The sequence below is a fragment of the Peromyscus leucopus genome, chromosome 1 (genome assembly GCF_004664715.2).
Source record: "Peromyscus leucopus breed LL Stock chromosome 1, UCI_PerLeu_2.1, whole genome shotgun sequence".
Lineage (NCBI taxonomy): Eukaryota > Metazoa > Chordata > Mammalia > Rodentia > Cricetidae > Peromyscus > Peromyscus leucopus.
Genome location: NC_051063.1, coordinates 176,050,283 through 176,332,649, shown reverse-complemented (window position 1 = coordinate 176,332,649; position 282,367 = coordinate 176,050,283). Strand labels below are relative to the sequence as shown.

Genomic DNA, 282,367 nt, shown 5'->3' with positions numbered 1-282,367 from the left:
TTCCTGTATGCTAAGCAACTGGTCTACACCCCAAATCCCTAGTCTCTCACCCTAGCTAGAGCTGTGGGACGTGCACCCGAGAAGATAAGGAGGTCTGGGGTTGTGTGGAACCAAATGTTAAAAACCAATATATACGGGCCGGGCAGTGGTGGCACACGCCTTTAATCCCAGCACTCGGGAGGCAGAGGCAGGCGGATCTTTGTGAGTTGGAGGCCAGCCTGGGCTACCAAGTGAGTTCCAGGAAAGGCGCAAAGCTATACAGAGAAACCCTGTCTCGAAAAAACAAAACAAAACAAAACAAAAAAAAACAATATATACAAAATCTACAGGAGAGTGGCAGTTTTGCTTGAATTTCCCCAAAAGCAATCAGTCTCTTGAGATAATAGTTTTAGGGACAGCAGTTTATTTGGGAAGTGTCTAAAATCCCTCAGTGAGGGTCTGGGGGTGTGGCTCAGTGGTAGAGCCCCTGCCTAGAATCCCCCAGTGAGGGGCTGGGGTGTGGCTCAGTGGTAGAGCCCCTGCCTAGAATCCCCCAGTGAGGGGCTGATGGTGTGGCTCAGTGGTAGAGCCCCTGCCTAGAATCCCCCAGTGAGGGGCTGGGGTGTGGCTCGGTGGTAGAGCACCTGCCTAGAATCCCCCAGTGAGGGGCTGGGGTGTGGCTCGGTGGTGGATCCCCTGCCTAGAGTCCCCCAGTGAGGGGCTGCCTAGGATATGTGAAGTCTTAAATTCAGTGCCTACTTTTGCAAAAGAAAAAAAATGAGGGGCTGGAAAGATCCTTCAGTGCTTATTATTCTTCCAGAGGCTAGGAACTCCCATGAAGGGGGCTCACAATTGCCTATAACTCCAGTTCCAGCATCTGATGCCTTGTTGTGGCCTCTTTGGGTACCTGCATACATGGGACATACACACACACACACACACACACACACACACACGCATGCACGCACGCACGCACACACACACACAGAGGCATACACATACACGCATACACAAATAATAAAAATGAATCCTTAAAGTTTAAATTAATAATGATTTCTGCTTTTCTTTTTAATATGCCTACTAAAATTATAATTACTTGGGCGATATATACTTTAACTCTAATAGACAGTGCTGTTCTAGAATCTTCCTCAGTCAGAACAAATACTCAATGTCACCAACATTTTCTGTTTTCTGGGAAAAAAAAAAAACTGCATTAGGTTTCTGTCAGGGATCATTTTGTAGTTTTTGGTGGCAGAAAGTTTACTTTTGCCACTCAGTGGCGAAGTTGCATAACCTTGACTACAACAAGGTCCACCAGAGGGCAGGCAGCTTCGGCCAGGAGTTGGTCATGCCACCCTGAAATAAAAATAGACAATTCATTTGGAGATGTATGGGCTTATGGACATAAGTGGAGGCCTTTTTCTTCTCCAAAGAGAATCTACCCACCCCCACCCCCATTGGTTTTTCAAGACAGGATTTCTCTGCATCGTTTTGGAGTCTGTCCTGGAACTCACTCTGCAGACCAGGCTGGCCTCAAACTCACAGAGATCCCCCTGCCTCTGCCTCCCGAGTGAGTGCTGGAATTAAAGGCGAGCTCCACCACCGCCTGGCCGAGAATCATTTTATTTAAAAAGAAGGTGAATGAGCCCAGCTTAGCAGCGCACACTTTTAATCCCAGAACTCAGGAGGCAGAGGCAGGCATATCTCTGTGAGTTCAAGTCCAACCTGGTCTACAGAGAGAGTTCCAGGACAGGCTCCAAAGCTATGCAGAGAAACCCTGTCTCAAAAAAAAAAATGTATTTATTATGTGTATCAGCATTTTGTCTGCGTGTGTGTGTGTGTGTGTGTGTGTGTGTGTGTGTGTACCACATCATGTAGTGCCAGTGAAGGCCAGAAGAGGGCATCAGGTCCCCTGGAAATGGAATTACAGTTGTGAGCCACTGTGTGGGTGCCGGGAATCGAACCCGGGTCCTTGAAAAAGGTAGCCAGTGCTCTTAACTGATAAGTCATCTCTCCAGCCCACTTCTGTCTTTTTTAAACACCACACTTGACGTTTGATCATTTAAAATGATTTATTGTTCTGTGAACTCCCTCCCTTTTCCTTTTTCTTTCTTTAAAACTTTAAAGTAAATGTGAATTTGTTTTATTTTATTTTATTTGGTTTTTTGAGACAAGGTTTCTCTGTGTAACAGAGTCCTGGTTTTCCTGGAACTCACTCTGTAGACCAGGCTGGCCTTAAACTCACAGAGATCCGCTGCCTCTGCCTCCTGAGTGCTGGGATTAAAGGTGTGCACTGCCACACCCAGCTGATCTTTTTTTTTTTTTTTTGGTGGGGAGTGGGGGGTGGGGTGAGGGTGGGGAGACAGGGTCTCACTATGTAGCCCCTGCTGTCCTGGAACTTGCCGTTTATCAAGCCGGCCTCAAATTCACAGAGACTGTTGGGATTAATAGTGTGGACTACCTCGTCTGGTTAGCCTACAAGTGTTTAATTCATTGAATTCATAAGTTTTCTCATCCTCAGGAGGGTATCCTGTTGCTAAGGCAACGGAGAATGGTGAATACACAGTGAGGCCTTTAGTGAGAACACCAAAGCCACGCATGGCCCTGAGAGATGGACAGACGGAGCAATGGGCTTCTCCTGGAGGTAAACATTCACGGGGCACGGCCCTGGTCTCTCACTCTCCCGAGGCTTCCAGGACCTTTTGCTTTTGGGATGATTCCAAGATGCATTCCTTTCAGCAAAGAACAGAACAAGCTGGTTGGGTTATTAATATTCATGCAGGCTTCCATGCTGCACATGGGAAAGCTGCTATCCACACGGACTCATTTATATCTGATTTTCTCAGATGACGTTTTTTACACCTGTGGTGGAAGAGGGTGTGTATGCACCATGGCACACAAGCAGAGGTCCGAGGATGATCTGAGGGGGTCACCAAGCCATGTGCATCCTCAGGCTTGGCGACAAGTGCCCTTCCCTACAAAGCTGTCTTGCCGTCTCTACTCAGACCTTTTTAACCAGGGTCGGATGCACAATCTCAATATAGAAAGGAGGCACCACCTTAATCTCTCCAAGAAATTCTGTGTGTCTGTGTGCACACGAATGAATGTTCACGTGTACAGGAGCATATTCACATATATGTATGCCTTGTTTCATTTTTCTTTTCAAGACAAGGTTTCTTTCGTGTAGCCCTGACTGTCCTGGAAATCATCTGTAGACCAGGCTGGCCTCGAACTCACAAAGATCTGCCTGCCTCTGCCTCCCGAGTGCTGGCATTAGAGGAGTGCACCACCATGGCTGGCATGTACATGTTTATAAAGGCCAGAGGACAATCTATGGCGTCATGCCTCAGGAGTTGTTCCCCGGGGGGGGGGGGGGGGGGCGCGGCGGCGGCAAGGGGAGAAGACTTCTCTCACTGAGGCAGGGGCTCACCGATTCAGCTAGGCTGGCTAGCGTAGCTACCTCCGCCTCCCCAGTCCTAGGGTTACAAGCATGTGCCACCACCACACTTTGCTTTTTTATATGGCTTTATTCTGTGACTCAGGCCCTGGAGCTTGCCAGGCCTGAATGCTACAAACTGAGCGACTCTCCTAGGCTCACAAAAGACTTTGTAGATTTTTGTTGTTTTTTGAGACAGAGTATTTTTCTTCTTCTTTTTTTTTTTTTCCGAGACAAGGTTTCTCTGTGTAGCCCTGGTTGTCCTGGAACTCGCTCTGTAGACCAGGCTGGCCCCAAACTCACAGAGATCCACCTGCCTCTGCTTCCCAAGTGCTGTGATTAAAGGTGTGTACCATCACCACCACCATCACCATCTGGCCACAAAGTACTTTTTAAAAACTGTTTATTCTTAAAATCATGGTAAAATACACACAACATAAAGTTTACCATAATTTTTTTGGGGGGTGGTCAGGCTTGGTGGCACAAACCTTTAAATCCAACACTCGGGGAGGCAAAGGCAGGCAGATCCCTGAATTTGAGGCTAGCCTGGCCTACATATTGAGTTCCAAGGCTACATAGTAAGACCCTGTCTTTGACAAACAACCAAAAAATATTTTTGTTTTGTTTTTGTGTTTGTTTTTGTGTTTGTTTTTGTGTTTGTTTTTGTTTTTGTTTTTCGAGACAGGGTTTCTCTTTGTAGCTTTGCGCTTTTCCTGGATCTCGCTCTGTAGACCAGTCTGGCTTCGAACTCACAAAGATCCGCCTGCCTCTGCCTCCCAAGTGCTGGGATTAAAGGCGTGCGCCACCGCCGTCCGGCTATTTTTGGATTTTTGAGACAAGGTATTGCAATGTAGTCCAAGCTGTCCTAGAACTCATAAAGTAGCTAAAACTCATGATCATCCTATATCAGCCCTCTAGGTGCCTCCATTACATTAGTGACCCAGCATGGCCAGCATGCATAGAGGACACTGGAGACTGTCAGTTCTCTCTTTCTATCGTGTAGGTAACTGTCTTTTAAAAAGGATTTTCGGCTGGGTGATGGTAGTGCACACCTTTAATCCCAGCACTCTGGAGGCAGAGTCAGGCAAATCTCTGTGAGTTTGAGGCCAGCCTAGTCTACAGAGAGAGCTCCAGGACAAAGAGAGTTACACAGAGAAACCCTTGGGGAGGGAGATTTATTTTATTTTTCAGTTATGTATAATATTAATGTGTGCCTCTCCTTGTGTGTATATGCCAAGTGTGTGCAGTGCCCACAGGAGCCAGAAGAGGGCGTCAGATCCCTTAGAACAGGAGTGTTGAGTGGCCAGACTTGATTGACCTCAGTGATGAAACTGTGATTAAGACTCATAAGCCAAATAAACCTTTTCTTCCTCCAGTTGATTTTGCTCACAGTGTTTGTCACAGCGATTGAGAGCAAAGCAGGATAAGGGGAGGTGAAGTCTCACTGTATAATCCAAGCTGGCCTCGAACTCACGGGGATTCGGATGCATCTGATGCCCTGCAAGTAAGGCCACGGGCGTGTGCTGCCACACCAGCTTCTGGGTGGCATTTTGGAGGAGATAAAAACTTTCAAACCCTGGGGGCCCCCCCAAAGAGGATTTTTTTTTTCAGACAGGGTTTCTCTGTATAACCCTGGCTGTCCTGGAACTCACTCTGTAGACCAGGCTGACCTTGAACTCACAGAGATCCACCTGCCTCTGCCTCCCAAGTGCTGAGGTTAAAGGTGTGCGCCACCACCGCCCAGCTTCCCAATTCGTATTTAAGCGTCACACCTGCAGCCTTTCCCAGGAAGTCAACGCTAACTTTAAATAGCATCTTCCCTGCGGGAGGGTGATTTTCCTGGTATCATTTTCATATTATTTATTAAAATTAAGATGAAACAGAATGTCTAGCAATTAAGATGGCATTTTCCCCCTTCTATAAAGTATTCAAGTGGTTTATAAACACCTCTTGTGACTTCAACAATGCAGAAGTTGAGAGACTGTGATTTTGTTCTATCTTGGTTTGAGTTTTGAGACAAGGTCTTACATAGTCTAGGCTGACCTCAAAACTCAGCAGTGCATGCTGGGCGGTGGTGACATGCACCTTTAAAGCCAGCACTCCAGAGGCAGAGGCAGGAGGATCTCTGTGAGTTCAAGGCCAGTCTGGTCTCCAGAGCGAGTCCCAGGACAGCCAGGGCTACACAGAGAAACCCTGTCTTGAAAACAAAACAAAACTCAGCAGTGTAGCCAAGGATAAGCCTGACCTTCTGGATTCTGCCTCTGCCTTCCGAGCACTGGGATTTCAGGTGTGTGCCAGCATGCCTGATCGTTTGCTCTGACAAAATGCCTCACAGAAGCCACTTAAAGAAGGAAGGGTTCATTGGGGAACAGTCCATCATGGCAGGAGGAGCTTGAAGCAGCTCATCAAATCGCGGTCCCATTCAGGTAGTTGAGAGATGAACGATGGCGTTCGGCAGGCTTTCTCCTTTGTATTAAGCCCAGGCCCCCAATCCGTGGGATGATGGATGCCTCCCACAGTGCGAAGCTCTTCCCACCTCAGGTAATGTAGATGATCCCCCACACACGTGTGCCCAGAGGCTTGTCTCCTAGGTGACTCCGGAGCTCATCCAGTTGAGGACTAAGACGAACACACCAGGATGGTGTGTGCTAGGCTGAGTCACGGCAGCCCTGCTTGGTTATTGTTTGGTTTTCCTTCAGAGGCAGGGTCTCCTCTGTGGGCCAGGCTGTCCTGTCCACGGGATTAACCCTCACAGGATGAGGCCAGGACACTGGCTTCTCCACCTAGGAGTTGCTTCCATTCTTTACAGCATGGGGTGGCGTGTCTCCTTGCCGAGTGATGGTCTTACGGTCCCAGACAGATGACAGGCTATGGAACCAAGGTGGGGAATCCCACGGTGGCTGGTTTTGTTTTTGTTTGTTTGTTTGTTTGTTTGTTTTTCTCGTGTGGTATGGAATGGCATCCTGACTGGATGAGGTCACTGAACACGGCTGTAGGAATATGGAACACGCTGCCGTTCCCAAGAGTAGCAAACTCTTATCCCCCAAGCCACTATGGCCATCATGTGACCATTCCTGTGTATAGTAAGATTCCCGTGTGACAGGACAGAGTTGGCTGCCCCGCGGGACGGACAGGCAACCCGCATCCTCCGTGGTAGCCACTGACTTGGCAGGCAGGCTAGCCTCTGATACTTCAGGGTAAATCTAATACAAAAGAGAGCATGAGATGGAGGAGCTGGGTGGCCATTTTTTCACGGCTGGAGAGCCAAAAGGAAAAGTGTATCGGCGAGGCGGCTGCTTTGCGGCTGTCGGACGCTGGAACCCAAAGAAAGAAACAAGAATGGGGAAGAGGACAGAGGGGTGACGGGTGGGGTCCAACGCAGTGACCGGCGGGGAGCACTCGGCACCCAAGCTGCTCAAACTGGCGAAGACTTTTAAACAGGCGAAGAGCGAGCTTGTCACAGCCCGGCTTGTGAGGCTGTGAGACGCGGGGGCGTGTGGGCTCAGTCTGGCTGCTACGGAGGCAGAGAAAAAAAAAACTGAGCAATGGAGCTACCCATCCCTCCTCAAGACAAAGGCTGCGTGAGCTGAGACGATCTGAGGGAAAGCGGTCCCTGATGGGCTGCTGGCTTCTAGGGACCTTAGGGACACACTAGGGACCGTGGGCGTCAGGGACAGAAGAATGATGGGCACTGACAGAGAACTCAGCATGGGAAGAGCAACATCTGATGCTCAGTTCACCGGGCCAGACAGAACTATGTTCGTAGGAGACTTGAGATGATCCTGCCAGGTCTGAAGGAAACTCCGCTTGCCCAAAGTCTGGTGGTTAGGCAAAAACCAGCATTCCTCAGGAACTTGTGAGGTTGATGATCCCCCCTCTACCAAAAGAAGCCATTTTCCTTGTCACTGGCGGAAGGGGCAGATGGCTGTCTGTGGTGCCTGTTAGCATGCCAAAGCACACACATGCTGGCCTCCTGGATCCCTCAGCATCACAAGTGCCTGTTACACCTTTCAGTGTCCACCTAGCATCCTGGCTCTTCTCCAGATCTTCTCACCCCTGCCCTACCCTACACTCCCTCCCTCAGCTCATGAGCTGGCTTCCCTCAGCTACTCGTTTTTCTTACAGCCTATCTTGGTGATGCTCCCTCTCTTTTGCCTGAACTCGGGTCTTCCTCTCTTGCTCCCCCCAACCCCCATCTCTTTGCTCTGCTCCAAGAATGGCGAGGTCCGGTCAGCTGACTAAGTTCAGTCGACTGCTTTCTTTCTCTTCTTCGCTCTGGACTCTTGCAGATGCCTCTGGCTGCTCGCTCGATCTTTCATCTCTACAATAAAAACCTTCCTCTTAACCATGCCATGGGGCGGTCATATCGTCAAGTTGTTTATACAGATCCGGAACCGCCGACGTGGCCCACTGAGTAAAGATGTCTGTGCATAACCCTGAGGGCCTGACTCAGTGCCTGTGTACCACAGTGGAAGGAGAAAACCAGCACCCACATTCTCTACCCTTCACATGCTGTGCACACGCATGACTAATTCCACAGGGGCCTTGGGATGGGACAGGTCTTAAGGGCCTTTCTGAGGCCCATGGTGGGATCTCCAAGGCGGGAGAAGCTCCGGAAAGTCTGAATGACTTTGGCCAGCGTGTGAAGTGGGCCCAAAGAGTGGTAACATGAGCCTGCTCTGCTCAGCTGCCCGTGGGTCAGTCAGGTAGCTCCAGGGACTCCAATTGCATGAACTGTCAGTCACCAGCCAGAGCAGCCTTTTCAACGGCTCTTGAGTCACCCATACGCTCCTGTAATTAACAACCCCCAAAATTCACTTGGCAGTGCCCTGTTTGGGGTGAGTAGACATTTGCTCCTGTCTCCCCAGGAAAAGTTAAATGCTATCCCTCTTCTACAACAGCGACTTCAAAACCAACTTAAAACCATTAAATAAATGTTGAACTAGTAATTAAGATAAATCTAGGCTTGACAGTGTGCCAAATTGTAGGTTTACAGTCCCTTAGCTGAGGTCTTCAGGGACAGATGCACTTCAGAACTCAGGGCTGATCAAATTTTAGAAAGGCCAATCTGCACCTATTATGCAAACCCCCAGGGGCCTAGGCAGGCACTGTCCACTTCCCCCAGCAGACATGGTAATATCTTTTTGCAGCAAAATGTGTGAACACACCAAAAGGGATAAATAAAAAATATATAAATAGCTTGGTACAAGTTAATTTGTCACCATGTGAGAGTGAGGTGAAAACGATCCCACCCACCCCCCAAAAAATGTTTAAAGTCATCAGAGCTAGTCAGCATACCAAATCCACAAGCTGGGCATAGTGGCACCCACCTGTAATCCCAGCACTTAGAAGACAGAGGACGAAGGTCTGCTGGGACACAGGGACACATGGAGCTGTAGTAGTGAGACCTGGCCTCCAATCCGACGGCTGGCAGGGCCCAGCTCAGTGGCAGAGCCCTGCAGGGAAAGGAAGCCAGGAGACCCAAAAGACAATACAGAGACACTCTAGAGATGGAGAGGGGGGGAGCGGGGAGAAGACAGTGGAAGGAGACAAGAAGAAAGGCTGAGCACCATGGAGCAGAAGAAAGAGAAACTGGAAGCAGAAAGGGAGGCCAGTGGGGGCAGGAGAGCGGGCCTCCCAACTCTTGCTGGTGTGGACACTTTGGGCTGACGTGGAGACAGGGAGCAAGCCAACTCTGTTCTCGGGTTTGGATCGTTAGTTTAATTCTGTGAGCAACATTGTGCTATCTTCATTTTACAAAACCGGAGAGGTGAAGTACATTGCTGTGCATGTGGGGAATGCTGGTGAACAGGAGGGAACCAGGACAGATGACATACTCCCATCTGACGCGAGGCTCGGTTCCTGGGGTTCAGCTCAGGGGGAGGGCAGGTCATACAGGAAAAGCCCTTCTTGAAGCAGGATATCCCAGGCCGGCCTAGGGCCAGGCCGCAGTCACAGGTATGGGAAATGGACTCAGTCGCCTGACTTCTTTATCAGAAGCTATACCGACTTCTCAGCCACGGCACCAACAGTGCAGACTAGAGGCTGTACCCACCTTTTTTTTTTTTTTTTTTTTTTTGGTTCAGGTTTATACTCCACTTCCCAAAGCAGCAAATGTGTCCTGTCACCACCCAAACCCCAGGTTCATCTCTCTGACCCCAGGAAAAAAGCTACAGCATCACTGGCCAGGGCACAAGAGCACAGCCTCTGTCCCTGACACAGTTCCCAGCACGCACGATTGTCTCCGACGCTATACGAGGACCCGTGACACCCCAAAAACTGGTAAGGCCTTCACAGTATCTGACCTTCAATGGCCCCGAAACTGGCAAGCCGCTTTTCCCCATTCCAACCCAAAATTTACATGAGAGCAATGGTAGAGAAAAGCCTCTAAGGCCGCGAGGCCGCGGGGCTGGAGAAGGGGCCAGCACGCGCTGCAGACGACCACAGACCAGGGAGCGCAGCTGAGGCTGGAGTTTATTGCGGATGAACGCTGAGCCCCGAGGAGGAGCGGGGTGGGATGAAGTCAGGCAGGATCAGGACCGCGGCCGGGGAGAGGAGGCGCCGCGCAGGCGAGGCCCAGTGGTGCAGATGGGGCTGGCGCAGGCCACGGTGGGAGTGGGCCAGGCTATCCCGGCGCTCGGCTCGCGGTCTCGGCCGTCGCTCCCGGCGCTGGGCGGCGGCTGTGGCGGCGGCTCCGTGGCAGTCCAGGCTGCGGTCTTGGCCCGCCGGAGGCTCCGAGCAAGCAGGAGGCGGCAGGAGGTGGGGCGGGTGGCGCTGCACGGGCACAAGGAGGGGCAGGCGCGCTGGGCAGGGGGTCGGCGGGGCCCGCGGGCGGCCGCGTGGGTACCCAGATAAGCCCGTAGTACACGGCGAGCAGCACGGCGGCCAAGGACACACACAGGAAGTAGGCGCAGACCGGGGCAAGGCGCAGCCATCGGCCGCGGGGACCCTCGCTCAGCCCCGCACCGCCCGGGCTCTCGCCACCGCCGCCCACACAGCTCGAGCCCCGCATCGCGCTGCCCACTCCACCCGCGCTGGTCCCGCCCCCACCCCGGGACCGCCCCCACGGAGGCCCCAGCCCCGCCCTAGACCACCTCACGCAAACCACGCCCCCTCCAGGGCCACGCCCCCTCCAAGAGCTTCGCCCCCCCCCTCTGCCCTAAATCACCGCCCCCGCCCCCCACCCGCGCAAAGCCTGGCCACACCCTCACCTCCTAGACACGCCCCTACAGCCTCTGGCCCAACCACTATCAAGAAAAATGCATTAGCCACGCCCCTTCGCAGCCACACCCGCCTGTTCTAGCGCCCTAACTGGGACTCCTGCTCTCTGCTCTGGGCCCCTCCTAGCTTGTCGGAACCCTCCCTTCTTCCACCGACTGCAGCCCCGCACACAAGCCACCTCTGCTCGCCGGAGGTCAGGTTCCCAGTCGTTTGGAGCGGACGGCCCCCAGAGCCTCTGAACGCTAGCCCCGCCCACCGGACCTCGGCCCCGCCCCTCCCGGCTTCTTATCTCTGGGCCCCTGCAGGGTTTGGAGGACTCAGCTCCGCCCCTCGCCCCAGCTGGCCCCTTCCCCAGTAACTCCGCACCAGCGCAACTTCTCCCGCTCCCTAGAGGCGCAGGGTCCGGAGTGGGCTGCAGGGAGGAGAGCAGCCTGCCCGGGAGCCAGGCAAACCTGCGCTGCCGCCCCGCCCAGCAGCGTCTTCAGGATTGCAGGACAGCCTGCGGGGTGGGAGGGGAGAGGTGTCAGGACGGTGAACCACACCCTCGTCCCACCTCTTCCGCCACAGCAAAGCCCGCCAAGCACAGCAGCCCAGCCTGTCCCGCTAGCAGCACAGTTCAAAGGTTGGCGGGAGCACGCATTTAATTCATGTCCTCCAGAGAGTCCCAGGCCCTAGCTGCAGGATCCTGCACAGCCGGGCCTCACAGAGGCTGACTCGGAGGTCTCCACCAGCGAGGTATGGTACAGCCCCTTTCAGATTGCCAAAACCGGTCCTCAGCGAACTTAGAAGAACCCCGGCCCGGCCCGGTTGCCTGGCTCCTCCCCCCTACGTTTAACCCCGTCCTGGCCGGAGTGTAGCAGAAGCAGAGGAGCGAGGCGGCTGGAGGTTAGTGCAAGAGCGCTAAGGCCCCGTCTGCTGGCGCTGTCAGCGGGCAGCCCCCGGCGGCGGAGCGGCCGCCACCACCTTGCAGAAACGCACCCTCTGGAAGTCTGTGATCTCCGCTGTCTCCTGGCCCTCGGGGCCCACCTCTGAGGAGATAAAAAGCGGTAAATGGATAGCCAGCCTGCCCAACCCGCCCTGCCCCGCACCTCAGTCAAACCCATCTGCAACTTGGTCTCCAGTTTACTCAACCCTCAGGAGGCCCACGAAGCAGAGCCTCTCCAATCTGACTCCGTCAACTACTGGGAAGCGCTTAGGTAATGATATAACCATCATCCTCCCAGGACCTCAAACTTTTGTATGGCCCGGCCCCTCGGCCTCCGTCCCCACCAGCCATCTGACTGTCGTTCCTGGGCTCTGCTCCACATCCTACCCAATACAGGGGAAAGGAAGGATGACACAGGCAAGAAACCTGACCCACCGCATAAGGTGGCCAAAATGATCAGCCTCTTGCTTCTACTCTGTGGGGTCCAAAATTCCCACTCAGGTCTGCCCCAAAATGCTAACCTTGCTCTCAGATAAGCCTAACAGTCGACTCCATTCACTCATTCATTCATTCATTCCTACCTTTCACTAACCACGTTTTGCTTTTACAGGGTCCCTAACCAGTATTAGTCTCAAACTCAAGAGTCTACAGATTCAGCCTCTTCCCCTTGGGGACATTCAGATTTCAAATCCCGTCTTTTGCTCCTTCCAGTTAGCTTCAGCCCTTTACCTCAATGAGCTGTCTATGCCTGAGCCCAGCTCCTGGCCAGCCCTACTCACAATTCCCATTGCCTGGAGCTGTACAGCCCACCTCTGCACCAACCAAGACCTGACTCCAGGCCCCCCCAGGCACGGCACAGAGCCTGACTCACCTCCTGCCCTGTTCCCCCACCATCCCACAGGCCCCACCCATTTTTTGTCCCCAAGCCCTTCCCTCCCCCCAGGAATGCAAGCAGGCCACCCACCTCCACCAGCCTCATGCACCCCACCTGGAGATGCCTCAGGCCCCTCTTCTTCAGACTTCGGGGCTCCTGCCAAAGTTGGCCCACTCTCCAAGGAGGCAAGGGCTGGCTGGTCACCTCCTGGAGAAGGGGAGGCTCAGTCAAGCCCCTCCTTTTCCAAACATCTCCCCTTGCCAGGGGAGCAGGGGGGCTCAAGGACACAGTGGGGGGGTGTCATTTAAGGAAGTGAACTTTTTATTGGAGAGAGGCTCTGAACCAGCAAGAGCAGGCTCTAGGGAATGGGCTGAGGGCACGGAGTAGGCACCAACTGCCTGTCCCTGCTACAAGGGCTGAGGGAGGTGTGAGCACAGCCACACCCTTGTGAGCTCACAGGAGCATGAGCACACACATACACACACATATACACACATACACAGAGACAGCAGTCTCATGCATTCCCAAAAGGCCAGGCCTCACCCGCAGAGTGGGCACCGGGTGGGTGGGAAGTGCTGGGAGAATTCAGTTCCATCTCCTCACCCCAGTCAGACACAGGCTGGTGGTCCCCAGAGGGTGAGAAGGGGCTGGGAGGTTCAGCAGGAACCGGGGACAGCGACTCCGGGGGCCTGGCGGGCGCAGGGTCTGCCTGCTCACAGGTGGGCTTCCCAGCAGGCTCGGCCTCTCCAGGCTCTCCAAGAACAGCTGGGGCTTCCTGCTCCTTAGGACCCTCCTCCTCCTCCTCCTCAAACTCCTCTTCCTCTTCTTCCTCCTCCTCCTCAGTGATGTCTTCACTCACGTCCTCCCATTCTTCATCCTCCTCATCGTCTTCCCTCTCCTCTTCTCCCTCCTCCTCCTCCCCCTCGTCTTCCTCACCATCCTCCTCAGGAGGCCGGTGGGCTGGCACTGGGATCTCTGGAGGCTGCTAGAACACAGGCAGGTCAGAGAAAGACTTGGGGCCTGAACCCCCCATACACACACCCTGCTTTACACTGCTCTGCCTTACCTGTGTGGGTGTCTCCGCCAGGGACATGGACTGAGAGGACTCAGGGGCTGAGGACACAGCTTCCTCTTTTGTCTCCCAGCGATTATCATGGTCACTGGAGTGGACAGAGACAGGGTAAGGTCTGGGTGAGGGGTGGACTGACTTCTCAGAGAGCATCTGACTTGCTGCACTGAAGGCAAAGGGAACAGCAGACGCGAACAGAGCCAAGACAGATCAGTGCACCCTCAAACTCGAGCCAGAGAGACGGACTCCACACACCCAAACACAATGAGAAAGGGAACGTCCCAAGGGAGGGACACCCCACCTATAGGCACGAGGGGCCACCTTGGCCGGGGGTCGACTGTTCTTTCTCCTCCTGCGGCTCTTGACTTCTGCTTTGTGCTGAGAAAGGAACTCTCCAAAAGTGGGGGGCTTAGGGGGTCTTGCCCAAGCTTGGTCATCTACAACAGAAACCCAGATCCAAGGACTTAGGGGATGGGGACACAGCACATGCCACACTAAACCCCACTGCTTAACCCTTTCCAAGGTACTACTCACCATAGCGGTGGGACGGTTCATGGGTAGGAGCTGGCCCATCCTTGAACCTAGGAACAGAGGGCAGAACAAGCAATAGCTGAGGAACGGGGGAGAGACCAGAGAAAGCAGGGGAGATGAGGCAGACAGAATGGGGGATGAGAGGCAAACCCAGCTTCCTAGTGACAGAACCAGACAGAGACACAACTGCGGCCTCTGGAATAAAAATGTGGGGCTAGAGAGATGGTTCACTTCCCACTGACCTCTGCACCTGTGTATCCAGTCACCCAAGTGACTCAAGTCCCTTGGGGTTGCTGCCCGCAGCCTGCACCCCAGAATGAACACTCAGGGCATGTTCAAAACAGAGCAAGGACATAACTGTGGGCCCGGCATGGTGCCACATGTCAGGGACCCGAGCATTTCAGAGGTGGAGGCAAAAGAATCGGGTTCAGGCTGTCCTTGACTCCACAGCAAATTCAAGGTCAGCCTTGGCTACGTGAGGCCTTGTCTCAAAGATACAAAAAGTAAACATGAAAGAGTAAACAAGTAAACTGTCAGTACCAACAACTCCAATCTATGGGCAGGCAGAAGGTTCTGAGTGAGTCTAAGACAGCCAGGCACCGGGGATCAGCAACGGTGGGTTCCCTACCCTGAGCCTTTGCTAGCGGTGTGTTCTCGGACATCGGTCATCGGTCAAGCTCACTATGCAGGGAGACACAGAGTGACCTGCAGTTCTTTGCTAGCCGCGGTCAACAAAGGCCGGCAGGCCTGTGAGCAAGTGACACAGGAAGTTTTCCATACACAAGCTGGGCATCTGCAGGCCAAGGCTGGAGGATGCTCAACTCCACGGCCACTGGAGCTGCACAGCCAGGCCCACACGGCAAGACGGACTCCCATGAGCTGTCTTCTGTGGCCTCTCTCAATAAAAATATGTAAGGAGCTGTAGTGATGGCTCACAGGACCTGGGTTCAATTCCCAGCACCCACATGACAGCTCACAACTGTCTGTGACTTCAGGATCCAACAGGCAGGAAGACTGAAAGATCGAAGCCAACCGAGGGAACATACTGTCTCAGAAAGTAAACAGGTGAAAGGGCAGAAGAGGTGACTCTCAGCTCTGGCTGCTCTTCCAGAGGACCCAGGTTCAGTTCCCAGTGCCGACATGGTAGCTCACAACCCTCTGTAACTCCAGTTTCAGGGGATCTGACACCTTCTAGCATCCATGGGCAGCAGGCACGCACAAACATACATGCAGACAAAGCACTCAGTACATATAAATTTTTGTAAAAACTTTAAAGGTGGGGAGTGGGAGCTGTAGAGATGTCTCCATGGCAGAGCACCTGTCTAGAATCCACCAGTGAGGGGCTGGGGGTGTCTCTACGGTGCAGTACCTGTCTAGAAACCACCAGTGAGGGGCTGGGGGTGTCTCTATGGTGCAGTACCTGTTTAGATTCCACCAGTGAAGGGCTGGGGGTGTCTCTATGGTGCAGTACCTGTTTAGATTCCACCAGTGAAGGGCTGGGGGTGTCTCTACGGTGCAGTACCTGTTTAGATTCCACCAGTGAAGAGCTGGGGGTGTCTCTACGGTGCAGCACCTGTCTAGATTCCACCAGTGAGGGTCTGAGAGGCTAGCTCGGCAGTGCACACTAGTCGGCATGCCAGAGACCATGGGTTCAATCCCCAGTACCAAGGGAGAAAGAGAAGGACAGGCTTCACACACTACTGAGACACGGCACGCTGTAGCCAACATCAATACCCACAACAATGACAGTGGCTGGAGCCCACACCCAGCAGGAAGACCGACTCACATGCCATCGGTCTTCTCGGCATCCCACTCCCGCCGCCACTGCCCAGTGGGCTTGCGGTGTCGCTGCAGGCGCTCTTGGTCAATCTTCTCCCTCTCCTGCTTCCAGCGCAGGTACTCCGACCTCTCTCGGCCCGTCATGGACATTGTCATGTCGCCCCCACTGCCCAGGCCGGCCCTGCGACCCTGCAGGCACCACAGGCAGTCAGACTCCAGCTCCCCTCCACACCCCTCCCCCAGACACAAACAGGGCCACTGTTCAGGACACACATGGGTGGCTGAGGTGCCTCCTCAGAAAGGCTCTATGTCTTTGTATCTATTATTTTTGGTTTCAGACAGGGTCTCATAGCCCAGGACGGCTGCCTCAAACTCATTATTGGCCTTAAACCCCTTGTGCTAGCTAGGGTTTTTTGTTGGTGGTGGTTTTCTTTTTGTTGTTGTTGTTTGTTTGTTTTTTGAGACAGGGCTTCTCTGTGTAGCTTTGGAGCCTATCCTGGAACTCACTTTGTAGACCAGTCACAGAGATCCACCTGCCTTTGCCTCCGAGTGCTGGGATCAAAGGCTCCTGCTGGCTAGTTTTACATCAACTTGACACAAACTAGAGCTGTTTGGGAAGACAGACCCCCAGGTAAGAAAATGCCCACATCAGATTGGCCTGCCTCCACCTCCCAAGTGCTGGGTCTCATCTTTCTAGAATCAAACATTCCATTTGTATTTGTGTGTGTGTGTGTGTGTGTGTGTGTGTGTGTGTGGTGTTCGCACATCTGTGGACATGCACATGTAGAGGTCAGAGGAGTGTCTTGCTGCCCCCCCCCCCCAGCCTATTCCCTTGAAGCAGGGTCTCTCTGACCGCACGGCATCTGACCTAGGCTAGCTAGCGGCCAGCAAGGCCCAGAGATCTTCCTGCCTCCGTCCCTAGGCATGCATGGAGTCACACCCAACCTTTTTCACAGTAGTGCTGGGGACTCAAAGCCAGCTCCTAGTGCTTATGCAATAAGCACTTTCTTACCCACTGACCCATCTCCCCATCTTTCCCCTTTTTAGACATTTTCTGGTATATGCCAAAGTATGTGAATATATGCCAAGTGTGTGCAGGTACCCACAGAGGCCAGAAGAGCTGGAGTTACAGGCAGTCATTACTTGCCCAATGTGGGTGCTGGGAACTAACTTGAGTACTCCAGAAAAGCATTCAGCACTCTTTTTTGTTTAGTTTTGTTTTTGTTTTTTGAGACAGGGTTTCTCTGTGTAGGCCTGACTGTCCTGGAACTCACTCTGTAGCCCAGGCTGGCCTCGAACTCACAGAGATCCTCCTGTCTCTGCCTCCCGAGTGCTGGGATTAAAGGTGTGCACCACCACCACCGAGCATCACTCAAGCACTCTTAATCACTGAACCATCTCTCCGGTCCTCTCCTCATTTCCTTAGGAAACATCCCCACCCCTCCCTCCCTCTTTGGGGTCATGATATTTTAGAATACCCAGCCTTTAATTAGACTTTTACCCATTCGGTTCACTGCGTTTTGTCTTAGAACTATTTTCCCTGGCCAGTAATCCCAGCACTTGGGAGGCTGAAGCAGGAGGATCAAGAGTTCAGGACTGCCTGGACAGCTTCATTCAACTAAAAGGACTGGGGACGGAGCTCACTGGTGGATAGTTTGTTTATACAGCAGGTCTAAGACCCTGGGCGGTGTGCCATGGCAACAAAAAGTCTAACCAAGAATCCTTAACCAAGAAAACCCTGGCAGCGAGGCACAGTGAGTGGTGCACAGCTTTAACCCAGCACTGGGGTGGAAGCAGGCAGATCTCTGTCCTGGGCTTAAAGCTAGAACTCCACGTAAACTGGGCTGGGCTGGAGTTCCAGGTCACCAGGGCTAAACAGTGAGACCCCGTCTCAAAAAGAAAACAGAAAACACAAAACACTGGCCAAGCCTGGTAACCCAACTGCTTGAACTACACAGTGAGATCCAAACCAGCCTGAGTCTTTAGCTCAAAAGCCCCCAGATCAAGCAGGCGCTAACCCCACACAGAAAGCAGCCCCTGCTCTGCCACCCCAGCCAGGCCAGGGTACAGCCCTGGGAAGCGGCAGTACCCACCTGTCTCTCGTGCTCCAGGCCAGAGCGCACCCGCTCGAAGTCAGAACCTCCCCAGTTTCGGCCATGCCGGCGGCTGCCCTCGCGGCGGTCCCTCTCAGGCTCCTCCAGGGGTCCACCCCGACGGCGGGGATCATCCAGGAAGTTGCGTACTGGGTTGGGCTCCAGTACCCCTTCCTGCAGCAGAAGAGGCAGCAGGTGGGCAGGCTGGGAAACACAGGGCGCTTCCCACTCAGTCCACCCCAGGCTGCCCGGTGCTGACCCGCTGGTTGCGCTCGTACTCTGCTATCTTCTCCATCTCCTCATTCATCTTCTCGATGTTCTGCCTGCGCCGCTCCTCCCATTCCTGGGGAGACAAGATGGCACCAAGACTGTCAGAAAGAACCGCACGACTAACTGCAGAAAAAACAGGGCCGTCCTAATTCTCCACAGACAGGCAGGTGACAAGGGGTGCCTGGCCTGGCACTTGTCTGGATGTGGGAACCCTGGCATACCTCAGCCACCATAGAAACGGTGCATGGAGATAGTGACGTGGCAAGCAACTAGTGACTACCCCAGCAACAACTACCATCTGCAACCCTAACAGTTTACAAAGAGCAGCCAACTGGACAGGACTCTCATTTCCCAGACCCCATTACTGGTGGGTGTGGCCAAGTGCTTCCCGACAGAAGTGTAAGAAATTGTGTTTTCTCTGTCAGTGACCCAGGCTCTACCTTGTGAACAACAATCCTAGGGGTGAGCAGGCCGTGGCTTCCTGATCCACATTACTTAGCTCAGCCCACAAGAGAAACAAATCCAGATTCTACTGAGGCTATTCATTGCATGTGGGGTCCGGCTGTGCCCATGTGCACGCACGTGCGTGTTCACGTGGGGAGGCCAGCAGGACTCTGACTGCTAGCCTCTGTTTTCCCTTTGGAGACAGGGTCTCCGGCTGGCCTGGAACTCACTAGCACAGAGATCTGCTTGCCTCCCTCTGCTGAAGTAAAGGTGTGCACCGTGGCACCAGGCCCGTCACCCTTTAAACAGGGCCTCTCACTGGCATGGCTCACCACATAGGCTAGGATGGCAGACCACAGAGCCCAGGGTCCACTCGTCTCCACCCCAGCTTCTAGGGTACAGATTACAAGGCTGCACCACCACACTCCTCTTTTCTGTGGGTTCTGGGGACCAAACTCAGGCCCCAAGCACTCTGGTGACTGAGTTCCCTCGAAGCCCTCACCGCACTTAGCAAACCCGAACAGTCCAGCTCTGGCATTTGCTAAGTGCCTGCTCTGAGGACACAATGCCTGACCGCAGGGTGCTTACAACAAACGCCCTTTAGTCTAATCTGTATTCCCCGTTAGAGCAAGAATCTTAACTCCCAGGGAGAAAGCCACCTCACCAAACGACAGAGATTCACAGAACCGGCTTGGACCCAAGTACATCCCAAGCTGTGAGCCATGGCCCAGGCAGTTGCCTGCTGGGGAACGGAGCAGTCACAGCAAGGCCCACTACTCCCCACATGAATCTGAGCACACATGCACACACACAGGGTGAGCCCCACGCACAAGTCTGAATGTTAGTTAGGAAACAGAGGCAGGAGCATAAGTCAGAATCAGAACCTGAGACAGATGCAGAGCGCTGGTCAGGAGGGAAAGAAGAGAAGCCCTTAGAGCGCCAGCAGGAGGTGGGGGCAGGGGACACAAAGACCGAGGGTCAGGGAGGAGTCCATCCAAGCGAGAGTGGAGAAAAGGCAAAGAGAAAGAAATGAACTAGCAGGACAGAGCAGTGCAGGCCTGTTTTCCCAGCCACCGAGGAGGCTGAGCAGGAGGATGCCAAGTCCAAGGCCAGCCTGAGCAACCTAGTGAGATGAGATCCTGTCTCAGAGTAAAAGCTAAGGGCTGCGGATGTAGCACTCATCTAATATGCACAGGGCCCAAGATGAGAAAAATGAATGAACGAATGAACACCAGGGAATAGAAGCTTGGCCCAAGCTTCATGGTCTACTTGGTCTACCTTGGACTTGCGATCAGAGGCTGAGTTGTCTCCTGCCCCTAAGAGATGAGGGGATCCCCGGCCCCGGCCTCTCCGGCCCCGGCCCCCAGTTCCTCCTCGAAGCTGCTCCCCGGCACCATCCTCCCAGCCTCGGGATGCCCGGCCTACTCCTGCCCGGCTTCCCTGCTGGGGGTGGGTCCGGCCCCCTCTGCTGGTCCCTGGGGTCCGGGGGGTCCCAGGAGTCCTCCGAGAGGGACCCAGGCTCTTCTCCTGAAAGAGGGAAGGAGGAGAAGTCAGTCAAAGGAAAGGTACCCTGGGGCATGCTAGACCCCGAGGCAGCTGGCAGTTCTGGGTCCCAGGCTCAGCCCTCTCCCTCCTCCCCATCCCGAGCATTCAGACATGCTGGACTCTCCACCTCCACTGCCATGTTCTCCTTCTCCATGGAACGGCTCTTCCGAGGGGCTGTCACTGCCACACCCTCCAATTCAGCTTTTTTCCGGTCCTCCTCGATCTCCTAGGAGCAAATATCCAGGGGGATGGGGTGTGAGGGTTCCTGTACACCAGCTGGACTCCCAAAGTCCTCTACATTCTCCTGCACTTCCTACTCAGACTTCTCTCCAGAGCTTTAGACATTCGTCACAGCATCTTCCATCAAACCCTCCATGTGGCTCTGCTGTTCCAAAGCCCCTCTGGAAGGAAGCCCATCTGTAAGAGCAAATGCTCCCCCATCGTGGGCCCCTCTCCTGCACACGCACTGGCCTTCTTGCTATTCCCAGGGCTCAGGTGTGCCCTGGGCTGGGACCCCAGGGTTTCTGTGCCAGCCACTCCTCTGCTAGAGTGAGTTCCTTGACCCTATAACTCCTCAGGTGTCAAATGTCCCACCCCCTATCTGCCACTCTCTGTTCGCATCCCCTGCTTGATAAAACATGGGGATACCTCCCCTGTTGGACTCTTCGCTGATACACCCCTCCTCCCAGCCTACAGTACTGCCTGGCATACAATCAAACCCGATGTTTATTTTTTTTAATGAATGAATGCATGAAGAATGAGTCAATGAGGACCACCCTCCTCCCAGGTCCCTTCGTAAAGACAGCCCCACAACCTCCGCTTGGGCCCTGCCCTCGACCCTCCCTCCCCCTCCCACTCTGGCCCCAACTACCCTTGGTCACTGAGACTCTTTCAACAGCCTAACCCTGAGCCAGACCTGTCCTCTCCAACAAAGGGCCCTGCCCCAGATTTCTCCTTACTGTCTGGACTCCCTCTCATCCATCAGCACACAGAAAAATGAGTGTCCCCATGAAGAGGTATTCTGACCAGGTCTCACTCCCATTCAAAGTCCACCATGGCTCCCTAGTGCCCTTAAGCATTCTCCAACCAACGCGGCTGGCCCCTGATGACCTACCTCCCTAGATCAATTCTCCAAAAACTGACTTTCCAAGCCCTCTCTGCATCCAAACATTTGCCCAAGTTGTTCGTCTTGTATGAAATGTAACCACCTCCTGCCCATTAGCTGACATCTAGGCACCCTTCAGTTCTCAGAACCCCCTCTACCAGAAAGCCTTCCCCAATGTCCTCAGGCTAGAGGGAGAACTCTAGACTCCCACAGACCTGTTAATTCCCCCATCCCAGCCTTGTCTAGTCTGGGTCATTACAGAGGGCAACTATGTCCCAAACTGGACTGTGAAGCCTAAGAACAGGTCCAGGGTCTACATCCCCAGCACCACACAACATGGAGCTAAGAATCTGGAGACTCAGCGAGCAGACTATGAATAAATGATGAATGAATGATGGGATGGAGGAAGGACAGGCAGACTAAGGCCTTTGGTTTTCGTCCTGTGAGTGAAGGGGAAACATGAGAAAGCTTGAAGGGAGAGGTGGGAAAAACTCACTGCGGGGAGAGGGGATGGGGTCTCCCAGGGCAGGGCTAGGGCACCTGGTAGCGCCGGATGAGGGCCTCATTCTTCCGACGCAGAGCCTCGATCCTCTTGTCCAACTCAGCATCCTTCTCCTCCTTTGATTTCAAATCTAGTGTGGTAGCCTGTGGTGGGGAGGTGGTTGAGGGAGGGGGATTGCCCCAGGGTCTGAGCACTTGGTCTCTGGATCCCACCTTCCCAACCCACTTCTCCACTTTGCAGCTCACCATCTCATGGGCTGTGATCTCCTCACAGAAAATAAATGTAGCACTGGGGGCTCCTGGGGGCAGAGAGAACAGTAGGTTAAGACCAACAGCATTCTGAGATGCTGGCTCCTCTCCTTTACTGAGGGCTCCGAAAACAGACTGACAGAAACTTACACCTGTACTTCATCAAGGGAATTCTCAAGTACTAGCCTGGCCTCTTTCCTAAAGAAAGACAAACCTGCCCTACAGTTTTACAGCCACCCATGCAATTAATCTTCCCACCTTGGGAAGATTCTGGCCCCACCCCTGTACCTAATACTAGTTCCTCCAAACAAAGATGTCAGCCCAGGCTCCATATCCTATCTTTTTAGCCAGGACCAGGATCTCAGAAGGTCAGCTACAACCAGCAAAAGTAACTTCTAGAGGGCCAGAGGGATGGCTCCAGGGATAAAAGTGCTTGCCGCCAAGCCTGAGAACCTGAGGTCAATCTCCAGGACCCACAAAGTGGAAGGAAAGAACTGACTCCCACCAGGTGTCCTCTGACCTCCGTGTGATCACACATACATGCACAAAATAAATAAAACAGAATGAAAAACAGTTCCAACTCTCCGAGAACTGTAATCCCTGCCTCCCCTAAGACTGACTCAGCCTAGCCCCCAGCATCCTGAAAATGCACTCATCATCTCCTACCAAGCCGGAAAAGATTCTGCAAGCAGACCCAGGATCGACTTCAGGGGGCTTCCTGGACAGGACTTGACCTCCATAGTGATACTCAGCCCAGAAGACAGAATTTCTACAGAGGCTTTCGAGAGAAAACTGCCAGCCACAGCCGCGCCCCTCACCTCCACAAATCTCCCTGGTCCCACCCCTGACCGGGCCTCCCCTTTCCCATCAGATTTCTGGCCCCACCCATAAAAAATAAATAATGTGGCTCCGCCTCCAACTTAACCTATGGTCACGCCCCCAATGTGCCAGGAAGCATTCTGGCTACGCCTCTGAGTCTCGCCTCCTCCTCCAGCTTCCGATGCGTTTATGTAGAAGGAAAACTTTCTGGCTCCACCCTGACCATTCTCCCCCCTAGCACTCTAACCCCACCTGCAAAACCCCTGACATTTTGGCCCCGTCTCTATCAAGTGTCAGACAGCCTCTGCACCCGGCCCTAGCTTCTGGATAAGGATCAGGACCCACTTCAAAAAGTAAGAAACTCTCCTGGCTTGCCCAGGGCGTCTCCGCCCCAAATCCTGGCTCCACCCCCTTAAAACTCCAGCCACTCCCTAACACAATCAACGCCAAAACCACGCCCCCTAGTGAAAGCAACACTCTGCTCCCTCCCCCCCTAGTATCTTGGCCTAACCCAGCACAAAGCCCCAGCTCAGTCACCTCCTCTTCACCCAACCGACGCCCCAACCCTGCCCCTTTCCCCCTCCCCGCACTACTCAAAACTTTGGCTCCGCCAAAAGCAGGGCCACCCCGTCTCCGCCCCGCCCCGCGCCCTCATGGACACGCCCCCGTGGCTCTCGTCCCTGCCAAAACCCTGATCCCTAAGGTCCCCTTGCAATACCCAGGCTCTGCCCCCAGCCGCGCCGCCCACCTCCCTTTATCCCGCCCCGCTGCATCTTGACCCTGCCCCCAGCTTTCCCGCCCACCGCCCAATACCCACCCCTTATGCTCCCCCCTCCCCGCAATGCCCTAGCCTCGCCCCCAGGCCGTCCTGCCCCGCCCAGGCTCCGCCCCTTGGCCCCGCCCCCAGCGTCCCCTCCCAACGTCCCGGGCCAGCCCACCAGCCAAGACTCTGGCCCCGCCCCAGGCTGTCCTGTCCCGCCCCGGCTCCGCCCCTGGCCCCGCCCCACGGCACTTGGCCCCGCCCCCTGCGTCCCCTCCCAACGTCCCGGGCCTGCCCACCAGTCCTCCGGTCAAGACTCTGGCCCCGCCCCCAGGCTGTCCTGTCCCGCCCCGGCTCCGCCCCTTGGCCCCGCCCCCAACGTCCCGGGCCTGCCCACCAGTCCTCCAGCCAAGACTCTGGCCCCGCCCCAGCCCGGCCCCAAGCTCGAAGCCCCGCCCCGCGCCGGCAGCCACCCGGGCTCAGGCCCCGCCCGCCCGGCCGCCCGGCCCCGCCCACACGCTCACAGCCCGCCCGGCCGCCCGCCCCCGCCCACACGCTCACGGCCCGCCCCACGGCGCCCCTCCGGCGGCCCCATGTGGGCGTCGTGTCCCCGCCCCCCGCGGGGTACCCTGACCCCGCCCCCGCCGGCGGCTCGCCTCCCGCCCTCCCGCGCGCGCTCCCGCTCCCCTCACGTGGGCGGGCAGGCCCCGCCCTCTCCGGGCGCGCTCCCGGCCCCCTCCCCCGGTCACCTGTCCCGGAGACCCCGCGGCGCCTGCGACTCCGACTCCGTCCGCCTCCGCGTCCGCAGCTCCCGGGCCTCACGCGTCACTTCTGGTCCGCTCCACGTGAAGAGAGGAAGTAAAGAGGGCCACTTCCGGTCCCGACAGCCCCTTTCCGGGTGCCTTAAAGGGACCGCACCCCCTCCGGCGCTGCAGAGGGTAGCAGGGATTTGGATTCTTCTGCGGCATCCCGGGAGACCTGCATGTGGTCCTCAATCTCTGGACTCTTTTTTTCGCTCAGACTTTTGAGCTACTGGTCCTCTAATTTAGTAAGCAAAAGCCAGTGGCCGCTGGAAACGTAACTGGTTTCATCACCTCATCTTGCCAATGAAACCTTAGTTTTAGAAACTTTGACCAATTAAAAAAAATACATTGAAAGTTTTTAGGAAACAGCGGTATAACCAAAGCTGAGCGTGGTGGCACATGCTTCTAATTTCAGCACTTGGGAGACTAAGGCAGGAGGATTGCCTCAAGGTCAAGAACAGCATGCGATATATCGATATAGATATATGCAGTTCCAGGCCAGCCAGGACTATGTGGACCTTGGCTTAAAAAAAGCTCTTTGCCGCCAATCCTGATAACTTCAGTTTGACCCCTGGACTGTCAGGTGCACAAGCTCCTTTACCTGTTAAGCAACTTGCTGGCACTTAAATTATTATTAATTATTATTATTATTTATTATTATTATTATTACTTTTTTAAAAATAAAGATCTCAGTTGAGAGCCGGGCAGTGGTGGTGCACGCCTTTAATCCCAGCACTCAGGAGGCAGAGCCAGGTGGACCTCTGTGAGCTCGAGACCAGCCTGGTCTACAGAGCAAGATGCAGGACAGGCATCAAAACTACACAGAGAAACCCTGTCTCGAAAAAAAACGGAAAGAAAAAAATAAAAATCTCAGTTGAGATTGGCCCTAAACTGACTCTCCTGCCTCCTCTTCAGTACTGAGGTAGGATTACAGACCTGCAGTGGATATGACCACCAAACTGGCCATCTTAAACTGCCGTGAGGTATTCCATCTGATAGATGGCTTCAATTTGTCCAACCCCATCTCATGGACATTAGGATTACTTCAGTTTCAGTTAGCAGGAATTGCCAACAGAACTTCACCGAACTTTTACAGGGACAGGTGTATGTGTGTGTGTGTGTGTGTGTGTGTGTAGAGTGCTTGCCTAGCAAGCGCAAGGCCCTGGGTTCGATCATCAGCTCAAAAAAAAAGCGGCTTGTGCCCAGGTTCTGTCACTTAGCTACATCCTCAGCCCAATTTTGTTGTTGTTTGCTTTAAATTGAAAAAAATATGCCGACCCAGGCAGTGGTAGCACACACCTTTAATCCCAGCACTCAGAGAGACCTATGCATATGAATCTGTGAGTTCAAGGCCAGCCTGATCTGCATAATGAGTTCCAGGACAGCCAGAGCTACATAGTGACACCGTCCCTCAAAAAAAAATATATTAAAATATATATTATTTTATAGGTTTTTTTTTTTTTTCCTGCATGTATTCCTTATATCACATGAGTGCCTGGAGCCCTCAGAGACCAAAGGGCAGATGGTCCCCAAGAACTGGAACTACATGCATTTGTGAGCCACTATGTAGATGCTGGGAGCTGAACCCAGTTTCTGCAAAAGTATTAAGCTTTTTTTTTTTTTTTTTTTTTGGTTTTTCGAGACAGGATTTCTCTGTGTAGCTTTGCGCCTTTCCTGGAACTCACTTGGTAGCCCAGGCTGGCCTTGAACTCACAGAGATCCATCCACCTGGCTCTGCCTCCCGAGTGCTGGGATTAAAGGCAGAAGCATTCTTAATCACTAAGCCAAAATGCACCTTTTTTTTCTTAAGTTTTTGGAGACAGGCTCCTCCTGTGTATCTACGCTGTCCTCAAACTCCTGGTGATTCTCCTGTCTCTATCTCCTGAATGCTAGGATCCCAGCTTTTTTCATAGTTTGAATTTTGGGAAGGGAAGGGAGCATGCATGCCGTGACACATGTGTGGAGACCAGAGAACAATCTGCAAAAAAATGTTCTCTGCTTCCACATGGCGTCTAGGGATTAACCACAGGTATATAGAGGCTTGGCAGGAGGCCCCTGTACCCACTGAGTCACGTTACCTGCTTGTATTAGGGGTGGTATAAAACATTTTAATTATTTTTGAGATCTAGCCTCACAGTGTAGCACTGGCTGGTCTGGAACTCTATGGTAAGCCAGGCTGGCTTCAGACCCATAGAGATCCACCTGCCTCTGCCTTCTGAGTGCTGGGATTATTGGTAGGGGGTCACCATGCCCAGCCTAAGGATTTGTTTTTAATTTTAGTTGACACATAATTGTGCACAGTTGTGGCATACCATAATATTTTGATACTAATGACCAATGTGTATTGATCAGATCAGAGTAACTGACATAGCCTTCTTTTGAGGAAGGGTTTCTCTGGGCAGCCTTGGCTGTCCTAGAACGTGCTCTGTAGACCAGGCTGGCCTGGAACTCAGAGATCCACCCGCCTCTGCCTCCCGAGTGCTGGGATTAAAGGCGTGGGCCACTGCCACTGGGCTCATTTTCTTTGTGTCAGGGACATTCACATTCTTCTCTATTAACTACCTGAAATATGCAATGTTTTTATTAGACACACAAGTTTTGCATTAAATGATCTGTAAGTCTGCTCCAAAGAACACATAGGCAAGGTATAGAGGCAAACACCTATAATGTCAACACACAGGAAACAGGAGCAGACAGAACTCTGTGAGTTCAAGGCCAGCCAAAGATACTTAGTAAGACCCTGTCTCAATAAATCAACAGATAAAGAAGCAAATCTAAGGCAAAGCAAACTACAAATTCTTAGTGGGTGAACAGCATTATTATTACTTCCAAGCACACAAATGTCTGGATCGTTTACTTGACAGTAAAATGACCCAAGGCAGATCCAGGCAGATTACTTGGAGCCAGGAATTACAACAATTTAACAAGGGAAAGGAAAAAGGTAAATATAAACGAGCCACAAATGGCTCAGTGGTGAAGAGCACTGGTTGCTCTTCTAGAAGTCCCGAATTCAAGGAAGAAGGGAAGAAGAGCCGGGTGGTGGTGGTTTACACCTTTAGTCCAAGCACTTTCGAGGCAGAGTCTGGCGACTCTCTGTGAGTTCAAGGCCAGCCTGGTCTACAAAGAGTTCCAGGACAGCTAGGGCTATTAGACAGACAGAGAAACCCTGTCTGGAAAATCAAAAACAAATAAACAAAAAACGTCACAAAGCTGAGCAGGGCAAGGTAGTACTGGGATCCCAGACACTGAGGAGGCTGAGGCAGGAGGGTTGAAACTTCAAGGCCAGCCTGGGCTGCATTCTGAGACTCTGAGTTCCAAGACAGCCAGAGCTACATAGAGAAACCCTGTCTCGAAAAAAGCCAAAAACTAAACAATTTTTTTAAAGTAAAAAGAGGGCTGAGAGTGTATGCCCTACGTTCTCTCCTCAATACTGCAGACACACATACTCTCTCACACACACAAAATGTTCAAGAATAATCACAGAGAACTCTTCTTTGTGGAAGAGTGATTTGCAGAGCTGCGAACAGGTTGACGCCATGTGGCGGGAACTTTGCAAGTGTGACGTTCATCACTCACCACCAGGGGGCAGTGCCTGTAGCTAGAAACCAGACTCGCCTTCAACAAACCATTCTGGAAGCCTGGCACACGGTCCCAGCTCAGAGACCGGATGATCTGAGCCTCAAGACCGGCTTTGGCTACAGGACAAGTTCAAGGCTAGCCTGAGCTACATGAGACCCTGTCTCAAACACTAAAATTAAAAATAGAGGTCCGGCTCTTGCCTCTTCTTTCCTCTCTTGCCTCTTGCTTTTCTCTTGCCTATCTTTCCGTTTGCCTGCCTACCTCTTTCCCGTCTGTCTGTCTGTCTGTCTCCTTCATGTTCCTACTCCAACTATGGCCTTTGGCTCTTCACTTTCTCCCCTCTCCCTCCCCCCTCCCCTTGCACTAACTCTAAAAATAAAATAAAATAGGGGTCTGGCTGGGTGGTGGTGGTGCACACCTTTAATCCCAGGACTCGGAAGGCAGAGGCAAGTAGATCTCTGTAAGATCAAGGCCAGCCTGGTCTATGGAGTAAGTTCCAGGACAGCCAGGGCTGTTACACAGAGAAACTCTGTCTCGAAAATTAATTAAAATTTTTAAAAATGAAGGGGCCTGGGAGACGACTCAGTCAGTAAAGTTCAGATCCTCCAGGACCCCGGTAAAAGCCGAACACTGCGTCACATGTCTGTCATCCCCAAACTAGGAAGGTAAAGACAGGCAGGTCCCTGGAGCTCACTAGCCAAATTGGTGAGCTCCAGATTCGTGTGATGAAAAACTCAGACGAAGAGCCAGCGAAGTGGTTCCACCAGTTAAAAGTGCTTGTCACCAAGACTGATCACCTGAGCTGGAACACACGGGGTAGGAAGAGGAAAACCTACTTCTAGAAGTTGTTCTTCACCTACACACACACACACACACACAAGCGCGCACGGCTTGGCATTCACAAGTTTAATTGTGTGAACATGCATAAATGTAAGGATAAATAAGGCAGAAAGCAACCGAGGTAGGAGGACGGCGAATTCAAGGCCTGCCTGGGCTACGAGTTGAGTTCACGGCAGCTGCCAGCACCCACAACGAGCAGCTCAGGGTCTGTAACTCCAGCTCCAGGGGACACAATGCCCTCCCCCTGGTCCTATGCACAGAGACACACATACATACACACACTAAACTTTTTTTAGATTTTTTAAAAGCATTTATTATTTTAAGTCTGTGGTTTGCCTGCAGGTATGTTTTGTGTGCAGTGCCTGAAGAGGCCAGAAGAGGGCGTCAGATCCCCAGGACTGGATTTATAGATGAACCCTTTGTGGGTCCTAGGAAGCCAACCCCGAAAGATCAGTCAGTGCTCTTACCCACTGAGCCGTCTCCAGCCTCCACACACACTTTTTTTTTTTTAATTTTTTTAATGGTCTGGGGATGTAATTAAGTGTATGAAGACTTATCCGGGATGTGTGAAGTCCTAAACACACACACACACACACACACACACACACACACACACACACAGAGTCAATTCAGGGCCGGTAGTGCGTCTCAGTGGTATAAGTTCTGGGTTCTCGAGTTTTATTACCCAGACTTAAGTAAGTCCCGGGGTTGTTGGGGGGGACTCAGTTTCCCCTGCGCGGTCAGGAGGTCCTGCGTTTTCACCTTTCGCCTCTAGGGGGCAGCAGGCGCACGATGGATTCGCGGCGCGGGACCCGCGCGGGGGCAACTCAGGCAGAGGAAGCTGATGAAATCCTAGCCAACTTGCAGTGAGCTCATCCCGCCCGGGCGCCTCCGGAAGCCACGGGGCCGCCTGGCCCGAGCGATAACGCTCCGGTTTGGAACGAGGGCGGGAAGTCCTTCCTGAAGTCTGCCTAGCATGGGCCCTGCTGCCAGAAACCTGGCTCTGCGGGGAGGGGCGAGGGAGAAGTGGGGAAAGGTCCCCTGGCTGTCTCGGCGGAATAAAAAAGAAAGTGAATTCTGAGCCCAGCCCTGGGACGCAGAGGAAGAGAGGAGGGGAGGAAGGGAAGGAGGAGAGGCGAGACAGACACGCGTGGGAGAGACTTTGGGGAGCAGCGACCAGGATGGGGAAACTGAGGCAGCGATAACAACAGCGCTAGAAGGGAGGCGGGACGTGGGAGACAGAACTAGGGAGAGACCCCCGGCGGCGGCAGGGATGCTGCGGCAGGACCGGCTGCGAGCGCGCTGGGGACGGCAGGGGAGCGGGCCCTGCGGGATGGGGCGCGTCGCGGGCCCGCCCAGCCCCCCAGCCCCGCGGCGGCGCGGGCCAGTTACCAAGTTACCAAATTACCGCAGGATTCCGGAGCTTCTGACTGGCGAGGCCGCAGCCAATCAGCGAGCGGCGCCGCTGTTCTCGGGCAGGAGGCCTGGAGACACGCGCACCTTCCCACACCCAGGAAGCCGCCGCTGACACGCGCGCCGCCGCCGCCGTCCCGCGGCCACGCGGAGGTCCCCGCCACGGCGGCGCACAGCACACACAGGTGCACGCACACTCACACCCGCGCACACGCGTTCGTGCCTACACACACGTTCACACGTGCACAACACAGATAGGCTTCTATACACACACACATACAAACATACACACCTACAGGCACCTGCAGACGTACACATACATATAGACGCACATGTGCAGACACACACAAACACATGCACACAGACACAAACATACACCATACATGCATATATACACAATCACATGCACACTAGCGCGCACGCACACCTACAGGCATGCACAATCCCCAAGACACAGACACGCACATCCTGGGATACTCTGCACTACACAGCATTCTGAGGTCAGGGAAGCCATGCACAGTCCACACACACACACCTCTCCGCTGACACACAATGGCCTTGTCCCAAGTAACAGTGACACAGCCGTAAGCCCCCACCCACACTATCACAACCATACACAGGAGGGAGACATAATAATCTACACAACCTCACTCATGTGTGCACAGTCCCGGGGACACACAACCCGACCTGCGGGTACGACCACAGTGACATGATCACAGGGACACGTGGCGTTGTACAGATAACATACGTGCTTGGTGGCAGTGTGCAGCGTGTAAACACACCTCATCGCTGTGACACACACACAGTCCTACTGGTGCTTCGCATGGCAGACACCGTCAGAGGGACTCACACAGCCACACTGGCATCAGTACAGGGATGCAACGTGTCCACGAACCTTCCTGCACACACGTGGCTGTGGCACAATCCCAGTGTCACACAAAGACAACTCCACACAGGGGCCATCACACTGACATGTACATGCTGGCCCCGCGGCCTGTATCTGCCGTGCACTTGTCACACGAGAGCATCCCGTAATAGCTCAAGGACCCACAACTCTTGTCACCACAGCCTGACAAATACATATCACTCTAAAACTAAGCGTGCTGACAGGAACCATCGCAGACACACTAGCCCTCTGACACAACTCCCTGACACACTGGCCACACACCTAGAGGAAGCTGTCACTCACGCTAACACACACACATCACTGGTCCTGGAAGCTAAGTGCACGTGGGATGCTGGGGGCGAGCTGCAGGCAGGACGTGTGTTTGTGTGTGTTTGTGTGCAGTTCCTCCGCCTTCCTGCACTTCCTGGGGGCGGGGCCAAGCGGCTGCCGCTGTTACCGGGTAAACTTCCCCGCCTCCCCCCCAGTGCGGCCATTAGTCACCCCCCCCAGGATGATGTCATCGCCTCATTCTGGAGGCTGAGTTAATCCTAGTCTCCGCCCCCCTTCCCCCCCAGGTACCAGGGAAGGGGCGGGCCGCACCTGGGCTCCGCGGAGGACTAGAGCTGGGGTCTGGAGCTAAAGGCTCGGCGCCTGGGGTGTCCCTGGGGGTGGGGACCGAGGAATCTGGGCCTCTCTAAAGTGACTTAAGAACGCTTCTCAGGGTCCCTGGAGACTGGGGGCTTCCAGCCCTGGATCGGTGATAGCAGACTTCTGAATCTTCTAGGCCTGGGGTCTTTTTCTTAATGCTCACTCATTTAAAGCTGCTTTGTGTTTGGTGGGGATTTCGCTTGCTATTGTATTTATTTATTTATTTATTTATTTATTTATTTATTTATTTATTTATTTATTTATTTAACAGCGGGATGGAGCCCGGGGCTTCACCCATGCTAGACAGGGTATCCACCACTGAGCTACATCCACATCCACGACTCCCCCCATCCCCCTCTTTTTTTCTTTTTTTCTGAGACAGAGCTGTCTCCTAAGGACAGAATTGTCTCCAAGTCACCAGGCTGGCCTTGAAGTCATTCTGTAGACCACAGACACACTATAAACTCTCTATTCTCCTGTTCCAGCTTCCCAAGCACCTGGGAATGCAGGCCTGTATCATTAGGCTCTGATTATTTGTGTTTTTATGAAAATAGGGTCTCACGCTGTAGCCCAGTGTGACCTGGAACTCTTAGCAATCCTCCTGCCTCAGTCTCCTCCTGGGTGTTACAATTACGTGCATGAGCCATCACATCCATTTCAATTCTAAGAGCTTGAGCACCCTAAAATGTTCCCCATGTCCACTTGAAGGGTTTGACTTGCCCTCTCTGACCCTTGTTTGGGGGCAGAGCCTGCTCAGGGTCCGTGGGGTTCTGAGGCCTGGGATCCTAGCACAGGATGGATTGGGTGCTAAGGAGTAGACAAGAGATGTGATGTTAGGAACCCTGCTTCTGGGAGATCGACAAGCTGGACCCTCGGAACAAGTGCTCATGGGAGAGAAAAGAAGGCGGGCCTTGAGGATGGGCACGTGACCAAATGGATGTACTAGATAGATATCTGAGGGTCTGGTGACCTATGTGTGGGGGGAGGCATGTCTACCAACACCAGGACGGTAAATTAGGCCGGGAGCTGAGGCATCGTAGGGTCTGCTTCCCAAAAGCCTGAGTCTCTATGTCCTGTGGGGTGAGATGTGTGTCCTCATGTTCAAAGGTTCACTCACACATGCCTGGCTCCCCCTTCACCCCCCTAATTTTTCCTGACTAGGTCTCATATAATCCAGGCCGGCCCCAGAAACTTACTATGTAGCCAGAGATACCCTTGACCTCATGACCATCCTGCCTCGACCTTCCTATTTTTGGTGTTACAGGGATGGATCACTATTCTCAGCTTTACAGAGTGCTCTGGATTGAACTCAGGACTTAACACACACCTGGCAGGCCCGTTACAAACGAACGGGGCCTCTTCCCAGCCTGGCTCCCTTTTAGAGGGGACTCAAGGCCTTGTCTCCTGCGGCTAGTACTCCCTGGGGAGAAGGGATAATATACTTGTTTTGTAGCCCAGGCTATGTTGAACTTCCTACTTAACCCATGCTGGCCCTGAATCTCTGATCCTCCTGCCTCCTCCTTCCAAGCACTGAGATAAGGGATGTGCACCACCATGTCTGGTTCATGTCCTTGGTTCCCCCCCCCCCCCCCTGTGTTGTTTGTTTTGGTTTTGAGAAGATATGCAGCTCACACCATCCTGTAACTCTGAATACAGCCCATGCTGGCCTTGAACTTACAGAGATCCTCCTGCCTCAGCCTCATCTGCCTGCCGAGGGTTGGAATATGCCACCTTGCCTGTCAATGTCCTTGTGTTTATGATTCCTAACATAGCTGAGTCCATTGTGTGTGTTGGGGGGAGGGTGTTACCTTTCTGTTTTCGAGAGTTTTATTATGTGGCCCAAGGAGGCCTCAAACTCCTGGCAATCCTCCTGCCTCAGCCTCTGGCGTGCTGGGATGACAGGCCAGCATCTTGCGTGCCACTGTTTTTGTGAGGCCACAGTTGGGTTTCTTTTCTTTTCTGGAAAATCTTCCAACTTGTTTTCCTCGGCCAGGACTCCGAATTCTGTTAACAGCGTGGGCTGATTCACTCTCTGCCTGCGTGGGGTCACCATGCAAAGGTCTCTTTATGGAAGGGGCATACTTTGTGGCTGTTTTCCTAAGACCAACTCCATGGGACCTTCCAGCAGTGGGGTGGAGGGAGCACTCTGCCCATCGGCCGTCCCCACTCCATCTTAACTGCACATCCTTGCTCTGTAAAGGTGCAGGACAGCTTGGAGAGCCGAGGTCTCACCCCAACCGGCCAGCCCCGCGCAGCCCGCAGCTCCCCGGGGCCCGGCTCCCCCGCACCCTCCCCTCCGCCCTGCACCGAGGGCTCCCCCAGATCCGGGAGGACTTTGGCGGCGACCAATGAGAGCGCTCGCCGTCTCCGGGAGCCGGGCCGGCTCTGCCCGCCTGGCATTGGGCACGCGATGGGCAGCGGCGGGCGGGGCCTGGGGGCTCCTCGCGCCTGGTTGGGCCAGGCTTGTTGCTGGGTAACGGGGCGGCGAGTTTCCCCTGGCAACGGCGGCGGGTACCTCTCACTGGCTGGCCGAGATGGAGGCAGGGCGCAGGCAGGCAGGCCCCGCAGACCCCAGCAACAGCGCGGCCCCCGCCCGGCGCCGAGCTGTAACCTTCACACGCACAGCCCGGACCCTGCGGACGCTGGGACGCCCCGCCGCCCCGTGCATCCTGGCCCCACTTGGGGACCCAGGATGTCGCTCCCATCCGGACCAGGGCCCTGCGGTGCAAAGTTAAGTCCTTCCCAACTCCTAAGCTGCAGTTTCCTGCTTTAAAAAAATTTTTTTTTCCCCTCATCTTTATATTTTAGACAAGCTCTCACTATGCAGCCCAGGCTGGCCTCCAACTCACAACAATCCCCCAGCCGCAGTCTCTCAGGTGCTGGGATGGCAAGTGTGCACCACACTGGGCTAACAACTCATTATATTCTTTTTTTATATATATATTGTGTTTGTGAGACAGAGGCTCACATCGTAGCTCTGGCGGACCTGAACCTCACTATGTAAACCACGTTGCCCTCAGACTCACAGAGATCTGCCTACCTCTGTCTCCTGAGTGTTGGGTTCAAAGACCGCCACCATCATGTCCGACTTGTTTAACTTTATTCTTGAAACAGTTTCATATAACCCAAGGCTGGCCTCTAACTTACAGCACTTCTCCTGCCTCAGCCCCCAAGTGCTGGGATGACAGGGGTGAACCGCTTTATGGGGCTGAGAACTGTTTCTTTATTTCATTTAAAATGATTTTTTGAGACAGAGTCTCATAGAGCCCAGAGTATCCTAGAACTTGTTACATAGCCCAAGATGACCTTGAACTTCTGACCCTCCTTCCTCCATCTCCCTCGTGCTGGCACTACAAGTGTGCACCCCTCGTCCAGTCTCTTGGGATGCTTGAGACTTAACTCGGCGCCTCATGAATGCTTAGCAGACACGACAACAGAGCCACATCCTCAGCCCCGACATCTCACAGGGAACGTGTGACTGCTAGGACAATCCTCAGCATGTTTCAGGCACTCCAAAGTCCACGCAGACCTTTGTTCGGCTTCGGACAGATGAGGGAAGAGAGAGGCAGAAATACTTTGTTAAGTGTTTTTTTGGGGGGAAGCTGGCTTCAGAGTCTGGGGCCTTATCCACTGCCCTGGGCAGGAGGCCCTTGAAAAAACCTTAACATTCTGCATGAGAAACATGAGGGGTGTGGTGGAGCATGGCTATAATCATAGCATTTGGAGGGGCTGGAGAGATGGTTCAGAGGTTACGAGCACTGGCTGTTCTTCCAGGAGACCCGGGTTCAATTCCCAGCACCCACGTGGCAGCTCACAACTGCCTGTAACTCCATCTCCAGTGGATCTGACACCCTCATAGACGTACCTGCCGGCAAAATACAAATGCCCCTAAAATAAAAATAAATAAATCATTTTTAAAAAGCATAGCATTTGGGAGGCTGGGGCAGAAAGCGTGCGTCAAGTCCCTAGCCAGCCTGGACTACATAATAAAACTCTTTCTCAAAGAAAGCAAAATAACATTTAAATATCTAGGCATGGGGAGCTGGAGAGATGGCTTAACATGCCGGGTGAGGTGGTGAATGCCTTTAATCCCAGCACTTGGGAGGCAGAGGCAGGGGTATCTCTGTGAGTTCGAGGCCAGCCTGGTCTACACAGCAAGTTCCAGGACAGCCAGGGCTACACAGAGAAACCCTGACTCCGGGGGGGAGAACTTGGCTGCTCTTCCAGATGAGCAGGTTCAATTCCCAGCACCCACATGGCAGCTCACACCTGTCTGTAACTCCAGTTCCAAGGATCCACCACCCTCACACAGGCATACATGCAGGCAAAACACCAATGCACATTAAAATCAAAACAGCAAGCTGGACGTGGTGACTCACTGCTGTCATAACTAGTACTTAGGAGGTCGAGGCAGGTGAATTGGGGCAAGTTCAAGGCCAGCCTGAAGCCTGGGCTACAAAAATGAGGCCCTCTCTCAGAGAACAAAAACCAAATAAACAAAAAGCAGCAATAAAGGCTGGGGATACATCTGAGAAACAGATTGTTTGTCTAGACTAGTGTATCCACAGCCCGGAGTTCGTCTCCAGCAGAACAAAAAAGGAAGGCAGGGGATCAAGCCAGCCTTGAACGGCTGGGCTTCCTGCCTCAGCCTCCTCAGTGCTGAAATTACAGAGGGGCACCAGGACCTGCACTAGCTTTCCAGTTTAACTCACTCTAGGAGTCTAGGCAGGGGCTCAACCACTGAGCCACACCCCAGCCCCTCACTGGGGGATTCTAGGCAGGGGCTCTACCACTGAGCCACACCCCAGCCCCTCACTGGGGGATTCTAGGCAGGGGCTCTACCACTGAGCCACACCCCAGCCCCTCACTGGGGGATTCTAGGCAGGGGCTCTACCACTGAGCCACACCCCAGCCCCTCACTGGGGGATTCTAGGCAGGGGCTCTACCACTGAGCCACACCCCAGCCCCTCACTGGGGGATTCTAGGCAGGTGCTTGACCATTGAGCCACACCTCCACTCACTCCAGGAAATATTCTGCCTTGTTTGGAGAGGTATTTGTTGCATCCTGTGGGGAGAGAGGTCAGATGTCACATAGTATAGTTCAATGCCCCACAACAAAAATGTATTCAGTCCCAAATGTCCATGGAGCTGAGGAGCAGCAGCCCAGGTCTAGAATGACCCTCTGCCCAACCACTCTCTTATTTCTTCCCATTCTTAGGTTTCCTCCACTCCCAGGAGATTGGACTCTTTCAGTCTGCTGGGTGGGCACCTGTGGTCTACCTCTGTCTCTCATCTGTGGCTCCATCAGGCTTCAGAGCCTCCCTGAAGATGCCTTCGGGAGCTTAGACAGGGAATCTTGTTAGGACTCGTGAAGACAATTTCAACATGAAAATGGGGCGGGGGGTCTACACTCAATCTCTGTCGTCCTAGAACAGTGGTTCTCAACCTTCCTAATGCCGCGACCCTTTAATACAGTTCCTCATGTTGCAGTGACCCCCCCCACCATAAAATTATTTTCATCACTACTTCACAACTGTAATTTTGTTACTGTTAGGAATCTAAAGTAAACCCAGACTGTGGTACCTCCCAGCACTGGGGAGGCAGAGCCAGGCAGATCTCTGTGAGTTCGAGGCCCGCCTGGTCTGCAGAGCAAGTTCCAGGGCAGCCAGGGCTGCACAGAGAAACCCAGTCGTGTGTGTGTGTGTGTGTGTGTGTGTGTGTGTGTGTGTGTGTGTGTGTGTGTGAAGAAGGCGTGAGCCATTACTCCACCTCTGAGCAGCCAACCTGATGACCCCGGCTGAGTTTTATTTTTATTTATTTATTTTTGGTTTTTCGAGACAGGGTTTCTCTGTGTAGCTTTGCGCCTTTCCTGGTACTCACTTGGTAGCCCAGGCTGGCCTCGAACTCACAGAGATCCGCCTGCCTCTGCCTTCCGAGTGCTGGGATTAAAGGCGTGCGCCGCCACTGCCTGGCCCGGCTGAGTTTTATTTGACTTTTTTTGGTTAAATTTTTTAATCTAATTTAATTTTATTGGCGTTGTGCCTGCATGTCTGTCTCGGTGGGGTGTTGGATCCCTTGGAATCGGAGCTACAGACAGTTGTGAGCTGCCACGTGGGTGCTGGGAATTGAACCCGGGTCCTCGGCAAGAGCAGCCAGTGCTCTTAACTGCAGAGCCCTCTCTCCAGCCCCACATTTCACTTTTTAATTTTGGGACTTAATCAGGAAGTTGCTGATCTCTCCATCCTCCTGCCTCACCCTCTAGAGTGGCTAGGATGACAAGCCTGGACCTCTAGGCTACCCTTCTACTGCTGTCCTTGAGTGAATCGTGGCTCTTGACCCTCGGGTGTGGGGTGGGTGACAGGGCGGTTGACTTTGGAGGTGCCTTTGGGAGGTGCTGAGGCCTGGCGCTACCCAGTGACTCCACCCAGTCAGAGTCCCACCTCTTGCATCCTTCATTCCGGCCAGTCTGGTCTGCTGCTGGGTCTTGGGTTGGTGGCCCGAGGCCACAGGGTGGGGAGAGAGGGGCCCAGGGCGACAGTAGGAAGGCGAGAGCCTGCCGCCTTCCCAGCCCCTTCGCTGTGAGGCCCCGAGCAAACACTGTTCCCAATTAGTCCTCCTAATGACAACAGCAAATACTGATTAGGCCTTCATGTCAGAAGCTGCGTTTAATGACTTCTGAGAAACATCTCATTTAATACGTTGAAGCGGGCCTGCTCGGGTGCCTCTAAACCGGACCTACCATCAGAAATATACCTTTACAGCTGACACATGGTGAGGCATGCACGCCTTTAGTCCCAGCACTCGGGAGGCAGAGGAAGGTGGATCTCCGAGTTCGAGGCCAGCCTGGTCTACAGAGTGAGTTCCAGGGCAGCCAGGGCTAATTGAGAGAAACCCTGTCTCAAAATAAACAAACAAACAAACAAATAAATATTAATTTTAATAAATGAAAGAAAAAAGAAAAAATACACCCACCTTTGCATCTACTGTGCATTCACTATGGTTTGCTGGTGTGTGTGTGTGTGTGTGTGTGTGTGTGTGTGTGTGTGTGTGTCTCATATATCCTAGGCATGACCCAAATTCCCTGTGTAGCTGTGTAGCTGACTCAGCCTTACAAGGGCTAGGATTACAGGTGTACAGCACCATGCCTGGTTTCATGCTGTGCTGAGGACAGAACCCAGGGCTTCATGCATGCTAGCTAAGCTTCATGCATGCTAGTCAAGCTTCATGCATGCTAGCTAAGCACTCCACCGACTGAGGTGTATCCTCAGCCATATTCGGGTGGGGTTTTGTTTTAATTAATTAGTCTAGTAATTAATTAAATGAACTTAAAGTAATTAGTTTAGTTAATTGATTTAGTTATTTTGTGTATGCGCGGTGCTGGGGATCGACCCCAGGGCCTTCTGCTTGCTGGGCAAGAGTTCTCTTTGTTTTTGAAACATGGTCTCCCCGTGCAGGCCTTGGCCTCTCCAGCCTCCTTCCTTTGCAGCCCCCGGGGCTGAGATGACAGGCTTAGGGCACCACACCCTGTACAATGTAGACTCCAACTCACTGAACCTGTTGTCCCCTAAAAAGTGCATTTTATTGCTTGGAAATGTTTATCGATGAGCTGCACTGCAAGTTGGTAAGGTGGGGGGCTGGGGGCGGGGGTTGTTTAGTGATAAAGGATTGGAGTGATGTTGCCCCACACACACACACCGCCCTGTGCCCCGTGTCCACAGTACCAAAACAACAAAAAGCCTGGGAGAAAGAAAGGACGAAGCAGGGAGGGGCGGGAAGCCAGTAACAGTCTCAGATATTTGAAACAGGAAGGTCTCTCCTGAGATTCTGACCCCTGTTTTGCTAGATCTAAGTTCCTGGTCCGGGGGCAGGTCATGTGTGAGAACCTGGCCTATCTCTCTCCTCTCCTCCTTTTTGCTATTGTTTTGTTCTTTTTCACAGGATGTTAGAGACAGGATTTCATGATATAGCTGTCTGGCCTAGAAGTTGCTATATAGACCAGGCTGGCTTCAAATTCACAGAGATTCTCCTGCCTCAGCCTCTAGTGTTGGGATTAAAGGCGTGCACCACCACGCCTAGCTTCTTTTATTTTTCTGTTTTTAATTAATGTTTTCATGCAATATGCTTCAATCATATTCTTCCCCCTCCCCCAGTTCCTCCCAGATCCTCCCCACCTCTCTACTCACCCAACTTCATATTCTTTCTCTGTCTTAGCAAAACAAAACTCCAAACTCAAAACAAACAAAAAACCCCAAAACTAAATTAAGTAAAAAGCAGACGTGTGCACATGCTCTCTCTCTCTCTCTCTCTCTCTCTCTCTCTCTCTCTCTCTCTCTCTCTCTCTCACACACACACACACACACACACACACACACACACACACACACAAAACAAAACATGGAGTCTGTTTTGTGTTGGCCAACTACTTTTTGGCATAAGACCTGCCCTGGAATATGGTTGATAGACCCAGTGACACAAAAAACTGATTTTCTGTCTTCAGGCAGGTACGGACTGCGAATACCTCCTTGGCTAGAGGTGGGACTTGGGGCCCACTTTCTCTTCTCAGTGCTGGGACTGGGTCCATTTGGAACCGGTGTGAGTGGTGTGTGTGCACAGGTGGCACCACTGCCCTGCTGTGCCCGGAAGACACTGATTCTTTGGAGTCATCCGCCACCTCTGGCTCTTACAGTCTTCTTTCCTATGGATCCCTGAGCCTTGGGGAGAGAGGTTGGATGGAAACATCCCGTTTGCAGCTGAAGGCTCCAAGGTCTCTCACTGTCTGCACACTGTCCATTCGTGGGTTATTTTATTTTTAATTATGTGCATGTGGCCTGGCGGCGGTGGCGCACGCCTTTAATCCCAGCACTCGGGAGGCAGAGGCAGGCGGATCTCTGTGAGTTCGAGGCCAGCCTGGGCTACAGAGCGAGATCCAGGACAGGCACCAAAACTACAAGGAAAAACCCTGTCTCAAAACAAACAAACAAACAAAAATTATGTGCGTATGTGTGGGTCTGTCCACACAAATGCAGGTGCATAAGAGTGGAGCTGGAGTGATAGGCCATTGTGAGCCAGGTGGTAGGTGCTGGAAACAAAACTCAGGTCCCCTGGAGGAGCAGTAAGACCCTTTTCCTTGTTGGTTTTTTTTTGGGGGGTGTGGGTGGGATGAGACAGGGTTTCTCTGTGTAACAGCTCTGGCTGTCCTGGAACTCACTCTGTAGACCAAGTTGGTCTCAAACTCACAGAGATCCGCCTGCCTTTGCCTCCCAAGTGCTGGGACTAAAGGCGTGCGCCGCCGCCGCCGCCCTGGAGCAGTAACCACCGGGCATCTCTCCAGCACCTGCTTTACTTTTTGAAATTGGTCTGTGCCCAAGGCTGGCCTGGAACTCACTATATAACTCAGGCTGGCTCCAATCTTGCAGCCATCCCCCTGCCTCAGCCTCCCGAAGTGCTGGGAAGACAGGTGTAATCGTCCATGTTTACAAAGCGTCTCTTTTCACATGTCTGTGTGACATCCTTTCTCAGTGCTGGGCACCCACAGGTGAGTCATATGTTTGGTGAGGTGACTGGGTTGGGTGAGACCCAGAGAGAGTGTGGGGTGCCAGAGAGACTGACGTCCAAGGCTTTGGGGGAGGAAAGGTCACTCGGTCTTATAAGGGGCGGGAAATGACAGCTAGACACAGAAAAGGAAAGGGAACAGAAACAGCAGACAGGATGAAATAGGGTGCAGGGGGGCTGCCCGGGCATGTCAGTGCCAGGAGCGCAGGGCTGCCTCCTCCCCACGGGTCCAGCGCCAGATTGGTGGGACGCCGGGCCAGGTGTGCACGTTCACGAGTGTATCCCACCATCCATCGGGCCACTTAGCAGGAACCTGTCACAGGAGTGACTTTGGGAGCACAGGTCAGGGGTCAGTTTCTTCTCTATTGGATGTGGTCTGCTTTTGGAGGGTCACTTTCCAAGCCAGCTAGAGCAATCTCGTGGGGCGTGCTTTGGGGGTGTCACTCTGGGGTGCCGTTTGGATGGAGGTGTGTGGCTGGCGGAGACCTGGCAGGAAGCTGTTCTGAGGTGCGGTGCGAATGTCGTGGGCACCTGGGACAAAGTTTGTGAGTCTGAGCCCGCTTGAACATTGTTTGTGCAACTATGTGTGGGGCTGTCACTGTCCGTGTGTGTCCCTGTGAGCCCGTCAGGGGTTTAAACTGGGTATGGGGGGGGTGAGTTTGTGCATCCAGGCCCTTGTCCCGCGTGTGCATCTGTGTCTCTGGCAAGGTGTCTGACTCCAGGTCCCTGTGGCTCAGTCAGCGTTGGCTCGGGGCACCCTAGGGCGCCAGTGGGTCAGTCTGAGAGCGTACTCCTCGGGTGTGGGGTGTGGGTCCCAGTCAGTGTGTCAGTGTGTCAAGTGTATGTCTGGCCACCCCGGGTCTGGGCTGTCCCCACGGTGCTCCTCCTGCCCTGGCCAGGCCCCGCCCCGCCCCCTCGGCTGCAGGGAAACCCCCCGCGCGGAGGTAGGGGGCGCGGTGGCCGCCTGCAAGCCCCGACTTGTCCCCGGCCGCGGGCGGGGCCCTGGCGTCACGCGGGGGCGGGGCGTGGGAGCGAGCGGGAGGCGGGGCGGGGCGGGGCTGCGGCGGAGCCAGCGGGGCCCGGGGAATCGCCGGGCGGCCTGAGACGCGGCACAGAGCCACATGCGAGCGGGGCACCCGGGAGGCGGCGGCGGCGACACCAGCGAGGAAGCAAGCCGCCGTGATCTGGCCGCAGACGCGGACGCGCCAGTAGCAGAGGCAGCAGCAGCCACTGCAGTTAGAGCAGCAGCAGCAGCAGCAGCAGCAAGAAGCCTCAGTGGCAAACCACTCGGCGGGCGCGCCCTCCAGAAGGCAGCCGCCCGCCACCCCATCGCCGCCCTCTTCTGGCGTGTTCATGCCCCCGGGGTGAGTGCGCATCCCGATCCCCAGCCCTGCTCACGAGCGGCCAGGCCGGGAGGGCTCCCTGGAGGAGGTGACGGGATGCGCGGGGCAGGGCGGGCGATCCCCTTGCATTCCCGCTGCCTGTGCCCCCGCTTTCATCACTGGGGACCAAGGCTGGGCCGGCCGGGCCGGAAGGAAGCACCTGGGACTCGGGGCGCGGGGTCTGGGCGCACAGGTGCCACAGCGGTCTGGCGGGTTTGTTTACAAACAATGGGGTTCGGGCTCGCCCGCGCCCCCTGGTGGCCAGTGCGGCCGGGGAGGAGCGTGGCCCCGGGCTCGTTCGGGTCCCCCAGAGTCCCGCTACGGGAGGGTCGGGGTGGGGGGTGGCACCGAGGATCGGCCACACCCAGGGCGCGCGCCCGCCGGGGGCGGCGACAGGGGGCGGCGGAGGCTGCGGCTCCCGCGGGCGGGGGCTGCGCCCCAGCAACAGCCGGTTATTGGCCCCGCGCGCGCTGGGCGGGCGGGGCGGGCGCACGTGGCGGCGTGGGGGGGGGGAGGGAGCTGTGACAGCGGAGGGGCGGCGGGGACCGCGCGTGCGGGGCTGTGGATCTGCAGGTGTCTCGCCTGGGTGTGTGTGCTCGTGTCTGGCTCTCGAGTTTGTGTCCCTACACCGAGATGTTGGCGTTTGTCACCCGGAGGGGTGTCTGCGTGAGTCCTTGCCCGCGTGTCTGCGGGGTGGGGTGCACCTGTCCGTCTACGGGTGTGGGTGGCTCCCCCACACACACCAGAGTTGTGTGCGTGTGCTCCTGAGGGGTGACTAGGGGGGCATCTGTCGCCTGCTTGGTGGTTTTGGTGCTGGTGCGGGCGATGGGGTGGGGGACGGACACTTGGGCTGTGTTTGTGTGTCGCTTGAGTGAGCTGTGTTGGTGTGCAGGGGTCTCGCCCGAGTGTGCGTTGCGTGTGTGTGTGTGTGTGTGTGTGTGTGTGTGTGTGTGTGTGCGCGCGCGCGCGCGCCCGCGCTGTCTCTGGGTGTCTCCAAGACAGTCATCTGCTGCACCCAGCATTTGGGATGGGGTGCCACCCAGTGCCTGATCGCTCCGTGGGTGACTTCTGAGTGGCAAGGGGGCACAAGGCTGTCTCCACGCTGAGGATGGAGGGCTCTAGGCGGGGAGGATCTCGGCGGTGCAGCGGCAGCCTCTCTGCATGCCGTGTGTGTGTGTGTGTGTGTGTGTGTGTGTGTGTGTGTGTGTGTGTGTGTGTGTTGGGTCTGAGGGGCTTGTCACTGTGATCCGTGGCTCGTATGTGTCATGTGGCTCGCTCTCCCTCTCTCTGTAGTGTTTATACCAGTCACGTGAGGCCAGTGTTTTTCTGTCTCTGCTGTAGGTGTGTGTGCTGCTGCTGCTGGTGTGTGTGTGTGTGTATGTGTGTGTGTGTGTGCGCGCGCGCGTGTATGCGTGTTCTGGGGCTCACAGTTGGTTGTGGTGTTTGGGGGCTCAGAGAAGAGGCTGGACCGATGGCTTCTCCCAGCTGTGTCTGGTGCCTCCCCGTGTTGCTGCCCCGCGCGGCGCGCGTGCGAGGGGATGGTGCATCCGGTTGTGATGACATGTGTCTGTGTGTAGCTGCTGTATCCCGGGAGCTCAGACTTGGGGAGGGGGGAGTGTCGCACATTCAGGTGTGTGTGGGGATGATGGGTGTGTGTGTGTGCTAAGGTGTAGTAGGGGTGTCTTGTATCGTGGGGCGTCTGTGTGTATGCAGGAGGAACACGTTGAAGCCTCGTATCTGTTGTTTCTGTGTGTGATGGCTGCATTGTGGATGGGTGAGTGCGGGCATGTCAGCATCGGGTCAGTGGGAGGCTGATGTAAATATGTGTCTGGGGCAGGAGGAGGGCTCTGGAGGGCTGTGTGTGCATGTCTAAGTGTGTCTCCTTGTGTTTTTGAGTGGACCATCTCATTGGGTCTGGTGGGGTGGAGGTCAAGTTGGACACTTCTGTGAGTTCTCTGGTGTCTGAGTTGTGTTCCCATCACACACACACGCACACACACCCGTCCTGTGACAGCCCTGTGTGTCCTGGATGCTCCAGCACCCCTGCTGCGCTCCCGTGTTGGGAAAGTTCTCCCTGGCCCAAGCCCTGAGAGTCCTAGGCAGTTTGCCTGGAGGGCTTGCCACGAACCCCCGATGCAGTCTGTACCCCCACCCCACCCCATGCGCCCATCATCCCCCAGGGTCCCGGCCAGGCTGCCCCCTGGGGTCACCGCGTCGTGGGCGTGAGTGACCTCCAGGCGGGGTGTCTGCAGGGTGGGGTCCTGCAGCCCCCCTGCCGTCGCCCCGCTGACCTCCCCGCTGTGCCCCGCAGGCTCCAGGGAGCGCCATGGCCCGCGCACGCCAGGAGGGCAGCTCTCCGGAGCCCGTAGAAGGCTTGGCCCGCGACGGCCCGCGCCCCTTCCCGCTCGGCCGCCTGGTGCCCTCCGCTGTGTCCTGCGGCCTCTGCGAGCCCGGCCTGCCCGCCGCCCCTGCTGCCCCCGCCCTGCTGCCGGCCGCCTACCTCTGCGCCCCCACCGCCCCGCCTGCCGTCACCGCCGCCCTGGGGGGCCCCCGCTGGCCTGGGGGTCCCCGCAGCCGGCCCCGAGGCCCGCGCCCGGACGGTGAGTGCCCACCCCGCACCCGGGCAAGCCGAAGCGGGCGCCGAGCTGAGTGGGGCCACCGGGAGGGTGTGGCCAGTGTGGTCTTTGTGTAGCGAGAAGCAGGAAGACCGAGTGGGAGACGGGGATGGAGGGGCCGGGTCGAGCGGGAAGTCCCTCTTGGAATCTGACTGCAGTCCCCGGAGTTGCAGCCCACGTCCCTTCCCGGGCCTCGGGCAACAGCTGTTTCTCAGCTCCCCTCCCCCCAGCCCGGGTCCCTGGGCGGCCCACACCCCCCCCCACCCCCACCCCCCGCGAGGACTGCAGTCGGAAGGAGTGTGGCCAGTGGGAGGATGGTCACCTCTGGACTTCGGGGAGGGGTCGGGGGGCCTTTCCCTTTTATTTGAATCTCTTCGGCCCTGGCGGGGCTAGCCCGCAGTCCCCGGGGAGGAAGGGGAGGGGGAGGGGCCATTGTGCTGGGAAAGTCCCCCTCGGGGAGCGGGTGAGGCTCAGCGAGGGAAGGGTTAAAGGTCCCCTGCCTGATGGGCTGTTAACCCTGTGGTGCCCGGCTTACGGGGAATGACCATCTGGGTTTCCCCTTCCCATCTCCCCCCACCCCCCCACACACACACCCCTACAGTCTGCTGAACCCAGGGGTTGCAGAGAGAAAAACTTTGCAACTTTCCCCGGGTCTCAGGGCAAGATTCAGGGAGAATGGAAACTGAGGCTCGGGACCTGGTGTGGCAGGACCGGAGGAGGCGCAAGGATGAGCGCCAGAGGGGGTGGGGCCGACAGGCTCACCCAGTACCCCTGCCCACCCCCACCCCCACCCCCCAGTCCTCCTGGGCAGCCCCGGTCTGGCCTTCTGGTCATCAGGCCAATGCCACATCCGGGGGTGTGGCCTCACTGTGGTTGGGCAGGAGTGAGCTGGAGACCTGAGAGTGGTCACTGGGTGGGGTCAGTGGCTGTATCCCTGTGTGACCTTGGCCACTTCTCTAGGTGGGACCTCAGTTTCCCCGGCTGTCCAGGAGAGCAGGCTAGCTCTGACGGTGTATCAGAAGAGGGGTACTTAGGTCGGATTAGTTGAGGAACTTCCGGGCTGATATGGCCTGCCCTAAGCCCCAGAGCCACTTCCTCAAGACCCCTTTCTGGGGCTCAGGGGCAGGAGTGGGAAAGAGGGGTGTCTAGAGGGGATCGGAGGAGAGAAGCAGGCCCGGTCCCCCTAGGTGCCCCCGGGACGCCCCGGGGCCGACTGGGTGGGTGGTGACCACGCCCCTTCCCCTCTCCCAGGTCCTCAGCCCTCGCTGTCACCGGCCCAGCAGCACCTCGAGTCGCCCGTGCCCAGCGCCCCGGAGGCCCTGGCGGGCGGCCCCACCCAAGCAGCCCCGGGAGTGCGTGGGGAGGAGGAGGAGTGGGCCCGGGAGATCGGGGCCCAGCTGCGGCGGATGGCGGACGACCTCAACGCGCAGTACGAGCGGCGGGTGAGTGCGGGGCGGCGGGCAGGTGGGGAGGGGGGCCGCACGCCCCCGCCAGATGTGCCGCAGCTGCTGGCCCAGCGCGCGCGCGAGGTCGCGCCGGGGACAGGCAGATGGGCGTGTGTTGGGGAGCGGGGGGTGGGGGGGAGAGGAATCGGCTGGAAGCTGGGATTCGGGATGGGCCGGATCGGGACCGGAGCCCCGGGCCCGGCCGGGGACCGCCGCTCGGAGCTGCGGCGCGGCCCGGAGTCGGCGGCCGCGGGGACTGAAGGCGGCGCTCGGCGCGGCGGCTCCTATATCCCGGCTATTTATAGCCGGTGAGTCAGCAGCGCGCCGCGCCCGCCCCGCCCGCCCCGCCGAGCTGCGCCCCGCAGCGCCCCCCGCCGGCTGCTCCGGGCCAGGCCCGCCACTCGGTGCCCCCCACTAGGTCTTCGTCGTCCACACCCCCCCACCCACTCACGGAACCCCCAGCTTTCCCTCGCTCGCCCCCTCCGCCCCCAGCGCTGTGCACTCCGCACATGGCCCTTGCATTGTTTGCTGATTGCAACGGAGAGGCAAAAGCAGAGAGAGAAAGAGCGAGCGAGCGAGCGGGCGGGCCCAGTGATGGTTGATGGAGGCAGGCCCCTCGCTCTGCTCCCCGGCCTTGTCCCCTACCTCCTGGTAGAGGGGCCCTCCTCCCAGCCGCGGCTCACTCCCAGCAGGTTGTGTGTGTGCACGCGCTTTTTTTTTTTTTTTTCCCACCCGCTTACTTGCTCGGTCAGGGGCGTTGTTTTTCCCTCCTATCCTGGCTCTGGCGTCTTCTTTAACTGCGGCTTTCTAAAGTCCTCCATTGGTTACCACTGAGGACATAGGAAGTCAAGTAGCGTGGCCTGGTGGCAGCTTCCTGTAATCCCACCTACTCAGGGAGGAAGAAAGAAAGTTCGAGGCCAGCCTGGGCAACCTAGTGAAACCCTGCCTCAAAAACGAAGTGGAAAGAGCCTTTCAGGTGGCTCTGAGGAGAAAGGCTTTTGCCACCAAAACTGATGAACTGAGTTCGATTCCCCAGGACCCACCTACTGGAAGGACAGAGTCAACTCCTGCCCGGTGTTCTTTGACCTCCGCATGTGCTGCTCATACATAAATAAATATGACCCACACATATTATAATTATATTAAATAGATAAATAATGTGTGTGTTTTAAAAGGGGCTCAGTGGTTAAGAGCACTCTTGCGGAGGACCATGGCTTGTTTCCCAGCTTACAACTGCCGTAAATCCAGTTAGAGGGATGGGGGATCCCACTGCCTGTGGTCTCTGAGCGCGCGCGCGCACACACACACACACACACATTAAAAACAGCATTTTTGAAGTTTAGGGAAGATTGATGTCGCCGACAGACAGTAAGCTATGGGCTCTTTCCGCAGCTCAGAGTGTGGCAGCAGCTTCGTTGGAAACCTTAGGTGGGTCAAGGTCGTCCTCAACTACATATTTAGTTCCAGGACATGAGGATCATGTCTCAAAAATAAAGTTTTTGGGTTGTTTTTTTGTTTGGGCCTGGCCTGGAACTCACAGAGATCTGCTTGCCTCTGCCTCCCAAGTGCTGGGACTATAAAGGCGTTCGCCACTCTAACAAGCTTTTGGAGCACCTGCCTGGGATCCATCAGTGAAGAGCGGGGGGGTGTCTTGCAGGAAGGCATTTTCTAGCATAATTAATTTCTTTCTTTTTTTAATATTTATTTGTTATGTATACAGTGTTCTGTCTGCATATATGCCTGCCTACAGGCCAGAAGAGGGCACCAGATCTCATTACAGATGGTTGTGAGCCACCCTGTGGTTGCTGGAAATTGAACTCAGGACCTCTGGAAGAGCAGCCAGTGCTCTTAACCTCTGAGCCATCTCTCCAGCCCTTTTCTCCTTTTAAAGAGACATCTATCTCTGACTCGGCCCATGTGCTGATGTCTCCCTGCTCCCCCTAATTTAGATATGATTAGATAGGACCGCTAGTGAGCTCACAAGGTGGTACCTGCCACCCTCACCCTGTCCCAGCAGCAAGGAGGAGGAGGACTCAGTTAGTTCTGGACATGTATTCCACTGGTGTCATTAATCTGACATCTGTGAAGTGGATTGTATTCTCTGTAACCAAGAGGGTGAGCCAGGTGAATCTGCTCTGCCGTGTGCTCAGTAGAGGAACCAAATAAAAGCACCTTTTTTGTTTTCTTTCTTTTCTTTGTTTTGAGACACAGTTTTACTGTGTAGCATTGGCTGTCCTGGAATTCACTTTGTAGACCACCAAGCTGGCCTTAGAACTCTGAGATCCGCCCGCCTCTGCCTCCCAAGTTCTGGGATTAAAGATGTGAGGCATCATGCCCAGCTTTCTTTCTTTCTCCCCCCCCCCCCCCTTTTGAGATTGGGTCCTACTAAATTGTCCAGACTGGCTTTGAATTCACTCTGTAGCCCAGGCAGGCCTTGGACTTTCTATTTCCCTGTCTCAGCCTCCTGAGAGGCCTGTCGTGGAGGATTCTAGAAGCTGCATCACACTTTTATTCTGCCTCCCAGGAGAGAACCAGGTGTCACTGACCGCAGCATTGCCAAGAGGCACTTTCTCTCAGCCCTGCCTAGACGGCAGGCTGTTCTTCGCTGGCCTCGTTTGTTCTGGAAATGCTGGGGGGCCCCATTGCGCCCCTCCACGTCCCACCAGCCTTTGGTTTGGTTGGTTTCATTTTCCCAGAAATGGGCCTACAATCTAGCACAAATTTAGCAATCCTGCAGCTTCAACATGTGAAGGGGCCAGGCTTAGGAGTGTGAGCCACCGTCCCGGGTCTCCTCGCCTTGAACGGGCTGCAGTTCAGCCTGTTCCTGAGAGCCCTTGTGATTTGCAAGGGGTGTGTGTGTGTGTGTGTGTGTGTGTGAGAGAGAGAGAGAGAGAGAGAGAGAGAGAGAGAGAGAGAGAGAGCAAGGCAGAGCCATTGACTGCTTTGTGCTGGGCTCTATGCTGTGCGCATTCTGCCACGGTCCTTTCTCTCCTGTCCTGGGAGAGTGTGCCATGGTGGATGGGGGCCTGGAACAAGGCTGGTAAGAGGGTCGCAATCAGTTTGGGGACCAATCTGGGATCTACACATTCTGCCCTGCGGGTCCAAGCTAATCCTCACTTCTCTCTCTCTCCCCCCAGAGACAAGAAGAACAGCATCGACATCGCCCCTCGCCCTGGAGGGTCATGTACAATCTCTTCATGGGACTCCTCCCCTTACCCAGGGATCCCGGAGCCCCAGAAATGGAGCCCAACTAGGTGCCTACACCCGCCCGGGGGACGTCGGGGACTTGGGGGGCAGGACCCCCTCCGCCTTCTGACACCCTGGCCAGCGCGGGGGACTTTTTCTGCACCATGTAGCATACTGGACTGCCAGCGTTGCCTGTCCCAGGGGCACGCAAGGGAAGCCACTCGAGCCCAGGCAGCCTGGGTGCACTGATGGAGATACAGACTTAGGGGACCCTGGCCTCCCGAAAGCCAGGGGAGGGAGGGCTGACGGACTCATGGTGACCGAGGGGGTGGGGACCGAGCCGCCCGCCTCTGCCGCCCACCACCATCTCAGGAAAGGCTGCTGGTGCTGGCTGCCCGTTCCAGCTGCAGGGGGGACCCTGGGGGTGTCCCCAGTGCGCCTTCACTTTGGGCCTGGCCTCAGGCCCCTGGTGCTTCCCCCCCTCCTCCTGGGGAGGGGGCCTGTGAAGAGCATATGAGCCAAACCTGACCACTAGCCTCCTGGAGCCAGAGAATGGGGGGCATGTGACGGCCTTCTCAACCCAGTGCCCAGCCATCTTCCCTGAACCGCCGGCGGGCGGTGACCGATGCCTGCCTCACCTTCATCTGGGGGTGTCCAGGAGGGGTCCAGACTGTGAATCCTGTGCTCTGCCCGGGACCACCCCCCCAGTCCCCATCCATCCCATTGCATAGGTTTAGAGAGAGCACGTGTGACCACTGGCATTCTTTTGGGGGGTGGGAGATATTGGCGGAAGCCACCTCAGCCTTAGTCCCCAGGGCAAAGCGCTGGGGGGGAAAGACGGGGAGTCAGGGAGGGGGGAAATCTCAGAAGAGGGAGGAGTCTGGGAGCGGGGAGGGACGGCCCAGCCTGTAAAATACTGTACATGCACTGCTGTAGATATACCGGAATGGATTTTCTGTACATGTTTGGTTAATTTTTTTTGTACATGATTTTTGTATGTTTCCTTTTCAATAAAATCAGATTGAACAGTGGACACTCTTTTTGCTAGCCTTACCAATGGCAGGGGGGTGGGTGAGGGCACCAAAGAGATCGGGACTCTTGAGCTCTTCACGCGTAGTCATACTAAAAGGCAAGCAAGCCGGCAGCTACTTAGAAGGCCTGAGCAACTAAGAGAAACCAAGTCTTAAAAAAAAGTAATGGGGAGGGGGCAGCTGGAGAGATGGCTCAGCGGTTAAGAGGATCTGTTAAGACCCTCAGCGGTTAAGGTGGCTCTTGGTCAGGAGGATCTGCATTCAGTTCCCAGCACCCACATGTCAGCTCACAATCTGTAACTCGAGTTCCAAGAGATCTGACACCTTCTGGCCCCTGTGGATACCAGGCATGCACACGGTGCACACTACATACAGACCACACACCCATACACATAAAATAAGTAAGGTTTAAAAAAGTAGGAAGGCTGGGGGTGTGGCTCAGTGGTAGAGCCCCTGCCTAGACTCCTACTGGCCAGCAGAGGTTGGGGGCGTGGCTCAAAAGTGCCCAAACCCCCGGGTTCAGTATCCTATACCAAGAGAGAAAAAGGAAGGCCTTTTAGGAAAGGTAGACAAGTAGCTACAGAGCTTGGTACCCACTGCTGTAGCCTTAAAAGGAATAGCTACAGCTGGGTGGTGGTGGCGCACACCTTTAATCCCAGCAGAGGCAGAGGCAGGCAGATCTCTGAATTCCAGGCCAGCCTGGTCTGCAGAGCAAGTTCCAGGACAGCCAGGGCTACACAGAGAGACCCTGTCTCAAAAAATAAAAAAAATAGCCGGGCGGTGGTGGCGCACGCCTTTAATCACAGCACTCGGGAGGCAGAGCCAGGAGGATCTCTGTTAAGTTTGAGGCCAGCCTGGACTACCAAGTGAGTTCCAGGAAAAGGCGCAAAGCTACACAGAGAAACCCTGTCTCGAAAAACAAAACAAAAAAAAAAAAAAAAAGAAAGAAAGAAAGAAAGACCAAAACTAAAAATAAAATAATAATAAAAAAAAAGAGGGCAGGCTCCTTGAGGGCCCTTTATCCTTATTTATTCCATCAGGAGAATGATGTAGTTGGTTTTGAGATTTAGAAGTCACTGTTTGAAGTGCTGGGACTCATCGGTTAGGAGACAGACCCTGTCTGTCCTGGACGATGTGGGGTCTAGCCTGGTCCAGTGATCAGCCTCAAGCTCCCTCTGTGGCTAGGAGTGCACCTTGAGCTAAGATCCAAGTGATTCTAGCGTGCACCACTGCCCTGAGGCCAAGCACGCTGCCAGCCCAGCCCAGCCCTGAGAGACCACTTCGCATCGTGTTGAGAGGAGAGCTCCCCACTTACGTCCTGAGAACTGGCCCAGTGCGGTCCTTGTCTCTCCTGTACCAGCTTTGCCGCGACCCCAGGGAGAAGCAGACGTGAGAGGCATCAAGTGACCCACTCAGGCTGCTGGCACTGTCCCTCTCTGGTGGCCAATGATAGTAAAGGGAGTTCACGGGACGTGGAGCTTCTAGGGGGTGTGGGCACACGGGAGGGGATCTGATGAAACCATACCCACTGCCCTTTGCTGGGCATCTCCATCAGAAGAAAGTATATGTGCTAAAAAGTCCAAGTGTGATGTTATGAAGTTCTTTTTTACGTGTGTGTGTGTGTGTGTGTGTGTGTGTGTGTGAGAGAGAGAGAGAGAGAGAGAGAGAGAGAGAGAGAGAGAGAGAGAGCGCAACTTGCGGGATTCAGATTTTGTGCTCTACCATGTGGTCCTGGGGAACAAACCCGGGTCATTAAGCTTGGCTGCAAGCTCCTTTACCGGCTGAGCCATCTTGCTGACCCTTCTCATAATTTTTCTTTCGGGCTGCAAAATTTCTCACTGTGTTTTCAGCGCAATGATTCTCACCTCCATCCTCTTAGGTCTGGTGAGTACGTTTTTCAGCCCCAAGCTATTCATTTGGTTCTTTTGTACCATGTGTTGCTGATTCTTCATCCACCAGGAACCTGTTCTTTTTCCTTTTTTTTTTTTTAAAAAGAGTCCCATGTACTCCAGGCTGACCTCCAACATGTTATGTAGTGGCGGTCTGCCCACCTCTGCCTCTGTTCGACCTACTTTTCCTTTGTCAAAGATTTATTTTTATTTGATATATATATATATACGTGAGTGACGGACGACGTAGGTGTGTGCATGCTTGGGGCCTGGAGAGCACATAAGAGAGCATGGGATTGAGTTACAGATGGTCGTGAGCCGCTGTGTGGATGCCGGGAACTGAACCCGAGTCCTCCGCAAGTTCAGCCAGTGCTCTGAGCCGCCCAGCCACCTCTCGAGCCCCGCCCCCACTTTTCCTTCTTTTCGTAGATCCAAACACACTGTAGGACGGAGAGTAGAAAATTTCCCCCTTACATCACCAGAGACCCGGAGACTCACAGCCAGAAGCTACACTGTGTAAACCCAACGGGCCCCTAGAAAAATAAACCCAAGAGGAAAGGAAGCAGCTGCAGGCACCACGGCCTCTGCCCAAGGGATGCAGGAAGTAAGTGGTCCCACACCTTCCTAGGAAGAGGCTCCTGGTCTGAAGTTCCACCCCATGACCCGTGGCAAGATAGTACCAGTACCTCCGCTCTGCGCATGTCCCCGCCCTGCTGTGGCTGCTTCAGGAAAGGATGGACTTTTCGTTGTTAACATGTCTATTTTCTCCTTAAAAAATATCAGTGGGCTAGAAGTTAAGAGCACTCGTTGTTGGCCGGGCAGAGGTGGTGGCGCACGCCTTTAAATCCCAGCACTCGGGAGGCAGAGGCAGGTGGATCTCTGTGAGTTCAAGGCCAGCCTGGGCTACAGAGTGAGTTCCAGGACAGCCAGAGCTACACAGAGAAACCCTGTCTCACCTGCCCCAAAAACCAAACAAATAAGTGTACCTGCTGCTCTGGCAGAAGACCTGAGTTTGGCTCCCAGCACACATGGCACCTTTCAAAGATCTGTAACATCAGCGTCCAGAGGATCTGATGCCCCTCCTAGCCTCTGTGGGCATCAGACATGAATGTTGTGCATATATATATGGTGTGTGTGTGTGTGTGTGTGTGTGTGTGTGTGTGTGTGTGTGTATTTTGGCTGCGCATAACTTTACCTGCTGGCCCTCACATATTCTTTTTTCAGTGTGTGTGTGTGTGTGTGTGTACACGTGTGCACACTCCTAAGTGCAGGTGGCCACAGAGGCCAAAGGAAGCAGCCCCCCCCACAAACACAGATCCTCTGGAACTAGAATTACAGATAGTTGGGATCCACCATTCGGGTGCTGGGAATCGAACCCAGGTCCTCTGCAAGAGCCAGTACTTTAACCCATGAGTCATCTCTCCAGCCCCATAATGGGTATATTATTCTTAAACCCATCACACAAACTGAATGAGTGAGTCATGAAAACTCATTTGCCCATGGCCATACAGCTTCACGGTCGAGTCTGGGTGGAGCTCAGCCATCTGGAAGGCTTCCCTCTGAACACTTACGAGGGTGACCCTCGGGGAGGGGAGTGGGTATAGCCAACACATCCAAAAAGCATCTCACATTTCTCTCCAAAATCCTGAGTTTAGCCCTGAGGACAGCTGTTGGATTTATGAGGCCAACAGGCTGACAGGCTGCCTGCCTGATGCAGTGAGGATTTTGATGTTGTTGTTTATTCTTTGAGATGGGTTCTCACTGTGTAGCCCAAGCTGACTTTGAACTCATGATCTTTAGGAGCAGCTGGAAATATAAGCATATTCTGCTAACACACGGAGTTTCAACTGAGAAGATTTTGAAGATGGCAGAGAGAGCTTCTGAAATGACCCAGAAGGGAAGCTGCTTGCTGTAAGTTTCCATAGCCAGATATGAAGTCTCTCCACCACTGCAGAAAGCCAAATCAAGCTGAATTAAAAATAAAAGACCAGGCAGGACAGTGGTGCACGCCTTTAATCCCAGCACTCGGGAGGCGAAAGCAGGATCTCTGTGAGTTCGAGGCCAGCCTGGTCTACAGAGTGAGATCCAGGACAGGCTCCAAAGCTACAGAGAAACCCTGTCTTGAAAAAAACCAAAATAAATAAACGAATAAATAAAAGACCATGTTTATTGGTAAAATGCTCCCGGGGACCTTTTCTGGTCCCCAGAGATCTAACTGGGAGAGGAGATGGAGGACCACCTTGCTGTTCTCTGGGGGATAGTTCAAACACCCTGTACATGGGGTCTTGAACAGCTCCTGGGGAGGAAGCACAGCTTGATGGGCTTCCTGAGAAGGGTGGGGCTTGGCATGGGGTGGGGGTTTAGACAGAGCTTCCAACTGAACATCTCAACCTTTTTGGATATATGGGTGCTGGTCCAAGTGTGGCTACTTCCTGCTGGCATGGGACAATGTGGGGAGAGGGAGTCAGTCAGTGGGCTCATGCCCAGCGAGAGGTGTGGGTGAAGAAGCATTCAGTTAACTGCCATCCTGGAGACCTCAGGGATCTGTTCCACGAGGAAACGGAGAAGGCAAGTTGCTAGGAGAAAAAATAGGTTGCTATCACCAGCCTTATGAATGGGACTAGCCATGGGGAGAGTGGAGATTGTCAGTAAGAATGGAGTAGAGATGTGCCCTGGTTGTACAAAGACGAATGAGCAAGGCAGAGGAGCAGATAGGCCTTTCTTTGGCACAATTTGGAAAACCGGAGGGTGGAGGGTCTCAATTGCTGGACAGACCATGTATCCTGGATAGGTGTCTGCTTGAGCCTGCAGAGATGGTACCAGCATGGATGTCCCAGGAGCCTGGCAGCCGAGGGGGTGCTGAGGATCATGGTGTAGGATCCTGTCCATCTGGGCTCTCGAGATTCAGGAGCTAGCTGTTTGAGGAGTACTTGGTCCCCTGGGGAGAGTGGGGCAGGCTCAGGGGCAGTTGGGTCCGTTGGTGTGGGGGCAGGGAGATAGCTGTCAGCATGTGAACGGAGAAGGGACCTCAGAAGGGAGAGATAGGGGAGGTGCCCAGCCAGTGGGGTTGTCTGGACCAGGAGGTGGTGACTGAGGAGGAAGGACCTTCCACAAAGGAGCTCAAAAGGGCTCAGGCCTGTAGCAGAGTGTGGGGTGGCCCAGAGGTGGGTTAAGGGCCTATGGCCAAGATAACCTGAGTTCAATGGAGAGCTTGGTGAACTGTTGTTTGATGAGTCCCTTGGCCTTCTCATCCTTTCCTGAGGATTGTGGACAGTAGAGGCTATGGAGCTTCCAGGAGATGTTGAGGGCTTCTGACATGAGCTCGGGGACCCCGGAACTGAAGGCTGGCCCTTGGCCCTTTGGATGGGCTGTGGCACGCACCAAACTGAGAGATGTGTTCAAGGAGTACCTGAGTCACCACCCCTGCTGCTTCCCTGGAGCTGGGAAATGCCTCTATTCATTCTGATAAGGTATCAACAAGAGTTAAGAGATAGTGGAGCTTTTTATGAGTGGGCACGTGGTTGAAGTTAACCTGCCCGTCCTCGCCCGGTTGGTGTCCTTGAGGCTGGTGCAGGGGCTGGCATATCTGGAGGGCACAATGTGGGTTGGCCTTGGCACATGTCTAGCAGGAGGAGTGGACCTGAAAAATACGGGCTTGAAGATGGGTGGGGTCGAAGGGGGCCTCTAAGAAGTGGAACAGAGCTTTGGGGCCTGTGTGTAAGGCTGGTGGACGTCTGAAATGACGGACAGTGCCTGGTCCTGAGGGAGGATGAGGCAGTTAAGTAAAACCATCCATCCTTTGTCTGCGTGGCCCCCTTTTTCAGTTTGTCCCTCTCCTCTGGTTGGTAACAGGGCTGATAAGAGGGTGTCAAAAACAGAATATGTTCTGTTGATCCAGAGGAGCTGGAGGACGGTCCCTGGGCTACTGAGTCAGCCTTGGCATTGTCTAAGGCCACTGATGTCCTCAGTCGTGGATTCTACTTCTGCAGGGAGCTGGAGGGCCTCCAGGAGCTTGGCTATAAGGGGTCCGTTAACTATGGGAGTGCCCCTGGTAGTGAGGAAGCCCCTTTCCCTCCACAGGACAAAATGGGTATGGGCTATTAAAAAGGTGCATTTGAGTCAGTGTAGATGTTAGCCCGTTGACCCTTGGCCATTTGAAGCGCTCTAGTCAAGGTGATTAATTGGCCTTTAATTAATTAATTGTGAAGAGGTCCTCATTGGCAGGCCTCAGTTGTTTTAGTGGAAGTGACCACTTCACATGCCGCCTGGCCGTTTCCTGATCTGTCTATAAGAGAGCTTCTTCCATCAATGAAGAGGGGAAGTTGGGGGCTTGTGAGGGGTTGGTCTAGGAGACCAGGCCTCCACAGTCTTTGGGCAGGAGAGAGAGGGGTTAGAGAGAAGGAAGGCACAGGGAGGAGGGTTGTGGGGTTTAGGGCAGGGCTGGGGGCCAAGGTAACCTGGGGTTTTTCTAGAAACAGTCAAAGATCTGAACCCGTGAGAGCCTAAGGAAGGGGAGAGAAGAATGACTCAGAAGTCTGAGAGGCAGTGGGTAGAGTACACAGTGATGGGCTGGGACACGGTGATTGTTTTTCCTTTTTATTTATTTAGTTTTTTCGAGACAGGGTTTCTCTGTGTAGATTTGGTGCTTGTCCTGGATCTCATTCTGTAGACCAGGCTGGCCTGGAACTCACAGAGATTTGCCTGCCTCTGCCTCCCGAGTGCTGGGATTAAAGGCATGCGCCCCCGCTGCCCGACTTTTTTTTATTATTAAATAAATTTTATTAAGAAATTTTCTATTCATTTTACATACCAACCACAGGTCTCCCTCTCCTCCCTCCTCCTGCTCCCCAGCTTCCCCCCTCCAACCCACCTCCCCATTCCCACTTCCTCCAAGGCAAGGTCTCCCATGGGGAGTCAGCAGAGCCTGGTACATTCAGTTGAGGCAGGTTCAGGCCCCTCCTCCCTGCACCAAGGCTGTGTAAGGTGTCCCACCATAGGCACTGGGCTCACGCACCAGGATGGATCCCGATCCCACTGCCTGGGGGCCTCCTAAACAGTTCAAACTAAACAATGGGCCAGGGTGATCTTGAGGGCCATCCAGGTGAGCTTGGTCACTGCCGCCAGGGCTCTCAAGCATGGCTGCCATGCACACATGGTGATGTTCGAAGGCCCAGCTAGTTGGACTAGAACACTGGTAGCCAGTCCCAACCTTCCATCTACAGAAATGATAAGGTCCGGTGGGGTCTGGAAGAGCTAGGGCGGGAGCATTAGCGGCCAGGTCGGTGAGGGTCCTGTTGGGCGTCTCTCTGGCTCCCTGGTACGGGGGCTTGGCTGTAATGGCAAAGTTAGGGATCCAGAGATGTTAGAATCCCACCAGGCTCCAAAATGAGAAAATCTGGTCTGCCGTGGTCAGGGGCTGTAAATCCTACAGGGCTTGAACCCTGTCAGAGGTGAGAGTCTCAGATCCCGTGCTGAGTTGAACACTCAAATACACCACAGTGGGAGAGCAGAGCTGAGCTTAGATGGGAAACACTGTATCCCAGGAGCCGAGGTCGTTCAGGAGCGAAGGTGGCCCACTGGAACGGAGGCAGGGAGGGACTGCAGAGGAGGAGGTCGTCCACATACTGGAGGAGTAAGGTAGGACTGGACTCAAAGGTGGGAAGATCCCAGGCCAAGGCTTGCCGCAAGAAATGAGTGTGGCAAGAATCCTAAAGAATCTAATAATAAAAACCCAGAGCCAGGGATTGGGGGAAACGCTGAAAGATCAGAGGAAACTTCTCACCTCGCCACCTCCTCAGCCGATCCTGTCTCATGAATCCTCAGACCGACGCCTGAGTCCTCAGCCGAAAGGCTCTCCGAACACCATGTGCCTTTCCCTGCCCAGCCATTTCACTTCCTATCTCAACCTTCCTAGTGCTGGGATTGATGGCATGTGTGCTTCCCAAATACTGGGGTTAAAGGTGTGTGCGGCCACTGCCTGGCTCTCTTTCTCCCCTAGACTGGATCAATCTCTTGTAGCCCAGTGTGGCCTTGAACTCACAGAGATCCAGATGGACCCCTGCTTCCCGAGTGCTAGGATTAAAGGTGTGCGCCACCACTGCCTGGCCTCTGTGCTTGACTCTGTGGCTGGCTCTGTCCTCTGATCTTCAGGCTGGCTTTATTTCTTAGATTACAAGCGTCACCACAAATGAGGGCGGTCCCAGAAACCCGGAGGGAGTACAGTAAGCTGTGTGGAGGACCGGGGGTCAGGGTCTTCCCAGGTAAAGGCAAAGAGGAAGCCTGAGTCAGGGTGTAGAAGGAAAGGTCCACAGCGGTAAGATAGAAAGTTGTAGGAGGAATGTTAGAAATAAGGGTGTAGGGGTCGTTGAGCCCTGGGCATGTTGGAATAACTGCTTCATTAACGAGGCAGAGGTCTTGAACTCAACGGTGAGCCCTGGAGGACTCACGCACAGGAAGAATGGGGTGTTGCAGGGTGAGTCGATGGGAATGAGAAGTCCCTGAGATAAAAGGCAAGTAATAATGGGCTTGGGGCCCCAGCGACGGGTTTCAGAAACAGGAACACCGCGGTCTGGAAGGGAAGGACGAGGGGTCCCTAAGGTGAACTAGCATTAGCTGGTGATGAGTAGCAACCACCAGGGTGGAGATAACCCAGGCTTGGGGATCTACTGGATTCGGGAGAGTAAGGACAGGACAGTCTGGGGTAGGGACCTGTGAGGCTATTAAGAGGAGTGTGTGTGGGGGCCAAGGTGAGTGTGACCCCAAAGAGGCTGGGGATATCATGGCCAAGTAGAGGTACAGGGCAAGCGTGTCAGGTCATAGGCTTGGAAAAGATAATGAAACTCCTTGACATAAACCGAAAGGTTAGCTGCGAAGGAACCTAACCGCTTTTCTATCTGTGAGAGGTCCTGAAGGGAGAAGGGACTCAAACCATTCTCTCGGTTCAGGCCATCTCTCAGAGGGGGCAGAGGAGGGCAGGGGACCAGGTAGGAGAAGACACTGGAAAGGATTGGGGGTGGGTAGGCCAGTGTGGATGGGAACCAGGGTGTAGGTTATGAAGCATTGAAGGATGGGGGGGTGGGTATAGAAAAGAGAAGAGGCGGTGGGAGAGAGGGGGAGTGGAGCAAGCTGGCCCTCAATCTTTGTCCAGGAGGGGGAAGAGGGAAGGGGTGGAAAAAGAGAAGAATGTTGGCCACCAAATGGAGCGTGTGGCAGTGTAGGCGAGGGAGGGGACAGTTTGAGGGGGGGTGGGGGAGGGGCCAGTGTCTTTGGTGGCATGGTCAGGGGGGAATGTTCAGGGTCCCAGTTCCCAGATAAACGGGGATCTGGAGGCGCTTCGACCCTAGCCAACAAGACCTGGGCCGTGGGACACCGGCTACAGAAGGGCGGGAGTGCAGAACCCAAAAACCTTTCCAAGCACTTGTCTCCACGCTGGCAGACATTTTCAAGATCATGGAGGATGGTAAATTCAAAAGTTGCCTTTGGTGGCCACCTTGACTGGTTATCAAGAGTATGTTGTGGCCATGCTTTAGAACATGAGGAAACGGGGTTCCGGACATATGGTAGCCGATAACCCCAATTTGAATAGATTTTGTAGAAGACACATGGGTGTTTGGGGATGGGAGTTAGAGCCGCCCACACCTGCCCACTTCACACGCCTGTGCTGGAATCCAAGTGTAAAGCCATGGATCCAGTGCTACAGGCTTTGGGCCTAGGGTGGGTCTGGGGTGTGCCAAAAATGGTGGTCAGGTTGGGGTTGCCCCTGGCACAGCCATGTCCTGGTAGGGTACCCCAAAACAGGAGAGGCCCTGGACCTCTAGAGGCAATGACTTGAACGGGCAACTTACCAAGCCAAAGATTCAAGTCTGGCGGAGAGGGGGTGTAAGGAGGAGTGGTTTTTCACCACGGGGCTGGGGACTGATAGGAAAAGTTCAGCTCTTCCCGGCCAATGCACCAAGATGAAAGGTTTCTGTACCCCCGATATTAAGTCTCTCTGTCAATGCAGTAAGCCAAATCAAGCTGAATTAAAAATAAAAGATCAAGTTTATTGGCAAAACATTCCTGGGTGGCCTTTTCCGACCCCGAGATGGGACAGGGAGGAGACTGGGCAGTTTAAATCCCCGCAGGCCCGGTCAGGAGCAGCTCTAGGGGAGGAGCCACGGTTTGGCAGGCTTTCTGAGAAGGGCGGGATTTGGAATGGGGTGGTGAGGTCTAAGTGGAGCTTCCAATGGAACACTTGCTGCCCATCCTGATGACCTGAGCTGATTCCAGGACTCACAGGAAGAACAGACCCACGACTGCCACTACCAGGGGTGGCCCAGATAAAGGTGGGCCTTTCCACTTCAAATGGTTTAAGTAAAAAACTTCACAGGAATAGCCATTTTAGTTAATTCCAGATGTAGTCAAGTTGACAAGCAAGAATAGCCAAAGACAAGTCCATTCCTTGTCATCTTGACACACAATTCTATCTCCTTATATCAAGTTTAATTTCCAAATGAAAACAATAACCAAGACATAATTACACCTAATTATCTCCCCAAACACTTACAAAAGCATCAATTTTATGTTTGTCTCATTGTGTAGCCTTGGCTGCCATTGGAACTATGTAGATCAGGCTGACCTTGAACTCACAGAAATCCACCTATCTCTGCCTCCTGAGTGCTGGGATTGAAGGTGTGTGCCACCACTGCTTAGCTGCATTATAAATCTGTTGTCTGACCTCAGAATGAGCACTGTGGCATGTGTACCTGCCCACATAAGTAAACCCATACTCAGTAAAATGCCTAAAATGTGTTTTAAAAAGCAGCCAGCTAAGTCTGAGCACACAGGTGTTAGTCTTTGCTTTATTATTTTTGCTTCCTTTGGAACTCATGATCCTCCTGTTGCCACTTCCTGGGTTCTGGCAGTACAGGCACACACTACCATGTCCAGCCCTGTGGGTTTGTCTTCTGTGTGGCCTCTTCTCCAGCACGCTTTGAAAAGGGTGGCTAGAAGTAGAGGCACTGTGTGGCTCTGAGCAGCTCATCCCTCCCTCCCCCCCCCCCCCCGCCCCCATGCCTCCCATGATCGGATCTTCTGCAGGAGAGTTGTGCACCTTCCAGAGGGTCTAGAGGCCACCACTGTCCTGAGAACCTTTCCAGAATCTTAAGGATATCCACTCCTATAATGTACTTGTAATCTGGAGTTATGTGCATGGAATTTGAAAACTTAGTGACATTTCTTGCCTGGGGTCAGCATCTTCAGATTCGCCAGAGGTCCTCCTGGGTGACTCAGTCTGTTAGAGGCACAAGCTAGACAGTTTGTTTCACTAAGTTCAAGGTATATGCTCCTCCTTATGACCAAGGCTTAAACTGCAACTGCAAAGGTGTCATTTGTCGGTCCTAGCCCATGAAATTCACATCAGGACTGATGGCCCCAGCCCAGCATCTTGTCTATACTAATGGTGCCCAGGAAGGGAGTCCTTCACAATGGGTCCCGCTGCACCTGGCACAGGTTTGGGGACAGGGTGGGAACTGTGTGTCTGGCACCAACCAGAACACAAAGGGCTAAGAATCGGAGCTGATGGTAGTGCAGGGAAGTGCTGTCTTATGAGCCGTAGGCCTCTGCTCTCCACTTCCTGAACTTGCTGCATAGCAGAGGCTGGCCTTGAACTTGTGATCTTCCTATCTCAGCTCCCAGGAGTGTGCCACTGTTAAGCACAGGTTAGGCTCCCAGACACTCAGGATCACTCACTTGACTTCCCCATTACCAATGAGAGTGGACACCACACAGCTGGGATCCTCAGCACAGAGGCAGAAATATAAGCATCTGTGTGTCCTGCCTGTGCAGCCCAGCTGCTACAGTATCAAAAGGAACACGGATGGACAAGAAACCAAGGTGTGTCACTGGAGACAGAAAGGATCTGAAACATGAGTGAGATTCTTCAGGTTTGGGGAAAAGGGGAGACCAGCCAACCACAAGTTTCTAAAACAGAGGAGACAGGCAAGCTTGAGAGAATTATTGTTACTTTATTATCAATCCTCACAACCAACCAAGGGAATCTATGAACTGGAGAAGACAAGTTGCCCCACCTCGAGAAGACCAAACCAACTCAGCCCTGCCACTGGAGGACCTGGGTGCCCAAGACAGGGACTGGGAGAGGCGACCACCTCTAACTTGGGAACACACCTTTTATTATATTTTGAGACAGGTTCTTGGTACATTATGTAGACCAACTTGGCCTTGAAACTTAAGACAACCCTCCTGACCCTCCATCCCAATTTCTAGGATTACATGGTCCCTGGCATTGAATCTGCCTTTTGAGAAATAAAAACTTTTGGCTGAGAGATGGCTCAGGCATTAAAGGCTAGGCTCATAGGCTCACAACCAAAAGATAAGAAATGAACAGTTCCACTAAAGTTTAACTTCTAAGATAGCTAGGTGACAGCCTCTCCCTTCCCAAAGCCCAGGCTACACGCCTGATGAAGGCTCAGTAACCGAGGGCTGTTCTCAGTCCTTCGGGTTGGGCAGAAGTCCACTTCCACTGGGGTTCAGAGGCTCTGGGCCTCATACCCCTGCTGAAGCCCCGCCCCGTTCTGTTACAGAAAGGGTTAAATCCAAAAGCTTGCAAGAAGCTCTGACATCACGAAGCATGATGAAGCATGCTGCTCTTGCTAGGAACTGCCAGTCTCCAATGGCAGCGTGAGCAGTGCCAGAGGGGTGCTATGTGATAGTCGTATTCCAGAACCAGCAGGTCCCTGACACTTGCTAGGACAAAAGCAGGACACAGTCCGGCCTACTTGCTTTAGAAAAATCTTTGTCATTCAGACATGCCTTCTTGGGAAGCCGGCAGGTGACAGGTGGGCTTGGAGCAGGCACGCACACACCTCTGGGCTGCCATACCTCACTTGGGACCCAGGCACTCCACAATTCCACTCCCCTTCATGCCATCGAAAAAGAAGAAGTTGTTGTGAGGAGGGTCCCGCTGAGACAGGGCCTGGGGAAAGACAAGAGCAAGAGGGCTCAGCTTCAATATGAAGAGACGTAACATTAAGTATTAAGAGAGAACAACAAATTGTCAGGCCTTCTAAAAGTGGACTGGGAAAAATTAAATAAGAATTACAAAATAAGGGCCAAGGACGCTGGGTAAAAGCTTCTGCTAAGCCTGACACTGAGTTCAATCCCTGAAGCCCCATGGCATAGAGAGAACTAACTCCTGCAGGTTGTCCTGTGCCCTCCACATGTTCCCATGCACCAGAAAAGGTGACTCCATAGCCAGGGTGACGGCACAGGCCTCAGCACTCAGGTCTGTGAGCCCAAGGCCAGCGGAACATAGTGCAGCCAGACACAGTGAGACCCTGCCTTAAACAAACAAAACCAAATCATACATAGACGATTCAGGCAGTGTTCCTCACCTGAGGCCAGGCTGCCTTTGTTCCCAGGGGTCACTAGCATGTCTAGAAACACATCTACCACCTCCTTCTTGTCCTCCTCCTCAGGGCACATTCTCAGAAGGAGGAGCTCTTGTTACCAGTGGGGGTGGGTGGAGGAAGAAGTGCTGTCTGAGGAGGCCAGAGACGGAACACTCCTAGAGCACTGACCCCAAAGCAGAGGTGACCATGTCTAGGCTGGCCTTGGTCTGCTGTGGTTGGCCTGAGCAGCTGGGCTGCAGATGCCGGTGCTGACGTGACTCACTGACACAGGCTTTGCTGTGCTGGCTGCTGCTGTCACTGCTGCCTCTACCTCTGTGTGCAAAGTCACCAACAGGGTGACTGACGCCTGAAGCCTGCCAGGACAGTGGCAGCTAGAAGGGAGGGAGGGAGGGAGGGAGGGAGGGAGGGAGGAAGGAGGGAAGGAAGGAAGGGAGGAAGGGAAAGCTCATCTGCAGACTTTCACACTCGCCCTCTAACTCCTCCCGTGTACTTTTTATAGGTTCACAGAGAGAGGGCCTCAGATGCAGGCCCTCCTGCCAGCTGGCCAAAATGTTGTAAGCAGAGGGAGTGGAGGGGATGAAGAGACAGGGCACAGGGTGAACATGGGGCAAAAGGTAAAGTGCTTCCCGAGCAAGATGGGGTACGAGATTCCAAACACACCCAGCAACCAAGAATGTGGAGTGCGCTGACTGTCTGGGGTAAACAGAAACAAGATGCTGAGCAACAGCTGTGCCCGCCGGCAGGAAGGAGGGGGCAGCATTAGGACAGGGGTGCGCAGAAGCCATCACCAACAATGGTTCCAGGCCACCTGCCCCAACCTCCATTCTCCACACCCCCAGGACAAACTGCCACGCAGTCTCTGGACGGGTGTTGTTAGGGCGCCATCTGCAGGATAACATCCCAAGAGATGCTGGGCTCTCAGAGTGTAGAAGCAGGTGAGTGAAAAAGGGCCAACGTCCCCCTCGGGCTGAATTTCCTTGCAGAGATGTGGGGAAGTCAGTCAGCCAGGCACACCTCTGTCCACAACAGACAAGGGTGAGCAGTTCCCAGAGACTCTACAGAGAAGAGTTGCAGTGGGGGCGCATGCTTGCAATCCCAGCACTCAGGAGGCTGAGGCACAAGGACTGAGTTTTCAAGGTCAGCATGGGTTATAGATTGAGACCCTGTCTGAAAACACACAAGTTTCTAGGGACTGACCCAGGGGCCTTGGGCGTGCTAAGCACACACTTCACCACTGTTCCCTGCATAAGACAAATATAACAAAGTTGGGCAGATATCAAAGTCTCCAAAGGAAATAAAATCCATTTCAAAGTTTGCCAAAGTTTTAGCAACCCAAACCCTCTAGAAAGACTACAGTAGTTCTTAGACCCAGTCCTCCTCTGTATGTAAGGCATTAACTGCCCATAGCATGAAGCCACAGGTCACTGTAGAAGCTCCCGTAGCCGCTGGCAGAGCACATGCCCACAGACACTGAACTTACACCTGGGCTGTCGATACCCACAGCATTCCGAATAAACGGGGGGCTCTGACACCACTGTGGTGGGTGTAGGTTAGGAGCACAGGCGTTGCTTCTCTTCTGTTCCCTCTTAAACTAGGACCTTGATCTACTCACACAGCTGACACAGCAGAGAAGCAGCAACTGTAGGAAGGAAGCAACCGAGGCCCTAGCTGGCTAGCCCATGGACAGGCTAGTTGGAAAGGCAGGGCATGCATCAAGGCTGAGGGCAAGGGAGGAGGCAGGTCGGAGCCAGCCACCAGCCCTCGGCTCTCTTAGTGCATAGTCAGGGTGCTGGGGTCAGCAGCGAGTTCCACGATGACTTTACCTTCACAATTTCCTGTGCCAAGATCCCTCCAACCACAGCACATACCGGGGCCATCTCACAGAAGCAGTACCTAGAAGACAGACAAGTAAAACATAGCACCAGGGCATTGGGGGCTGTCCTGGATCAAAGTCCTAGCCAGAGGGCAGTGCTAGAACTGGCATCCAGGCGTGAAAATTAAATCTGACCCCAGGGGCTCCTTAAATGGGTGGGAAAGACCTTTAACTTTGGAAAGCACTTCACATGATTTTTTTTTTCAAAGTTGAAGGAAAGACTATCTCTGTGCTTCCTAAAAATAAGGCCCTACAAATACCAGATGTGTGAGTGCCCAGCACATTCCCACAATTCTCTCTGCACACAGGCAGTGTGCTCTTCTGTATGCTATTCCCGAGCCATGGGCAAGCAGGCCGTGTTAACACGCCAAGAGGAACACAGGGCGCAGCACAGTCTTTACGCCCCTCCTAGAAAGCAGCTCCTTCCTTCTGGGCCTGGCTTGAGTACGCAGAGGACAAATGTCAGAGGAGACTGTCAGCTGACCCCCCAAATCACCATCGTGGGGGTCAAAACACGTTTAGCTGCAGGTTCCCAAAGGAAGCTGCCCAGCTAGTTCCCAGCCCACAGCACAGAGGGGTCAGTCAGAGGAGCAAACTGGGGCGACAGCAGGCCACCCTGACCTTTTACAAGGGTACGCATGCCTTCTAGACAATTTTAAAGGCATACCACCCCCACACATATACGGTAAACTCAACTACCAACACCCGCCCATTCTGTGATCTGGTAAGCCAATGATAAGTGTTTAAACTGCCATCAAGGAACCGTGCACAAACCATCCAAAGGGTCTGCTGCATATGAAAGAGACCCATCCCATAGAGAACAGTAAACCCCAGGCACAGACGACCAAGTGTGGTAACAATGTGCCTTTGATCACAAAACAAAACCAAAACCAAGACTACGTAGCTCAAGCTGGCCCCAACCCTCAGAATGCTCCCGCTTTAGTCTCAGGAGCACTAGGCCTGAAGGTGAGAAGTGGCAGCACTCCAGGCCCAGTCTCTCTGTTCATTCTTAGGGTACTGGGGACTAATCCAGGGTCTGGCGCAGGCCAGGCAGGTGTCTGCCAGAGATACACCCTTTGCCCTCTTCTTACCTTCTGAGACGAGAGCTTACTAAACTGTCCAAGCTGGCCTTGAACTTGTGATCTTCCTGCCTTTGCCTCCTGAGCCATTACAGGACATGCCACACAGCCACTTGTTAAGCAAACAAACCACTCACACACCCACACTCTGCCTGTTACACTCCACAGTATTTTGCTTTTTTCTTCCTCACAAGTACTGTTTTAGGCGGTGGTGCCGCCTGTCTTTAGCCCCAGCACCGGGAGGCAGAGGCAGGTGGAGCTCTGTGAGTCCTAGAACAGTCAGGTCTACAGAGAGTATACACACATGAAGACCCGAGTTTATCCCCAGAACCCATGTGAAAGCTAGGCACGATGGAGACAAGATGATACCCGGGGCTTTCTGGCTAGCTAGTTTAACCAATGAGCACCCTCCAGGTTCGGTGAGAGACTGTCTTAGAACCGTAAGATGGAGAATGACTGAGGAAGATACCCCAATGCAACCTTTGGTCTCCACACCCATAGGAAAGCACATGTATGGGCGCCTACCCATAGACATACAAACCTGTCGGGGCTGGGGGGCTGGGGCTGTAGCTTAGTGGTATAGCATGTGCTCAGTGTGTCTGAGTCCTTTAAGTCAGTCTCTAGCACCAAAAAGAAAAAGTGTGTGTGGGGGGGAAATCCAAAAGAACAAAAAACAAAAATCCCAGAAAGTTCACAAAGGATGACATGGGTAGGTAAGAGGTTGAAATGGTCTCCCTAGAGTCCTGGTTAGCCTTGAACTCGAGGCAATGCTCTTCCCTCTGCCTCAAGTTGATGGGAGGACAGGTATGTGCTGAGATGTCTGATGCCTAAGACAAATACTACACGATTCCACTTACATGAGAGATTTAGGACAGAGTGCACTGGAGGCCCCAGGGGCGGGAGGACTAGAATAGGTAGTCGATGGTGATGGCTGTGCAACAGTGAGAGCAGAATTAATGCCAAGGAATGGCGTACCCAAAAGTGGTTAAAATGGGGCAAAGAGCACTTGCTGTTCTTCCAGAGGACCTGGGTTCTATCTATTCCCAGCACCACACAGTGGCTCATAACCACCTGTTATGCCCAGTTCCAGAGCAGCTGACACCCTCCTCTGGCCTGTGTGCTCCTGCACACACATGGTGCAGACAACATGCAGGCAAACATCCACACACATGAAGTGTAAGTAAACAAAACAAAACAAAGGCTAGAGTGAGGCCCAGGGAGATGACTCAGTAAGTAAAGGCACAGACCTGGTGACTTGAGTTCAATCCGTGGAACCCAATAAAGGAGGAAAGAGAACGGACTCCACAGGTATTCTCTGACCTCCAGACACACTGTGACATATGTATCCTACTCTCCCATCACCACATACTAACACACCTAAAACAAATTGCTAAAATGGCCAAATTAGAAAAAATTATTACTGACTTTACTCATTTACATCTCTATTTAATAATGTGAACACGCCACAGCACCGAGTAGAGGTCAGAGGACAACTTGCAGAAGGCTGGGTTTCTTCTTTCACTATGTGGCCATAGGGACTGAACTCAGGTTGAGGCCGTGGCGGCAAGTGCTCTACCCCATGAGCTCATCGTCCCAGCCCAAGATGGCTAATTTTGTCATGCATACTTTACTATCAATTTGTTTTGAGACAGGATCTCATATAACCCAGGCTAGCTTCAAACATGCTACATAGTAGAAGAGGGCTCTGAACTCCCGATCCTTTTAATTTTTTTTTTTTGGTTTTTCGAGACAGGGTTTCTCTGCGTAGTTTTGCGCCTTTCCTGGAGCTCACTTGGTAGCCCAGGCTGGCCTCGAACTCACAGCGATCCGCCTGGCTCTGCCTCCCAAGTGCTGGGATTAAAGGCGTGCGCCACCACCGCCCGGCCCTCGATCCTTTTAATTTTTAAAAAATACAGCATCATTTATTTTGTACATAAAGTTAGGAACATTTGTTTATGAAGTGCTGACACTATAAACACACCCTAATAAAGTAAGTGATGGTTAAATTAATAGCTACACACCCAGGCAGTGTAATAACAAGTATGTACAAGTAACAAGCGGATGTACAATAACAGAGATCTGGTTAGTAACATAAATAAGCCACATGGTATACTGTAAAGAGGCAATTGAAGAATACCTATTATAATATTTAAACAATAGAAAAAAATTATCTGTGAGCCCAGACCCAAAGATGTTAGCAGCAGCTGAAACAGGCCATCTTTTCCCATCAGAAAAGCAATAAGGCTCTTTGAGGAGACAGCACTCCCAACAAGACGGTGAGGGGCACAGGCCAGATGAAGGACAGACACGCAAGCAAAGCTGTCCCTGCTCAGCTGAGAGCGGGAGACATTTCCTGAGCACAGCCCTATCCTATCCCCTAGCCTGCCAGCAGACAGCCTTCAAGAGGCCTCCGAACACCTCTTACTTAGAAGGCAATAGGAGAAGCAGCTGAACACACAGAACCTAGACAGGGATGCGGTTTCTACAGAGGGTAGGCAGGTACAAAAGAGAAGGGCCAGCCAGTAGCTCATTAGGCCATGTATAGCCCGTCCCTTCTGTTGCCTGGTGAGATATCAACAGCCAGTTCATCACCATAAGTGCTCAAATTAGTCCATTAGCTGTATGAGAACTGACTGCCTGGGTGGGTCTGTTGGAGAAGCTTGGTGGAGAAGCAGGCTCTGAAGTACAGAGCAAGCAATGCCTGCTCCTCGTGTTCTGGTCCTTCCCACAGCAGGAGCAGAGTGCCAAGCATGCAGTGCTGCCAGGCCTGCTCTTGTGTGTCACTCTTGCCAAAGTACCTCAGAGACGGCTTTCCTAGCTGTGGAGGCCAGCCTTTTAGTTCAGAGCTGCACAGGGAGTTACAGACCAATGGTGCTCCTACATGGGTGATGCGGCTAGGGTGGGTATGAGGAGCCCAGAAAGAGAGAAGGCTCTAGGAAGGAACCTGGAAGCAGTATGGGCTAACAACACGGCTGCGCAGAAAGACCTCGTGCAGGGGACTAGCCATTGTGCGTCCCTGAACTTCCACCCCTTGCCTACAAACAGCATCGCTTGGAGGACTAAGGCAGATCACGAGCTCACCGAGCAACTGTCCTGTTGCAGAAAGCTGCTCAGGAATTGCAGCAAATAAACTGTGCTCACAATTCCTAGGGCTACAGCTTGGAGGCTCAGGGGCTGGGGTGGAGGGTCAGCTCAAGGGTGCCCCGGATGGCAGAGCTGCCTGGAAGGAACTCAGGGCTACTTGTCCACAACATCCCAAGCCTGACCGTGTGAGAGCAGGAGACTGCCAAGGCTAGAGCTTCCCAGAGCCTGAGGACTGGATCTGAGGTCTCTACTGATCCACTGGATGACAAAAAACTACCCCAATATCTACCAAGTGACCAGTCACACCTTTAGACCCAGCAACTCGCTCCTTATTCATCTACCAGGTAGCCGAATCTGGACAGTGTACGACCCAAGGAGACACAGGACAGCATTACACAGCTAAGACTGAACACAAGGCCAGCACGCAGGGAAAAGCTGTAGTGCTCCACACGCTGGGATCCTCCACCCTGTGACAGGTGAGGAAATGACGCACCGATGAACCCCTCACACAGGACAGAGGTGAGACAGAAAGACCCAGAACGTGCTAACAGACCACATCGCACCTTCAATGTCAAACCACATGAAACCAAACCTACAAGTCTTCGTTTCTCTTGCAGTGTTGGTTATAGCACTGGTAGGTGGTTTATGCAGCTGGCAAATGTGGCACAGGAGTCCCCTTTGAGGCTTTGGGTCTCCATAAAGACAAACACCAAAACCAGCTGTCTGTCTGTCTGTTCAGATACCAACCTGACAAAGTCATCGGGAAGCAGGTCAGGACTGACGCCCAGTGAGTCAAGCACATCATTTCGTATCTGCAGCAGCAGTTCAGCATCCTCACTGTAGCTCTCAGAACTGGGATCTCTCCCTTTATCTGTGCGGAATTTCAGCAGCACTGGGAAAGGGGAAAAGGAAGTTAGAGAGCCAATCTTATAATGAATGTTCTGATCTCACTTCAAAATCTCAATAGAAGGAAAACCCAAAATATCTTTTTTTTTCTTTTTTACTATTTACCTATAGGAAATAATACATTAATCAAAATGCAGGCCAGGTGAAAGGTAATACACTTTTTTTCCCCATCCAACAAATGCTGTCAGAAAGGCAACTATAGCCGTGCAACAGCTAAATTTTCTGTGGCAAATGTAAAGTAAAATGGGATCTGACCCAGGTCAAAGTCAGGTAAGGCTTTCCTGAGGAGGAAACAAGTAAAATGTGTGTGGGCAGAAGAGGCCAGCAGACGGCCCCGTTACTACGACCTGGAGGAGAGGTTGGGGTGGGAGGCCTGCATTCTAGGCATCAGTACAAAGGGCTGATAGCCAAATACTTACTCACCAGACAGGCAAGTTACTGCAAACAAACCTCCCTTAACACAAGAACTATGTCAAACTCCAGGAACCAAGGAAGCAGGGAAAGGTTCCAACCACGTCTCGGCCCCAGGCTTATGTAAGGAGAACTTGGTCCAAATGAAGCAGTACCACTGATACAAGCACTTTCTGCGGCTGCTGTACCGGCCTGTTGTCACCTGTGTACTTTTTCAAGGCAGAGCGACCACAGGGTCACAGTCTGCCCCATACTATAGGGTATTTCCGAGTGGAGGGAGACACGTCCATCAGCTTAGCAGCCTCAGCCCCCGGTGCTCCGCACAGTACTTACCTGGACAGGCACTCTACTGTTAGCTAGACACACTCATTTAAGTCTTAGCCCCACAGGGCAGAGGCTCCTCTGAAGATGAAGGAGACTGGAAAGCTGAGCCATCTCAAGTTGCTCCAGGCTCTTAAAAATACAAGCATTTTGAACTTGACCCAACTAAAGAACTATTCCTTTTTCTTTTCTTTTTTTTTAAAAACATTTATTTATTTATTATGTATACAGAAGAGGGCACCAGATCTCATTACAGATGGTTGTGAGCCACCATGTGGGTGCTGGGAATTGAACTCAGGTCCTCTGGAAGAGCAGTCGGTGCTCTTAACCTCTGAGCCATCTCTCCAGCCCCTCCTTTTTCTTTTTTAAATTAAGATTTTAAATTATGTGTGAGTGTGTGTATGTGCATGTGCGTATGTACACATGACTGCAGGTTCCTGTGGAAGCTAGAGGAGTCTGATCTCCTAGAGTTACAAATGGCTCAGTCGCCTGAATTGGGTGCTGGGAAACTAACTCTGATCCTCTGGAAGAGTAGCAAATACTCTTAACCCCTGAGGCATCTCTCTAGTGCTAGGGGTTTTTTGTTTGTTTGTTTGAGACAGGGTTTCTCTGTAGTTTTGAACCTGTCCTGGATCTTGCTTTGTAGACCAGGCTGGCCTCGAACTCACAGAGACCCACCTGGCTCTGCCTCCTGAGTGCTGGGATTAAAGGCGTGCGCCCCAGGTTTTTTGACTTTCTTTTTTAAAGCACATCCTATTACTTTAAGACTGACAAACAGCTTGGCAGATGAGCACCCAAGACTGAGTCTCAGTTTCCAAGTAGCACAAATTCTTTATCTGACCAGCCCCAGAGGCACTTACATGGTGTCAGGCAGACCTAGGTATGAAAGTAAACTAGTGGGTAGGTCTTGATTTCTGCATCTGGAAAGCTTACGATTGAGGCAACATTGGTTAACAGAAAATTCACAGGGGCAATGGGCCTCCACCAAAGTCTGAGCAGGTAGAAGAAAAGACTATGATTTCTGGGGAGTCTCTGCTGAAGGGTCTCCATGTCTCTGGCACATCTTATGTGTTGGAATTATTGCTCACTCAGGGTATTGTTTGTGGTCTGGTATGTCAGCCTCTCCAGGGGCATCACTGAACCCCTTAGTGCTGTCTGAGCACTTGACAAGCTAGAGGCCAGCCACCATGCACTGCCACATGAGCTCGGCTTCTACCCACACACCAAATGTGCATGCAATGAAGACACCTCATTTGGCATCTGGGGACTGGCTGGAATGGCAGCTGCACTCTTACTCAGAAAGCCCCTTCCCCAATGTCCCATGAAAACAGAGAAACTCCAGACACCAGACAGTCTAGCCACAGCAATTTCTCTGGGTGGCTCTTGCACATTGTCAATGACTGCAGAGAAGACAGGGCACCAACCCCCATAGTGTTGAACAAAATCCAAACAGTGATAGACCCTGCTGTGTGTAAGGAGCCATGCTCAACAGCCTACATGTATCAGTATCTTCACAAGAGTAACCCCAGAGGATGGTGAGAGGAAGAAATATCCAGTGAGAGATGACTCAGTTAACTGCTAATGGAAAAGGAACAGGAGTGTAAACGTAGGCCTGCTTCTGGAATCCAAAAGTGGCAGAACCATGCAGCAATTTGGCACTAAAGGTGCCATGTGGTCTGGTCCTTTGCCACACTGGACTACATTTTTGCAAGACACATTTCCCAGATGGTCTTGAATGCTCACAAAGGTAACAACATCCACTGCAAGTTACTAGATCCGAGGATGAGCAGAGGGAGCAGAACCCCATGTCCATCTGTCTTCAGAGAGTAACATCAACTTTGCCTCAGAAAGAAACCAGGTGGCACCAAGAGGAAGAGCAAAGGCAGAAGGCAGCGGCCTGGCCATTCTGGGTGCAGTCCGCCTGGATGAGGCCGGCAGGCTGGCACCGTGCACATACCTCACTGACCACATCTGAGGTACTCTCAGGGCCACTGGGAAGGCGGCCAACAGCAGGGCCACTTATTTGCAGTAAAGCAAACAGAAGCTGTCTTTTTTCCTCTTTTTCGAATGTCAGCACTCATTAGCAGAGGTGAAGGGGGCGGGAAGGAACTCATGTTCCAGAAAGGACTGACCCCAGCCCCTGACAAGTTCTTACTACATTCTGCTCTTTGTTCTGCTTTCGGAAGCTCTCAAACAGTCAGCCACACACGAGCAGGGCTGTTGACTCTGCATTTCTGAAGCACACCTCCTCACCAGTTTGGGCTGTAATTCGTTCAGATCAAACACTGGGATGGAGAACTGCTTTGCCAAAAGATGACTCATCGGATAACATAAAAACACTACAAAATGAGAGTTCTAAACTTGATTAACTTCATCTGAGCGATTTTACTCAGGTTACCCAAGTATAGAAGGATGATAACATGTACTGATGAAGATAAACCGAGGTCTCTGCTTAAGTTTAGGACTAGTCCATGTCCTAAACTTATGTGATGAAAAAGACAAATTTTGCAAATGAGCTTCTGCCAGGCAGTGGTGGCACACGCCTTTAATCCCACCACTCAGGGAGGGAGAGGTGGAAATCTCTGAGTTCGAGGCCAGCCAGGGCTACACAGAGAAACCCTGTCTAGAAAAACAAAACCAAACATTTTTTTTTCATGTTATTACAGAGAATCTGTGTGTATGTGAACATTAATACAATTTCTACAAAAATATCTAAATATACACAAACTTCATCTGAATTCAGAACATCAGCTCAGTGCTACCAGCAGTTGTGGTCACACAGTTAGAAGAACACTGGTAAGTTCACATTCAAGTTTAGCCTGCGTTACACAGTGAGATGCTATCTCAAAAGCCAAAAATAAATAAAATGTCATTATGACAGGGGCTAGGGATGTGCCCAGCAATAATGTATTTATCCACCAGGGGCCAGGCCCTGGGTTCCATCTCCAGCATAGAAGCAAGAACTAGTCAGTCAAATACTGTATTTAATGTGATCACCAAAGCCACCCAAAACAAAGCAGCACACACACAAGTATTTATTTAATAGAAGACAATTGGGTGTCACAAACTAGCCCCAATACAAGCTTCAAAATTGGCTCAACTGAAGGTAGGGAGCTTGAACTTGTATCAAAATCCCCCTTTTCTGGGCAGACATTGTGGCCTCATCTTCCTAGTGCTCTCTGAGGAAAGAAACTCATCCATCCCCAACTGGCTCACTTAGGAAAGCTTCCTTCATTTGTTTTTTAGATACAGGGCGTCATTATGATACCCAGGCTAGTCTTAAACTCATCTACCAATGATTCCCCTGCCTCAGCCTTCTCGGTGCTGCAAATAGAGTTGGGAAGCAACCACACATTTCCAACAGGCTAATTGATATTCTCTGTCTTCCAATAAGATTTTACCATGCAGCCCAGGCTGGCCTAGACCTCTGGTCCTAATTCGTCTTCCAGTAACTAGGAATGCAGGCCTATATACTACCACACTGGGTCTCCTCCAATAGCTAGCTATCTAAGGGAAGACCACAGGCCTGACACTGAGAAATCACCCATTCAGTCCATGTGTACTGAGTGGCGCTAGGGCCGGTGCTGGGCAGGGAGGAACAAACAGAATGCTCCCCCTCCCCAGAGGATTCTCAAAAGGGTGACCAACAAAAACCACACAGGGACTAGCATGGCCAACTCCAGAAGCTCTGAAAGCCTAGGGGTGCCAGGGAATGCTTTTCTCAGCAGCCAGTCTCCCCCACTGGCAGAGCCACACATGCTTAGTTCCTTCTGCTAGGCTGCATCTTCTCTGTGCCAAGGTCATCTCAGGCCCAGAGAGCTGGCAAGTTAGAAGGCAGCACAGAATACCAATGAACAGCCACATGGCTAAAGTCTCTTTTGGAAAACTGGACACCCAAGAACACTTAGTCAAGGTATTTAAGCCCCAAGGATAGTGTGTGGTTCAGTGTGAACACACCAAAAAGATGCCTGCCAGTTCTGTCATTCCCTCCCAGTGTGGCACCCTAACTCACATGCCCCGGAGCAGCCAGCACTGGCTCGGGTCACTTATTCATTTGTGTTACAAGTCGATTTGGCCCCTTTCCTTTCTTTTTCTATTTCACTCTTTTCACCTCAGTTTCTCTTTTTTCTTTAAGATGGTGTCAGTTGGATGGTAGTAGCATACACCTTTAATCCCAACCATCAGGAAGTAGAGGCCAGCCTGGTCTACAGAGCAAGTTTCAGGACAGTCAGGGCTACACAGAGAAACCTTGTCTTGAAACAAACCAACAAAAAAACAACGCAAGGGACTGGAGAGATGGTTCAAGTGGTTAAAGGTACTGATGCTCTTCCGGAGGATCCAGGACTCCCAACCTCCAGTTCCAGGGGAATAAGATATCTTCTCCTATCCTCCAAGGACACTGTGCATGCCTGTAATCCCAGAACTCTGGTGATAGAGGCAGAACTTCAAAGCCATCCTCAGTCAATCTCAAAAACGAAGAAACAAGCAGCCCTTTGAGTGGCATAGGCCTATAACCCCATCATTTTGGAGGTGAAGGCAGGACCATTACAAGTCCAAGGTCATCTTTTACTACACAGTAGTTAATGCCAGCCTGGACTACAGGAGACTCTACCTCAAATAACCCAAAACCACATCTCTTGGAGGCCAATGTTGTACCCGAAGCTCATAGGTAGTAGGACACAGCTTGTGGCAGAGGACAGGGGTCCCTGGAGGCTACTCTGAGCTGGTGGCCTCTCTTCATCTACTCAGATCAGTGCCCAGTGTTTTCCTATTGACCTCAAGTCCAGTCTCAGCAGCATCAGTCCATGCACATGTATACTTATTTTAGTAACACTCTCTGAGCCCAGGTCTCCACCCCAGGCCTCAGATGGGCTCCCTACAATCGACAAATGACATGCTTACTAGCCCCTGCTTGATGCCAGAGCCATAGTGGTCTTCCTGAAGATGCTCAGATGCCCTGTGTGAGCTCCAAGACCTGCCCACAGCTTCCCACAGTGTTCACATGATAAAACCTTGGTTCCTAGCTTGCATGACTGGGAAGCCAATAGGCTGTTGAAGGTATACCTGATAGGGATTATGGAATCCAAATCTCCACCTCCTTTGCTTCCTGGCTATGACATCCGTGAAAGGTTTTGCTCAGCTATGCACACCCATGGTGGTATCCTCAGTCAGTTCCAAGAGCCTGGACCCTCCCCCACACTTTTTTTTTTGAGAGGATCACATTATGCAGCCCTGATGGTCACAAACTGACTAGGCAGGCCACAATGGCCCAGAACTTGCAGTTATCCTCCTGCCTCTACCTCCCCAGTACTACCATACTAGGATCTTCTTCTCTAAACAGTTTACTACCTCAAGTTATTTGTTATAATGACAGAAAGCTAGCTCTTCACCCTTTCATCCCTCCAATAAAACTTCATCAATGCCCTTATGATGAATCAGCTCAAAAGAGAGAAAGACACTGTCTCTCACTGTCAGTCTCTCACTTGCTTTTGAAAAACTTCCCGACAGCCACATGAAAGCTGTTGATGGGTTAAGGAGAAGACCAATTCTCAGAAATGACTCAAAATAAGATGCCCTTTTTTGCCTATCAAATTACACCGAGATTACTCAAGCAAAAGGTAGAGGACCTGTATCTCATCTGGTGCTCAACAGAGCCAGGAACGCTCAGCGAATCACACAAAACATGCTAATAAGTCCCTACACTAGAAGCTCTAGGAGCACCACAAGCTAGAGGCCTGGGCTAGGCAGGGGTACACAAGACTTTCAAAAAGGTTCTTCACACAAGGTCATGTCATAGCACTTGACTGATTATGCCCAAATGTTCACCACCACGTTATTTATACCACAATAAACCTGGGACTAATCTCAGTAATAGGATGCTAACTTTGAACAGAACAGAGTATCCTGAAGCTACTAAAATCTTCAAGCTAAATTTTTAGTCACATTTCTATCAACAATTGGATTAAAATCTATGACACTCCCATTCAAATTCCAGTCTCTGCCAGAGACTATTTTTCTGTCTATAAATGATTCCTGAGTGACTCTTACCTTTAATGGGGACATTCTAACTAGCATAAAAAGATCGTAATTAATGAAGGAAACAAAACTAAACAAAACAGAGGCGAACACAAAGGCGAACAGTGTTTTGTATGGACACAGCCCATGAGCGGCGTCCAGCCTGGCCAGCGCACAGCAGTCACACAATGCCTATGACAGGCCTCTGCACTCACCCAGTCTGCCTGGTCACAAGCAGCAGGGAAAGAGAGCCTTTTCTCCAGCCCCACTGGAGTGGCACGTGGCCTTGAATCACACTTGAGAGGGAAGATGGCACAGGACACTCCCGTGACTACTATCTGACAGTCAGAGAAAAGATGTGAGGCTCTAACAAGGCTGCAGCTGGGCCTGGGGCTTGTCAACAGCTCCCAGGCAGATGCTGGGAAGTGGGGGCAGGGGCCATGACCTGCAAAGAAAAAACAAGGCAAGTGGCTGACAATGTGGCTCATTATTCTATCTGATCGTGGTAGGTCTCAGTTTTCCCATCTTTGAAAGCGGTGTAAGACAAGGTCCCAGAGTTCAGATAAAAGAATGGGTCCTTCCATTGGCAGCATTCAGAGTCTCACCATCAGGGTCACTGAACAGTCTCACGGTACTTTTGAGGTGATGCTTAAACAGGTACTGGGGACACAAGCTTTGCTCAGTTGTTCTCTGACAGCACCCAGCCTTTCAGACTCAGACTTCCCCATGTGAGAATGGAGTATGATCTGCCCTTGTGTGGGCATGAAGCTAACAGTCACTGGTGAAGCATGCCGCCAGGAACTACTTACTAGGACACACCACGACTCAGCCTTCATGAAGGGACCTGTGGCTCTGGACCTGTTTTCCTGCACTAAGCACTCGTCTTCTCACCTGAGGCTGCTGGAGGGTCACCCCTCTTCCTTCCCTGGATGGTAATGCCTTCCTCCTTTCTCAATGACTGTGGTCTCTCAAGTCTACCACTGATAACAAAGTGCTGCACAGACACAAACATCACCACTGCTTTTGCCTACAGAGTATTTTTAAACATCTGTGGTCACGACGACGACGACGACAGCAGACCAACAGCAGTCCGTTGTTACCCCATTACCACAGTGTCTCCCGGCTCACCGTTCCTGGGAGTTCTCGTCATTGCTGGGCACCAAACCCCCACTACGGAGCACCATGCTCAGATAGTGCTGCCTGCCCGTGGCCTGTTTGGCAAAGGCTATGAGTTTTCTTTTTTCTTTTTTTCTTTTTTCCGGAGCTGAGGGCCGAGCCCAGGGCCTTGTGCTTGCTAGGCAAGCGCTCTACCACTGAGCTAAATCCCCAACCCCATGAGTTTTAAAATAAGAAATTTCTTCTAAAGAGGATCCATCCCACATCAGGTGGGGATCTAAGTAACATGACTTGAGACTAAAGAAAACAAGCAGCAGTTTCCTTTCAGGAATTAAAACAAAATGTTACTAAAATATTTTTTTAGAAACCAAAGAAAATAGAATGATTTCTAACATGAAAATTGGGAGTGACCGATTACCACGGTCCTTCTCATTGTGAAAGGAGAAAGCAGGATCCATGAAAACCCAGAGGTGCTCAATGGCAGGAAGCCACAAACACTATAGTACACAGCGAAGTGCAGACCCAAACATCTTTCAAATCCAACATACTTCAGTACTTTTTTCTTGTTAAAAGCCTAACTGTATTAGTTTAATACATACGAGTGTTTTGCCTGCATGTATATATGCACAATGTATGTATACATGTGCATAATGTTATGTACATGCCTAGTACTCACTGAAGTCAGAAGGTGTCAGATCCCCCAGGACTGGAATTACAGGAGTTTGTAAGCCACCAAGTGGGTGATGGGAATCAAACTCAGGTTCTCAGAAGAGCAGCTGGTGCTCTCAATTGCTGAGGTCTCCCCAGCACCAACTTCAAGTACTTTCTATGGGAAGAAAGTAGCTGTAAGCCCCAGACTTGGTTGGCTAAGTTTAGAAACCAAGAACATGCAGCTGCCTTAGAAAGACATTATCTTCCCCATAGGTCAGTGCCCAGCACAGCCACAAGTTCCTAGCTGTTTGATGGTGCCTGAGTGTAGGCAGTCAGGCCAATAGCGGCAGTAATCCTCCCTCCAAAAGGGCAGTCCCGCTCTTCGAAGTTTAGATACATTTCCTGGCTGTGGCACAGTGGGAAAATGGCCAAGAGTCTACTATGCAAATTACCTCTTCTAGCCTGCTTCACAAGGGCCTAGAATAAACTAATGTAGCAACAGAGTAAGAATTGGTCTGAATCTCCAAATTTGGGACAGGTGCCAAGAGACCTCAACCAGTCCCCATTTAGCAAGCAGCACTGTATCAGACCAGTGCTAGACAAGCAAGAAGCTTCATTTAGCCAGCTCTTGTCTAGAAGGTGCTATCGGATCAGAGGAAGGAAACCTAACTTAAACACAAGGAGAGGGAAATGGGAAGCTGAGTATCGAGGACAAGTATGAAGTGCTAAGGACAAGAAGAGGAACAATTACAGCATGGGCTTGCAGATGCCTCCTGGGGAGAAAAGATGTTTAAGTAGGACAGAGGTACAGAGTTCCAGGAGAAGATGGCCAGCAGACTGTGGGATGCAAGTATGTACCTATAGTTAGAACTGTTTTCTGAAGAAAAGGTGAATTATAGAGCTAGGGACATGCTTAGTGGTAGAGAGTCTAGAACTGGGTAGTGGGGACTCTTTGTGGGATAAAATGGGGATCCCAGAAATGTCTGGATACCTAGATGGGCCAATGTGGTGATAAGGAGGTGGCCAGCCATCTCTCTGGGAATAAGTGTGAGAAGGAGATTCACCTAGGATAAGCTTCAGCTTTGTCCATGTGGTTCATGTTGCTGCTCACCAGGTGTGTGAAGGGGCTGCCAATGCCCATTTTTTTGAGACAAGGTCTTACTATGTATTCCTGGCTAGCCTGGTCTATATAACAAGTTCTAGGATAGCAATGGGTATCTAGAGATACTGTCTCCAAAGAGAAAAGGAAGAGAATGTAGTAAATGGGTTAGAACAGAACTCAAGCACAATCCAGAGCATACTGGTTTTTAACAGATTGAGTATGCATGAATTTTTTCTCCCCCTTAAGATTCAAAAACAATTTTCTGTCATCTGGGGCTGGAGAGAAGGCTCAATGTTTTTCTCTGTGTAACAGCCCTGGCTGTCCTAGAACTCACTATGTAAGTCAGGCTGGCCTCTGCCTCCCCAGTGCTGAGATTGAAGGCTTGTGCCACCACCACTACCAAGTTGAGCAGTTGCTGTTCTTGAAGAAAATCTTGGGTATGATTCCTAGTACCCATATTAGGCTATACCACCATCCTTTCAATCTAGTTCCAGAAGCCTCAATTCCTCTTCTGGCCTCCAAGAACAGCAGGCATGAATTCATAATGCACATACATACATGAAGGCAAACACTTATATACCTAAAATAACAGCAATATATCTTTTTGTTGTTATTGTTTTGTCCCAGACAGGGTAGTCCTGGCTGCCCTGGAATTTGCTCTGTAGACCAGGCTGGCCTGAACTCAGAGATCCACCTGCCTCTGCCTCCCGAGTGCTGGGATTAAAGATATGCACCACCCTGCCCAGCTTACAGCAACGTATCTTTAAAAAAATTTTTCTTGAAAATAATTTTACATGTACATCTGTACATGTGAGTGCACCAAGAGGGCGTAAGATCCCCTGAAGCTGGCATTACATACAGATGGTTGTGAGACATATTGGCACTTCAAATTGAACTCTGGTCCTGTGCAAGGGTAGCAAGCCATTTTAGCCTGTGAGCCATCATGTCCAGTTCCTTGTGTTTATCTTGCCCATACTCAGGAGAGGAAGGAGGTGAGGAAGGAGGTGACTCACCCTATCCACCCTTTGCACTCTACTCTACTCTTTGTATCCCTTAAGGCCCCACTCCTTTGATTTTGATGAGGTTGGGTCTTGCTGCAGTCACCACCAGTTGTTGTTTATAGGCACATGTGTGCTCCCTGTAGTCTCCCCAACGCCAGTATTTGGTAGACATAGAAATCTTTTATAGAGAAAGTACCTTATGGACAACCCTCTCTCTCAACACATCACACAAGCTTTGCTCTGTTATTTTAGAAAAGAAACACAACTCTTTTCCAGAGATGAATGTAAGCAGGAATCTCATCTTAAGATCCCCATCTTCTGCTCAGGAGAGATAACGATGCACTGCTGAACAAGGCTTTGAGGCTGGAGACACAGCACAGTGACCAACTGCTTATCTAGTACAGTCAGGGTCATGGGACAGGGACGGGGTGGACAGAGAACCCATGGACATAAACAAACACCTTTCTAGGGACCTAGCATGACGTCCTGTGTTCAGCACTGGCACCTTTCTATGTGCTGACTTGGGTTTTTAGAGCTCTTACTTTTTAAAGGTTTTTAAATTTTAATTATGTATCTGTTTATCTGTGTGTGTGTATGTGGGAGGGAGCGGCAGTGGTATGTGCTTGTGAGTGCAGGTGCCCTCAGAGACCAGAAATGTTGGATCACCTGAAGCTAGAGTTACAGATAGTTAATTGCTCATCACTCCAGACTTCTCTCTCTCTCTCTCTCTCTCTCTCTCTCTCTCTCTCTCTCTCTCTCTCTCTCTCTCTCTCTCTCTCTCTCTCTGAGACAAGTTCTTGTGCTACAGCCTAGGCTAGATTTGCTCTTATAGCAATGCCTGACTTTAAAAAAGAAAAGAATGCAAGTGATCTTCATGCTTCCATCTCTCTGGTAATAGTAGTAGAAGCACAACACTCTGCCCAGCTCAAGGTTTTTTCTTTTTAAGTTATTTTACGTGCGTGTGCTAGGATTTGAACTGAGGTCCTCTTAATTAACTGGAGAGGAAGTGCAACTATCCATTGAGCCATCTGAGCAGCTCCAGTTTTTTTAAATGCCTGTCACTCTTAATGCCCACCATTCTTAAGCACTTTCATACTTTCTGTCACAGCAGGATGTTACAAGCTCACCTGTAATTTTCCTATCCCAACTCTGGAATCATCCATTTCTCTGAGAAGCCTTGGTTCTACTTAGTGGAAAAAGATAGCAACTACTGTGCTCTAAGTGAGCAAGGTCAGTCCTTCCAAGGTGCCTTTGCATTTAAGCCTTTTACGCAGATCTAAGAAACACACCCGCAGAAGAGCCAATGAATACATGTACACACTGGTCCACTTCTAGATCTGCAGATGATAAACCTCCAATCCCACCCACTCTCCCAGGGTTCCTTCTAGACTGTCCTGCCTTTCATACACACAATGTTCTGCTAGGAAGAAAACCTGGCTGTCCTCATGCACACTGGTTACCTACTTGCTCACTCCTGAACACATATAAGATCCTGTCTCAACAAACAATAAACCCACTGCATTCAAGGTTTCCAGGAGCTTCCTTTTGTTCCTGTTTCAGCATAATACTGTTAGTTACAAAATACGTACCTAGGACATGTTTAGATTAAAATAGGTGACTGAGGCTTTGTTTGAGGTAGGGCTTCTTTCCCTTTTGTAGGGGTCTCACTTGAGAACTTTAGAAAGATATCAGGAAGCAAGTCACCCTGTTATTCTAAGCCAGCAGGAGGAGACATAATTGATTTGCACTTTCTGAAGATTCTCCGGTTGGTTCTGATACCCTATCCAATGGGAAGCCATGGTCATTACACCCTGCCCTGGCTTCCAGCTGCGGTGTATAATCTTTCTCTTTACCTCTTAGCAAAATCTGTTCAAGACTATATGTATCTGTAGAGGTGCCTTGCCTACACTCCCAGTTCCTGGAATGCTCTTAACAGTCTGCTTTTGATCGCTGCAGAGTAATTTGGTCATACTGAACACCAACACGACAGAGCAGTTTGTTCTAGAACCCACATTAGGGCTTTCCTCACGAGGTGTTAGTGTGTGAAGCCATGGCTAAGGAGATCGATTTCTCCTCCTCCGATTCTCAGCTACAGATCTTGCAAACACCAGATGCACCCCAAATGTTTGATCTTGGGTTATTTTGCCTTTAGTTCTGAGGCTGGAGTATGTGCTAAGTATTTTTCCACAGCTCATTAGAACAGACTGAGAGTGAGGACAGCAGGACCCTAGGATAGTAACTCATCATGAGATGTGGTCCATTCCTTCCTGCTCTCGGCTAAGCCTGCGTGTTACTGTCCATGTTGGTAAGTGAACAGTTTCCATACTAGAGCTCTATTTTTAGCACTCCTGTTATGATAAACTCACAGTAACCTCAAAAAGAACAAATCAAAGTCAACTTTTTGCCACAGGAAACCAGCTCACACTTAAATGTTTTGCAACATACCATGGGAGAATAATAAAAAGATGGGCTCTTTCTGCTCACAGATGGAGAGGAGGACAGCTCTCAAGATAGTGGAAAAACGCAGCAGGAAGCATTCAGTCTGACCACTATTGTATTAGACAAACTGGAAAAACACCCAGTTCCCAAACATCACACACACACACACACACACACACACACACACACACACACACACACACACACACACACGGACAGCAGAGCAGCATGAAACTCTGTAAGCACCCAGCCAAGAACACACTGGACATCAAGCCTGGTATATGCCAGCCTTAATGGCATTATTACCCCAGCTACCTGAGAGACTGAGGTAGGAGGACCACAACCTCAGGGATATCTTAAGATAACCTAGTGTCTTAAAATTATTATTTTTTTTTTTCTGAGACAGGGTTTCTCTGTGTAGCTTTGCGCCTTTCCTGGAACTTGCTCTGTAGACCAGGCTGGCCTCGAACTCACAGAGATCCGCCTGCCTCTGCCTCCCGAGTGCTGGGATTAAAGGCGTGTACCACTGCCACCCCAGCAAAAAAACAATTTTTAAAATTTAAAAAAAAATTAATTTTGACGGGCGGTGGTCGTGCACGCCTTTAATCCCAGCACTCGGGAGGCAGAGGCAGGCGGATCTCTGTGAGTTCGAGGCCAGCCTGGTCTACAGAGCAAGATCCAGGACAGGCTCCAAAACTACACAGAGAAACCCCCCGCCCAAATTGTTTTGTGTGTATGGGTGTCCTGACTACATGTATGTCTGTACCATGTATATGCCTAGTGCCCTCAGAGACCAGAAGAACATCAGATCCCCTGAAACTGGAGTAACAGACAGCTGTGGGCTGCCACGAGGGTGCTGGAAATCAAAGCCAGGTCCTCTGCAAGAGCAGCCAGTGCTTTTAACTGGTAAGCCATCTTTCCAGCTTCTAGAATATTTTCGTTCAAGGGCTAGAGCAGTGTGGTAGAACACTTATACACATAAGGCTGGCCCTACCTTCAACACCAAGTAAGGGCAGAGGAGCATAAAGAAAAGAAGTCTTGCCAGTGCCCAGGGAGCAGATAGCAAGAGGATACTGCAGGGAAACCAGCATGTGAACAGTTCTCATTCTAAAGTGAAACAGATGAGCAGACAATCAGTAACCAGTCACTCATACAAAAATAGTCATTTGTCTAGTGCCCAACGTTTTCCACTAGGCATGGGGGAAATGAGATCAGGTTCTTCTTTCTTTCTCAGGGATGCATCACAGCCAAACACCCTGTCTGTCCTCACTGGTCACTATCAGGTGACATAAAGTCATCACGAGCTCTTATGTGTCACATTCTCAGATCTAGAAAAACCAAAAACTACTTACACATCTTTCCAGATCAGCTGGGCATAGATGATGGTATGTCATCCAGCCAACAGGAGAAGAACAAGGCCACTCATAGGTCCAAAGATCCTTCAGTATCATTTAAGCTATCACATAAAAATAGCAAATTAGCTGGGTGTGGTAGGAGGAGGAGAACCTGGAGTTCAAGGCCAACCAGACCAAACTACAAGTACTGTTCTTCCAGCACTCACACCAGGAGGCCTCAAATACTATCTGTTAACTCCAGCTCCACTGGATTCCACACTCTCTTCTGGCCTCTGAGGGCTCCCACACTCATGTGCACATACTGACACACAAAACTGAAAAACTCAAACAAAAATACCAAATTGCAGCCGGGCGGTGGTGGCGCACGCCTTTAATCCCAGCACTCGGAGGCAGAGGCCAGCCTGGGCTACCAAGTGAGTTCCAGGAAAGGCGCAAAGCTACACAAAGAAACCCTGTCTTGAAAAAAAAAAAAAAAAAAAAAAAAAAAAACCAAATTGCACACACAGACTAAGCAGCTTAGGTATAAAACCCCAAGCTCCCTACTTCTCCCAGGCCCTGGTTCTTCACAACACACGGGCGTACTCATCTTTCTCTAGACATCCCACATACCCTCTCTTCCTGGACCTTGCTTCCTTGATAGCCACTGTATGCCCACATCTGCATGGTCCTGATTTTCTTTCCTTTTTCATTTATTATTATTGTGTGGGGCATGTGTATGCACAGAAGCTGGAGGGTATCTCTGTAAAATTGGTTGTCTTTTTCCATCATTATGTGGATTCTAGGGATCAAACCCGGGTCTCAAGAGATACTACCCGCTACTACCCACTGAGCCACTCTGCCCCCTTTGTGTATGTGGCTGTGTGAATGCAATGCCTATGGAAGCCAGACAGAATAGGGTGTTGGATCCCCCTGAAACTGGAGTTACAGGCAGCTATGAGCTGCCAGATATGGGTCCTCTGGAAGAGAAGCAAGTACTGTTAACTCCAGCCATCTGTCAAGCACCCTGCTTTTCTAGAGGTGCTACAATTAGAACTGTATGGAGTATCCAGATACAGAGGGGACAAAGGCCTGGTCTGCTCTCTGATGAACTATATATAAGACTTCCTTTTCTTTTGGCAGTTCCAGGGGTCCAACCTGGAGCTTCATGCATGTGAAGGTGCTCTACCACTGAGCCCTGGCCTCAGCTCAATGCCTTATTCTTATATTCATACAACTGTATCTTTTAAAATTCTTGCTTGGTTACTAATAATCACAACTCTTTTTCCTTTAATTAATGAAAAATTTTTTTAGATTTTGTGTTTGAGCATTTCGCATGCATACAGCCCGTGTGCTACATGTGTGCTTGGTGCCCATGGAGTTCAGAAGAGGGTTGGATAGCCTGGAACTGGAGCTATAGATGGTTGTGCGTCACTGTGTGGGTGCTAGGAACCAAAGCCCAGCCTTCTCTAAGAGCAGTCGGTGCTCCTAACTGCTGAGCCACGTCTCCAGCCCCCAACCACAAGACTCTCATGTATATTAATCTCATTCCATTTTTCAGGGCAGCTTTCATGTGTATATTACTGGCTTTATGTTAAGCATCCTTGCCATTAACTGTGGTTGGAATCTTGAGTAAAGAAGTCAATTTGCTGCTGAGTGGTAGTACCACACACCTTTAATCCCAGCACTCATAAGGCAGAGGCAGAAGGATCTCTAAGTTCGAAGCCAGCCTGGCCTACAGATCAAATTCCAGGACAACCAGGGATACAGAGAAACCCTGCCTTAAGGCAGATTAGGGGAGGCAATTTGCCTTTGGGGGAGTTTGTTTACTCAGCTATGAGATGACAGGAAGAAATTAACTGACCAGTCTCTTAAATCTGAATTCTAAATAATCTAATGAAATACGAGTTCATTTGTATATTTATCTTTGTACATTTTTATACTTCAAACAATTCTGATGTATGATTTATTAGGTCATGTATATTTTGCTTTGAGAAAGATGGTCTGTTTAACTGTGTGTTCTCTCTCTCTCTCTCTCTCTCTCTCTCTCTCTCTCTCTCTCTCTCTCTCTCTCTCTCTCTCGACAGGGTTTCTCTGTGTAACACCCCTGGCTGGCCTTGAACTCAGAGATACGCCTGCCTCTCTCTCTGGGATCAAAGGCTGTGCCACCACCTGAACTATGTGTTAGTTTCGATGCTGCTTATGGATTCTAGGGCCAGTTGCACAAGCAAGGCAGACACTCTAACCAATGGGGTGCACCCTCTAGTCCTTTCTTATTTCTTGTTTTGAGACTGGGTTTCATTAAGTTGTCTAGGACCTTGAGATCATGCTACAGTACAGAGGCCTTGAATTTGCCATCTTCCCGTGTCAGCCTCCTAAGAACCTGGGATTGCTGTCCAGTGCCACCAGTGGTTTTACTAAGAACATGTCTCAAAAAACCAGTAATTACAAAACAAAAAGTTTATCTAACATAAGGTCATGGGTTGACTATTCAGTATCATAAACAAAAAAATTACATACACAGTTCTATTAATTAATACAGACCTTCCAGCTAGTCATAGAGTCTCGTTATTATTAGAATCAATTTTTTGCCCGATCTGTTAGGTTTTTGTTTTATGTTTTGTTTTTTTTTTTTTCCTGAAGGCACAACTGGCCTTGAAGTCACAGCAATATTCTTGCCTCTGCTTCCTGAGAGCTGGGATTTGAGGTGAGCCCCACATCTGGCTACTCACTGTTTAGATTGGCAATGAAATAGTTGCCAGTGCTGTATCACGGAAAAGGAACAGGCTTTGGTGACCAATAGCCAGCTTCTAAGATCACTGTCCTTATCTTGCTCAGTAGGGTTCAGGTGTGCACTCTGCATAATGGTTCTAAATTCTCCAGAAGCTGAGGGTGAACTGCTTCACAAAAGGTAGTGAGGTGGTGGGTTTGAAGAATGCAGGCCCACACTGTGTTACTTTTCTTCTTTGCTCTCTACCAAAAGCTTTCTTTCTCTTTGGTGCTAGGGATTGAACATGAAAACCTTGTGTATGTTAGGCAAGCACTCAATACCCACCCCTTTCATAATTTGTACTGAATAGACTTGTAAGGACCTGGGAATGTAAGGATTACTCATCTCAGAAAAAAGGCAGAATAGGCCAGAAAAGTCAGGTCAGTTTTTATTCCAAACACCTGGCCTCAAGAACTATAAGTTATTAATCCCAGCACTTGGCAGGCAGAGGCAGATGGATCTCTGTGAGTTCAAACCCATTCTGGTTAAGATAGTGAGTTCTAGGATAGCCAGCCAGAGCTACAAAAAGAAACCCCTGCCTTAAATGAGTAATATAAATGAAAATCAAACTAATGACCATCTCTGCTCCTTAGGAGAGTGCTGTGATGTTGAGACAGATGGAACTGCCCCCCTTCGAAATTGCCTTTTCAGACACAACATCCTTTTTTCTTATCCTTTTTGAAATAGCCTCCCCATTTCTGAGGCTAGCTTTGAACTTGTTACAATTCTCCTGTCTCAGCTTCCCCAGAGCTAGGACTACGGGTGTAAGGCTAGAGCTTGCACTGACATTTCCAGTGGCTCAACTTCTGCCATGGGAGCTGTTGTGGGGATGTTTAGTGACATCACTCACCACCAGAACCAGAACCACAAACAGTCCAGGTCAGACTCCGGGCTTCTTCCTAAGCAATTGTTAGAAAGGGTTTCACCATACCCACAAATGCTGCAAACTGGTAGCTACCGCTTCCTGTGCAGACGCAGGGCTTGCAGAGAGCCCCGGCCCAGGAGCAGGTGCTGCTCACAGCACAGCTGGCACTTCTTCCACACAAGGTCCCGCAGTCCTTAGGGAGGCATTTCTCACATGCCTGACACTCATTCCTCCTTAACCCACTTAAATATTTCTAGATGAATGGACACTCAGGATGTTAAAATAGTTCACCCCCTGAAATTCCCTACCCTGTCCTTTTCCTGATTTTGAGACAAATTTTCACGTAGCTGAGGCTGTTAGTGAACTCACTAGGTAACCCAGGATGAGTTATACGATCCTCCTGTGTCTGAATCCCAAGTGCTAGGATTATAGGCAAATGTCACCATGTCCCAGCAATTAGTTTTTAAATGGTATTTTAAAAACTGAACCTCGATGGGGTTAGAGAGACGGCTCAGCAGTTTTAACACCTGCTGCTCTTGCAGAGGACTTAGGTTTGGTTCCTAGCACTGGCTCACAATCACCCATAACTATAGCTCCAGGGAGTCTAGCACCCTCTTCTGCACTCTGTGGATACCAGACACAAACATTGTACTTAGGCACACACAGCACACACATACGCACAACAAAACACTCATATACGTAAACTTAAAAAAAAAAAGATTGAGGACGGGAGTGGTGGCGCTCACCTGGAGGCAGAGGCAAGCAGACCTCTGAGTTCCAGGCCAGCGTGGTCTACAAAGCAAGTTCCAGGACAGCCAAAGCTGTTACACAGAGAAACTTTATCTGGGTAGGGGGAATGGGGAATTGGGAATGGAGCCTGGCATGGTGGTGCACATCTTTAATCGCAGTATTCAGAAGGCAGAGGCAGGTGGGTCTCTGTGAGTTCAAGGCCTGCTTGGTCTAAACAGCCAGTTCTAGGATAACCTATATAGTGAAACTGTCTCAATAACTATATACTAAAATAAAATAATATATATATACTTATATAGAGACTAAAATAAAATAGATAGATATAAAATAAAATATATAGATATATACTAAAATAAAAAGTAAACAACTGAAATTGTCAGGGACAGGAACAACACTGAGAAGACAATCAGTATTTTGGTAACAAATCCATGAATACGAGAAAGGATATACTGAAAGATGGTTCAGTGAGGCTGCATCCTGCTCTGGGCTGAGATAGAAACCCACACAGCTTCAGCACTGGGTGACAGTGCAGAAGTCAAAGCTGGAGCCTGCCTGGGGTGGCTCCATCTGTAGGCCTCACCTTGCAGGAGAAAGTAGTCCGGGGCTGTGCGCTTCAAGGCGGCTTTGGCTTTCTCTCCACTCCAATCCACTTCCAGCGCCTCTTTTACAGGGCAGAAAAGCACTTTCTGTGGGAAAAGGCAGAGTGCTCAGGAACAAGCATACTGGTTTGAATCAGAGCTGAAGCTCTTTTCCAGCTCAGACAAATTTCAATATTCAAAGTCTTATTCTATGAAGCCAGTCCCCACTAAAACTCAGGAAATACTTCCTGCTTACTATAGTGACAGAAGTATGGACATGTGCTTCCTATGCGAGAAGATGACAAAGCCAATCTCCTAAGACCTTTGGTCTCACTATGTAGCTCAGGCAGAAACTATGTAGACCAGGCTGGCCTCAAACTTGCAGAGATCCTCCTGTTCCAGCCTCCCAAAGAACCAGACACAACCTGGATGAGGTGGTACACAGGACTTAATTCCAGGACCTAGGGGACTGAGGCAGGAGGATGGCAAGTTTGAGGCCAGCCAGCTTGAGCCACTACACAGCAAGACTCAAATCTCAAAAGTTAAGGGGGAAAAAAAAAAGAGTATTCTTTATAATTATGATCAAGAAAACTAAAATTTAGTCAGGCGGTGAAGGCAATCGCCTTTATTCCCAGCACTCAGGATCTCTTGAGTTCAAGGCCAACCTAGTGTACAAAGTGAGTTTTAGGATAGCCAGGGCTGTTACACAGAGAAGCCCTAACTAGAAAAAACAAGGAAGAGCCTATGTGGGCTAGAGAGAGAGCATAGCGTTAACTGCACACACTGTCCTTGCAGGGGAACTAACTTCAACTCCTAATGCCCATGTCCAGTTCCCGTAGTCCTGTAACCCCATTCCAAGAGATCTGAAGTCTCTGGCCGGCACCTGCACAGGCATCTAAATACACACGTAATTAAAAATAAAATAAACTGGATCCCTGCCCCCCACCCCACCTCACCCTGCCCCGAGACAGGGTTTCTCTGTGTAACTCTGGCTGTCCTGGAACTCACTCTGTAGTCCAGGCTGTCTCCAAACTCAGAGATCCACCTGCCTCTGCCTCCCTAGTGCTGAGATTAAAGGCTACTACCACCCAGCTAAAATAGACATTTTTTAAAAACCCAAACATCACTTACTTCTCCCTGAGTAATACAGTCCAAAAGTTGAGTCTTTCCACCCTCACACCAAGACATTTTCTGGGAAAGGAATTTCCAAGCAAGAATGTAGAGATGGCTGTCCTGGGTGAAAGGTCTAAGCAGATATTATAAGAAGGCCATCTCCACAGAAATAGTAACAGGACACTGGTTCCATCCAGTGGCTGACACAAGCAAATATTAGAATGTGGGAAGCCCAAGATTGCCTATTAGAAGAGAATTAACACACGGAACAGTAAGAAACTAGAATGACCATTGTGCTGAGAGGTATTGGTATGAACCCATTGAGAAATAAATGTAGCTGGTTACTGGTTAGGCATGTTGTAGGCTTGTAATCCCAGCACTTAGAGGCAAGCTGGCTAGATGCACTAGCTGAATTGGTGAGCTCCGGGTTCAAGCACATGAATTGAACACAGCTACAAGACAACCTGATTTTAACCTTAGGTAGCTTCTATGTGCAACTTTGTAGCTGCACATATGTATAACTCATATGTGAATAGGCATGGATAGTATAAATGTGGAGTACCCACTCATCCAGATTTAAAACTGATTAGAAGTTGGTGAGAAATGAGATAGAGTCGGCTCAGCAACAAAGAGCACTGACTGCTCTTGCATCAGGCTGGGGTTCGATTCTCACCATCCATAGGGCAGTTCACAACTCCAGTCCCAGGGAATCTGACCCCTCTTCTGGCCTCCATAAAAACTGCAAGGATGTGGTACACATATATTCATGCAGGCATAACACCCAAACATGTATAAAACAAAGGGGAAACATTTTATTTTGGCTTTTCAAGACAGGGTAGCCCTGGCTGTCCTGGAACTCACCGAGGACCAGGATGTCCTGAAATTGGGATATCCCCCTGCCTCTGACTCCCAAGTGTTGGGATTAAAGGCATTGCCACCACTGTCTGTTGGAAAAAATAAAACAAAAAACCCAAACAAACAAACAAAAAAACCCCACCATGGTGGGGCCTATGTATAATCCTAGTACATGGGAGGTAGAAGGCAGAAGAATGCTAACCTCAAGGTCAGCCTGAGCTATTATATAGTGAGACCCTGTCTGAAAAGAAGAAAGTATTCTAACAAATGACAACTACAAGCCGGACAATTTTCACTCAACAGCATGGCTGAAACAAAGCCCGAGGTTATCTATCAAGTGTTACTGTTACATGCTACTGGCCATGGAATGTAAATTGGTAAAAATATTCAAGAGTAATGAACAGAATATGAGAATGGTTAAGATGCCCTTATCCTAATTTTACCCTACAGAAATTAACACAATTGCCCAAGTAGATTATATACAGTCTCACATACACCAACAGAATGCTCACCACAGCAATTTCTAACAGGAAAAGTTTGCATCCCTGAATGCTACCAACAGTACATAAACAGGAGTGTACTGTTTCACACAACAGAAGCCCTGCAGCGCTGTCCAAGAGGACTTGTTATGTCATGTATGCATGCTGTGCAACTCCTATGCCAGCAGCTACAGGTACTTATTCAGCACTAAAGGTGTCTGGTTTTATGCTGTATTTAGTATTATATAGCCGTGTGTGCCTAGCAACTACCATAAAGGACAGCAAAGCTCCACAAAGACACACAAACAGATGGCCTCACCAATAATGTCGCTCTTACAAAGCAGGTGACAGCACACATGCAACATGAACTAGTTCGGAAACAGTGAAGAGATGTGGAGAGCACATCTAGATAGGGCTTACACGTGCAGACATGAGAAGAAAAGCATGGGAAGGAGACCAACTGCCGATGGCCGCTACTTACACTGCGAGAAAGGCTCAGCCACACCAGAGCTGTTTGACTTTACCTTGGTAGGATAGATGGTGCTAGCTAACAGTTTTAGTTCATGCTTAAACTCTTGTATACAAAGTTGCTTTCAGGAGCCAGGCAGTGGCGCATGCCTTTAATCCCAGCACTCGAGGGAGGCAGAGCCAGGCGGATCTCTGTGAGTTCGAGGCCAGCCTGGTCTCCAAAGCGAATTCCAGGAAAGGCGCAAAGCCACACAGAGAAACCCTGTCTCGAAAAACAAAAAACAAAAAAAAAAAGTTGCTTTCTTCTTTTTTTTTTAAAGGGTAACTTTAAAAACAAACCATTTACTTATTTACTTCAGATGTATGAATGTTGTGCACCACATGCATGCCTGATGGATCCTCTGGAACTGGGGCCCTCTGTAAGAGCTGCATGTACTCTGAAACGCTGAGCCATCTCTCCAGCCCAAGTTGAGTTGTTTGTATCTAAACTCAAAGGCAAGTAAGGATGAATGGGAACCTGCCCCCTTCAGGTGACTTTTTAATCCATTCACACTCCCTAGCAGCTCAGAGTCACCTGGTTAGTAGTAGAATAAAGCCAAGAGTACAGAAAAGGGCGGCGGACCAGTATGCTAACACTGAGAATGTGGGTGTCTAATGAAGACAGTGGTTGTTCTATTATGACTGATCATCTGCAAGGATGTGGCGTCTATCTGTACATGAAATAAATACACAGTAACATACATATTTACACATGTATCAGATACAGTGGCAACAGGTACAATGGTGCACCCTATATGCTCAGAATTCTGAAGCAGAAAGGCTGAAAGGACAAGGCCTCTTTGGGCTACAGACTGAGTTCAAATCCAGCTGGGATATCCTTTTTGAATCACTGGGAGAGGGGAAGGAGAGAGAAATGGAGGGGAGGGATCAACAACCGGACAGCCCCACCTTCCATGATTACAAAGATGATGAGGGGCTAAGCTTTTCTGTGTTCACTTCATTGGAACTGAGAAATTTTCCCCCACAAGGTAAGACACCATGCCCCATCTCAGCTAACTGTCCTCCCTAGAAAATCTGGTACCAGTATCCCACCAAACTCTGCAGATACCAGTGTATTGCATGCCTCTAAACCAGTGGTTCTCAACCTTCTTAATGCTGCCACCCTTTAATATAGTTGTTCATGTTGTGGTGACCCCAACCATAAAACTCTTCTTTTTTTGGTTTTTCAAGACAAGGTTTCTCTGTGTGGCCTTGGTTGTCCTGGAGGAACTGGCTCTGTAGACCAGGCTGGCCTTCGTGTGCTGGGATTAAAGGCTGCACCATGACCACTCAGCCACACAACTATTCTCCGTGCTACTTCACTACTGTGACGCGACCACTGACGGTCTCAGGAAACCCTGTGAAAGGGTCATTCGACCCCCACAGGTTGAGAATCTCTGCTCTGAACCAAGAAGATCTCCACACCTGGGAGGACCATTACCCTCACTGGCCTGGAGGTTACTGTCTTGACAATTCAGTGAGTCACTTCTAAGTGTTTCTGGGCAAATTCCTTATCTTCTTTGGAATTCTGTTCTCTGATGAAGTCCAAAAAACTAATGTACTGAACACAGTCCATTCCATAATCTAGGTTTAAAATGACAAAGATCTCCTTCAGGGTAGTCATTTTCTGCTATAGAAGTGCCACTACACCGAACTCTATTTATAGACTATGACTGTGCGAAGCACTGGCCTAGGACTATGGCAATAAACAAAAACTTCCCTGCCCTTAGGGACTAAAATCTAATTTTTTAAAAGATCATTTATTTGTTCGTTTGTTTATTTACTGTGTGTGCACATGGCAGTCAGAGGTCAATTTGCAGGAGCTGATTTTCTCCTTCTACCGTGTGTGTCCCGGAGATCCACCTTTGGTCCCTATACTCACTGCACTGCCGTCTCATCAGCCCAGAGAGCGAAGTCTAAAGGGAGGGTTAGGGCTGGAGCTCAGTGGTAAAGGAACCGTCTACAGCACTTAAGAGGACACGGACATGCATAGACACAGAGTAAACAAATGTATTTTTAAAACCAAAATATCAAAAAAGATGCTAACAAACTCCTGAATGCCAGCTGCCTCCAGTCAGGCCTGCCTTCCCTACTGCCCTATTTATCACAGGCACATGTGTGCTAGAAAGGCCTGAGCTTCCTAGATGTGTGAAAACCACAAGCTATGTTTTTCCTCTTTGTTTTCTGAAGTTTCTAATTTAGGAGCACACCATGTACCTTGAACCCCAAAGTGGTTTTACAACATTTGATTGAACCTAGGACAAGTGGGAGGAGAGAGGGACTCTGACAGACACCTTTCACAGGAAACAGGAAGTAGTTGCTTCCCCCACCCCATCCTGCAATCTCTGGGTAGAGCCCAACTACTTATTCTGTACAATTTAGGAAACCTTAAAATCTGGGTGGAGGAACTTAACTGGAAAGAACTTCAAAATGCCGGGGCTGCCTGGCCTGGTGGGATTCACCTTTAGGCCCAGCACTCAGAGACAGGCAGGAAGATCTGGGTGAGCATGGTCAACATTCTGAGTTCAGGTCAGCCAGGGCTGCACAATGAGAACCTGTCTCAAAAATTTTAAATAAAATAAAATCCCAAGGCCCTTTCTGCCCAAAAGGAGAAGCTGTCACTACCAGGTGGCAAAGCCACAGGCCCACACTGCCACGCCCTGGGCTTGCACTGTGTTATTGGTGAGGCACACAAAGACAAGGTCTGGAATCCAGGGGATTGTCAGAAGGAATGCGCTGCATGCCGTGCACCCTCAAGGGCTCAGGACTGGAATCCTAGCTCAACAGTCCCATTGTAACAGCTGACTAACAATGTCAGCTGGGGAATATTTTGATAGCTTCAATTTCTGCCCCTTCTAAGGAAGACACTGCACAAAAGGCAAAGTGCCGGCAGAGCCCTCAGGAATGGCACACCAAGGCTGCCAAGTACTGGCCTGGGCTCCCCACATTCTCCTCATAGTGAGATAAAGTGGCTCCCAAAAGAGGCTTCCATATCCACCCTAGAGGGCACCATCAGAAATGACTCCAGGGAAACTTCCAGCTGTGAATGGCTAACAAAGCAAGGGCTTTTTCCATTTGAATGCAAAAAGCAGACCTCAATCAGAGAAGGCCCTTAAGCCATAAACCCCTTCACACCAGGGCCAAGTGTCACACTTGTAAGAGGGTGTGATTTATAAACTGACAGAGCCGCCCACAAAGCTCCTTTTGTGCCCCTCCATTTGTTAACAATGTCTCTCCCCACCAAACTGAGGCAGCCATGCAGAGAAAGACTGACTGGGCCTCAAAAAGAAAGGACCCCAGGTTTGGGCCAAACTCTAATGTTCACTCTGGGTAATTACAGTCCTGTGAATAGACACTAAAATTAGAGCTTAATAATTCCTCTGCATCAGGCTCACAGATAAAGCTATCCCAACACAAACACAAAAGTAAGGGAAAGAAAATGCACAGCTGTCTTGCCAGAGGCCTTAGTCCCACTTCTGAGGATCCTGAATTCTATGGAACCTCAACCCCCAATGCAACTTTAACTGGACATTCCAACCAGCTGGTTTCCTTTCAACATTTAAATCTACAAGGTAAATATGAGCTTGGTCGCATCATTTTTCAGTTTAACAAAACCAACACCAGGCACTTTAAATTGTTTTCTCCAGTACAAGACTCCCTTTTCTAACACCAGCTAGAGACACCATTGCCTTCTGACCCCTTTCCTAACTGCTTTCTCCAAAATGAGATTAAACACTGCATCAGATCCAAATACTGCCTAAACCCCTAATGTAAACTTCATTAAAAAGTACACAGTGGCCCCGAGACTCAGCTGTAGAGCTTGCTAACCCAGCATGTGTTAAGCCCCTAGGTTCTATACCCAATCCTGGGAGGGGAGGACAGGGGACATCAACAAGCCACACACACAGCACCAGTGATCACTACACACATATCAAAGATCTTTCTGTTTATTTGGGAAAAAAGTAGCATGTAGCCCAGGCTAACATGGAACTGGGGCAAATGGCTTTGAATTTCTGACCCCTAGTCTTTATCTTTTTTTTTTTTTTTTTTTGGTTTTTCGAGACAGAGTTTCTCTGTATAGTTTTGGTACCTGTCCTGGAACTCACTCTGTAGACCAGGCTGGCCTCGAACTCACAGAGATCCGCCTGCCTCTGCCTCCTGAGTGCTGGGATTAAAGGCGTGCAGCGCCACCACCGCCCCGGCTTAGTCTCTATCTTCTGAATGTTGGGATTACAGGCATGAACTGCCATGCTGGGCTCATGTACCACAGGTTTAAACCCAGGTCCCAGCAAGGGCGAGCTCCAGCCCCACTCTTCATCTTTACGAGACAGGATCTATCACTGAACCTAGAACTCACTACACTGACTGGCCAGCAAGCTCCAGGAGTCCTCTTGTCTCCAACATCCGGGCACTGGGTTTAATGAGATGCCATGCTCAGCTTCCCCACCCCACCCTCCCATATCTGGGGACAAACTTGGTCATCATGCTTATATAGGAAACACTATCGACTGAGCACCTCCCCAGGTCACATGGTGGCTCACAATTGTCTGTAATTCCAGTCCAAAAGGGGTCTGACTTCTAGTCTTCTGAGAGTGCTGTCACACATGGCATGCACACACTCACACATACATACACACACGTGTACACACACACAAGTAGAACACCCATACATATAAAGGCTAAAAAAAAAAAGACTGAGCAAGACTTCAAACATGAACACCAGGTGTAGGCCAGACACACTAGCGCTCATTATGTACAAATACAGTTACCAGGGAATGAAAAGGGAGGAAAAAAATTCAAGTTTAAACTGGCTCCTTCCCAGTTAGGACCTGTACACCAATCTAAAAAGAGAAAATGATTGGGAGGGAGTGGGTGTCAAAGGAGGGAAAACATAATGACTTCTGCGCCAGACACCAGAGGGCAAAACTGATGTCTTCTATGCTAAATAAGTTACACAAGCTTGCTATGTCTGGCCACCATGGTGCTACACCAGAACAGTACCTGAAGCAATGGGGATAGGCTGCCAGAATTGTACGAGATTCCTAACTTTCTTGAAAAATCTCATTTGGAATATAAACCCATTCTCTTTGGGAGGAGCAGCATTATACCCCATTAGACGGAAGGGGCCCAGTCTCGGGCCTCCCCTCAGGGTTTACCTCATTTGCAGTTATGAAGATCCCTCTCCATGCCCCAGGGGTTCTGACCTCGGTTCTTTACCTTTTTGACCATGGTTGTCTCAGATGAATCAAGTTTTGCTCTCTTGGTATCAGGTCCATCTTCTACTCCTTGACCAACTTTGGCAACTTTGGTTTTCTCTCTAGAGTGACAAGGGAAGGAAATCAAGTTTGAACCATAAGTCACATGACTGGAAAATGAATTTTAAAAATGCTATCAGGATTTTTAAATTTTTTTTAAAAAGGATATGTATGTGCAAGGGCAAAAAAGCTGAGTTCTAGACCAGCCTGGTCTACAGAGTGAGTTCCAGGACAGCCAGGGCTACACAGAGAAACCCCATCTAGGAAAAAAAAAAAGTGCAAAATAGCTTTGGGGTCAATGAGGCATGGATTCAAATCTCACCTCAGCCACTAAAAACTGGTAAGTCAGTTAACCACTCTGGGAATAGCTGTCCCTGCTGTGATTAGGGGGAAAGGAGGGTGTAAGCAAACTCCCTAGCATAAACAAACTCCCATACACCAAAGAGACTGTTTTGCAAACATTCTCGAGGCACCATGACCTAAAGAACCAAACCTGGCCAAGTATGGTGGTGCACACCTTTAACCCCAGCACCTGGAAGGCAGAGGCAGGTGGATCTGTGAGTTCAAGGCCAGCCTGGTCTACATGAGTTCCAAGACAGCAGGGCTATTACCCAGAGAAAGTTTGTCTCAACCCCCCAAAAACAAACAAACAAAAAACCCACAACAACAAAAACAAACAAACAAACAGAATAAAGAGCCAAACCTAATTCCTCCTTCTGCTATGGGAATCTCATGCTTGAATAATCAAGCCTGCTTTTGTTATAACCGTTCAATGTATAACACTCCTAGAACCAGATCTTTCTAAGGCTTTTGTGTGACTAGGGGAGGAAATGGCGAGAAAATGTTTGACCCTTTAAAATCCCCATCCGTGTCCCCACCACCCCCACCGCCGCCTTGAGACTGAGTTTCTCCGTGTAAGTCCTGGAACTTACTCTGTAGACCAGGCTAGCCTTGAACTCAGAGAGATCCACCTGTCTCTTCCTCCCAAGTGCTGGGAATGAAGGCCTGTGCTACTACCATCCAGCTCAAAGTTTCATTTCACAGGCAAGAAACTTGTGGGTCAGAGAAAGACCAATGACTTGCTGGAGAGGCTGAACAATGAGAGCACTGCTTAGTAGGAAGCTCTGCCCAATCAGGCCTAGGCTTCTCTGTATCACTCACTGGCAAGGTAGGCTTCAGATGCTGTGTGTGTGTGTGTGTGTGTGTGTGTGTGTGTGTGTGTGTGTGTGTGTGAGAGAGAGAGAGAGAGAGAGAGAGAGAATATGAATAAATATAGTAAATGGTGCCCAAATACTCAGCTTATATAGTTTTATAATACTCTATCATCTGCTATCATTCACTTAAAGGCTGTAAATAAAAACCACTGCAGGTCTTGTCATGCGAGAATTATTAAGCTCTGCAGCCTCATGTTCAAAATGAGGGATAAGGTCTGTCTGCTCTACCACAGTAGGCTCCACCTTGGAGCTTTTCCAAGGCAGGCTGAATGTGCCCAAAGAGCCCCCCATTTAACCAGCAGGTACTCTCTCCACCATCTCTCCACATGCAAGCACAAACTAGGGAACAAGTGTTTATAAACCAAGCTTGCCTTCCAAGGACAGTGCATGTGGGTGGCAGCCCTTAATTTCATGAGGCTGGGATTCTCCTATGATGTTTTGTCCAGAACTCTGACTGCTTCGGGCTTCAGATGACATCATCGTTTAAGTGTGGGGTCCACATATCCTAAAATTCTGAACCCATAAGATAGGCGTGGTAGTGCACACCTTTGATCCTAGCACTCGGGAAGCAGGGTTAGGTGGATCTCTGAGTTGGAAGCCAGCCTGATCTACAGAGTGAGTTCCAAGACAGCCAGACAGAGAAACCCTGTCTTGAAAAAAAAAAAAACAACAACAAAAATGTGAACCCACAAAGCACTCTACTTAGTAATTTGCTAATCGCTTATTTCAGAATGTTCTAAGTATTGTAGCAAAGTAAGTTACTTCATTAGGGCAATTCATTTCCTACCATAAATACTATTCCAACTGTGGGAATACTACCCACCCTCTCCTCCCAGCACTTACTCTACAAACTCATGCTCTCCAAGATTTGCAAAGGTGTACCCATGGTACCCAAAGACATCTCCTGTGAAGAACTTGATGCTGTTTCTGTGACAGATCTGGTCAACTTTAACAATGACATCCCTGGAACAGCAAGTCAGGCACACCTGCAGAGAAACAGGAACTGACTGGTAAGAGCTGAAAACTGTGAATCACTGCCCTGCTGTCTACATAAATCTTAAATTAACTGTCTCTCTGGCAAGCTTAGGACCGGTTTCAACAGGTACAACAGGTTCTTTGGGTGCTATGATTATAAGACAAAAGAGAAGTTGCAGGTTTCAGGGTGTAGAAAGTGTAAATGATATGATGGCCACTTTTGACAACTAAGAGGATTTAGCTGGAAAGTAAAACCACTCGAGAATCTGTTCCCTTAATCCAAGAACACATAAACTACACTTCACAGTTCTCATGAAGACAGCAATATCAAGGTAATCTAAACTACTATCTAGTAACCTAAACTATTAGCTAATCTGTTAAAATCAAGCAAATTCTGGCGGCAAGTAAAACCAGTTTGAGGAAAACCTCCCCAACACACATGTAATCTTTTTTTAAAAAATTTATTTCATTTAGGTTATTTTTTACAACAAAGTTCTCTCAATGTAGCCTTACTGGCCTGGAACTCATTCTTGTAGACCAGGCCTGTCTCTACTTCCCAAGCACCAGGGCTAAAGGTACCACCACAACTGGCTATTTAATTTATTAATTATGTGTGTGATCAGATGTGGTGACGCAGACTGTAATCTCGGCACACCGGAAGCAGAGACAGAAAGATCTCTGTGAGGCCAGCCTGGTCTACAAAGTGAGTTCCAGAATGGCCAGGGCTTTGTTAGAGAGCCTGTCTCAAAAACAAACAGGAAAAGCCGCATGCACTGACATAGAATTTAGCTTTTTCTTTCACCTCTGCATAGCCTTGGCACTGAGAGGAGATGAGGTTGGCTATGCCTCATTATGCTTATTATTGTAGTTACTGTCAAGTGCATGGCCAAAGTGATGATGTGTTAAAAGGGACACAGACACATCAAGATTAGATAGATGCTGGTTGTTGGTTATCTTTACTTTTTTAAGACAAAGTCAGCCAGGCATGGTGGCGTACACCTTTAATCCCAGCACTTGGGAGACAGAGGCAGGCAGATCTCTGTGTTCAAGACCAGCCTGGTCTACAGAGCAAGCTGTAGGACAATCAGGGCTGCACAGAGAAACCCTGCTCAGAACCCGCCCCACAAAAGACAGAGTCTTATGTAGCCCAGGCTGGCCTCAAACTCAGTGTTGATCTATTCCATCTGCCAAATGTTGAGATTATAGGCATGTGCCACCAAGTTTGGCTAGGTATGCTCTTTCTTAACACAAAACACAAGCTGCAGCTTGATATTTCTAACAAGTAAGTGCAGCTGGCAACAAAATTAATCAACGACTTAAGTTTTCAGTAGAACACATGAGCAAAGATTCTGAAGGAAGATAAAATACTAATGCTGAAATCTAGTCTGGGGGTACATAAGCCTAAACAGAGAAGCAGCCAGTAGACAGCAGGCACCTCTCACAAACAACCACAACAGGTCCAACAGACTGGACCTACACCAAAGCATACTTAATGTGTCAAGCCTAAAGAACACAAGTTTATAAATGTACATGAGAGGAAATTCTAGCACACCTACAGTTAATTTGCTATGTAGTCCTGGCTGGCCTCAAGCGTGGAGCAGCCCTCCTTCCTGCCTCTGATCCCAAGCACTGGGGTTACAGGTGTGAACCCACAATGAGCTTCCACTACGACTTGAACTTGCTGACTCTCCCAACAGGCTTACACTAAGAGACTCACCGCATCAAACTGAGTGAAGAATGCCTCCGGCTTCTTCTCTATATCTTCAGTGTCCACCTTTACATCCACCATGGGGTTGAGATTCTGGGCACGTTCCAAAGAGGCCTCAGCCCTATTTCGGCCCACAGACCCAGTCTGAATCAAAAACTGAGCTCCAGGGTCTTCTGGAGATACCTAAGAAAAAAATTTTCTCCTTAATTCTTGAGTCTTTCTAGAATATAAATCTCAAAGACACTGAGCCTATCTATAAGGATGCTAAAATGCCCACAACCAACTACTATTATTGTTCCTACAGAAATCTGTCTAAGTTGGGTATGCTAACACACACCTTTAATTTTAGCACTCAGGAGGCAGAGGCAGGTGGATCTCTGTGAGATCAAGGCAAGCCTGATCTATAAAAGTCCAGGACAGCCAGGACTGTTACCCAGAGAAACCCAGTCTAAAGAAACTGGAGGGGGGGGGGGGGGGGACACACGACGCACAGCTGTGCATGCCTTTAATACTGGTGCTCCAGAGGCAGAAACAGACTTCTGATTTCGAAGCCAGCCTGGTCTGCTTAGTTCCAGGACAGCCAGGGCTACACAGAGAAACCCTATCTCAAACAAAACAAAACAAAAACAGAGATCAGCCAGCATCACTGAGGCAAAATCTTCTAGGAAGTATTTATTTGTTCAGGGTCAGCACACAGAAGCTGTGGTCCGGAGGTGGCCAAGACCACACCTGTGCTAGCAGCCAAACTCGACAATGTGTGAGAGTCCCCCAGAGGTACTGCTTTTGAAGACATGAAGGTGTCACAGAGAGCAGAGCAGCTGAGGTACAGCAGGGTCAGAGGAGGGGCTTGTGGTGAAGGTGCAGCCCAGCTGCCATAGAGATGCCAGGAACAAGGACTGTAATAGCTATGGAATGGAGCCTCAACATCTTTGAAGCCCAGAAGATCCTGAGTCAAAGAAGTCTGGCGCTGAGCTTTACACTGTTGTTGGACTTTGATTTTGTTGTAACTGCACTCAGGTTTTTTCCCTCTTAGAGTGGGGAAGCATTTACTCTTTTCTTTCCTTCTTTTTTTTTTTTTTAATTTTGCAGGAGCACACAGCTGAAGTTTGGGTATTTAAGAGAAATCTTGAAAGGTATTTTTCAAGTTTAAAGAAACTAAACTTTCAAAGTGTTTGAATTTTTAACTACCATGGGACTTTTACAAGTTGGGATGTTTAGAAAAGTTATAGTTGAACAGTGATGTTAGTTTATTTTTGCTTTTTTTTTGTCAACTTGACACAAGTTAGAATTAGTTGGGAAGAGGAACTTCAAACTGAGAAAATGCCTTTATCAGAATGCTTACAGGCAAGTCTGTGAGGCATTTTCTTGATTAATGATTGATGTAGAAGGGCCCAGGTTAGTGTGGGTGGTAGCACACCTAGGCAGGTGGTCCTAGATTGTATAAAAAAGCTCGCTGAGCAAGCCAGTAAGCAGTGTTCCCTACGACCTGTTTCAGTTTCTGCCTCCCGAGTTCCTGCGCTGAATTCCCTCAGTCATGGGGTGTGACCTCAGAGTTGCAAGCTGAAATATATATATAGTGTTTTCTTCCTAAGTCGATTTTGGTCACAGTGTTTACACAGCAATAGAAATTCTAAGACAGACTCCTGCTCTTCTTCCTTCTGAGTCTTTAATACTGGTCATTGATGGTTAAATAGCACCCCCTTGTGTTTACAAGAGAAACTCTCTCTAAAGTCTAATGTCTCCTTTACTTGAATTTGTTGATATGTGTGTGTGTGTGTGTGTGTGTGTGTGTGTGTGTGTGTGTGTGTGTTTCAAGACAGAGTTTCTCTGTGTAACAGTCCTGGCTGTCCTGGAACTCACTTGGTGGACCAGACTGGCCTCGAACTCACAGAGACTCTTCTGCCCCTGCCTCTGCCTCCCGAGTGCTAGGATTAAAGGCATGTGCCACAATACCTGGCTTAAATTTGTTCAGATATCTAATTGCTAACAGAACAACTGGTTACTAGTGCTCAATAGTAAAGTGCTTCTCTAGCGCACACAGGACCCTAAATCTGACCTCCCTGAATTGGAGGAATACCCCAACCCCCCAGGTGGGGGAGTGGAGGCAAGCAGAGAAATTGACTTCATTATTAAAGGTAGATGTCAGCAGAGCCTCAAAGACCAGGGCTACTAGTAAGCAGATTCCATATCACTCCAAGTATTCCTCACAAACCATCTAACTTAGCAAATGGCTTCACCACCTCACCAGAACCAGTAAGTCATCTCCCATCACCACCACCCCAATCACCTACTAACTATCCAAAGCACACATTCTTCCTTAATATCAAGAAAATGGACCAATTTTTCAGACCAACCCTCTACCAGTGTCATGTTTTTAAGTTACCACATCCTGTTCTTCAGGGATTATTCCCTACTGCAAGGCTGAAATCTATGATTAAGGGCAAGGGTCCTGGACAATTCAGGTTAGATTCAAATCCTCAATTCAATCTTGGTTCAACCACTGACTGTTATTATCTACATGTACAGAAACATGATATAGATGCTTATCATGCAACAGATAACACCTACCACATAATGTTCTGCCATTCTAGTCTCCATAAGACCCTCTGAGATACAGCTGTGTGTAAGTCCATCTCAGGGCTGTTCACTTCAGTAAGCAAAATTCCATAGAACAATTCACTAACCCTATAGCCAAGTCCACATGATTCCACAGTCTTCTAAACTATTTTGCACCACTGCTTCCCAGGGGTGTTCTTAGGGAAATTGCAGGAGGAAAAGCATGGTATATTTATGGACTGTTAAATTTATCTGATGGGAGTTGAGCTAGTTAAGCTGACCAGCACTAGACTACAGGAAGTCCGTTAGAAACCATGTCTAACTCTAACCCTGGAGTGCTTTTATATTATCACTGCTCAGGTTCTCTACAATGTAGCTGGGGTTGAGGACCACTACCTCAAGAAAGGAGAAGGCACCGTGGTCCTCCAGGTAGGGGAAGAAAATCCACCTGTGCCTCCCAACACTGGACAGCCCTTGGTATTCTTCTGACATGGCATCAGAACCACTCACTCACCTCCTGGTATAGGATGGACCCACTGGAGTCCCACAGCCAGATAATGGTTTGGGAAATCCCATTTATACTTTCGATACCAAGAGCTGCCAGTTACAAAGTGTCTGGGCAGGTGTACTAATCCTCTGGATGTGCTCCTGCCTGTAGAGGGCACTGTAGTCTTAGACATGTCCTCTGTCCTGACTGCCTGCTCACACAAATGTATTTCCTTAGGTTTTCTTTCATTTTTAAATGCTTGTCATCTGAGAGTTTTGATATGTAGCTGAGGATGACTTCAAACCTGCAGCGATCTTCCTGCAGCTGCTTCTTAAGTGCTGGGATTACAGGTATGTACCACCATGCCACTCTCCCCTTAGGTTTAACTTAAAAATCAATTTTTAGTTGGGGAGATAGCCCAGTTGGCATAGTATTTGCCTAGCAAGCATAAAGCCCTGGGTTTGACTGCCAATGGTTCATAAATAGAGTACGGTAGCTCTTGCCTATAATAATAGCACTGGAAAAGTGGAGGCAAGATCAGAAGTTCAAGGTTACCTTCAGCTGAAGTTTGAGGTCAGCTTTAGCTAACTGAAATCTTTCTACCTCAGTAACAATAAAAATGCCAGGCACAATGGTGCATTCCTTTAAATCGCAGCACTATGGAGGCAAAGGCAGGCTGACCACTGTGAGTTTGAAGTCAGCTTGGTCTACATACAAAGTTCCAAGCCAGCTCCTACATAGTTGAAAGCTAGTCTTAAAAAGAGTTGCAGCTGCCTGGCATGGTGAAGCATGCCTTTAATCTCAGTACTCAGGAGGCAGAGGCAGGCTGGTCTACATTGAGAAGAACGTGCCTCAAAACAAACAAATAAAAGAAGTTGTGGCTGTAACACTAAGCAAGTGAAGCCCATGTTCCTCTTGTATTGCAGTACAAAGTTGTAGATTTCTAAGACAGTCTCATGCATCTCTGAGGCTACACTGCAAGTTCCAAGGCAGCCTGAACTACACAGTGAGGCCCTGCCTTGAAAGACCAAGAAGCAAGCAAAGAAACAAAAATTGTTAGAAAACCTCCACACCCTGCTCAGTCAATACTGAATGCTCACTGTTCTCCTGTGTAAGCAGTCTCTACACCTTCTCTCTGATTCAGTATTTCTCAAAGCAATGTTAGTGAACCATCTACACCAAGATTAAGTCCTTTTTTTTTTTTTTTGAGAGTTGCACTTACGTAGTAAACACCAAGCTTGAACTTACAACCCTGCCTCAATCTCCTGAGTGTTGAGATTATAGGTGCGTGCCATGAGACATCTTTGGGGGTGGGGGGAGTTGGTTTTTTGAGACAGGGTTCTCCATGTAGCTTTGTGCCTTTCCTGGCCCTGCCTCCTGAGTGCTGGGATTAAAGACGTGCACCACCACCGCCCGGCTGAGACATCTTTTAAATGTACCCATTCCTGAACCACCCCAGAATTTCTGAATCAGCAGCTCAGGAGTGAGGGCTGTACATAGGCCTCAAGGCTTTAGTCTACCAGCACAGTGCCACCGAACCTGCCTTGGCACCGCAGCACGCACAGCACTGCATCTTGAGGGGAGACAGGGCGAGCAGAGGGATACATACCTGCTCGTGATCCAGCATGGTCAGTCCTTTCACTCCTGCCAGGATAAGATTCTTGGCAATTTCAGCCCCAAGTCCTTTCATGCCGACAATCAGCACCCGGGAAGCTCGAAGCCTGTAGACACAGGCTATGTTAACTTGATGACTCCAAACAGTGGGATGTGTTCAATCACAGGACAATAACAAAAACTTTATTTTCACTATACCCACTGAAGCACCACTGAACCTTCACATTTAGGAAAATGGGTTCCAAACAATCCTGCAGAGAACATTACTCTTTTTCTTGTTTGTTTGTTTGTTTGTTTGTTTGTTTGTTTCTCAAGACGGGGTTTCTCTGCATAGCTTTGGAGCCTGTCCTGGAACTCGCTCTGTAGACCAGCTGGCCTCGAACTCAGAGATCCCCTTTGCTCTGCCTCCCGAGTGCTAAGATTAAAGGCGTGCAACACCACCACCCAGCCTAGAACATCACTTCTTTATTGAGCACCTACCATAACATGCACCTCCTCTATCTACAGTATGCAAACAGCAGTCCATAAGGTAGCTCTTCAAGCACAGACTTGAAGAGTCTTATGGGGCTGGGGTGGTAGAATTTGGCCTTTCACATGAGCTCCTACATGGATCCCAAGAACCACAAAGAAATAAAATTTTAAAAAGGACAAAGGAAGATTTGAATTTTAAACAGAACAGTGATAATGATGAAAACCTTTCAGACCAAGCAGCTGAGGTAGGAAGGATCTCCAGAAGCTCAGTCCAGACTTGATTACAGAGACCTTGTCTCAACAAAAAGAAACCTGGAGGAGGTGCTTTTTAATCAAAGGAAAATACATAACTAATCAACATACAGATAGTTGAAAGGAAACCATTCCAACTGTAGAAAACTGAACGTGTAAACACACAAGCTCAGGAAAAGGATGCTTGGGCTCAACATGTTTCAGACACAGCAAGAACAGAGGCTGCAAAGCAGTGCACAAGGAACACATGCCAGGTATGAGAGTGAGGAGCATGGCATGAGGGCTTGGTGGGCACTAGAGGGTCTGGACTCAATTCTACGGCATGTGGTGAGAAGATCATGTCACAGTTAGCAGAAGACTGGAGTAGTTATGTACGCGTACCCTCAGACTAGTATGACATCCAAAGAGGTGCTGAAGAAAGCAAGTATATTTACTAGGAACCGGGAACTGAACTCAGGGCTCTTGCATAGAAGGCAAGTGCTTTAGCAATGAAGTATCACCCCAGCTCGGCAAGAGGAACATTATTTAATCTGGAGCACACAAGCAGAACACATGACAGCATGAAAGTGTGCTTAAGAATGAGAAGGTGTCGGTGCACACTGGGGAGGTGGAAACAGGGTAAGGGGGTAGGTTCGGAGTCATGTCTGGCCACACAGAAAGTTTGAGGCCAACCTGCGGGTAGGGGAACTGCTTTGATCTCTGTCAAGAGAAAGAAAATGAGACCAAAATAATAATAATAATAATAATAATAATAATAAAAATAATAATAAGTAACCCAGTTGTGAGATGCAGGATTGTTTCACAGTATCCTAAAAGTCTTGATCCACAACTATCCAAAGTCAGAATTGATTAAGTCTGAGAGGGCAATTCAGACCTTGCTTCTGCACTGTTGGACAAGGCCCTAAGGACCAGGTAGTACAGTCCATCACAGCCACACTGGGGTTGTGGCGATTCAAGGCTTCAACCAGTGTTGCTGTCCTGGTTCTGTCACACAGCAGACCAGCTCTGTTCAAGTGCCAGCACCTGGAGAACACCAGGGGCTCTTTTCCAAAATTACTCTGATGATCATGAGTGCTTGCTTACACAGAATTACATTTAGGAGCTTTTATTAAGTACAGTAGCCATCAGAGTGCTGGGGTGCATCCCTGCAATCCCAACACTCTAGAGTCTAAGGCAGAAGGATTGAGAGTTTGAGGTCGGCCTTGGTTATGGCACTATATAATTCTAAAGCTACAAACAAAAACAAAGCTGGACACGGTGGGGGAGCACCCTATAATCCCAGGTACTTAGAATTCAAGGTTATCCTATGCTTGAGGTCAGCCTGAGTTTTGAGTCTTTCTAACAAAAAAAGAATCAGCAAGGCATGATGATGCACACCACACTAGTTCATGACAGCCAACATTATGACTATGTAGTAGAAAGGAATACTCTCAAAAGGAAACTCTAAGTTATCATTTAGCCGGGCTTGGTGGTACTCACCTTTAATTCTGGCATTGAGAAGGCAGAGGCAGGTGGATCTCTGTGAGTTCAAGGTCAGCCTGGTCTACATAGCAAGTTCTAGTACAGCCAGAGCTACATAGTAAGACCCTGTCTCCAAAACACACACATAGATAGATAGATAGATAGATAGATAGATAGATAGATAGATAGATAGATAGATAGATAGATAAAGTTTGTGTGGTGTGTACATGTGCGAGTGAGAACACAGTAAACTTTTAAAAGTTGGCTGGCTCTCTCCTTCACCCATGGTTTCCAAACAAGCACTTATTGTTTACCAACTACACGAGGCAGACAGAGGCAGGCAAATCTCTGAGTTCGAGGCACAGTCTGGTCTACAGAGTGAGTTCCAGGACAGTCAGGGCTAAACAGAGAAACTCTATCTCAAAAAAAGGGGGCAGATAAATGCTGGCACATAACTGCAAATGTAAAGCCATCTTGGTCATCAAACTGAGTTTCAAGCTTGTCAGGATCACAAACAAAAGCATCATCTAGATTCGAGAGCAATACCTGGCATGTAACAAATGTTCCACAGTGTTAACACAGACTTACTGAACTCTTCAGCCCCACCCCCCCACCTTCACTATAAAAGCCTGGCTAGCCATACACTTGAATCTGTATTTTCAGCACCCACTCACAGAAAGAACTGAGACTTGGTCTCATTCACCCCAAGCTGCCCTAAAACTATGTAGCAGAGGACAGCCTTGAACTGTGACCCTCCTGCCTCTCTCTATCTCTAGTACACTAATAGGTGTGCACCCTTCTTGCCCAGCATATGTGGTACTAGGATCAAACCCAGGGCTTCATGCACACAAGGAAGATAAGCAACTGAGTTCATTGCCAGCTGATAAAATCTACAGCTCACATTTAGTTGTTCAGAACTTACCTACACACTACTTTACTAGTTTTATCTCCTTACCCCCCAGCATGCCCTCAGCTTTCCATCTCCAGACTTCAAAATCACATTTCACACTCCCTTAAACACACGACCTCTTCCTCCCTAGCCTACTCAAGCTCCCTCACCCCAGTGCTATTCCTCAGCGCCCATGGTGGTTAATATTCACTGACAACTTAGATTTAGAATCACCATGTACACACAGCTCTGGGTATGTTCTATGACAGGTTTTGGGTTTTTTGTTTGTTTGTTTGTTTTTCAAAACAGGGTTTCTCTGTGTAGTTTTAGAGTCTGTCCTGGATCTAACTTTGTAGACCAGGCTGGCCTCAAACTCAGAGATCCGCCTGGCTCTGCCTCCCGAGTGCTGAGAGTAAAGGTGTGTGCCACCACTGCCTGGCCCTGTGACATTTATAGGAAGGTTCAATGGGACGGGCAATGACAGTGGCACACACCTTTAATCCCGAGCACTCAGGCAGAGACAGGTGGATCTCTGTGAATTTGAGGCCAGCCTGGTCTACAGAGCTAGTTCTACAACAGCCAGGGCTACACAAAGAAACCCTGTCTCAAAAAAAAAAGTTCAATAGAAGATGGCAGACCTACCCTGACTGTGACACCATCAGTAGAGTGGATCCCCATTCAATAAAAAAGACAAAGAGAGGCTCTGGTTCTACAAGCAAAAGTGCTTTCTGCCTGAGGATGGAAGCCTGAGGACATGAGGGCTATTCTCAGAAGCCACAAAAAGTTAGTAGAGAACCAAGTCCACAAAGTTGCCCTCTAACCTCCACACACACATGCCAAGATATGTAACCTCCCACAGACATTCAGTAATAAATAAATTCCCAGCACTCAGGGGCAGCAGCAAGTAGGATCTCTGTGAGTTCAAGATTAGCCTGGTCTAACAAGCTACTTCCTAGACCCTGTCTCAAAACAAACAAAAATAGTAAGTTTAAAAAGGAGGCAGGGGCCGGGCAGCGGTGGAGCACGCCTTTAGTCCCAGCACTAGAGAGGCAGAGGCAGCCGGATCTCTGTGAGTTCCAGGACAGGCTCCAAAGCTACAACAGAGAAACCCTGTCTCCAAAAAAAAGAAAAGAAAAGAAAAAAAAGAAAAGAAAGAAGGAAAAGAAAAAAAAAAGAAAAGGAAAGAAAGGAAAAGAAAAAGGAAGCAGGGGAACAGAGTACTGACTGTTCACCTTTCCTGACTAGCTGCAGTACCACCAGCTCTCTGTCACACATCCCTGCTGCCTGGCTTTCTTGCCATGATGGACTGTACCCTCAAAACAAATCACAGCAATGAGAAAATGTTAACACACAGCATTTCTTTTTAAATTTTTATTATTTTGTGTGGATGTATGCCATGCCCATATGTGGAGATCAGATGAAATTGAGGAGTCCATTCTGTTCTTCCACTAGGTGGGTCCCCGAAACTGAAACCATGTTGTCAGGTTTTGCAGCAAATGCCTTTACCTGCCCAGCCAGTCCTGGGGGCCTTTCCTACCATGGCACACTCAAGGGAAAATGACCTCTCCAGAACTTTCCTTGCAGCAGCAACATTAAAGGTCTCTAACAGGTTTAATAGAGCAGACTTGTCATCCCACCTGCTCAGGAGGCTGAGGCACGAGGATCAAAAGTACAGAGTGAAGCTAGCTAGCTGGGAGAGGTGGCTCACACCTGTAATGAGACAAAGTGAGACCCTGTCTCAAAACACACAGAGAACTGAAAACCCTAAAAAGAGGCTGTTATGTGTACATATTTACAAAAAGAAAAGGGTTCTGACCAGTCTCGGGTAACTGAAGGGCTTCTCCTGCTCCCCACCCCGCAACCATTACAACATAGCTCTTCAGAACAAGTGGTCTGGAATTGTTCGCTTTATTCAACAGCAATCAAAAATGAGTATCATATTTGTAATCTTAACCACACAGGCCAGGGCCCCAGAGACTATAGCTTACTTATGGCTCGTTACATGAAAAGGGCTTAAAACACTACCTGGCACACATTCAGCACTGAATGAAGTAGCTATTATTCATAATCTCTGAAGTAGCAATTCTCCATCTAGGAATCAATCCTACAGAAGGACATGAGCATAAAAATTACACACAAGCTTTCAGTGGCAATACTGTAGCCAACGAAGTTTGTGTGAGGCACAATTGAGTTGAAAACATGCACAACATACACAGAAGTGTACTGTCTTCCCCTGCCCAAACTATATCCTGACCGATGCAATCATCAGTTCTCACCCACAAAATTCAACAGGACCCAGGAGTAAGCAAGCACATGTAGTTCCAGCTGTGTAAGTTGGGGCAGAAAGATAATTACTTGAACCCAAGAAGAACAAAGCAAGACCCTGTTTCTTTCTCTAAAAATAAGATTTATTAATTACTTTGCTGTATTTGCTTGCATGTCATTCTTTTTCCTTTTTTTTTTTTTTTTTTTTTGGTGTGTGTGCGCGCGCGCACCACATGTGTGCAGGAGCCACAGAAAGCTAGATCCCCTGGAAATGGAGTTGCAGGAAGTTGTGAGCTGCCATATGGGTACCAAGAACCGCATTTCAGTCTCCTGACAGAGTAGTTAAGTGCTCTTAACCGAACCATCTCAACAGCCCAAGATCCTGGTTTGTTTTTTTTTTTCTTTCTTTCTTTGGTTTTTCTAGACAGAGTTTCTCTGTATAACCCTGTCTGTCCTGGAACTCAGAGATCCACCTGCCTCTGCCTTCTGTGCTGGGACTAACAGCGTGCACCACCACCACCCGGCCCTGCTTCTCAAACATACAAAAACAAAGGAGCTGTGGCTATAGCTCAGTTGGCAGAGTACTTGCCTAGCATGCACAAAACACGGGATTCCGTCTCCAGCACAGCATAAATGAGGTGTGGCTCACCCTTGTAATCCAAGCACTCCAGAGACAGAAGTAGAGGCAAAGAGGACCTCAAGTTCACGGTGATCAAACTGAATGGAAGACCAACCTGGGTAACAGGAGACCCTGTTGAAATACATTTGGTCTCCCTGCCTCCATTTGTCCCTCACAATCTACTGCCCACATTTCAAAGACATGTTTTCTTTGCCCTACTGGGGGCAGAACTCAGGGCTTCATATGCTAGGCCCCTTCTGCAATCACTGATCAGCCCAGACAGAGCTCTTACAATGTGAGCTACATCTTACCACACTGTTCAAAGATTTGAATGGTCTCTCTGCGAGCTCCTTACTGGAAACTCAGTCCTGTGGATCCTCTCACTTCAGCTCATTCTACACTCTTTCCCCTGCTGACCTGCTAAAGCCAAATCAGCTTCCCTTCACAGGAACTAAGGCTACTTCCAACAGAGGACCCTGGCATCAAAGGATCCTAGAAGCCCATAATGACCTTCTAATCTTTGTGGAGTGTTTTTCTTTTTTTAGGAAGGAGAGATGAGATTGAGATTATGTACATGAGCTACAGAGCCCTTTTTTATGCAGTGCTAGAGAGGGAGCCTGGGCTTTGTATATGCTAAGCAAGCACTCTATCAACTAAGTTATATGCCCAGCTAACACAGGTTGCTTCATCACCTCCTGAGGAAGTCTAAAACACCATGCTTAAGTGACTTGTCTGAAGACAAGGCACAGACTAAATTCAGATCAAACTTCAGTGACAAGACATAAAGCTCTACGCTTCATAACTGTGCTACATTACTAAAATCCTCAGAGGGAAAAAGATTAATAAAATAGAAATTACTTGTTCTGTTTTTGAGATAGTCTCATGCTTCGTATCATGAGATAGTCCCAGGCTGACCTTGAACTCCTGGCCCTCATACCTTTGGAAGCACTAGGATTATAAATATGCCCACTGAACCTGTGAGCAAGCACTCCTAACACTGGGCAGGAGGACTTTTCCAAGTACGATGCCAGCCTGGGTTAGAAAGAAACCCTGTCTCGCCGGGCGGTGGTGGCGCACGCCTTTAATCCCAGCACTCGGGAGGCAGAGCCAGGCGGATCTCTGTGAGTTCGAGGCCAGCCTGGGCTACCAAGTGAGTTCCAGGAAAGGCGCAAAGCTACACAGAGGAACCCTGTCTTGAAAAAACCAAAAAAAAAAAAAAAAAAAGAAAAGAAAGAAACCCTGTCTCAAAGGAGAAAAATAAACAATTTGCTGGGATAGGCTGGAGGCTGGGGTGTTTGTACCCCAGATGAAACACACAAGCCTAGCATGTGATTCCACCGCTAGCTCTCAGGGATGTCAATGGTTCAATACTCTTAATATTTCTCTTCTTTTTTGTTGTTGGTTATTCAGACTTGTCTAATAATGCAGAGAATTTACTGAAGTCTTCTGAGTGTAGCTGTTCTTTTTGTTTGTTTGTGACGGGGTTTCACTGTGTAGCCCTGGCTGTCCTGGAACTCGCTCTGTAGACCAGGCTGGCCTCAAATTCACAGAGATCCTCCTGCTCCGCCTCCCAAGGGCTAGAATTAAAGGCGTAAGCCGCTGCCATCGCCCGACCTGTGTGTGTAGTTGTTCTTATGCTATCTCATTTGCTTCAATCTCATAAAGTAGAGTCATTCCTTTTTTCTTCAGAGATTTTACACGTCTGTGTGTTAACATCTGAGTGTATGTATGTGAAACACGTGTGCAGTTCCCAGAGTCCCTGGAACTAGTTACACATGGTTGTGAATCATCATGTGGATGGGAGAGACCACATGTAGGGCTACTGTAAGAGCCGCCAGTGCTCTTACCCCATCATCTACCTCTCTAGCTCCCAACCCACCCACGCCCCCCCCATTTTTATTTTTTTTTTTTTTTGGTTTTTTCGAGACAGGGTTTCTCTGTGTAGCTTTGCGCCTTTCCTGGAGCTCACTTGGTAGCCCAGGCTGGCCTCGAATTCAGAGATCCGCCTGCCTCTGCCTCCCAAGTGCTGGGATTAAAGGCGTGCGCCACCACGCCCGGCTCGCCACTTTTTTTTAAAGTGAGGGTCTCACTATGTAGCCCTGGCTGGCCTGGAACTCACAATGTAGATCAGCTGGCTTCAAACTCACTGGGAAGAAAGGTGTGTGCCACCATGCCAACAATGACCTTGAACTTCTGATCTTCCTGCATCTACCTACTGAGTGCTAAAATGATAGGCATTTACCCACACGTCTAGTTTATATGGCATCTACCTCCCTCCTCCACCTCCTGAGCAGTGGGATTACAAGCGTGAGCCACCTCATCAATGCAGTTTTCTGTTTGACTGGAGTGTATTTATGTAGCCCTGGCCTGCCTCTGACATGACTGAAGGCTTGTACCACCTGCCGTGCCTGGCAGTATTTTTGATTTTGAGGTAAGGTGTCACTGTGGCTCAGAATGGTATCAAACTCATTATGTACTGCAGGCTAGCCTGGAGCCCACTCCTCCATCCTCAGCCTCGTAGGTGCTGGGATTTTGGGTGTGTGCCACTACTTTGGAGCCTTATTATTTTGAAACCTTATTATTTATGAATACTGTCCTCAGTCCCCATCAGAACGTAAGCTTCAAGTGGGGAAGGAGCCTATTTTGTTCAATGAAAAATGTTCAGGTAGCCCAAGCATGATGCCTCACCAAGTGAAGTGCTTGTCTTGAAGGCTTGGGGGGAACCCTGGCAACCTGAATTCAAACCTCAGAATCCACATCAAGGTGAAATAGCACAAAGTTGTCCTTTGGCATCCACATCCACACCATGAACACATCAACAAATACATCACATTCTAAAACTTCTCCCCAAAAAATGCTTAAGGAGCTAAGGTGTGGTGGCGAATGCATGTAACCCCTAGCACTTGGGAAGGTAAGTAAGAGCATCTCTGCAAGTTAATTTGTTTTGAGACACGGTCTCACTGTGTAGCTCTGGCTGTCCTGGAACTATATATAGAGCCCAGGCTGGCCTCGAACTCACAGAGAACCACCAGCCTCAGTTTCCAGAGTGCCGGAATTAAAGATGTGCAAAACCGTGCCCAGCAAAAAAAACAAAACAATAACAACAATTTGAGAGAGGGAAAGAAGCCATTTGAGGTGGCGCACTCCTCTAACCCCAGCACTCACTCGGGAGGCAGAGGCAGGTGGATCTCTGAGTTCCAGGGCAGCCTGGTCTACTGAGTTCCAGGACAACTGTTTTGGGGGGTGGGGGGTGGAGGACACGGGACAGGACCCATGACAATGTGCTCAATAAATCCGGCCATTCTGAGCCTCTCCAGGCGTCCCTTTGTCAGGACTCGCTCCCAAATCCTCCCCAGGGGAGCCTGTGGGGTGTGCCGGGTCCCCAGGGCGCCCACCCCAGGTTCCCACCGAAAGGAAGTCAATGAGCTCAGCCATCCTCTCTCACGCCCTAAGCTCCACCACCACCCGTGGCCGACCCTGGCGGAGCCTCGGGTTCGAATCCTCCCTCTTCCCCGCCTCCTCCGAGGACACCCGCTCTCTCACCCGGGGGGGACGTCACCACCTCCCACACTTTGCAGAAACACCCTCCATTCGTCCTGTCCGAGTCACTAGGGAACCCAGGTGCGTCCATCACGACGCGGCTTTGCCAACAGGCCCCACCCGCTCCCCCGGGCCCCCCAGGCCGGCCCGGGCCAGCCGCGCCCCTCACCGCTTCTGGGCCTCCAGTCCCCACAGGCGGATCTGCCGGTCATACTGCGCCGCCTCCTCCTCGCTGATGCCGCCGCCGCCGCCGGCCTCTTCCTTCTCCACCATGGCGCCGGCTCTCACCCGCTCCCGCTCTCGCCAACCGCCAGGGGAGCCGTGCGCCGGGCTCGCGTCTGCGCCTGCGCAGAGAGCCGCGTCTGCGCAGTGGCGCAGTGGCCGCCCCCCGCGCACTCCGGGGGACCACGTGGGTTCCCGAGGCTCCCAGGCCCGCTAGCTGCCGCGGGTCACGTGACGGGGACGCCAATCAATCCCGGAGAGGGACACGAGGGGAAGAAGAAAAAAAAAAGTGGCGGGAGTTTTGGCTCCGCGGGGATGTCCATGTGGTCATTTATGAAGCTGGACTTGGGTTTATCGAGTTCTCGCGGGGAATCCTGCATCGATGGTAGGAATAAATAAATAAAGTGGGCCGGGCAGTGGTGACCACGCCTTTCATCCCAGCACTCGGGAGGCAGAGGCAAGCGGATATTCTGTGAGTTCGAGGCCAGCCTGGTCTAGAGAGCTCGTTCCAGGACAGGCTCCAAAGCTACACAGAGAAACACTGTCTCGGAAAACCAAATAAATAGGTAGATAGACAGATAGATAGATAGATAGATAGATAGATAGATAGATAGATAGATAGATAGATAATAAAGTGAATATTTTAAAATAACGACGTGCCCTCATGGAGCTCATCACCTATTGAGGAAAAACTAAAAAAAAAAAAAAAACAGACATTCCTCCTGGAGAGAATGGAGGTAGGTGGGAATGGAAGGGGGTCCCTTTCCTCTCCCGATATCAAAATCTGTAGATCCTCAAACCTTACGTAAAATGCAGTACTGAAATTGGACATGGTAGACCATGCCTGTGATTGTAGCTTTTGGATAAAAGAATGGAGAGGAATCAGAAGTTCAAGTCTAGCCTGGGTTACATGAGATCCTGTTAGCAAACAAGTGCAAACCTGGGTTTAAGGCCACATGCCTGTAATCCCAGCACTCAGGAGGCTGAAGCAGGAGAATTACTATGAGTTAGATTCTGCCTCTTAACAAACAGGCCAGGCTTTACTTATGTAGAAAAATGGCACGTGCATTACTTTTAGTGCCAGTTTACAAGAAATAGTGACCAAGGGAAGACCTATCAACTCAAATTCACCAACTACTTTAAAGGTACTAGTTTGACACAGACTTTTTTTATTTTTATTTATTTTTTTTTTGAGACAGGGTTTCTCTGTGTAGCTTTGCGCCTTTCCTGGAACTCACTTGGTAGACCAGGCTGGCCTCGAACTCACAGAGATCCGCCTGCCTCTGCCTCCCGAGTGCTGGGATTAAAGGCGTGCGCCACCACCGCCCGGCCAGACTTTTTTTAAAGGCTGCCTCAAATTAACTATGCTTTTGTTCTTACAAAAATGACAATCACAATATACAAATGAAAACATGTTCACCCTTACTAGCTGTCAGAGAAATTGCAGATCAAAATTACATTCAGATTCCATCTCACCCCAATAAGAATGGCAGTTGTTAAGAAAACAACACATGCTGGTGAGTTTGTGGACAATGGGGGGACTCTTACACGCCGTGGGAGGGAATTACAAACCAGTCCAGACACTCTGGAAGTCCATATGGGGGTTCTTGAAACAACTAAAAATAGATCTACCAAAACAAACAAACAGGCCAGGTCATACATGCCTTTAATTCTAGCATTTGTGAGTCAGAGGCAGGTGGATATCTGAATTCTAGGCCAGTCTGGTCTATATATTGATTTTCAGGCCAGCCAGGGCTTCATAGTGACCCTGTCTCAAAACAAATAGGGACTTAAGATATGGCTCAGTAAAGCCCAGCAAGTGTAAGTGTTGTGGGGTATTCACCAGAGAAGACTGCTTGGATATGGGTTTAAGCCAAAAGAAAGTATTAGCTGGCCAGCAACTACACTGGGTGCTTGGGATCCCAGCTTAGCCCCAAGCCTTTCTCAGGGTGAGCTTTTAAGCACAGAAACCATGTTCTGGCTTGTGCGTTTGGCCCTGTGTAATTAATGGGTTGACATACTTCCGTTAACAAGAACAGTTAGCCAGAAGCAGAACTACAGAAGCTAAAAAGCAAGGTTAGTACATTTTGAGACTTTCCCAGGACTATATGGATTTGAATTGATCAGGGCCTTTGTTTTAGTTTTACCGGTGGTGCTGTCTACATGCTGAGCCCTACAGCCTGAATGGTACTTCCATCATGGAGTTAGGTGTGCTAAGGTCTCGGACCCTGTTACAGAAGGATCTGAGTTTGCTCTCTATAGCCCTGTAAAACAAACAAACCAAACACTGAGCTTAAATCGTACAGATTTGTAATCCCAGCACTGAGGAGGTAGAGACCGAAGGATCCCTGGCCATTGCTTACAAGACTGGCACCAGAGGTTGTCCTCTGACCTCCACCAATGGGATGTGACCTTGACATGTCACACACAATATTTTAAATGTTAACACTTCCCCCAACCAATGCTTAGGAAAGTAACCCTAATTAAATGCACAGGAGACATGAAGGTTGGATGGGGGTTTGTTGGGAGGAGAAAGGGATAAAAGAGGATAATGGGGGGTGGAGAATATGATTAAATTACATTTTACATATATATGTATGAAATTGTCTAAGAATAAATAAATTAGAAATACATAATTTGCCAGGCAGTGGTGGCACATCCCTTTAATCCCAGCACTCGGGAGGCAGAGAAAGATGGATCTCTGTGAGTTCGAAGCCAGTCTGGTCTACGGAGTGAGATCTGGGACAGGCACCAAAGCTACATAGAGAAACTCTGTCTCAAAGGGGAAAAAAAGAAAAGAAAAGAAAGAGAAAAAACAAAAAACAAGGGCTGGAGAGATGGTTCAGTGGTTAAGAGCACTGGCTGTTCTTCCAAAAGTCCTGAGTTCAATTCCCAGCAACCACATGTGACTCACATCTTTTGTGGGATGTGATGCCCTCTTCTGGCATAAAGGTGTACATGAAGACAGATTAAAAAAAAAAAAAGCAAACAAAATACAATTTGCAAAGTAGTTGTATATGTGGCTCAGCTAATAGAGTACTTTTTTTTTTCTTTAGGTTTTTCAAGACAGGGTTTCTCTGTGTAGCTTTGCGCCTTTCCTGGAACTCACTTTTGTAGCCCAGGCTGGCCTCGAACTCAGAGATCCGCCTGTCTCTGCCTCCCGAGTGCTGGGATTAAAGGCGTGTGCCACCACCACTGGGCAAAACTTAAAATTAATAGTCTAAAAACAACAGCTGCCGGGCGGTGGTGGCGCACACCTTTAATCCCAGCACTCGGGAGGCTGAGGCAGGTGAATTTCTGTGAGTTCAAGGCCAGCCTGGTCTACAGAGTGAATTCCAGGACAACCAGGACTGTTACACACAGAAACCCTGTCTCAAAAAACCAAAAAAAAAAAAAAAAAAAAAAAAAATAACGCAAGAGTTTTTAGACTGTTATTTTTAAACTGTTAATTAGAACAGTTGCCAAATTAAGGCTCTGTACCTTAAAGAGAGAGAGAGCAGTTCTTCAGTACCTTAGGCTCCTAGGCTTAAAGATTATGAAGTTACCTCTGCCCAGATGACTGCCCACCACTCACTAGGTGGAAATTCTCAATTGCACCTGCGTATTAGCATCACCAAGGGAGCTTTGCAGTAGATATCCTGCCCATCCACCTTCAGAGACTTCAATTAATTGGTCTGCGATGGAGCTGAGATACTGGGGATTTTACAAAGCCTTCCCCTGGTGGTTCTGAAATACAATACCTGCAATAAGAGCTGAGAAATGTCTGGCTGTGGTGTTGCACTTAATCCCAGCACTTGGGAGGCAGAAGCAGGCAAATTTGTCTCTGTGAGTTCAAGGCCACCCTGGTCTACAGGGCTAGGTCCAGAACAGCCAAGACTATCACTCCATTCCAATCCTCATTCGCCTTTAATCCCAGCACTCGCTCAGGAGGCAGAGGCAGGCTGATCTCTGAGTTCAAGGCCAGCCTGTTCTACAGAGTGATTTCCAGGACAGCCAGGGCTTCACAGAGAAACCCTGTCTCAAAAAAAAGGGTGTTAGAGAGATGGCTCAGTGGTTAAGAGCACTGGCTGTTCTTTCAGGGGACCCAGGTTCAATTCCTAGCACCCAAATGGCAGCTCACAACTGTCTGTAACTCTAGTTCCAGGGGATCTGACACCTCACACAGACATATACAAGAGCAAACACTAATGCACATAAAATAAAAATAAATTAATTATTAAGAAAAAAAGAAAGAGCGGGGCGGTGTGGCACACGCCTTTAATCCCAGCACTCGGGAGGCAGAGGCAGGCGGATCTCTGTGAGTTTGAGGCCAGCCTGGGCTACAGATCGAGATCCAGGACAGGATCCAAAGCTACACAGAGAAGCTCTGTCTCAAAAAAACAAGAAAAAAAAAAGAAAGAAAGAAAATATAACAGGCTGGAGGGATGGCTCAGTGGGTAAGAACACTATTTCAGAGGTCCTGGGTTTGATTCCCAGAACCCAAATGGTAACTCACATTGGCCATGTGACTCCCATTCCAAGAGATCAAAAAGATCCAACCTCCCTCTTCTGGCCTCTCTGGGCACCAGGGACTCATGTGGTATGCAGGTACACATGCAGGCTGAACACTCATACATATAGAATAATACAATAATTTTAATTTTTTGATTTTCAAGACAGGATTTCTCTATGTAGCCCTGGCTGTCCTGGAACTCGATCTATAGATCAGGCTGGCCTCAAACTCTCAGAGATCCACCTGCCTCTGCCACTCAAGTGATGGGATTACAGGAGTGTGCCACCACTGACCAGCAATAAAATAATTTTTTAAAAAAAATGAGGAATGCTGGGCGGCAGTGGCGCACGCCTTTAATCCCAGCACTCAGGAGGCAGAGGCAGGCAGATCTCTGTGAGTTGGAGGCCAGCCTGGGCTACAAAGCGAATTCCAGGAAAGGCACAAAACTACACAGAAAAACCCTGTCTCAGAAAAACCAAAAAAAAAAGAAAGAAAGATGATGGGGGCAAGAGAGATGGTTCAGTGGTTAGGAGCACTGGCTGATCTTCTAGAGGACCAGAGTTCAATTCCCAGCACCCACATGGCAACTCACAACTGTCTATCTGTAACCCAAGTTTCAGGGGCCGTGGTACTCTCTCAAAGAAATACATGCAGGCAAAACACCAATGCACATAAAATAAATAAATCATTAAAAATTAAAAAGAGAGAGAGATGAGAGATGATGCTGGGCATAGCGGTGAATGCCTTTAAGCCCAGCACTTGGAGGCAGAGGCATGAGGATCTCTGTGAGTTCAATGCCAACTGGTCTACATAATGAGTTCCAGGACAGCCAGGGCTACAGAGAAACCCTGTCTCAAAAATAAATAAATAAAAAGGCAAATGCTTTAAAAAGAAAGAAAACACAACGGTAGTGGTTTGGATAAGAATGTCCCTCATAGGCTCAAATATTTGAACGCTTGGTCCCCATTTGGTGGTGCTGTTTGGGTCTGGGTACGTTCAGAAGGTGTTGACTTTCTGGAGAAGGTATGTCGCTGGGGGTTGTGCCACTGTCCTTTCCCAGTTCACTCCTTCTGCTTCCTGCTTGTGGTTTAAGATAGGAGTTTTCAGGGCTGGAGAGATGGCTCAGAGGTTAAGAGTGCTGATTGTTCTTCCAGAGGTCCCGAGTTCAATTCCCAGCAGACACATGGCGGCTCACAGCCATCTGTAATGAGGTCTGGTGCCCTCTTCTGGCCTGCAGGCAGAACACTGTATACATAATAAACAAATTAATTAAAAAAAAGATATGAGTTTTCCCATGTTGATGTCCATGGTCCGTGTTACCACCAAAGGCAATGGGAGTGTCTGTGGTCTGAGCTGCCACCTGAATCCCTGTCAATGTCCATGGTCCCTGCTGTGTCCAGAAACCAGAAACCATGTTGATGTCCATGACCCATGTCATCTAAATTATTCTATTATTAATAAAAACTAGGGAGTCAGATAGTAGGGTCTGAACCTGGTGGATCCAAAAAGCAATGGATAAAAAGCCCAGCTGACCCTCCTCTCTCTTTTCCAAGATCCCGGAAGGCCCATGAAACTTCTAAGCCCTCCTCCTTCCCTGTGTCCCTCTCTCCCCATCTGAGTCCCCCAAAAAACTGGACATACATCAAGCCACATGTATCCTATAATGTCTTTTCTGCCAGAGCCAATTTTCCTCAACCTCATCTGATAATAGTCTTGGACTATAAAGTCCTTATCACCTTGTAAGGTTTGAAATAAATTACTTTGTCCTTGAGTTGTTAATCCAACTGGGGTCCGTAGCCACTTAATATCTCCCAGCAATTTTTGAAAATCATTAAGAGTTCATAGTTGATCTCTCCTGATTTGTACTCTCTGTGGTTGAAATTGTTGTAAACCTAACTTATATCCTAAATAATTAATACAGTCTTCTCTTTGTATTTTTTTTTCAGAGCAATTTGTAATCCCCAACAAGGCAAATTTTTCTTTACCTCTTCAAACATTTTTTTCCTAAGGTATCTGCATCTGAATCAGGTGGTAAGATATTTGTCCATATAATGGTAAATTATAGATTGAGGGAACAGTTTACAAATTATTCCTAATGGCTATTGTACAAAATATTGACACAAGGGGGAACTGTTTAACATCCCTTGTGAAAAACTTTTCATTGATACCTTTTAACAGTCTGGGAATTATTATAAGTAGGCACTGTGAAGGCAAATTTTTCTCTGTCCTATTCTTGTAAAGGTAAAAAAGGAATCTTTCAAATCAATCATTGTGCTAGACCATCTTCTAGGCAATAGAGAAGGCAAGGGCATTCCAGGCTCTAAAGAGCCCACTGGCTGAATCACCTTATTAATAGCTCTTAGATCTGTTACCATTCTCCATTTTCCAGATTTCTTCTTAATGACAAATTAGGAGAATTTCAAGAACTGGTTGATTCTTCAATATGTTGAGCATCTAGCTGTTCCTCTACCAGCTGTTCCAGTGCCTGTAGTTTTTCTGATGTCAGAGGCCACTGTTCCACCCACACATGTTTGTCAGTTAACCATTTTAAAGGTAGGGCTGTTAGTATCTCTGAAAGACCACCAAATGTTGTGCCTTGCTTATGTACAACCTGAACATTTCTTTTTGTTCTGTTTTGCAAGACAGGGTTTCTCTGTGTAGACCAAGCTGGCCTGGAACTCACTCTGTAGACCAGGCTGGCCTCGAACACAGATATCCTCCTGCCTCTGCCTCCAGAGTGCTGGGATTAAAGGGGTGCACCACCACCATCTGACTCCTGAATGGTCATTAATAATGCATTTTAATATTTCTCTCAGAAGCATTCTTTATTTCATGGTTTGTTTCTGAGGCTAGAGGAATGTTAATCTGTGTTTTTCAGTTGCTGCAACAAATCACATCCTCATAAATTCATTGCTCTGTTAGTCACATATGTTTTTAATTTTCCTGTTTGTCCTTCTGGCTCTATACACTTGACCCATTTTGCATGTTGTTTTACCTGAGATAAAGTTCCCATCCCTAGAAGCTGAACAATTACCTCCTGAAGAGGCCAATCTGGATGCCAAGATTTTGGTGAAATTATTATTACATTTGTACCTGTGTCTACCAAACCCTCAATTTTCAATACCATTTATAGGTGTTTTTAGCTTTGTTCTCAGATCATTTATATCAGTTTGCTAAAATATTTGTTTTCTTGTCTCTCCTGAACTTTTTTTTTGTATCTATGGAAGTTGCTCTGTTGTTGGTAACATCCAGATCAGTGTGGTTTTTAACAACAGGCATTAAGTCTTTTAATTGGTCTATGGAGGAGTTTCCCCAGTGCTTACAGAAAATGATTGAGTTAAATTTGACATTTGACCCTGTGAAAGGCGCCCCACCAGGCATTTTCTGATGGCAAAGGATTGCCTTATCTGTCTCTTGTTGATCTGCTTTCATTAGTCCAATGATGGCCTTAGCTACCTTTTCTGCATATTTCAGAAGGCTGGAGCCTACTGTTTGGATTACCTCTAGAAAAAGCATTGTTTCTAGGAATATCTTGCCTACAATCCCTTTTCTTTTCTTTCTTTTTTTCTTTTTTTCCCCCCAGACAAGGTTTCTCTGTGTAGACCAGGCTGGCCTTGAACTCACAGAGATCTGCCTGCTTCTGCCTCTTGAGTGCTGGGATTAAAGACTTGCACCACCACTGCCCGGCTTACAATCCCTTTTCAAATGACCTTGTTTACCACAATTAAAATATCTGACATTTGGGTTTTTTTTCCTTAAAATTTCTGGAAATTGCTGCACAGCAGTGGCACATGCCTTTAATTCTAGCACTCGGGAGGCCAGCCTGGGCTACAGAGTGAGTTCCAGGATAGGCTCCAAAGCTGCACAGAATAAAATAAAATAAAGGCCTAATCACCCTTTTACTTTCAGCATTAGCATTTTCTAAAGCCAAAGATTCAATTAATATTTGTGTGTCTCCTGGACCTGAATCATTCTATCTAGAGCTGAAGTCAATCTTTGTAAAAAATCAGTGAAGCCTTCTTTTGGGCCTTGTATAATTTCAGGAAATGATTCAGTCTTTTTTTCATGATTCTTCAACCCTGTCCCAAGCATTCAAAACTGCTGTATGACAGAGCACTAAGGTATGATCATCAAATCTAAACTGTATTTACAAATAAGCATATTTGCCCTCACAGAGAAGCTGATCTTGGGCTATTTCCATACATTTAGCCCTATTTTGCTGTTCTGTGACCTTATAGCTTCCTCTCTCTACCATGTTTTATTTTAGGTGCATTGGTATGGAGGTGTCAGATACCCTGGAACTGGAGTTACAGACAGCTGTGAGCCACCACGTGGGTGGGTGCCGGGAATTGAACCCGGGTCCCCTGGAAGAGCAGCCAGTGCTCTTAACTGCTAAGCCAGACCTCTAGCTCCAAATTTTAAGAAGAAAAAAGATTTAATTTTACTACTATTATTATTTTGTCTGCGTGTGGCAAGGAATCATGGAGTCGGCCTGGTCTAGCTGCCTTGAGAGGCATGCATGGTGGGTGATTCAGTTTAGAGTCCTTGACTCCTGGGGCACTGTGCGCCTTTCAGTTCAGTGAGGCACTCCCTCTGTGTTCCTTAGAAGCCAGCGAAGCATATGGAAGCTTGGCTGGACTATTAATGTCTTACACATTCATCTTGTGTACCCTGTATAGCCTGCGAATGTCATTGTAACCTGGCGACTACAATTGGATTCTTCCTGGCAACTGCCATTATATTCTGTTTCTAATAAGGGGATTAAAAAAAATCTGATTGCTTGCAATAAACTTGTCTCAGCCTCAGTCTTGCTGAGAAGCCTCCAACCCGACCTGGTTTTCATTCCCACTGACCATATCAGGAGACCCTAGTTGAGTAAGTAAGCTCAGGGGTTCTCTCTCTCTCTCTCTCTCTCTCTCTCTCTTCTCTCTCTCTCTCTCTCTGCATGCGTGCTTGTGAGAGAGAGAGAGAGTGAGTGTGTGTGAGTGTGTGCGTGTGCGTGTGCGTGTGCGTGTGTGTGTGTCATAGGATCCCTTGGAGCTGGAGTTACAGGAAGTTATGAGCTGTACAATATGGGTGCTGGGAATGAAACTCTGCAAGAACAGTACATTCCCTGAACCCTGAGCCATCTCTCCAGCCTTGAACATTATTGCATTAGTTACCTTTTGGTTGTGGTTGTGTTGAGATATATATATATATATTTACTGATTTTACTTTTTTTTTAATTAAAGATTGATTGATTTATTATGTATACAGTGTTCTGTTTGTATGTATGTACACCAGAAGAGGGCACCAGATCTCATTACGGATGGTTGTGAGCCACCATGTGGTTGCTGGGAATCGAACTCGGGACCTCTGGAAGAACAGTCAGTGCTCTTAACCTCTGAGCCATCTCTCCAGCCCCTGATTTTACTTTTATGTGTATCATTATGAGTGTTTTTCTCACATGGATGTGTGCCACATGGGTGCCTGGTGCCCAAGGAGTTCAGAAGTGGGATCTCCTAGAACTGCAGTGTGGCTGTGGAGAAATGAACCCAGATCCTTGGCAAGAACAAGTACCGTGACCTAGGTAACTTTTTGTGTTTATGATTCTGGAGGGTTTGAGTGCATGCCGGTGCAGTGAAGGCAAGACCTCGTGAACAGGAAGAAGATGAGGCTTATGTCTCTTTTGATGAACGTAATTAATATTTTTAATTGATTATTTGGAGATTTCACATAATACACCCTGATCACATTTACTTCTCAGTCCTCCCGGGTCCACCTCCCCACCCTTGTGACCTCCCCTAAAACAAAAGAAGAAAAAGAAAAAAAGTCTAATTTGTATCAGCTATATACTCACTGGGAGCATGAGCACACTCCCAGTAGCCAGCCCCTTAAGGAAAACTGAGTCCTTCTCCACCCGTACCCCTTTCCAGAAGCCATCAGTGTGGAGAGCTACACTTCAGCACCCCTAAAACAATGTTTAATAGTTTCTATTTGGGGTGTGTGTGGAGTGGGGGGGGTTGTCACAGCAGCCCTCCATGTTTCCCATTCTCCACTGTTGAGTCTGCAGGCTTGGATCCAAGAGAGGCCTCCTTGCTCTTTACAGTCAGTGGTGGCACACAGATCGTAGATTACCACTATAGCGTGGGCCACAGACACCAGCATGGCCCCAGGCACAGCAGGGTCACAGACACCAGCATGGCCCCTGGAAGCAGCCCAGACCCCATACATCACCACTGCCTCAGTCAGCAGCAGGGCCCATGAACATCATGGCTTCAGGCAGCAGGAAGCACAGACCGCAAACCTCCACGTGGCCTTTGGTGGTTAACACAAGCCATGGACATCCACATGGCCTCCAGCTACAACAGGACCAAGGACAGAAACATGGCAGTGATAGTGCACACCTTTAATCCCAGCACTGGTGAGGCAGAGGCAGGTGGATCTCTGTGGGTTCGAGTCCAGCCTGGTCTACAGAGTGAGTTCCAGGACAGGTTCCAAAGCCACACAGAGAAACCCTGTCCCGAAAAAACAAAAACAAAAATAAAATAAATATTTAAAGGCTTTGCTTTCTGAGTGCCCACATGGCCTCATCATGTTCCTGCTACCGTGCCTTTCCCGCCATGATGGATAGATCCCTCCGAATCTGTCAGAATCCCGTGGCTGTCTGCTGCCCTTCTCTGAAGGTGTGACAGCTCAGGGTCTGGAGAGTGAGCTCTCCCTATAGGAGACATCAGTAGGCCCAAGAGCGGCAGCCGATCCAATGGTGCTCCGGGTCATTGCTGGAAGGGGAGGGGACGGGTACTCCTAGCCCTCTTCCCATTTCCTGTGTGTTCACAGGATCAGCAAAATAAAAATAAATATTGCTGCTGGGACAACCAGCAACCCTCAAGGGCCTCGGAGAGCTGGAGTTACCCCGCATTGCTGCTGCAGCTCTTCCAAATACAAGACCGAACTGCAGAGCCAAAGGCTGAGTGGAGGAAAGACCAACAGGCCTCGGGGCTCACGGAGGACCTCAGTGTGGGTGCCTTGTCTGAGGCCGCGGGGCTCACCGGGAAGGACCTCAGTGTGGGTGGGTGCCTTGTCTGAGGCCGCGGGGCTCACCGGGAAGGACCTCAGTGTGGGTGCCTTGCCTGAGGCCGCGGGGCTCACCGGGGAGGACCTCGGTATGGGTGGGGTGCCTTGCCTGCTGTGTAAGGAGCAAATAAAGGAACAAAGGCAGCCGGGCGGTGGTCGCGCACGCTTTTAATCCCAGCACTTGGGAGGCAGAGGCAGGTGGATCTCTGTGAGTTCGAGGCCAGCCTGGGCTACCAAGTGAGTCCCAGGAAAAGGCGCAAAGCTACACAGAGAAACCCTGTCCCGAAAAACCAAAAAAAAAAAAAAAAAAAAAGGAACAAAGGCAGAAATGGTAACAAGTGTACCCAGGGATGGAGAGATGGCTGAGTAGCCAAGAGCCCCTGTTTATTTTTATTTTATGTGAATGGGTGTTTGTGTGAATGTTTGTGTGTGCACCACACACATATAGGTGTCCTTGGAGGCCAGAGGAGGTCGGGAATTTACTGCAACTGGAGCAATAGATAGGTGTAAGAAGCAGTTGTTTTTAACCGTGCATCATCTCCTTGCAAGTGTTTCTTTCCGTTTTTTTGTTTTTTTGTTTGTTTTTTGGGGGTACAGAGTTTCTCTGTGTAGCCCTGGCTGTCCTGGAATTTTCTCTGTAGATGAGTCTGGCCTCCAACTCACAGGGCTCCTGCCTGCCTCTGCCTCCTAAAAACGCTGGTATTAAAAGTGTATGCCACTACCGCCCGGCTTGCAAGCCATTCTCAAGTGGATAATTCACAGTGACATTTAGTGCATTTAATATGTCGGACAATTACTGTCCTGATAGACAATGACAAAACATTTCTTCCTTTGTGTGTGTGTGTGTGTGTGTGTGTGTGTGTGTGTGTGTGTGTGTAGCCCTGGCTGTTCTCTTTATTTCTTTTTCTGTGACAAGGTCTCATGTAGCTCAGGCTGAACTCCAAGTAGCCATATACTGGAGGATGACCTTGAGCTTCTGAATGTGCTGCCTCAATTTCTATAGTTCCGGAATTTTTGCCCTTTGCCCCAGGCCTGGATTTCATTAACTGTTAATGAGGTAATCATTTATGATGAGTGCAGTTCCCTGGAAACAAACCCCTTATCGTTGTAACTAACGGTTTAAAAAAAAAAAAAAGGAAATTAAAAAAAAAAAAAAAAAAAGATCCTCAGGGAGGGTATACTGTTCCCTGGAGAAAGTTGATTACTGAAAACCACTCATTAATTTTCCTCAGTAATTTCACAGAGATCCTCTAGGGGGCAACATCATCCCCCACGAGAAGAGGATGGATCTGTCTCTAGGCTTTGATTTTATTACCTGGCACCTTCTTTTTTCTCTCTTTCTTTCTTTCTTTCTTTCTTTCTTTCTTTCTTTCTTTCTTTCTTCTTTCTTTTTTCTTTTTTTGGCTTTTTGAGACAGAGTTTCTCGGTGTAGCCCTGGCTGTCCTGGAACACTCTCTGAAGATAAGTCTGGCCTCTAACTCACTGAGATCCGCCTGCTTCTACCTCCGAAGTGCTAAGATTAAAGGCGTGTGCCACCACACCTGCCCCCCATGGCTTGGCTTCCTTTCTCTTTCTTTCTCTCTTTCCTTTTCTTTTTTTTTTTTTCAAGACAAGATTTCTCTGTGTAGCCATGGCTGTCCTGAAACTTGCTCTGTAGACCGGGCTGGCTTCGAATTCAGAGATCCTTCCTGCCTCTGCCTCCTGAGTGTTGAGTTAAAGGCATGGGCCACCACTGCTAGGCTCTGATGGGTTCCTGTCTTTTCTAGATGGCTCCAGAGGCTGGTACTAGATATTTTTCCTCATTCATCAGGAATGAGAGTATCTTCTCTGTAAAATCCTTCATTTACATAATAAAAACCCACCCTAGAGCCATTCCAAGAACTAGAAAGAAAAGACCCTTGTTGGGCTGGGGACAGAGCTCAGTTGGTTACAGTGCTTGCTTGGCACACTTGGAAGTCCTGGGTTTGGTCCCCTAGATGGGGTGGTGCCTGCCTATAATCCCTGCACCCTGGAAGTGGAGGCAGAGGGGTCAGAGGTTCAAGGTCATCCTTCACTACATAGGAAGCTGAAGGCTAGCCTGGGCTATATGAGACTGTCAAAAAAGAGAGAGGGAAAAGGAGAGAGCAAGAGAGTATGTGTGTGTGTGTGTGTGTGTGTGTGTGTGTGAGAGAGAGAGAGAGAGAGAGAGAGAGAGAGAGAGAGAGAGAGAATGGAGCAAGGTGATATGCACCTATAGTCTTAATTTCTCTGAAGCCTTCGGCCAGAGGATCACTTGAGCCCTGCAGTTCCAGGCTATCCCAGTAACATAGCAAAACCCAACTGGGGATGAGAAGGGGGAGGGAAGGACAAAGCGAGGCAGAAACAGATTCAGGGAAGAGGTCTACTGGCATTTTGTTTCTCAATAGTAAATGGCAAAAGTCAAGTGGGGTATGCATATATACCTGTACTGCCAGCACAGAGGGAGTGGAGGTGGGAGGGTCATCCTTAGCTACATAGCAAGTTTAAGGGCAGCCTGGGCTAAATGATCCCTTGTCTTTAAAAATTCAACAAGTCCAAGGACTGCGGCTATGACTCAGAAGTAGAGTATGTGTCTGGCATGTGTAAGGTCCTAGGAAAAAGCTTTGCTGGGGAGGGTGGCATGGACCTGTGGCCTCTCTACCTAGCTCTGGCCGTCCTGGAACTGTAGATCAGGCTGGTTTTGAACTCATAGACACCTGCCTGTCTCTGCTCCCGAGTGCTGGGATTGAGGTTTGTGCCACCGTGCTTGGCTGGGATGTTTCAAACAGCGCTTCCAATAGAACTTCTTGCTTGTTTGCTTCAGGTAAGGTCTTGCTCTTTAGTCCAGGCTTAAACACATTGTGTAGAAAGAGTGACCTTGCTGGAAAGACAGGTCTAGCCCAGCTAGACCAACCCTCCTACCCTCCCTTCTCTTCTTTTTTCTTTTTCTTTTCTTTCTTTCTTTTTCTTTTTTTTTTTTCTGGTTTTTTGAGACAGGGTTTCTCTGTGTAGCTTTGCTTCTTTTCCTGGGACTCACTTGGTAGCCCAGGCTGGCCTCGAACTCACAGAGATCCACCTGCCTCTGCCTCCCGAGTGCTGGGATTAAAGGCATGTGCCACCACCGCCCGGCTCTCCTTTTTTTTCAAAGTGTGTGTGAGTGTGTGTGTGTGTGTGTGTGTGTGTGTGTGTGTGTGAGAGAGAGAGAGAGAGAGAGAGAGAGAGGGAGAGAGGGAGGGAGGGGGAGAGGAAGAGGAGAGGATGGGGGACAATTTTCCAGAGTCACTTTTTTCCTTCTGCCATGTGGGGCCCAGCTGATCCCGGTTGACCTTGAACTTAGGTCCTCAGACTTAGCAGCAAGCGCTGTATCCACTGGACCATTTCACTGGTGCCGTTCTCTCTTGACAGAGTTATGTAGCCCAGTCTGTCCTTTAACTGATGATCCTCCTGCCCTAAACTCCTGAGTACTGGGATTGCAGTCCTGTCCACTGAAAACCAAGTTGTTTTGTGTCCTACATTAACGGGTGGGGGAGGGGGACATCTGGGGTGGCAAAGGAATGAACACAAACACACAGATACACAGAAAAGTTGGATTGGGCAGGCTGTGTTCTGACGGAGAAACCTCGGCACCCTGGAAGTTCAGTGTGTTCATTATGTACAGTGGAACTGGGAGGCAGCATTAAATGCATACAGCTGAATGAAGAGGCAGAGTGTCTTAGGGTTTACTACTGCTGTCAGGAGACACCATGACCATGACCAGTCTTTTTTTTGGCGGGGGTGGGGTTGGGGGGGGGTGGGTTTCAAGACAGGGTTTCTCTGTGAAACAGTCCTGGTTGCCCTGGAATTTACTCTGTAGCCCAGGCTGGCCTCAAGCTCACAGAGATCTGCCTGCCTCTGCCTCCTGAGTGCTGGGATTAAAGGCGTGCGCCACCACCGCTCGGTACGGCAATTCTTATAAAGGAAACATTTAATTGTGGCAAGGTACAGGCAACAGGAAGTTGACATACTTCTAACAGAAGGTGTGGCCCAGATTATATGTGTGTCCTCCAGCCTCAAGGTCTAGATTAAAGGTGTGTGTGTCCTCCAGCCTCCTCCAACAAGACCACACTTCCTCCAAGGCCACACCTCCTAATAATGCCACTCCCTATGAGCTCATGGGGACCAAATATATTCGAAGTACCACACAGGGTTATTATATACAGATAAACAAGGAGATAAACAAGATCAAAGAGGCGGGTTTAGCTAATGTCTATAGGAGAAGTCTTAGAAAGGCAGCAGTTGCCGGGCGGTGGTGGCGCACACCTTTAATCCCAGCACTGGAGAGGCAGAGGCAGGCGGTGGTGCACACCTTTAATCCCAGCACTCGAGAGGCAGAGGCAGGCGGTGGTGCACACCTTTAATCCCAGCACTCGAGAGGCAGAGGCAGGCGGATCTCTGTGAGTTCGAGGCCAGCCTGGGCTACCAAGTGAGTCCCAGGAAAGGCGCAACGCTACACAGAAAAACTCTGTCTCAAAAACCAAAAAAAAAAAAAAAAAGGAAGGCAGCAGTCTTCAGACTGTAAATGTGGGGGAAGTTATGGAGGACGTTTTCTGTACACGCTATCACTATGCACAAGAACCGGGAGGGAAGGGTTTGAGGCTTGGGGTCCTTGACATGGTCATGCCCATGTCAACAACATAGTCACTCAGACCCTCAGTCACTCAGCGTTCCTTCTACTACCCACAAGTAGTTTCTCTCCTCTTACCTTATTGAGGCAAAGTCTTTAGGCCCAAGAGCTTCAACTCTACTGCCCTGTCTTCTGTCTGCCAGGGTACTAGGATTACAGATGTATACCCCAGAATTGGATTATTTTTGTGTGAGTGCAGGGGATCAAAATCAGGTTGTCATGTACCTGTTTGGCCATGTTGCCTGCTGGGGGATTCTTTTTTCTTTTCTTTTTGTTTATTATTATTTGTCCTTTTTTAAAATTTTTAAAAATTTTTTGAGACAGGGTCTTGCTCTGTAGACCAAACTAGCCTCAAATTCAGGGAGATCTGATTGCTTCTGCCTCCCAACTGCTGAAATTAAAGGCACGCGCCACCGCTGCCCAGCTTATTATTTGTCTTTTAGATTTTCCCCCCATGCTTTGTGAGAGGTTTTTTTTTTTTTTGTTTGTTTGTTTTTTTTTCCCCCGAGACAGGGTTTCTCTGTGTAGCTTTGCACCTTTCCTGGAACTCACTTGGTAGCCCAGGCTGGCCTCGAACTCACAGAGATCCGCCTGGCTCTGCCTCCCGAGTGCTGGGATTAAAGGCGTGCACCACCACCGCCCGGCTAGAGTTTTGTTTGTTTTAAGATCAGGTCTTACTCTGTAGTTTACATTGCCTTGGAACTTACTGTGTAGCCTGGGTTGGCCCCAAATCCAAGACTCCTGTGTCAGCTTCCGAAGTGGTGGAATTACAGGTGTGAACTACCATGGCCAGTGTGTGTGTGTGTGTGTGTATGTGTGTGTATTGGGTTTTTTTTATTATTATTATTTTTGTTTTTTCGAGACAGGGTCTCTCTGTGTAGCTTTGAACCTTTCCTGGAACTTGCTTTGTAGACCAGGCTGGCCTCGAACTCACAGAGATCCTCCTGGCTCCGCCTCCCAGTGCTGGGATTAAAGGCGTGTGCCACCACTGCCGGGTTATATAGATACTTTTAGATAATTTAGTTATGAGCAGGTCAAAAGATCTGTTCTTAGAGACATTGTATGTAAGAGAATAGCCTGAGTTGTGGCTAATCTCAATACTCTGTAGGTAGAGGCAGACAGGTCACTGGGAGTTTGAGGCCACCCTGGTCTACACAGTGAACTACATAGTGAGACCCTGTCGAGACAGGGACAGAGGCAAAGAAAGCTCTTATTAGGTTAGGATAGGAACTGAGCCTGGGTGCCTCAGAGAATTTGTGTACCAAGTACAAGGGTTTGGGTGAGCCCAAAGAAATTAGGTTGAATCCCGACAGATACTTTGCCTAAAGATCAGGAGGCTCTCAACAAGCAGTCTCTAATGGGTGGCTCATTAGTTTTTCAGAACTAATTTTATGTCACCACCAACCCCAACATGCATCTCAGGTGAGTTAATGAATTTTGTTTTCTTTCATCCCAAGGCCGTGTCTTCGTACACTCTTCTCTCTCTTTTGAGAAACAATGTGATACCGGCATCATGAGGGGGTGTGAAAAGAGCTATTTCCTCCCTTTGGAACTTTCTCTTTTTCTTGTCCCTGCCTGTACCGTCTTTTCCTTTATTATTGTTTCCACTTTCTCTCCCTTAAGGGCAAATTCCACTACTAAGCTCCACGATATGCTGTGCCCATCTTTTGTCCCAGAAACTGGCACTGTAGAAAGAACCGATGAAAAACATAGATCTCTGGGTGCAAATCGAATTGAACAACTTAACTTTTAAGTTATTTAATGTGTGAGCCCGGGCCTGAGGTTAGAGGACGTGGTATCTTTCGAGAATCGTTTCTCTCCTTTCACCGTGTGGGTCAGGAGAACCTTGAATTTCTCATTTTTCTGCCTCTCCTAACCCCCACCACCCACCGTCCCCCGGTGCTGCGGCTACAGGTCAGAGCCATCGCAATCGGTTCTACCCGGTGCTGGGGATGAAGCTTTGGGTTTCACGTATGCCTGGAACTAAGCACGGCCAACTGAGCCTTTTCCCCAGATCCTGGCCCTAAATCTCTGATCTTACGCCAATTGAGCCTCAGCCTTCGGCTTCAGTCTCCATCTATAAACTAGGAGCATCAGTTTAGGCAGGTGGTGAGGGTCAAAAGATTTCCTTAGTGGTTTAAAGAACCCTGAAGATTTCCACTACGCCTGGCACAGCCAGGCCCCGCCCTTCTCGCCCCCAGGATGACGTCACCACACGAGTTATGTAGTGACGTCATCTCCGGGCCGCCTCTGCTCCAGCCCCTCTTCGGAAACGTCCGACTCCTGGGACCAGTCTCCGGCTTTCGGTTAAATTTTTTTCCCTCCCATTCTCCCACCTAAAACTTTTGGCTCTTCCCGCCTTCCTTCAAACTAGCAATTTTCGGTTCTTCTCGCTTGCTCTGGGGCGAGTTTCTGAAAGTCATTTACTCTTTGAGTTAATTAATCGCCTTTCCAGCCCCACCCGTTCAGCTCGTTCGCTAATGCCTATTCGCTCGGCTCGATTTATTCCAGCTACTTCCGCCTCTTGCCGCGAGCCCTTCACTGACTTCGGCTCTTTCCGGATTATCTCAAGTCCTTGCGCGCGCGCTCGCAGGGGGGGGGGTGCTCTCCAATCCCGAAGCGCTTCGGCTATTTCCGGCTCTCGGTGCCTTCTCCAGGCCCACCCCCACGACCACCCTCGGTTCTTGAGGTGGGCCTTTGAGCCGCTTCCCGTTCCTCCCGTGACCTAGCTCTCTCCCTTCGGCTCTTTCCGGGCTTCGTCCGGCCTCTCGGGTTTGGCTCAGCGGCACTCGGCTCTTTCCGTCTCCCCGCCGCCTCGCCCTTCCGCTTCGGCTCTTTCCGCCCGCTCTCGGGCGGGCCGCCGCCTCTGCCCTCCTCCACGTGACGCGGCTCCGGCCTCTCAGTCTCCCCCCCCCCCTCCACGCCCTTCCTCCCGCCTCGGCCTGGGTGCTCGTCCCGGCCGTGCCGCCATTTTGTGTGAATTCCCGAGCGCGGCGGGGGCCGGGCCGCTGGGGCCTCGTCTAGGGCGGACGGGCGGGCAGAGAGTCGGCCCCTCTCCGCAGCCCGTCCCCTCTCCTCCCTGGTTTTTATTTATTTTTCACCACCCCCCTTTGCTCGCTCTCCTCCTTCCCCCCTTCCCCTCTGCTTGCTCCGTGGCGCGCGATCCGCGCTAATTACACCCAACCACCCACCAGTGTCCGTGCCCGCCGGGTCTCCGGCCTCGGGGGCCCGCGCGTGTGTCTGTGCGTGTCCGCGTGTGTGTGTGTGTGTGCCTGTGTGTCGGGAGGGAGCCTCACGCCCCGATGAGGGTCCCGTGCCCGTGAGCGAGCGAGCGAGCGAGCGATCGCAGGGGCCGGGCTGCGGAGAAAGCAGGCGGCGGGCGGCCTCGCCGGCCGGGGCCCAGGCCGCGCGGCCTCGGCGGAAGTCGGCTCAGAGGTGATTCCGAAACCGAAAAACAACACCACCACCACCAACAAAAGCGCCCTGGATAGTTTTTATACCGTAGACATAGCTGAAGTGTGCCCCCCACCCCTCCCGCCACGCCCAAGCAGTCCTTTCCCGTGCATTAACACCCCCTCCCCCCCAAAGGAACGATGGAGGCCGCGCCCGGGACCCCCCCGCCGCCGCCATCAGAGTCGCCGCCGCCGCCGCCGCCATCGCCACTGCCATCGCCGCCGCCATCAACGCCTTCGCCGCCTCCGTGTTCCCCCGACGGCCGCGCGGCCACCCCGCACCTCCTCCACCACCGCCTCCCGCTCCCTGACGACAGGTCAGGCCCCCCGGCCTGGGCCGGGCAGCGTCCCCCGGGGAGGGGGGAGGAGGAGGAGGAGGAAGGGGACGGCCGCCATGTTGGGCCGGGCCGCGGCGGCGGCGGCGGCGGAGGAGGAGGAGGAGGAAGGGCGGGGTCGGTGGGTGTCTCTAACTCGCTCGCTCTTTCTCGCTTCGCTTTCTCTCCCGGCCTCATGCGTTGCCCCCCCTCGCGGCGTTCGCCCGCTCTCCCTCGCTCCCGCTCTGTCTTTTTTTGGGCGCCATGCTGAGGGGAAGGTGAGGAGGCGCCCCCCGGAACCCCCCGCGCCCGCCGGCCCGTCCGTCCGTCCGCCCGCCCGCTCGCCCGCCCGGGGCACGGGCCGCCGACGGGGTGGGCTTGCCGAGGCCCGCGTCAGGCTCCTCGGCCGCCCCTGCGCTCGGAGCCGGCCGTCAGCGGCCCTGTCGCCTGGCTTCGGGGAAGGCTCTGGGGGAGGGGCCCCCGGATTCTCTTGTTTTAGGGGGATCGCCAGCTTACAGCTCCTCTCTTAGGGGTTCGGAGTTGGGGGTCTTCCCAGTCCCTGACAGTATCCTTTCTCCTGGGGGAGGTTATATTCCCTGCCCACTTTGGATAGGTACCCGAATCTTAACGCAGGCAGAGAGTTGGGGGTTCGGATCAGCCTTCGCTCCAAGCTTCTGTGGAGGGCTCCTCAGGATGGGGTCCTCTTGTGCACATTTTTTTGGCGGGAGGTATTTTCTAGTTACTCTAGAAGGCAGGCAGGGAAGGGGTGCATCTCCAGCTCTTTTGATGAAAGCTCTTGACCTTTTTTGGAAGCCCTGGTTTTTTTCTCAGCGCCCCCCTCTCTTTTGGTAGGTAGGTGACAGTGGTGGAGGGTCCTTAGTCCTAAGCCTTTTTATTGTTTTTATTTTTGCGGGGGGGGTTGAAGGTTGCTTTCGCTGCTGTGGATGGGAGAGGAAGTTGACCACCGCTTTCCCCTGGGCATCTCCCCTGTTAGGGTAAAATGGGGTGCGATTGCCTCTTCGGGAGCAAAGGAGGTCTCCTTGTACTGTGGCAGGACGTGAACTGTGGCGCCCCTTGTCCTTTATTAAGTGCGAAGTGGGTTCCCCCACGCCCTTCTCTGGCGGGTGATAATGGGGCAGCCCCGCGCGTTTTCAGGATGAGGTTTGGGGCCCTTTTGGCCCTGCTGGAGCCTAAGGGTGTGGGGTAAGGGTTTGCTGACTCCTGGGGGCTGCAGTGAGTAGGTCTGAACAAGAAAGGTGGGTTTCCGTGGGCAGGAAAGCCAGTCTTGCAGGCAGTGGGGGGTGGGGTGGGGTGGAGAATTCGCTGGACAGATGGCTCGCAGCCGCCTGGGGAATCGCAGAGTACCCCTCCAGACAAGGGTCTCAGCCCTTTATCCCACTCCCAAGTCCTGTTTTCCCTTTCTCCTTCACAGACCCTCCTTTGCCTTTTAAAAGAAATGGCACCCACATTCAAAGACACAGGTGCAGCAGTTTGGTGAGCTTTTTACTTTTTTTTTTTTTTTTTTTTCTGTTTTGTTCTAATTAACTGTATCGTCCTGGGAATCGCAGCCCTTCGCAGCCAGACTACAGTTGAAGGAAATAAACAGAGTAGCGGAGGTCTGTTCGCTAAGCCCACGGTGGGTTTCCAGGCCCTCTGGGGCAGGTGCCTTACTCAGAGGTGCTTACAAGCTTTATCCGACCTCTAAGGAGTTCTCTTATGTCAGAAGTGTATGTCTTACAATGGGTTGGGATGGTAAGTAGCCTCTTTTATTGAGTAATTCAATTATCTCCCTCTTTTAGTCCCTTTCCTGCCTGCTTCCTCCTCGCCTTTAGACCAAAGTGATGCTTGAGAGTGGATTTATTATGTTCAAATCAGGATTCTAACCCTATTGAGCCCTTTTAGACTTGCACATCCTTTCAGTGTTTAATTTTTAAAATTTGATGTACACAGTTTTCTTTAAAAAAAAAAAAAAAAAGTGTTACTGTAACATGACAAAAATCCATGGAAAAGGCCCAGTATGTTTTCAGACCCTTGGTGCCCCTCTTTCCAGATCCACCCATTGCTTTGTCTCCAGCCTTCATGTCAAAGTGGCTACTTCAAGTGTAGGAGACAAGCTTACTGATTTGGTTTCTACTTCTATTCAAGTTAAGGTCACATCCCTTGTCCTTCCCAAAAAGACTGTTTCAAGCAGGTCCACTTTCCTTATTTTACTCGAATGTTTCTTACAGTGATAGACATTTAAATTGAGCAAGTCATTTGTAAAGTACTGTCTAAGCACAAAATGTATCTGTAAACTGTGTCAAACCCTGATCTCTCCTGTCTCCACTGCTCTTTGTTCGAAAGCACATGCCTGACCGTGAAAAGTTGATGTAAAACGTGTTACACGCCCAGTCATGTTGGAGAGAACACCTCCCGCCCTCAGTGCCCCCTCACCCGACACATACAAGTTAAAAAGAAACATCGACCACAAAAGCAGCAGCAGTGACTTGCGGGACCTAACCCTGTCCTTCTAATGTGTTTACAAGCATCAGTTCTTCTGTTAAAAGACAAAAACACGGTGACGTTCCATGTCCCCTGGCCCACTGTTGGTCCCTGAGGTACTTTGTTAGGGAAGTCTTCTCACACACGAGCCTAGCCCCTTCCAAAGGAGCCTGTTGCCCTCTGCGTTCTCAGGAGAAGTGATGGCCACCCGCACTTGAGCATGTAAGCTGCAGTTTGCCAGGCCACTTGTTTTCTTCCTTTAATGTAGTCACAGTTTGACCTGCCATGCAGTGGTGGTCTGATGTATAATCAGTTGTCCGAGGAAGGAAGACGTTTCCATAACATGCAGTATTCCTGCACAAAATGTCTAAAGCACGAACTCAACACACTGTCCAGTGCGCTGGGTCAGCTGGAAAAAACATGTGAAGGTTCCTCCCTCCCATCTTGTGTAAAATTCCTCCTCTAGGAGCTCAGAGCAGAAACTGGGTGCCAACCGATAACCCTTCCAGTCCACGGGTTTAGGATTACTTTGTTGTAAAAGGATGTTTAAACTTTAAAAATAAATGTTAGAAGGAAATGGAATTCCTTTTGTAAATGAAAATTTTAGCAGTCATTTGCTGAACTTGAAAATGTTTCCTCCAAACATTTTAAAAAGCTCTTAGGCATGTCCACACAAGAGTTTGTTGTTTTGTTTTTGTTTTGTTGGCAAAGGAGACCCCAATATGAAGTCAGCTGTGTTTAGGTATTCCTTATTTTTGAAATGTCACAGTAGTACCTTTTTTTTTCCTCCCTAAACTGATGTACCAGTATTAGCTAATAATGAAATTAATGGATGTTGCAAAAGCAAAAGAAAAGGGTGTCACTTGGAATCCCTGATTTTAACAGCAAAGCATATATATGTGTGTATATGTATATACATACATACATTGTAACCTTGGAAGTTTTTGTTTCCTCTGGATGAAAAGTTGAATTTGAAAGCAAGTCAGAAATCTCCCAGTAGGAGCACAATGGGCTTTGACCATGACAGTGTAGATGCTCCAAGTCAGGCCTTCACACCCCGCGTTCTCCAGTTTACTCCTCCAAAGAGAGGGCGATTGATTCCGCATAAGAGCTTTCTAACTCCTAGTCTATCTTCTAGGGCTTTCCTTCATTTACTCTAAGGTTTAGATTTTTTGATTCTTGATAAGACAATTTTCTGGAAGTAAAGTTAGCTGTTTTAGAAAATCATCCATGTGGCTTTGCCTTATTCAGGAAGACTTATCCCTAGGGGAAATTGTGTGGGAAATAAGGCCACCCTGACTGCTCTGCCTGGCAACTTAGAAGTGAAATGTATGGCTCCTGAGTTTGAGTGTTTCCATATAGTTGAACTCTAGGACCGGTTCCTAGGCCCTGGCACTGCCTCCACCCCTGCCCACCCAGTGTTCTTGAGTCCTTTACCTTCCCTGTGGGCTGTCTCAGAACCACCTCAGGTTCTTCACTGTTCTGTGGCATCCCTAGAAACCTTTTTCTTTCTTTCTTTCTTTCTTTCTTTCTTTTTTTTTTTTTTTTTTTTGGTTTTTCGAGACAGGGTTTCTCTGTGTAGCTTTGCGCCTTTCCTGGAACTCGCTTGGTAGCCCAGGCTGGCCTTGAACTCCCGAGTGCTGGGATTAAAGGCGTGCGCCACCACTGCCCGGCCCCTAGAAACCTTTTTCATGGAGGTGATGTTTAGGGATTCATTTCCAGTGACTGCCTCTGTTGAAAGTCACTGATTAAACTGTCTCCAGGTATCTGGATAGCTTTAAGTCAAACCAAATTCAGGGAACCTACATGTAGTCCATGTGGATGGAATCTTCTAGTAGTGCCAGAGTGACTGGTTCTGCCCTGCTATGGGATCTTAAGTGATAGGCTTGAGTTGAGCCAGGCCCTTGGCTGTGCCTCGCCACTGCTGGGGTGCACAGCCAGGATGAGAGGGAAACAGGAAGGTTGCAGCATTCTGGCAGTTACTACTTGCTGATTGCTTTGAGGACCTGAAGGAGCAGCCTGCTCCTTGGCAGAGGTAATGGAGGAAAAGGTCTGGAGTCAGTTACATAATTAAGGCCTCATAGACTATGGCAAGCTGCCTGTTTGGATAAGTTAAGGCAAAAAATGAACTTGCTCAAAGGGAGCCAAACTTTGCAGCTCTGGCTTTCCTAGTTTCAAGGCCTCGTCTGCTACAAAGCTCTGTTGCGTTTGTGAATGTTCTGGGCACACTGTTAGACCCAGTGCAGCATTAGTAGTGGTCGTGCTGTGTGGTGAGGTGAGGCGTGCTGTGTGGTGAGGTGAGGCGAGGCGGGTTCAAAACCCACTTCAGGCACATTGCCCCCAGAGGTGATTTTTGAGCTGGTGTAACAAATGAAGAAGACGTGACCTGTTGTTGGTTGGTGCTGTTGCAGCTCTATCGTCCTAGAGAGAGTTTTTCATTGACAGGATGGAGGTTGTCTGCTAGGAGCAGCTGGTTTCTCCTGGCCAGGCTGCTCCTCCCGATAGGGAGCCTCCTCACTGTTTCCCTGCTTCAGCTCCCTGTGTGTCAGGCAGGCGGTGACATCTCTGAACGCTGGAGGTGGCAACAGGATGTGAAGGAAGAGTGGGTATTTGGAAGTCGCTGCTGCTGTTCAGGGCTGGTGCCCACTCCAGCACCAGTGCCCACTTGTCAGGGTCACCACAGGCCAGTGGGCACTGCCGAGCACCTACACAGTGGCTGCGGCTCAGTGCCTCTTCCTTACCAGGAGGAAATTCCAAATAGAGCGCTGGCAGCCTGTGCATAAATAGAAGCAGGATGTGTGCGACTGAGGGAGGTTTACTCATCCTGCACCTCTTAGGTTCGGGCAGCTTTTTAGTTGAAAGGAGCCTGTGGGGGACTGAAGTCGACGGAAGCCATCTTGTGGCTCTTGTTGTTTCACAGTGCTTGTTGTGGATGCTAAAATGGTCCTGCTGTCTTGAGCCGGTGCCTGCTGTACTGGCATGTGTTTGCCTTCGCAATTAAGAGTGGAATGAGTCAGCGTTCCCGCTGAGGTTGGCCCCCTGAGAACCAGGAAGCTGGGGATCCAAAGCCAACCCTCGCTCTCATCCCCACCTCCTCGCTCTGCTTCAGCCACCCCTTCCTGGTCTGAATCTCTGAAGGCCAGGCCTGCTGGATTCCAGGGTCTGTCACCCCTTGTAATTTGACTGAGTCCCTGAGGGTTATGCTTATTCAGCAGCAAGGCTTGTCCTACATGTTGTGCCTAAATAATTGCTTCAGAGGAAAAGCCATTGCATATATAAAAGCAAGCACTTGTTTTTCCTTCTCAGAGTTGAGGATCAAACCTAGGGCCTTGTGCTTGCTAGGCAAGCGCTCTACCACTGAGCTAAATCCCCAACCCCCTTGTCCCGCATTTTGATTGGAACAGAAATGTTCGATTGTTCTGTTTTGTTTTCAGTACTAGGGGAGGAAGGCCCAGCACCTGCTAGATGTTTGCTCTACAACAGAGCTGCATCCCCAGCCCTTGGTTGTCATTGTGTTTTGTTGTGAGACAAGGTCTCACAGTTTAGTCCATACTGGCCTCCAACTCTAAGTGATGCTCTTCCTTAGACTTCAGGATGCTGGGATCACAAATGCAGCCAATATGCCTGGCTAGCCCTTAGTATTTGTTGATTTGGCTGGGTTTTTTTTTTTTTTTTTTTTGGTTTTTCAAGACAGGGTTTCTCTGCGTAGCTTTGCGCCTTTCCTGGAGCTCACTTGGTAGCCCAGGCTGGCCTCGAACTCACAGAGATCCGCCTGGCTCTGCCTCCCGAGTGCTGGGATTAAAGGCGTGCGCCACCACCGCCCGGCTCGATTTGGCTGGTTTAACAAGAGAGGTTCTCTCACAGTATTCCTTGCTGGCATAGAACACTGGCCATCTTACCATACTGAGTCCCATTTACCGCAGCCCTTCTGCCTCTGCCTCTGCCTCTGCCTCCTAAGTGCTGGGATTGCAGGTGTGTTCCACTGTGCCCTTTGGCTTTTTGACACTGGGTCTCAGTTTGTAGCACAGCTGTACCTTTGTGAGTAGAAAGGTCAAAGGGTGATAACCATCAAGCCCTGCTGCAGACTTCCCACAGGAGCTCCTTAACCTTTGGTGGGAAATCAGCAATAAGATCTAGTCACGGAAAGCGCTGGAGGCTGTATGTGACAGACACTGTCTCCCCACAGTGCTGTCCTGAGTCTGCTACAGTACTCCTCTCTTTCCCACTAATTTTAAAGTGTGTGTGTGTGTGTGTGTGTGTGTGTGTGTGTGTTGGCATGTTTACATCGGTGCAGTAGTTATTATACCTACTTGGGGGCTGGGAACTGTTCAGGTTGTCTAGATGAGCATTTAGTGTTCTTTGTTTTGCTTTTCGAGACAGGGTTTCTCTGTGTAGCTTTGTGCCTTTCCTGGAACTCGCTTTGGAGACCAGGCTGGCCTCGAACTCACAGAGATCCTCCTGCCTCTGCCTCTCAAGTGCTGGGATTAAAGGTGTGCGCCGGTGAGGGGGGGGAGTGGGGGGGAGTTGCATTTAGTGTTCTTAACCACTGAGCCATGTCTTTAGTTTTCTCTGTTTTGAGATGGGGTCTGATTCTACAGTTCCGGCTGGCCTTAACCTTGAAGTAGTCCTTCTGCCTCAGCTTCCCAATGCAGTGGTATAGTACTTTTTTGTTGTTTTGAGACAGGTTCTAAACTCAATATATAGATCAGGTTGGCCTCAAACACAGAGATCTGCCTGCCTCCACCTCCCGAGTTTGGGATTCAAGGCATGTACCACCATACTCACCGTACCTCACACTGGTATAGTACTCTTCACACTGTAGGATATGATCACTAGTGTTCTATGAAGTCGAGTAATTGATGTGTCTTCATATCAGACAAACATCAGAAGAGGGTAGAAAGAAATGTAGTTAAATGAAACTTCCTTTACATTTTACACAAAATGTAAAAGGAGCTATATATAGGTCAAGGGCAGAAAGTTTGAGCCTGGCATGATGATCAGGCCTACAGTCTCAGCTTCCTGGGAGGCTAAGGCAAGAGGATCACAAGGCCTGCCTGAGCTAAGCTCATGGGTGCCTGAGTAACTTTAGCAAGACCCTGTCAAGATAGAAATAGAAAAGGGAACTGGCTAGGGATGTGGCCAGGGGTGTTTTGCTTGCCTGGCATGTACAAAGTGCTGGGTTCCATTCCCAGCCCCAGTACTGCAAAAAAAGAAATTGAAAAAAAGAAAAAGAAAACAAAAATTGAAAGCCGTTCATCTAGTATAGGACTTTGCAGACCTTTGCCCTTGTCCCAAGTCAGTTTTTATAGGCCAACTTTATCAGCATAGCCATGCCCATCTGTATTATCCTCAGTAGCAAATGGCAGAGCTGAGAAATTGAGACAGGGACCATGTGACCTGCAAAAAGCTGACAGTATATACTCTGGGCCTTTGACCAGGCTTGCTGGCCTTTGTACACAGTGGCCACAGTATGTTTATGTGGGAGCAGATGGGAAGTGCAGGTATGGCAAGTAAAGTTGGTCCTGCAGAAGTGGACATCACTGTCAGCCTCCCAGACTGCAGAGGGTCCTATCATCCTTGTGTTCTGTGCCTGGGCATGTAGAGATCCAGGCTCAAGCTTTTCAGCTGCAAAGTAGATGGATGGATTCTTCCTTTTTGAAGTACTGGGGATTGAACCAAGAATGTTCTAGACAAGTGCTCTACCACTGAGCTATATCTCCAGCCCTCATAGATGGGATTTTGATTCATGAGAAGTAACCAAAGTCTTCCTGAGGCCCAGCTCTAGAAGTGATCACAGTAATACATCCTTCTGTGGCCTAACCCCAGGCAACTGGGGCCAGACTCTAGAGTTGCTTGACTAAATGTCCGCTGTAGGTGGATAATTGCCCTCCTCATTTTCTTAAGAGACAGCGGGGCTTAGTTTTCCTTAGGACACCACCTTACAGCGCACCAGCAGACAGCTATATGCAATTAATTGCAGCTCTCCAGAAGTCTTTAGTGTGTGTGTGTGTTTTGTTTTTAAGATTTATGTCATGTCTGAATGTTTTGGGTACAGCATGTGTCTGCCTGCTGCTCCAAGAGGGCATTAAAATTCTTGGAACTCCCAGCACTTGAGAGGCAGAGGCAGGTGGATCTCTGTGAGTTCAAGGCTAGCCTGGTTTGCAGAGTGAGTTCCAGGACAGCCAGGGCTACACAGAGAAACCCTGTCTCAACCCCCAAAGCAAACAACAACAAAAAGCCCTAATTCAGTGGTTAAGAGAACTTGGTGTTTGTTCAAAGAACCTGAGTTCTGTTCCCAGCATCCACATCTGATGGTTTACAACCACCTATAACTGGGGTATCTGCCACCTTCTGGCCTCCACTGGCACCCACACAGATGTGTACAGGTACATATACATACACATAAATAAATAAAAAAATTTTTTTTAAAGTCAAGTTGGGTGGTGGTGGCACAGCCTTTAATCCCAGCACTTGGGAGGTGGAGGCAAATGGATCTCAGACCAGGCTGGTCTACAGAGCGAGTTCCAGGACAGCCAAGGGTACAAGAGAAACCCTGTCTCAAAAAAACCAAAAAAAAAAAAAAAAAAAAAGTCAAAGGCAGGGCCTATGGCTCAGTGCTAGAATGCTTTAGAATGCTTGTCTAGTATGTACAAGGCTCGGTATATTAGGTGGCAGAGTTGGTTCCCCTAAAAAATTATAAGGGGGAGGCTTTCTTCAGATTAATTAGACATGTTAGACATTTCTTTCCTGAGTAATGGGAGTGAGGTAGCCTTGCCGTCCAACCGTCCGAAGCTCCTAAGCTGCTATCCGGTGGCTAGCAAAGGGTGTGATAGTTCCTGAGGGTCGTCTTCTCAAAGAGCCGTCTGTCTTGGCTGCTTGCCAGCTGGTGGGAGTCAGACAATAGCTACTCCCACAAAGGAAATGGCAACTTTGTATCTGGGAGCTTCCTCTGGGCTAGCTTTCTTGAGCAGTTGATTTTGAAGCTTCGTCGTTGACGAACCGCAACGTGGGGGCTGCGGCTTGGGATTACAAGTGTGCACTTCCTTAGGGCACTTAGAAAATTCCCTCTTTTGGTTTTGCATTGCTTGCTTATCCCCTTTTCCCAGCCCAAGACTATGTCTTACTCTGTAGTAAAGCTGTCCTGATCTGATGGAGGGTCAGATCCTGGATTCTGACAGCTTGCATTACCAGAGGCAAGAGCCTGTCCCTGCTACACCATCTCACTGGCCCTCCTACCTCATTTTGACATTTCTTGGAATACTGTCATTTCATCCACTTCATATACATGTTGCTTATTTTGTCTGTTTAATGAATTATTCCTGTATAAGACGATTTCTGGTTATCTAAAGGCTAGAGATTAAGGGCTAGCCTTTGGGGTCAGAGTTCTGATTTCTAATTCTGTTTCTTGCTGTGACCCTATAGGCAGATTTCTTTCCACTTCTTAGCCTCAGTTTGCTTGTCTGTAAAATGGAGTGAGCAGTGCGGACTGCCTTCAGACTGCCCAGGACCCCAGGATACAAGAAGTAGGTCAGAGAAATGTTGCCCAGCCCTAGCTTGTCATATTTGTTCCTTCCCATTTTTTTCAGTGTGTCTGTGTGTGTGTGTGTGTGTGTGTATGGTTTTTTTTGTTTGCTTGTTTTGTTTTTCCTGAGGTAGGATTTCTCTGTGTAGTTTTTGGAGCTTGTCCTGGAACTTGCTCTGTAGACCAGGCTGGCCTTGAACTCACAGACACCTGCCTGCCTCTGCCTCCCAAGAGTGCTGGCATTAAAGGAGTGTGCCACAATGCCTGGCTAAGGATATGCATGTATACTGAAAACCTCCATTATTCTTAGCAAAATTAGTAGTTAGCCATTAAGTGCTTGAAATACCCAGTCTCGGTTCAGTCTGCTTGGACGTCCCTTGTGTGGCATGCTGTAGGTGGTTCAGATCCATGCCCTGGCATCAGGAGGTCTCTTTCTTCCTGTGGTTGGTGTGTGCCAGTGGTTCATCTGGTTGTCACAAGGCAGGCATGTTACCATGGAGATGGCATGACATCACAGAGCAGGTTATGATTGTGCCTACAAATGCCAAGGGGAGGGCAGCAGAGCCCACTTGCTCTTGGTTTCTGGTTGATGAACTGGGTAGTAAGGACACTGACAAACATGTGTGAGGTGCAGAGGCTTACTTCAGGGCTCTCCTAGCTCTGCAAAGCCCTCAGTGCTGTCCCCCTTGGCTGCTGCACCACTTCCTAGATCAAAGGAAGGTCATGGGTCGGGGAGGGAGGCTTCTTTAGTTATGAGCCCAGGCCAGCTTTCTAAAGCAGAGGCTCTGGGCCTTGCTTCCTAGTGCCTGACCTGTCCTACAGGGCCGGGCCAGGATCCTTGACTTCTGCACTTAGGCCTGTTGTTAAGCATTTGAAAAGGCAGCGCCTCCTTAAATTTTTGTGATTTTTGTCCCCAGTTAATGGGTCATTAAGAGCCTACCTAGGCAATTTGTTGAGAGTCCGGTCAGTTAATGATCATAACCCCGACCTTCACATTAACCTAGCAGCCTCATGAGCTTCAGGTAATAGCCACTGTTCCATGAGTTTTCACTTCTGTTTTGTGGTGTGGTGTCTCTCTCTCCCCCTCTTCCCCCCATGTAAACCAGAGCCACAAGCTCCTGGCTTTCAACTTGGTCCAACAGTCTTTATCTATAGAGTTGCTGAGAGCTACAAGATTCCTTGTCCTGTGGGGTCTTTGTCTTTTCTACCAAGCTTGAATTGGTCCCACTGTCCTCTTTGTTAGTTCTGCATGTCTTTTTTCTCTTGGTCAGACATTCTGAGGCTTTGTGGTCCCATGTAGATTAGTTGAGGAAATGGAGTCAGCAGGTTTGGTTGAGAGAGGATGGCCACAATGAAATGGTCACTTGTTGGCGGGCAGTCAGCAATGTCCCCCAAGAAGAACTGGCTGTCGCTTCCACCCATGCCTGTTCCCCAGGTCACATGCCAACTCTTTCAGGCTTCTCCAAGTTGTGTGCTCTGGTACTACTGTTTTATCTTGTTCTTTGGGTTCTGGTTTTTGAGACAGTCTTGTGTAGCCCAGGCTGGTCTCAAAGTTGCTCTGTAGCTAAGGATAACTTTTTTTTTTTTTTTTTTTTTTTTGGTTTTTTTCAAGACAGGGTTTCTCTGTGTAGTTTGGTGCTTGTCCTGCAATCTTGCTTTGTAGACCAGGCTGGCCTCAAACTCACAAAGATCTGCCTGGCTCTGCCTCCCGAGTCTGGGATTAAAGGTGTGCGCCACCACCGCCACCTGGCCAGCTAAGGATAACTTTGAGCTCCTGATGCTACTGTCTCATCTGGTGCACTAGCTCCTTCTTGGACCAAGTGTAGCTTCTACTCTATTGCTTACTGCATAGCTGCTCTTTGTTCAGGGCTTTGTCTGTTGTCATTTAATTTCCCACTCTCGAAAGGCGTGTAAGGCTGTCTCATTGTCCAGGTGAGAGCCCATTCTAGGGAAGAGGCAGAGCTGGTTGTGTGTCACTTGGTCTGGAGGAAGTCTTGTTCCATCCCTGAGCTGCTTGGAAACCCCAGATCTCCTTACTGAGTGCTTTTGGGAAGCCCATGCTGTATGAGTTGGCAAGCTAAGGACCCTGGGGGGGGGGGTTTGACCCAGGAGGTGTTTCTTAGACTGGGCATCTAGGTGTATTCTTTGACCAAAGAGGAGCTTCAGTGAGCTCCAAAAATGGAAACTTGGAGGCTTTGTTCAGGAGGTTGGAGGCAAAGCTGCAGGAAACGAGGTGTTGTCTGTCCTGTTCCCATTTCTATCTGCTGGCCAGGCAGTGTCCTGGGATGGCTGGTTCTTGTCTTTAGGGGTCCTGGAAGTGGCTCCAGCCGCAGGCAGGCAGGCAGGCAGGCAGGCAGGCAGGCAGGTGAACTGCTAGTCGAGGCTGGGGAAATAACACAGTCTCTGCAGCCCAGCTGTGGAGTTTTTCCCCTGAGCACCTGTCTCAAGAGGGTTTGGCAGGGCTAGATTGAAACTATTAGTGCAGTGGGGCTTCTCCCACTTTTCTTGGGGGATTATGTCACAGTCTATTAAGCGTGTTCCCTCGGTATTTAATCCCACTCTGACAGGATTTTTCTGGCAGCCTGTTAAAGTGCCATTTCATGAACCTGCCAGCTGTTTTCTGTCCCTGGCCCTAGGGACATCCACCCTCTCCTGGTGGCTTCCTTCCTGTGTAGTGAATAGTCTGCAGGAAGTAGTCAGACCTGATACTCACACAGGCCTCTTAGCTGGGAAGGCATCTGCAGCATGGTGACCGTGGCAGAGATCATATAGGCCTCTGGGGGCTGAGGGCAGAGCACAGCTGAGTGTCGAGACTCACTAGGCAGATGTAGTGACCAATCCAGTGTCGCCTTCCCAATGCCTCTTCTCAGTCACAAGCAGTTTTCTATTTATTTTTTATTATTTTGTCATTTTTGAGACAAGATGTTGCTCTGTAGCCCAGGTTGGCCCTGAACTAGAGATCCTTCTGCCTCAGCCTCCTGAGTGGGATTCTGCATGCACAGATTGCCATGCCTAGCTAGATTTTCAAAAAATTTCTGTTTTTAAGGGTCTCTCCATTCAAGGGAAACAAAGTTTTAAGCATGTGTTGGCCCATTTTGTAGAAGCTTGTGCATGTAGCTCTTGCTGAGCCCAGATTTGCCTGGACCGGTTAGCAACACTATTGGGGAGAATGTTGGGCTGCCGTCTTTGTAGGGTGGAGAAGCTTCTGGAAGGAGAGCTGTATGATTCTTGATGACAGTTAAGGTTCATGATAATCTTGTCACACGTCCCCAGGGTGTTAGAAATGGGACACCTTCATCAGAGCCAGCTGTAGCATGGGGACAGAGTGGAAAGCCTCACCTGATCCTGGGCAAGTTACCTGCATAGCCCTGTGCCCAGTGACCTATCCAAGACTGCCAGATGGGCTGAATTTCACGTGGTTCCTGCCGTTTTCTTACAAGGAAATTGCGGGAAAGGAGGTAGTCGGGTACCCATGCCCAAGACCATTAGCTTTCCTTCACAGGGAATCCCAGCCTGCCTGGCTCCAGCTGCTGCTAACCTCTGCTGGTTCTTCCTCTTTCTCTGAGGCGTGGCCCTGGCCCACCCACAGTATTCCCATCAGAGATACTCGGTGGCTTTGCTCTCATCACCGCTGGCCAGTGGCCATGTCACTGACTAACAGCCTCTTTCTCGAGACAGAACCAGTTTTCCTAGTCAGGTTTCCCCACTGCCTCGGGTCCTGAGCCGAACCTGCAGAGTGCCTCACTTGACAGGAACGCTTCTCTGTGCCCTGCCCCATCCAGAGGTGGCTGTGCCTTCTCTGCAGGTGGGGTCCCACAGCTGAGCTGCTTCACTGGGAAGCCTCTGAGGTACACAGGCCTCGCTCCCCACCATGGTTGCCTTTGACAGAGCGTTAGGAGCTCACGCCTGCCGTCTGAGTGTTGTCCTTGACCTCCGCTTTGTGTGTCTCTGGGGCCAGGCCTCTTGGATGTTGAGCCACGCCTGGCCCTTTTGAACTGGGCTCTAAATTAATTAGAGAGGCGCCTCTTGAAGCTGGGAACGGGCTGTGGAGGGCTGGGGAAAGAGGCTCTTGTTTCCCTTGGAGCCCTTACGACCCTCAGGGCTCCCAAGTGGTTATTTCCTCCTTCTACAAAGCCGCTTTGGAGGGCTGTTCCCTGTTCCCTCTTCTTTGGTTAGCTTTTTCCCGGCCTATTGAATTTTCTAAAAATTATTTTTTGGTGTGGTGTGGGATAGACGCTAAGCAAGTAGCCCAGGCTAACCTTCAGCCTGCACTCTTCCAGGTTCAGCTTCAATTCTCTTACTACTATTACCATATAATCTCTTTTTGACCCTTATTAGTTGCCGTGTAAGGGACTTGTGTGCTCATTCAAAGACCTTTCTGCTGTCATTTATGCAGAACATTTATGAGGGAGCTATAAACTAATTTGTGCTTGTTTTGTTTGTTGTTTACCCTTTTTTTTGTGTGATTGTTTCTCTGTGTAGCGTTGGCTGTTCTGGAACTCACTCTGGACACAAGGCTGGCCTTGAGCTCTGAGAGATCCACCTGCCTCTGTCTCCCCAGTGCTGGGATTAAAGGCGTGCGCCACCACTGCTCATTTGTTTGCCTTTTGAGAGAAGTTGTCTGTAGCTCTGGCTGTCCTAGAACTCACCATGCAGACCAGGCTGCCCTGAATCTCACAGAGATCCTCCTATCTCTGCCTCCTGAGTGCTGAGATTAAAGGCGTGCGCCACCACGCCTTTTTTTTTTTCTCCCCCAGGCAGGGTCTCACTGTATACTTTTGCTGGCCTGGTACTGTAACCTGGCCTCAAACTCAAAGAGATCAGCCTGCCTCTGTCTGCCATGACACCCAGCTAAATTGAAAAGATTTTTCCAGTCTCCCAACTCCTATACTTAGCAACATCTGTGTCTGTGGGTCTGACTTGAACATTGGACTCCTTTCCCACCTGCTGCTTTTCTTGACCCTCCCTGACCCCGCCTATAGATACCTGCCCCCTCCCCACAACTGTCCATAACTATTTAGATGAGTTGGGTGACTCATAGCTTGTTAGGTTAGGAGAGTGCTTTTACTTTTCAAAGCGCTGAGCACTGAGTGACATGCGAAAAGTGCCTGAGAGGGGTGGGAAAGGGTACCTAGAGTCAAGGTGAGGGAGTCAGCTGGGAACAGGATTAGCTAAGGGAGCGCTCAGCAGCAGTGGGACCTGACTCTACCCTCTGGTCCCTAATGGAACAAGTTCAGTTTGCTGTGTATCTCCACATACCAGAGTGTGTGAGTTGGGGTTCCCTGCAAACGAACTTCGGTGGTCTAGTAGGTCTCAGTAATGCTGTGTAGAAGAGCTTTGTGGGAGCTGGGCAGCAAGGCCACTCAGCCTGTAGCAGTCAGTACCCAGGAACACATTCCTCAGCTCAGTGGCCACAGGACCCTACTGCTTTTCTGCTGAGAGCACTTAGGCTCTGGAATGGTGGGGAATCCTGAAGTAGGCTTGTCCCTGTGTGAGCACAGTACCTTTCTTTTTGTTTACTAGTGGGGGTTTTGTTTTTTCGTTTGTTCTTTGTTGTTTTTGTTTTTGAGACAGGGTCTCACTATGTAGCTTTGGCTAGCCTGGAACTCTTTTGAAGACCTGGCTGGCCTCAAACTCAGAGGTCCTCCTGCCTCTGCCTCTCCAGTGCTTGGATTAAAGGCGTGCTGTATCACACCTGGCTTAGGCTGGCTTTTTATTAATTTTTTGAGTGCTAGGACTGGGACTCAGGGTCTTGTGTGTTAGGCAAGCGCCCTCCCGCTGAGCTGTGCTCCCTGCCTGCTGGTGATAACCTTTACCTCTTGTGACCCAGGATGAGGGTTGGCCCTGTACCTCCCGGGGCTTGTCCCAGCCACTAGAGCTGTACCCACCTTCAGAGCCGTCACAGGCCCTGCAGGCCCCGAGTTCACAGTGGTTTGGGGTTGGTTCGCAGGGAAGATGGTGAGTTGGAAGAGGGCGAACTGGAAGATGATGGGGCTGAGGAGACCCAGGATGCCCCTGGTGGACAAGAGCGGAGTCGGAAAGAAAAGGGGGAGAAGCACCACAGCGATTCGGATGAGGAGAAGTCTCACCGGAGACTGAAGCGGAAGCGGAAGAAGGAGCGGGAGAAGGAGAAGCGGAGGTCAAAGAAGAGGCGGAAATCCAAGCACAAAGTAGGTCCCTGAGGGTTCCCCACACACCGGTCCACTGCTGGCCCAGAGCCCACCTGCACGCCCAGAGGCACTCTTAGGAACAGCCTTTCCTAGCATCCGGGGCCTGAGGACAGTTGATCAAGTCTGGAGCTTATGCTCTGTTGCTGTCGAGTGCCCCCAGGTGAGGAGTTTTCAGGCAGAGCGCAGAGCCTTCCAGGCACACTCCAGCATTGTTTGTCCTGGGGCTGGCTGTGCCGGGGTGACCGCCAGCAGCAGCAGCCACTCAGGGCGCCTCCTCTCATTGCAGCGCCATGCTTCTTCCAGTGATGATTTCTCGGACTTCTCAGATGACTCCGATTTCAGCCCCAGTGAGAAGAGTCACCGCAAGTACCGGGACTATAGCCCGCCATACGCACCGGTGAGTGACACTGTCACATGCATTCTGGAATGGGACAGGTGGATGGTAGCCCAGGGACAGTGGGTATTGTTTTCATCCCTGTTTGATGGTTGAGGACACAGAGAGTTGGAATGTATGGGTTTGAGTCAGGGAAATGGCTTTCTCCACAAGGCCTGCCCCTGAGTCTCCCCCATGGCTTGGCAGCACTCAGTACGTCTAACTCATCCGGGTCATGGATGACTGCTTTCCGCTGTTCATAAGTGACCTTTTGTGGGAAATTGGCAAGAGAATGAAGTGGCCAGTAGAGTAAATTATCTCCAGGGCTGCGCAGTTAGAAGTTAAATACCCCATTACAACTCCGAATTCAACCATAAATTTACATCTTTTGTCCGGTGTGTGTATACTTTCTCTTTCAAAAAACCGTGTAAGGAAAAACAAGGGCTGGGGATGCAGCTCAGTGGTGTAGTGATCGCCTTAGTGCTCATAGCCATGGACCACTGCCGCCACTACTACCACTAAGCAATGGAAAATAAAAACAAGCAGGCAATGGGGACACGGACTAGTAACCCAGGACTGGGAGGTCCGAGGCAGGAAGATCAAGAGTTGGAGCCCAGAAGCTGGAGAAGTGGCTCATGGTTAGTGCATGCATTGTTTTTGCGGACGATGCAGCCACTGTGTGGTAGCTACGACTGTGTGTGCCTCCAGGTCTGGGAGATGTGGCCTCTGGGTACTGCATGCACGTGGTGCACGTGGTACATGCGTCAAAACACTCACACATATAAAAATAAATAAGTAGAGTTTGTCTTAGGGTTTCTGTTGCTGTGAAGAGACACCATGACCATGGCAACTCTTATAAAAGAAAATATTTAATGGGGTGGCTTACCATTTCAGAGGCTTAGTCCATTATCATCATAGGGGCCATGCTGGAGATGAGAGTCATCAGCAGGCAAAAGGAAGTGCATTGAGACACTGAGTGTAGCTTGAGCATATATGAGACCTCAAAGCTGGCCTCCACAGTGACACACTTCCTCCAATAAGGCCATACCTACTCTAACAAAGCTGCTCCTCCTAATTGCCACTCCCTGTGAGCTCATGGGGGCCAATTACATTCAAACCACCATAAAGTTGGAGCCCTGCCTGACCTATACAGCAAAACCCTGTCTTTTAAAACCATGGGCTTAGGTGGGGCAGTGGTGGTGCATGTCTTTAATCCCAGCATTCAGGAGGCAGAGGCAGGTGGATCTCTGAGTTCGAGGCCAGCCTGGGCTACAAAGGGAGTTCCAGGACAGCCAGGGCTACACAGAGAAACCCTGTCTTAAAAAAACAAAGAAATAAAAGTAAATAAATAAAACCATATGCTAGGAAGAGTGTGATGGCACCTTTTTAAATTAAAAAACATTATTTTATGTGTTTGTTTTTCTGTATGTCTGTCTGCACCATATGTATGTCTGGTGCCAGCAGAAGCCAGAAGAGTGTCATAGTCTCTGGAACTGGAGCTACTTACAGTTGTGAGTCTCTATAGGTCAAAGAGCCATACTCCAGTTCCTGGAAAAGCAACCAGTGTTCTTAACTGCTGAGCTGTCTCTGCAGCCCCATGATGGCACTTTTTAAAGCCTTTCCTGTGGCAGCATCCTGCACCACTGCAGATGGCGGAGGGTGTGGTCCAGACTGATTTGTGCAGAAGGGCGTCTTCTCCATGCTAGGGGATGGTTTGGTTATGACCCTGAGCTTGAGTGCCTGTGTGTCCGCGTGTCTGCGTCTTACATTTTCCTTTTTCAGTTGAGCCTGGCCATCACTGAAGTGTTGCACACGTATGCCACAGTGTTCCACCCGTGAGTGGGTGTTGTCACATTAGTGTCCGCTGGTCTTCCTTGCTTGGCTTAGTTTCCCCAGCTGGTTGCAGTGGGCTTGCTGTTCCAGTGCCCCACGCTCCCTAGCCCTGTCACCAGAGCCACCACACCCTCCATTTCATAGCACCTGGGTCTACCTAGCTTTTCCTTAACAGGATACTGAGAGGTTCTTTATTGTGTTTTCAGTTTTGAGACCAAAGCTTTACTTTGTTGCCTAGGGCAATCTGTTTTGTTTGTTTGTTTGTTTTGTGAGACAGAGTTTTTCTGTGTAACAGCCCTGACTGTCCTGGAGCTCACTTTGTAGACCAGGCTTGCCTTGAACTCACGGAAATCCACCTGCCTCTGCTTTCTGAGTGGTGGCACCACCGTCCCACATCCTAGGGCAGTCTTGAACTCCTAGGCTCAAGCAGTTTTTCTGACTCAAACCTCCTATGTGGATGGAACTGCAGACATGGGCCATCACACCCTGTCTTAGCAATGTGGATTTAATTAAAGCCAGGTATGATTGTACAGGCCTATAATCCCAACACTTGGGATATGGAGACAGATCAAGAGTTCCAGGCCAGGATGGAACTCCCAGGCACTGGGGAGGCAGAGGCACGCAGATTTCTGAGGGAAGGTCAGGGCAGCCTGGTCTACATAGTGAGTTCCAAGACAGTCAGGGCTACACATAGAAACCTTGTCTTTTTTGTTTGTCTGTCTGTCTGTTTGAGACAGGGTTTCTCTGTGTATCTTTGGCTGTCCTAGAACTTGCTCTGTAGAGAAACCCTATCTTGAAATCCTCTCCCCTCTTCCCCCTCCAAAAAGATAGTGTTTCTGGCCAGGCTGGGCTACATAAGACCCAGTCTCAGAATAGTAAAGTGTTTTCATTGCTTATAGCTTGCATTGCTAAGGTGGGCCTCATTGTCTAAATGCTACACTTTGTCTGTTCACCTCTTGAAAGGCATCTTGGGAAGTGTCTTTGGAAATAGCAGTCTGCTATGGCCGTGGTAGGCCATTCATTGAAATCCAAGGCCCTAGGGAAAGCTTAGACAAGCTTGGACCCCTCCTCCTTCCTCCAGGCTCCTGCCCAGGCATGCCTGCTCTGCATCTTTGTCCCTGGTTCGCTAGGGTGGGCTCATGTTTCTCCTTTCCTTCCACATCTTGGCCCTTTTCTTAAAGACAACGGTGGGCCCATTGCTGTCCCCCAGCCTGTCAGGATATACAGGTCTCCAGAGAGGCCTAGAACCAGAGGTAAACCAGGGATGACAGAGATACCCAGATTCACAGGTTTTGAGGACTGAGGTGACCTCAGTGGCTCACCTTGTCCCCCCTGTCTCCTGACCCCAGTCCCACCAGCAGTACTCCTCATCACACAACACGCCCCTGCCCAAGAAGTCCTACTCCAAGATGGATAGCAAGAGCTACAGCATGTACGAGGACTACGAGAATGAGCAGTATGGGGAGTATGAGGGAGATGAAGAGGAGGACATGGGCAAGGAAGACTATGACGACTTCACCAAAGAGCTGAACCAGTACCGGCGTGCCAAGGAGGGCAGCCGGGGCCGAGGTGAGCCCTGCCCTTCCTGCTCCCCCCCCCCCCATACTTCTCCATGGCCAGTGTTGCTGTTGGGAGTGGAAATCTGCAGTCAGGGAGATCCCAGCAGCCACCCTGTACTGAGCCTCACCCTGTAGAGAGCCAGGCAGAGATGGCCAAAGTGCACAGAAGCTGGACACTCAGGGATAAGGACTAGGGTCAACCTTGGAACAACAGGCACAGAGCAGGGCAGCTAGTGTCTCTCATCTGGGCCAGAGTGAGGATGGCTGGTGGCCCCAGCTCTGCCTACTTCAGTCCTGGACTGTCTATCACCTGACTGACCATTTTGTTCATCTCTGAACTTTGTACTTCAGGAAGCTGGTGAACTTGTGGCTGGAGGCCTAGGGGAAGATGGGGGAGGGGAGGGGTTAACAACTCAGGCCATCTTCTAAAGCCAGAACAGACAACAGCTGGAGGAGGCTTCTAAAGTCTGCCAGCTCAGGTTCTTAGACTTATGGTCCAGGTTATTGTTGAAAGTGGCTGTCCATGTCTGCTCTGGGAGCAGGTTCTGCTTTGTGGAGACCACAGACTGGCATCCCCCAGGGGATGCAGTGGGCCACCCACATCAGTACAGTGAGAGGAGCCAGGTCACACTTGTTTATTACTGGCTTATCAGTCTTACCAGAATCTACAATAGACACCAAGACACTGCCTCTCTGCTCTCCCTAAGTCTTTAAAATCTGCTGGTATGAATCTCCCAGTTGGAACTAGCAACTTGTCCTGGCTTTTTAGCCACATAGGGCTGGTGGCTGCTGTCTTGCACAGTGCAACCATGAGTAGAAAGGTATCAGGAGGCCAGCTCGTGAGTGCAGGAGTTGCTGTGTGTCCAGGGTGCCGAGTGAGCCCCAAGTGAGGCTCACTATCTCAATCACTCTGCAGGTAGCCGAGGCCGGGGCAGGGGCTACAGGGGCCGTGGAAGCCGAGGAGGATCTCGAGGCCGAGGAATGGGCAGGGGCAGCCGAGGCCGGGGCAGAGGCTCTGTGGGAGAGCACCCAGAGGATGAAGAAGACTTGTACGAGGAGGAGATGGAAGTAAGGTTTTCTGTAGATCTTGGGATGTAATGTGACTACCAGGCTCCCTGGGCTGCAAGTACTGTGGGGGGGTGGGGAGGTGAGGAGGTGGGGGGCACTGTGAGACTAAGGTAGGAGGACTTGTGGTACCCCAAAGGAAAGGCTTTGAGACAGGCACACACATGTTTAAAAAGTTCCTTTTGGGGAAAAAAAAGAGAAAAAACTTGAGTGGCTGAAGCAGGAAAGGCACCAGATGGTAAACTACAAAAACCCTGACCTGAGGCAGGGCTTCTCTGAGTGTCTTCTAGAACGTCTCCTGCCTCTTGAGGCAGGCACGGGAGGAGTGTGCAGGACCCCTGCCACTCTGTCCCTGCCTTCTAAGCCCATGTTGGGGACCCATTTCTTGAAGTCCCACTGCTGTCCCTGGTGCCCAGAGGCCCTGTGCTTTGCTCTGCCCAGTGGTGTAAGAGTTTGAAGTGAGAAGGCCACAAGGGTAGGGCCTGGACTCCCCACCCCCAGGAAGCCACCCAGTGTTGGGTCAGCATTGTCGCCTGCATAACTCTTGTGCCCTGTCCTCTTGGATCTAGTATGGAGAGAGCGAGGAGCCCATGGGAGATGACGACTACGATGAGTACTCCAAGGAGCTGAACCAGTACCGCAGGTCCAAGGACAGCCGAGGCCGAGGTGGGCAAGGGCGCTGCAGGGACAGGCCGCCTGGGCTTCAGCAGCTGCTGGGCTTAGCATGGGGAGTCAAATCCCTTCTCTCCTTCTCCACAGGCTTAAGTCGAGGCCGAGGCCGGGGTTCCCGAGGAGGCCGAGGGAAGGGGATGGGCCGGGGCCGAGGTCGAGGCGGCAGAGGGGGAATGAGCAAGGGCGGGATGAACGATGATGAAGACTTCTACGATGATGACATGGGCGTGAGTACACTCTTGTGATCCGATGTGGATTTTGTTTGTTTCCCATTTCCTTTTCCTGTGGATGGGTGCTTTGCCTGGATGCCTGTGTCTGCAGCAAGTGTGTCCTTGGAGCTACAGAGGCAGTGAGTGCTCTGCGACTGGAGTTACAGACAGTTTGGAATGGCTGTGTGGTAGTTGGAATTGAACCTGGGTCTTCGGGAAGAACAGCCAAAGTTTTTTGTTATTGTTTTGTTTTGTTGTTGTCTTTTTTGAGTTAGGGTTTTTCTGTGTAGTCCCGGAATTCATTTTGTAGACCAGGCTGGCCTTGAACTCAGAGATCTGCTGAGCAGCCAGTTCTTTTTTTTTTTTTTCTGAGACAGGGTTTCTCTGTGTAGTTTTGGTGCCTGTCCTGGATCTCTCTGTGTAGCCCAGGCTGGCCTGGAACTCACAGAGATCCGCCTGGCTCTGCTGGGATTAAAGGTGTGCACCACCACAGCCTGGCAAGCAGCCAGTTCTTAACGCTCTTAATCAGTGAGCTCTCTGGTCCCTGTGATCTGATGTTTTAACCAAGGCTATTTTGGGGATTTTTGCTATTGTTTTCTAATGAGCCATTCTAAAATTGATCCTGTCCTATTTCCATCAGTCCCTTACCCAGGGGTTGAGCAGTGTTTACCAGTTCCCCAGAGGGATGCCCTGTTGATAAAAACCCTCTGTTTAAAACTACACTTTAGCAGTACTTGCAGCCATCTTGTTGAGTCTAAGGTGGAAAGGTTCTACAGGATTCATCCCGATGTTCCAGGAGAGTTTCCAAAAAGGCTGCCGGCCCCTCTGGGAGCAGTGTGTCCCACGCTGCACTTGGAGCTTGGGTGCCCGAGGTTTTCCAATCTGAGTTCTGCATTGCATGTGGGTGACTGGAGCTGTCTGCACCTGTCCTGCTCTCTTGTACACCGTATGTACTTCCCATCTCTCCTTCTCTAATCATTACTCCCAGGATGGCGGGGGTGGAAGCTACCGGCGGAGTGACCATGACAAGCCCCACCAGCAGTCTGACAAGAAAGGCAAAGTCATCTGCAAGTACTTCGTGGAGGGGCGATGCACTTGGGTAAGCAGCACCCTAGCACGTGTGGCCCACACGGGCGGGCTGCCACAGTGCACACTCTTGGGAAGAAGGGGAAGGATTGTGTGATGGCCTGCCCTTCTGGGCACCTCTGGGTCCCAGGAGACATCTGGGCAGCCTTACTTTCTTAGAAGTAAGAGGACTTAGAGCAAGCAAGATGATGTGTTGAGAGTGTGAGTTGGTAGAACTTTTTATCTAGTCTCTAGAGTCTCCCACAAATCTACAAGGATTAATCTGTTCTGATTATACTGTTGAATCTCAGGGTGTAACCCTGGCTGTCCTGAAACTCCCTCAGTAGACCAGTCTGGCCTCAAACTCAAGAGATCCACCTGCCTCTGCCTCCTGAGTGCTGGGATTAAGGGCATGCGCCACCACGCCTGTCCTGGAGAAGAATTATTAAAGACTCCAGGCAGAATCAGCCTCGACTTCAGAGTTGTGCAAGAGACAAGTGTGGTCACTTAGTTAGGACAGGCGGCTTGTGACTGTGATCCAAAGGCATGAGCACATGGCACATAGACCCGAGCGGTTCTGCTCCCATAGAAGTTAGAAAGAGATAGGTATTTCAAACAGACACGTTGTGTATAAAACAATCCTTATGACTCTGTTTGTCACTCAGCATGTCAGAGACTTCAAAGCTGCCACTTAGTCAGTGGCCCTCTGGGGACCTAGAGTCTTTCATACTTAAACATGTGGCATTTGGCTTGGGGGGGGGGGCACACACCTTTAATCCCAGCATCTGGGTGGCAGAGGTGGGAGGGTCTCTGTAGAGTTGGAGGCCAACTTGGTCTACAGAGCAAGTTCCAAAACAGTTAGGGCTACACAGAGAAACCCTGTCTCCAAAAAGAAAAGTTGGAGTAAGTACCTGCTTTTTGCCAGGTGTGTGGTTTAATAAGCTTAATCCCAGCACCCGGGGTACAGAGGCAGGTAGGTCTACATGTCAAGTTATAGGCATAGTGAGATCTTGTCTCAAAAGATAAAAATCTATTTTAATTGAAAAAGTATCCTGCCTGGAAGCATTGGGAGCCTCCTTTTCCCTAGGTGGTATGTTCTTGTCTGTGGTCCCTCTGTAGACAGAAGTGAATCAGAACTCACTTCCCCAACTCACTCTTCCTGCTTCTCTTCCAGGGAGACCACTGCAATTTCAGCCACGACATCGAACTGCCGAAGAAGCGAGAGCTGTGCAAGTTCTACATCACCGGGTTCTGTGCCCGGGCTGAGAACTGCCCCTACATGCATGATATCCTGTCTGCCTTGTGCTGCTGCCCCTGGGGCCTGAGCAGGCTGCCTCCCTTCTGCCCCCCTTACCCACACATCCTCCTCCGTCCCCTCTTCTGTCAGGGTCTGAGGACCTCGTTCACAGCCAGCTCTGCAGGCCAGAACTTGCTCTGGAGTAAAGCGGTGTGGAGAAAGAAAGGCACCTGGTCTTGGGTCAGCTGCCAGCCACTGCACAGCTTCCTGAGTTGGTCACCTCACTCCAGAACAAAGAGGGTGGAAAGGGGGTGCCCATGCTTTGGGGTGGGTTCTGAGAGGAAGTGTTTACCTTAATGAGTCGTGAACGGGACTTTCCCTGTAAGTTATACCACACCACTGGGAACTGCATCAACGGTGACGACTGCATGTTCTCCCATGACCCGCTGACCGAGGAGACCCGAGAACTCTTAGATAAGGTAATGTCTGGGGCGGCACGGGGCGAGGCTGAGAAAGCCCGACTCCACTCAGTGGGCACAGGCTCTGCAGGGTCCCAGCCCCAGTTGCACCCATCTGGACTAAGCTTTACTTTGTTAGGGGAAACAGCTGGGTTCCTTCCTACAGGAGATGTGGGGGTCACCTTGTGGTGGTGTGTAAAGAGATGCACAGAGTGGAAATGTCAGTGTCTCTCTCGAGTCACAGGGACTCATCCACAAGGGAGGGGGACCAGGATCTCACAAACCAGGTGCCATTTGACGTTCACCTTGGTGTCTGTTGTTCCTCCCCAGGTCTGCACAGGTGTTGGGGATGCTTGCTTTGCTGGGTCCTTTTCAGAGCTATCAGCCTAGGGAGGATTAGCATCCAGACACTTCAGGGTGGAATGAGTGGCCTTTGAAAGGACCAGCAGTGTCTGATTGAGGGCCGCCCCCTGCTGGAGGTTCAGTGTTCACACCCAACAAGAGTGTGAACCTCTTGGGTTGGTTTAGTTTTTCTTACAGGTTTGTTTTGATTTTTTTAAAGTTTGGTTGGAGGAGTTGTTTTTTGTTCGTTCGTTCGTTCGTTCATTCATTCATTCATTCATTCATTCATTCATTCATTCATTCATTCATTCATTCATGGTTTTTTGAGGCATGGTCTTTTTATGAAGTCCTGGCCATCCTAGAGCTCACTATGTAGACTAGGATGTCCTCAAACTCAGAGACTCTTCTCCCTCCCTAGTGCTGGCATTAAAGGTGTGCACCACTGTATCTGGCTATGTTATTGAAATTTTTATTACTTTTTTTTGTCTTTTTCTTTCTCTCTCTCTTTTTTTTTCCATTTGTTTTGGCAGTTTTGCTATGTGGCCCATGCTGACCTCTTCGTTTCTCCCTCCTACTCTTCTCAGTGCTAAATATGCAGGTGTAGACTCCCAGGTTCACTTGCTAAATTTTGTTTTGTTTTGTTTTGTGTGTGTGTGTGTGTGTGTGTGTGTGTGTGTGTGTGTTTGGGTGTGTGTTTGGGATAGGGTTTCTCTGTGCAGCTTTGGAACCTGTCCTGCAACTTACTCTGTAGACCAGGCTGGCCTTGAACTCACAGAGTGCTGGGATTAAAGGTGTCTGCCATCACGCCTGGCTCACTTGCTAAATTTTTAATGAGCTGATTTCCAGCCATCTGGTCTAGTGTGGGAAGCTTGCCTCCATTGAGGAAAGTGATGAGGCTTATAGGAGCAAGTGGAAAGAGAGGCATGAAAATACGAAACAGCCGGGCGGGGGGGACGCATCCCTTTAGTCCCAGCACTCCGGAGGCAGAGCCAGGCGGATCTCTGTGAGTTCGAGGCCAGCCTGGTCTATAGAGTGAGATCCAGGACAGACTCCAAAGCTACACAGAGAAACCCTGTCTCAGGGGGAAAAAAAAAGAAAGAAAGAAAAGTAAAGAAAGAAAGAAAGAGAAATATGAAGCAGGTCCTCTCCTGTCCCGTGTGAGTAGGAGTTGCCTTATTTCTCCTCTCTCTTTGCCTCTTTTTCTTTCTTTTTTTCTTTTCTTTTCTTTCTCTCTCCTTTCCCCTCCCTTTCTTTTTTCCTTCCTTTTTTTTGTTTTTTTTTTTTCTGTTTGTTTGTTTTTCAAGACAGGGTTTCTCTGTATAGTTTTGGTGCCTGTCCTGGATCTCACTCTGTAGACCAGGCTGGCCTCGAACTCACAGAGTTCCACCTGGCTCTGCCTCCCGAATGTTGGGATTGAAGCACGTACCACCACTGCCCGGCCCTTTTTTTTTTTTTTTTTAATGGAAAAAATGTTTTGAAATTAATTTAGAAATAGAAAACCTCTTAAAAGGGGAGAAAAAATACAAAGTATACAGGCAAATTTTTACGTCATGATCTTCTCACTACCCCATTTGTTTACTAGTTCCCACGATGAGAGCATACTCAGCCACCCACGATGATGTTATTAATAGGGATATAGATCAATTTCACAAAGAAGCCAATTAATCTCAAGATAGCAAGTCCTATTGCTGTTGCCATGACAGTATTTTGGAATTCTTTTCTATCTGGCTCGGTGCATCTTTCAACCAGTCTTATTGAGTTCTTTGCAAACTGCCAGCTTGCCTAAACAAACCACATTCCCTGGTCCATGACTGCTGGCTGGCTGGCTGGCTGGCTAGATGGATGGATGGATGGCTGGCTGGCTGGATGGATGGCTGGATGGATGGATGGATGGCAGTTTGAGAAGTTGGAGACTTACTTTCTTAGGTGTCGAGTTATGCTAGAGCACATAACCTAAGCATCCTGCAAGTGTGCACGTGTCCCCACCCCAGGACAGGTGTCTCTGTCCTCCCCCATGGTGGCAGTGCTGCAGCCACGCTGAGGTAGACCCCATGATTCTCCTGTCTCAGCTCCCAAGTGCAGGGATTACAAGCGAGCACCACCATGTTCCTGCCCAGCAGTTCTGTGGGTGTTGACCAACAGGTAGATGTGTGTCTCCTCTGCACAATTTGGACACACAGGAATTCTCAAGAGCTGGACTCCCTCTGTCTTTTTCTGTAACTGCTCTACCCCAGCTATCCCTTTGCAACTGTCTGTATGGTTTCTGTCTCTATGGTTTACTCTTTTAGGGACTCATAGGGATGGGAGCAGGGAGTGATTCAGTGGTCAAGCCTGTGCTTCCCATGCAGAAGGCCCTGGGTTTGATCCCTGTCACCACAGGAGAAGAACGAGTGATTTCTAGGTAGAGCTGTACAGTAAGCAGGCTAGGGATGTGTGAGCCGTAATGCACTTGCTGTATACTCACAGCATTGTGGGCCTCTGCGGTTCTGTGCTGTTGGCCACAGAGTCGAATTCCTCAGCAGATGGCTAAGTTTGTTGATCCAGTCATTGGTTGAAGTACATTTGTATATTTCCATTTTAGGCAAAAGCTTAGAATTTGTAAACAACTACCTTGTTTATTTGTGTATGCAAGCATGACTTTTTTTTTTTTTTTTTTTTTGGTGTGGGTTTTTGAGGCAGGTTTTCTCTGTGTATCTCTGACTGTCCTGGAACTCAATCCATAGACCAGGCTGACCTTATATCTATTGAGATCAGCCTGTCTCCTTCTCCAGAATGCTGGAATTAAAGATATATGTGCCACCTCTCCTGGGTGGTGACTGTCATTTTCGCATAGGTGACAGACTTTTGGAAATCCTTCAGAATACCAGCATCAGATCTCCTGGAAGGTTTGGGGACACAGCTGGCACTCATGGTGGACAAGAGCCTGTTAGCAGTGGTCATTGCTAGTAGGGCGGCCATGGATGGAAAGGCTGCAGGGGAGTGTAGGGACAGGTATTTGTGCGTTCCCTCCATCTGTGCTGAGATGGCTGGTGGGTAGTTTGTGTTCTGTCCTCTGGTCATTTTCTCATGTGTGTTTTGCATGTTCATGTCATTGGGCTCAGATTGGTGTGGTGGATGGTTGTCTGTGCCATGTCCTGAAGCATCACCCCTAGTGAGGCAGCAGGTAGCTGCAGGTACCTGTCCCTTGGGTGTGGCTGCCAGGGACCCTATAGACCTAGGATGTACGTATATGCTCTCTCTACCTCATAGAGTTTGGATGCTGAGATAGACCAGGGCAGAGCTCTCCAGAGAACAGCTTAGACCTTGCCTCACCCTTCTAAGATCCTACTACAATCCCTTATTTCTGTCTTGTGAGTTAACCCCCAAATAAATTCCTTTGACCATTAAGCTAATTTCATAGATTAATAGCAACCTAATCACATTGGATTGGAAGACCAGGTTAGGAATGGACTCAAGCATCCTTCTTAGGCTATCAGGTCTGTGTTGTTGAAGACACGTATGAAGCCTTCTGCAGGCTTGGTTTTAGGGTTTTCCTCAGAAAATTGAGCTCTCCACACACAGTCTGACTTGGTGGAGCCTTCTGATGTGACCTCCCTTGCTCCCACAGATGCTGGCTGATGACGCAGAAGCAGGGGCTGAGGACGAGAAGGAGGTGGAAGAGCTGAAGAAGCAGGGCATCAACCCCTTGCCCAAGCCACCTCCTGGCGTGGGGCTCCTGCCCACCCCTCCCAGGCCCCCTGGGCCCCCAGCTCCCACCTCTCCTAATGGCAGGCCCATGCAGGGTGGCCCTCCTCCCCCACCCCCACCCCCTCCTCCTCCTCCTGGCCCTCCTCAAATGGCCCTGCCAGCACATGAGCCACTGTCCCCGCAGCAGCTACAGCAGGACATGTACAACAAGAAGATCCCGTCTTTGTTTGAGATTGTGGTGCGGCCCACAGGGCAGCTAGCAGAGAAGTTGGGTGTGAGGTGAGTATATGCCCACAGAAGCACAGGGGCATGACCTGGTAGGGCCCTGCCCTCTCTGAAGCTGTCAGATCCTATTTGGGCCCTTGGCCTTAGGCTTCAAAGTGAGCACTGTGGGTATCCTGGGCTGGGCGCCACTACCTTTCCTCAGCAGCTTCCTCACAAGTATCATTTCCTCCTGTAGGTTCCCTGGACCTGGTGGACCCTCAGGGCCAATGGGTCCTGGCCCCAACATGGGACCCCCAGGGCCAATGGGGGGACCCATGCATCCTGACATGCACCCTGACATGCACCCTGACATGCACCCTGACATGCACCCAGACATGCACCCTGATATGCACCCTGACATGCACCCCGACATGCACCCCGACATGCACCCGGACATGCCAATGGGTCCTGCCATGAACCCTGGCCCTCCCATGGGTCCTGGTGGCCCCCCGATGATGCCCTATGGTCCTGGAGACTCCCCACACTCGGGAATGATGCCTCCCATCCCGCCAGTCCAGAACTTCTATGAGAACTTCTACCCGCAGCAAGAAGGCATGGAAATGGAGCCGGGGCTCGTTGGGGATACAGGTATGTAAACACCGTATGTACACACCGGCTGGGCTGTAGAGCTGGACTCTCCAAGGTGGGATGGTGGGCAGAAGTGGCCTTTTCCTCCTTGTTCAAGTCTTAGAGCAACATTTCAGTCCCATTCCTGTCCCGTGGGTGTTTTCAGAACTGTGGGAGCAGAGGGCTCCTTCCTGCGTGTGTTGTCAGTGTAGGAAGCTCTGTTCCTCGTAGTGCCCGGTGTCTGTCACTCAGGAGCAAGGCAAGGATGCCTTAGGACGCTGTGCTCGTGCTCGTGCACGTGCCCTAGACAAGGTCCCTCTTGAGGTAGTGCTGGGTGGGCTTGGTGACTGCCTGCCTGGCCCGGTGACCGGACAGGTTCCTTTCCCTCTCTGTGTCCCACAGTCAGGGCTGGATGCTGTGGGTGGTAGTAGGACACTCATTGCAGCCTCTGAAAGGAGGAGGGACCCAGCTCACAGCGAGCGTGCTCTGTCCTTGCCATGCTTGCATCCTAGTAGAAGGAAACAGAGAAGTTGGGCGGCTCATTTGAGCGTTAGCCATTGTTAGAAAATAGCATGGGGCAGTGAGACCAGTGGGAGGCAGCCAAGGCCCAGCAGGGACAGTCAGCTGGACCTCCTCCGAGAAGGTGGCCAGCTTGTCTGAGGGGAGCAGAAACGGCTATGCTATACAGGAAAGGTGTGTGCCACCTGGCAGGAGTGACCTTGCCTGCTCTACAGAACAGCGTGGGGGGCGAGGGGCATGGGACATGCATTCCTGTGCTTCCCAGCATCCAGGAGGCTGAGGCTGGAGGATCGCTTGTAGTTCTGGACCAGCCCAGGATACAGTGAGACTGCCAAACAACCAGAACAGTGGAGGAAATGTCCAAGCTTCCATGGAGTTGCTTACAGCAGATAGTAGGGAGATAGCCTAGAGTACAGGCAGGTCTCGTGGTGTGGACGTGGCACTTTGGAGCCACTGTGACCCTCTGTGCTGTGTAGGGCTGAAAGGAGCAGCTTGAAGGATGGGGCCGGGTATCGGCAGACCTTAACTGAAGCTCAGGCTGGTCTGTTGGATGTGAGGATCATGCTGCCTCGGCCGTGTGCCTGAGCAGCTGTAGTGTATGCGTGGCACATGCTAAGGAGTAGGGCTTTAGGAGACGCTGGAAAGGCAGGCTGCCAAGATAGAGGTACTAGTGCCTGGCCTCCATTGGTTGGCTTGTTGACGGTGGGTATCTCTGCAGTGAAAGTGAGCTTGTCACGTGAGTTCCAGGAGCCACCCTTCGGAGCACAGAGCTGCTGTGGTCTCCACACACCTGTGTGGCCTTCTTGTAATGGGTGTTCTATAGAGATGGAGCCTCAGCCTTTGTCCCCGCTCCGGTGGCTGTAGCATAAATTAAGTCTCCTCAGGCTCATACCCTGAGCTGGAAGGAGGCCTCCTACCACTGGGTATGCACATTTACAGTTTTGCAGTTGGGGGGGCGTGCACATGAGCAGTGTGCACATGTGGGTAGGCTAGGCTGACATCAGTTGACCACTGTGTATATTGGGGCAGAGAATCATTGGAACTTGAGATTGCCATTTCAGGTAGTCTAGCTGGCTGGAACTAGGGATACCCTGTCTACTTACTTCCCAAGCACTGGCATTACAGGCTGTTGCCATGCATGCCTTGCCTTGCTTTATGTCTGTGTTGGGGATCCAGTTATGTGGTGGTAGCCCGCTGAACCATCGCGCCAGTCCCCAATTCTTTAGTTTCAACTGTTGAAAACACCAGACTGACTTTCTTGGTAGCATGGACTGCATCTCTGATGCTCAGGACATTGCCCCAGCTGGGTAAGAGTCACTGCCACATGTGGAAGGGACAGAGAGGACTCTTGACCAAGCCCGTCCTGCGTCCTCCGGCTCACCACTCTACATTCCGGGGAGTCGCAGTGAGAGAACGGTGCCGTGTCTAATGCACATGGTAGAGCTGGCTGGTCAGGAAGGGAAGCTCCCTCGCCCTGCCATCCATCTGCCTATGTGCTCAATAATTCTGGTGTCCAGGAGCCCCTAGAGGACAGAGGGGGTGCCCTGAGCTGAACTGAGGTTTTTAGTGAGTCTTGTTCTCTTTAGGTTCTGCTTCTGGGAGATACAGTGATTTGCTTTCTTACAGGCATGTCCAACCTGCAGCTTAGGCCCTGCATGCAGCTGAGAGTAGCTGTGAATGCAACATAACACAAAACCTTAAACTTAATTATGCATTATGAGTAGACCGGCCATAGTGGCTCACACCTTCAGTCCCAGCACTTGGGAGGCAGAGGCAGATGTATCCCAGTGAGTTCAAAGCCAGCCTGGTCTGTTAGAGTTTCAGGACCTCTTTGTGTGAGATTATTTTTACTTTGATCACGTGCTTTCTCAAGCATGAACGTGGCAGGTGACAACATCACATCACGATATCAAACAGTTGGACATGCCTGCAAGAAACCATGAGACTGCTCATGGCAGACGATGAACCAAGCCTGCTTCCTCTGAGGACAGCAGCAGCTACCTAGCCTGAGAGGGATAGGCCTGTCTGCCGCAAGTTTCTGTCTGAGTGAGGCGTATGCACGCAGTTCTGCTGACATCCATAAGCATCCACCATGCGCTCCCTGCGCCTCATCCCTTCCCTGCCAGCTGGCCCACTGTGGGCTCCTGCTGGACTCTCAAGGCATCCAGGCCTGGGGAGGAGGAAGGGACGGGTGGCCATCCTCATCCTCGCACTCGCCACCAGGCTTGGTTTTTCCAACGGAGGCCTTCCCGACACAAACCCTCTTCCCTGCCACAGAGGACTACGGGCACTACGAAGAGCTGCCGGGGCAGCCTGGGGAGCCCCTCTTCCCCGAGCACCCTCTGGAGCCCGACAGCTTCCCCGAGGGAGGGCCCCCAGGCCGGCTGAAAGCGGGCGCCGGTGTCCCCGACTTCCTGCCCTCGGCCCAGAGGGCCCTGTACCTGAGGATCCAGCAGAAGCAGCAGGAGGAGGAGAGAGCGAGGAGGCTGGCTGAGAGCAGCAAGCAGGACCGGGAGAATGAGGAAGGCATGTGTCCCCCGGCAGCGCCCAGCCGGCTCTGTGCAGGGACGAGGGCGGGCACCTAGGCTGGGTGCTGTGTCTGAAAGGAGCTTGGCAGGGAGGCCTGGCCTGAGCGGCTGGGCCTCACGCCGAGGAACGGAGGCCAGGGTTCCTCTGCATCTTGGGTTCGGGAGACTCCTGACTCGGTGGAGGAGGGTGGTGGGCTGGTTCCTAGCAGAGACCGTGCCCTTCCCTAAGAAGCTTGAATGACACTCTGATGGCTGATCCCTAGAACACATACTTGGGACTCCAAAGCCAAAGATGGGCCAGCCAGCCATAGAGACACAGTGGTGTCACCAGTGGTGTAGGCACAGGCTCGAGTGGTCACCCCGGTGGTATCCACCTCAGGGCCGAATGGACCCAGGGTCTCAGGAACTTGGAGCAAGCCAGTGGGGGCAGACAGCACAGGAAGGACGGCAGGGAGGCGGCCCTCCCCGGTGGCTCGGTTTCCCTCCCTCCTGGGCTCTGTTTGTGGTTGCACCTGCCCTTCCCTGACCCTGGACTGTTGTGAGGGGTCTGGGGATGTGCGTGTGAGCTGTCAGCATGGCCGTTGTCCAGACCTCCACAGAGAGGGACTAGAGCCGGTCTGGACCAAACCTGCCTGGAGGGTGGGAAGAGGCAGCAGGACTTGGGCTCTGAGGCTCAGCCCTACCCTGACTTAATGGCACCATACATACCTCCATTTCCTCATCGGTCCAGCGGGCATGTTGATGACAGGACCTCCTGGGTGGTTGTGTGAGTTATTCCGATCAGACCGCCCACCAGGAATGGTGCTGGCCTGAGAGGCCATGATGCTATCAACACCTAGAGCCAGGTTGTGTACCCCTGGCTCCCAGCGGGACCCTGGGGGATACTAACCAACAGCCCAGAACCACACACCAGGGGAACCCAGGGCTCCATGAGGCCTACGGGATATGGCCGTTCATGCCTCCCACTGCTCTGCTCTCTCTCAGGTGACACCGGAAACTGGTACTCAAGTGACGAGGACGAGGGGGGAAGCAGTGTCACATCCATCCTCAAGACCTTGAGGCAACAGACGTCAAGCCGACCCCAGGCTGCAGTTGGGGAACCGAGCGGCAGTGGACTAGGGGATCCCCGCCTGCAGAAGGGACACCCCACAGGAGGCCGGCTGGCTGACCCCCGCCTCAGCCGTGACCCCAGACTCAGCCGCCATGCAGAGACTTCAGGGGGGACTGGCCCAGGGGACTCGGGGCCCTCTGACCCTCGGTTGGCTCGTGCCCTGCCCACCTCCAAGACGGAAGGCAGCCTTCATTGCAGCCCTGCAGGCCCCAGCAGTTCAAAAGGACAGACCCCTGCAGAAGAGGAGGAGGGGGAGCGGGCCTTGCGCGAGAAGGCCGTGAGCATCCCCCTGGACCCCCTGCCCGGGCACCCACTGCGGGACCCCCGCTCTCAGCTGCAGCAGTTCAGTCACATCAAGAAGGACGTGACCCTGAGCAAGCCGAGCTTCGCCCGCACTGTGCTCTGGAACCCTGAGGACCTGATCCCCCTGCCCATCCCCAAGCAGGACGTGCCCCCGGTGCCTGCTGCCCTGCAGTCCTTGCCCGCCCTGGATCCCAGGCTGCACCGCTCCACACCCCCTGGACCTCCCAACACCCGGCAGCGTCCTGGCTCCACAGACCCCAGCACATCTGGCTCTAACCTACCCGACTTTGAACTCCTCTCTCGAATCCTCAAGACTGTCAACGTCAACACCCCTGGCCAGAGTGACAAACCCAGCGACCCCAGGGTGCGGAAGACCCCGACTGACCCCAGATTACAGAAGTCCGCAGACCCTGCGGCAGCATCCCGTGCAGCCAAGCCCTGTCCCGCCGAAGCCTCACCTCCTGCCGCCAGCCCAAGTGGAGACTCGTCCCCACCGGCCACAGCCCCCTATGACCCCCGAGTGCTGGCAGCTGGTGGCCTGGGCCAGGGCAGCAGCAGCGGGCAGAGCAGTGTGCTGAGTGGCATCAGCTTGTATGACCCAAGGACTCCCAATGCAGGTGGCAAAGCTGCAGAGCCCGCTTCTGACACGAGCGCTCAGCCCAAGGGTCCCGAGGGCAATGGCAAGAGCTCTGCCTCCAAGGCAAAGGAGCCCCCGTTTGTCCGCAAGTCTGCGCTGGAGCAGCCAGAGACGGGGAAGGCCAGCGCAGATGGGGCCGCAGCCACGGACAGATACAACAGCTACAACCGGCCCCGGCCCAAGGCCTCTGCAGCCCCCGCTGCTGCCTCGTCCACCCCGCCCCCCGAGGGGGCCACACCCCAGCCCGGGGTGCACAACCTGCCAGTGCCCACCCTCTTTGGGACTGTGAAGCCAGCCCCCAAAACAGGCACAGGAAGCCCATTTGCTGGCAACAGCCCTGCCCGGGAGGGTGAGCAGGATGCGGGGTCCCTGAAGGACGTTTTTAAAGGCTTTGACCCCACAGCTTCCCCCTTTTGCCAGTAGTGTCTGTGGGGGCCAGTGCTCCCTCCACTCCACCACCCTTCCAGGGTGACATTTAAGGGCAGCAACCAGAGTTACGGGTGGGGGGCAGGCAGGGTGTTCTTTCTTTACATTTTTCTCCCTTTTCCCCTTTTGAGTAGTACTTTCTTTGAGTCATAAATTGTATCTAACCGTCTTGGGTTCTGGTCAGTGCTGCAGGCTCCTGGGCTCCCTCTGCCCAGTGAGCAACTTGTACCCTGCCTTGGACAGTAGCAAGTTCCCAGCCCGGGGCTTCCCTGGAACTAAGGAAAGCGGAAGCGTCTGGGAGGCACTGAAGGCCACTCAGCCTGTGCTGCTGGGAGAGACAGACACGTCGTGTGGAAGCTGGTGTCGGAGTTTCCAGAGCCCCGGGGTGAGCTGTCCTCTCTTCAGCATGCAGCCTGTGACAGCCTGCTTCAGGACACAGCAGCGGTGATGAGAAAATGTCACACGGAGAGAAAGGTCCTGGCAGCCCCCGGCCCTGACCTGCTTGGGCCTGTGCATCCCTCATCCTCCGTCCGGGGTTTGTCCTGAAAGTGACGCCCTCCAGCCCTCCAGGAGACTCTGGGTGAGACAGACTTCAGGCGGCAAGCCTGAGACGGTGGGGCCGCCCTCAGAGCGTTCTCCTCAGTATTACCTGTCCAGGGCCGCTGGCCTGACCCTCGCGACAGCTCAAGGATCCGTGGTGTGGCCACCGGCCAGACTCCCGAGGCGGGAGGCCGGCGTGGCCCTGGCCAAGTGTCTGCTAGCTGCTTTCATGCGCCTTAGCCGTGTTATCTGTAGAGTACCAGATAGTGTTTGCTTCCCCTCCCGAGCTGACAGAAGCACGGCATCAGCGGTCTGTGGTGGTGGTGCAAGAGTGGGCGCTTGCTTCCCAGAGGGGCTGAGCAGACAGTAGAGTCGAGCTGGGCCCGAGTGGTGTGTTGGTCCTTTCTAGGAAAGGGACTTGGGGCGGGGAGGTGTAAGGCATCTGCCAGATCCCAGGCAGCGGAGGCATTTCCACAGCCTCCCCCACTAACCACCTTAGGACTGGTCTTGTCCAGAGCCCCAGGGGAGACTTCCTGTGACCATTCCCCAAGACTGGGTCGGGGAACTGGGTAAGACCCGCAGGTCTCTGTGCCTCTGGGTCACTTGCCAGGCCCTAGAGTCTGCTTACCTGCAGCCTGCCTTTTCTATATTGGGTCTCTCGGCCCCACACACAGCCAGTGGATCTCCTCCACCTCGGGGAGACAGGCTCCCACATCCCCCATCCACCACCACCCTCTCCATCCTACCCCATATACCCTCCGCACCCCAAAGAGAAACCCCTTCAAAACATTTTGGGGCCTGAAGCCAGGGTGGGAGGGGCTTGTGCCCCACAGGGCTAACACCCTGTGGGGTCAGTGCACCAAGATCAGGTTGGTTTTGTTTGTCTTTGTGTTTTTTATTTTGTTTTGTTTTCTTAAACAATCATCAATGAGATTTGTCTTTGGACTCCAGCCTTGACCTCCAAGACTGGGACCGTGGTAAATGTAGGATAGGGAGAGTACAGTGTGGCAGTGTTTGGAGCCCCCCACCCCCCACCCCTTGGAAAATTCTCTTCTGTAAAAGCCAGGCTTGGAAGTGCGGACCTGTCATCCCAGCACTCAGGAGGCAGAGGCAGGAGGATCACGAATTCAAAGCCAGCCTGGTCTACATTAGAAAAAGAAAATTTTTCTTTTGTTAAAGAAAAGTTAAATGAATTTTGAAATCTATGAAATCTGTGGGTGAGACGGACTCTGGAGCCCTTGTCTTGAAATAGTTTAGCCGAAGCCCCTCGTGGGACAAGGAACTCCGCTTGAATCTCCACTCGCCATCAGGCCACGCTTTTAAAGAAAAAATGTTCTCTAACCAGGATTGTAACAAAAGTGTAAATAGTATTTCTGAGTTGAAAGTCGATGGTGCAAATATGTATATAACGTACTGTATTTTTACAATGATCGTCGCATGGCTCTCCCTCCCCTTTTGTACTCAGTCTCTGTCTTCCAGAAACCTCACCTGCCTTCTCTCATGTGGTCTCTTAATCCAGTAATTGTATTACTGCCATTAAAGGATGCAGTTATTTTAAACAGTCTGCCAGCCTAGTCTTTCTCTGCCCTGCCAGGGGACAGACAAGGAGCCCAGGGCCTCGTGCCTGCTGGGGAGCACGAGGTCCTGCCATGTCCCCAGCCCCCAGACACTTACAGAACAGCAACAGCCAGAGCCGATGCACAGCCAGGTGATCCAACACTTGGGAGGCTGAGGCAGGAGGATGATGAGTTTGAGGCCAGCTTAGGCTAGACCTGGGATCAAAGAAAAGCCTTGAACTCCTGATCCTCCTGCCTTTCCTTTCTGTGTGCTGGGATTCTGGGTGCACACTGCCCAGCCCCACTTTATCTCTGTGAGCACATGTATGTAGACAGAAACATGTACACACACCTACAGATGTTCCCCTACTGAAGATGTTAGCATTGGCTTTGGACACTAGAGTGTGCCCTGTTCAGTGAACTTCGATTTTGGTTCTTTTCCCGGGCTAGCAGTCCTGGATTTTTGTTTGTTTGTTTTGGTGTTTTGTTTTTGAGGCAGGGTTTCATTGGCCTTCAGTTCATATAGCCAAGGATGACCTTGAAGTCACGGTCTTCCTGTCTCTTCCTAGTGCTAAGATCACAGGCATATGCCACCAACAGCTACAGCCTCAGCCCAGCAGCTCACAGTCCGGTCTGCATTGTTGGGATGGGGAGGAGACTGCAGCTGGAAGCCAGGCACAGGGCTGTCATCACTGAGGAAGGCAGAGGTTGTGTCCGATGTTTGTGCTCTGAGCATGCTGAAGTAGGATATGCTAACTGCTCCTCAGGGCCTTAGGTGTAATAATGTTTCCTTTCTTTTTTGTTTGTTTGAGACATGGTTCTACTGGGAAGCCTAGGCTGGCCTTGGACCTCTAAACTTCCTGTGTGTAATGCCTCTGTCACCCTCCCGAAAGGGTGTGATCATAGATGGATCTCATCAGGTCTGGCTATGCGTAGCTATTTTTAATTAAGGATTTCTATTTTCTGTGCATAATTTTGCCTGCATATATATCTGTGTACCTGATGCCTTCAGAGGCCAGAAAAGGACATTACCTCCTGGAGCTGGAGTTGTGAGAGCCATGTGGGTGCTGGGTGAAGAGCCTGGATCCTCTGGAAGAGCAACCAGAACTCTTAAAAGTACACATTATTTAAAATTAAAAAACAAAAACAAACAAACAAAAAAACCCAACCAACAACAAAATAACTCATGGACTGGGCTTAACACATTTTCTCAAAAAGTTCTAGAATTTGGGAGGTCAAAACTGAAGGTTCCGGTAGATTGAGTCCTTGGTGGAGGCTCTATACCTAGGTGCATTCAGGTAAGGGAGAGGGGACAGTCATAAGACATGGAGTCCATTAAACTGGGTTCCCATCCTCAACGACCTTCTAGAACAATGGTTCTCGACCTGTGGGTCATGACCCCTCAGTGGCGGGTTGCCTATCAGATATCCTGCATTCAGATATTTACATTATGATTCATAACAGTAGCAAAATTACAGCTATGAAGTTTTATGGTTGGGGGGTCACCACAGCACGAGGGACTGTATTAAAGGGTCGCAGTATTAGGAAGGTTGAGAAGCACTGGTCCGGAGTCATTTCATCTACCCACTGCTGTTGGGGGGCCACTTACATGTGATCACACCCTCCGGCCTCCTTCATGTGTCCCTGGCCAGCTGTTTGAAAGGCAGAACTGGGATTTAGCTCAGTGACCGCAAGCACTGGCCTTGTGAGATTCCCCAGCACTCAAAAGCACAAGTATGCATCTTCTTTCTTTCTTTTCAGACAGGATCTTGTAGCCCAGGCTGGCTTTAACTGGTGATGCTCCAGCCTCAGCCTTCCAAGTACTAGGATCACAGGCATCTAACTTAGACGAATTTCTAAACAGTCTTATTAAATAAGAAACACAGAGCCAAATATAGGGGTGAAAGGCGTAGAGATCAGAGAAATAGTGAGAATCACCAGCTCACCTTAGCTTACCACGATTCCTACTTTCTTTCCCTTGTTATTTGTTGTTTTCTTTTCCCCTCCAAGAGGAAGTAGACTGTAGATGCTTTTTGTCAACTTCCTGGTTCCTCCCATCTCTTCCCCTACTTTGAGACTGCTCTTTATTTTGGTGTTTTTGAGACAAGGTCTCTCTATGTGGCCCTGGCTGACCTGGAACTCACTCTGTAGACCAGGCTAGCCTCGAACTCACAAATACCCTCCTGCCTCTGCCTCCCGAGCGCTGGGATGAAAAGCATGCAGCACTAGGCGACAGGATTGCCCAGACTGACCTCTAACTTGCTGTACAGCTGGGGATAACTGAATTTCTGATCTCCCTGCCCTCTCCAGTGCCAAGGTTACTGTTGTATCCACCGGGCCCCACTTATGTAATGCTGGGTGTGGAGCCCAGGGGCCAGCTTTTTTGGGGGGAGCTCCCATGTCTGCCACCGTGCACCGGGGTTACAGGTGGAGTGTCATGTCTGTCCTGTCCAGCATTGATGTGGGTGCTGGGGATCCAAACTCATGTCCTTACGCTTACACAGCAAATTGCTTTACCTACCACGCCATCTCCTCAGCCCCTGGCATTATTTTATTTCTGGGTTTCAGAAGTTTCCATGTGGAGCTTAAGAGGGAGAGAGGAGAGTGCAGTTCCTGCATGGCAGAAGGATGGAATTCCTAGTTTCAGTAACAATTTAGTTTTAAATTGAAACCTGGGTATAGTAGCACACATCTACAATTCCTGTACTTAGGAGGCAGAGGCAGGAGGATGACTGCAAATCCAAGACCAGCCTGATCTACATAGTGAATGAATGAAGGAGTAAAACAAGTAAGTACCAAGGGTTAGGGAGGCAGTCAAGCGTAGGGAATACCTCAGCAACCTATCAGTGGAGTTCGGGAACTCCGCTTGCTCGGGCTGTGCACGCAACCCTGTTCAGACAGTGCGCTGGGCATCTAAAGCCATCACCTGTATTCTGCACACAGACCCCTCTAAAGATGCACCTAGCAACTGCTGGCAACCTGGGGTCCTCGCCATCATGGTCAATTCCATGTGAACAATGGAAAGCGGTTATTTCCTTTAGCAAACCCATTTTTCTTTTCTTTCTTTCTCTTTCTTTCTTTCTTTCTTTCTTTCTTTCTTTCTTTCTTTCTTTCTTTCTTTCTTTCTCTCTCTCTCTCTCTCTCTCTCTCTCTCTCTCTCTCTCTCTCCCTCTCTCTCTCTCTCTCTCTCTCTTTCTTTCTTTCTTTCTTTTTTTTCAAGACAGGGTTTCTCTGTGTAGTTTTGTGCCTTTCCTGAATCTCGCTCTGTAGATCAGGCTGGCCTTGAACTCACAGAGATCCGCCTGCCTCTGCCTCCCGAGTGCTGGGATTAAAGGCATGCCCCACCACCGCCCGGTAACAAACCCATGTTTCTGTTCAAACACGGTCTAGGAACTGTGAACCATGGATGAGCTGATCTGCTCTGAACTTGTTTGGTGCAGGCAGTAAACTGTGTCCTCTGAGTGATTTTAGGAAGACTCCTCCCACTAATTAAAACTGGGGGCAGGGCATCCCAGGTCCCAGAACTGAGCAGAGGCAGGCAGATCCTTGTGAGTTTGGGGCTAGCCTGCTCTGCATAGTGAGTTCCAGGACAGTCATAGATAACTACACAGTGAGACTCTGTCTCAACAAAACAACAAAAATTACCAGGGCCCTGGAGCCATTGCACAGACTTTAAGAACACCTACGGCGGTGGTGGCGCATGCCTTTAATCCCAGCACTTGGGAGGCAGAGGCAGGCGGATCTCTGTGAGTTCAAGGCCAGCCTGGTCTACAGAGTGAGACCCAGGACAGGCACCAAAACTACACAGAGAAACTCTGTCTCAAAAAACAAAACAAAAGAACACCCATAGCCCTTGGGGCTGGAGAGATAGTTATAGTTCAGTGGTTAAGAGCACTAGCTGTTCTTCCAGAGGACCCGAGTTCAATTCCCAGCAACTACATGGCAGATCACAGCTGTGTGTGGCTCCAGTCTACAGGATCTGACACCCTCATGCAGGCCAAACGATGCATGTGAAAACACCCACCTCTCTCTTTTTTTCTTCTTTCGAGACAGGATTTCTCTGTGAAACAGTCCTGGCTGTCCTAGAACTCACTCTGTAGACCAGGCTGGCCTCGAACTCACAGAGATCTGCCTGGCTCTGCCTCCAAGGCATGAGCCACCACTACCCAGCTTCTTTCTTAATGTCCCTTTTAAAAATTATTTATTTTATGGTGTTTTATCTGCATATATGTGTGAGAATGTCAGATCACCTGGAATTGGAGTTAGAGCTGTTGTGAGCTGCCATGTGGGTGCTGGAAATTGAACCTGGGTCCTCTGGAAGAGCAGTCAGTGATCTTAACCACTGAGCCATCTCTCCACCCCCAATGCTGTTTATTTTTATTGTGTGAATGTTTTGCCTGCAAGTTCCCAACATATGTGCCTAGTCCCCCATGAAGGTCAGAAGTGGACATCATATCCCCTGGAGCTAGAGTTCCAAGATGCTGTGAACCACCATGTGGGTGCTGGGAATTGAACCTAGATCCTCTTCAAGAGGTTCAGCTCTTAACTGCTGAACCATCTCTCCAGCCCCAGAGCCCTAAGTTTTCATGCCCAGCAGTACAAAAGGAAAAAAGAAAAAAAAATTGAGTCCTTTCCCTAGAGGTCACAAAACTCACACGTTTGTAATGTGTCTATCTACTTCTGGTTCTGGGCCAATCTTCCCAATGTTTGTACTTCTGTGTTTGGTGGTTTGCACACACACACACACACACACACACACACACACACACACACACACACACCATAGGCCTGCATATTTGTTAAACTATTTTTAAAATATTTATTTATTATGTATACAATGTTCTTTCTGTATGCTTGCCTGCAGGCCAGAAGAGGGCACCAGATCTCATTACAGGTGGTTGTGAGCCACCATGTGGTTGCTGGGAATTGAACTCAGGACCTCTGGAAGAGCAGCCAGTGCTCTTAACCTCTGAGCCATCTCTCCAGCTCAGGCCAGCATATTTGAGCACCCACCCACCCACACACACACACATACACCCCAGTTGGTGATTCTGTTTGGGAAGTGGTCCAGCCCTGACGGAGGAAGGGCCTCTCTGGAGGTGGGGCTTCAAACTGCTGTGGCCTCACCCAGTTTCCAGTTTGCTCTCTCTGCCTCCTACTTGTAGCTGAGGTGGGATCTCTCAGTTTCCTGTACCTGCTGCCGTTCTTCCCCGCCGCAATGGGATCTTATCCCTCTATAACTTCGAGTCCAAATAAACTCTTCTGTAAATTGCCTTGGTTGTGGTGTTTCTCATCACAGCAACAGAAGAATAACTAAGCCGGGGTGGGCGGTGGGAGGTGGTGGTGGTGGCTGGGATTTAATCCCAGCACTCGAGAGGCAGAGGCAGGCAGATCTCTGTGAGTTGAAGTCCAGCCTGGTCTACAGAGCAAGTCCCAGGACAGGCTCTAAAGCTACACAGAGAAACCCTGTCTCGAAAAAACAAAACAAAACAAAACAAAAAAAGAAGTAGATTAACTAAAACACTGTGTGCTCGTTAGGACTGTTTGCGGTGCTCTTGGAGAACCCCAGCCTTGCCGATGGCGTCGGGGTTACAGTGGTCTTGTGTATGAATTGGTCACCCTAGAGTCATGCTTACCTCTGTTCTCATAAACTCTTTGAGCTGCTCCCCAAATGAGCATCAGCGTGTGACCACATAAAATAGTCCCGGGAGGTGGGGGGCTGAGATGGAAGCCAAGGCCTACCAGGTCCTGGCCTCTTGGCGGTAGATTCTAGGCAGGTACTCTCCCAACTGAGCCATGCCCCTAGTCAAGATCCTCTCTTTCTTTTTGGCACAGAGATTATGCATCAACTGTGACTATTGCCAGAGGATTCTTTCCTTACTGACTATTCTAGACTGGAACTCACAGAAATCCACCTACTTCTGCATCCCAAGTGCTGTGATTAAAGGTGTAGGCCACACCCGACTCTAGATAATTTTTTGTTTGCTTTTTTTTTTTATTTTAATTTTTCTTTAGTGAATTGGCGGTGGTGGTGCATTCCTTTAATCCCAGCACTCGGGAGGCGGAGGCAGGTGGATCTCTGTGAGTTTGAGGCCAGCCTGGTCTACAGAGTGAGTTCCAGGACAGCTAGGGTTACACAGAGAAATCCTGTCTTGAAAAAAAAAACCAAAAAATTATAAAAGAAAGAAAAAAGAAAAGAAAAACAAACAAAAAGCCTGCTACCTCCCAGCAGCATTGCTTGGCAGTGGACTAGTGTGCTGACGTATGTTTTAGAGTTCTCCAGTTAATTCTCCCCCAAACCTCAGGTCTACGGGGCTGGAGAGATGGTTCAGTGGTTCAGAGCACTGACTGCTCTTCCAGAGGACTGGGGTTCAATTCCCAGCACCCACACGGCAGCTCACAACTGTAATTCCAGTTCCAGGGGACCCGACACCCACGGCAAAACACCAATGCACATTCAAAACAAGAACAACAAAAACCCCTCAGGTCTAATTACATGCTGGCCACAGGTACAATCTCTTGAAGGAAGTGTTGCTTTCTCTGCCCTGACCCTTCCTGGCATTCGGGTGATTATTATTCTTTCCTCTTTCTTCTACACACACAGACCCAGAGCATTTCCCTAGCCAAAGAATGTGAAAAATGTTGTCTCTGGCTTTTTCAGTTCTCATTTAAGCCTCTTGTGGAATGTCCCCTGCAAGCCAGCAGGGCCTCTGGCTGTCCATTCGAACCCTCCTCTCTCTGGCTGCCTTTCCAGAGCCCACCCTTTCCTCCCTGAGTTCCAAGCCCTGGAGCCGGGGCTGTAGCTCAGTTGGTAGAACACTTGCTCAGCAGGCCCTGCATTCCATTCCCATCACCACAGAAGACAGGCACAGAGCTGCAGGCCCGTAATCCCAGCACTCTGAAGGGGAAAGCAGGAGGATCAGGAATCCAGAGTTGTTCTCAGCTATGCAGCAAGTTCAAGGCAAGGCCGGACTATATGATGCCCTGTCTGGAAAAAAAAAAAAATTCAAGTGGTAGATGAAGGGACGGATATCACCATGAGTGTTCTGAAATGGGCACGATGAGATACCTGCCTACGGTCCCAGCACTCCTGAGCTGAGGCAGGAGGATCAAGTCCAAGGCCAGCCTGGACTATATAGTCCAGGCTAGCCTAGGCTTCATAGTGTCTCATTAAACCAAGGGCTGGAGGTGTAGAACACTTTCATACCATGTGCAAAGCCTTGTGTCACAGCCTCAGTACTGGGGGAAAAATACAATGCTCCACCATGATCTCTAAGACCCCTGGGTGTTAACATTCTGACCCACCCCTTGGAAACCAATGTTAGTATTCTGACCGGTCCCTTGGCGCCGCCCTGCGTCCTGACATAAAAGCCTCATTGTAAGGAAAAAGCGCTCCCCTTCCTCTCTCTCTTCAGCTTCTCCACCCACGAGGTGTGCACCCGCGACCCCCACTTTCTTCGTCTCCCTTTTCTCCCTCTTTCCTATCTTTCTCTTTGTCTCTATTTTTCTTTCTTTCTTTTTTTTGTTTTTTCGAGACAGTGTTTCTCTGTGTAGCTTTGCGCCTTTCCTGGAACTCGCTTTGGAGACCAGGCTGGCCTCCAACTCACAGAGATCCGCCTGGCTCTGCCTTCCAAGTGCTGGGATTAAAGGCCTGTGCCACCACTGCCCAGCGATCTTTGTCTCTATTATAATGAACCATTTCCTCACGGATGCGTGTCTGGGTCGTGAATGACTGTCCACTGCCGCCCCACCGCCATGCCTGCATCTGCCCAGCATGCCAGCATGGTCCCCTGCACTGGAGGGATACCCTGGCCTGGCCACGAGTGCAAATTTGTAACAGATCCAACTGTGGGGGGCCCCAAACAGCTTCACCACACAGCCACCATGACAGTCTTAGACAGGCTTACTGGCAGGCAGCACCAGCACCCAGATCCAGGAGAAGCCATAAGGTGACCGCACCCAGGGAGGGCCTGCATCTAAGGGGAAAAACAAATGTCAGCCAGTCAGGGTCCTGAACCCTGGAAATCCCCTCACCCCAACCTCTGACATAATAAAAAAAAAAACAAAACCCTGCCCTGCTTGAGCTCAGGGCTCTCTGCTCTCATTGCTGCCTTGGACAGAGAGTTCAAGCTCCAAGCTTGAAATGAAGGCTCTTTGACTTTACATATGGGATTCGGTCTCTGTGGTGGTCTTTTGGGGTGGGGGTCCCCGCGATCTGGACCTCTTCAGGCCTCTGTGGGCACCAGCACTTATGTGCACATACTCACACACAGACATATAGTTTCAAATGCATCTTAGGCTTGGGTGAAAAGCAGTTAATATTTCACCTTTAATGGACAATTGAGCCATATTGCTCACACCCGTAAGTAAACTGCAAAAACTCTGGGTTTGGTGTCCCAGGTTTCAGCACCAAAATACTGCAAGGAGACAGTTCAGCCCTAGAGGGCGAGGTATCCCGGACACCTCGAGCTACTCAGAACAAGAGCTCTGCCCTGAAGGTGTCCCTGACACCTGGAGCTGTTTAGCACAGCTCTGATGGCTGGGACTGCAAAGGAGCAGCCCAACCTTGGAAGGGAAATTTTTCTGACTTCTCGGGAGAGTCAGGCCTGGAACTGCTTCAGCAAGGAAGGGTATCCTGACTCTTGGGGAAATTCAGGATATACCTGGTGCGATGGCCAATGTTCTCCCTGCAGGACACAGCAATCCTGCTCTACTGGAGAGCCACAATCTCCGGCTCAGTGTTACCAGCTCTCTCTCACTCACTCCACTATGGGATGTCCCAGGAAGGTTCTTCTGTTCAGCTCCCTCTTGCTCAGTCCACTATGGGACGTCCCAGCAAGGTTCTTCTGTGCACCAGTGAATGAGGGTCTTCACCCAAAACTCTTCTGAGAAAGATTTATTTGGGAAGGAGGAGTCCAGGAGAGTAGCTGCCTCTACCAGGACAGAGAGAACAGCTCACAATTGACTGGGCAAAGCGGTTTATATAGGATACCTAGGGGGCGGAGTCAACTGTGATTGGTTAGTTTATTTTCTGCCCAGGGATTGGCCAGTTTTGTGGGCAAGAGGCAGAGGTGTCTCTGATTTCAGGGCCAAACTGTGTTTCTTTCACTGGCCTTTCTTGGATTTTTGACACTACCTCCAAGGCCAGGGCACATTTCTTTCACTGACTCTGATTCTAGGGGCCAAGAGTATTATTTTGGTACTAATTTCAGATACATTTCCTGGGTTCTGGGTTTGGGGATAAAATGTTCATTTCTCTGGCTCAGGTCCCAAACACAGGCTGTGTTTCTTTCCCTGGTCCTGGGCCCCAGGGCCAGGATTCTGCTGTCCTGCTCTGTGATTGGTTGGTTTCACAAGTCCGTTGGACAGAGGCAGAGATGGCTCTGATCTGAGTTAAACTGTGTCTCTCTCACTGGCCTTATCTGAGCCATCCTTCCTAATTCTGGGCTCCAGGGTCAGGGTGGGTTTCTTTAGCCAGCCCCTTTTCCCTACAGCACCAGGAACCCCAGTTCTTGGGATTACAGAAGGCTGAGGCAGAAGGATTGTAAATTGAGTTTAGGCAGCATAAAAAGGTGAGAACGGGGAAAAAAGAAAGTGTCATGGAATAGCATGCCCAGTTGGACTCCCAGTGCCGAGATTAGGTGGAGGATAAAGAGTTTCGAAAATAGCGTCAGGCAGGGATGTATGTAATGGCATCTTACTTTATTAACAGTCGCACAGAAGAACTGAAGAGGGATACAACAGAACAGTCGTGTGTCCTCTTTAGTGAGGTTACTGGTTAGTTTTACTCCCTGGTTTCGCCCGAGTCTTGCAAAGTTTCTACATTAAGCTCCTAGTACAAGTTTTGTTTCCTGGCTGTTGAGCGCAGTTATTTTTTTTTTAAACTACAAGTCCCAGCAGACATTGCCCCACAGCTTTCTGCAGGCCGACCTGCTCGGAACGCATTGATCTCTGGGATTTGTAGTCTTAACTATAAAATAAGGTGGGCCACACACTACCGGCACAGAAGACCTGGGTGGAGACACCGCCGGGTCGACCAATAGGCATTGCGTACTGGGATAGAGTGGCGGGCAGCTCACCACTCAGCGAGCCGCTCCTCGTGAGTGACCTGGCGTGCAGCCTACAAACGGCCCGTGGGGCGGAGCGTGAGTCCCGACCCCATTGCTGGCTATGGGAGGCGGCTGGTGGTGGGCTCGGGTCGCGCGCCTGGCCCGCCTGCGCTTCCGGGGGTCGCTGCTGCCACCTCAGCGGCCCCGCAGCGGGGGCGCGCGCGGGTCCTTCGCCCCGGGCCACGGCCCACGCGCGGGGGCCTCGCCGCCCCCGGTGTCTGAGCTCGATCGCGCGGACGCTTGGCTCCTCCGCAAGGCACACGAGACAGGTCTGGCTGGGACCGGGGTCGGCCGCTGTACAGGAGGGGCGCGCACGTGGGAGTGGGCGGCGAGAGTGCGGCATGCATCTGCTGGGAACAGGGCCCGGGCTCAGCGGGGGCAGGTTCTTCTTGTGATCGCAGAGAGACGCAGGGTGGGAGATTTTGCAGCCTGGCCACATAGGGCACCAGCTTGCGGGTCCTGGCTAATGGGGTGCAGCACAGATTATTGGGGGTTGGATTTCGGCTAGGAGAGGTTAGCCCCATGGCACTACACCTGCATGGATGAGAGACCACCGTTCCAGAGGCACCTGCGAGGAAGAAGCGATATGCCTGCAACAGGGGGGTCGGTTCGGACTGCAGACGGGAGCACTCGGAATAAAACAAGAGTGTGGCTACCCGCAGAAGATGGGGAAGTTCCCGATTGGGCCAGCGCGTAACCAATGGTAGAGAAGATGTCTGCTGATTGGAGGGAGAGGTGATCTAGGATGCAGGGGGAGGGACCTCAAATAGGGCAGTGGGTTGACAGATTGGAGCCAGTCCGACATTGGATGGGCCTGTAGTGGAAACAGCCTTTCGGCAGGACTCAGGGACTTGAGTGGCAGGGAGATGTGGACAAATGTAGGCAGGCCCCGGGTGGAGAAGTTTGTCTGAGGAAGAGAGAGAGGGCCACAGGATGCGCAAGTATCCTTGGAAAGACTTAACGTCCGCAGACTGTCTTCCATTCTTGCTTTAGATTTTCCTCTGGGTTAGACAGAGACCGTCTTCAATCACTGGTCAAAAGGGGCTTAGAATGTCCGGGGGAGAAGGGGTAGGGGAATGGGGCTTGCACGGGGCTTCCCAGAAGGGATGGGCATGTGGAATATTTTTGTCTTGTGGCTGCGTAGGGTGGGGATTGATTGGCTTGACGGTCTGAATGAGAGGCGATCAAGGAGGCAGGGCTTGGCTGATACAGAGCTCCACCCCCCCCCCCCCAACAGCTTTCCTCTCCTGGTTCAGAAATGGACTTCTGGCATCAGGGATTGGGGTCATCTCCTTCATGCAGAGTGACATGGGCCGGGAAGCTGCCTACGGTGAGTACAGAGCCCTCCCCTTTCCCTCCGTTGCCCAGTCCTCTTACCCCACGTAACACCTGCAAAGGGAGAACGCCCCCTCTTCCAATGCCCCGCTGCTGGTGTGCGCCCCCCCCCCCCACTCCATACACCTTCATCAACACTGTCCCCTGTTGCCTGAGTGGAAGAGCTAAAGCGCGACTTTAGCTGTTCTGCTGAACTGCTGCTGGGTGTTCTGTCTCTAATCGATTTCTCAAAACTGAGAGTCCTCGGACAGTTTCCAAGGGGCCTTGCCTTGTGTGTACACCTTTGTCCATACCCCTAGACCAGCCCCCTCATTTGGATCTTGGGCTCGACCGCCGAGTCCCAGATACTTCTGTGTGCAGTTTCATGTGCTTGGCTCATACGGCTTGAGCCCTTGGCTGCCACCTCCCGCTCTTACGTATCTATTGATTTACTTATTTATTGTTATACTGGGAAGAAACCCAGCATGCTAGTTAAGCGCTATATCACTAAGCCACACGCCCCCCAGCCCATCACTGGGGGATTCTAGGCAGGGGCTCTACCACTGAGCCACACCCCAGCCCCTCACTGGGGGATTCTAGGCAGGGGCTCTACCACTGAGCCACACCCCCAGCCCCTCACTGGGGATTCTAGGCAGGGGCTCTACCACTGAGCCACACCCCCAGCCCCTCACTGGGGATTCTAGGCAGGGGCTCTACCACTGAGCCACACCCCAGCCCCTCACTGGGGGATTCTAGGCAGGGGCTCTACCACTGAGCCACACCCCCAGCCCCTCACTGGGGGATTCTAGGCAGGGGCTCTACCACTGAGCCACACCCCAGCCCCTCACTGGGGGATTCTAGGCAGGGGCTCTACCACTGAACCACACCCCAGCCCCTCACTGGGGGATTCTAGGCAGGGGCTCTACCACTGAGCCACACCCCCAGCCCCTCACTGGGGATTCTAGGCAGGGGCTCCACCACTGAGCCACACCCCCAGCTCCTCACTGGGGGATTCTTGGCAGGTGCTCTAGCACCGAACACTGAACTACATAGCCATCTTTTTGTTGTTGTTGGTACTTTTTGAGACACAGTTTCCCTGTGTATAACTCTGGCAATCCTGGAACTCCCTTTGTAGACCAGGCTGGCCCGGAACTCACTGAGCTCCACCTGCCTCTGCCTCCCAAGTGCTGGGATTAAGTGTGCCACCACTGCCCTGCAAGATTTATTGTTTTTACTTTATGGTTGTAAGTGTGTATGGGGACCATGTGCATGCCTGGTACCAATGGAGCCAGAGAAAGCATCAGATCCCCTAGGACTGGAGGTAAAGATAGTTTGAGCCACCATGGTGGGTGCTGGGAACTGAACCCAGGTCGTCTGCAAGAGCAACAAGTGTTCTTAAACTTGGAACCATCTCTCCAGCCCCGCTCCCAATAATTTTTTTTTTTTTTTTTTTTTTTTTTTTCCGAGACAGGGTTTCTCTGTGTAGCTTTGGAGACTGTCCTGGGACTTGCTCTGTAGACCAGGCTGGCCTCGGACTCACAAGAGGTTTGCCTGGCTCTGCCTCCAGAGTGCTGGGATTAAAGGCGTGCGCCACCATTGCCTGGCCCAACATTTTTTTTCTAAACTTGTTACTTTGTGACAGTTTAAGTTGCCTGATTAAACCTTTAGCTGGAGCTCCTCCAGCCTCTTTTTTTATTTTTTATTTTTTTGTTCTTTGTTTTTTTTTCAAGACAGGGTTTCTCTGTGTAGCTTTGGAGCCTGTCCTGGGACTTGCTCTGTAGACCAGGCTGGCCTCGAACTCATAGATCTGCCTGTCTCGGCCGCCCCAGTGCTGGGATTAAAGGCGTGCACCACCGCCGCTGGCTCTTCCAGCCTCTTCCTACCTGGCATTAGAGGCCTTGCCCAGCCCTGTGCTCATACTGACCCAGCCTCCCCATCCATCCATCCATCCATCATCCTGGCAGCCCCTTGGGATACCCTGGACCCTACAACTATTGATTGCCGCTCCTTCTTCCACAGGCTTCTTCCTGCTGGGTGGCCTGTGCGTGGTGTGGGGCGGCGCCTCCTATGCGGTGGGCCTAGCCGCACTGCGGGGGCCCATGCAACTGTCTCTTGCGGGTGCGGCGGCTGGTGTGGGGGCAGTGTTGGCTGCCAGTCTGCTCTGGGCTTGTGCTGTGGGCCTCTACATGGGCCAGCTGGAACTGGACGTGGAATTGGTACCGGATGATGATGGGGCTGCCCCTACGGAAGGCCCAGATGAAGCAGGCCGGCCCCCACCCGAGTAAACCGCAGGGCTGTGGGGACTGGCTGGGCCCCGAGGACTGAGACATTAAACCTGACCCTTCAGCAGTTCAAGACTCCGAGTGATGGCTCCTGTTATCTGGGGCGGCGGGGAGGGGACGAGGCAGATGGAAGTGTCTAAGAGGCGAGATGGCTCATTCGTTGCATAGAGGCCTGACACCCTCAGTTTGATCCTCAGGACCCACACGGTAGAGGGAGAGAGCTAATTCCCACGCGGTACCACACACGCGCTCCCCCCCCGCCCCCCCCCAAACAAACAAACATAAATAAATAATTTAAAGGGACAAGAAGCAGTCATGCAGGGTCCCTGGGGATGGAACCTCTCAGGGAGTGGTGTTTAATTCTCAAGGAGAACTCCAGGCCTTGATTTATGCCCCAGGTTCGGCTTCTCCTCAGTCTCCCTTCCGCTGAACCCTAGTACCCGTGGGCCCTGGATAGGGCAGGCCCAGCGTAGGGTAAAAGGCCTCTGGGAGTGTGGGACCTGGGCCCAGCCTGTGCAGATGTGGATACATCAGGCTCAGCTCTGCGGGGCCGTAGCGGATGGTGCCCGGCGTACACAGGCCCCGCACCACCGGTGGCAGGAAGCCTGCATGAAGGAGAGCCGGTGAGGGGTCCCCAGGAGTGGCCAGGCCCCACGGCAGTACTGGATCATGCTTCAGGGCCCCCGCCCGGATGACAGAAGTGAATTCTGGCCGAGGTGCGGCCGGCGGATCCGAGAGTTCCTCCTCTCCGCTGTCCTCGGAGCTTCTGCCTTCCTTCCGGCCGGGCTCCACTTTGATGCCTTTGCCTCCGGCCTGAGGGTCCTTGTCCTTGTCCTGGTCCACAGGGGCAGCCTGCTTCGGGTCAACTGGAGGCTCCTCCTCTGGAGAAGATACTTTATTTTTATTCTGTGCAGAGCTCTACCACTGAGCCACACCCCAGCCCCTCACTGGGGGATTCTAGGCAGGGGCTCTACCACTGAGCCACACCCCAGCCCCTCACTGGGGGATTCTAGGCAGGGGCTCTACCACTGAGCCACACCCCAGCCCCTCACTGGGGGATTCTAGGCAGGGGCTCTACCACTGAGCCACACCCCAGCCCCTCACTGGGGGATTCTAGGCAGGGCCTCTACCACTGAGCCACACCCCCAGCCCCTCAGTGATGGATTGTCCACAGGCCTTCTACTGTTGAAGCAGATTCTAAGCCTTCTTTTTACTTTTCGGGGATGGGTGAGGGTATGGAAGCGAGATGTTAACATTGGTGGTCTTCCTGTATCACTATTATTATGAGCGTGTGCATGATGGGGTGGCGTACATGCCATCATGTGGGTGCTGTCCAGGTCAGAGAACAGCTTTGTAGAGTTGGTTTTCTTTTCTTTTTGGTTTCTCTGTGTAGACCAGGCTGTCCTGGAACTCACAGAGATCTGCCTGCCTCTGCCTCCCGAAAGCTGAGATTAAGTGTGTGCCACCACCGCCTGGGCCAAGCTCATGTCTTTATGTGTACACAGCAAGCATTGTACCCTCAGGCCTCTTTACTCTTTCAGACATTGTCTTGCTAAGTTGTCCAGGCTAGCCTTGAACTTGGCATCTCCCTGCCTCAGCCTCCCCAGTAGCTGGCATAGTCCTTCAGTCCATCGCTCCAACCTTGAAGGAGGCTTCTGAAGGAATGCATGTCCCCAGCCCTTGATCTTGCAGTGTGGGGCACAGTGTGGCGAGGCTGCAGTTCACATCCCCAGTGGTTCCCGCCCCCCTCAGGCAAACAGCTGGACCAGGAGATATGTTTATCATAAGTGAAGGGAGGAACCCCAGACACCTTCTACAGCGAAGCTAAGACCCATCTATCCCTGACATGCCAATAAAGACGGGACTGAGAAGTCCCAGCTAGACCTCTGAAGATTATAGAGCTCTCCAGAACCCCTTCCCCACAGCCATAGAATTTTAAATAGTACCAGACATGTTTCATCTGTGTTGTCCTGAGAGACAGCCAATGGCCACATGTTGCTACTGACTATTTGAAATATGATGGGTAAATTTGAGGATGAAGACATTTAATTTTGAGGTGGGGTGAAGGGTTGGTTTTTTTCAAGACAGGGTTTCTCTGTGTAGCCCTGGCTGTATGTAGACCAGAGTGGCCTTGAACTCAGAGATCTGCCTGCTTCTGCCTCCTGAATGCTGGGATTAAAAGCGTGCGCCATCATGCCCTGCTTGGTTGTGTTTTGGTTGTTATTGTTTGTTTGTTTGAGACAGGGTTTCTCTGTGTAGCTTTGCACCTGTCCTGGATCTCGCTCTGTAGACCAGGCTGGCCTCGAACTCACAGAGATCCTCCTGCCTCTGCCTCCCGAGTGCTCCACTTCCCAAGCACTGGGACTGCAGAAGTGTCTCTGTACCTGGCTCTTCTTTACGAGGAACTAAACTCAAACCATTAAGCTGTCCAGCAAGCACTTTATCTATTGCATCTGTCCCCAGCCCCAAGGACATTTAACGCCACTGTTAATGTAAATAGCCATATATGTTGAGTGCCTTCCACAATGGGTCCCTTAGTGTTTCCTGGGTGCAGAGGTGGGGAGGGGTTAATTTACCTGTGGGCTCTGGCCCTGGGCTGGATGGATCCTCATGAGATACAATGGCTGGAAGCTGGAAGGCATCCAGGGGTGTTTGGCCCTCTTCGGCATGGCTGGGGACAAGACAGTGAGTGGGACTGAACACCAGAAGTCTTGGGACAGCAGTGAGTATCGACATTCCTGGCATGGAATTTGCTGATACTACCCTGAGCACTTAAAATTTTCTATCAGACCTATTAACTCCATGTTAGTTACACACACACACACACACACACACACACACACACACACACACACACACTTAAACCCAAAGTCTCCAGTGTGCTGGGGCTCTACTGTTGAGCCACACCCCCAGCCCCTCACTGGGGGATTCTAGGCAGGGGCTCCACCACTGAGCCACACCCCAGCCCCTCACTGGGGGATTCTAGGCAGGGGCTCTACCACTGAGCCACACCCCAGCCCCTCACTGGGGGATTCTAGGCAGGGGCTCTACCACTGAGTCACACCCCAGCCCCTCACTGGGGGATTCTAGGCAGGGGCTCTACCACTGAGCCACACCCCTAGCCCCTCACTGGGGGATTCTAGGCAGGGGCTGTACTGTTGAGCATTCTACTTATTGAGACAGGATCTCCTCAAATTTCCCAAGCTGGCCTTGAACTTTCAGTTTCCTTTGTTAGTCTTTCCACTGGCTGGGATCAGAGGATCAGGCCCAGCTCCAAAATACATTCTAACTCAGCTGTGCTTTCCTTCCTATGGGCAAACCTGTATCACTGTCTGCCACCTGATATTACCTGGGGGTCCTTTAAGCATGTCATGGTCATCTTAGTCTCTTCCTTCTAAATCTGTTCCCTTCTAGGATCCAAAGGGGCAGGTGGCGCTCCCTCCTCTCCTGGCTCTTTGTTTTGTTTTGTTTTTCCACTCAAGGTTTCTCTGTGTAGCCCTGGCTGTCCTGGAACTCACTCTGTAGACCAGGCTGGCCTCGAACTCAGATCCACCTGCCTCTGCTCCCAAGTGCTGGAATTAAAGTCGTGCACCGCCACCCGCCCCCCCCCCCGACTTCCTGGCACTTATTAAACCATTCCCCAGCCTCCTCTTCTCTTGTTCTCCAGTTCCTATTTTTCCCCAGTCAGCTCTTCCAAAAGTGCAGATTCGCCTGTGATCCCCCCCCAGACACAAAACCTCCCCAGTGCCCCCAAGACAAAATGCCCTGCCACTGTTTACAACCTTTTTTCTCCTGCCCCTGCTCCAGCCCCAGACCCCCTCTTTCCTCCCCCGGGCAGGCAGGGCTGTAGACTGAGGCTTCATCTGCTCCGGGCCCTCTGCGGGAAATGCATGTGTGTATTGCACCGCTCTGGTTCTCCCTGGATAGAACCTGCCGCCGCTCCCCGGTGCCCTAGAGTCAAACCCGCACCTTCAGCCTGAGGTAGACCTCCGTGAGCCTTCTCTGAGAGCCTGCCTGCATCCCAGGTATGTCTCCTCCCCACAGTGACTCCCCTCTGCCCTCCGAGTGGGGCCATTCCTTGCCTGGGCTTTTCCTCTCGGGTTCATTCCCCTTCAGGCCTACAGAGCCCTCCCTGGAGGGGCCCTGGCTGGGGTGGGGAGCGGCTGCCCGCTCGGGGCCACCTCTCACCTGAGCACGTGACTGACCCACAGCACGTGATGCTCCCCGGCACTCTTCCCGTTCCCGGCCACAGTGGCCACAGACTGCAGCCACACGAAGCCCCCCGCACGCTGCAGCCAACGGTAGTAACCAGTCACCACCTGACCTTTGTCCAGCACTGGGTCCATCCCAAGGGAGCGGAGAGCCCAGAGGGGCGGGGAGGGTGGGGAGGATGGGGGGTGGGTGGGCAGGGCCAAGACAGGTGGGCAGGAGATAGGCAGAGGCAGCAAGAGTGGGGGGGATCGAGAGAGACAGAGAAAGGTACAGAGAAAGTCAGAGACCCGGTGGTACCCCAGCATCGGTCAGAGACCCCCTCAGACCCCACTTACTGCCCCTCCCATAAGTCATTGCTCAAGCTCTTTGGTGCTTTTCTATTCCAAACAGAGCCCCAGGAGCTGCAGTACACGCCGAGACTGCGGTCAGCCCTGGAGAAGGACTTCCAGGAAGCAGGGCAGCAGGGGCATTGAGGTCTTTGTGGTGGGAGGTGGGCGGGGAGAGGGTACAGAAGTGTGTCTCACGGTCCAGATGGCTTTGACGGATCCTGGCTGCATCCTGTCCGTGGACAAACTGGTAGCAGCTGCGTCCCACCAGCTCCGAGGGTCCCATGTCCATGTGGTCGCTAACTCTGGGGGAGACAGAAAAGAGAAAGCGGGGGGGGGGCGGGAGGGAAGGAGTTGGAGACCCTGGGTGGTGTAGGGCACGGCAGAGTTGGCTTCAGTGTCTGCCAGGGTCTACGCCCTGGCAATACAGCCCTTGGCCTCTCGGTTTCCCTCTGTAAAATGGGCACAGTACTAACGGAGGTGAAGGAAAGGGCACGTGATGGATGGGACAGCAGTGGAGCCAGGCCCACCCTCCCTTCTCCCAGGCACCCCTGTGCCTCGCGTGCTCTTCCTCCTCCCGTGATCCCCCGCTGCCCCAGCCCGAATCCCACATATCCCCACCTTTCCAGTGGACCCACCCTCCCTCCCACCCCTACCCCGGTACCTGCTCTCACAAGCTAGGATGGTGAGGCCCAGGCTGAGGCGGAAGACAATCATGTGTCCGTGCAGAGGCAGCTCAGCCAGCGGGGCAGGGGGCAGCGTGTGTCCAAGCGCCACGAGACCCAGGGCTCGGGAGCGCAGGCGCCCCGTCACGTGAATGACCTGGGGGAGGCGGATGGGATCCAGCAGGGCTTAGCTGGAGATGGCCAGGCAGAATCAGCAGGGATGGGGGGGGAGGGACCAGGGAAGTGCCAGGTGGGATTGCCGAGGCAGGAGGACCACAGCCAAGCCAAGGCGCTGCCCAGTTCCACCTGATAACCACAGGTCCCTTGGCCCAGGGGAGGCCTTGAGTGTTTCCCCGTTTCTGTCTTCGTCTGTCGCTCTGTAACCCGGGATGGGGCGTAGCTGGCAGGCAGGAGGGAGAAAGACAGCTCCCACCCACCTTGTAACCTGAGGCTTTGACATTTAGGCCCCGCTTGGTGAGGGTGGACTTCATGCGGACGAAGAAAGAACGCTCCTGGACCCGGAAAGCAGGGGACGCCTCCGTGGGGCTGGCTTCTAGGGCAGAGCAGGAGGGTTCCATTGTAGAGTTTCGAAGGCTCCCGTCACCTCAGAACCAGCCCCACAGTGTGCTGGCACAGTGACCACCCCAGCCACTCAGAGACATGTAATGATTGCACAGGTACACTGATAAAATGATCTCCCCTCCACGGGGCAGCCAGGTCTAAGATCAGACGAGACCCTCTTTCCTGCTCAGAACCCACCACAGTTCTCTAGCGCCTTGAGAAGAGAGGCATCTCTCAGGTCTATCCCCCGGGTGTCAGGTCTGACCCGGGGCTGGAGCCGCCACCTGCTCTGGGCTCTGTCTGGCCAGTTGTCCCCACCTGGGGACAGGTTAGTGTCCCTCCCACACTGGACTGTGCACCCAAGGAGGGTGGCATTACAAAAATGCTCACACCCACACGATCCTCTTACTCACATGTTAGAGGACCTGTCTGATCCTCTAGCTAATCAGGCCCCAGACCAGTGCTTCTCAACCTTCCTAACGCTGCGACCCTTTAGTACAGTTCCTCATGTTGTGGTGACCCCCAACCTTAGAATTATTTCCATTGCTACTCCATAACCATACTTTTGCTACTGTTATGAATCACAAATATCTGTGAAAGGGTCATCCAACGCACCCTGCAAAGGGATTGTGACCCACAGCTTGAAAAGTCCTGGCCCATGCAGAGGGTCCTGAGCAAGGCATGAACATATCCAGCCCCCCCCTCCCCCCCCCGACGCCCAAGGGTCCACACAGCCTAACGGGAGTCACTCCTTCCAGGCCACACGTGAGCCACGCCCCACCTAGAGCGTGAGTGACCCCTGCCACACAGCCTGAGTCCAGTATTGCACTGTCTTACCTCGGTCATGTAGTAACTAAGCCTGCTTCCTTGTAGTGTGTGATCTCTTCTGCCCCGAAGAAACTTCAAAAGTACAGCTTTGTTCTCCCACCTCGTCCCGAGATGGCTTCAGAGTCATCGTCCTCACACACACCCCCATATTTGGCCAATGTTAAGATCATATCAGGAAGAATGATCGTATCTTCCTGTCTCTCCCAAACTGGTCAGTAGCCTTTCTTAGTCCCCAGCATATAAGAGACGTCTCAGCCGGGTGGTGGTGGCGCACGCCTTTCATCCCAGCACTCGGGAGGCAGAGTCAGGCGGATCTCTGTGAGTTCGAGGCCAGCCTGGGCTACCAAGTGAGTCCCAGGAAAAGTGCAAAGCTACACAGAGAAACCCTGTCTCGAAAACAAAAGAAAACAAAACAAAAAACAAACAAACAAAAAGTCTCTCTAAGCTCCTCACACTGTGGATCTGTGGACGGCTCATTTAGGGTGTTACCCAAACCCAGCTCAGTAATTCTCACAGGTCCTCAATGTCCACTCAACTTTCAGTCTGCCATGAGAGTGGAAATTTCCACCCAAGGAGGAAATTAGGGGCTTCACTGGCAAGAGGGCTCAGTGGGTAAATGTGTGATATCTGGGACCCACATAGTGGGAGGGAAAGAAGAGAGAGAGAGAGAGAGAGAGAGAGAGAGAGAGAGAGAGAGAGAGAGAGAGAGCTAAAAAGCAAAGGACTCTGGAATAGCTGTGTGACTTGGGGCAATTAATTTGACCTCTCTGTGCTGTGCCAGGGTTTTGGAGGCCATCCCTCCTGGCTTGTGGAGATGGGGTTAGGATCCAATGCAATTTTTTTGTTTGCTTGCTTTTCAAGACACGGTTTCTCTGTGTAGTTTTGGTGCCTGTCCTGGAACTCACTCTATAAACCAGGCTGGCCTCGAACTCACAGAGACCCGCCTGCCTCTGCCTCCCGAGTGCTGGGATTAAAGACTGCGCCACCACCGCCCGGCCCCAGTGCAATTTTTAAAGACACGGTCTAAAAAAATAAGTCTCGCGGCCTTATTCCCACCTCCATCCAGCAAGCTCAAATCTTGGTGGACCTTGGACATTTTGGGGAAGCAGGAAAGTTTGGACAGCCCATTGTCACAGCCTCAAGTGGGCTAAATCCGTTTTTACAAAATCTTGCTTCCTGGTATGTTAAGCACAAACACCAGGATCTGCCCTCAGGCTTCATTCATTGGCAAGAAGGGGGTTCCTAGAAATTACCAATCTCGGGGGTGTCCACCAGCGAGGAGGAGGACGAGGAGGAGGAAGAGGAGGACACGGAGGGCGGCGTGGGGGGTCCGTGGGTCGCGGACCGCAGCCCCAGTTGCTCCAACACCTCCGAGTGGTCCCCGGGATGGATGTAGTCGAAGACACTGCTGCCCGTCAGCTCCACCTGCCGGTGATGGAGGGGAATGCAGGAGTGCGTGAGCGCACGAGCAGGGTCTGGGTTTAGCCTGGGCACTTCGCACCAGCCTTGTGTTTTTCTTTAGAAGTTTCCCGCCTTTTTAAATTAGGGAGGGAAGGGAGAGGTGGCTTTTTTGTTTGTTTGTTTGTTTTGAGACAGCGTCTCGCTTTGTAGCTCTGGCTGTCCTGGAATTCATTATGTAGACCAGGTTGGCCTCAAATTTAGAGATCTGCCTGCCTCTGCCTCTGAAGTGCTGAGACTAAAGGCGTGCGCTACCACCGCCCGGCTGGAAGTGTTATTTTTTTTTTTTTTTGACACAGTATCTTATGTAACCTAAACTGGCCTGGAATTTCTCATCCTCCTGCTCCACCTCCGGGATGCTGGAATTTAATGCATAGGTTTATGCCTCTCCACCACGTCCGGTTTATTCCATGTAAGGAGTCTGACCCAGGGCTTTGTGAATGCCAGGCAAGCATTCTATCAACCAGGCTGCAATCCAGCTGCAGTGGTTTGGATCCCAGAACCTCCAGAATGCTACACTAGCGATTATACCTTTGAGCCACAACGGCACTGAGCTCAGCTCCTCACTGGGGATTCTAGGCAAGAATTCCAGCACAGAACTACATCTCCAGACCAATTTTTAACTTTGAGACAAGGTCTTATGAAGTTTCCCTGGCTGGCTTTGAATTTGTGGTCCTGCCTTGAGCCTCTCCAGCATGTCTCGGGGTGCTTTGAGGGCTGTCTGTTTTTCATGTTGGGGTTAGTGGCACCAGCAGAGAGCAAGGACATGCATAGGCCAGGCAGTGAAGGTGTCGGCCCACTGCGGGGTTCCTACCTGTGAGAGACCCAGATAGATGGACACTGTCTCTGAGATGTAGAGAAATTTTCCTTCCTGGTTCAAGGCGAACACGAAGCCATCCAGGGACTAGAGTTGAGAGAAACGGAGCGGGTGTAAGAAGGGCCCGAGGCTCCTGAAATCTGAGTCTCCGTCTGGAGATGGGGGACTTCCGTGGTCCCCGGGAAGGGACAGAAACAAGGGACCTTAGTCCCCGCGCTCCCCAGGAGACAGACGCGGGAAGATGGGTGCCATCCCCAGAAGTGACCACCAGGTGGCAGCACGGAGCAGCGGGCTGGGACGGGACCTCACCTGAAGGATGTGTCCGCCCAGGTGTTGCTCGAAGACTTCAGAGACCAGAGCCACAGGGCCTCGGCGGCCTGGGGCTGGGGACAGAGGGAAGAGGAAAGTCAGGGCCTGTTTGTTGGTCTGGCTCATTGCGTTCCGGGCAGCCCAGCCGTTAGGGACCCAGTCAGTCTTAACCCCCCAGCCACTAGAGAGAACGAGTTCACAGATGGTTGTTCCTTACAGGACAGAGGTGGACGGGACAGAGAGATCAAGATGAGTGACAGAAAGCAAAAAGAGGGATTTGTTCACTCTTTTTTTTCCTTCTTCTTCTTACAAGGCAGGGTTTCTCTGTATAGCTTTGTGCCTTTCCTGGAACTCACTCTGTAGACCAGGCTGGCCTCGAACTCACAGAGATCCACCTGCCTCTGCCTCCTGAGAGCTGGGATTAAAGGCGTGCGCCACCACCGCCACCAGCTTCGCCCCCTCATTCTTTTGCACACCAAAAAGGTCCTTGAGTAGTGCTATTCCCAGGCCCTGTACTGTCCAGGCAGTGCAGGTGACGCAGGAATGACCAGAAAACCGCAGCCAGTCCTCACCGGGCCCTGAAGCCAGGTCCAATGAAGACGCAAGCCAAGGCCGACTGGCCTGGTGGTGAAGGCCTGTAATTCTACCTACCTGGGCAGTCTGAGGCAGGGGATTCAAGAACACAAGGCCTGCCTGGGATACATAATGAGATACCATCTCAAAAAATAAAAAGAGGCCAAGCAGCATCCCTTAGTGGTAGAGCATCTGCCAGAATCCCCGAGTGAGGGGCTGGGGGTGTAGCTCAGTGGTAGAGCCCCTGCCTAGAATCCCCCAGTGAGGGGCTGGGGTGTGGCTCAGTGGTAGAGTCTAGCATTCTCATGCCCCTGGGTTCAATCCTCTGCACTGAAAAGCAACAACAAAAGACAAACGCAAAAGAGTAAGTGTGGGTAGAGAAATTGGATTCTCTCACACCACAGGGTGGAATGTAAACTAGGGTATCAGCTGAAGAAAAGAGTTTGGTGATTCTTTAACAACTAAAAAGAATTATTATGTTAGCCTCTGGCCATTCCTTCACAACCCAATGAACTGAAAATAGGTATTGTGAGATATGCTGTATGCACACACAGAGAGTAGCATTACACACTGCCTAAACAAAAACAAAAACAAAAGCAAAAACACCCCACACATCTATCCTCCACAGAATAGATAAACAAATGTGGTACATCCATTCAGAGGAATATTATCTAGCCATGAAAAGGAACGAAGCTTTGGTATGTGATGCAACGTTACGAAACCCGAAACTATGAAAACAAACAGGCACAAAAGGCCACAATGTGTTTGATCCCATGTCTGTGAAATGTCCGGAACTGGCAAACCCATGGCAATAGAAAGCAGGCCTGTGGTTGGCAGTGCTGGGGAGGTGGCTGCTCCACGGCTGTGGGAATCCTCTGGGAGTGAAGAAATGAAGTGATATAGGTGATGATGGTCTTACAACTGTCCCTTGCAGTAAATGGTGCTGATTTTGACACTCTAAAACAGCCGTGTCTACACAGCAAGTTCCAGACCGGCCAGAGTACAGAGTGAAACCAGGTCTAACAAATTGAGCGTGTGTGTGTGTGTGTGTGTGTGTGTGTGTGTGTGTGTAGATGGTCCAGTGGTTAAGAGCACTCACAAACTGCTCTTGCCGAGGACCCAGGTTCCATTCCGTGGCGGCTCACAACCCTCTGTAACTCCAGTCTCGGGGGATCTGATGCCCTCTTCTGGCCTCTGTGGGCATTGCACACAGGTGGTGCACAGACATGTATGCAGGTAAACACCCACACCCTTAAGAATAAATAAATCAATGAAAAGTTTTAAAGATTGTTGAAAAGGCTTAGTGGGTAAGGATGGGCTATCAAGCTTGAAGATCTGAGCTTGATCCCCAGGACCTGTGTGAGTGAATGAGACTTAGACCCTCACAAATTGTCCTCTGACCTCCATGTGTGTGCTGCATCCTGCTCACGTACATATGCACATATAAATAAACAACGTAAGTATACAACAACAAACGAACAGCTAATTTTACCCTGGATAAATTTTGCATAACATTTTTTAGTTTGTTTGAGACAGAGTCTCAATAAACAACCCATGTTTGACTCATATTTGCCATTCCCCTGCCATAGCTTCCTGAAAAGTTGATGTACAAGGATGCTCCTCCAGGCTGGAGTACTGTGTTTTTACTTACTTTCTTCCTTTCAGTGCTGTGGACTGAAGCCAGAGCCTTGCACGGGTTAGGCAGGGTCTCTACCACTGAGCCACACCCCAGCCCCTCACTGGGGGATTCTAGGCAGGGACTCTACCACTGAGCCACACCCCAGCCCCTCACTGGGGGATTCTAGGCAGGGACTCTACTACTGAGCCACGCCCCAGCCCCTCACTGGGGGATTCTAGGCAGGGGCTCCACCACTGAGCCACACCCCAGCCCCTCACTGGGGGATTCTAGGCAGGGGCTCTACCACTGAACCACACCCCTAGCCCCTCACTGGGGGATTCTAGGCAGGGGTGCTGCTGCTGAGTTACATCTCCTGCTGATATTTTTATATAGTAGACCATGGCATAAAAGAGGGTAACTTTTGGAGATATGCTGAGATAAAGACACATTCAAAGAGAAGGAGGAACTTAGAATTTCAAAGAGACATAAATTCCGAGACAGATGGCCACTAAGACATAGGCTGGATGACCCAGGCCCTTCCCCTTAGTCAGGAGAACTGGGGTCCGAGACCTCGTGTTGGTGGTTGGCAGAGACACAGCAGTCCTGGACGCCACCCAAAGGACTGTATTGCTGCAGAAGAGACTCTCACCCCACCCAAGGTGGATCTGAGCACTCTGGGGACACTGTCAGGGTCCTTCCCTCTGTTAGGCGGAGGACCTGGAGTCACCGCCTCTTTGTGCCTCAGTTTCCTCTCTCAGTGGGTTTGCTGCAGGGGTCTGAGCTCCTAAGCTGCCAAGCATCCAGCCAGCGTGGCGGAGAAACAGAGTAAATAAAGGTGGGATTGTTATGTCACCCCTGCTCCTCGGGACTCCCCCAAGTCAGTCAGAGTCTACCCCAGGCTGCCCTAGTCCAGGGCCCCCCAAATCTGACCGCTGTTCCTCTGCTTCCTCATCTGAACCTCTAGGAACAATACGTGTAGGGGGTGATGGGGACCCCTCCCGAGACCCAAGCTCCAGGCAGCCCCGTGACAGGCAGGAACAATGCCGCCTGCTAATTGTGGCAATTTTCCCCTGTCATTTTTGCTAATTCCTTCATTTTCCCTCTCCGAGGATCAGCCCGGGTCAGACCGAGCTGCTGCAATTAACGTCATTAATGGGCACGCTGGGATGGGGGTGCGCAGGGGGGAGAGCCTGGGGACTTGCTGTCCCCCCCACTCTGTGCACAGGGCCCATCTCCTGTCACAAGGATCCCCGGGGTGTGCCCCCCCAGTTTCTGCCTCCCCCAACCCGACAGCTCTCCACTCCGCCCGCCCACAGCCCCCTGTCCATCCCCCAGTTCAACAAGTGTCTCCCACCTTCCCATCTGCCCCTCCCGAAGTCCAAATCCCCTGAAATCACTCATTCACTTAATAATTCTTCTTCATTTAATAAACATTTGTCAGCCTACACCTCGGGGGGCGGTGGAGGACTGAGATGGATGGGGGGAGAAAGGAAGTGGGGGACCCACGGGCAGAGAGAGGGTAGGCTCGGGAAAGGGAGGACAGTTAAGACCCCTACCAATTTCAGGGGGTCCTCTCCTTTCCCCTTCTACAGGTCTCCTGTCCTGGGTCATTAAGGATGAAGGGCTAGGTCTGCATGACGCTGGGGAGTGGGAAAGGGGTGTCCCATCCTTCAAGTGTCTGTCCTCAGAGGGCTCCACTGACTCCCAGGGAGACCGCAACTTGCTCTGGGAATTACCTCTCTCTCTGCCTCTCTGTCTCTGCCTCTCTGTCTCTGTCTCTGTCTCTCCTTCCTGTGTTATGTAGCCCAGGCTAGCCTAGAGCTCAGTCTGTATCCAAAGATGACCTTGAACTCCAGATCTTCCTGCCCCCACTTTCGGGGTACTGGGATTACAGGCCTGCATTGCGCAACGCTGGGTTGGAACCCAGAGCCTCCAGCATGCTAGGCAAATGCTCTACCAACTAAGCTCCACCCACCAGCCCTGCCCTGAGCAGCTCTGTGTGCAGTTCTGAGAGTTTCATCGACTCTGCCTGTAAAATGGGTCTAGAGAGAGGGTGAAATGGGTTCGGTACATCAGAGGTCTCCAGGGCCACAGCCGGGTATGCAGTGGGTGACTAATACATCACCGTAAAGTGTGCCAGGGTACCGTGCCAGTCTAGATCACTCCCGGGAGTTTCTTCTCTCTGCCTCCCGCCGTCACCATCCGCTTTCCCCGCCCCCTTTCTCAGTCCGCCCCACCCCTCACTGCTTTCTTCTGGTTCTCGCCTGTCTCAGGCCCTTCGCCCCTGCCCTGCTCTCTGCCTGGCCCTTCTCACAGCTGCCTCCCTCATTCCTTCAAGCTTAGTGGTCGCGGCTGGGCGGTGGTGGCGCATGCCTTTAATCCCAGCACTCGGGAGGCAGAGGCAGGCGGATCTCTGTGAGTTCGAGGCCAGCCTGAGCTACAGAGTGAAAACAAAACAAAACAAAAAACCCAAAACAAAGCTTAGTGGTCACTTCCTCCTGAAGTTGCATCCTACCTGTGGACCGGTAGTCGCTGCACTCAGCTACTGTTTATTGAGCCTTTCCTGCCTCCCCCCCCCCCACACACACTGTTTTAGCTTGTGAACGATGCTGCCGGGAGAGGCCTGGGGAGATGGTTCAGTGGGTAAAGCATTTGCTCCATGAGTGTGGAGACCTGAGTTTGAACCCCCAGAACCCACGTGAAGCTGGACATGGTAGTGAGCACCTGTAGTTCCCCACTCCAACTTGGAGATGAGAGATGGAGACTCCCTGGGAACCCTTGGGCCAGCTAGCCCGGCCTACGCAGCACTGAGCAGCAAATCCTATCTCAGAAAGGGAGGGAGGCAAGGATTGACGCCTGGGTTGTCCTGACCTACACACACACACACACACACACACACACACACACACACACAAACTCACACACGCACGCGAGAGATGGCTCAGCAATTAAGAACACAAAAACCAAAATAAATGAATGAATGAATAAATAAATAAATAAAAGCTGGGCAGAGATAGTGCACACCTTTAATTCCAGCATGTGGGAGGCAGAGGCAGGAGGATGTCTGTGAGTTCGAGGCCAACCTGGTCTATAGAGAGAGTTCCAGGACAGCCAGGGATACAGAGAAACTCCATCTCAAAAACCAAACCAAACAAACAAACCCCCCCAAAAACACATACTGCTCTTACAAAGGACTCAAGTCTGGTCCCCAGCACCCAGCTTGGGTGGCTCACAGCCACCTGTCACTTCAGCTGCGGGGACCCACCACCCTCTGGCCTCTTCCAGCACTTACACACACAGTGCACATTTGTAGGTATAAACATATATATATACTTTTTCGTTTTGGGTTTTTTTTTTTTTGGTTTTTCGAGACAGGGTTTCTCTGTGTAGCTTTGCGCCTTTCCTGGATCTCGCTTTGGAGACCAGGCTGGCCTCGAACTCACAGAGATCCGCCTGCCTCTGCCTCCTGAGTGCTGGGATTAAAGGCGTGCGCCACCATCGCCCGGCATGTTTTGGTTTTTTGAAACAGGGTCTCTGTCTTGGAGCTTGCTCTGTAGACCAGGCTGGCTTCAAACTCACAGAGATTTGCCTGCCTCTGCATTCTCAAGTGCTGGGATTAAAGGCGTGCACCATCACCTGGGCATCACATACATTTTTAATACTACTACTACTACTACTACTACTACTACTAATAATAATAATAATAAAAACCAGTAAAAATAAGCCCAGGACTGGTAGCCCACATCTTTAGTCCCTGCAGTCTGGAGAGAGAGGTAGGTAGATCTCTGAGTTCAAGGCCACCTGGTTCATATATGGAGTTCCGGGCCAGCCAGGGCTACTTAGTGAGACCCTGTCAGCCACATCTGGTGAGCTGGCTCAGCAGGCACCAGCATTTGTCATTAAGCCTGACAACCTGAGTTTGTTCCCAGGGACCCACACGGTGGGAAGAGAGAACTCACACATCCGCAAGCTGTCATTGGACCTCCATATATGTGCACCCCTGACATACATACATGCGCATCAAATAAATAAAAACTTTAAACAGAGACCTGGGAAGAGAAAGAAAAGGGGAAAGGGATGGCTCAGTGGTTAAGAGCACTGGCTGCTTTTCCAGAAGACCCAGGTTCAATTCCCCGCATCTGCATGGCAGTTTGAAACTGTGTAACACCAATTTCAGGGGACCTAGTGCCCCCTTCTGGCCTCCGGGGACACCTGGTACGGGTGGTGTACAGAGATGCACATAGGCAAAACACCCTCACACAGAAGATACAAACTTTCACCAGGCAGTGGTGGTGCACACCTTTAATCCCAGCACTCGGGGGTGGGGGCGGGACGGGGCAGAGGCAGGCAGATCTCTGAGTTCAAGGCCAGCCTGGTCTACAGAATGAGTTCCAGGACAGTCAGGGCTACAGAGAAATCCCAGTCTCAGAAACCTAACCAAACAAAACAAAATAGAGCAAACAAACACAAAACTCTTATAGAAAACGAACCAAGTAGCCACCATGTCCCCTCTGTGTGACTTTGGGCAAACATCTCCCTGGGCGTCAGTTTCCCAGGGCTACACAATGGAGTCACAGAGGGCTTCCCGTGTCTAAGATGTCTTCAGAGAGCTAATTCGGGTGCAGATTGGCAGAGGCCTGTGGTTTTGGATTTCGTTGCCTTGAGTTAGGATGTGGAGCCACCCACGCACGCACGCACGCACGCACGCACGCTGCCTGGACTAGTTAGTTCCCACGCACAGGTGGGCATTGTTCAAGTCGCCAGGAAACGGGCAGGGAGCTGTGACCAGAGTGAGCCCTCTCCTTTGGAGCCTCCCAGTGCCCCTCCAAGTACTGGGGGGCTGGACACCGGCAGGGCTCTCTCAGCACCCCCTCTCCCTCCCCGGGGCTCCAGGACAATAGACAAGATGTTTATCCCCCGCCGCCGGCGCACATGTTGTTCGCGGGTAATGACAGTAATCAGCCTCCCTAATGCGGCATTCTCTCAGCACCAGTCAATTCCCCTAATTACCGCCTGGGAAGCCGGATTATTTAAATTTAAATGGTGATTTATTGCGGGGCTTAATCAATGCTATTTTCTCTCCCCCCACCTCCTCCCTGGGCACTAGGGTAGGAAGGGAATGGGAGCCTTCTCCAACCCCACCCTGAGGACACCTAGTCTTTAGGTGGAGGGGCTTCTTCACCTGTGACCCCAGAGAACGCCTTCACTGCCCTGTCGTAACAACTGAGCAAGGACAGATATGTAAAATAGAAGGACGGAAATCTAATACTTCTATGTATCAGTAGCCCGAGGTGGGAAGTAAGAAAAATGAGAGATCTTCATCTCTATGTTGATGTCTTCCGTAGTCTACCTTTCTACACATTATAGATTATAATTTTCCCCTATGATGTCACATCTGCATCTCCAAGGCAGGGAGGGACTTTCCACAACATCCCCCCCTTTCTATTCATCAGGAGCTCATGTAGCCCAGGTTGACCTTAGTACTCACTATGAAGAGCAGGCTGGACCCAAACCCACAGAGATCTGCCCGCCTTTGCCTCCCGAGGGCGGGGATGAAAATGCCATGTTTTTGGTTTGTAGCCTCGACTGGCCTCATACTCATGGTGACCCTCCTGCTTCAGCCTCAGGAGCACCGGGAGAATAAGCCACCAACACCACACCAGGGCAGGGGAGAGTGTGTTAGGTCCTGGGCCCTCGCAATGGTCTCACTCGTGAGGTTGACTGGATCAGCACCAAGGTGACTCAAGCCGGTTCCGAAGGCTGGTTTGCCCTTTGCCGGGAGTCCAGGGGCCTTGCCGATGCGTGTTAGTTTCTGGTCAGTCTGAACCGGGCAATTCGGATGGCCACTCCCATTTAAAAAAAAAAAATGCAACACAGAAAGGGGGAGCCACCTACCTAAGACTGCAGAGCTGGGGGCAGAGGGACAGCTATGCCACCGAGGGGAACCTCCTCATGGCAAATGGGGAATTCAGCCCCCAGAGTTCCAGTGTGCCCTGGAGCTCCACAGGTCGGGAGAGCCTCCTTACCGGTTGAGTGGAGGCCCTGGGCACAGGAGGAGACGTCTTTTGTGACAATAATGGTTCATCTCCCCTAATAACATTAATAGCCTTTGCTGTATTCCCAGCATTGAGGAAACAGAGGCAGGTGGATCCTAAATTCGGGGCTAGCCTCTACTACATATCAAATCTGAGGCCAGGCCAGCCTACCGGAGGCACTGTCTGAAAGACTCAGGCCTGAGTCATGGTGCACACCTTTAATTCCAGCAGAAGCAGGCAGAAGCAAGGTGGATCTCTATAAGCCAGCCTGGTCTACAGAGTGAGTTCCAGGCTAGCCGGGGCTACATAGTAAGACCCTGTCTCATTAAAAAAAAAAAAAAAAAAAAAAAAGACAACAATAATAATAACCTAGTGATTGGATTGTTGCCAGGTTCCGACTTAGGTCAAAAGTTTATAAAAATCTCAAACTTTTTGTCCCTTAGCGAACCTAAGTCACTAGTTAGGAACCCACAAAGGGTCTGGTGGACTCTCCAGGAACTGGGCCAGGGCGGCCTGGCTTTCTCAGTCCTGTCCCCAAGGCTGGGGTGGGGTGGCAGGGGAGGACTTGGCAGCATGCGCATGCGCACTCACCGAGGCCGGCTGGAGGCCCGACGGCCCGCAACCCCCAGGGCGGCGCCCCCAGCGCGGCGAAGCGACGCAAGCGGAGGTAAGTGACACTGAGACGCACGATGGACGCCTTGTCCAGCTGGCTGGAGATGGCACCGGGCAGAGGGAGCAGCTTGGCCAGTTCGAAGAACTCTAGATTTTCCTTCCCGCGCCGCCAGCGCGCCGCGTTGCGGGACTTCTCTTTGCGCTGCGCCTGCAGGCTGGGCAGGCGGCGTGGAGGAGGCGTCAGTGAGGGCCCTGGGCGCACGGTCCCCGCGCTTCAGGAGGTGGGACAGACCTGAGTGTCAATTCTACACCCCTGCTGGCTTGGGGACAGAGCCTTTATTTATTTAATAATAATAACAACAACAATTATTATTATTATTACTACTATTATTATTATATTTATGGTAGTAGGGACTGAACCCAGGGTCTCCAGCACTTTACCACTAAGCTACATCCCTCTGGCATTTTTTTTCTTTTCTATTTTTATGTTGAGACTGGGGTCTCACTGGGTAGACCAGGCTGGCCTTGAATTTTATAGAGATTTCCTTGCCTCTGCCCTGGGAGTACGGAGATTAAAGGCATGCGCAACCACGCCCGGCTCTTGTTTTTGCTTTTTGGAGACGTCTCTCTATTTTGCCCAGGCTGGCCTTGAACTGGCGAGCCTCCTGCTCCGGTTTCAGCGTGTTGGGATGTCAGGCCACCGGGCTGGGCTGCGGACAGAGCCTTCTCCCTCGCCTGACAATGTCGGGGGGGTGAATTCGGAGCGGGGCGGGGGGACTAGAAAACCGAACTCCGGAGTAGGCGAGGGTGACAAAGTCTAGGCGCAGGGTCAGGGCACTGACCTGAGTATGAATTCTCACCCGGAAGGCTGTGAAGTCCCCCCGACCCCCAGCACGCCTTCGGGGGCAAGGCCACGGTCAGGGGCATTACATTTGCTCACCAGGGTCCTGGCGGGGCCTTGACCATTAGCCCGGGCAGGAAGTCCCAGGGGACACTGGCTCCACGGCCTCCCCCGCACTTGACTTCACCTCGGCCGCTGCCTCTGGGATAGGGGGTCGCCATCTCGGCGGGGCCTCGAGAATTCAGGCGCGAAGGAGTCGCAGGCGCGGCTCAGTTCCCTGGGGGGAAGAATGTCTAGGGAGAGTGAGGTGCGTGCTGGTCCCCAAGGGTCCAGCCAAGACCGGCCTTGGCCGCGTGCCTCAGTTTCCCCCTGCCGGGAGGCCGCGCTTCCCACCCTGGCGCTCCGGGTGAGGACGTGCCCCGCCGCCGCCTCCCCCGCGCGGCCCGCCAGCGCGCCCGCCTCACGCCCGCGCCGGGCCGGCTCCCGCATACCAATGGGCGCACGCGGCGCGCATACGGATCGGACCGGCCCGCGCGCTGCGTGCCAAGCATGCCCAAGCTGCGCTCGGGGCGGGAGCCTCGCCAGGGCCCCGACGCTCCGGGCTCCATCCCTCCCCCCAAAGCTTCCCAACACCCCAGGGATCCGTCCCCCAAAGCCACCCCCCAGGGTCCCACTCCCCAGGTCTGCAGCTGCCCCCATTTCCTAGCCTGGGCTAAGGAGGCCGGGAGGACAGAGGGACCCCACCCCAAATCCTGCCCAGGCAGCGTTCAACCCCCTGGGGTGGCGCCACCTGACCCGGTTGCTAAATATTTCCAACCCACAACTTCCTCCCTAAAGACCAGGGCGTGAGACCCTGGCCCATGACACCGCGGGCCACTGTGACTCCAGGATGGACGCGACACTCGGGACCCAGGTGTTCTGGAATCCAGATCCCCTAGAACCAGGGACGTGTCCAACTGGCTCTTTCCTCTTCACGATTAGGTGTCCAGGCCGCTCATGTCCCCAGCATCCAGGTGGCCCCCAAGCCTCCCCAAAACGCGTTGACGTCTAGTGCCCTGAACCTGTGTGACCAGGACCCCAACAACCACCCACCACTCTCTGGATCCCGCCGGTACAGACGTCCTGATGCCGTGGCCTCCGGGTCACCAGTGTCTGGGCCCCACATTCCGGCAGGACCCAGGGGTCCCCATTCCCTCCCGCCAAGCCTTCAGGCGTCGCGCACCCACAGGGCTCCCGACCGGGTTACCTGGCCGCGGGGTGGGCTCGGGGCGCGGCGTGGGGCCGGCCGGGTGGCGTGGAGGGGCAGCTCCATAGACCCTGGGGCGCGCGGGCTAGGGCTCCGGGCTCTCGGCGCCCACGGCGGCCTCGCAGACTTGGAGACCACGGACAGCGGCGGCGAGGGGCGGTGCTTGTGTTCGCCCCGCCCACGGAGGCCCCGCCCAGCGCCGGCCCGTGCGCCTCTGCCTGCTGGATCGTTCCCATCCTGGTGTCCGCAGCCCGCGGTGTCTGAGTTGTCTCACCCTACGACCGACCGCGTCAGGCAGGTCGAGTGTCAAGCCTCTCCACCCTGGAACTCCACCACGATCGCCATCCTCCAAGGATGGAGCCCCTCAGCAGCCCCTGGGGACCCTGGGGGCAATCTGGTTCAGTAGGAATGGACGCTCAGACGTCCGTGTCCTCTCGAGAGACCTACATCTAGGCCTTTGACGATCTCCCTTCCCAGGAGAAAATTCCAGGATGCCAGTCTCCTCCATTCAGGGCAGGACTTGGCGGGCACCTAACCCCTTCTTCCACCCACGTCTTAGTTGTTAAGGGAACTCAACAGTCCAGCCCTGCACCCCCACCCCCCATCTTGTCTCTGTGGCTCCCCATTGGGACTAGAACCCCAACCTGTGGGCGCCTAACTTCATAAATGAGAACAGGGTCAGTGGGGTGAGGTGGCACTCATTCGTTAATCCCAGCATTTGGGACAATGAGGCAGGAGGATTGCACAAATCGGAGGCAAGCCTGGGCTACGAAATGAGTTCCAGTCCGACCCAGTTTGGGATTCAGAGTGAGACCCTGTCTCAAACATTAAAATAAAATAAAGAGCAGCTGGGCTGGGAGAACGGCGCAGTGGGCAGAGCTTGCCACAGCACCGTGAGGACCTGAGTTCCGATGCCCAGAATTCGCATAACGTCAAAGGCGGGGGTCTATTTCTACGATCCCAGCACTCGGAAGGGGCACAGCGAGAGATTCCTGGGAGCCGGGGGCCTAGCCTGGTTATACAGCAAGGGACCGTCTCAAACAAGGTAGGAAGGGAAGGCGCATCCTAGGAGACTGCCCTCTGACCTCTACAGGTGTGTCATGGCCTGTGCACCCCCCCCCCCAAATGCACAGTCACAAAATGTAAACAGAAGACAAAGAAAGAAGAAAGCATGAACTCAATGCTGGGGGTTCAGCTCAGCGGTAGAGCACTCTGGAAATCACCAGGCCTCCCAGGTGACTAGGCCTAAACAGAGGGAGGACATGAACAGACCCGGGCTCCCTGCCTGAGCTCAGAAGCACCCCACTACAGCCGAGTCTTACAGTCACATCTTAATTTAGTTTTATTTGTTTGTTTACTTGCTTATTTATTTGGGACAGGGTCTCATGTAACCCAGGCTGGCCTGGAGCTCTCGATCCTCGTGACTCCTTCTCCCAAGTGCTGAGATTACAGGCATGCACCGCCACGTATTACTTAAAAAACATAAATAAAAAGACGGCCAAGCTCGGTGCTGGTGCTGTGTACCTTTAACCCCAACACAGGAGACAGAGTCGACATTGTGAGTTCAAGTGTGTGTGAGTGTGTGTGTGTGTGTGAGTGAGTGTGTGTGTGTGTGTGTGTGTGAGTGAGTGTGTGTGTGTGTGTGTGTGTGTGTGTGTGTGTGAAGGTGCTGGAAGAGTCCAGAAGAAGGTGTTAGATCCTTGGGACCTAAAGTTACAGAGGGTTACGAATCTCTCAACGTGGGTCCTGGGAACTCGCTCTGAAACACTGAGCCACCTCTCCAGCCCCCACCACTTTACAAACATTTGCTTATTACATTGATTTATTTATTCATGCACGCTACGGCGGCATGTGGAGGCCAGAGGACAAGCTGTGAGAGGAGGTCTCTCCTGCAACCATATCGGCCCTGGGGATTGAACTCAGGTCGTCAGGTTTGGTAGCAAGTGTTTTTACTCACTGAGCCATCTTGCTACCCCCCACCCACCCCACCCACGCCCCACCCACCCCGCTCAGCTTTAACAGTCACACATTAATCAAGCCTTACTCCCTTACTTTATGTAGCCCTGGCTGTCCTAGAGCTCACTCTGAAAACCAGGCTGGCCTCGAACTCACAGTGATCCGCCTGCCCCTGCCCCAGAGTGCTGGGACACCACATCTGTGTTAATTTTATTTTGTGATTAAGAGTGTTTAGCCAAGACAGGCGGTGTTGGCAAGAGCCTTTAATCCCAGCACTCAAGGAGGCAGAGGCAGGCAGATTTCCCGAGTTCGAGGCCAGCCTGGTCTACAGAGTGAGTTCCAGGACGGCCAGGGCTACACAGAGAAAGCCTGTCTCAAAAACAAACAAAACAACAGAAAAAAAAAAGAAAGAAAAAAGAAGAAAAACTGTCAATAGGTAAATACATAAAAAGAAGGCCCTTTGCTTTGTCTGGGGGCGGGGTCTGAATCTTAAGACCTCCACCATGCTGTTGCATTAATAAGCATCTTGCCGAGAGGGTGGGTCCACTCTGCGCCTCTCCCTCCCCATCCTCCTCTTCCTCTTCTTCCTCCCTTCTTAAAGCCGAATTCATATAAAATAACCAAATCAAGTAATCAATGGAAATGGAGGGGCTGTTGTAATCCCGCCACCCAGGGCAGGGACCTGGGTGTTCAACCCAGGGCCTCCTGCCTCCCACAGGCCACCCTACACCATCTCTCAGCTCTGAACACCCCCAGAACATCAGGTGCCTTGAGCGTGCCCTGTTTGGGTTCCTGTCCTGGCCTCTCCAATGACGAACAGTGATATGCAAGTGTGAGCAGAATAAACCCTTTCCTCCCCAAGTCACTTCTGGTCAGAGTGTTTCACCACAGCAACAGAGACCCTAACTAATATGTCTAAAGGCACGTTGGCTCTGTGGCCCCAGGAAGGTGACATGCCAGCCTCAAGAGGTAGCCCAGGCGGGCGGTGGTGGTTCAGCACTCAGGAGGCAGAGCCAGGCGGATCTCTGTGAGTTCGAGGCCGGCCTGGGCTACAGAGTGAGTTCCAGGACAGGCACCAAAACTACACAGAGAAACCCTGTCTCGAAACACCAAAAGAAAAAAAAAATAAAGGTAGCCCAATGCCTCAGGTTGTTCTCTGTATTGTCATAAACACCACAACCAAAAGTAACTTGGGGAGGGGCTGTTGGATGGTTTTACATCAACTTGACACAAGCTGGAGTCGTCTGAAAGGAGGGAACCTCAATTGAGAAGACGCCTCCATAAGACCTGGCGGTAGGGGGCTGGAGAGATGGCTCAGCGGTTAAGAGCACTTGCTGCTTTTCTGGAGGTCTTGAGTTCAATTCCCAGCACCCACATGGCAGGCCACAACTGTCTGTAACTCCAGTTCTAGGGGATCTGACACTCTCACACCAATGTACATTAAAATAAAAACACTTGGCCATAGGACATTTCTTAATTAATGATTGATGGGGGAGGGCCCAGCCCACTGTGGGTGGTGCCATTCCTGGGCTGCTGGTCCTGGTTCTATAAGAAAGCAGGATGAGCAGCCAGGGGAAGCAAGCCAGTAAACAGCTCCCCTCCATGGCCTCTGCATCAGCTCCTGCCTCCAGGTTCCTGCCCTGCTTGAGTTCCTGTCTTGAGTCCTTCAGTGATGAACAGTCATGTGGAAGTGTAAGCCAAATAAACCCTTTCCTCGCGAGTTACTTTGGTCATGGTGTTTTATCACAGCAACAGAAACCCTAACTAAGCCGAGTTGGTACTAGGGAGCAGGGTATTGCTGCCACTGCCCTGACACATGCTGTTTTTGGGGGGATTGTGGAAGGACTTTGGAACTTTGTGCAAGAAAAGCCATTGAGTGTTGAGACCTCAGTGACCTGCTCTATAAGAGCTCGGAAGACAAGAACGTCAAAGGTGCTGGGCGGTGGCGCACGCCTTTAATCCCAACACTCAGGAAGCAGAAGCAGGAAGATATCAGTGAGTTTGAGGCCAGCCTGGTATACAGAGTGAGTTCCAGGACAGCCAGGGCTACACAGAGAAACCCTGTCTCAAAAACCCAAAACCAAGAGAGAGAGAGAGAGAGAGAGAGAGAGAGAGAGAGAGAGAGAGAGAGAGAGAGAGAGAGAGAGAGAGAGAGAGAGAGAGAGAGAGAGAGAGAGAGAGAGAGAGAGAAGCAGTGTTTCCTGGAAGAACATGTGTTCCAGAGGCTGCCAAGGTTGTACCTCATGTTGGCAGCTGAACTTGGTACTGGTTTTGAAGGCCTGAAGGGGTCATGGAGAGCAGCTGAGGCTTGGCACTGGGAGAGGCCAGGAGAGGCCAATGGTGAAGGTGCAGCCTCAGTGGCAGATGAAGACCCAGGAAAGAAGGGGTCAGTGCAGAGAAGCTGAAGCTTGGCACCATGAAGAGAGCCTATGGGTGAAAGTGCAGCCAGGTTGCCATAGACGACCCCAGCATTTTGGGGATGCCAGTACCATGGGATGGCCACCAAGAACAGTAGCAGCAGTGGAGTGGAGCCAGCTGGAACCTAGACGACAGGCAAGCTGTGTGTGCTGCAGAGGGCGGAGCTGGAGAAGTGGCCAAGGCCCCATGGAGGAGCCCAGAAGATTGTGGGTGGATCCCAGGCATTGGATATTGAGTTATTTACACAGTGCAACAACGAACAATGTTTCATTGAAGCAATAGGAAACACTAAGACAGGAAGGAAAGAGTTTATTTCAGATTATAGTTGTAACACATTATGAAGAGAAGTCAGGGCAGGAACCGAGGGGCAGGAACTGAAGCAGAGACCGTGGAGGAGCACTGCTTACTGGCTTGCTCTCTCTGGCTTGTGCAGTCTTTTTTCTTTTCCTTTCTTTCTTTCTTTCTTTCTTTCTTTCTTTCTTTCTTTCTTTCTTTCTTTCTTTCTTTCTTTCTTTCTTTCTTTCTTCTTCTTCTTCTTCTTCTTCTTCTTCTTCTTCTTCTTCTTCTTCTTCTTTTTTTTTCTTTTTTTTCTTTTTCCCGTTTTCCGAGACAGGGTTTCTCTGTGTAGCTTTGCGCCTTTCCTGGAACTGGCTCTGTAGCCCAGGCTGGCCTCGAACTCACAGAGATCTGCCTGCCTCTGCCTCCCGAGTGCTGGGATTAAAGGCGTGCATGCCACCACCGCCCAGCGCAGCCTGCTTTCTTACACAGGCCAGGACCGTCTGCCTAGTGGTAACACCGCCCACAGTGGGCTGGGAATTCCCACATCAATCATTAATTAAGAAAATGATCACAGAGACTTGCCGACAGGCCAATCCAATGGAAGCATTTTCTTAATTGAAGTTCCCTCCTCCCAGATGACCCTGGCTTGTGTCAAGTTGGAAAAACAACAACAACAACAACTAACCAAGACATCCAGGCTGGCCTCGAACTTATTATGTAGCTGAGGTCATCACCTTGAACTTCTCATTCTCTTGTTTCCACTTTCCACTGGTGTAGATGGCAGGTGAGTGCCACCACCATGCTTGGGTTTTCAGTGCCGGGGATTGAACCCAGGGCTTGGCGCATGCTAGGCAAGCGCTCTACCAACCGAGCTAGGCCATCCCCTAGGCAGCTTATGGTCAAGCACAAACACACACAGACCTCATCAGTAACTCGACGGTTCACAACCTCGCTGTCACCTAAGACCCTAGACAGAGCGGCCAACGAGAGGGCTTGTACTCAAGTCCTTTCCGCTGACTGAGCCATCTCGCTGGGCCACCGGTGGAGTTTTGTCCAGGCTGCCTCCTTAGATCACAGGAAACACAGTGACCGAACACCAGTCCACTGGAGCACGCAGCTCTGGCAGGCCTTGCCCTTCTCCCCATTCCCTGTGCCTTGCTAAAAACAGATCACATTCCCAAAGCTGGACACCAAGGCCTAGTCCCTTATTTGGCCCCTTCCTCCTCCTGAGGCTGACCAAGGTCCAACTATCAAAGTGTTGGAGCCCAGCAATCAGAAGCCCCCTTTGGCTGCCCTAATTAACATGCCCGATTAAAAAAATGCCTCTGAGTTCGAGGCCAGCCTGGTCTACAGAGAGAGTTCCAGGACTACACAGTGAAACCCTGTCTCAAAACCCCAAAAACCAAACCAAACCAACCAAATTAATAAAACGAAAACCTCATCCTAACACGGGTTTCCTCTTGTACCTTTAATAAACCGCCATTTTTCCGATGTGACTCGGCTGTCTCCTCTCCATCCAGAGGCCGGCCTTTTGCCCCCTTCCGGGACAAATGCCCCTGCCCCTCTCCCCTGTTCCCTTCCCCCTCTCCCTCATCCCCTACCTCCTGTCTTTGTCCCCTGTGCCTTTCCTCTGTCCCCTCTGGGGCAAATCGCCTTGGTGCTGAGGACTTGGTCTTGGGGAGGGGGGGTCCGGAGCCCATACTTGATTTTTTCTTCTCACGCAGCCCCAGGGTCTTCCTGTGAATAGACCATTAGCAAGATGTGAAAGTGGAAAACAATGCCACTGCTCTCACTGAAGTTTTTGGTATTTGGAAATACATTTTCCCACTGCTGGGGGTGGGGTGGGCATGGCTCAGCGGTAGAGAACTTGACCAACATGCACCAGGTCCTAGGTTCTAGCCCCTATCTTGGGAAAAAGTAGAATACATTCTCCCCAGGTTTATCTTAACCATCTTTATCTCTCTTAACTTGTAACTGGGATACACCCCCCCACCCCCGAGACACACACACACACACACCACTATTCCTGTGGTGCTGGGGATGGAATTTAGCGCCTCCCCCACGATAGCCCCTCCCCCTCCCATTGAACCGTATCCCCCTGTATTCACTGGAGGATTCTAGGCAAACCTCTACCACTGAGGTATGCCACAGCCAACGCCACTAGGTGGATTCTAATTACACTAAGCCACACACACATAGCTTTGGCTGGCCCGGAACTCACTCTGTAGCCCAGGCTGGCCTGAACTCACAGAATTCTGCCTGCCTCTGCCTCCCGAGTGGTGGGATTAAATGTATGCACCACTCTGCCCAGCTTCTCTTCGTTCCTCCCTCCCTCCCTCTCTTGTTCTTTTTCTTTCTGTTATTTATTTATTTATTTATTTATTTATTTATTTATTTATTTATTTTTCCAGACAGGGTTTCTCTGTGTAGTTTTAAAGCCTGTCCTGCAATTCACACTTTAGACGAGCCTGGCCTCGAACTCACAGAGACCCGCCTGCCTCTGCCTCCCGAGTGCTGGGATTAAAGGCATGCGCCACCACCACTTGGCTTTTTTTTTTTTTTTTTTTTGACAGAGGATCTTTGTAGCCCTGTCTGACCCGGACCTTGCTAGCTTCCAGCCTGATTTATTTGTCTCTTTTAAAATATATTTCTCAGCTTTCAATTTCAAATATGGCAATATCCATTACCTTGCAGATCAAAAACTTTTGGAGTCTCATAAAAACACAAAGAAACTGGGCAAAAAGTGTGCAAAGTGCTGAGTTGTGCAGAATTTAGCTGCCCTGGAATACGAAGCATGCTGGGAATTTATTTGCTCCCAAAGCTACGTGTGTCCTCAAACACACAACTCTAACTCTGAGAGTCACAAACCTGTAGACACATGCTCCATTTCTGGGTGTGTGTGTGTGTGTGTGTGTGTGTGTGTGTGTGTGTGTGTGTGTGTGTGTGACGCCGTCCGTCCATCCGTCCCATCTGTGACCCGGGAGGTCCTGCTGCAGCTGCCGAGCCTGCTAGCAGCACTGACTCCAAAGGAAGGTTTGAGAAATCCCGAGGGAGGGCCGAGGGCAGGGCGGAGGGAGGGCCGAGGGCAGGGCGGAGGGCAGGGCTGGCAAAGGAAGGTGGGAAGGCAATGCGTGTGTGGGAGTCCCGCACTCCTCTCTCTTCCCAGCTTAGACTGACGTGAGCAAGCAGGGCCGGGGCGGGGAGGAGCTGGGGCGTCAGTCCAGTTTCCCCACGTCTGTGTTTCCGGCCTCTCGCTGGCAGAATTCTGCAGCAAGGTCTCAGCGTGGATGAGGCCCACTAAGGAAAGAGCAGGATAGGAAATGGCCTGAAAGGCCATGAGACTTCTCCCCGCTTCCGTCTCTCTGAGTCTGAGTCTCCCTAGGTATAGCCCTGGCTAGCCTGGAACTCGGTGTGCGTAGACCAGGCTGGGCTCACACTCACAGAATTCCTCCTGTGCTGGGATTAAGGGCGTGCGCCACCACGTCTGTCTCATGAGATATTTCAAAGGCATTGCTGGCGGGATTGGCTGGCGACTGGAGCTGGGTGTGGCAGAGAGAAGCTTGGGGAGCGGGTGACAACCTGCAAGGCCTTTGCTGGGGAGGAGCAAGTTTGGTAGGGTAGCCGAAGTTCCGTCTGGGATCGCCAGAGGGCACCCGAAGGTCAGAGGACAGCTTCCACCTTCAAGAAGCAGCTTGTTTTTGCCGTGCGTGGTATGCCAGGCAAGCTAACCCATGAGCCTCTGGGCGATTCCCCTGTCTCTGCCTGGCTTCTCGCAGTAGGGTCGCCGGGATTACAGGTTGCATTTGGCTTTGTTCATGGGTTCTGGGGATCAGGTTTTCAGGCTTGCATGCCTGGCAAACACTACTGGGATTAGAGGTGTGCTCCACCACACTGTGTTGGGTCCTGGAGTTCGAACCCAGAGCTTCATGCACACAAGGCCAGTGCCCTAGCATCTGAGCTGTATGCCAGTCCCTAGACTTATTATTATTTGTTGTTGTTTTGAGACAGGAGCTCACTATGTCACCCTGGCTGGCCTTGAACTCACAGAGATCCACCTGCCTCTGCTTCCTGAGTGATGGGATTACAGTTATGTGTCACCACTGTGGTGATATATTGTGTATCAAATAAAGCTTGCCTGAGGACCAGAGGACACAGCCAGTCACTAGATTAAACATAGAGGCCAGACAGTGGTGGCACACACCTTTAATCCTAGCACTCAGGAGGCAGAGATGCGTCTGGATCTCTGTGAGTTCAAAGCCACCCTGGACTACATGAGATTGATTCAGTCTAGGAGAGGAAACAGAGCCAGGCAGTGGTGGCACACACTTTTAATCCCAGTACTTGGGAGTCACACACCTTTAATTCCAGCACTTGAGATCTCATGCCTTTGCTACCAGTATTTGGAAAGCACACACGCCATTAATACCAGCGCTAGGAAGGAAGTGAAATGGATGGGCAGAGAGAGGTATATAAGCCCCTTTTGGCTGAGGACTCAGAGGCTTACAGTCAGAGGATTTGTGGAGACAGGATCTCACATTCCATTTGGCCTCAGGATTCAGTAGTGGGGAGAAGTTTCTCTAGTGGCTTGTTCCTTTGTCTCTGATTTTTCAGCATTTACACCGATATCTGGCTCCAGGTTTTTATTATAAGACCATGTAGGATTCATGCAACACACCACAGTCAAATTTGTTGATTTTAAAATTTTTACTTATTAATTTTAATTTTATACATATGGGTGTTTTGCCTGAATGTATGTCTGTGAACCATTTGCATGCCCTCGGGGCCCAGAAGGCATTGGATCACCTGGATCTGGAGTTACAGATATTGTGAGCTGCCATGTAGGTGCTGGGAATCCAACCTGGGTCCTCCAGAAGAGCAGCCGGTGCTCTGAACCACTGAGCCATGTCTCCAGATCCAAGGCTTATTTTTGTTATTTTTATTTATGTATGCGTGTGTAAAAGTTTGTCACATGTGCAATGCCTTTGGAGGCAGAAGAAGGCATCAGATCCCCTGCAGGGAAGTGAGCGCCCAGCATGGGTGCCAGGAACCTCAGGTCTTCTGGAAGAACAGCAAGTGCTTCCTTCTTACCTCCGAGCGGCCTCTCCAGCCTCGATTGATTGATGATTGTGTATGAGTGTAGAAGTCAGAGGGAGTCCATTCCGTCATCTACCATGTGGGTCCTAGGGACTGAACTCAGGATGTCAGGAGTATTGGCAAGCACTTTCACCTGCTGATCAATTTTGGTTGCTGGTTTTTGAGACAAAGTTTTGTGTAACCAAAGCCGGCCTCAAACTTAGGCTCCTCCTGCCCCAGCCTCCCCAGTGCCAAGATTACAGATGCCTGGCACCCGGTGCTCTGCCTTAATTTATTTCCTTCGTCAAAGCTCCAGGTAGCCTGGCCCCTGACCTCCTGTCCTTAACCGAGTGGCAGGTAGTAGGGTGGGAGGGTTGGGGGTGATGGTGGTGGTGGATGGATGAATTGTCCAACTGAGAAAGGGGGAATGACGGAAGTAGTCATTCCCCTCCTCCTCGGATGCCGCGTCAGACACTTTGATTCTAGGCCCAGTTTTTAGAACATGCTTCCTCCCAGGCTCCCAGACCCAGGTCACTTCTTCCGGTCCTGCTTTCTTTACAGAAAGTCTCCAATCTTGACTTAGTACCCCGCACGCAGCAGGGCAGGGCAATGCTCTGCTGACCCCTGGTGGTCACAGGGAACAAGGCAACGCATTCTCTGCAGGCTCGGACTGATGCCAATGCTGGCATCTCCTGCACCGGTTCTTACAGGTGCATGTGACTGATACTCAATGGAGTCTGTTGCTTGGACCTCCCAGATGTGCAGAACCCCACTTCTTTCAATGCTCACATTCCCACTGTGTGCTAATTCAGTCAGCTCTCAGCTCGGCACCCCAGGCTGGGATTCACTCAGATCTTTTCTGGCTTGGGCTCTGATATTCTCTATCCCTGGTTACTGACGTTCTTAGTGATTTTATTTTTATTTTTGAGATCAGGTTTCAAATTGCCCTTAAACTCAAGAGTCCTCCTGCCTTAGCCTTTTGATTGTGGGGATTATGGGCATAAGCTTCCATATTTGGTTTAAGACTTTGCTGTTCATTATGGAATATTTTGCCACTTATTTGCTGTGCTGAGGATTGAACTATAGCCTTCTTTCTGCCTTGTGCATGCTAGGCAAATTCTACTACCAAGCTACACCCCTAGCCCCTCACTTGGGGAGTCTAGGTATATGCTCTACCATTTAACATCCCCAGCCCTTTCTATTACTTTTTATTGGGAGACACAGTCTTGAGTTCCTCTGTGCCCAGGCAGGCCTGGAAAAGGCTCTTCTCTCGTCTCAGCCCAAGTAGCTAGGCTGACTGGTCTATAACATCAGGCTTGGCTACTTTTCATGGATTTATTTTAAAATCATGTGTGTGTTACATGTGAGTACAGGGGCTGATGGAGGACAGAAGAGCAAGAACCGGTAGTTAGCAGCCCGCTGTGGGTGCTGGAAACTGAACTCAGGACCTCTGCAAGAGCAGTATATGCTCTTAACCACCGAGCCATCCCTCCGGCCCCGTCTGTGTTCTTTCTTCTCCTGGTCCCTTCCTTTCCACTTCCCCACGGAGGCCTTCTTGAAGGCCCACTGGTCGGCTTGGTCACAGCCGGCATACACACAGCTGGAGCTGCAACTGACATCGGAGTCGGCTTGCTTCTTCCATTGGGGGTGGGCTCTGGGATTCTGTTCTAAATGGGTGGAGCCTACCTAAATAATCCTAAGTCGAGTACATTAGAGAAGCTTCCCAGCCAGGGGTGGATGAGTGGCAGGAGAATCAATTCAAGGTTACTTTCGGATATATATTGAGATCCTGGCCAACATGGGCTCTACCAGGTTAAAAAAACAAAAAGAACAGAACAACTCGTGGGAACCACTTCTCTCCTTCCACTGTGAGTGCCCCAAGGATCACACGCAGGTCTTCAGGGCTTGGTGGTGCTTCTACTCTCTGAGCCACCTCACCAGCCTGGACTAAGGTGAGGGCATTCTGGATGAGCAGACAAGCCAGACATGCCTCTGGACTCGGGTGAATGTGCCTTACACCTGTTACCTCAGCACTCAGGAGGCTGAGGCAGGAGGGTTGCATGGAATACAGAAATCTAGGCTACATATTATACCTCGGGGCTGGAGATGGTCCAGTGGCCCAGAGTGCTTATACAGAGGACCAGAATCCTCTTCCCCGCACCTATGTGAGACAGCTTAACGTCTCTTCCAGTTCCAGGGGATCCTATGCCCTCTTCTGGCTTCCACAGGTACTGCATTTACCCACAAACACTCGTATAAAAATCTTTCATATCATATCTCAAAAAACTAAAATTTAGGGCTGGTAAGATGACTCAGGGGTTAAGAAAGCTTGCTACTTTTGCAGAGGACCCAAGTTCAGTTTATCGGGTAGCTCACAACTGCTTGTAACTCATACTTAGTAGAGGTAACGGGTAGGTTTGTTTCGTTTGAGGCTGCCTGAAGGTGTCTCCCCATCCATTGGTGGGACCATGTCTGTTATGGTCACAAGGCTGAGAAGAGACATCTTGTATGAAAAGTTTCTGAGCCCATAGGAAAAACCAAGTTGAGCAGTGGTAGCACACGTCTTTAATCCCAGCACTCAGGAGGCAGAGGCAGATGGATCTGAGTTCAAGGCCAGCCTGGACTACAGACTTCCAGGACAGCCAGGAATTACATAGAGAAACCCTGTCTCAAAAACAAAAACAAAACAAAACAAACAAACAAAAAAACCAACCAAAAACCATAAACCCTAGAACTTCAAAAAACCAAACAACAAAAAAACAAAACCCCAAAACCTTAAACAAAAACCACCCCCCACCTAAAACCAAACCACTGGTCTTGGAGTAGCACCTGGGAGGGAGAGATCACACAAGTAACAGGTAAGGTAGATCCAGCATGGATGATTGTGTGTGTGCACATGGGCACACACACACAACAGGGTCCCCCTCTACAGCCCAAGCTGACCTTACTTGAAATCCTCCTGCCTCAGTACACCCAGTCCTAGGATTACAGGGGTGGGTGGAAATGCCTTTGGTGGTGGTTTCTTTGGAAGGCGGCCACACCTGCTCTTGTAGATGGTTTAACTGGCTGACTCCATGGACTGGCACTTCACCCAGGCCGGTGGGGGGCTGGCCTTCTGACTTCCGTCCTGGGGGACACTGCTGCAGAGGGTGACTGGAGGACAGGCTGCCCCTAGCTGACCCCCAGGCTGTGCCGGAGACTGCAGCCCCTTCATATCTCGCAGGCCTGTGTTTTTATTTTTTATTTTAACAAGATTGATTTATTAACTATGGTACATATCACATAAGGCCTTTTCATTTTTTACACCATTCCCATTGAGACAAGTACAATACTTTGTAGCAAATACATCATTTTAAAAAACAAAACCAAACAAAAACACCTCTGTCAGAGATGCCTTGGCTGCCAGGATGGCCGCCCATGCACTAAACAGGCAGGAGCCTCGGAAACCCATGACTTGGTTTTTTTTTTTTTTTTTTTAAAAAAAAAAAAGGCCTGGAAATGAAGCAGACATTCCTAACGCCGACTAGAGAGGTCCTGGTTCCAGCTGTCACGACACAGCGAATCACCGTTACACTCGCTTTACAGACAGGTTTCCACTTTCGCTGCAAGACAGAAGTTTGGGCACACAGCCAGACTACCAATACACTTCAATACCATCCACGTTCCTGTTCGTTCTCAGGAAACTCAAAATATTTGTTAATCCAACACATATTAGGATCATAAAACATGTGAAAATACAAGTACCAGAAAAAGAAGCTGACAGAAGCACTATTCCAAATTTTCAAACAATTTTTATTCCCATACAATCCCGAGACGTTTCCTTTGCTTAAAATGTACACAGGGAACATGATTCTTTAATGTGAACAATAACTTATGTCCTGGCTCCACTACTTGGGTGGCTTCATGGCTGGGGTGGAAGGTAAGGGGCCATCTAGGCCTCTAGCCTGGACCTCTCTGAGGCGTCCTCAGCTGGCGCAGTCCCCGCCCCTCCCCTGCGCATGTGGTGGGTGTGGACTGGAGACCCACCCCTCCTGGACCTGCCATCTGTAGATGACTTTGGAGAAGGAGGATTGCAGCTGGCCCACTGTGAAGTCTTAGAGTCTGGGGGCAGAGTACAAGGTACCCTGTGGGGTCCTCACTCAAGGGGTGCAGGCACAGATCACAAGAGGGCTCACCCCACGTAGTGGTAGACAGTGTGAAGGTTCTAGGAGTCTGTTGCCGCCGCCACCTGCCTCTCCTGGGGAAAATGGAGAGCACAGGGACAGACACAGCACCAGACCTTCCATGTCCCTTCAAGGGCCGAGATGCGAAGGGTGAGACAGTGCACTTCTGTCTACCACCCAATGTGCAGCACAAAACCCAGCCCTGGGAGCTCTGGTGGTGTTGGGTGGCACTAGGCTCATGTCACCTCCAGGGCTGCTTTCCAGGCAGGGCAGCAGCTGACCTGGCCACCCACTTGAGGCCTATGACAGCACACCCAGCCAAGCCCTGAGTGCTCTCTCTTCTGTAGGCCCAGGGTGCCTTGCCACGGTCACTCAGTGCCTCAAGAGGCAGGAGTGAGGTGCTCCAGCCTGGTGTTTGCAAGGTGAGGATCCAGGCAGGGCTCCACTGGCCGTGTGCCTGCCTCTCAGTCTGCCCCTCACTGCTGACATTACAGATAGGCACAGGCAGCAGCCTCAGGCAGCGGCCTGGGTCAGAACTCTGTTCATGGCAGGATGGCTCCGCCTCCATCTCCTTAAAGACCCAACATAGAAGCTACTGAATGGAAGCCACTTCAATAGCACGGGGCTCAGGGAATGAAGTCAGGGGTGGGGACTGTCTGACCTTGGTGGACACAATCCACATCATGTTCCTGCCGACCCCAGGCCTACAGCACCCAGCACAGACCTTGAGGAGGGGAAACACTTACGAAGACCACGTTTGTACCTTGGGTTTGGTTTGGTCTTGGAGGTTACACTTTGCAGGGGCAGCGTAGTGTTTGCAAGCACCTTAGGTTGCCAAGTACTAGACAGGGAGACAGCCGGCTTCTCTAGGGCAGGACCCTTGGCCAAGGGCCAGCCATCCTCCTGCCCTACAGAGGAAAAGGCAGGGTGGGAGTCCACCCGGGGACCCTGGGAACACCCCCACATGCTATTTCTAAAGTGCAACGGTGAGACCCAGGGCAGTGCTGTGCAACCCATGCCCTCTTATGCCCGGGGTACCTTAGTGTCAGGTTTCATGGCCCAGTGCTAAGATTAAAGGAGGCGGCAGAGGCAGGAGCCGGCTAGGGCTGCCATATCAGGAGCAGAGTGGGGAGGCTGCTGGGGTAGGGTGGGGTGGTGACGAGCCAGGCACGGTGCCTCTGCCTGGGAACAGGATCCTCTGCATATAACCAGATGCTCACTTCTGGAAGGTGCCATGCCTGCCCATGCCCCAGATAGCCTTGCTGGTTACATTTACAGCATGGGATGAAATGAGCCCACTTCAACACCAAGCATGCCGACCTGGGTGCTGTGTGTACACACCTGCAGTGTTTCTACATATGTAGTGTTTCTATAGTGTGCTGGTTAGCAGTAGGGTCGGGACCTCGCTAACATCCCTCCAAAGGCTCTGTCTTCTCCGGGGTGGGTCTATGGGGGCCCAGGGGGTTGCAGTCACTGCCCAGGTGTCCTTCCTTTGCTGTTACACACAGACAAGGGGGCTTTGTACCCAGTGGCCACCCGGCAGGCGGAAGTGGAGACTTGAGGTCTGTGGAGGGTTCCATCTTTCTTCCAGTGTTCCTCTGCTGCTCGGAATGGATCAGAAGCCCGGCTGGGAAGGGGCTGGAGGGAAGCCACACACGAGGTCTAGGCACAAAGCTCTCGTCTTGCTGTGCTGATGGGCCATGCCAGTGCCCCAGCTTGGACTGTGGGGCAGCAGAGCCAGAGCCTACATGTTTCCAAGGACCCCTTTGCAGTGTGTAGGCATGGAAAATGAGAGAGGACAAACTGGGAAGTGTCGTCCTCTTTGGAGGGGCCAGCCCTGCTGGGGTATAACCTCTGCCCCTGGCAGAGGCTGGGGTGATGTCCCGACATTGGGGCCCTGACGCTGGTGCAGGCAGACAGGCTGGGCAAGGGGTCCGGGGAGCAGTGCGGGTGCTGGGCCGCTGTCTGGTCAGTTCAGTCCTCAGAGTGGCCAGGCCAAGGGCAGGGCCCCACAGCCGCCACAGCCAGTGCCAGGTGAAGAGCAGGCTGCAGGGCGCTTGGCTGTCCAGCCATGGTGGACCCTGGCTAGTGACACCACTGAAGTCTTAAAAAGGCGCTTGGCTGCGACCTCCACCCCAGGGGACCTGATTGTGTCCAAGGCCAAGTGCCACCCTGTCAAGAAGACGACTGGTTTTCCTGCCTCCTGGACTGTGGTGGCTCACAGCGTGTGTTCGGCTTGGAGCTGAGAGGAGAGCAGTGGCTGCATTGGGGACTGAGGGGTTGGAGGAGGTGACTGGGGAGGTGACGGCTGACTGGTAGCAGGTGTAGAGGTGAGGAAGGGGACAGTGGGAGCCACAGCTGAGGGGGAGCCAGGTGCAGCCCCTGGAGGCTCGCTGATGGGCCGGTTGTAGAAGAAGAAGGGGCACTGCTGGATGAAGAGCTCGATGATGGTTTGGTAGGAGCGTGTGGCTGTGAGCGCGTCCATGCTGCTGAAGTCGGGCCGCATCAGGGTGGGCCAGAAGCAGATGGACAGGTTTTCACTGGTCATAAGATTCACCTTGTTGTTGTGGCTGACTCTGCAGGTGATAGCAAAGCCAGGTCAGATCTGCACAGGGCTTCCCTGCCGCCTAGCCCTTGGCCTGATCCTGCCACTAGCTCTAAGGAGCTGCAGGGTCCAGAGGGTGAGGACACATGGAGGCCTACATGACCCTGGAAGGAGCAGTGCACAGACCATCAACCAAAGTGGTGACGATGTTTGGGATGGGCAGCAAGTTAGTGCATGGTTCCAAAAACTACCCATCTGCCAACAGGCTCACCATGAGCGGACAAACCTTCTGTCCCCAGGCCCTCCTGACACGTGTTCTGCCTCACACCAGTGCACTGGAGACACGGACAAGGAGCAGCTGTGAGAAGCTCTTGAAAGTTTTGCTTCTGGGAAGTTTCTAAAGGCACCAGCACCTGCCAAGACCCCCCCCCCCAGGGGGCTTGGAGTCTGAGCCAGAATGGAGACTAAGGAGGCCGCTGTAGCAGAGGGTGGGCCCTGCTGGCCGTCTCCCTCTGTTAACTAACTCAAGATGCCTGTTTATTACAGGAGGAAAACCACCCAGCAGCATGGAACCTACTTGTTTAGGTGGGAGATGACGTATTTGAAGACTTCGTGGTTTTCCTTTGGGAATTTCTTCAGCACCTCCTTAAGGGCATGTAACTTCTGTTCTCGGTCGTTGATTTCTGAGAGAGAAAACCAAAGGCTTTCAGGGCTGTTTGGTGAGTGTTCTGGAGGTGTCAAGTAGCTGTGAGGCAGCAGTAGGTGTGCGGCTGGCGGCCACCCCAGGTGTACTTCCTGGCAGCTCTATCCCACCCACCCTTATGCCCGGAGCCTGCACCCATGGCCGCACACCTGGACTGGGGTCCAGGCCACTTCTATGTCCCAGGCCCCTACTGAAGGACAGTACTGTATGCCTGGGCTTCCTGCCCCCCTCCTGCCCCCCAAGATGAACCATCCACAGACTCTACCATAAAGAACACCATTCTTTGCTCCTCGGTTGCCCCTGGAGACAGGCACCCCGATGCAGAAAGACTGTTTGCTTCCTGGCAGACGGGAGGGCACTATCACCCACCCACACTGACAGACCATGGAAGGAGGGGTCTGCCACAAGACCGGGGCTCTGTCCTTCCTGCAGACATGAGGAGCTTTGCACATGGTGCTGTGGAGGGGCGGATGCAGACAGTGGGCGATTCTTATGCAGCTCATCAAAGGGACCACACGCCCCTGTTCTTACTGCCGCCCACTGTGCCCACTGAGGGTTCAATGTGCTGTGACAGGAAGCATGTCATCCATGCCACACCAGGTCAGCCATCTCTACAATCTGCACTGTTCTGAGGATAGGAAACAAGAATCTGAACTGACCAGCTGCAGATGAGCTGAGTTTGGCTCATTCTGACAGGGAGGCAAAAATGGTCCAGACTCCATCTAGAGTGACACCTGGTCAACCCCGATTCCTCTGCACATGGAAAGACATCTTTGTGGCCACTGAAGTGTGGGCTGACAGTGGCTAGTAGACTGCTAAGTCTGATGACCTGAGCTGGGACTCACAGGGTAGAAAAAACTGACTCCTATAATATATCTGGTGACCTCCACTTGCACAAACATGCCTAAACACATACACGAGCCCTTAAAACAAAACAAAAACAGACCACAATGGCCTTAGTTTGTTTTGGGCACTATCTCCTTGGACACTGATAAAACTGCCATGTCCTCTTGCTTCAAACTCCTGGTGGTTCAGAGACTCTCACACTACGGCTCCTAGGTAAAGGTCACGTAGGGCATGTGGTATGCATCTGTAACCCCAGCCCTTGGAAAGCTGAAGTGGGAGGACTGTCAGGAGGAGGTCAGCCCAGGCTATAGAATGAGACCCTGTCTTAACAACAACAAACTAATATAATAAAAATGATTAAAAAAATAGGGTAAGAAGCCCACCCCTAACCCAGAAGCTATTTCCAGCTGATTAAGTGGCATGTGGCAGGTTCTCTCTCAGTGCTTTGTCAGCCCCACCTGTCCCCACCCAGTGCTCTCCACATATATTGTGGTTTCTCATTCTGTGTTGTTTGTTTTGTCCTGTTCTGGTTTGTTTCTATTGTAGCTTATTATTATTATTATTATTATTATTTAGATGCTTGTTTGTTTTCTAATGAGAGAAAGGGTGGAGAAGTGGGGAGGAGAAACTATAATTAAAATATTGTATTAAAAACAAAATCTGGCTGGGCGGTGGTGGTGCACACCATTAATCCCAGCACTCGGGAGGCAGAGCCAGGTGGATCTCTGTGAGTTCGAGGCCAGCCTGGTCTACAGAGAGAGATCCAGGACAGGCACCAAAACTACACAGAGAAACCCTGTCTCAAAAAAACCAAAAAAAAAAAAAAAAAAAAAAAAAAAAATCTGACTGGGCGGTGGCGGCACATACCATTAATCCCAGCACTTGGGAGACAGAGGCAGGGGGATCTCTGTGAGTTTGAGGCCAGCCTGGTCTACACAGTGAGTTAGTGAGTTCCAGGGCAGCCTGAGCTACATAGTGAGGGCCTGTGTTAAAACAAAACAAAACAAAAGAAATCTGTTTTCAGTTAAAAAAAAAAAAATAGAGCAAGGCCATGGTTTCCTGGTTGGGAACCTTACAGTGGAGGACACTCCAGGAGGCTGTGACCGGGTGAGTCACACAGGAGTGTGCTGCAAACTGGCCACAGTTCAGAGCCCAAGTCCAGCTCAAACCCTGACCTGGATGCCAATCCTGTCTCAAGCACCCAGAGGCTGTGAACCTGGGCTTGTGACCCTTGAGGGTCACTCAGCCTCCTGTCGGTAAAGGAGGTTGGAGGCGGCAAGTGGGCCAAGGTAGACTCAGAGGTGGGCACATGCGAAGGGCCTAGAGCTCCTCTGACCTGCAGGAACTGAGCAATGGGAGCTGTCTGCCTGTCAGGAGATGACGAAGCCACAGGAACTGAAGTGAACCGTCAGTGTCGCTTTCTAACCCAAGAGTTGTTTCAGAGGTTCAGCCTCCATGGCTGATCTGTAGCCCCGAGTTTACAATCATTTGCTGTGGTGTTCCAGGAAGCAGTCTGTTTAGCGGAAGGAAGCCCCGGGAGGGAGGATGGGTGATTGATCACAGGAGAGCACGGCTCGCTCTCACTTACTAGAATTAGTGTACCCCTTCCTTTCAGATGCAAGCATGCCTAGGTCCCTGTGGGTACCCCGTGACACAGACACAGCAGTGCCTCTTTTCGTCAGGCACCTGGGTAGCAGCAGTGATGGCGTCTCCTTTCCTTCTTCCCTGGGGTAGTGATGGAGCCGTTCGGACACTCATTTATGCCCCTCCCTGGGAAAGCTCACCCTCCTCGGCCTCTTGAGTCACATGCCCAAGAAAGGCCTAGATGGTTCCTGACCTGTACTCCCTCTGCCTTCCTACCTGATTCTCTGCCGGGTCCCTGCATTCATTAACACCGAGGAGCACCAAGTGTCTGGTGGGAGGACCACAAAGGGAGCTAAAGGACCTTCCTTGCCAAGTCTGGCCCTGGGCCTATGACACTAAAGCAAGGCTGATTTGCCCCTTCTAAGGTGCTGGGGATGGAACCGAGGGCCTCGCACACGCCAGGCAAGCGGTGTACCACTAAGCCGGATGCCACTCCACCACTGCCCGTTTTAATTTGGCCCATACTCTCCTCAGTCAGTACCTAGCATGAAATTCCTCCTGTGGAGGAGGCTCACACCTAACCATGTCCAATCAGAAAGAAGCTAGTTTGAGCTGTAACTGTCATGCCACTACTGTAGCAATGGCCACACCTTGCCAGGCAGGATGGTACTGTAATATGCAGGGTTGGATCCTAGGTGAACTATTGCTATCTTTGTCCCACAGCAGCCTGCACAGCACCTTTAGCACCACGCAGGCTGGCCAGCAGGGAGTGTGCTGCTCAGCTGAGGCTCAGCAGCAGGATCTTGTTGAGCCATGTGGGCAATGAAGCATCATGGTGACATCCTGTGGGGTTCTGGGTGCCTCCCTGACCACTAACTGGTAGGGAGGAATCCCATGACTGGCAGTGAGATTTCATTTAGTGCCCTGTCTTCTGGGAGACAGAGGATGCGTCTCTCTGCAGGTGTTTCAGTGCCCTCAGGACCAGGTGCTCTCTGTGCAATCCTCAGCAGGCATCCAGGCAGAGAGTCTGGCTCTGCTCCAGACCCCTGTCATGTCGTGGAGCCGGTGAAAGGAATGGACTGGAGCCATGAGCAGGCACTCAGGGGCCAGATGAACCAAGGTGAAGTCTACATACACACGATGTAGCTGCTAAGAGTTGAGTCCTCAGGAGCCCATAAAGAAGCAAAGGGGAAGCCAGGACTATCAGGGACCTTACAAACACCCTCAGTGTACACAAACCAGGGCTCTAAAAGGTACAAAGAACCAGCTGTAGGACACACACCTGAAATTCCTACACTGGAGAAGCTGGGACAGGAGAATCTAGAATTCGAGGGCAGCTTGGACTATAGAATGAGACCTTGCCTCAGGAAAAAAAAATAACAAACAAAACCCCAAAGTAGCTGGGCAGTGGTGGTGCACACCTTTAATCCAGCACTCGGGAGGCAGAGGCAGGCGGATCTCTGAGTTCGAGGCCAGCCTGGGCTACAGAGTGAGTGCCAGGACAGCCAGGGCTACACAGAGAAACCAAACCAAACCAAAGCACCACCACCACCACCACCACCACCACCACCACCACCACCACCACCACCATAACCCCAAACTAATGAAAAGAGGTTCAAGAACGTGCTCTGGCCACAAAACCTGGCAAGGGCTCTGACCCTACTGTCCACTGTCCCTACCCTGGCTGCCTACTGCCATCTGAGGTCCCCTCAGGGCCGAGTGGCGGCTGCCGGCCCTCTGCATGCTTGTGCGCCTGGAAAAGGAGAAGGCTGGGCAGAGGCAGGCAGGCCCAGGTGTGTCTCCATCTTCTCCCATGTGGCACACAAGGTTATGGTAAGGCCAGGCTGGGGCCACCCTCTGCTTGGCTTAGAATGGAAATTCCAGACTGTTCTGGAGGCATGATCATGCAGTAAGCTGGGCAGTGTCCCTTTTCCACCAGACTGCAGTTGGACACCTTCTGTCTGTCACTGTCACGTGTCTGTCCACACAGGGCCTCACACATGCATGTGCTTGTGGTGGGGACACAGCATCTCTGAGCAGCTATGAGGACAGACAAGAGAAAGCAATGTCCCGAGGTAGTGTGGGAACAAGAGCCTACAGGGTAGTGAGGGCCGTCTACCCCTCACCACCAAACCAAACCAAACCAAACCAAACCAAACCAAACCAAACCACCTGGGCTGCCTCATCTGCCCAGGGGGAAAGGCAGACGAGAAGCCTGCACGGAGAACAGTTTCCCTTGGACGACTACACACAGTAGCTACAGGTCCTTGGCCTGAACCCTGTGCCCAAGGTGGACCTAGCTCTAGGACTCTGTCAGTACTGAGGCCACAGGCAGCTTGCGGGGACCGGGTGAACTAGAGGGACTCTGGACAGGGAAGGGATTGGGGTGCCGGGGGTGCAGAAGAGGAGAGGAAAACATGCAGGCTGGGAACAGTTCCAGTTGGAACGAGGCGCTGGAGGAGAGAGTAACCCAAAGGCCTCCTCTCTTGCCGCCTTACAACTCTGGCCCACCTGAAGCTCACGATCCTTCCTCCTCACCACTCCCTGCCTCTCCCCCGTCATGGGGCTTTCTGCACTTGCAGCTCAGCTTGCTTGAATCTACCACAGAAAACACCAGCTTCCACCCAGGGAAGCAGGGACTCAAGTTCCAGCTTGCCAGTTCCCAGCGTGTGACCTGGGCCTCCAGCCAAGCTGGGTCACTCTGAGAGCCTGAGGCTCCTCTGTGCCATGAAGAGACAACCCTCTACCTCACTGGTGACTAAGAACACACACCAATTCCCAGCAGAGCCTGCTGCACATAGCAAGCAACCATCTGTGAGCTCTGCTGGTGCCTGCGTCTCCGTGTTACCTTGACTAAGCTGGGAAGACAACTAGCAAACAAACACACAGATCCCACTTGGTGGGCACTCTTCAGTAGTGCTCAATATTGTGAAATTCTGATGCTTACACAACAATCAGACAATGACCTTGATATCTGTTGTGATGGGACGTGGAACCGCATGCAAGCCTGAAAACACAGACACAGACACTCTGAGGCAGAAAGTGAAAAGAGCTGGTCAAGTTGCTGTTGCCATGGAAACCTGTGCTTCAATAGGGCACGGCAATCTTCCTCCTGCCATGTCCCTCGACACAACTTTGGTATTGCCTGGTGTCTGACTCCGCTAAGTCCACCTTGATCCCGAGGAGCCCCGTGCTCCACTTGCCGCTTCGGCTGCCAAGTGCCATGCCAGTGGTACCCCCCCCCCTCTTCTGTCAGGCTGTCAAGAAAGCATAGACAAGAGGCGGCCCAGCTCACTAGTAGGGCCCAGAAAGCATACAATGGAGAGGAAGCTATGAGACTCCACCCTTCCCAGGCTGCTGCAGCCACCTTCTGAGCTGTGGGAACCTACAGAGTGGGTGGCAGAAGTGAGGGGAGGAAGGGAAGTGGCCCCTACCAGCAGCACCCTCTCCTGGCCCTCCCCAAACGGAAAGGTGCCATGTCAGCTGTTCCAAGAAACAATGGCATTCTGTTGGGTGCCAGTACTCAACATGCCTCTAGATGGCGCCAGGTCAAGACAAATGTGAGAACTGCGTTTTTGGCAGCTGGGTACCAACCAGTGCACACCTTCTGAACCTCCTCCGACTTCCTTTAGAGAGACAGCATGAGTCTGAGATGGTCCCCACCCTAAGTGCTGCCTCCCAGCCTTGGTAGGTGGGTGAAAAGGAGAGGCTGGCAGATGTAGGAACAGACCATGTGCAGGTAACCCGAGTCCTGCACCCTCCACAGCTGGAATGGCATCCTTAGAGGAGCAGGGACTTGACCTACAACCTCACCACAGCCTTGAGAATACACACTGCCCGAGTCAGGCATGAGCTAGCCCAGGACCACACTTCCCCTTTTCTTGCCTCACCTCTTTCTTGACACTCTCTCTCCAGGCATCTTTTTTTTTCCCCCTTAAATTTTTATTTTATATGCATTGGTGTTTTGCCTGCATGTATGTCTGTGTGAGGGTGTCGGGTCCCCTGGAGCTAGAGTTACAGACAGTTGTGAGCTGCCATGTGGGTGCTGGGAATTGAGCTCGGGTCCTCTGGAAGAACAGTCAGTGCTCTTAACTGCTGAGCCACTCTCCAGGATGTCTTATTATGTATTCTGGCTGTCCTCGGACCCACAGAGGGATACTCCTTTCAGCAGCTGTGGAGGAATTGCTGTTTCTGGGTCTTCTTGCTCTTTCCCCTGCAAGGGCAAAGGCTTCCTTTGGCTAAATAGTAAGTGCCCTGTGGTGGGCAGCTCCAAGAGGTCAGGCCCTTCATGGCACATGACATACCCAGACAATGAGGAAGCGTTCCACACAATCCTAGAGCAGTAGAATTCTCAACCTTCCTAACGCTGCAACCCTTTAACACAGTTCCTCATATTGTGGCGACTCTCAACCACAGAATTATTTTCATTGCTACTTCATAACTGTAATTTTGCTACTGTTATTAATTGTAATGCAAGCATCTGATATGCATGATATCTGATATGTGACCCCCATGAAAGGGTTGTTGGACCTCTAGAGGGGTCATGAACCACAGGGGGAGAACCGCTGCCCTAGAGACTGCCATTAAAACCAGAGGTTCCAAGTCAGGTATGTTGGCAGATGCTGTAGTGCTGGCCCATGGGAGGTAGAGGCAGCAAGGTAAGGAGTTTGAGCCACCCTGGGATATACAAGACACTACCTCAAATAAACAAATCCCGGAGTGATCACGTGCTACAGAGCCCTGTGAGCTTCCGGCTAAGGCCACTGCAGAGCATCCCCCTCCAAACGTAATTTTTTCTTTTTAAAAAAAATTTGGCCGGGCGGTGGTGGCGCACGCCTTTAATCCCAGGACTCGGGAGGCAGAGCCAGGCGGATCTCTGTGAGTTCGAGGACACCCTGGGCTACCAAGTAAGTTCCAGGACAGGCGCAAAAAGCTACACAGAGAAACCCTGTCTCGAAAAACCAAAATAAATAAATAAATAAATAAAATAAAAAAATTTCATTTTTTAGATTTGTGAATTCTACTTTGTATTTTGCCTGCATACATGTTTGTGCACATGTACACCTGGCACCTCAGAAGTCAGAAAGGCGCGTTAAGATTCCCAGGAACAGGGTTATGGATGGTTGTGAGCCACGCTATCAGTGTTACTAGAAACAGAACCTGGGTCCTCTGGAATTCCAGCTCCAGAGGTAACTTTCTGAGAGTTCGTTCGGCCTCAGATGACGGGTTTGCTGCCTTACATGAGGCAGAAGAAAGAAAAGGGTGCAGGATAATCTGCTTCACCACAGCAGCTGCAGCTTTACCCCCCAGAGCACACTGGGGCAGACCCGGGGAGGTCAGCCACAGCAGAGGGACAGGGACGGCACCCAAGTCAGATGCCAGGTCGGGGGCCTGCAGCTGCCCTGGGGACTCTCAGAGAAGTGCTCCTGTCAGAAAGGCAGGGCTGCCCAAGCCTCTCTCCAGCGGCCTGTACTCACTGTGCGCCTCCACCAGGTCAATCTGCATGCTGTACGGTACCAGGGGGTCTGGCAGCTCCGAGAAGAAGCTCTTCATGGCCCCCGCCACAGTGTTCACGGTGAAGTCTTTCTCTGCCAGGTCCAGATTGTGGTCTAAACGCAAGTCAAGAAGTGAGGCAGGATCCACCCGTCTAAGTTAGCAGATGCCACAAGAAAGCTCACAGAAAGGGTTTCTAGATGCTCCCCAGGGCTAGAACTCTAGAGGAGCTGGCAGCCTGGTTCACAGACAGGACTGGAGAGGTTTCATCTAGTTCCCCAGGGTACCTGCTCACCCACTGGGTTCTGATGAGCTTCAGCTTTTTCTTACTTCCCCTTCTTGCCGGCCATGCGGCCATGCCTCATCCAGATCCTGCCGCAGGGAGGAAGAATCCCCAGTGTTCTTCCCCCTGGTTCTTCCCAGCTCATGGCTCTACTGACCCCTCCTCTCATTTTCCTTCTTTCTCTGGCCTCACTGCATGCTTGATTCCCTAGGACTTGTCTACAGACGGACATCAAGTGTCCCTTTCTGGACTACCCGCTGGTAGTCCACTCTTACAGGTGCAGTCACGCACGACAAAACCACTTTGGTCGGCAAAGGTCCTATGAGGTAATTCCACGTGGCTTACTGAAGCGTGCTATTTGACACTCGCCCAATGAAGATGTGTTTTCTCAGGACATACTCCTGAGGTTCTGACAATGGCACATCGTCACAAGGCGTCACTGTCAGCTGGTCCTCCTGTCCCTCCACTTTGCCCACTCTGGATGCTGACAGCTGAGAGTATTAACTCTTCTGCTCTGGCCTGGTGGCATGGTATGGCATTTCTCACATTAAGAGCTTAGTCCCTAGATGGGAGCCTCTCACACCTGACCTAACTTAGGAGCAGGGCAGCCACACCCAAAGCTTGTGTGACTAAGATTTCAGCTTCAGAGCTGAAGCCCAGGTGCCTCAGTTATCTTGAAATGTTGCCTTACTTTCTCACCCACAGGCCGTTTTGAGGAGAAATGTAGTTGATATAGACACCTCTGGCTCGTCAAAAAAATATTGGATCATTAATTCAAATGCTACTACCCCTGGCCCCAGCCCAGGGAGGCCAGGCCCTTCCAGAAGTGAGCCAGGGCTGGGGAAACCTCTAATTACAGCTGTGAATGGCAATGGGAACAGCCTTGGCAGGGACAGTATGTTGATGGACCTGGCCCCACATAGGGGGCACATGTGGCCTCTGTCTCTGAGCCAGGACCTCTTGGTTCAGGTTCAGGTTTATGGGTGGCAGGAATACCCAGGCCCTGTTGGCAATCCAGCCATGGCATCATCTGTTTTGGACTAGTGATGTACAGCCAGGCTGTAACTCACCTTGATCGAACTGTCTTTGCAGACTTTCCATCTCTGACTTGTTCCCGCTGACCCGGTAGATGCCCTCAGTGCTCAGTCCTGTGGAGAAAGAATAGGCAGGTCCATGAACCAGAGCCAGAGAGCTGGACAGGAGCTGACTGGGAGGCTACAGTGGAGGGAGGGCGGGGCTAGCAGTGCTCTCTTGTTTGATGCTTCACGTAAAAACTCCATAGTACCGGGACCCAGCCTCCTTTTACTTTTAAAGGTAAGGGCTCATGTAGTTCAGGCTGGCCCTGAACACCTCACCTTCTTGCCTCCAGTTTCCAAGTGCTAGGACTGCAGGTGTTTGCTACTACATTTGGCTAATACTTGTTGGAACTTGATATGTAGAGCAGGCTAGCCTCAAACTCCAGAGATCCACCTGCCCCTGTTTCCTGAGCATGCAATACCACACTCCACATTTTAATGTACAGTCTTGAGTATTTTACTAAAAAAAAAAAAAAAAAAAAACCAACACAACAACAACAACAACAAAGCCCCACAAAAAAACATATGTATGTATGAATAAGAATTTTTCCTGGGTATATGCCTGGTACCAATCAAGGCCAGACAAGGGTTCTAGAAAATTGAACCCAGGTCCTCTGGAAGAGCAGTCAGTGCTCTTAACTGCTGAGTCATCTCTCCAGCTCCTTTACCTTTTTCTAAAAAATAAAAAATACTTAGTTTCGTGTATGTGTGTACATGTCACATGAACTGCAGTGCCCATAGCATACCAAAGGTGCGTTGGATGCCCTGGAGCTGGAGTTATAGATAGTTATGAGCTGCCTGACTTCAGGTCCTCTGGAAGAGCAGCCAGTACTCTTAACCACTGAACTGTTTCTCTAGCCTGAGTGTTTTTCTGTTAAAAAGCAAGGCATGGTGTACACACCTGCAATCCTGGATCGTAGGAACAGAAGTAGAAGGATCATAGCAAGTTCAAGGCTAGTCAGAGATACATAATGAGCTCTAGGTCTCCATGGCTGACAGAGTGAAACCCTGTCTCAGAAAGCCAAAGAGGGGCTTGGTGAAGACAGATCAGCAGGCAAATGCACTGCCAAGGTTGACAAACTGAGGGTTTTTTGTTTTTTTTTTCTTTGAGACAGGGTTTCTCTGTGTAGCCCTGGCTGTCCTGGAACTAAGCAGACCAGGCTGGACTCAAACTCAGCGATCCGCCTGCCTCTGCCTCTGGAGTGCTGGGATTAAAGGTGTGCTCCAGCACCACCTGGCAACAGCCTGAGTTTAATCCATAGAACCCACTTACCTCCATCCCCAAGAAAATAAATAAAAAGGCCTAGAAGTGTGGTTCAGTGCTAGAGCACTTGCTTGCTTTCAGTGGGCTTCTGTCCCAGCGCCAGAGCCACAGAAAAGAAGGCAGGCGCAGTGCGCCTCACCTCAGCTGCTGCCTGGCTGGGCACTCAACAAGCATTTTTTGACCCCAAAGAAATGAAGAAACACCTTCCCTTCCTTCATATACAGAGCATCCTGTGAACTTTTCCTGTATGATTCAGTGTGTTCATATTTTTGTAATATAGTAATTCTTAGAAGCTGGAGTGCAGCTTAGTGGTAGAGCACGAACCATGAACTTAAAGATCCCAGTGTACACAATGACTCCAGAAACAGCTCCATCTTTGATTAGGTTCTCTCGGGCTTCCATAGGTAGAAAGCCTTAAGCAGCTTTTTCCCCTGGTGTTTCTGAAGTGCTGGGAAGGAACCGCCCAGGTCAAGTGCTCTCCCACAAAGCACCCCCCATGCCCCAGCCTAGGTCTATTTCTTACTACTCATGCTGCTGATTTTCCTCTGCAGTGCTTCTCATTTTGCACTTGAAAGAGGTCTTTGAGTATTAAATGTTTGTTTTCCTACCCCCTTTTCTATTACTTTTCTTTCTTTTTAAAGAAAATATTTATTTTTCATCCATCTTCTTTTCTTTTGCTCAAGTGTCTGCAGAACAAGTGTCTCAGTGCAATGTTGTTCTATCTATTCAGTGGCCTGAGCAATGGGAACTCTAGATCAGTCCTCAGTGGCGGGAGGCACCGTACAATGTTAGATCAGTATGTGAGCTGAGGAGCTGGTGTGGTCCGTTCACCCAGACATTCTTCCTTTGGTCTCAGCCTTTTTAGCTTTGCTTGTTCTTTCTTCTCCATTTCTTCAGGATCTCTGCAGAGGTAAAGATTGAGCATAATCTCCCACGGGTGCTCATGGGAGATAGTGCTACTCATGTGCCGAACTTCTGGGGCCATCAACCACCACATTAGACCCACTGATGAGCCTGTTGCACGGGATGGCAATGTCCACACAGCAGGAGAACCTGTGTCACACAGAGCGATAGCAGGCAGACTGATGTAAGATGCCTTAGGGAGGGCTGGCAGTCGGCCATGAAGCTGTGGCTTCCTGAAGTTCCTAAAGGCTGCTTGGATCTGGTAAATCAAGGACATGAAGTCAAGGGGCCAGCGTTCCTGGAGACGCTGCTGCCATCAGAGCTTCCCCAGGTCTTCTGATTTACGATGCAGATGCCATCACCTTCCCGTTTGTAGATACACTGCTCCACTTGGAAGCCAAGGCTGCTTCACCTATTCAGGTTCCTGCTGTGAGGAATTTAAGAAAAGGCTCCTCCACCACTGGCAGGACATCAAAGACTGGATATGGTGTGAATTTTTAAAAATTAAGACGGGAATCAAGAACAACATTGAGCTGGGCATGGTGGTGTACACCTTTAATAATCCCAACACTCAGGAGGCTGAGGCAGGCAGATGGATCTCTGTGAGTTCCAGGACAGCCAAGGCTGCACAGAGTAACCCTGTCTTGAAAAACCACCAGCACCATGAACAAAAACCCTAAACAAAAATTTGTGTGTCTGGGGATGTCCATGGGAATGCAGGTGTCTTTGGAGGTCAGACATATCAGGTCCTCTGAAGTTGTGAGCCACACGGTGTGAGTGCTGACAATCAAACCCGGATCCTCTGTTCTTTTCTAAGTTTTTTAAAAACTCATTTACATTATGTGTGTGTGTGTTGCCTGCATGTATGTGTGTGCACCACAGAAGAGCCTGGTGCCCTGAGGCCAGAAGAGAGCCTTGGAGCCCCTCCATCATCATTTGAAAGGGCTGTGAGCCACCACGTGGGTGCTGGGAGCCAAATTTGAGCCCTCCGCAGAAACTGAAGCTCTATTTGAGACAGGGTCTCACGTACCCAGGCTGGCCTTTAGTTATCTCTTGTGTGCTGTGTCACCAGAGGCCTTTTACATGGTAGGTAAAAATCCCTACCAACTGAGCCACATCTCCAGCTTTTTCAGAAAACAATGCTGCTGCTGCTGCTGCCACCACCAATGGCTGCCTTGACAACCATGGTGTCTCACGAAGTAGCCCAGGCTGGTCTTGAGCTCATGGTTATTCTCTTGCTTCCACCTCATGAGATTACGGCACATGCCATTACGCTGGCATTAGTCAGTTTATGATGGACTCGTTCTTCAGTGACTTACAAATGTTCTCAGACATTTCACGTCTTAGGTGACACATCACCAGTGTACAGATGGAATTGGACATGTCGATATGATGGAGTCCTATGTCCCAGGATAGAAAGGCACTCTTGGCACTGTACAGGAGCCTAACAGCTTCCACTGGGTTAGGCGTCCCCATCCTCTGCACAGGAGGGCAGAAAAGAAACCACACACTGGCTGTCTGGAAATGAAGCAGGGTGTGGGCTACAGCTTCACTACAGCATCATTACAGGGATTGCACATCTGAGAATAAGAGGCTAGCTCTAGAACATCAATTCATCATCAGCTCAGCATTTCCTGTAAGCGGCCTGCCTGTTTGTTTTACCAAACCTCATTTTAAAACAGCAATCCTGCTGCTGTTGTACCCAACGCCATGGCATAATTTAGGAAAGGTATCATTAGCCCAGTGAGCACAATTTATTACAACTACCACTTAGAATCAATTAAAAACAAACAGCACTGAAAGCTGACTGTGCCTATCATGATGGCTAAAAGTGACCAGTAGCTGGCAAATGGGTGGAGACCAGGATGCAGAGTCACTTGACTAGGGCCTAGGACTACCCAGAGAACAGAGGGACTGAGCAGAGTCCCATGCACATACCCCAGAACCCAGCAGGGTAAGCTGGGATCATCACAAACATGGACAGGAGTCTAGGGTGACAGCTAACACCTGCCAGCAGGATTCTCACTAGTCGTGGCTGGTATGCACTGTGCCACTCTATTAGAGAACACCAAATGGAGACGGAGGCACCCTGCCTATCCGAAGTCTCCAAAGAACCCTCTGTATGAAAGCCCATCCCATCCAGCAGCCTTCCATCTTCTTTCTTTCTTTGCTTTCTTTCTTTTTCTTTTCTTTTTTTGGTTTTTTGAGGCAGGGTTTCTCTGTGTAGCTTTGAGCTTTTCCTGGAACTTGCTTTGGAGACCAGGCTGGCCTCGAACTCACAGAGATCCACCTGCCTCTGCCTCCCAAGTGCTGGGATTAAAGGCATGTGCTACCACTGCCCGGCTTCCACCTTTTAAATACCTCTATTGGTTTCAAACTTTTTCTCTGGGTGCTGGAGAGAGGTGGATCCTGGGGGCTGGTTGTGCAACCAATCTAGCTAAAACAGTGAGTTCCAGATTCAGTGAGATCTGGTCTCAAAAAATGAGAGCCAAGTGAGAAAGACACTTGATGTGTTAACCTCCGGCCTATGCGCGCGCGCGCATGTGCGCGCGCACGCACGCGCGCACACACACACACACACACACACAGTTGACAACATCACTATTTTCAGAACAACTGCCATGTACAACAGTCTTGTTCCAACAGATCTAGAGAGCAGAGGTATGACTAAGAATGGAAATTAACAGATGGCAAATACTCTCTCAATACATAAAATAACCATTAATAGCCATGGAAGTCATTTAAAGAATGGTCCAGAACTTTTCATTTCCCTCCTTAGTGGATAAGCATCTGACTGGGATGCTATTTAAGATTAGTATCTGGCCCAGGGAGGTGGTACCCAACAATAATCACAATAATGAGCCATGTCCTGAGTGCTCACTCAGAATGAGGCCCGGGTGCTCAGTGCTGGCTGTGCATCTGTACAGGAGTTCTCACAATATCCTTAAGGCAGGCTGCCACCAGGTCCACTGCACGGATGGAGACACCGAGGTTAACCGATGAAGTAGCTAGCATATTTGAGGTGGGACGCTTCCACAGACATGATCTTCATTAATCCTGCTCTAGTCTACCGTTTTAATTGGGTATTTTAATACACTCTGGCTCTCCAGTTTCTGAAATGCAGCCTGCATCAAGAGTAGGGGAGGGTCTTGTACAGAACAAGCTCCAGCACCCTGGTCTGCTTTGGAGGGCAACACCACTTTCCTAAATGTGGCTCTAGAAGGGGCCATTCTAGAATTTAGGTCTCTCCACTACCTAAATTCCATGAGTATCAATGAAACCGGGGCAGTACAGGCAAAGTCAAAAAGATGCTTTAGGAATAAAGCTTATTCGGGAAACGCTGTGACTGCTTAAAAAAAAAAATTACTTTAAGCCGGGCGGTGGTGGCGCACGCCTTTAATCCCAGCACTCGGAAGGCAGAGGCAGGCGGATCCCTGTGAGTTCGAGGCCAGCCTGGTCTCCAAAGTGAGTTCCAGGAAAGGCGCAAAGCTACACAGAGAAACCCTGTCTCGAAAAACAAAAAAACAAAAAAACAAAAAACAAAAAAAACCAAAAACTTTAAATTGTTTATGTGCGTGCATATGAGTGCAGGCGACCCAAGCCAGGTGTTGGGTCCCAGAAACCAAACCCAGGCCTCTGGAAAAGTAGCACACACTTTTAACCACCATTTAAGCAATCTCCCCAGTCACCCACAATTGCTTTTTCTATGTAACCAAGCCCTTACCACTAAATTTTTAACCATGGTCACATATGATACTGATTTAAGAAAAAACAAAACAAAACCAAACCCCAGCCAGGTGTGGTGGTGTACACCTTTAATCTCAGGATTCCAGAGGCAGCTAGATCTCCATGAGTTCAAGGCCAGTCTGATCTACATAGTGGGACCCTATCTTGACTACTGCCCACACCACGAAAGAGACAAAAGCAAAATCTATTCCTTCTTTCAGTAAGAAATCACTACTGCTTTTGTCCTTTTGGCTGTGACCAAGTGTGACACCGTGAACTTACTGAGTGTGCACATGGCAGGCAAATTACTTTGCAGAGTTTTTAGGCTTGCTCAAAAACTGGTTTGGCTATGAATGGCCCATTTTCACTCCTCAACCTTCCAGTTCCCGAGAGAAGCCAGAGGCATGAGGTCTTACAGGAACCTGAAAACTGAAGGGGAGAATTGGCTCTTGGACTAATTCCCCTCTCCCAACACAGGGTTTTTCTGCATAGCCTTGGCTAGCATGGAACTTACAGAGAGCCATCTGTCTGCCCCTGCCTCCAGAATGCTGGGATTAAAAGAGGCATACAGTACCATGCCCCGATTTCTGGGCAAAATTTTAATATCCAAATGAGCTTTTCTCTCCCCACTGGCAGCCCGCCCTCTGGGTCAGAAGTCCTTCTGTAAGGCCCTGCAAGGCTAGTGCACTGTCCCTGCATCACCATCACTCAGGTTCTTCTCATTTCCTTTTTAGCAATGAATCAATGCTTCCTCCGAGACAAACTTGGAGTTGCTTATGTTTTTACTTTCTATATTTGGCTATATATATAAAAAAATCAGCACTTTAGCTTCTCTCTCTCTCTCTCTCAAGTAACTAATGCTGTTAGCATGTTAAAAACAGACAGGATGGACAGCAACAGTGAACTTGCCTGAGGATTGGTCCTCTGGGGGCAGCAGTAGCTCTTCCTTTGGGAAGAGCCCACAATCTGCCACAGTTGCAACTCCTGCAGAGGACCTGCTGTGCACTGCCATCAACTCACCAAACAGGGTATGGGGTGGTGAGGGATGGGCCCAAACCAAGAGCAAGCAAAAGAGCTACATCCCCTTCTCTGGGCACCGAAGGCACAGCCTCATCGTAGCAGAGTGGTTTGTGTTTAGAGTGACTATTATTCTAATGTAGCACTAGCAGGTGTGCAAGGGCACAACACTGAGTCCCACTGCCTGAGCTCCTCCATCGAGCTGCTTCCATAGTGTGCATTCTTTTCTGTTTTTGGAGATAGGGTCTCATGTATCCCAGTCTGGCCAGAAACTTGCTGTTTAGCTGACGGCCGATCCTGAACTCCTAATACCCCTGCTACTACTTCCCAAGTGCTGAGATCACAGACTATGACATCATGCATGACTTTGCAGCCTGTATTTTTTTTTAAATTTAAAAAATATTTATGTATATGAGTGTTTTGCCTTCACATGTGTCTATGTACCATGTATGTGCAGCACCCTTGATCCAGAAGATGGTGTCAGATCCTTGGAACTGAAATTACAGATGATTGTGAGATATCATGTGAGTGCTGGGAACTGGACGTAGGTCTTCTGCCAAAGCAGCAAATACTCTGAATCACCAAGCCATCTCTCCAGCCCAGTAGCCTGGGCTGTCCTGGAACTCACTCTGTAGACCAGGCTGGCCTTAAACTCAACAGAGATCAGCCTGCCTCTGCCTCCTGAGTGTTAGGATTAAAGATGTGCGCCACCACCGCCTGGTTTGTAGCCTGCACTCTTAACAAACCTTAAGAATATGCCTGTAGGCACAGCCTGCATTTTGAAATAGCAGAAAGCACTCAGAAACACTTGGTGCCTGGGTGGGTGATAGTGGAGACGCAGTTACTCCCAGCACTCAGGGGGCAGAGGTAGGTGGATCTCTCTGAGCTTGAGGCCAGCCTGGTCTACATACTGAATTCCAGGCCAGCAAGGGCTAATTAGTGAGATCTTGTCTCAAAAACAAACACCCAACCAAAAAACCAAACCCACACAAGTGTTCTCATTCAGGAATACAGATACTAAAATTGAAACAATTCAAAGAAGATTAGCAAGGCCTCTGCACAAGAATGACACACTGATTCATGACATGTTCCATATTCTCTCTCTCTCTCTCTCTCTCTCTCTCTCTCTCTCTCTCTCTCTCTCTCTCTCTCTCTCACACACACACACACACACACACACACACACACACACACACACACACACCCATTCCCTTGGTTCACATCTGGCTCTGCCTTACAGCTGAGCTGGGCAGCTAAGAACACACTGCCTGTGCATCCTCTGGAGATCTTCACTGAAATCAAGATAATTATATCATTAGTAAGTCTGTTAAGAAGGTGTGAAAGCAGGGAGATGGCGTCGCACGCCTTTAATCCCAGCATTTGGGAGGCAGAAGCAGGCAGATTTCTGTGAGTTCAAGGCCAGCCTGTTCTACAGAGTGAGATCCAGAAGAGTCAGAGATACACAGAGAAACCCTGTCTCGGGGGAAAAGAGTATAAATATTAAGATTATATAAATCAAAGGAATACTGAAATGATACAAAAATGTCAATAACAATCACAGTTAAAATGGTAATAATAATCTAACTTTCAGGTGAAGACCTATATGGGCCAGACACTGTACCAAGCTCTTAACTAGAAGCAGAACGCCAAGTCTTCCCTCCCACTAATTCTGACATAGATTACTGCTGTTGTCATGGGTTTGTAAAGCAGGAAGGTTTTCCTTTGGTTCATAGTTTCATGGTGGAAGAGTGTGGTGGGATTTGTCTGTGGTTCCATGAATGTGAAGCAGCTTGAGTTACATCTTGGAAGATCAGGAAGCACCAAGGGGCAGTAGATTTGTTTTATTTATTTATTTTTTTAAAAGGGTTTCATGTAGCCCAAGCTAGCTTTAAACTATTTATGCAGCAGAGGATGACCTTAAATTTCTGATCCTCCTGCCTCTACCTTCCAAATGCTGGGACCACAGATAAGTGCTACCACATATAACTTATACATTATTTTTATTCTCATTTTTCAGAGCAATAGAATGCTCAGAGGCTAGGCTGTTGGTCCAAGGCCACAAAGGTGGCTAGGTGATGGAGCTGGGATGTGGCCAAGCTAATCTGGGTGTATTTCAGCTGATGGAGCACAGAAGCATCAAGCTATACCCAAAGAGGGCCAGACTCAATTGGTTACCAGGAATCCCCTCCCCAGTTCTACTTCAGGGATTCACCTGTACCTAAGGGGAACAGGTGGTCCTAGATACCCCTTCTCCCCAGCCAGTCCTGCTTTGCAGGCTTCCTGCTACAGTGTGGGAAGGTCAGAGGAACCCCACTCGCTGGGTGCCTGGCCCTCCAGTCTCTGTCAGTTGTCCTCCCTAGCTAGGTTCCTTCTGCCAACACCACACCTTTCTCCCCGACAGTGTCACACACACTGCATTACGTACGACAAGCCTTGTATCAGCTGCAGCACTGTAGGCAGTGTGACCATACATTTCCAGTGCCATGGTACATCTGCACAGCATGCCATCAACCCCAGGACTGACTGAGGAGGAAGGGCAGGGTGATATGAGGGAGACACAAAGTCCTTGCTCCCAGTTTGGGCATCAGACATCTGGGTGGGGCTTGCTGTGAATTGTGAAGCAGGACTTTTGGATGTGGCTCTGAGCAGAACACAAGCCCTGTGCTCCCCTGATGTCCAAGGGAACACACCCCAGGTCCCGAAGTGTGAAATGGGTGTAACCCACAGTGGAGACAAGCACATTTCTCTCTGAGGAACAGGAGTGAGAGGACAGCTCAGAGAGCCCTCCTGTCGAGAATGCGAGGTGCCCTCTCACTCTAAGTGACTCTATCACCATACCCATATGAGCCTCATGGCACAGGGGTGGCGCCAGCGTGATCACGAGTGGGGCCGGTGTACTACTCCAAGGGAACTCATGGATGAACAGACCTGTCAAAGCCACAGTCTCCTAGTACCTGGCTGCACTGAGTCACTACACTACTGTCATTGTCTCTACACAGGATGCCAAACTCCCCAGGGCAGCCAGGTGGAAACGCATCTCAAGGTCACAGACACACGTCTCCAATGCTGCTAGGAGGGTAGAGGTTCCTGATGCACAGCGGCCCATGAAAGGAATCGAAAGTCACCAACCACAGCACTGGTTTCTAAGCTTTTCATAGTCAGAAGCCTCTGTGACAAAAGCAGGTTCCAGGCCCTGCAATCCAGAAAAAAAACAAAACAAAACAAAACAAAAAAAAAAATAAAACAAAAAACACCCAAACTTGTCTCTGTGTGGCCAGGGGAGGGTGCTGTCACCTGACTTTACTTGAATGTTCACAGACTTCTGTGGAACATCCCTTGCTCCTGTCGACACTTCAGTTAACTTGGTGGCTAGACAGAAGGAAAAAGTTCTCTGTTAAAATAACATCACCTCCAAGGTGCAGCACTTAACAACTCTGGGGCTGAACCAGACCCAACACTTCCTATATCCTCTGCACAGACCCTTCCAGTTGTCCAGAGTCCCAGAATAAGGAAAAAGAGCAGAGCAGGCACAAAGAAGGCAGAGCTGGGGAGAAGTGGGCAGCCCAGGCCATACACCACCTTTTCTGCACAGCACCAAGCGACGTCTACAAGCTACTGAATACTGGTTATCTGTGAAGTGCTGGGCCAGGGTCCCACAGTCCATGAGGGCCACTAGTGCTTTCCGATGGCTGTGTTTAGCATGCTCCAGCACCTAGAAGCTTCAGTGGCTGTGAGAGGAGAGAAAGGTTGACGTGCAGAATTTCTGGGGCAACAGGAGGGAGGTGGTAGGCGGCAGAAGGCCATCATTCATTCAATCAGCCATCATCTCTTCTGCACGTACATGTGCAGCCTCCACCTTCCCAAAGGCCTTCCTGCCTCCCTGAATCTAATGTCTTCTCCATTAGTTCACTAGCTGCCATTTTCTGCTCTCCATCCTGGTTTTTGAGCACAGGGCCATGGCTTGTTTGTATCTGGGCTGTCCCACAACAGGTTCCTCTGAGAGCTTACCTAAGCTCTTGGCCTCTTGGCCCCTTTGATACACTCAGTCTTCCCAGTCAACCTATGTGGGTCTTCAACATTTTTACAACTGGCCTTAAAGAGAGGAACAGGGCCTACTGCAGATGAGGTTTCTTGGCTTAGTGATGCAAATGACCTGCCCTCCCAACTGCCCATAGTCTCCCCTCAGGTCTGTATGTGGAAAGCGGGAAACTAAAAGACCTCCGTGTCAAGGCTATTGTGCCCGTGTTGCCTACAGAGCATGAGCAATGAGCTGTGCTTGCAAGAGGGGTGCACTCAGGATCCAGGAATGGCACACTAGGGTGGCAGCACCTGCCAGCACCCTCCTACTGCCACCACCAGGACTGGCGGGACACCCAACCTTTAGTTTCTGGAGAGTTCAAGTGAGGTCAGGAGTGTAACACTCCACCAAAGTAAGATGGAAGGATGAGAGGGAGGGACAGACAGACACCTCAAAAGCCAGGGCCAAAGGAATCCCCCAGATCCCAGCTGGATGGGGCATCAGGCCAGCTCTAGGAAGGGACACTCATACAGGACAGCCTGCTGTCTCCATGACCCCGCTTGTCTTGTATGGCACAAAATCTCCTCTCTGTTCACTCAGGGCTGAGCAGCCCGTCTTTCTGATCTTCCCCAACACACTGAGGGCCAGGACAGTCAAGACAGCCAGGCAGAATGGGCCTGTTGGAACTATGTTGGGGACTTGGGCTGACACCCAGACTATTTCTGTCTTGGATGGAAGGCAGGGTTACTTGGTGAGACACGCTCGACTTCTCTTTGGCTGCTGGGCTCTCCGGGCAGCATGCCAGGGCATGCTGTTCTGATCATGAAGGGCACTAGGTCCTGAGGAAATCCTCTAGCAAGGCAGAGTCACAAGCTAAATGAACTCCGCTCATCTGGATCACGCAAGAGCTGGCGAGCTGACCGCCTGGATGTGTGGCAGTGAAGAATTTTTGGAATGTAAGCGACCTGTGTTTGCTTCACTTACAAAAAAAGCAGGGAAACAGGAAGGTGATGAGGGACAGGTACGCAAAGGTAGGGGAAAAAAAGCAACCTAGGACAGGAGGTGATATTAACTCACACAGAGCCCTCCAAAAATGGTGTTATGAAATTACATACCGTATATTCTAGCATTTTATTAGCAACGGAGAGGGCACAATGAAAGTGATCACTTGCAGTGAGCTTGCTAGTGTGTCCAGCCTTGTACTCACATCTATAGACCACAGTACATTTGGAGGCGACTCTAAGGCAAAGAGCCCCATGAGAAGCAGCTCCAGAGCATGGGCCTGACGGCCTCAAATAGCTCATCTTGAGGCTCTCCCAAACAGCTCTGTCACACCTAGTGAGGTGTGGAGGCTTCCTGGGTTAGAAAGAGCTCTGGTAGTCCAAAGACTGTAAATCATAGTCCCATTAGCTCAAAGCAGAGGAAGGCCTGCAATGATTCTCCGAGCAGCCAGTGCCCAAAGGACCCTGACGTTTTTGTTTTCTATTATAAGAAGGGATTAGTGCAGCTCTGAGAGGAACACTGTCCAGATCATGGGAGATTAGCTAATGTACAGTGAAGCCGGTCAGTGATGAAAAAGCTCTGTAAGGAAGAAGACTATGTTGATGAGGATCGTGCTCCTCCCAGCGCACTTTCCAGTTTCAAGTCACGGCCCCTGGTCTCCTTGTGGTTCCCCTCAGGGGCTGGAAGAAGCCCACCTCCAAGGTATGGGATGTAGGAATACTGAGGAGAGGCTGGGCAGGGTGTGTAATAGGTGCCTGGTGCAGGCTTCTAAATGCTCTGGAAATTTCCCGCTAACGCTGGGAGGCAGGCTCTCAAGCACAGAGGAACTATGTGTCGGGAACAGAGTCCAGTGCTATCTGGCCTGGTTCTACTTTCCTGCAAGGCTCTAGGGTTCTACCTAACGCCTTATCTGGCCTCTGATAATCCAAATCATGGGAGGTTAGGAGGGCAACGAATGCCTCTTTCTGGATCTGGTTTTCCCAGCAGGGCAGTAGAGGGGACATCTCTCAGGGATGTGAGGAGGACAGAATGAGAACCAGGAAACCCAGAGCCTGGCAGGTGAACTCCAAATCAGCACTGGGCATGTGCTGCTCCTTAAATGTCCACAGGTGCTATTTTTGTCTCATACAACAGTCAAGGAAATGGGAACCCAGGGAAATGGAGGAACTTGCTCAGAGCCACTCTGGCCATGTTGCCCGCAGATGCTGGGCTGGCACCTTGTTCACCAAAGGTGCTGCGCAGTGTGCTATGTCCAAATAAAGTGCATTTCCTAACTGGACTGGGCAATCTGGGAATTCACCAACAGCTGTGAGGAGTCAGTTCAGGCAATAGTTGGCCTTTTGTCCCGTTGTCCCCCATCAGGGTGACACTGTAGTTTGCTCTGTTATAGAGCTGAAAATATTTGCATATCTAAACTCTTAGCAGCTATTTTCCATTTCATAGCTTGGTGGAATTTTTTGGAGACTAGTTCTAGGAAAAACTGGGCTGGTATTTTCTGAGCTGTGCATCACACTCTCAAGTGCTCCATAATGCTGGACATTTATTTCCCAAGATCATGTGGAACCTAGTACAGGAGTGTGCTACTGAGGGGAGATAAACTGAAGCTGTCTTCAGAGTCCAACACTTCCAGATCAAAGTCTGTATAGATACTTGTATTCCTTCTGTTACATGGAGGTGAGCTGTGGGAGGTAAAGCCAAGGGCGAATCTGGCATTCTGCTCAAATAGTTACTGTCCGCACTATCCATGTTTATTGCCAGTACACTTGGCCACTGACTATATTTTAGAAAGGGTGCAGCTGCAGGAATGGCACTCAGCACTACTAGAGGTTGGCTTCAGTAACATGGGACCTGCATCAGGTCACTGGGACTCCATCAGGCCTCCCTTCTTGGAGAGCTGTGAAGAACAAACTACAATTCATAGGCTCAGTCACCCTGACTCCTTCCTCTTGGGGTTTCACCGATCTCTTTACAACATTATGCTCTTTACCTTTGAAGACAAGGATCTTTGTCTACACTGAACCACATGGTGGGTAGTCCACAAACACTTTGGTCAGATAGTATGATGGTTCACATTCATTGATAGCTGGACTGGATTTACTATTACCTAGGAGACAGGCTTAATGGAGGTTGAGAAGATCCACTGTGAATGTGGATGGCACCATCCCAAGGAAAAACGGAAGAGGCAAGCTGAGCGTCAGCCCTGGACATAATATAGTTAACCGTGTTACACTTCTCATCAAAATAAACCTTTCCCTCTTAAAACTGCGATTGTCACAGCAATGAGAAAAGTAATTAATACAGGCAGTGCCCCTGGCAGGTGGAGACATCCCTTGTTTTTATTACCAGAAAGAAAACATTTTGTAAGTGTGGGCATGGCATCTCCATGGTGACTTGCAGATTCAGATCTCCAGAAACTCACCCCAAACACCTAACCAAAAACACCAAGGTAAATACACGTGATCAGTCTTCCAAAAGAAAGGTGGCAGGGGTCTGACAATTGGCTATCCCCTTGCTCTGCACTATGCTGGGGACTCCATACAGCAAATGCTTAAGCAAACTCTAAAGATAGCCCTAGAGCAGCAATACCTTGTAACACAGACCAACGCTGTCTTCTTCCCTAGTCTCCAGTGCTCCAAGATGTGAACAACACCTCTTCTCTAAGGATCCATCTCAAATCAAACAAGCAACTGTAGACTCAGTGAAAAATGACCAATCCTAGAGGAAAATATCTATTTATTTATCCTCCATTTACTGTTACTATCAACCAACAATTCATTTATTCAATTAATTCAAAATATACAACATAACAGCTTTCCTTCCCTGCCCTCAGCATATCCAGAAAAATCAATCATTAGTTTTACAGCTTTTGTATCAGTCCACAAAGAAACAAACTGTCCCCCATAAGCAGACACTTCAAATCCCTGCTTCCCCGCAGCTGCTACCCTACCTTCTGAATGGACGGGTTTGCCTATTTGGACATTTTGTGTAAATGGGAGCATACATCCTGGTTTTTGTAACTCGTCTATTTCACTGACTGCACTGTTCAACGAGATTTTAGGTAATCCACCATTCCATCCCCTCTAAGGCCAAGTGGCAGGCTAGTGTATGGATGGATGCTACTGTATTTTGTTGCCAGGCATGGGCTTGCTAGCTGGGCACTTACTACTCTGGCTGCTAAGGATAACAACGCTCACACAGTATTTTATTGCTTTCCTTTTCCAGCCTGAGGCAGCTCTCTTGGACTCTCTTGTTAGCTCCCACCTAGAGGACACTAACTGTGTTTCCCATCAGCCTGTCCCAGCTGATTCCCTTTCGCTCCGCTGGCTGGCAGCTACAAGTCTCAGGCACGCCCCGTCTGTAATCTTCCCTTACCCCCACACCAAAGATAGCGGGCATTTGTTCCCACCCAGATACTGAAACCTTGCTTAGGACCTTAGCATGATATGCATCACTCCCCTTCTCCTTTTCTATGCACATAGTCCACATTTCCACAGCTAAATAGAGCTTTTGAGGGATGGGGTCTTTTGAATGCTTTACACTATTCAGTCATTCATAATCCTTTACTAGAGTCTTGTGCACTTGGCTTGAAGGAAACAATGAAAAGCCAGTCTCTTCTCTCGAGGAACTTAGGGCCTATTGAGGAGACAAACAATAAGGGTCTCGTACATAGAGTGCTTGTAGAGAAAGGTGCAGGGCACAACAGACAGTCAGTAGGGGCTCTGGCTTGGAGGACAGGGCAGAGAAGGGTTCTAGGTAGGACTTTTGAGGGATGGCAGCGGTTCTGATGTGACCTTAAGTTCGGGGTGAATGAAGAAAACACCAAGGGGCAAGGCTGGATGTGAGAAGACAGGAGACTCAGTTTTGTCCAGGATGATGGAGAGCACTGACAGGGGAAGTTGATAGAGGTTCCACTGACGTTAGAAAGACACTGCAGCAACTGGGAGCTGGAAAGATGAGACCAGAAGCATAGAGGCCACTCAGGAAGAAGCTATGCTAGTAAGTCAAGGGCAGAGGGAGACTAAAGCTGGAGGCAGGAACACATTCAGGACATCTGGAGCAGGAAGACACAGCAAGACTGACGGACAAAACTGATAGCTGCTGGAGTCATTCCCCGGGTCAACTGAGGCAGGCCAGCAACTTCTCCCACACAGCCCCCTCCTCGAACCCAACTTTTCAAAACCTGTCTTCTCACTGGACATAATGATGGGAAAGTGAGAGAAGAAAAAACTATTTTCCCCACGACAATCTTTAACAGACCTGTAAGAGTGTAAGCGCCCCAGCACCCTGATGGTATGGCCATCCTTAGACTCTAAAGAGCCAGCAAAGATCTGAGCAGCCCCAGGCGCTGCAGGCTGACCTTCAAAGGATGAGAGTAGTGTGTCGTCTCTACCTGCCACCACTGACTTGCACTAGTCCACCTTCCCCTCTGCGAAGATTCTCCCACCCTTGGTCAGAGGTAAGCCTCCACCAAACATGCCTGCTGCCTTCCTCAAGTTTCAAGCACTGAAGGCCCGAAGCTACACAGAAACTCCCTTTGATACACCAGCTGGCTCTAAGACATACCATTATTCTTCCAGAGCTCAAGGTGTGAAAGATACTGTCGTATGGGCAGAGCCTCCCCTGTGCCAATATTACCATAAGGCCAATCTTGGCAAGACAGGCTCTTAGCTGCTGTGGCTAGCAAGGAAACCCTACAACTCCCAGGTCTTAGCTATATAATGAAGAATTGGGTTAGATGCTTAACCCCGACTTTTATGTAAGGTACCCTATGTCCAGCAGTTTACAGAGGTATATGGTGATGAAGTCTCAGGCTGACCACACCCATAGGTCAACAGAGATGGGCACACATGAGATTTAACCACAAGAGCCGGTGTCTCCTCAGCTATAGACAGCTGCTGCAGTGTGACCTGTAACACCACCAGACAAACACACACCGTTCAGCTGCCAGCTGATGAAATAACCTGATACATCCAGACAAAAAAAGACTATGCTGAGGAAGGGAAGGTGTGCGGAAGGAAGGAGGGACTTATATAAGATGGGCTTAGGGGAAGGGGCCCACAATCCTAACACTCAGAAGACCGAGAGCTTGAGATATTAGTGAACATTTTGTCTCAAAAAAAGCAAAGCAAACAAACAAAACCCATCATACGACTGCATTGTGTCATTTCAATTGGCTGTTGTTTTTTTAAACAATAACAACAAAACCAAGACTATATGTACATGTAAAAATTTCTTTAAGGGGGTGGCTGGAGAGATGAGCCAGCAGTTAAAGAGTGCATATTGCTCTCAGCACCCACAATGGTTGGCCCCTGTAACTGTAGCTCCATGGGATTCAACATCCTTTCCGTGGACTCTGACCAGGACTCACAGGTTCATAAACCCATATACAAATAAACATACATCACAAAATTAAAAATAAATCCAGAGGCTGGAGAGATGGCTCAACAGTTAGGAGCACTTGCAGAGGACCTAGATTTGATACACAACACACACACACACACACACACACACACACACAAATAATAAATTAAGTAAAAAGTTAAAAAGACAGAACTCCAGTTCCAGGGGATCCAATATCCTCTTCTGATCTCTATGGGCACCAGGCACACATGTGGTGCACAGATATACATGCATGCAAAACACTCATACACATAAATTGTTTTTTTTTTTTTTTTTTGAGACTGGGTTTCTCTGTGCAGTCCTGGCTGTCCAGGAACTCAGAGATCCTCCTGCCCATGTCTCCCGAGTGCTGGGATTAAAGGCGTGTACCATCACTACCCAGCCAAAAAAAAAAGGCCAGGAATGGTGGTACAATCTTTTAGCCTTAACACTCAGGAGGCAGAGGCAGGCAGATCTCTGAATTCAAGGCCAGCATGGTCTACATAGTGAGTTCTAGGTCAGGCCAGGGCTATGTAGTGAGACCCTGTTTTTTTTTAAAACAAAAACCAAAAAGCAACTTTGGTTAACAAGGACAAAAAACAAAACAAACAAACAAACAAAAAACCAAAATCTGTCTCCTGGTCATCACTGAAAAACAAAAATCATTTAAAATGGTTTCCTCTTTGTTCTTTTGTTCTTCTTATTATCCTATAATAACTCAAATAACAGTTATTTATGGAGCTACAGTTATAGGGGCTGTAGCCAATATATCCTTACAATGTTAAGGCCATGAAGGCTGGGAAGATGGCTCAGTTAGTCAGAAGATGGGGAGTTCAAATCCCCATCACACACACAAGCTGGATACAGCAGTGTGCCTGCGACCCTGGCATTGGGGTAAGAGGGAAGGCTGAGACAAGTGGGTTCCTAGAGCTTTTGGGCAGCCAGTCTAGCCAGTGAGCTTCGGGTTCAGGGAGAGATCCTTTCTCAAAAAATAAAGTAGAGCATGTTTGAGGAAGACACCTGACACCCATCTCGGGCTTCCACATGTATGTTTCATGCTCATCCACATGCCCACCCCCCCCCCAAAAATATATATATAGCCAAAACACATACACACACACACACACACACACACACACACACACACACACACACACACACACGCGCGCGCACGCACGCACACAAGCACACAAGCACACACCACAGGATATAGAATAGGTCACCCTCGGGCTAGAAAGATGGCTCAGCCGTTAAAGGCTAGGCTCACAACCAAAAATATAAGAATAGGTCACCCTCAGTTCGTCTGTCTCTCTTTCTCTCTCTCTATGTATGTATGTATGTATGTATGTATGTATGTATGTATCTAATTTTTTTTTCGAGACAGGGTTTCTCTGTGTAACAGCCCAGGCTATCCTGAAACTCACCCTGTAGCCCAGGCTGGCTTCAAACTTACAGAGATCCCCCTGCCTCTGCCTGCCGAGTGCTGGGATTAATGGTGTGCACTACCACTGCCCGGCTCACTCCTTGTTTTTTAATGGCCTCTAATCTTGCTTGTTTTGCTGCTCAGGCTCCAGGCATGTTGGGCATGTGCTGTCACTGAGCTGTATGCACAGCCTTACTCTCAATCCCTGTAAATCTTTATGTCCTGTCAGAAGTCAGCCTCCCAGGGCTGTTGCAAAGATCAGAAGAGACAGACCCAGTAAGGACCTAGGTTAAGTAGTGGAAGTCCTACTTCATGTTTTCAAATCATGAGACTAACATAGTCTCAGACAAAAGTAAGTTGTGAGGTCACCTTTCTTCCTAGGCAGAGAAGACAGGGCCTCTACTTTGCACACAAGTTAAGGACACGAGAGATAACTAGTAACAGTACCCTTCCCTGCTCAGGTTTTATTTTTACGGTGCTGGGGATACAACCCAGGGCCTTGAGTACATGCACACACTGAGCTACACTCTGGCCCTTTCATAGCCATCTGAGCACAGGCAATCTCCGTCCAGTATCATCCATTTCTGTTTTCTAACTGCTAGGGACTGCAAACTGTGCCCTGGTCACTCTCCTCATTGAAAGAGACCATTAAATATCTTCACACACAAAAACAAAAGAATGACAGATCCAGAGCTAAGACCTGGACGTAGTCTGACACTGACACATAATCACCTTGCCACCATCCACAACAGTCACAAGGTTCTAAGGTCACAGAGAGAGCCTGAATCTGAATGAATATATCATCTATTCTAAACCATACCTATAATAACTCAAATAACACTCCCCCAAAAGAACAAAGAGGAAACCATTTTAAATGATTTTTGCTTTTCAGTGATGACCAGGTAATCATTCTACACCTAAGCCACAGTCTCGGCCTCTCAGTGGTAGATTACAGGCAGGAGGCTCTACCACTGAGGCACACCTCAGATCTGTTCCTGCTGGGGTCTAGGCAAGCACTTCTGTCACTGAACCATGCCTACAGCCCCACTTCCTAACTCAGTCTAACTTGTACATTTCTGATGCTCCTCTCTCTCTCCACCTTCCAAGTGCTGAGATTGCAGACATGTGCTATCATGCTTGGCTTTAAAAATCATTTTAAATGTAGAATGCTAAAACCTATAAACAAGTGTTTCCTAAATGCCTAGAAACAGTTAAACATAGGACAAGCAGATGCCATGGCATGCGCCTGTAGTTCCAGTTACTTAGGAAAATGAGGGTTAAGGATCTTTAAGTTCACAAGTTTAAGTCTAGCTTGGGCACCCTAGTGAGTTCTTGACTGAAAAACTAAAACCTCAAGACAACATAATATGAACATATTAGAGTCAATGAGATGGCTGGCAGATAAAGGCATTTGCCAAGCTTGATGACCTGGAATTCCATCCCTGGAATCCAAATGACAGAAGAAGAGAACCGGCTCCCTCAAGCTGCCCTCTGACCTCTCCATGTATGTTGTGGTACTTTCATGTCCTGTACCACAAAGGGGCGTGGGGAGAGACTGCATGTCAATAATACAGCAATTTCTATTTTCTGGGGGGAAAAAAGTAAAAGAAAAAGAAAACATATAGTCCTTTCCTTCAGAGATCATTCTAAAGATAGAGCCTCCCTGCCAAACATGAACCAGTGATGGCCAGATGAGGAGATATAGGACTACTGTCAAGAAGTCTGCTGAAAGGTAACCACTGGATGGAAGAGCAGATGCCTCTACAACAGTAAATATTGCAATCGTCCTTATTATTAAAAGAGCTATTACCACACTCTCCTCATCTAGCCTACACCCATTTTAATGTTTTCCAAACTGGGCAGATTTAGTATTAATGCCTCAGCCCCCCACTACCACCCATCTCAGCCAACTTTAAGAGCAACTATGGAGGAGGCAGCTTGGGATAGATCAGAAAAGTGTTCAGGGGCTAAGGAAATGGCTTAGCAGATAAAAATCAATCCCCTAGAACTCACATAAAACAGGCAGATGCAGCAATGTGCATCTCTAAGTCCACCACTACTTTGAGATGGGACGTGGAGAATGCTTGGTACCTCCCAGGCCAGCCAGCCTGGAGTACATAGTACATCAGCAGAATCAGAGCCTGTACCTCCCCATGGTAGGTGAGTGTAGATTCCTGAAATTTGTTCTCCGACCTTCACATTCATGCAACAGTGCCCATGCCCATGATACAGCGCACACAGAGAAACTATGCTTAGGCTGAACAGAGTGGTGCAAGCCTGTCCTCTCAGCACTTCGAGGAGAGCCTGTGGCAGGAGCATTGACAAGTTCCTGTCTGTCAGAATCGGTAAGTGACATCCATTCCTACTTTGGGATTTCTACTTTGTTTTTCCTACTCTATCACTACACAACTTGTTGTTCTAGCATGAAGTGCTAGGGCCATGCTGAAAATCATCTCAGAAGACTTGTGGACTTAGGGTCCTGGAGCACCTTCTAGTTAGAAGAAAACACGGGCTTCTCTCTTCTCAGAGCAGCCAGCCAGAAGTGAACACCTCTCACAGACCAAGCTGCTCTGCAAACACTGTCTTGCCGTCACAGCCCAAATGCTGGCTCCTGACGACCACAACAGAAGAAAGAGTTCTCTGTTGTGGCTTTAAAACCCGCAAAGTAGATCACCAAGCACAAACAGCAACTGTAGTCTCACTTACCAGGAGCGCTGAACCACGTACCAGAAAGGTCTCATTTCAACAAAGCCGCTGCTGACGTGAAAAGATAAACTGTGTTTTGTTGTGTTTTAAGCTGTCGGGAGGTCACTGAACTTAAACAGCTGACGGATTCCAGCCAAGAGCTAAAGTACCCAAACCAGGGTGAAATCACAAGGTCTTGTGCCACCTCTGTTTGCAAAAGTGGGGTTCCATTATCCGATTCCCAGTCATCTTCCATTTCAAACTAGCTCAGCAGCTGAGAGCCAGGCACTATACAAAGAGTACCTTTATCTTTTCTGCCTGGGGTTCTCAAGTATACACCACCCATCTCCATCCCCGTCTTGTCCTTCTGACTGTGGCCTCAATTCCCATTCCTGCTGACCCACTTCTCTGCTGTGGTCATATAGGCTGGGGCTGGGGCGAGGCTTCACGTGTTCTGACACCTGTAGCAATCCTTGTGCTTCTGACCCTAAAACAATACTCCAGGCACTGGGAAACAACACAGCATTTATGTTGACCCTTGTGGAGCTGGAAAGTTCAAGATCAAACTGACGACTTAGTTTGTGGTGAGGTCCTCCTCCTGGCCTGCAGAAGGCCTCCTTCTTGCTATACCCATGCATGGTCTGAAGAGAGCAAGAACAGGCAAATTCTTCTGTGTCTCTTGTATGAACGGCAACAGACAAGGCACATGACGCCCATCTACAAAGAGAGGTGCGCTATACTCGCAGCCTTCCAGAGCGGACGGAAGGACACAGCCCATCAGACAGGAGGAAGTGATGAGCAATGATGTGGAGACATGGCACTGAGAGTGATTGTGTAGACATCGAGCTTGGGCAGACAAGCTCCACTCTCCCAGGTTAAGTTGCATCATTTCATCTGGGACTGCAGGTCTGGGGATGTAGGCTAGTAACGAGGGGGACCAGGACCTCTATGCCTTCTCTCCTTCCAGAGAAGGAACAGAGTGAGACATGTAGAAAGGCAGCTACAGTAAGAGCCCTTGAGCCCTCTAGAGTTAGGTATTCTACACAATGGTGGAGTTGCTTTACTAGAAGGAAGCCAAATCCCACCTCTCCACTCAAAGCCCTCAACCAACAGTGACCCTCCTCAGAGTGCCCTGGGCTCTGCCAACACTATCCCAGTCTCAGGACATTCCCACTTACAATCTCTCTGTCTGAAGGACATAAAATGACTCCAATTTTCACCACTTTTACCCTCCTCAAAAGCAACTCAGCCTAATGTGGTAGCACATTCCTGAAATCCCAGCACTTGAGGAGGAGACAGAAACAAGGATATCCCAAATCTGGAGTCAGCCTAGGCTACATAGTGAGTATCAGATCATCCAGAGCTGTAGTGTAAGTTTCTCTGGTCCGGCCTGGCCCTGTGGTCCACCCACTGCAGTCGCTTACAAAATAATCACTCAGAGGCTTAATATTATTTACAAACTATATGGCCTATGGCAGGCTTCTTGCTAGCTAGCTCTTTCATCTTAAATTAACCCATTCCTATTAATCTATGTTTTGCCACATGGCCATGGCGCTACTGGTCTGCTGGCATCTTGCTGATCCTTGGGCGGCGGCTAGGCGTCTCTCTCTGGTCCCTGGAATTATCTCATTACAGAGCCACATAGCAAGATCCTGTATCAACAAACCAATCAATTAACAAACGAATCTATTCAAAAGCCTATTTCCCCAAGCCTTATTACATGAAACACAGAGGCTCAATCCAGAGAGTTCATATTCCTGGGGAGAGGCTTCATTTCTTTTCTCTGGAGTACTAATGAGACACTTCCTATTTTACTTATCATCAAGCTCTGTCCTCCTCTTGCTCAATCGTACTATATGCTACAGAGGGCAGGAGTTGTGTCTGCTGTCCAGCAGTGGATGTCTAGTGTCCTCAACACAGCACTTGGGATGAGATGCTCAGTCTCTACTTGCCGAGTCTTCATCGCCTGGGCCCTCCACTTTGACTCTCTGGAGCAGGCAGAGAATTGAACACACAAGGATGAGATAAAACGGAGGCATGAGACCTCTGGGGGAAAGCCAATTCCTAACTTACATGGCAGGCCTGGACAGCAGGGAGGACTATGAACAGAAGACCAAACTAACTACAAGAGTGAGCAGCAAGAAGTTCAAAGTGAAATTCACAGCATGGCTGAAAAAAAAATAAAAGCTCCCCACTTCCTGTTCTGCGGTTGACTGAGCTAGGCAAGCATCTCACACACAGAATTTCTGAGAGTCAGTCCTAAGAGGTGGGTAAGGAGGCTTTGTAGACAGAAGCAGTTCAGCCTACATACACAGTAGAACTGGGATTTTAAAGCAATTACAAGGGTTCCAGAGTCCATGCTGACCCACCCTGCTATGGTCTCTAGCAATTCATAAAGGAGTGTCCCTCAGGCAAGCTACTCTGTGTGGAGTAGCCTATTCTGGACCCTGAAAGCTGGCACCTCTGTGTACGGGGGTAGATAAGGGTGCAGTATCCTGGACAACATCTACAGAAGCAGCAATGGCTATGAGCTTACTACGTATGTCCACGAGCTACTGTAACAAGGTCTGTAACATGAGTCATCCTACTGACTCAAAGTGCTTTAAACATTAGTCCCATTTTATAGCCAAGGGAGTGAAGGCAAGGCAAAGTTAAACATCTGCTAGTAAGCAGCAAAGCCGAGGCTTGCCTTGAAGTTCATCTTGTACAGAATATTCACTAGAAAGAAAACCACCACCGAAATGTGTGGAATGTACAGCAGGGGCCTGTGCTGAGGGCCTCTGCAGCAGACGCACTGTTAATGACGGCAGTATTCTATGCCCTGCCCCCACAGGGATGCTCAGTTGGCCCTGAGAGTGTTTGTTGCCAGGCTGTCTCCCAAAGGCCTCTATCTAATGGCAAGAGCTGTTCCCTGAAGATGTTCCCATCAATTAGTAGTGAAACCTGAATCTGCCGCACAGACAGCACTCGACACATTTACCCAGGCAAATGAGCTCAGGGGAAGGTCACAGTTCTGAGTCTTTCTTTTTATGGAGGGGTTCACTTGAGTTGAGGAGCTGGGAGTTGCCTCTGATGAGGGACATAATACCGAACCACATACGTAAGTGCATAGGGAGTGACAGAAGTGTGGCTGCAGGCCACTGGATTAGCTAAAGCTTGCTTCCTAACTCATCTTCCCATACCACCTGAGAGCTGACCCTTCTGTTCTGCAGTCTTGGGAAGACCTATGCATCACTGTGAAGTGCCAGGGAGAGTGTCACTTGTCTGTTCCACACATAGGCAACATTTAAGCTGACAGCAATGGCTGGGCGAGCTGGACCCTGGGATCATCAAGATTGTGTGAGTCAGTCTGAACTGGAAACCACAGAGAGCCACAGTCAAGAGAGTCACTGCAGGGCACAGGTAGTAAAGTTCAGCTACTCCAGGAATGCAGGTCACTGTGGCATCCCCATTCTCATCCCTGATCCTAAAAGACAGCACATTACAAAGCCCTTATATTCAGCATGCTAACCCGAATTCTTTAACTCTGCCTTCCTTCTGGGCATGTGCTGAGTGAAGTGTACCAACAGGTGTGCACAGAAGTGCTCACTGCACACTATTCCTAACTGCCCCACAGACACAATGCTGAGTGGGAGAAGTCAGGGCAGTGCTTGTCCTTCCTGAGGAAAGAACCAACCACAGGGCAGTGCTCCGGTGTTGCATCCTTCTGCTCCTTCTCTGGACTAGCTGCAGCGGCACAGACATACTCCACCACGCACATCTGTATTCATGAAAGGTACAGTCAACTTTAATGACAAGTGGTGGTGCTGGATGCCTTTAATCCCGTCATTCGGGAGGCAGAGGCAGGCAGATCTCTGTGCGTTTGAGGCCAGCCTGGTCTACAGAGAGAGTTCCAGGGCAACCAGAGCTACCCAGAGAAACCCTGTCTTGGAACAAACAAACAGAAAAAGAAAAGAAAAGCAATCTACTGGGGACACAGTCTGTGTCATTTAGCCTACCGTTCTGGGAAGATCTCTAGTCTGATGCTTACCCCACAAGTCACTGTTATGTGCCACTGAAATGATGGCTAACATCGAGCAAGCTATCACCAGGCCTCCTGCTAAAAACACAGACAAGATTTTTGATTCTCAGAATCTGCTGACTGACAGTCTGGGTACAAGGGTAAAGCTGGTGTGACTTCACAGCCATGGCTTAACACTGGGCTATGCAGAGAAAGGGGTTCACTGACAGAGAAATCATATTAGGTCCCCAAACTCTTCTTCACAACACTGGCTTTGTTGAGGTTGGGCCAGTTGTGTTGTAAATATAGCACATCTGCTTTGTTCAGTCATTGTCTCCTGAGAAAGATTCAGATGAAATATTTGGCAAGGGAGCTCCTAAGGGTAGGGTGCACTGCTAGTGTGCAGGCTATGTCCAATCATGCTTTCAGCATGGCAAGCTTAGCCCTCTCAAGCATAAGGTACTTCAATCACTAATTAATATGTCTCGTCATTGTTTTTTCTTTTTGGGAAGACAAGGTCTTACTGTATAGCCTTGGCTGGCCCAGAGCTCATTACAGAGTTAGACCAGGCTGGCCTCAAACACATAGATTCAGCTGCCTTTGCCTCTTGAGTGCCAGGATTAAAGAAATGTGCTACCACCACCAGTTATTTATATCTACACACACAGTAATTTGTTGTTGAAACAGCATCTCCTGCTTTAGTCTCCCAAGTGATGAAACTAGAGGCATCAACTGTCACAGCTAGCTTAGGTTGTAAGATCATAATCATCAAGTGTTCTAAACCATTCAGCCAGCAATTCTTTGAGAATCTTAAGATCACCTTCCTTCACTAAAGCAAGATTTACTGAGGTATCTAAAGTGCCAATTATAGAATGTGTTTATGAACAAAATCGCCACAATCAAGACACTGAATGCTGCTCCCCCTCCCAGTTCCATTCCTGAGCCAGCTTCCAGGCTGCACTGACCTGCTTGCCACAGAGTGGCCCTCACTCTACAGAGTCATGTCTGTGCTTTTGTGCCTAGCTTCCATCATTCTTGACAGAGTGGCAGTCTATCATTCAGTGGGTATGGCAATGCTAGTACCTTTGGGTACCAAGTTGTACTCCATGGGGTTGATGCACCACAGTTTGTTCTTTCACCTGCTGAGGGATGTCTGGGTTCTTTCCAACTTGGGGCTCTCAGGAACAAAACCACTACAAACTGTGGCGTCTAAGTCTGGGTGAACATATGTTTTTATTCCTCTTGGGTAAATAAATACCTAGAAGTAAATGGTAAGTGTCTATCTAACTTTTTCAAAGTGTGTCAAAGAGCTCTGCAAAGCCACCCGCCTTCTCTATGCCCCTTGGTGGTTTCTGTGAGGGTGCTAACTGCTCCACCTCCTTGCCAACACTTGATCCTGGCAGTAGCTTTATTCCCTAATGATTTTAAACCCCAATCATATTCTGTGATGATTAATTATGGATGTATGATTATGTCTATCTCTCCCATCCCAGACATGATGAGGGTAATCCAAGTTCAACACAGTGCTTACCACACAGCAAGTACTTAATTAATAAAAACATCCACTGAGGCCGGGCGGTGGTAGTACACGCCTTTAATCCCAGCACTCGGGAGGCAGAGGCAGGTGGATCTCTGAGTTTGAGTCCAGCCTGGTATGAGTTCCAGGACAGGCTCCAAAGATACACAGAGAAAGAAACCCTGTCCCAAAACCCCAAAACAAACAAACAAACAAACAACCCAAAACAAAACAAAAACCAAAACCGAACATTCACTGAATATAGACTGGATGAAATCTGTCACCTCCACCAGCAGATTATTTTTAGACCTACTCATGAGTTCTCAGGAAGTTTCTATCTCTACAAGCATGTGGTCCTGTATCTGGGACTTCACCACTCAGGCAAGCCTGACCAGTGTCCCTGAAAGAGAGACAGGATAGTACCACTTGTCTCACAGAACCACTAAATGGCCACACACTGCACCATTACCAAGGTAGGGTGGTACGGTTCCATTCTAGCACTTCCCATCAAAGTTTTTGGGTTTTTTTTAATTAATTTAATTTTTTGAGACAGGCCTTCACTCTGTAGCCTTGGCTGGCCTATAACTCACTATGTAGACCAATCTAGCCTTGAACTCAGAGAGCTCACCTGCCTCCCTGTGCGCCTGTCACAACCACGCCTGCCTACAACGAGCTTTACAAAGGCACGGGACTCAGCTGCGGCACTGCACCTAACTAGGAGCAGCCCCGTAGGGTGCCAGGTTGTCCTAAGGTTTATGCACCACTGTTCCTGAAATCAGGGGATGGGAACACACACATTGCCATCTTTTTGCCAGTGATGCTAACCTTGTACTGGGATGACACCAAGGTCGTCCTAGAAGGACTACAAGGTTAAGCTGTCCCTGCCCCATCCCAAGGGCCAGCTTTCCACCACACCCAGGTTTTTCAAGCAATAAAACAAGCTATTGTAAAAGGCAAACAGAAACACAAAGTTCCTAAAACAATGACAGCTCACACCAACATCCGCAAACAGGTACAGATTAGAAGTGGGCTGATGGGTAGGGCATTATTATTTGACAGATGCCAGGCTTCTTGTGACTTCAGGGATTTTTTTAATCCATAGGAGCTAACTAAAATTAAAATGTACCAACAGGGGGCTGGAGAGATGGCTCACTGGTTAGGTGCAGTAGCTTCCCTTTCAGAGGAGCCAGGTTCAATTCCCAGCACTCACATGGTGGTTCACAACTGTCTGTAAGTCCAGTTACAGGGTTCTGGTGTCTTTTGGCCTCCTAAGGCACTGTACACACATAGCACAGACGTACACGCAAGCAAAATAGCTATACATATAAAATAAAAACAATGACGGTTAAAGAAAAATGTAACAACAGGTTTGGGGCCTACCAGTTATGTGCACAGAATGGTCTGAGTATTATGATTCCAAATGTCCAACGGGTACCTCCTGTCCATGAAACCACTTCACTATTCCCCACGAGGCTGCCTGCCATGCTACAGGGCTAAGGACTAGGAACCTCTAAGAAAGCAAACCAGTAAGAAAAGACTAGCAGATGGGAACACTGAGTATCACCCTATCCCCACCCACTCTCGGAGAACAAGGTTGGAAGTCACAGGAAGGTTTGGTCTCACACATTACTCTATGCCAAGAGAGCCGTTTAGTTAAGTGGCTACAGATGAAGCTGTGTCAGAGGCGAGGAACAACTGCTATGGCAAGTGCCAGGTGCTGAGCATCTGGGATGCACTGGTGAGTGAGGGGCCCTTGAAAGCTCCCTCATGGGTTCCTGTGATATGCAGCATGGTCATTTCCTGAACCACAGGAAACCCTGATTCAAACCTGACTGCAGACTCAGGTTTTGAAATTTATTTAATTAACCAGGGCAATTCCAAATTCAAGCCTTAGTCTGAGCAGGTACTCTCAGAACAGCAAGGTTCTGAAGTGACCCCTTGCCCCACTTCCAGACACATACACTGTGCAGAACTGAATACTCTACTTCCCGTCATGAAGCAGGGAGCTCAATTAACTTGGCAGTGACTCTACAGCTTCAACCTATTTTCCACATACATGAAGGCAAGGGCCAGGGAGAGCATATGACAGAAAGATAGGCCCGGCCTCCCCACCGCAGAGCGACTCTCACAGAGGTCCCAGAGCAGCTGTGGTAGGAACATGCCCTTTTCCAGCCTTTCCATGTAACAGGAGCTGAGAGGATGAAAACCTAACGCCCTGTTAGCACAGTAAGCACAGAGGCTGACCCTGCAGCTGCCTAACAGCGTCTGAAAATCGATGGGAAAGAAAGCTCTTCTAACCACTGGCCGCTGCTTCAGCACAATGCCATTTCAGGCAACATGAAACAAAAGTCAAGGAACTGGTCATGAAGAAAACAAGAAGAAACCAGAATCAATCCACACCCACGACGTTCCAAGTTTACGTAAGGAGGAAAACATACTCAGGAAGAGCTACAACAGAAGCCAGGTTATAAATAAAACAGATGACAGTTTTCACGTGAGAAAGCCACAATCCCAGCCAGCATGTGGGCAGTGGAGGCCGAAGGATGAAGAATTCACAAGTTCATCCTCAATGAAGTAGCAAGTTCAAGGCCAGCCTGGGCTCCATGAGACCCTGCCTCAAAAACAAAAAAACAAACAACAACAAACTCCACAATTTTTTTGAGACAGGGTTTCTCTGTGTAACAGCCCTGGCTGTCCTGGAACTCCATCTATAGAGCAGGCTGGCATCGAACTCACAGAGACCGCCTGCCTCTGCCTCCTGAGTGCTGGGATTAAAGGCGTGCGCTGCCACCACCCCCTGGCAAACTCCACATTTAAAGGTACTGGGATGGCTTAAGCTGTCCTGACTTGCATACTGTTAAGTCCTTCTTTCATCACAAGGTTCTACTCTGCTGTCTGTGCCCTGGTTAGGCTGAGAGGTGGGTGGGCGGTAGTATCATGGGCCCTGAGGCTGAGGTCTGAGCTCTCAAGCCCCGCCTCTGAGATGCAAAGCGCAGTGCATTGTTTTATCTGCCAGGGCCATGTGTCAGAGTGCCAAGATGAAGGGGATAGATTCGGAAACTGGGATACAAGTTCTTTTGACGTTGGTCTGGCTCTGACAAGGTTTGGTGGGATGCTGTTTCTGCTTGTCTGGGAGGGCTTGCCTGGACTCTATACTGCAGTTATAGGACTATCTTCCCATGAGTGAAGAACAAGAGAGCTGAGAGGCCACTGACAGCACCCACTCTCCCGAAGGCAAAGGCCAAGCTGGAGAAACAGTTCATCCAATCACTCAACACAAGTCATGTCACAGATGCGCACTGCTCCGGGGAAAGCAGTGGTCCTGTGCCCACTGTCTGCTGGGGATGTGTCCAGGACCACACTCTGTGGAGGGTATAGAGGGTGCTGAAAAGGGCTGAGGGTGATGCGATGTCCAGACAATACTCTACATCAAAGGGCTACTCTGTAAGGTCACTGTCTAGACACTTTAGAAGAGGTCATCGTGGCAGCAGGAGGGCTGGTGTGCCTGGGGCTGAGTGTAGAGAGGACAGGTCCACTAGGCAAATGTAGTGTACAACTGTCTGCATCCTGGAATAGGAAAATTCAACCATAACTCACAGTTATAAGTCAGCCGAGCAAATCCAAACATGGACTCTACGGGAAATGACACCATTAGTACCATCAGGGATGACAATGTTTTTCTTTCAGGTGCTGGAGGTGGAAGCCAGTGCTCAGGCTGAGCAGGTGCCTGAGCACTGGGATGTGCCCCAGCCTTGGCAGACACTTTTATTTTAAAATTTTATTATTATTATTATTATTATTATTTGTGTGTGTGTGTGTGTGTATACATACTTTCGGGCACATGTGGAGGTCAGGGACTCTTAGGAGGTGGTTTCCACCTTCCACTATTGATTGTAGGTTTGCCACCAAAGGCTTTTATCCACTGATGGCCTTGCCAGGGCCCTGGTGAATATTCTTAAGATGACAATGCCAGTACAGCCAGTGTAGGATGAGGCCTCTTTCAGCTTCTCAACAGCTTTTACTATCTTCAGATTGGCAAACCAAGAGGGGAGGGGGTAAAAAGTCACCAGTATGGTAACACACACCTGTAATCCTAGCAAAGAGAAGCAGACCAAAGAAGCCAGCCTGGTAGTCAGACCAACATTCAGGTCTTAAAAAAACAAAACAAAAAAACAACAAAAAAAACCAAAATATAAGACTTAATTCACTTTGTTTTTCTTATATATAAAAACCCTTATGAGGAGCTGGAATGGTGGCACACACCTTTTTAATTGCAGCACTTGAGGGGCAGAGGCAGACAGATCCCTGTGAGCTGAGGCCAGCTTGGTCTACAGAGCGAGTTCTAGGACAGCAAAGGCTACACAAAGAAAACATCTCAAAAAACCAAACCAACCAAACAAACAAACAAAAAGCAACAACAAAAAACCCCTATATGGTAGCCACAGCTGGAGTCTGGGTCCTCTGAACAGAGACACTGGTGTGGTTTTTCAAAAAAGTGGTCAGTGAATTACTGATAATGAGACTTGAACACAGTCTCTTTCTAGAGGTCAGGGGTCAGGTAGCTGTAGGTCTTGGAGATGGCATTAAAAGTGGCCTTGGCAAAGCTGCCCAGGGTGGCAGTGCAGTCCCCTGGCTGATGGGTAGCAGTCATTAATACCAGTCATCATCAGTAACTTCTTGGGCACAGCAGAGATAATGCCAGTGCCTCTGGATGAAGGGATGAGACAGACCAGCACAGAGCCACAGCGGCCTGTCAGGATTCAGGACCCTTGGAACATGTCTGATGACTAGGCACCACAAGCTAGGGCACTCAAGTGGGTCTCCCTGACCCATGTGGTCCCTCCACGAGGCAGGCCACTCATCAGTGCTCACAATTTAGTGATGAAGAGATGACAGAGCTCAGACTCTGATCCAAGCAGGGCTACAGAAGACCTCTACTAGCTATTCTGCCTCTTTTTTTGACACAGGGTCTCACTGTGCAGCTCTGCCTGGCCTGGAACTCAGGAGATCTGCCTGCCTCTGCCTCCCAACTCCCAAGATTTAAGGTGTGAACCACTCCACCCGGCCCCTGCTTCTTAAACACACAAGGAGATGATGTTTCACAATCAGCAGCAGAGGCTGCTTATACAACACTGCAGTAAGATACAATGCAGTTAGGCATTTCTGTATTTCAAAACCAGTTGTACAAAATGTATAGTTTTTGTCAATTACAGTAAATAACTATTTTTAAAAGGCATGCTTTCAGAATTTAGGTGCTGAGGAATATACACATAAAACAATGTCTTGTTGAACATAAAGGGGTCAGGAGTGCAATGAGGAAGAATGGAGAGGCTTTTCTGCGGCAGGATCACACCAGCAGGACAATCTTAGACAAGGATGACAGTAGGGACAGAGACAAGAGATGACACAGATCTAACAGGCCTGGGATGAGATCAGATGAGTCAGGGTTTGGGGGGACAGTGATGCAATCTGGCGGAGTCTGCAGAGTAGCAGAGTGGCTTGGCAGTGACTGAAAGTGGACAAGGGTCAGGGTGGAAGGATTTAAGAGGATATAGACTTGAGTGTTTTTGAATGAGACTCAGGACCTTGCACATCCCAGGTCTAGTACTGAGCTATACACCTAGCCCAAGCCTCTATATTTTCCACCTTAAAGATTTATTTATCTACATTCATGCAGTGCCTATGGAGACATTCATGCAGTGCCTATGGAGCTAGAAGACGGTGCTCCAGAAGGTATTTCGGATGGTTTTGAGTTGCCATATGGGTGTTGGGAATCAAATCCCAGTCTTCTGCAAGAACATACAATGCTCCTAACTGCTGAGCATTCTCTCAAGCCTTCCAAGTCTATATTCTCTCTCTCTCTTTCATTTTTTTTGGTGGAGGAGAGTTGAGATAGGGTCTAACTGTGTATCCCTAGCTGTCCTAGAACTTGCTATGTAGAGCAGACTCACCTCAAATTCACAGAGATCTATCTGCCCATCTTATGTCTCCCTAGTGCTGGAATTAAAGGTGTGCATTACCATGCCTGGGTCTCAAGCCTACGTCCTTAAGCTCAACCAATAATGCTTGGGAGTCCACAATGACAGCTACCTGCAAGACCTTCTCCTCAAAGATCCCTGAAAGCAGCTAGGAGAAGGTAGAAAGAAACAATGACGTAAAACTGGGAGACAGAGAGACGCGTGAGAGCCCTAAGTCAGTAAAATGCAGCAGCGCCCACACGTAAGATCCTAACAGTCCCAAGCACTTGTTCCTAAGTAAGTGTAGTGTGTGCTCCACATAAAGCCCTTTTCCCTGCCCTCACGCAGTCTACAGACCCACAAGGGCACACAAACTACCAAATAACTAACCGTACGCTAAAGCTGACTGGTTTGAGGACAGAGCTGCTCCCACATACTTTTAGGTCTAGTTAGTGCCACGTGCTAGCCTCCTGACTGAAGCCTCAGTGGTCAGATCACCCAGCTCCTCTCTGTTATTTCCAGAAAGTTCACAAATCCCAGCCCTCTTGGAAGCTCCCTATAGGGAGTGGAAGGTACTATCTGCGATGGGAGATGCTTACCTGTGGCTTCAATGTACTCAATGCATCTTTCAATAAAAATGGGGATTGGCTTCTCTGGAGTCACCACAGTTGTTAAGGGCACCCCAAAATAGTTACTCTCCCAGGTTGCCTTCGTGATGGATGGTCGGGGTTTGGGCTTTGGTTTCTGTCCAGGAAAGAAAAAAGGAAGCACAAAATCAAAGTGAGTATCATATGTATCTGCAAAGGTTCCAGAGAGGAACTGGCAGTTGGTAGCAAGTACTGAAAAGATTTCAAGCAAGACAAACAGACCCAACTTTGCTCATCTCCTTAACAGCATTTTCTGGTCTCCAAATACCACACAAAAAGGTTGTCACATAGTCACACCTTTAGTGAGAGTGCATTATTAGAACAAAGATGTTTGTAAGAACCAGGCCAAGTTTACTCAATAAAGTAACAATATAATGGCATCTACATCCTCCACTGGGGACACAAGAGTAAACAGGAAGTTTTCCAAAGAACCTACATGATGATAGATGGTATATACTCAAGAGATGGATGATGCCTTGGAAAGACCAAACATGGGTGCAAAAACTAGTAATTTCCTCTTTCCAAAAAAGAAACATAGCATATACTCTGTTAGAGCTGACAGTCTCAAATGAGAATTCCCTTTGCTATATTAGCCAGGATTAATTCCTGGCATTTTCCACATTAGAAAATAGTAAAGCCAACTAATCAAACAAAACAAATAACATGGCCCAGGCCCATGCCTATAATTCCAGCCCTTGAGAGGCTGAGGCAGGACTAACAGGAGTTCCAGGCTAGCCTGGGCTACAATGTAATTCTGTCTATTCTTTCAGTCCTCATGAAGCAGCTAGCAGGGGCAGTGACAGCCATGGAGACTTTACCATGTTACCAAACAAGTCCCATGTGCACTTCCTTTAAAACCTCACAACCTTTCGCTTTTCCAAGAAAAAGAAGTCTCACAGGCCTAAATGACTCAATTAGTGACAGTGCTTTATACCAAAGCCCATACTATAACTGACAGCGCTGAACACTACAACTGATATAGTCTGCCTTAAAAACCACTCCAAGTGTGTATGTGTGTGCGTGTGCGTGTGCGTGTGCGCGCACCCCGAGCCCTGGTGCATTTAGTATTTTTATTTTGAAGCTCATATTGGGGAGGAAAACATGCTCACCAATGGGAACTCCCCCAAAGTCAAGAAAACGGGCTTAGAAGGTTGACCTTTCTCAAAGTCTAGTAAAAGAAGAGGGCTACAGGATAGGGTCCAGGTAAATTAGAGTGGTGTGTCTCTAGTAATCGGGTTTCATTTCTAGGTAGCTCTGCCCAATGCAGCAGGGCAGATGGCTTCCCTTCACCATGTGCATGGACTATAAACCTTTAGGGATCTTTCCATAAAACCCATGGAAGGAGACACCCAACTGCCGGGTCACAGGTCAACCTTTCTCTTTTCTTCTGCCCATTCTCATCCATTTTAGTATTCCTTATAAGGGAATAAGTTACTTCCTGTTTAGTCTGAGATTCTGAGAACTTCCTGTGCAAATTAAAAGGGGTGGGAGTGGGGCGTAGGAATTGGAATTAGAGAGGGTGGAAGCAAATCAAAAGTATACTGGGCTGCTAATTGGCAATACCCTAGAAAACCACCAAAAGTCAAAGAAAGCCTAACCATCAGCCTAAGTAATTCAAAGTGGAGGTTCATGGTAGGTACCCTACATGGCTTGGCCCTGCCAAACACATGCCCAACTCTGAGGTGAGCAGGCACTGACTTTCGGGAAAAGCAAACTGGTGACTTTATGGACAAATCCAGACTGCGCAGCAGTGTGTGGTGCATGCCTGTAACCTGCACTGATATAAAGCTCAGCACAAAGATTCTAAGCTTTGCTACCAGACACTGTGCACCAGCAGGGGCAAGAGTGGCATGGCTGCTGTGAGGCTACCCACTGCCTTCTGACTGGACCTGAGGCCTGCTCCACAGGGGCTGGTAAACATTCCAGCTGGGACAGGACAGACAACACACCCACGACAGAAGACCTACTGTTGCTTTGCCAAACAGACATGCCATCACATTGCCTTCTAAATATTTATATTACACCCATAGATCACTGCTTCTTCCAACTGTAGTTGGAGAAGTTTCTGTATCAAGTAGCAGTTACTGCAGAGACGCAAAACTTGTCAAAGTGCTGAGAATAAGTGAGTGTTGAGTGATGCCCAGCTCTAAATGGAACATTGATTATCAAACTCCACAAGGCTCAAAGGACATCTTGAAGAGGGAGACAGAGAAAATATAAGAGCCAAAGGATAAGGAAGGATGCTGTGAAGTGCTAACTTCTGGAGAGAACATATTTCGATTATAAAGTCACAACAGCTATAGTTAATTACCCAAGACCTGCACAAGATCAAACCAGCAATAATTCTAGCATGGATGGAGGAAGGGCTCATAAGGCTCCACTTAGCAGAGGAGCTATTGACAACTGATGGCTGGTCTGGGAGAGGAAGTAATTTTCCTTCTACATATGTTGCCTATGTGCAAGCAGGCAACACCAATTGGAGTCAGTGTGTTTAAAAAAAAGACACGAGAGCTAAGTGGGTAGTTTGGGGGATGGGGACTGGTGAAGGAAGATGTGATCAAGATACCTTGTGTATATATGCAGGAAACTATCAAAGAGCCTGGTGTGGTAGCCACACCTTTAATCCCAGCGCTTGGGAGGCAGAGGCAGCTACATGTCTGTGAGTCTGAGGCCAGCCTGGTCTACATGCAGAGTTCCAGGACCTGTCTCAAAATAACAACTACAAAAGTCAAAGAATTAAAAAAATAAAAGCTTGGAGTGATGGTACAAGCCTTTGATCCCAGCAGGCAAGAGGTAAGGGGCAGGTGGATATCTGTGAGTCCAAGGCCAGCCAAAAATACACAGTAAGACTCAACCCCGGTCGCCGGTTGCCGCCCCCCCCCCCATCCCAAAAGAATTTAACCTGCTGGGGATGTGGCTCAATTTGGTAGGACACTTGCCCAGTATGCATAAAACTCTGGGTTTGAAGCCCAGCACCACATAAAAATGGGTGAGGTGCATGCCTTTAATTACAGCACTTAGAGGTGGAGGAAGAGGATCAGAAGTTCAAGGTCATCCTTGACTAAATAGCAAGTTTGAGACCAGGCTGGGTTATGTAAGACCCTATCTCACAAGAGAAAAACAGACTTCAAGGTTTCAATCTGACTGTTGTAGCTTGGGACAAGTACTGTGTCATCTCTATCTACCTCCCTGACAGCACCCTGGTCGTATGGTGTTATAGGCAGGACCTTTCAGCTGATGCACACTGCTGCAGCCACATAGTGTTGGGTAAAGCAGTGCTCTCCCTATAAATGTCTCTGCCATTTAAAAGGTCAGTTCTGCAGTGTGAATAACCAGTGACTGACCATCTGTATTTAAAAAAAAAGAAAACAAAACACTTCCATCAATCCCATCAAATTTCTCTGTCAAAATGAAGATAAGACCATTCCTCAGAAAAACTGAAGATTCCAAATAAAGTGTTGCTAAGGGAAAGAGCGGAACCAAAAAGCAGGAGGTGACCCCGATTCTCCCAGTCACCACTGGGATGCTTTCTAGCCCTAGTTGTAGAGTCTAGTCAAACTGAAACAACATACTCCTTGGAACAATGCTCAAGTGCATGCTTCCAAGTCACCGGCTAGAGGTCTGTCTCACCTAAGCACTTTCTATGCACCAGATCCCGAGTCTCTCTCTCTTTGGTGGGCCAGAGAGTGAACCTAGTGCAGAGAACCTGATAGGCAGGCACCCCACCACCGCAGTCGCTTCTAGTGGAGTGCAGGATAGCATGCTATAGCTGGCCATGCCCCTAGGACACCCACTTCCACAAAAAGCATGCATACTAAGAACCTTGGGGCCACCGAGTTGGCTCAGCAGATAAAGGCAGCTGCTACTAACGCTGAGGGCCCAAATGGTGAAGGAGAAAACCTATTCTTAAAAGTTGTCATCTTATCTCTACAGGCACAAGACATGCCTGAGCCTACATAGAAAATAATGGGGGGGGGGGGCGGAAGGAGGGGAGGAACTCTGGAGATGAGTCCTGGGAAACCCCACGAGGCAGGTCTCTGTGACTGCAGAACTTGTGCTTCATAGCACTACAGTTTGTGCAGGTTCTTGGGTTAGGCACAACGAGTGAATGGATGCTGAGTAAGGAATACAGGCACATCAACCATCTGGAGAACTTCTAAGGGTAATATACATGGTCTACTCAAAATTTACTAGTGAATTTTTGAAGATTTTATTCGTGTGTGTGTGTGTGTGTGTGTGTGTGTGTGCGCGCGCGCTTGCTTGCTTGCTTGCTTGCTTGCTTTTTATTGCTGTGATAAGACCACAAGCAACCTGTGGTGGAAAGAGTTTATACTTGGTTTACAACATCCCTATTACAGTCCATCATTCAAAGAAGTCAGGGCAGGAACTCAAGGCAAGAACCTGGATATGAGAACTGGAGCAGAGACCATGGGGAAGGCTCTTCCAGTCTTCTTTTCTTTTCTCTTCTCTTCTCTTCCTCTTCTCTTCCTCTCCTCTTCCTCTCCTCTCCCTCCTCTCTCCTCCTCTCTCCTCCTCTCTTCCTCTTCTCTTCCTCTTCTCTTCCTCTTCTCTTCCTCCTCCCCTCTCCTCCCCTCCCCTCCCCTCCCCTTCTCTCTCTCTCTCTTTCTCTCTCTCTCTCTCTCTCTTTCTTTTTCTTGTTTTGGTTTTTGAGACAGGGTCTCACTATGTAGCCCTGGCTTGCTTTGTAGACCAAGCTGGTCTTGTCTCAAACTCAGAGATCCACTGGCCTCTGCTTCCAGAGTGCTGGGATTAAAGGTGTGTGCCACTATACCCTATGCTAGTTTATTTTCTTATGTACTTCAGGACTACCTGCCCAGGTATGGTACTATACCCACAGTGGGCTGGGCCCTTCTACATCAATCATCAGTCAAGAAAATGCCCTGTAGATCAATATGATGGGGATGTTTTGTTTGTTTGTTTTTTTGAAGACAGGGTTTCTCTGGAACTCCATAGACCAGGTTGGACTGGAACTCAAGAGATCTGAGATCCACCTGCCTCTGCCTCCTGAGTGTTGGGATTAAAAGCATGCGCCACCACTGCCTGGCAATGGGAACATTTTTTTGAATTGATATTCCTTCTTCTCACATGACTCTATCTTGTGTCAAGTTGATTAAAAAACAAAACAAAACCCCCAAAAACTATCCAACCCAGTGTGTGTGGCATGTGTGCCCACTGATGCCAGCGGTGTCAGATTCCCTGGAGCTGGAGTTACAGGCATCTGTGAGACATCTGATGTAGATGCTGGGATCTGAACTCTGGCCTTCTGATAGAGCACTAAGTGCTCTTGACCTCTGAGACATCTCTCCAGCCCCCAGATGATGATGATGGTGATGATGATGTTATTATTTTAAAAGACAGAATCTCGTATAGTTCAGGGTGGCCTTAAGGTCCTTGATCCTTTTGCCTCTGTCTCCTCAGTACTGGTATTATAGGCATGAGGCACTATGTCCAGCTTCTACCAGGCAATTTCAAGCTGGAAAAAGAAAAGCCCTAAGTAGTTATGTTCAAACAGTTGCAGAGCCACCTACTGCTACTAAGGAGCAGGCTTATTTTGTACAGTTGTGCTACAGAGATGAGAGCAGGATAAAAGATAAACTAGACTGCTTATCTCCTTCACCTCAAAATAGTTCAAGATCAAGTTCAACCCTCCAACTTATGAATGTAGCATTTAGAGACTACCAATCCCCTCTGCCTAGTGACATGAATTCCACCCCACCTCTTCATGTGCATCCTCCTAAGCTTTAAACTCTGGATTAGAGTGTCAAATACATCCTTTAGATAACTGAAAGTTCTCCAGAGCATCACAAAATTAGAAAGAAATTCTTGAACAACTATTCTAAACCTTCCTCATCAGGAAGTCAGTCTGGAATGCCAGGCCAAGAGCTGGGCTGGCTTCTGATATTACCAACACTTCTGGCATCTGAAGGGTTACTGAGCACATTTTAGCTGGAAGTGTCATTCTCCCAAGTGGCTTGCCAGATGTCTCATGTCCCCAGTCAGGCACATGTCCCTCTTTAGGGAATCACAGGGAGCACTCTCACAGCAGGTGCTCTCAACATCCATCTTCTTTTGGGGTACTCACTTAGCAAGCCAAACTGGAAAAAGCAGGAGAGGCCAAGCCCTAGAGTGATCCATACATCTGTGCCTCCAGTGGGTCAAACAATACAATAGCAATTCCCTAGGAAGCCAGCGAGGTGCTGAAACCTCACAGCCATCCTGCAAGGCAAAGGTGTTAGCAGCTCCTTTCACAGCAGAGATCAGAGACCCTGCAAAGGGCTGTGAGCAACTGCAGCCAAAGGCAACACTACTTTCTCCAGGATGAAATGTCAATGCCCCAGATGAAGGCAGGACCAACTTAAGTCACCTCCTTTCCTTTTAGATAGATTCTGATAGAATAGATAATGTCTCCACTGTTCCAGACCTCTTGGTTTCCTTAAAAACAAGCTTAAAGCTATGTGTACTAGCTTATACCTGCAATCCTAGCACTTAGGAGACAGAGGCAGGATTGCCCAAGTCTGAAGTCAGCTCGGACAGTATAGTGAAAGCTTGTCTTGAAAAACAGAACAAACAGCATCACTCAAGGTTTCCTCCACCCCTTGTTGTACTCATGGCCAACACTGTGATTTTCTAATTAACAGTTATTCTCTCATGTTTCCAACAGAGCTTCAAAGGGGGCCCTTTCAATTAAATTACTTTAAATTACTCATGCTCCTGGCACTCCTCAGCTCAGAGCACCTTGATTTAGGGCAAAACAGGAAGGAACCCTGGCCTTCCCACCATCTAACCCTTCCATATGACAGGAAAGGGAAGGCGGCTGTGTCATCACACCGCAGAATGAAGGAGTCTGGCAAGGACTCGAGGATCTTGAGACTGAATTCTTGGCCAGTGCAGCTGGGGGAAAGGTAGAAAAGGCCACTGGATCCAGGTCTAGGTATGTAATGCCCTGCTTGGAATCCCATGCACACTGACTGGAGCTGACCTCACTTGGGTCCTGCAGAGGTATTCTGGTATAACCTCGTGGTGAAGGAGAACCAGCTGGCTTGGGGAAGCATCACAACAATTCTTTGTCCTTTGAAAAGAAGATCTGGCCTCCCTGCTTTATTTAAAGAACAGGTGTGTGCAAGCTAAAGCAGACAGTTAAAAGATGCTCTATTTTTATCACCAAAAACACACTACAGAAGTTCTTCAGGCTTAAAATAAACTAAGAAACCAGGCATGATGGTGTACATAAGCCTAGTACTCGGGGGGTCTCAGGCAGGAGGACTGTGAGTTTGAGGCCAACCTGGGCTACATAGAAACTGCCTCAAAAAACACAATAAAATAAACTGAATATCCACTGGCATAGATTTAAAACAACTTGTTAAAGTTCCAATGGCTAATTCAGTCCCTCTATGTCTATTTTGGCCTTACTTGACTAGCTATTGAAGGCAGAAACAACAGCACCATGCTGTTCTTAGGGGGGACAGCATAAAGAAAAGGACTTAATAAGCTAGACCCTGTTTGAATGAACACACTGAATGGGCTCACTGGTCTAAACATGTGCACATGAACAGTGAAAACTAGCAACTTTCTTGCACATGGGAGAGACAGCTAGAAGACCGGCCTCAAAAGCTCACTCACTCTATGCAGTGGTGGTAAACCAGACAAGGTGTTCACTTGTTTGGTTTTGAAACAAGAGCCCATGTAGCCAGACTAGCATCCAAGTCACTATGGAGCTCAGGCCGGCCTTGAACTGACTGTTCTACCTTCACCACCCAAGTGCTGGAATTACAGGCAAGTACCATCCTGCTCTGCTGGGAAGGGGTTTAATCTCTCTGAGCCTTAGTCACCTCTTCTCTAAGGCATGAATGGGTTCTGTTTCCTGATCCAGCCAGCTGTGAGGAAGCCAGCAAGCCTCACACTCCTGCCCTACTGAGACCAAACCTATTCCCATGCCTTACCCACCAGGATACCTTCAGATGCGCTCCAAAATAAACTCATTTATAAAATAGGGCTGGGGTTAAAAAAGAAAAAACATACAAGTGAAAACATAAACCTCCAGCATATTTTCTGTGATCTGGCCTTGTTTTCCCATTTCTGTGGCAATCACACTACAGACTGCACTCGTATGAAAAGATTCTGGTCTCTCCTCCCCACTCTGAATTCCACACCGTACCTGAGAAAGCTTTCCCCATGAACTCTCCATCTTCAATTGTCTGTCTGCCTGGTGCTCCATCCATGTTAGCTTTACATTACCAATCCCTCAGGGAACTTCCCTAGATGTCTCAGCTCCGGGCAAACTTTGTTCAATAACCCCTCGGTATCCAGTATCTTCTCATCAGATAGTATTTAAAATACATACAAGTTTATGTTCAGAACCTATCTCCAAGGAACACATCTACATCTAGGACACCTAAAACACCAGGCAGCAGACACGTGCTCGCTGGTCTCAGCACTAAACCAAATGTTGCCTTCCTAAAAGGGTGAAGGTGCTTGTATATTGAAGTCAAAATGCTTCTTTAGAAGAGGTATCTGGTCTTACAGCTCACTCAGTAGGACTAAGCTCAGAAGCACACACTGAGTTTTTCTGAGCAAGTTACAAAGAGTTCTTATCACACTGCACTTGTCTGTCAAAACCAATTTTCCTCCCAGGAGTGTGGGCAGTCCAACTCCCCAGCTGGTTTTCATTCACACTAGAAACCTTAACTCCGTTCTAGGCCTCACAAAACGAGAGCTGTGTCCACACAAAGCCACAACAACCAGCCAATTCACTGAATCCAATGAAATAAGCCAATTCACTGGGGGGACACAAACTGTCAAACTGGTTACTTGGTGCCTTATAGACCAAACAATGAGTGATTCAAACAGTTCACTTTTCAATAGGTTGTCTTGTCATGTGGCAGCTACAGTAAGTGAAAGATTTTCTTTATCACTGTTTTTTGTCTTTTTATTAAACACCAGAGTAAGAACATATCTGACAGAAGGGTAAATAGCCAATAATGTCTAGCCTTTAAATAGTGGTCAAACACAGCAAATTTCAGCAAACTGAATGAGCCTCAAGGGCACAATTGTGGAACAAGGCTCTGCGGCCTGCTTTTTGGCTTTAAAATAAGAGCTGATGGTCCCGATCTCATCTTTGCAAATGCACAGCCTTGGGAGACAGAGACATGAGCAGCAGCAGCTTTAGACAAAGCTCTATTCACAGCCGCCCAAGAGCAATCTTGGAGTTTCAATTTCATTCAGTTGAGTGCGGAAGGCTCCCACTGAGGGTGGGCTGCTGAATGGTTCCGTTGGGAAAAGGACCCAAGAAGAAGCACTGGCTTTACAGTCTGTACTTTCATTAGAAGAGATGAAAGCATCCTCTCTCTGACTCCAGTTCTACAGTAAGGTACTAATCTAGCAAATTAGCAAGTGTACTGAGTGGTTTTTTTTTCTTCTCTTTTTCCTCCTCATCACATTGGTACCCAGAGCAGAGCTTCTCTTCATTAAGGTGGTTGCCGGGGCAAGCACAGAGCAAGCATCCGAATCACTGTGGGTTAAACCTTGCACCAGAGAGGAAGTGGTGTGGTCAGGAGGCCCACAGCAGTCTCCTCCCTAGTAGAGCGCCACGTTCCTTCCACCTGCTGCTGGGGTATCTCATCTTAGGCCACGCTTCAGCCTCATCCCTCTCCCAGGTCTAGTTCCATGGTGAAAACAGCCCAAACTTCTGGCCTACAATACCCATCCCTCTGAGGACCATGCTCCCTTTTACAGAAGGAACCAGAGGAGGGATATCATGTGCTCAAGGTCCAAATGAGAAAGCAGGGAATTGGGATCTGACCCTAGGACCTCATTCTCAGGGCCTAAGCAGCTAATATCGACCCATATTCTACCTGAGCCATCTTAACATGAACTCTGTCCACAGGCTATCCCTGGCAGACAGATGATCTCTTCAAAGCCACTGTATAGATCTGGCTGCCCTATCTGGGTGCTATGGCCTAGGCCAAAAAAGGAGGTGGGGGCACTTCCCCTGCAGGAGGGTCTGAGTTGTTTTCTATGACCAGCTGAAATCCAGAATGCTTCCCCCAACACTTCAAATAAATGCTGTACTGCTTTGTCATGCCAATAAAAATCAAAGGATAAATTCCCCACGGAGGGTGGCTTGCACTCTCTGCCCTGATAGTATCTTGCTCTTCCAGTAAAACAAGTGTCAGTCTGCATTCCCAGTGGCAGCAGTCCTAACAGTCCTTGTTCTGTGGCAAAGGCTTTCATCTTCTCTGCAGGGATGACAAAGCAGCCCTGCTCATTCCAAAGCACCACTCTCCAAGTGTTTCAGGGAAACACAAGGCCAGCTTCTACCCATTTTTCCCTAAGGATACTCCTAAAATGACTGCTAGCACACCATGGTTCTTGGGACAGAGGAATCACTTCCGTCTGATTTGGAGAGGTGAATAACTCAAGACAGGATGGAAGCTGGTACTTCTTGCCTGCTGATCTAGCAGCCGGGGACATGTTTGGTCCCCAGCAGGGATACAGCTCAGGATGCAGAGACTAGCTGTTTCTGCTGAGTAAAGCCTTTGCCACAAAGATATCTAGAAATCATGTCTTGTTTGACAATTAAAAAAAAAATATTTATTTTGATTGAGAAAGGTTCCAGGCTGGCCTTAGGTTTGGTAGGCTCCTCCTGTCTCTGCCTCTTGACTGGGATTACAGATGTGCACCACCACACTTTTATTTTGGGAGGGGAGGGGCTTCAAGACAGGGTTTATCTGTGTAACAGTCCTGGCTGTCCCAAACTCACTCTGTAGACCAGGACTGTCTCTGACATACTTGGTTTTATGTGGTGCTGGGCCTGGAACCCAGTGCTTACCAAAGGCTTGGCACACTCTACCAATTGAGCTACATCCCCAGTCTGGGAATGTGTTTTCAAAGCATCATTTGCAGTATTAAAAATATTGCAAGAAGTCAGAAAAAGACTTATAATTCAGTGTGCTATTATGCCACCTTCCTAATTCCCAGGTGTGCAAACACCTCCACAAATCAGAAGACTGTCAGCATTCACATAAGCTGTTCCAGGAACAGTTTTTACCAGGAGTGGAGGTGGAAGAAAGCCAAAATGTTCAAAATGCTCAGATTCGGTATCATCAAACAGAAGAAGTTGGGGCAAACACAGGGAGGTTGGTTAGCTTCCTAAACAAGAATGATTTTCACTGGGTCTTCCCTCCAAGCTTTGAAAAACAAAATCCAAAAGGCAGACACAGACCCCGAGTAGACAGCAAGCTGTGAAAAAACTAAATTAAATGGGAAGAATGTAGTGACCTGAGACAAGCACCCAAAACCCATACAACACGGTTCTGCCCTTTCTGACACTGCACAGACAAGAAGGCCATGGAAGCCCTGGCTAGTAGTGACTGAGGAGCACTCTGCATGTCCAAGGTCACAATGGTGTTATGCTCCTCCACCTCCCAGGGCCCTGGGCTACCACAATGGCCTCTATGCTACCTCTCAGTACTCCAGATTATACTCCAGATACTTTTGATATGGTGTGTCTTCTAAGGCATTCATTTTTTGGCAACTTCCCTCTCCAAGGTCCTTGTAAAGCCTCACTTGAGTGACTGGTCTCTGCTGTTTCCTGGCAGGGAGGGGAATAAGCACCATCCTGTGTACAATGCTGACCACAGGTTATTATATCTCTGTCAGAGTCTCACCAAGATGTCATTCTCTGAACAGTACTTCCTTACTGCAAATGGCAAGGGGGAGGGGGGGTTTAGGGGTGTGGGTGGGTGTAAGTGGTTGATACTTTCTGTCTCAAAGCCCAGGCCTAAGAGGACAGGGAACTGCCTTCTAGCTCTCTCCCTTGCAAACACCAAGCTGTAGTCTACAGTAAGAAAAGACATTTCATCTGCTACTGACATGTAAAACACACTAGTAACTTCTTTCCCTTGTTGATCCCTATCCCTGTAATGATTGTGCTCCCTGAAGTTCAGAGACTCAGCAATGGAAGAACTGATTGCAGACAGATGAAGTAAGGGACATGTAAAATCTCCTTTTACAAATATGGATAAACTCCATGCTGAAATTTTTTTTTTTTAAAGTCATTTTAGCACTTGCACAGATTTGTGTGTGCAGAGAACCATCCACTCCTCAGTAATGTAAAATGCAGCACCCTTTTGTGATCAGCATGGGAAAGCAGCATTTGAGAGCCATACAGATGATGTATGTTCAGGCCAAGGGGTGCAAATCTGCAATCTTCAAGGGAGGAAAGAGTATCTGTAATGTCACTGGCTTGGCCACTTGTCGAGACATTTAAGAGCTCTGTATCACCTGCTCATTTGGGTAATGACTGTTCAAGGCAAAGGCAAATCCAGGGTACCTATCCTAGGTGCTAACCACATGAGACTGGTCAGTAGTAGATATCTAATGCACAGGTTGACTCTTACTGCAAGGCCAAAGAATAAATGCACATCCAGTGTTTTTTAAAAACCATATTGTTCCCTGAATAGTTGTCATCAACCAAATCACCAAGACGCTGTGCAAACCCCTACTGAGTCATCCTAAACTGGGTCTTACCTTGGTGTTCCTCCTTAGACTTCGAAGGATATTCCTCCTCCTGGGGTCCTCATCTGTTTCGTATGGAATGACAGCATTGTCCCCTTTATAACCCTGGGATGCCTGATCCTCCTCTTTCTTCCGGATGGGTCCCAGCTCATCATCACTCCCCACACTAAAGCTGGTGCGGTAACTAGCAAAGCGCCCCAGCCGGGTACATCTCGTCCTGTACAGCACAGGCTTACTCACGGCTGATATCTTTCGGCCTCGCTCTAGAGAACTCGTGTCCATTTCACTGTCAGAACCATTGCCACTACCATTAGACTGGGCTTTGTTGATGTTCCGAATGGTTATGATCTTGCCCTGGGTGCTGTCGTGGGGCACAGAGTATATGTTTTCTTCCTCATTCCTCGGCTTGACCACAGCATCCATTGGCTCTGCATAGTCAGAAGGATCAAACCCATCCTGAGGCAGCCAGGGGCTAGAAGACACAGACTTCCTCTGTCCCTCCCGATGGCCTTGGTCTAAGTAGGAGAGATCTTTTGTGATCTCAAAATGGACGGGAGGCTTTGGTTTGACTGGTGGAGGTACTTTGTTGTTCAGTTTACTCTCAAAATTGCTCATTATGAAAGACAGCCCATCATTTCCCTCCAGCTCCATAGAGAACTTGGAATGGTCTTTGGACAGGGAGGGCAATGTTGCATCTTCCCGAAACAGGTGGTACGATGGAGGCTCCACGTCTTCTTCTGAATCCTGCAAGTTTGAGTTGCAGAGTGGTGACCCGGCCCTGGGGGAGTTGAACACTTCTTCAGTGGTGCTGCAGGCCTCAGCAACATTATCATACATGTGCGTGGCCTCGATGATGTTCTTTTTCTCCACCACGTCCTTAAAAAAGGGGTGAAAGATCTCAAGTCTATGCTGGGGCTGGCTACAAGGGATGCTTGTGAACCTCCCATCAATTTCTTGTGCAATTTCTTCCCCCTCTGTCAGCTGCTCTCGACTCAAGTCATTGTCCAGGACATCTATAGCGCCATCAGTGAGTGCAACAAGCTGGATGGGGATAATATCCTGCACTTCACAAAGAAAGGCACGTAACATTGCCAAGGAGGCCTTACGTTTGGCTGAATAAAAAACAATGTACCCATGAACCAACCGGCTCTTTCGGATGCTGAACGAGGAATGGTATGAAAGAACAGATAGCTCAATGCGCTTCTTGTGTAGTCCAATCGGAAGTTCAAGTAAAACAGAGTTGCTGCTCCCACAGTGGGAAGATTTACAGGTTTGGGACTGCAGGACAGGAGAGAGTATGTCATCTGCACTAAAGGGATCGCCACACATCAGACACATGACAATTCGAAGGTCCACATCAGCCAAGTCTTTGATACTAGCAGTGGAGCTGACCAGGTTTAAGTTGCGCTTAGAATCCAGGAGTCCCTTCAGAACTTGGCTGATCTGCTTCTCATTAATATTGCGTCCATAACCAATGCCAGCAGAAGCAGGGTCAAGAAAGACACACTGCAGTTTGCTAGCAATCTGCTGGCCTTGTTGTATTAAGCTGTGCAGAGTCTCTCCACTTGTGTCTCCTCTCTTGTTCACTAAAATTAAGGTCAAGGGGAGGTGAACTAAGTGATTATCCCGCCTGCCCAGTGTGGACTCTCTGCTCTTCTCTATACTCTCCACCACATAGGACAGCGACTCCTTTGAATTGTAAAGGCAGAGGCAGCCATGGGGTTGGAAGGTTGGTGTCTGGAAAGAGTTCACAGGAAGCCTGACATTACCCTCTATTGGCCTCAGGGAAAGCTCATACATTTTACCATCTATCACATATTTGTCATCATTTGTACAAAGAGCTCGGATTTCATTGGCCAACTCTCGGGCAAGGCCATCTTTGCCTAAGATAACCAAATTGATCCTATCGATATTGGGGT

General features: G+C 50.4%; 8 protein-coding genes, 1 non-coding gene and 1 pseudogene across 24 annotated transcripts in view; 4 read left to right on the top strand and 6 right to left on the bottom strand.

The window, feature by feature from the left end:
• Nucleotides 1-9,116: 9,116 nt before the first annotated feature.
• Inafm1 (InaF motif containing 1) lies at nucleotides 9,117-10,472 on the bottom strand. Its single transcript, XM_028854952.2, has one exon. It carries the CDS (start codon nucleotides 10,425-10,427, stop codon nucleotides 10,041-10,043), a length of 387 nt encoding a protein of 128 aa, XP_028710785.1. The 5' UTR covers nucleotides 10,428-10,472; the 3' UTR covers nucleotides 9,117-10,040.
• Nucleotides 10,473-10,599: 127 nt separating this feature from the next.
• On the bottom strand, nucleotides 10,600-24,466 carry Ccdc9 (coiled-coil domain containing 9). 9 transcript variants are annotated; one of them, XM_037202050.1, is made up of 15 exons: nucleotides 24,350-24,466; nucleotides 22,019-22,071; nucleotides 21,812-21,916; nucleotides 20,294-20,392; nucleotides 20,062-20,148; nucleotides 18,167-18,250; nucleotides 17,908-18,081; nucleotides 15,822-16,003; nucleotides 14,039-14,085; nucleotides 13,806-13,941; nucleotides 13,502-13,595; nucleotides 13,039-13,420; nucleotides 12,526-12,642; nucleotides 11,615-11,664; nucleotides 10,600-11,135 (listed from the first exon to the last, which is right to left on the bottom strand). In XM_037202050.1, the coding sequence occupies exons 2-15, from the start codon at nucleotides 22,019-22,021 to the stop codon at nucleotides 11,118-11,120; spliced, it is 1,578 nt and encodes a 525-aa protein (XP_037057945.1). In that variant the 5' UTR covers nucleotides 22,022-22,071; nucleotides 24,350-24,466; the 3' UTR covers nucleotides 10,600-11,117. The 9 variants fall into 9 exon arrangements, with proteins under 9 accessions (XP_037057945.1, XP_037057946.1, XP_028710765.1 ...); XM_037202051.1 differs by having other exon boundaries at nucleotides 13,039-13,417; nucleotides 19,900-20,148; nucleotides 21,768-21,916; nucleotides 24,350-24,465; XM_028854932.2 differs by having other exon boundaries at nucleotides 19,900-20,148; nucleotides 24,350-24,465.
• Nucleotides 24,467-42,392: 17,926 nt separating this feature from the next.
• On the top strand, nucleotides 42,393-50,982 carry Bbc3 (BCL2 binding component 3). 2 transcript variants are annotated; one of them, XM_028854947.2, is made up of 4 exons: nucleotides 42,393-42,685; nucleotides 45,015-45,303; nucleotides 46,570-46,760; nucleotides 49,901-50,982. In XM_028854947.2, the coding sequence occupies exons 1-4, from the start codon at nucleotides 42,443-42,445 to the stop codon at nucleotides 50,015-50,017; spliced, it is 840 nt and encodes a 279-aa protein (XP_028710780.1). In that variant the 5' UTR covers nucleotides 42,393-42,442; the 3' UTR covers nucleotides 50,018-50,982. The 2 variants fall into 2 exon arrangements, with proteins under 2 accessions (XP_028710780.1, XP_028710781.1); XM_028854948.2 differs by lacking the exon at nucleotides 42,393-42,685 and adding an exon at nucleotides 43,252-43,369.
• An 11,871-nt stretch (nucleotides 50,983-62,853) lies between these two features.
• Sae1 (SUMO1 activating enzyme subunit 1) lies at nucleotides 62,854-117,182 on the bottom strand. The gene is made up of 9 exons (XM_028854902.2): nucleotides 116,999-117,182; nucleotides 107,328-107,439; nucleotides 102,685-102,858; nucleotides 100,836-100,978; nucleotides 98,741-98,840; nucleotides 90,572-90,677; nucleotides 71,061-71,205; nucleotides 66,101-66,170; nucleotides 62,854-63,841 (listed from the first exon to the last, which is right to left on the bottom strand). The coding sequence occupies exons 1-9, from the start codon at nucleotides 117,100-117,102 to the stop codon at nucleotides 63,749-63,751; spliced, it is 1,047 nt and encodes a 348-aa protein (XP_028710735.1). The 5' UTR covers nucleotides 117,103-117,182; the 3' UTR covers nucleotides 62,854-63,748.
• Nucleotides 117,183-135,502: 18,320 nt separating this feature from the next.
• Zc3h4 (zinc finger CCCH-type containing 4) lies at nucleotides 135,503-174,152 on the top strand. 7 transcript variants are annotated; one of them, XM_037202045.1, is made up of 15 exons: nucleotides 135,505-135,565; nucleotides 136,848-137,028; nucleotides 152,979-153,198; nucleotides 153,485-153,595; nucleotides 156,754-156,973; nucleotides 157,880-158,031; nucleotides 158,598-158,694; nucleotides 158,788-158,927; nucleotides 159,898-160,008; nucleotides 161,149-161,260; nucleotides 161,581-161,690; nucleotides 165,619-165,977; nucleotides 166,159-166,550; nucleotides 169,326-169,574; nucleotides 170,561-172,050. In XM_037202045.1, the coding sequence occupies exons 2-15, from the start codon at nucleotides 136,853-136,855 to the stop codon at nucleotides 172,048-172,050; spliced, it is 3,939 nt and encodes a 1,312-aa protein (XP_037057940.1). In that variant the 5' UTR covers nucleotides 135,505-135,565; nucleotides 136,848-136,852. The 7 variants fall into 7 exon arrangements, with proteins under 7 accessions (XP_028710742.1, XP_037057940.1, XP_028710737.1 ...); XM_037202047.1 differs by lacking the exon at nucleotides 135,505-135,565 and adding an exon at nucleotides 138,458-138,519 and having other exon boundaries at nucleotides 136,978-137,028; XM_037202046.1 differs by lacking the exons at nucleotides 135,505-135,565; nucleotides 136,848-137,028 and adding exons at nucleotides 137,143-137,303; nucleotides 138,458-138,519.
• LOC119087291 lies at nucleotides 163,614-163,820 on the bottom strand (annotated as a pseudogene).
• A 9,985-nt stretch (nucleotides 174,153-184,137) lies between the features above and the next one.
• Nucleotides 184,138-187,927, top strand: Tmem160 (transmembrane protein 160). Its single transcript, XM_028854943.1, has 3 exons — nucleotides 184,138-184,527; nucleotides 185,496-185,588; nucleotides 187,592-187,927. Exons 1-3 carry the CDS (start codon nucleotides 184,320-184,322, stop codon nucleotides 187,855-187,857), a joined length of 567 nt encoding a protein of 188 aa, XP_028710776.1. The 5' UTR covers nucleotides 184,138-184,319; the 3' UTR covers nucleotides 187,858-187,927.
• A 244-nt stretch (nucleotides 187,928-188,171) lies between these two features.
• On the bottom strand, nucleotides 188,172-207,099 carry Npas1 (neuronal PAS domain protein 1). The gene is made up of 11 exons (XM_028854942.2): nucleotides 206,809-207,099; nucleotides 205,848-206,083; nucleotides 197,031-197,104; nucleotides 196,719-196,808; nucleotides 195,700-195,871; nucleotides 193,495-193,610; nucleotides 193,057-193,214; nucleotides 192,591-192,697; nucleotides 192,043-192,190; nucleotides 190,431-190,525; nucleotides 188,172-188,735 (listed from the first exon to the last, which is right to left on the bottom strand). Exons 1-11 carry the CDS (start codon nucleotides 206,928-206,930, stop codon nucleotides 188,266-188,268), a joined length of 1,788 nt encoding a protein of 595 aa, XP_028710775.1. The 5' UTR covers nucleotides 206,931-207,099; the 3' UTR covers nucleotides 188,172-188,265.
• A 14,353-nt stretch (nucleotides 207,100-221,452) lies between these two features.
• Arhgap35 (Rho GTPase activating protein 35) overlaps nucleotides 221,453-282,367 on the bottom strand; it is a 113,076-nt gene continuing 52,161 nt past the window's right edge. The window contains exons 2-7 of the mRNA XM_028854922.2: nucleotides 280,461-282,367; nucleotides 267,864-268,008; nucleotides 234,369-234,446; nucleotides 233,000-233,131; nucleotides 224,967-225,072; nucleotides 221,453-224,420 (exon numbers count right to left, since the gene is read on the bottom strand). The exon at nucleotides 280,461-282,367 is cut by the window's right edge and continues 1,967 nt beyond it. Of these exons, the coding sequence (XP_028710755.1) occupies nucleotides 224,063-224,420; nucleotides 224,967-225,072; nucleotides 233,000-233,131; nucleotides 234,369-234,446; nucleotides 267,864-268,008; nucleotides 280,461-282,367 (2,726 nt within the window). The 3' untranslated portion in view covers nucleotides 221,453-224,062. The remainder of the gene's footprint in view (nucleotides 224,421-224,966; nucleotides 225,073-232,999; nucleotides 233,132-234,368; nucleotides 234,447-267,863; nucleotides 268,009-280,460) is intronic.
• LOC114681453 lies at nucleotides 242,277-242,384 on the top strand. Its single transcript, XR_003732902.1, has one exon. It is a non-coding gene; the product is annotated as a U6 spliceosomal RNA (small nuclear RNA).

Excerpts from the sequence above, each read along its gene's own strand:
- Npas1 (XM_028854942.2), bottom strand. The coding sequence starts at position 206,930 with ATGGCGACCCCCTATCCCAGAGGCAGCGGCCGAGGTGAAGTCAAGTGC. Across the intron at positions 193,215-193,494 it reads TCAAAGCCTCAGGTTACAAG|GTCATTCACGTGACGGGGCG; the intron begins GTGGGTGGGAGC and ends CGCCTCCCCCAG. Across the intron at positions 192,191-192,590 it reads CCGTCAAAGCCATCTGGACC|TGCTGGACAAAGGTCAGGTG; the intron begins GTGAGACACACT and ends GGATGGACCCAG.
- Ccdc9 (XM_028854928.2), bottom strand. Across the intron at positions 14,086-15,821 it reads GCCGAGAAGACCGATGGCAT|GTTCAAGGATGGGCCAGCTC; the intron begins GTGAGTCGGTCT and ends CTCTGTTCCTAG. Across the intron at positions 12,643-13,038 it reads CCAGCCTGTGTCTGACTGGG|GAGGTGACCAGCCAGCCCTT; the intron begins GTGAGGAGATGG and ends CCCCTTCTCCAG.
- Inafm1 (XM_028854952.2), bottom strand. The coding sequence starts at position 10,427 with ATGCGGGGCTCGAGCTGTGTGGGCGGCGGTGGCGAGAGCCCGGGCGGT.
- Zc3h4 (XM_028854904.2), top strand. The coding sequence starts at position 136,853 with ATGGAGGCCGCGCCCGGGACCCCCCCGCCGCCGCCATCAGAGTCGCCG. Across the intron at positions 153,596-156,753 it reads ATAGCCCGCCATACGCACCG|TCCCACCAGCAGTACTCCTC; the intron begins GTGAGTGACACT and ends TCCTGACCCCAG. Across the intron at positions 158,032-158,597 it reads TGTACGAGGAGGAGATGGAA|TATGGAGAGAGCGAGGAGCC; the intron begins GTAAGGTTTTCT and ends TCTTGGATCTAG.
- Tmem160 (XM_028854943.1), top strand. The coding sequence starts at position 184,320 with ATGGGAGGCGGCTGGTGGTGGGCTCGGGTCGCGCGCCTGGCCCGCCTG. Across the intron at positions 184,528-185,495 it reads CCGCAAGGCACACGAGACAG|CTTTCCTCTCCTGGTTCAGA; the intron begins GTCTGGCTGGGA and ends CCCCCCCAACAG. Across the intron at positions 185,589-187,591 it reads GGGCCGGGAAGCTGCCTACG|GCTTCTTCCTGCTGGGTGGC; the intron begins GTGAGTACAGAG and ends CTTCTTCCACAG.
- Sae1 (XM_028854902.2), bottom strand. The coding sequence starts at position 117,102 with ATGGTGGAGAAGGAAGAGGCCGGCGGCGGCGGCGGCATCAGCGAGGAG. Across the intron at positions 107,440-116,998 it reads GGACTGGAGGCCCAGAAGCG|GCTTCGAGCTTCCCGGGTGC; the intron begins GTGAGGGGCGCG and ends CTGTGTCTACAG. Across the intron at positions 102,859-107,327 it reads CCATGCTGGATCACGAGCAG|GTATCTCCAGAAGACCCTGG; the intron begins GTATGTATCCCT and ends TTTTTTTCTTAG.
- Bbc3 (XM_028854947.2), top strand. The coding sequence starts at position 42,443 with ATGCGAGCGGGGCACCCGGGAGGCGGCGGCGGCGACACCAGCGAGGAA. Across the intron at positions 45,304-46,569 it reads CCGAGGCCCGCGCCCGGACG|GTCCTCAGCCCTCGCTGTCA; the intron begins GTGAGTGCCCAC and ends CCCCTCTCCCAG. Across the intron at positions 46,761-49,900 it reads ACGCGCAGTACGAGCGGCGG|AGACAAGAAGAACAGCATCG; the intron begins GTGAGTGCGGGG and ends CTCTCCCCCCAG.